We start from the raw sequence: 258,315 nt of genomic DNA, 5'->3' as shown, positions 1-258,315 counted from the left end.
ACATAAACTGATCTACACTGTGACATAACTCCACCATGTTCCTTGGTGGAGTAATAATTAAATACAGTAAGTAATACATCAGACCCAGCAAGCGGGAGAAAAATACAAATCATGGTCCAAGTGTTGATTGTCCTGCAACCCTGACATTTACGATACCAGAGTGAAATGGTCATTTTATAGAAAATTACACAGCGCTGGCCTAAATTGGAAGCGAAGAGAGATTCTTGTCTATTGAGGCCCATAAAAATAAGCTCCCTGTGTGGCAAACATTGAGACAAGAATACAATTTACTAGCCATTAAATAATGCTCCTCTTTATAGTCTTCAAGTGAATGCTGTGTGGTCATCTGAAAACTAAATAAACTGCCTGTCAAATGTTGCAATAAAACACACCAAAACAGTCAATATTTCTTGGTTTGTAAGAGAAGATCTGTCTATATCATGATGGGATGTGGGAAAAGTCTCAAAGCCAGATAGCACCTGTGGTGTCCAACCTCATTTTTGGTGCTTAATGTCGTTATCTCACCAAAGTTTACTGGGTAGTAGCATATTTGCAGTATACACTAATAATTTTTCTTAAAACTTATTATCTAATTCTGCTAAAATTATAAGTTTATAGCTATTTAATTGAGGTTTTGACATGATAGTCGCTTTTAATGCTTTTAATAATAAAACTAAATGGAGTGCGCAAGTAAACATTAATTTCTATTTTTCTTTATTATCACTTCATCTGCGTCTATATAGTTTATGAAGTGGTACCAGTTAATCAACATGTATTCTAACATGTACTCAAACGTATTTAAATATATTAAAAAATATGTTAAATAGAGGTCATAGGGCTTTTTGGTGTTTACTTTATAAGTATGTTTTCATGCATGTAAAATATGCTGCATATAACATGTTTTAACAAGTGCCTTAATGCAGAATACTGTAGTACTTAAATAAAGTACAGAGAAGGATACATATATCTAAACCTCATGCAGTAATTTGTGGTATTTGTGATTGAACACTTACTTCCATTTTTTCGTTGTGTGGGTCAAGAAAACCTGTTTTTGAAAAAATGAGAAAGTTTTCTTGGTCTGTAAACTTGTACCATGAATTTAACTGGAATTAAAGTAACTGTAAGCCACTGAAAACAGCTGTCCATTTACACATCCACACCTCAGACTGTCAGTGTAAGAATCCTGGCTGTTCTGTGTGACGGAAATGTTAGGACTTGCACTCGACACGCCTTTGGTTTGGAACAAAAGCATCAAACCGCACCCTCTTGAATAAATACTTTTACAAGCCAATGAAAGACAAACTGAACTGGAGCTCAGGTAAACCATCACCACCCTTTCTACCACATGTGAAACTAGAATTTCATGTTCATGTTGTCTTTGAGGAAGACTGCTGATCAACTATCTTAAGTTATCACCATTTTTGGCATTGAAAAAACCTAATATTTGCTCATCCTTGCATCACGTGTAGATGCAAATCACACAAAAACACACAACCAAAGCTGCAGAATTGTTGCACTACACTAGAAAAAAAACAAACAGTGCTTGTATATGTTTGTCATCTGCTTTAAATTCTAGCTAAATTATGTTGCTTTACGCTCTGGTATTGAAAGTGACTTCTGCAGTAGCCGGAAATGACAGATGCGTTTTTAAAAATAGAACTTGTTTTTGTTTTGTCATATATATTCTTTATAGCTTCTTTTCTCCAATATTCTTGCTGATCTAAAATGATATTGGTGTATATTTATAGCTGTTTTATACACACTACAGACCAGAAGTTTGGAAGCAACTTCGACTTTCTGTTCTCAATGCCTTTCTTACAAACCAGTATGCATTCTATGGATTCTGGGATGTATTTACTGCATGATCAAGCTTTGCTTTCATTGATATGCACCATTTTCCTCACTTTACCTTTGGGTACACATTGATGTTACCAGATGGTTGCTGAATAAAGAAGGGCTTAGTGTTAGAATTCAGAAGATGTGTAGGAGTCACAACTTCAGTGCAAAATTTAAAAAAAAAAAACAAGTCACAGTGTGCATTATTCACTTTAGCTCTTGGGTTTTTGAGAGTTTGCATACAAAAAACCCAATAAATCTCAACTGTGTCCATATCTCTGATAAACCACCACAGAAAGAAACAGCTGAGTAAAGAAACGAGTTCGCATTAAAAAAAAAAAAAATCTGATAATTACACTAAAAACTGTATTCTGATGAGTGACTCCTTATATAATAATCATGCTTGTTTTGTTGCAAAGTACACCAATCTTTTTTGTACAAATTTGTTCTTGCTGTCTGTCTGTCTTTTCAATTGTATAATAAAAACACTTTAGCAATTTACACGTAAGTTATGAAAAAGGGTAAAACTTCAAGTAATGTTCACATCAAAAATCTCTATTTTTACACACCTTTTTGTGTATTTTAAAAAAGTTTGCTGTGACTTTGACGAAAAGTTATCTATATTAGGATTTTTAAAAAGATTATTTCAAGAGAACAAACCTCCTTTCTGTGCTGTGATCCACTGAGGTGAACTGATTTGAGAGGCGGCCCTCTTTCAATGTGTAACTTGCAAATAATCAATAATAACTGAAGGTTTTACAGTTTAAGTGCCATTGTACTATTGAATTAGTGAAACACTTGATCTGCATCAGTCTGTTTTTCCTCAAGGAGGTGCTTATCAAGCAGCCGTTGTTTAACAACTCAGCAAAAAGAAGAAAATAATGACCCAATGTTCGTGTACTCTTGGCTCTTTGCTTATCTCGGTGCATTGATTCGCTTTTGAGGCAACAGAATCCGATGTTCTTTATCTATACGTTGAATAAATGGGAGGTTACGTCACATTTTAAACCACCTCTGTTTAGTCTAACACTACAAATTGTTCAAGAGGCCTTTCATCGTGTATTATTAATATAAAAACTGTTTTATACCTCAGTTCCTTACAAATAAAATGGAATAGCTATTAGTAATTCTGCTTTTATGTTCCTGTTTTGAGATGATTGCCTTTTCATATGCAAACAGCTCATGTTTAAAAAAGTTTGATCATAATTTTTTCTGCTAGTAAGAACACTGAAGGTTGATTCTAAGTGACCCTTCTGAACCCATTTTTCACTGTAAAATAAAGTCCTGCATCTCAATGGAAACAACACAGCCATGGATAGAAGTACAGAATTGTCTTTTGTGCAGCATAACACAGTCATAGTGACAGAAATCATAAAAAATAATGAAATAAAAAAATTGGAAAAACCTGGCACCAACATATACAACATTTTCACAGGTGGTACCAACACTTGAAAAAAATGGGGACTCCATATGCTCAAATCTGTTTTATTTTGCTCTCAGTCTCTCCTGTTTGTTCCCGTATCTGTCTCCTGTCTGATTTTGCCTACAGTTATTCTAAGTAATTTATTATTTTTTGTCCCAGCTGAGTGAATCAAGACTGCTTGGTTGCTAAAACTTTATTTTATCTAATTATTTTAACAGTATCTGTTGGAAAGTAGTTATTTTTGATGAATTATTGAATGAGACATGAACTGTAAAGTATTTTTTGATTAATTATGACAATTTCAAGCTTGATTTTGGCTGGTTTCCTGGAGAAGAAGCACAACACGGTTTATGGATCATCAGAAAGTTGAAAACCTGTCTAGTTTTTTAAAATTTTTATTATTGGTTCAGGCTTTCAAATCCACCAGCTGGTTTTGGGGTTAAAGATTTAAACTTTAGTGCTGTTTTTCACACAGCAAAGAAATAAAATAACTGAAAAGTAGATGTTCTTAATACAAGCAAAACATTATTCGAGGTTGGCGCCAAAGAAAAAGACACTTCAACACTGCTGTCACTAGATTTAATACCCATGTAGACTGGCAGAGAATGAGTAAAATTTTTGTGTTACACTAACTTATTATTTTAAAAAGTACCACAGATATTATAGTTCTGCACCTGTGTTAGACAATAACAGGTTGTCTTATCTAATGTATCTAATGTCCTGACATGAGAAATAACAAATTAGGGCTCAATTTAAACTCTTTGCACTGTACAGTTCATTAACCTTTGCTTCTCATTAAAACATTCCCTGGATGACAAATTACAAAGAGCGACAGAAACACGGCTTCCAGACAAAAGTCAATGCAGCATTCAAGGTGAAAGAAAATCCTTGAGAGTCCAGTCGATAGTTGAGTCTGGGTTGTTCCAAATAAGAAATTATTGAGACAAAATAATAACATCTAAGCATCCTCATGAGAACTACAACATCCAGAGGGGTTCATTCAACCTGTAGTTTTTTATACTTTCCATCCTCTCTCTTTAAAACAGTTTCCCCTTGTGATGAAAGGCTACATGTCATTGAATACACTGTAGTTTTAGGAGGTTTGGATAAAAAATGAAAACTGAAAACATGAATTGGAGCTGCAATAAAACTAACAAATTAACTGCCAACTATTTTGGTAACTGATGCGACTTCTTTAAGAAAAAAAAGTTAAATTCTCAAATTGCAGCTTCTCTAGGGTGAGTACTACTAAATATTTTGGGGTTTGGATAAGACAAGACATTTGAAGAGTTCATTTTGAGCTTTGGAAAACATTTATTGACATATTTCACCAAACCACTGATTGATTAATTGATTAATTAATATACTAAATGGACAAAAGCAGTTGAACACCCAACTAAAGAAATCAGTTTGAGAAAAACAATCGTTGACACTCACAAAATAAGAGAAGGATATACAAGTTTATCAAGACGAAGAGAGCCACACAGTGCAGAAGAGGACTGACAGAAGTGAAAGATTTCAAAGTCTCTGGAAAGACAATTAGTGAGAGATGTGTCTAAAAACCTGAGAACAACTTCCATGATATTGGTGAATTATTTAGCCAAGTCTTCAATTAAAATCTCAGGATGAACACTAGAGCCCTGCACAGAAATGCAGAAGAGAACCTCCAAGGCAGACTAAAGTGTATGTAAATACAACTAGTATGCCTGGAAATGCTGCATAGAAAACTCCTTGCTCTGTGAACCTGCACTTGTTTGAAAAATACTGTCACACAGCTGGAAGCCTCTTGTTGGTTAACTTCATAAAGTTGTATTCACAGCTTCACAATTTTGTATTCATAATTTTGTATTCACAAAATTCCCCTACAATAGAGCAAGAAACAGTCCAGAAGTCTATTGGTGTCCACATACTTTTGAGCATATAGTGTAAATCATAGATTAAAGAAGCTGCAGCTCTAATACGGATGAATAGCTTAAAATCTTAACAAACTGCATGAACTGAAATATGGTCAAATATAGAACTTCTAGTAATGAATACATTTTGTTTAACAATATCCACTTTTCAATGATTAAGTGTTGCATAGGATCTGATTTAAAATGGCTTTAAATGAGCACAAAGAAACGTGATAAGTGGTGCTGATGAAGGGCTTCAGGAGTCCATCTAACCATAGAACTACTGTCCTAAAGAGCACTATCACCTCATTTAAACTCCACTATTCATCCTAGTACTGCTTATTTGTCTTTGTCGTTCCACCAGACGATAGTGGACCCTGCCAGGCAAAAGAAAACACTGAGTATTGATGAGTATTTCAAGGTGAAGGAGGATCCTGATGCCCCGTTTGTCCTGTGATGCTTTAGTCAATTACAGTCTGGGTTTTTGTAGACTTGTGGAGCAGATAAGAATGTGGTGATAATAAGTTTGGGACTTGCCTCCGTCTCCTGCTCTTTTCTTTATCCTACGTTTCCCCGAGGACTCTACAAAGCAACAATGGTGTTATATTTGGAGCCTTTTCCAACAATATGAGCATGAATGATGCAAATTTTCAGCATCCAATCCCCACAGGGCTTCCACGCACAATTAAATACTAAACAGATGGATTGAGTGTTTTGGGCATCTTGCAAAAATGACAGCAGCTCAGTTTAGTTTTTGTGTGTACAAAAGATGTTAAACTGTCTGTATAATTGATGCTTTTATCTCTGTATTTTCCACTCATGGAAGAATCTGTGCAAAAAAAAAACAACTCATATAGAATAACACTATTGTTAGATTACACATTGAGGGCAATCTACAATAGCTAGATTTTTTTCTTTTTTTACTGATGTGCCTGCATATCTGCGTTATAACTTCCGCTGCTGTAAAACTGCACATTTCCTCACTGTGGGATTAAAAAAAGGATTATCTTATCTTATCCTAGTTTTGTGTGTAATTTGTATTTACAGAGCACCTCTCAAAACATCCTATAACTATAATTTAAAGTAATAACAGATGAAACACTGCATTATGACATGTTTTAGATTCGTTTTTTTCTTCATTGCATCATTTAAATAACAGTGTTCCCAGTATATCCTTGTTTGTTTAGATTGGTGTTCTGCATGTGCACAACCAACAGCAGTGACATTACTTTGACACCAGGGGGCACTATTGACCAAGCCACTAGAATAACACTGTACAGAAAGTAGGCATGATTCTGATTAAGATCAAATGCTTTCTGACATTACATTCTGAATATATGTGGCTTTGGACAATAATATGTCTAAGTGTTTTCATCTTACAGGGAAAACCAAGCTCCAACTTCAACTTGACTTCTGATAAAACCATCTTTTAAGCCCTTCTGGCATCATATTTACCGGTGAGGTGCAGATAAGAAGTTGTTTGTGTTTAAATTAACCTCTTCTTTCAAGGAAACCATCCTGGAAATCATTCAACTCGAGCAACTGTCTCCATTTTCTGTATAATTAGTTCAAAATGACATGTTTTAGTTGTAGAAAACCTTAACGGAACCTGTATGATAATGAAAACAAACTGCATGAAGTTGTAGAGAAAAACTGCCTTGTTACAATTACTCTCTTGTTTCTGATTTGATTTTGTTGGGTTGAACAACCAACTTCGGATAGTATGCGCTGCACGTCAATAAAATTCTGCAGAAATTTGGTTTCACAGAAAAATTCAAATATATTGCAGCTCACAAACAAATTAGACTTTCTAGAAACCAGGATTGCAAAAGACATTTACAGCATGAAGCCAGTTGTCTTCCTTTCCAAACTCCAGATCAGTCTGAGTCCAAAGGGGTAGATATTGCAAATATAGGGGAAATTAAGTCCTAATTAATCAAACTTTATCTGTATAGCACCTTTTTATCAAGGTTAGAGCAGTTCAAAGGGCTTTGCAGAGAAAGTGTAGACTGCAATAGAGTGAAAAAAAAACTAAATTCCAAATGAAATAACTCTGAGAAACTGCACAACTTCTGTGAACTCCAGCTGACTGCCCTCTGCATGCATGCACACCCTAAGCTTAATTGAGCAAAAACGGCAAACAGAGGTGAGGAGACCCGACTGTCTACAGCGCTGACTGAATGCAAAGATCATTATAATCTCTTTCACGCCTTGTTGCTTCTCACAAATTGCATTTACTGTGGAATGGCACCTGTGTTGATTAGTACGCGACGGAGAAACCCCCATACCAGGAGAGGGGAGCAAATTTGCACTCCGTTGCACTTCCAATTTATTATCACCAATTCCCGAGCTGACTTTCCTTATTCGAGTTGGGAGAAACTTGCTCCACTGAAAGCAGAGATGTGATGGAGAAATAATTCTGATGTGATCCAAACTTTATCTAAAAAAAAGAATGGAAAAACTCAAACTTAATAAGTTTCAGTAAGGCCGGCGGAATGACAAACATGACCAACAACACCACCCTTTACTGCAAACTGCAGCAGGAGTCTGGTCGACCGCTGTGCCGTGCAGACAAAAGCTGCCTCATCTCATAAATACCACAAATTCAAACTGCCTCCATTTCTTTTGTTAGCTTTTCCACATAGAGACGTGAGGAGGGAGGGGAAGCAGGAAAGGAGGGCTGCTGGAAGAAGCGCTTGTCGTCTAGTGAGATATTATTTGAAGCTGTCAGACTTTCAATGTCATATAAAGGGACATTTTATAGATTTCACTGAGGGGGAAGCCAACAGGCATGTTATGTTTACTGTCAAAAGCAGTTTCATCACCACTCTTGGGCATTGGCTCAGTTTCCTCTCTTTTTCAGATTCAATTCTTTTCTCAGATGTAGCTGACAGATGTGCAATGTCTTTATTTCCAGCAAGGGATATGTTGTGTTAAGGGACACAAAGTGAAAACAAGATAAACCAATACTCCTTCTATAAGTTAGGGCTTTATTAGTGGCAGACTGAAGCTTTAGTTTAGTGCTGATGTACACTACCATCCAAAAGTTTGGGGTCACTTAGAAATGTCCTTATTTTTGAAAGAAAAACATTTTTTTTTCAGTGAAGATCATATTAAATTTATCAGAAATACAGTCTAGACATTGTTAATGTGGTAAATGACTATTCTAGCTGGAAACGGCTGATTTTTAATGGAATATCTCCATAGAGGTACAGAGGAACATTTCCAGCAACCATCACTCCTGTGTTCTAATGCTACATTGTGTTAGCTAATGGTGTTGAAAGGCTCATTGATGATTAGAAAACCCTTGTACAGTTATGTTAGCACATGGAGAAAAGTGTGAGTTTTCATGGAAAACATGAAATTGCCTGGGTGACCCCAAACTTTTGAACAATAGTGTAGAAGCAACCTCTGTCTAATATTCAATAAATATATATACTAGTTTGATAATCTGGAATATTTAAGTGTGAGAAATATGCAAAAACAGAAGACATCAGGAATGTAAATGACTGACTGCACCTGTTGTTGATCCTTGCTCTGACATTTCCATGTGCAAACACAGAATGTCCACTATGAGCACAGCCAGCCACTATGAGTAGAGACAATCTCCGAGCAATTAACAGGGCAAGCCAGGAAGTGCTAGTTCTGTACGGTATTAATTCTGAGCCATGACTGGACTTGCTAAAGTGGCCTACTGGGAGCTGGAAGGGACACTGGATTGCACCAAGCAGATGGTGTGGAGGAGGCAGAGGGCAGCAACTCACAGAGATAAACTCACACTCCCATTCAAGTGTACACACACGCATCCAAACACACACTCTCACATGCATGATGACCCCCTCTGAGCAACCCCACCACCACTCTGGACACTCCACTCCATCCATCGACTGCAAATGAACGGATCAGGGGATCAGCTTGGGATCACACATGCTATCAGTTCACCTCCGGAGGCTCTGACCGCACATCAAATACTAACTATCAAATGGGCAGTGTGAGCCGGCCCGACTCTCTGTTGATGCCTGTGGGACGACATTAAGATGCAGGAAGGCGGTGGGCACAAGATCAGCAGCCAGAGAGCGTGCTGTGTTAGTTCATTAAAGTGATACTTAACTCCTCCCACGGAGAAGTGGCTCACTTACTTTTACTTAAAAATAAAGTCACACTTTCTTGCCAACTCCCCAGAGACGATATGTGACAGTGAAGACATCGACCTTTGTTCTGGTGTGAGGTGGGCTAATCTGAAGTGCCCAGATCCAGACTCAGAAACAGAGGTGTCTTTACTGTGGCTGCACCCAGTCTGTGGAACTGCTTACCAGATCAAATTACTGCTCTTGATACCTTCAAGTCCCTACTGAAGACATACACTGATCAGGCTTAACATTATGACCACCTGCCTAATATTGCATTGGTCCCCCTTATGTCATCAAAAATGCTCTGAACCATTGGGTCTGGACCAGAGAGGACCTCTCAGGGTGTCCTATGTGGTCTGGCACCAGGATGTTGGCAGTGGATCCTTTGGGTTCTCTGGGTTGTGCAGTGGGGCTTCTATGAATCAAACTGGTTCCACTGCATCCTGATGATGCTTGAGTCTAGGAAGTTCAACATCAGATCAACATCTTAGGCGATTGTTATGTTCCTCAAGATGTTTCTGATTGTTTGATGCTTTTGCGATGTGGTGGGATGCATTTTCCTGCGGGGGTAGGACAGTGACATTTAGGACGGCCAAAAGTTCAAAATCCATACAAAAAAATAGGTTGAGACACAAAACATAAATGTCTATAAACCATGTTAAAGTTTTAAAAAAAAAAAAAGTTTTAAGACTACATGTGAGGCTTTATCTGTTTAAAAGGCGACATGTCACATGATTTGTGAGATAAATAAAAGCCCCCAACAACTGAAATAACTGCACAACTTGTGGAGTCACCTCTGTGAACTCCAGCTGTCTGCCCACTGCATGCACGCACACTGAAAGCTTAATTGAGTAAAAATAGCAAACAGAGGTGAAGAGACTCAGTTGTCTGTAGGACTGAGTGAAAGTGGAAAACCCAAAAAACAAATAGCAGCAAAATACTATACAACACAAAACAGGAAAGAAAAAACCCCAAAAGCATCATATGGGCTCTTGAAATACTCATTAGTAAAATGACTAAAGCTACGGTCAAAGGTGTTTTGTACAACCCCTACCTACAGTATGCCATTAATACTTTTGTCTCTATAAAGACATTAAAAACACCTATTTAGTCAGTTTTAGAAGAGGCTACCTGTTCTCTAGTCTCTCCATCCTGTACCACTGCCAGACAATATATCAATAAAAGGAAGAAAACAACATTGCTTTTATATCAAGTGGATGGGCACAGGGAATGTTTGCAGGAGCCATGTAGCTTGCAGACGTTTATTTTGAGCCAAACAGAATCTGATAATTCAGTTTCTCAAATTTTCTATGTTATTTTAGGATTTGTCTGTCATTTGCGACCAGTTTTTCTTCCCAGTTTCATTAAAATCTTCCTCTTTTTATTTTGTCTGTGTGCCTTTTTGTGAGGTTTCTGCTTGGTGGGCTGAAAAACTTATCAAATGAGCTGCTAATTAGAAAATAATAAATTAACAACTTATTGTGGAATATGAGTACTGTCTTTGCTTTGGCAGGGCAAAGATGGCATTAGTAAGCAGGAACAACAGCTAGAATCTGAAAAAAACAACTTAAGATTACTCAGCTCACCTCTGTTGGCAAATAATTCTTCATTTTTATATCAATGTAATACTCATGTCACACATTTTGGTCTTCTGTGAAAACAGTGGTGCTTTCCAGCTGATTTGCTTCACTGAAAATGTAAAATGAGAAAGAGAGTGGGATAAAAAGTCAACAGCCATCTATCAGCATCCCAAAATTACCCTAAAAAAAAAAAACGAAGAGAAGCAGAAGCTTATTTTAAAGCACTGGAGCCAGAGAAAACGTTGAAATTCTCAGATTCTTGCCTCTCAAATATGAATAGTTTCTGGTTTCATTCGGCCTCTACGGTTCAACTGTTGACATTTTCACAGTTTTCTGACACTTTATGGACCAAACAACAAATTAATAAAACAAACATAAATAAATAATCAGAGAAATAAATAATTATGTCTCGTTCAGTAATTGTCACAAAGTAATTGAAAGGGTGCCGATAGGAAAATCATTCCGTGAAGAGCATCACTTTCAACAATCTGTTAAAGACCCTTCGCTGAGAAAATCAAGTTTTTTACCTTGTTAATATATCTATGTCGTGTTTTTTTTATTTACTAAAAGACACATCATGAGTGAAATATTATAAAGCACAGCAAAAAACAATGCTTCTTTTCCCTTGGGGTATCGGAAAAGTCATCGACTTTCCTCACTTCCTGGCCTTAAATGTTATGATCCAGTGTGAGTGTTTTTTGTTCATCATGAAGCTGCGAGCTACAACACCTTAAACAAAGCTGGTGAATTTTTAGAAACCTCTTTTTCTGAATACATTATTATTTGATTTTTGAAAGTTTTTTTACACTCCCTGTCTTGAAAATTTTTTTTTTCCTTGTTAACATGTGCATGATGTATTTTTATAGAGAAGAAGACACATCATAATGAAATATTCACAGCATGGCTGAGTGTTTCCACTGTAAAACTGCAGTCTACCACTGACAGCCTCAAAAACACAGATTTCTGGTTTCATTCGTAACAAAGTGTGATCATTATATTTTTCCTTCTTGTTAAATGTGAGAGCTTTCCTCTTCTAGCATGTCTTAACTTGGATATATGATCAGTCTTATTAATCTCTTGACCTTTATGGGAGTTACTGTCCATTATTTCCTCTTCTGTTGCACTATGAGCCATCTGTTCTTAATACTTTATCCAGAAATTTTCCTCTCCTATAGTGGACTATTTACAGTTTGAACACTTTCATTATAGTCAACTCCAATCGCAGACCTAATTTGCTGCTTCTATTCCTTTGTTGCTCCTTAGTTTGTGAAAGGCAAATATGGCAGTACATACCAAGCTCTCGAACAGTCAGGCCATGTGGTCATCATCTCCCATGTCTCCATTCCAACTCCAATCCATTCTTTGTTTCTGGAGGTTTCCTATTTGATGGAAGTCCTGTGGATTCTCCTGGTGAAAGAGTCTTTTGACTAACTGTACTGGCTATTCCTGAGCCTATATAGCCACTGGTGACTCGATACATCTAAAAAAGAAAAGTGTCCACAGAAAAAATGTTTTAAAAATACGGCACTATTTATTGTAACATAAATTTTCTTCAAAACCCAGAAACAAAAAGGCTTAGGATGTTAAAGATAAACTCAGGATGAACGGAGCCGCAGGCCTTGGATATGAGCTGCAGACAAAAGACTGTCTCTTTCTGGTAGGCCTTCCTGGCAGTCTTCCTCACTTTTATCCCCATCCTTCAGCCACTAGATGGCGTTAATTCAAGAAGAACAGAAATTAACTAGAAAAGCACTCAGAGAGCGCAGTACTCCGCCAAGGCTGTTAATTCCCACATATGGCATTACCAGAAATGATAATTAGTTATTGATGATCAGAAATCACGGCAACATAGAATGTGGCCATTTAATATAGATGTACCCACAAACAAAATGACCTTGCACTGAGCACAGGCGTGTGTTATGCATGTGCACATTATGTATGGATACCAAATCGTGTAACCTAAATATGTAGCGGTTGGTGGGAATCGATGGCACTCAGAAACACCCCCATAATTTAATCAACTGTTCCTTGTATCATTTCCAACAGATGAGTCCCGATAAGTCTGCAGCGATCCATTTGTAGTAGGATAGTAATCATGTGATCAGCAGCAGGCAGCTGACGTAGCGTTCACTTGTTGTCATATTTACAGTGACGCCGTGCTGCTATCTCACAATGATACAGAAATCTTTAACAAATCCAGACTATAAGCCGCATCACTTCCAAAATCTAATCAATTGATCCTTGTATCATTTCTGACCTTCTCTGAAAATTTCATCTAAATCTGTTGGTCCGTTTTTGAGTAATGTTGCTAACAGACAGACAGACAAACCAACGCTGATCGTCACATAACTTCACCACATTGATAGAGTAATAAAAGGCTCCTACGCTAAGCAACCAATCCTATCAAATCAGTCCTCTAAATCAGTCTCTGGTTTGAACCTGTATGGCTAATCTACTCCAACATTACAACTTTTACAGTGTTTGAGCAGATTCTTAAATGAGCTGCTGTGCTTAAGCTGCAGCTCACATGCACAGAGATGAGTTTTTAAGGGTTAAATCAGGCAAACTTTAACAGTATTTGGGAGATACTTTGAGTCTGTCATTGCGGAGGTGCAGGAATGGGTCAAAAACTTCAGTTCAGTTGGTTGTTTCCTTGAACAATCTTGAACACACCTGGTTGTTCTTGGTCCCCAAGGTACTCTGCATTATTTATCACTGTACATTACACCATAAATCACTGTCAGCTTGCACGCTTTAGTACATGCTGCCCTGAGCAAATCCATGTCTGTCTGCTTTTTTTTTTGCTGACTTGCAATCACATTTATTCAAAAACTTTCCCTTTGCAATCAGATGGTATTCCCCTAATTAACTGACATTTGTTTGTGATTAACTAGTTTTGCAGTAAAGTTACTTTCATAAATAAAAGATTGAAGAATAAACATAAGTGGTCTGTTTGGGGTTTAGTAACTTTAAACTAGAGAAGACTAGAAAGGAAAAGTTCACAGAGGTCCTCGCTGGATTTCAAACTATTGAAACAGCACTAAAGATGGCAAAGAGATCCCCTGAGGGTAAGATGACAAGGGCTAAAACCACTCTCGGTATAGAGTTCTTGAATTTAATGAGAGGTCTCAGAATACTAGTGGAGAAAGTATTAAAGGAGAGTAAAAATCCCCCCTTGCAACCCTGAGTGATTAATTTCTTAGAAAAGTGCTGATGGAGGAAACCAAGGCTCATTTGGCTCAGATAAATCATTACTGAGTGAAAACTTGAAGGCATTAGAGAGTTTAGAATAAGACGATCCACTCCACCAGCTACACAGCTGACAAAGAGACGGCAGAGGACTCATTTAACATAATCAATGACATTCAGTATTGCCAATAATGTTACGCTTTCACATGATATTAAAGCTCGCTGTTTGGTAAATGGGTAAACAGCCTCGGTTCCTCAGAGCTTTTTCTATGTATTTCAGACTGAATCGAACAACTGAAATTGGTGCTTTCTTGTCCATAAACAACTTGCAAAATAGATTTCCATAATTCAATCCTGCCACGCACTGTTTATGGAGATAATGTGAAACACGAGACGAGGAGCCTTATTAAAAGAGAAAGCTGCTTGAAAAAAAATTTCCTTCACTAAGCACTGCTTGGTGACTGAGAGGCCAAATGTTTAATGTGTTTGTCAGGCTTCAAAACAGGTTGAGTGAGCTACAACACACATTAGTTGACTTAGTTTAGCAGCGCTTAAATTCTCATGCAAAAAGAGGGAAATTGGCTTATTTCAGGGTGATATATTTTCCATACACTGACAGTCATGTGAGCCAGTTTCGGCGTAGCGCTTGATGGGTTTTGTGACTGCACTTGGGGATACATTCAAAATTTTTGCAATTTTTCAGACTGACTGACCTTCAGTTCTTAGAGTAATGATGGACTGTCGTTTCTCTTTACTTAACTGATTGGGTCTTGCCAGAATATGGATTCTAACAGTCAAACAGGGCTGTCAACTGTGGACCAACCTGACATCTGCATAACACAACTGATGGTCCCAACCCCTTTAAGAAGGCAAGAAATTCCACAAATCAACCTTGACAGCATACCTGTGAAGTGAGAGAACGCCAAGAGTGTGCAAAGCAGTAATCAAAGCAAAGAGTGGCTATTTTGAAGAATCTAAAATATAAACCATGTTCTGACTTACTTCACACTTTTTTGTTTACTACATAATTCCATATGTGTTCATTCATAGTTTTGATGCCTTCAGTCAGAATCTACATGTAAATAGTCATGAAAATAAAGAAGAACCATTAAATGAAAAGGTGTGTCCAAACCGTTGACTGGTCGTGTATGTTTCTGACATACATAAAGGAATAACATGATATTCTTCAGATGGTTAACTATTTCCTGGGAAAACCCTTTCTGTGTTTAAAACGTTGACAAAACATAACAAAATGATCAACAGCATTTGGGAAATAAAAGAAAAGAAAGAAGCTCCTTGTTTATGTTCTGTCTGCTGGTGGAAGCATTAGCAACATGGCTACCTTTAATTGTACTGTTGAAAGCAAGAAATTGTAAGAACCTCAATCCTAGCACTACAATAAAGGCAGCGGAAAGCACTCAGCTGTGTTAGTAAGCAGACAAGCGTTGTTACTTACCAAACTAACAGAATTGCATAGTGAAAGCAAGCTTTGCGGGGAACCAATTTAAAATGTCAATGTTTAGTACTTGTCCACAGCCACTTTTGAAACGCACAACTTCATACACACCAGCAATCAGGCCTTCTGCGAGTCACAGCAATGTCTTCACTTGTCAACAGGAATGACAAGGCAGCCGAGCGTCAGGATAAAAACAATGACAGCTGCACTCTGCAATTACCTGGAACATCAACAAGAATCCATTTTCCAAGACACCCCATTGGGACTCCCCATTATTCCATCTGTCAGGAGGAGACACCACACATGCTGAGGTCCGCGATGAAAGCAGTAGAATATCACATCTCACTGCCAGAGATATGTACAGTATATATGACAGCATTTGCTGGTCAAAAATATACATACAGCAACTTGAATCATAGGTCCTGCTTCATACACTCATTGAATCTGGCAGGAAACACTACAATGGAGAAGCCTAGGGACCTGAGTACAGATCTGAAGAGGAAAATCCCTGACTTGAACAAGTTGGGAAAGTCACATGGAGCCATTTCAAAGATGCTTCAGATCACAAAATCAACTATGCAAAAAAAGCATAAAGGGCATGGCGCAGTTGTGTTGCTGCTACCAATCCAGGCCAGAGGACCTTTAACAAATCTATGAAAGACCAAAATGCAAAAAATGTTTTTTTGTGACAAAGATGCACGTGTTTCTATCATTCATCACAGAAAATTACAAGTTACAGGAGTCGTTGAAAAGTCACGACTGCCTCGATATGCATGGTCTTTACAAGTGTGTGGAAACTTTTCTTCACATCTGTATATGATACACAAAAAAAGCAACTGTCATGTCTTTATAATCTCATCTGCGGAGGTGATAGCAGCTCATCTTTTATCTTCTCAATATCAAATGTGTCCTGAATGTGCAGGAAGTTTTGAAAGTGAGCAGAAAACCTGAAACTGAAACACATACCAGCTATCAAAGTCCAGGGGTTTATCAGTTAATTAAAACAACGGGAAAAGGTTCCTCCTGCGCATTTAAAGAGGTTACTTTCCCAAACAAAAGACGACAGGGGAATAAATGTGTGCTAATTCAGCAGGGAAAATAGAAAATGACAAAAATTGACTGATTTCCTTACTGCATTATAGCTTATTACATCTTGAATTGTCATCTGGTGTCTGCAGTTTGTGTTTTCCTTTACGTATGTCACTTTACACAACTTGTGTGTCATTTTGTATCTGTATTGTTTATTTGTTATCTTTCTTCCTGCAGGGGCTTCTTGCCAGGACATCATTGTAAAGGAGAAATTGTTCTCAAGTGATCTTACCTGGTAAAATAAAGAATAAATAAACTTAAACTGATATAAAAATGAAACAAATTGGTGCACAAATGAAGTGTTGGCTTGACAGCCAGTTCAATGTGCACAAGCTGAGAAGTGAAAGCAACACTTTAGAAGCTCAGCACCAGCACTTTTACACCTCCACAGGTGTTTTCACATGATGCTGTGAAAGTAGTTCACAGCAGCACTTTGAGCAAAATACACAATCACAGTCAATGCTGTTGTTAAAGAACAAGGAAAAAAAAAGACTTGAAGCGTAAAAGACGATTCAGGTTGGTCCATGAGTAAAAGCTGCATCGATTCAAATAAAAGTAACTCAGCCAGAAGCACACAAGATGAGAATAGTCGCGATTTATGTAAGCTTGGTCATGATTAAATGCGGCTCTGATTGCTTATTGTTATAGACAGCCCATCAGAGAACGTGTTTTCAACCAAAAATACTATAATTTGACAGACACAAAGCATCAGGAACAATAGCAAGCAAGTCAGCCACAGGAAATCCATGCTCATATGCTGTTTATAGTGCACAAAATCAAAAGCCTCATGATTTCAGATGTCTGTCACCAGCCCCTCCTGCCCAATCAACTTCATATGTCAAGCAAATCATAGCTCTGCATTCACTAAAAATAGCAAAAGAAAAATAGCAACAAGCTGTCTGGACTGTCTTATATATTCTCACGTCAATGTATTTATTTCAGGAATGTGAGAAAACATACAATTTTGTGTTCCCTTCGAAATGCCACATGAAAAAAAAACATTGAACACCATGATCCTGGCACCAAACGCCAGATTTCATGTAAATTCAATCGAGGGCAAAACCTTCAAAACCTTTCAACATCTTGTCAGAGTGGGAACCCACTCACATCCTATTCAACAACACTTGATTTTCCCATGAAATGACGACTGTCTGATCTTATCTAATGATCAGAAAGTAGCTGTAAATGTCACCGACCTGAGCCAGTGATGACTCATACACCTTAACTATATGTGTGTGTGATTTAAGTTGTGGCTTTCACAGTGCTCATATCTACCGTTTAGCTTTTCACATCACAGACAGTCAGCATATCAGGAACTCACATTCTGTATGACAGTGTGTGTGATCGAGGTCTTGAATGTCACGCCTGAGAGCTCCCACTGGTAGTCCTCAGCAGAGGAAAAGAAAGAGTTGACGTCAATCTAGCTTCTGTTCTCAGCAAGCTGCTCACCTTTCGTTCTGCATATGTAGAGAGATAAAAATAAATACAGTACGCACTTGAAGAAGCAGAGAAAAAAACTCATGACAGATTCAAAAATGATTAACCATAGCACAAGGAAAGCATAAGAAGTTCTATTCCATTCTTTTTTCAAGAGTGCAGTCAATTTGAGAGCATTATTCCCCTCCCCCTACAAAGAGGGATGTGAAAAAGCAAATTCTCTTAAAGAATAAGGAGTTTACATTCTATGACAAAGCGTCACAAAATTGCGAAAGGATCACAGCAGACAGTCTGACATGAAGCAGAACGTAACAGGATGACATTTGTCTCATCAGTTTTACTTAATAATTCATCCCTCAGGCTCAAAACCACGAATCCACACTCTTCTGGCTTTGCTCTCTTTTGACCCTGCAGGTCACCTTTCACTTAACATTTTAAACTCCAACACCTGAACATAATGTGCAAAATATTCCTAAGTCCAGTGCAGAAAACAATCCCAAAAGCTGTGGTTGATGTTGTTCAGATTCTGACATCCGACCAGGATTTCCTGAACTGATTTCGTACGTTAACTCAATGAGGAGAGCACCGGAGAGACGGGAATCAGAATTTGTTTGGACTCCCCTACTCAGCCAAAACCTCGGATCTGGCAAGATGTCGGGTAACCAAAACTCCTCACGACAAACAAACTGCTTTAAGAGTCCGTGTTAGTCATGTTTACAAGCTGTGGGTTGTTTGTAATTCGAAAATCTGAACTATAAACATTCAACAAACTAAACTTTTCCACTGTGGTTGGGGTGACTGCATGCTGAGTCCCAAAACGCTCCCTGAACAAAACAATAACGTGTTGAATGTCTCTTATTTAGGAGTAAATGTGGGTGTTTTTTTTTGCCTTGTTCATCACTGATTTCATTTCACAGAGATGTCCCGTTGTCTTCCTCATTCTTCTTCTCTTTGCTGCCTTCTACTATTGGTATTCCCTCATCCTCCTACTCGCCTCATTTCTTTGACTTCTATGTCTTTGAGAGGCTTCTCTGATCCACAATTACATGCTTTTATCAAATGCATCACAGTAAGAGCCATTAGACTGCAAGTCAGTGTTAAGGAGGAGGCATATATGTGAGAATGTAACCTTTATTGCCTGAAATACAGCTAAAGTTATGCATCAACATCCTGCTAAATCTTGAACTTGATGTTGTAAGATTCATGAGTGGTACCAGAAAAAGAGAAAGTGTTACAGCTGCACCATCACACCTGTGCTGGATACCTGTCGAGCACAGAAGTGATTCTAAGGTGGATTGATTTGTTTTTAGAGACATGGATGGGTGGGAACCTGGGTATATTTTAGAACTTCTCTGACTTTACTTTTGGACTTTTGGATCCTTGGACTACTTCTTTTATCTGTTCCATGATTGACAAATATTTCCCAAGTTACAGTCCCTTCAACTACATATCAATGGGTCAAAATTTATAAGTTTTCCAGCAATTTTGAGCCCTCTTAACTTATTAAGTACAGGAGATAGACACATAAAATCTTCAGGGCTGAAAGAAACACTTGAGCTCTGTTAAAAAAAAGAACTGCAACCACACCTACACATCCACTGCAGCTGTTACAATATGAAGCTAAAATCTTCATAAATCTTCATCCCAACCATCATAAAAGCTGTGCAAACTGTCCAGTCTTGCCAAAAGACCTTGGATACATATACAATGCATAATTAACATCTAATCTAAAACTGACATGTGTTTGGCTTTAACTACATACCTGGTTACCACAGCTGTAAACTTCTCATTATTCTAGTGAAGAATTCAAATGTGCTACCAGTGAGTCAGTTTATATAAATGGCTAAATGGCCTGAAAATAAACCTGTATGCAGAAACAAATTGTAGAAAAATGCTCCTGAAGATAATATAAACGAATAACTGAAATGAGAAAGGAAAAGGTGATTTGTCTGTATACAGAAGATATATATATAAAAATATAGGAGTTGAGGATGAGATCATATAGTTTTTTACACTTCTTGCATTTTCTGGCCAATGGGGAACAACATCATGGTGATTTATTACACCTGCTGACACTGTATTTCAGATTTGCTGCAGCTGGAGCTTTCAACATGAAATACACACAAATTCATACCCCATAAAAAAAAAAACTTGCATTTACACACATTTCACACAATGCATCCAAACCTATTCTAGCAATCATCATTTAGAAACGCACATTAAAAATAAATCTCGTGCTCAGAGCAGACGGAAATGTACTTCCTCGAAAATAATTTCACTACCACACAATATTCACACAATTTCCTTCTAGCATCTGATGGAACTGTGAACCTGGAGGACTTTGGAGTTAATGAACCACATTAATTTAACATTTCACTGTGAAAACTGGTACTGGTGGTTGAGTCAGCCAGGGTTTGCAGTTTACTGTGATATGAGTCACATCGCTCTATTAATACAGCTACTTTCAGCTACATAAAACATCGAGAGCTATGCAATAACAACAGTAGACTGGAGAGAGATGAATGAATGAACTTGGAAATTATTTTGCCTCAAATTTCACATATATAATTTTTGTTTTCCTTCACAGTATTAAAAAAAAAATTAAATTCCCACACACCATCAGCCCCAAGTTTCTATCATGATTGAAATATTGCATCTATAATGAACTCAGTGAGGTGGTCAGCTGTTTTGTTTGATTTACCAATTTTGTCTTTAGACAAATCGTATACTTTGCAGAAAAATGGAATATGGAGTTCTCAAAACATCCATCCATCCATGCATCTATTATCTGTACACTGCTTAATCCTCATTAACATGCAAACTCCATGCAGAAATGTCCCAGGAAGGTCAGGATGCGAACTGGAGATCATCTAGCTGCAAGGCAAAGGTTTTAACCACCAAGCCACTGTGCAGCCCCTTCTCAAAACATAGTGGTGTAAATTTAAGGCAATGTAACGTTTAAAAGATGTCTATCAGAAACATAGCAACACATAATGGTGTACAATGCATGAAGACCGTCATAAAAAGAAGTACAGGTGAGTACAGAACAGAGTCTGAACGTGTCTGGGCATGTTCTCTGTAAAACATGACCTAATGATAACCTAATGTCCACCGTAGGGTTTGATCTAAGGATGTAATATGATAACCTGATGTCAAGATCTGACCAATAGATTTAGAAAAGTTTAATGATGTCAAAACTGTCTCTCCAAAAATACGCCCAATCGGTGTGGAAAAAATGACCAACTCTCACTTTGGGACTTAGTTTCCACATCAAAACCTCAAGCAAAACCTTCTTTGGGAAAATGTCGTTTCTCTGGAACCAACTTCCAGGCTGGTCTACTACAAGATATAACTGTTGAATTTTTGCAGTCTGTCAAGTATTTCTCCTTGTTTTTCATTTATCAAACAAATGTTACTGTAAAAACTGAACAAGGCGTCTCTTTAGTGAAAAATTAAGATGATTTGAATGTTATGTTCATGTCTTTTCTTGATATAAGAACAGCTGGCTGCACCAAGTGTGCATTGATCCCCAAAGGCGCCCACTTGACAATGTGATAATTTACTGTCAACTTTAAGTTTTGCTTCATGGCCTTATTGATCCCATAAATCCCCATGTTGTGCTTACATGGCTGTTTAGCACTGGTCAAGTATTGATTGTGTTTCTGCTACACACGTGTGCAGAAACACACAAGTGTACATGCACACGGTGTGCACACATGCCAAAGGGCAGCCACTAACCTGTACATGAGCGTGCTCATAAGTTAACATATATGGATCCATATTCTTTCAAGAAAATTATACATTACATGCTCAGGTACACCTGTGGAATCTGATGCAATCCAATGCAACAGCTCTACCAAATTCTAGTTTTCTCTAAAGTTATTACGGCAGGTGTAGAGGCTCAGATACGGGAAATGAACAAGCAGGAAGTGGTACTGTTTACAATGCTTTATTTATACACGAAGAACAGTTAGGACTACAAATCCCAACTAGGAACAGGAAATAGCAAAGTAACCTACTCTAGCGGGGGAACAGCTCTAGACAGCCTCTAGTGGCTCGGAGGACTATAACTAATACAAAGAAACAGAAATTAAGTAAACCCAATACTGGTAACACCAGGGCAGGAACACAACTCAAAAAACCCCAAATACCTGGTTTACCGTAACCTGTACAGAGAGCCCAGACTAAACGTACACATATTAGTTCCCATAAACCAGCCCATAGTCTGGTGACGCTGGGGCTAAAGACTTAGCTGATAAACTGGTGGATGCTCGACTGGGGCAGGGGTTCCTCTCCATCCACTCCTCCAGTCCGACACGCAGCATGGAGGAAGGCGTCCAGCAGCAGAGCAGATGGTTACGCATCTTGGGAGGAACGGAGGGTCTTTTCAGCTCGGATGGGGTTTTATCCTTCCAGAGGGCAAAGCGGAATCCACGGAGGAACGAAGGCCAGGAAAACCAGGATGGAACCAGCAGAGCCCGGTGATCACAAGCAGGCGAGAGTCAGCTTCTAAGCATACAGAAACAGGATTATGAGCAGAACCAGGTAAGTGGCACAGACAGTTCGGCTGAGCAGCACTAACTGTTGGTCGAGGGACAGTCCGGCGTCAAACGACGAGTGGCGACGGTTTCTAAAGCTGAGCAGGAATCAAGCTGCTGGCTCCCACCTGCACACGACCTGCTGATTACCAATATGCCTCACCTGCACACGACCTGCTGATTACCAACATGCCTCACCTGCACACGACCTGCTGATTACCAATATGACTCACCTGCACACGACCTGCTGATTACCAATATGCCTCACCTGCACACGACCTGCTGATTACCAATATGCCTCACCTGCACACGACCTGCTGATTACCAACATGCCTCACCTGCACACGACCTGCTGATTACCAATATGCCTCACCTGCACATGACCTGCTGATTACCAATATGCCTCACCTGCACATGACCTGCTGATTACCAACATGCCTCACCTGCACACGACCTGCTGATTACCAACATGCTACACCTGCACACGACCTGCTGATTACCAATATGCTACACCTGCACACGACCTGCTGATCACCAACATGCCTCACCTGCACACGACCTGCTGATTACCAATATGACTCACCTGCACACGACCTGCTGATTACCAATATGCTACACCTGCACACGACCTGCTGATTACCAACATGCCTCACCTGCACACGACCTGCTGATTACCAACATGCCACACCTGCACACGACCTGCTGATTACCAATATGCCTCACCTGCACACGACCTGCTGATTACCAATATGACTCACCTGCACACGACCTGCTGATTACCAATATGCTACACCTGCACACGACCTGCTGATTACCAATATGCCTCACCTGCACATGACGTGCTGATTACCAATATGCCTCACCTGCACACGACCTGCTGATTACCAATATGCTACACCTGCACACGACCTGCTGATTACCAATATGCCTCACCTGCACACGACCTGCTGATTACCAATATGCTACACCTGCACACGACCTGCTGATTACCAATATGCTACACCTGCACATGACCTGCTGATTACCAATATGCCTCACCTGCACACGACCTGCTGATTACCAACATGCCACACCTGCACACGACCTGCTGATTACCAATATGCCTCACCTGCACACGACCTGCTGATTACCAATATGACTCACCTGCACACGACCTGCTGATTACCAATATGCTACACCTGCACACGACCTGCTGATTACCAATATGCCTCACCTGCACATGACGTGCTGATTACCAATATGCCTCACCTGCACACGACCTGCTGATTACCAATATGCTACACCTGCACACGACCTGCTGATTACCAATATGCCTCACCTGCACACGACCTGCTGATTACCAATATGCTACACCTGCACACGACCTGCTGATTACCAATATGCTACACCTGCACATGACCTGCTGATTACCAATATGCCTCACCTGCACACGACCTGCTGATTACCAATATGCCTCACCTGCCGCCAGACCAGAGCTGCTAACACCTGGAGGAGACAGAGAAAGCAGGACCACTGCCACAGCCCACAGCATTAAGCTGTGGCTATGACAAAAGTGGTTGCTGAGAGTACATTAAAATTATATTACTGTCTTTCTGTCTCTTGAGTGTCTGTTTTCAGAATGTTTATAAATCATTTTTCTGTCATACGGTATCATATTGGTCAACGCTGTTTGTTTTTGTGTCACAGGAATAAACTCTTCTGCTGCCCAGTCTGTCCCGTGGCTGCCTTTTCTGTTCTCTACTTGCAAAAAAAATAAAACATAAAAAATGTGAAAACATACCTTTTAGCCTTTTGACCAACTAATTACTAATACTTGACCCTCCCAGAGACTAAAAGTCATGCTGTGCAGTGATTCACCTCTTCGCTCTCCTGACAAAAAATATAATTTCACGTCAGTAGAACATTTGGAGGATAGTGCACTTGGCAAAAGATGATACCTCAGATTATCACATTCTGTTAAAAACGCACTACGTGTAACAAAATGCAGAAGACAACAAGCAAAACATTCAGCATGAAATTAAAAATGATTGTAACCAGAATAATGATCGTAATCATGTCACTTGATCATTCTGCTTCAAATTGTGATAAATCCTTCCTTAAATAGGGATGTATATATATATATATATATATATATATATATATATATATATATATATATATATATATATATACATATATATATACATATATATATATACTGTGTATACTTAAAACCTTGACTGTGCAACAAATCAGTAAAATATTAGAAAGAAAAGACAAACTGATGTCTTAAAAGGTGGTTTAAATGATGTTATACATGAAAAAGCAGATGGGATGTCCGCTTATTATTCAGGGTGAATTTTCAAACAAACAACAAAAAGAAAACAAACAACAAACAAACAAAAAATGGCAAAAATTCTCATTTTTGCACGTCTGACAACAGTGTGGGAAATGAGCCACAGATGGATTTGAAGCTCCGATGCAGTTTTCCTCAACAGCAGGTCTTCATTTGAGAGAACTGAAAATTGCAAGGGTGGATGTGAATCTGTTCCCTGTGGGGAAATGAAAGGTGGAGATATACTGGAGGCAGAGAAGTGAAAGGAAACTATCGTTCAGGATCAAACTGATTTATTTAGCAATTTATATTTGGGGAGGTATGGGAGAAAATAAACCTGTTTGGCAAAAATGAGAGTCAGAGATGGAAAAAAAGAGAAGACTAATGCTCACATCTTGAAGAGTAAATTCCAGATTGACTGTGTTTTAATCACATTTCTGAAATGAACTGCTGCTTACCAGGTTGCTTTGCTTTGCAGAGCTCTAACCCAGGGTTTTTATCTCCACTGTGACCACTCAGAAACATGTTTGACTTCGTTCTGCCATTTCTTTAATATTTATTTCATTAGTCAACACATTATAAGGTGCTGTGTGCCTTTGTTTTCCTCATCATAGAAACCAGACTTTAAATGTCAGACATGCAGGTTCAGGAACAATGGTGTGATGTTTTTTTCTTTCTCCTTAGTATTCATTATTAATTTCCCCCTGCCTCCTCAACCCAGAATAATTACATTGGGGGCTGTGAATGGACATTATGAGTGAAAAGTCATTTGATATGTTGAGCTAGAAATGAAATGACTTGGTGTATATGAAGGAATAATGGCCCGCTGTCAGTCAGTCTGATGGATTAGAGGAGAATGTGAAGCCAAGAATGATTGCCTCTACTTTTAGCTCCCATGTGACACTGCAGGGGCAGCTTCAATGAGACGGTCTATTAGGGAGGACGACACTGTCTCAGAAGATTCTCAGATCTACTCGAAAAAGATTTAGATTCTGTCTGTCACATATTCGTTTAGCTCTTTGGTACTTCTGTTCAAATTCAAAAACAAGTCAGGCTGTCCACGGTTAAATCAGAGCTCATCATGTAGCTGCAGGTAAAATTTAAGAAAAGAAGTGTGTGTATTGCAATAAACTATACGCTGGGTCAAGCGAGACTCGGTGTCTTTTTTCTGCATCCGATGCAGTCACTGCACTGGAAAAACTAATTCAAAGGATTTATTCCCACTAATGTTTTAAACTGAAAGTGTTTATGTTGCAGTTAACAGAAAAGCAAAGCCTCATTTTGAAAATATATAATTTAATGTATAGGTTTGGGGGAAAATGTGTCTTTTTTTAGATTAAACATTTGGGTGTATAATAACAAAGTTGTTTTCTCTTATGCTGTATTTACCTAACAACACTTCTTGTGTGTCCTCCTAAGACCTGAGCTTTGGTTGGGCTTGCATATTTGATTAATCTAGTTATTTGGGATAAGGAGTCACCAATATATATAATAATTTTATAATATTGAATATCTGATTATTATATCTTATTTTATTTTATATTGTATTGCACTTTATTGCATCATATTAGATCTTATTGTATTTTATTATATCTTATTGTATTTTATTATACCTTTTTGTTGTAGTTATTGTGGTTGTTTGTTTGTTGTAGCTGTTGTAATAGTTGTTGTAGTCGTTTGTAGTTGTTGCAGCTGTAGTCATGGTTGTAGTCATAGTTGTACTTGTAGAAGCTGTAGTTGTTGTTGTAGTCATAGTCGTTATTGTTATTGTAGTCGTAGTTGTTGTTGTACTGAACAATACGCTCTTTTTGAAAAAAAAAAAGATACCCACATATGTGGACTCCAGGTCTGCAGAGGATATATATATATATATGTATATATATATATATATATATATATATATATATATATATATATATATATATATATATATATATATATATATACATATATATATATACATATATATATATATACTGACAAAAATACAATATGTATAATTAAAGAAAAACAGACATTGTTCAGGGGGCATCTCTCCCTCGTATATAATATGGTCATCTTACCTTGATTTGCATCTACTATAGACTTAAGACTGCACACAAATAAAATTTTTTATTTATTTCTGTCTTCCTTAGCATTCAATGATGTTGACCTTGAGTTGACCTTAAGATTATTATCAGACCCACTGGCTCTTACAAGGATTGGAATTTGTTCTAAATAAATAAGCTTGATTTGATGATCTGCTTCATGAGATTACACAAAGAAATAGTATCTTAACTTGATGTGGATTAATTATTTATCTTACTCCAAAGAGACGCACTCACTCTGTCAGGCAGCGTCTACAGACTGAGATATTACCTACATGTTTTATGCCAGAAAGGACATTTTTAGTAAGTAATAAAAAATACCACAGACTTTGGAATGCTCCCATTCTGAGCATCAAATATCTGCAAAAGTACAAACATTATTTTGATGTGTTTGATGTGCCTTATTATGTTACATCACCTTAACACTGTGTCGAATTTGAACTCAAATTTCAACATTTATTGAACTGGTTTGATAACTCATTTTTCTTTACCTTGAGTTCAGAGTTTCAAGTTCCCTCCCCTCTTATGTTAACAGACTGAAGCTGGAGAATTTCACACTGTTAAGAGTGGCAATTAAACAATGCAATAAAATAAAAACTGTCAAGGTAAAGCCAACTCTCCTTTGTGCAACATTTACCTCAGGAATAGAGTGTATTATTAAGCTGTTTGGGGAAAAAAATAAACAAACAAGAAAGGTGCAGTTATATTAAAAACTACAAAACAAACAAACAAAAAACAGCCTCCTGATGCGTCTGTACAAGTCAAATCTGAGTTTTTAGGGGAGTTTTACAGAAAGACAACAGTGGATTGAAAGTAAAATGGCTAAAACAAGCCACATGTTGGGAGAGTCTACAGTCAAACTGACATTAAATGTGAAATTAAAAGACACGAGCACCGTCTGCAGCCTCGTTATGCCGAACGAAAACCTCAGAAGTGAACCAGAAGAGGATTAACTGAATCTTCAAAGCATCCCTTTCGCTTGAAGCAGGAGAGCAGCAGCAACGTTTAAACACGACAAAGACCTTAAAATGAGTAATAATCACTATTTTGGCTAAAACTAGCATCTTTAATCTGTAAATAATCATAAAAACAAGCCTGATTGTGCTTTTTTACCTCCAGTAATGTGAATATTTTCAACAGAAAGAGTGCTTTAATAAGCTGGAACAAAACCAAAAGTGCCACACGATATCTCTGCCACAGTGTTTTCTGAATATTATTTAGGATTTCTGTTAATTTAAACTCATTCTTACTCTTGTAAAATCTGTGTCTGCTGATACAAATGATATGACAGAAAACTCAGAATAGCAACTATAAGGGCCTGGAGAGATATAATAATAATACTAAACCAACATTTCTGAAGGTAAAATGATTAAAATTTTAATAAGGTAACGTGTTCTTGATTAAATTACGAATTCAACTTAAGCCTCTCGCTGCAAAAATGCAGGTTTTTCTAAATCTGCCGTCCTTCTCATCCAGTGAAACCAGCCTGAAGGTAACTGGCTCTATTTTTCTCTACAGAAGTGGACAATCAGGCTCATTTCAAACAGCAGTCAACTAGAAAATATCCCACCGTCACCCACTGCACTCCATCCAGCTAAAAAAAAGAAGCAGATGGAAATCAATAGCAATCTGGGCAATGACCTCACCGCTGCATCATCAGTCAACATTATGAATTCTGCTTTTCATTTCACCTGCAGCCACAATCTAATCAGACAAATGGTCCGCAGGTCGACCTGCTGCTGCTGGACAGTCTGTCTGTCTGCGCATCGTTCCGGTGTCAGACTGTATATCGGCAATGGAGTGCCGAGTGTTCACATGTGTAATTGATTTCATCCAGTCCAGACCTGTTGTGAAGAAGCAATCACATTTGGCCCAGACAGATGGAAATCATTTTCTTCTGTCAGTTCTGGTGGACTGTGTGGTATCTGTCTCTGTTGCTTTCTTTTCTGCATGAGCTTCCTAACACTCTGTACCTGACAAAATATACTCACTGACCACTTTATTAGGTTCACCTTGCTAGTAAAAGGTTGGACCCCCTTTTATCTTCAGAACTGCCTTCATTCTTTGTGTCATACTTTCAAGAAAGTGTTGAAATCATTCCTCAGAGATTTTGGTCCATATTGACCTGATAGCATCATGCAGTTGCTGCAGATTTATCAGCTGCACATCCATGATGTGAATCTCCTGTTCCACCACATCCCAAAGGTTCTATTGGATTGAGATCTGGTGACTGGAGGCCGTTGGAGTGCAGTGAACTCATTGTCATGTTCAAGAAACCAGTTTGAGATGATCTGAGCTTTGTGACTGTTTAAGTGAAATTCTGCTGGTGTTAAACGGTTTCAGGAGCAAGTACAAAACATAAATATATAAATATGTTTCAAAATGGTAAGTAGACTTACAGCAGATCTCAAAAGGTCAACAAGTTCAAGGCTTTAGTGCTTTAATCAGTATCTTTTTTAGGCTTTTATCACCATACAAAGGCATGCAAAATGAGGAAATGGCTTTGAAATCACTTGCAACTTTAAAATATTTTATCATTTCTGTGCACTGACCTCTGCAGCTGTGGCCAGCATTCCATTTAAAATCAACCAAATCTAAAAAAAAAAAAAAAAAGGTCACCTTAGAATCAGCAGTTTTTTTGGACAATACAGTACTTAAGTAATATTTAATGAAGCTGTGTGAAATTTTACCTTCCTACCATGAATATTTTCTGAGTTACAAGCCCTCAAGACATGACAGTGGTGTCATCTTTCAGAGTGGACTCTTCTCATCTCGCTCTTAGCAGGAGAGCAAATAAGTGTATTTCCAAAAATGTCCCTCTACCTCTCGAACAAAAAGTCACATATTCCCCAACTGCAGCATAGATGGAGACCTCCAAACTTGCAGTGATTACTGCCGAGGCCTGATTTGAAGTTAGCGAGGTAACTTCAGGTGCAACTCTGGTGCACCTGCCCTACTGCAGCTGGTTATGTTCCAGAAAACTTGTCCAAAAACAGCCTCCTGATTATTACTTTTTCTTCCTGTGAGGTTCAGTACATGGTTCATCATAGGACAAGAGTTTTTAGCACCTAAACCTTCTTTCTTTCCCCAATGAACACGCATACACTACCGGTCAAAAGTTTAGGGTCACTTAGAAATGTCTTCATTTTTGAAGGAAAAGCAGTTTTTTTCCAATGAAGATAATATTAAATGAATCAGAAATCCAGTGTAGACATTGTTAATGTGGTAAATGACTATTCTAGCTGGAAACAGTTGATTTTTAATGGAATATCTCCATAGAGGTACAGAGGAACATTTCCAGCAACCATCACTCCTGTGTTCTAATGCTACATTGTGTTAGCTAATGGTGTTGAAAGGCTCATTGATGATTAGAAAACCTTGTGCAATTATGTTAACACATGAATAAAAGTGTGAGTTTTCATGGAAAACAAGAAATGGTCTAGATGATCACAAACTTTTGAACGGTAGTGTACATGAAGTTTTCAGTGAAGGGAACTCTTGTCTGTCTTGATTCATTTATTCCCCGTTTACTGCAAGCAGTTTCAAAGCAATGTTGTTTTTTCAGGCCATTGTATGACGATAAAATCCTCAAACAACCTGATTAGAGCACTAAAGCCTTGTACTTGTTGACCTTATGAGATTTGCAATAAGCCTGCTTACGGGTCTGAATTATGCTTTAATATTTGTTCTTTACTTGCTCTCAACAACGCTACAGCTGAAAGAATAAGGCTGAAATCCTCACAACCAACAATAAAAAGCTCAAGGCCTTTTTGTCAGCTTTTCTTCTGAGTTTGTCTACAGCAGTTGTATGTTTTTAGTTCTTCAAACTAGCTTAAGATTCTATTTTCTTCCCTTCGTTAGAAATATATGATCTGACCATGTTTAGTCATCAATTCCCAAAATAAACTCCTCTGGCAGGATTTCATTTTGGGCAGGGTTTATTCTCAATATTCCACTGATAAATCTACATTTTAAAGTCCTTCAGGTCGGAGCTTCAGTGAAAGATACATGCTGTGGCTCTATTTCAGTCGGGGCTCATGCACCATTGTGTGTCGGCTCTGTTGGCAGTTTGTCACTTCCACTGACAAGGAACAGTCGGAGAGCTGTCGTCCATCTGTAACCACATTAAAATCTCGTCAGGAAGGATTCTCTCTTCCTAATTGAATTGACTCTAGACTGGCTGCTTCAGTAACTTCACTATCTTTGTCTGGTCCTCTTGTTTGTACAGCTAGAAGTTCTCTTGTTTGTCTTAATTTTGTTGGTCACATACACTGTCTCGTCCGTTTTTTAAACTGCAGGAACTTTTGCCCTGGACCACAGGAATGCTTTCTGAAAATGCAAAACTAAGCACAACAAATTTATCAAGATGTTCACAAGCAACAACAATCAACTAATACTTTATAAGCTCACACTTCTGTTGGGAGTCTGTATGTGAATCCAGGTTCCAGTCTTTTCCAGTTTCTTCAAATAAATGCAATTGTTTGCTGATGGTTTTGGCGTGGTTGTGTTGTCTTTCAGTTCTTGCCATGACTGAATGCATGCATACAGCTGTAGGGCAGGGCCAAGGTGTGCTTTCATTGGCTTATGAACTTGGACTGACAGCTTAACTATCCATTAAACACAGACCAGGCTTTCTGATTGATGGCCAACAAAAACTATTCCAGAGTGATCCATTTTACCTGGGTTACAAAGTTTTAGGGTGGGTTGCATAGCTGTCAAGTCTTTGGACTTTGGGCTTGTTTCCATAGAGCTGGTTGTTTCTTTCTATTGGGAGATCTGGCAACACTGGTGGGTTGTGATTCACAGGTTGCTACCATGCATGCTCATCACATCCACTTTCCAAAGACCAAGCTGGTGACGGCCAAATTTTTAAACTCGAGGTTTAAGAAAGACAGCTAAGAAGTCAGTGGGTGATTTCACACTGCCTATGCTTTTATATAGAGTCCGTGGACAGAAAAATGTCCTGAGGTTCTTCTCAAACTGCATGAAAAAGGACTGATTTCATTACCTTCCTGTAGCAGAGGAATAGGTCAAAGTTGTCACTGCAGGAAAAGCACCGACGTATTAATGATGTCTCCATTCCACTTGGGGAACGTTACGCTTTTGTGAGCTTTTCTGCTCCACTGTGACGGCTTACTGTGGCACTTAATGGAATGAACCATCATTACTTCCACCAGTTCTTTCCCTACTGTGACAAATCAAAAAGTCTGCTGTGAAAAAGATCTAACAGAGTCAACACTGTATACTGTAGATTAATGGTTCACCAAGATTCCAAATAAGCCACTTGTAGCAGCATTCCCACTGTCACAAGTTAGAAATACATAAAAAAAGAATAAAACCAAATTCAGTGTAGAGCAAAAACCTGCAATCTTTAAGGGTTAACTCTTAAAAAATAGGCATGTATGAGAAACTTTACATCTGTCAGCATATCTCTGTGAACCACAGCATTGCAGGTCTTTATGCCCTGGATGATTTGTGTTTCTCTCAGGATATTTATCATACAGGTCTGACCGTCTCTATCGATGCTTTGCAGAAATTACAGTCCATGGAGATGAATAGAGTCAGACAGACCTGAGTCCAAAACATGCTGCCAAAGCAAACTGAAGCTGAACTTCATCCATTAAAGTAAACGTTTATTCTGTAGAATCCCCAGTCAGCTAAGCAGGATCATGCATACGTGTATGTGGACATCATTACGCTGGTGCTTCATTATTGAGTGTTGTGTTTAAATGAATGCTGTATTAGTGCATCCTTCGAATGTAAAACTTTCACTTGCTGCAGTGAACGCTCTGACTTGTTTGTGAGTCATTTTGAACACATTAGCTTTTCATTTCTCAGTTTCTCACTCCTCGTCCCTGCTGGCCTGCAGCTCACATCCTCACAACATCTGTCAAGAAAACACAAAAAAACAGGCAGCAGTCATTTACATAAGCTGTTGGCTGTGTGTCTACTGCACCATAAAATATCTGTTTGGAGTTGTGACATCTGACATCAGTGACATTTGATGGTTTTTGATTAAGTCTGCATCATACAAATGTGGGAAAATCAGTTTGTGATTTTGTCTTTTTGTACAGAAATAAACGTGTGTTCCACTAAACCCTCTTCTTTGTGGTGTTTAAGCAATTTACAGAAATTTAAAGCATTTGAAGTAAAAAAACAAAAAAACAACTGAACTTAAATAAAAATCTGTGCAATATAGTTTGGTTTCCATGACTGGGGACCAAACTGAATGGAGAACTGAGATAATGAACATTTGCATCCTTTAAGACTGAGGTGATAAAGTTGCTTTTGTCTCTGTTTTTTTCTTCTTTTTTTATGCCAGAAAGAATGTTACACCAGTGAGTAAAAAAATGCTTAAATGTTTGGTAAATCAAATGTTCAGACAACCATCTGGTTTTCAATCTGTTAAGTGGGAATTCTAGTGAAAATTCAACAGATATAGGTTTGTCAGATCAGAGATGTTAAAATTTCTGAACCACTATGTCATTTAAAATTGAAGCTTGTTGCATCTTCTAGCAATTTTTAACTTCACATTTTGCTTTTTTCCTGTCTTGCTTTCAAAATACCCAACATAAAAAGTCCCAAGAAGAGAATTTCTGGAGAATTCCTTCCAGAAGTGAAAGAGTCTGAAGACAGGCCGAGCTACAGATGATGATTTCTCAATGACTAACAGGAACTATCAGTGCCGTGGATGCTTTTAAGGTCAATCTGCTCGTACTTTCAGCTACTTTTAAAACATGCCCCACTTTTATGATTTCCATTTGGCTCAGATATTAATGCGGACGACACAACACAAGATCACTTTTCCATTTAGAGAACTAAAATTTCACCACTTACAATGATGTTCAGATGAAATCCAGGCATCCAGTCACATGAAGACTTTCATGTGAACTTTGGTCCTCTCAGATAATGACCCTCCCAACATGAAGAGAGGTGTTTATTCCTGACAGCCCCACTTCACACTCCTATTTATCTTTATTCCGCCTGACTTGCCACCATCTGCTACAACCTGATTATACCAAAACTAGCATCCTGTTCCCAGTGCCAAAGATCTTTCTCCTTTCTGAAAATAATAAAATAAAACTTGCCAGCTCTATAATAGCTTTTACTAACTCATCACTGACAGAAACGGGGATTCTGGCACCTGTAAGGAGGTCCTTGATAATCTGTGATGATTACCCAGAGTGTCTTCAGTAGCAGTGTTTTTGGAAAGATATTGAGTGTCTGTTGGATAGATTTTCAGCTAATTCTTTCTCAAAAGCCTGTTAAATGAAGTCCTGATAATGTCAGCTGCTTGCTCTGAATGGTTCACCTGGACACAATGACCGGGTTTGAGCTGTAAGACTATTAATTCAAGGTAGCACTTCAGTGGAATTATAACTGGCCTTTAATTCTGTCAATCTAGTTGTGGAGCAGCTTGAGGAATGGAATGTGTCTTCATATCGTAATAACTGCAACAACAACCAGAAAACACTGTAAAAACAGATTTTTGTTATATGGGACCTTTAATGACCAAACACTGGAGGATGGCAGTTGAAAATGGTGCTAAAGTCTGGGAAAAGACATTTATTTACATTATTCCAGCACACATCTTCTCAGGGAAAAGAGGATAATGGGATACACAGCTGTCATTTGTTACGTCACATAAATAACTATGAAAATATGAAAGATATTCATCGGCGGAGACAGTTGCCTATTGACTTGCCAACTTTTAAAGGAAAGTTAACTCCTATGTTTGCTGATGTTAGGGCTCTACTACTTTTTTACTGTATTTTTTTTTTTGCTGCTGCCTTCTTCTGCTCTTTTAACAGCGTCTGTGTGTCACAACATGAGTCTGTGCAGAAAGTGTATTAATACAAATGAGGACTATAGGATCTGAGGCTAATTTACATAGCGCTGGAGCACAGCATGGTCTGCTCTGATCTTATCGGTCTTTACATGACTGGAGAACAAAGTGAATGTAGAATTGGGACAAAGAACATTGGCATATGTTAAGACTTGGGCCATAAAATTGCTTTTCTTTTTCGCTGGTGCCAGAGAGAACATAAAAACACATTTTCAGAGTTGCTTTTTAATCACTAAATCCTTTGGCAATGATGCATTATGATACTTAAACTCCCTGTTTACTCGTCTGGATCTGTTAGCAAGGTTGCTTTAATTCTAGTTGGAAATGTGGAGGAAAATCCTGCTCTGTATATGTTGTACAGTTAATTTCCAAAAGGATGTGCAATGTGGCATTTAATTTGAAATTATTTCAATTTGGATTTCTCAGTCTTTCCTGTAAATCTTTAATTTTATTTCATCAGTCCTGCTCAGGCATTTTGGAAAACAAATCTGTGTGCAAAAAGTTTTACACTGGATATGCTCAGCCGAATGTTTTAATCCATTTAAAGACCAAACATGTGACACTTAATTCATCTTTAATTTGTTAGCCATGACTGTGAATTGAGGCCTATTTTTGTGACTGATGTAGTAAGTTAAATTTATTTTTAAAATCCTTCTCTGCTCTTTGATTAAACTGCTAAAAACTCATCCTTGTGTATGAAAATTTCCCCCCTAAAATATCTCCAACTGCTTTTAAATGGTTTAAATGTAACTTTACGCTGATGCTTTTTCTCTAGATTGTGCCACATCAATAATTATAGCAATTTATTTTAAGAATGTATGACAACCTGCTCCTCTTGACTGAAGCAGGCATCACTCTGATCTGATTATTTTGAGTGGAAGTAATCTCTGATTGAGGTTTTAGGCCTTCAGAACTGCTTTAATTCTTGGTGTCATACTTTCAACAATGTGTTGGAATCATTCCTCTGAGATTTTGGTCCATATTGACATGACAGCATCACGCAGTTGATGCAGATTTATCGGCTCCACATCCATGATGAAAATCTCCTGTTCCACCTCATCCCAAAAGATTCTGTTGGATTGAGATCCGGTGACTGTGGAGGCACTGAAGTACATTGAACTCACTGTGATGTTCAAAGAAAAAGCAGTTTGAGATGTTTTGAGCTTTGTGACATGGTGCATTATCCTGCTGGAAATAGCATCAGAAGATGGTCCACTGTGGTCATAAAGGGATGGACATGATGAGCAACAATACTCAGGGAGGCTGTGGTGTTTAAATGATGATCAGTTGGTACTAAGGAACCCAAAGTGTGCCAAGAAAATATCCCCCACACCATTACACCACTAGCAGCCTGAACTGTTGATACAAGGCAGGATGGATCCATGCTTTCATGTTGTTTACGCCAAATTCTGACAATCTGAATGTCGCAGCTCAAATAGAGACTCATCAGAGCAGACAATGTTTTTCCAGTCTTTAATTGTCAAATTTTGGTGAGTCTGTACCAATTGCAGCTTCAGTTTCCTGTTCTTAGCTGACAGGAGTGTTAGCTGGTGTGGTCTTCTGCTGCTGTAGTCCATCTTCTTCAAGGTTGGATGTGTTGTACGTTAATAGATGGTATTCTGCATTCCTTGGTTGTAATGAGTGGTTATTCAATTAAATTTTATTTATATGGCACCAATTACAATTCAGATTGTCTCAAGTCGCTTTACAGAACCCATATACCTGAACCCCCAGAGTAAGCCCTAAGACAACGGTGGCAAGAAAAAACTCCCTTTTAACAGGAAGAAACCTTGAGCAGAACCCTGCATCTGAGTTACTGTTGCCTTTTTATTGTCTCCAGTTTGTCCATTCTCCTCTGACCTCTCACATCAACAAGGTATCCTCGTCCAAACAACTGCCACTCACTGGATATTTTCTGTTTTTCGGACCATTCTCTGTTGTTTGTGAAAATCCCAGTAGATCAGCAGTTTCTGAACTATTCAGCCCATCTGGCACCAACAATCATGCCACGTTCAAAGTCACTTATATCCACTTTCTTCCACATTCTGATGCTCGGTTTGAACTTCAGCAAGTTGTCTTGACCAGGTCTACATGAATAAATGCACTGAGTTGCAGCCGTGTGATTGGCTGATTAGCTATTTGTGTTAACAAGCAATTGAACAGGTGTACCTAATAAAGTGGCCGGTGAGTGTGTATTCGCCATTGCTACTGTTGTTTCAGGGCCTTATTCATTATTTGTTTCATTAAACTGCATTCGCTTCATTATACTTATTGACATTGACACACATAAAGAAAAGTTTTTGAAAATTTCACTTCAGAATACTGGCTTTAAACCCTGTTTGTATGTGTATGAAAGGGTCAAACATAGTTGAATATGATTGTTTTGGAAAATATCAATAGTAATGTGGATAAAGCTGAAGTGATAAAAACAAAGAATGAGAGTTTTAACTTTGACAAAGATGAGATGGTGCGTAATACTCACTCCTTTCATTCATCACTATCAAGTACCTCTGTTAAGATGAAGTCCTTTATGTTCTTTATGAGATTTTCTTCCTGAACTGCCAACTTAATCTCCCCGAGTGTCTGCAAGTTGTCAAAGCTCCACATTCAAAAGAGGAAACGGAGAGAAAGAGCAAGCTCGTTGTAGCTTGTTTGAGTGAAGGAAGCACTTCAACGATGTTTTAATCAGCGGGCTAACGCCGTTATCAAAGCCACAAAGAAAGCCAACACCAGGATTATCAGCATCTCTTTAATCTTTAATTAGCCTTTTATCAGAACTGTCACATAGCAACAGAAAAAAGTCATACACATTTCAGCTCCCTGAAAGAGAAGCCTTTTATGTTCTTTTAATACATGAAAATACCCATTTTGTTCTGTCAAAATAAATACCGAAGAGATTTATAAAAGTTTTTTTGTCTCCTTTGGACAGTTCGTGGGAGTCATTTTCTTTTGTTTATATACACATTCATGCTGTAAGCCGCAAACATAAATGAATAAATTAAAAAGAGTTGACATGGAAGGGAGCAGGAGTGACAGAATGATGAAATAAAACTCAGCTGTTGTTGAAATCCTGCTTCACACAACACATTTGTTTACTATCATTCTTTCTGTAATAATAATTCTGTTTATCCAAGTAACGGCTTCTCCAAAAGTTATCAAACTTTTTGAAACCCAGCTGAAAATTTGGAATCTAACTTTCATATTTCTGCAAAAAAATAAGTGTTACGTAGTCGGATTTCAACAGCAGCTGCATCTGAGAATTTCTGTAATTGACACTTAAGAAGGCAGGTAAGATGTTAAGAATATTAAGGGGCATTTTCATTTTGCAAAAATAAAAAAAAAATGCAAAAAAGGCTGTGCTGAGAACATCAGTACCAAATGTTACCTGTGAGGTTATATAAAGTACACTACTGTTCAAAAGTTTGGGGTCACCCAGACATTTCATGTTTTCTATGAAAACTCCCACTTTTATTCATGTGCTAACATAACTGCACAAGGGTTTTCTAATCATCAATGAGTCTTTCAGCACCATTAGCTAACACAATGTAGCATTAGAACACAGGAGTGATGGTTGCTGGAAATGTTCCTCTGTACCCCTATGGAGATATTTCATTAAAAATCAGCTGTTTCCAGCTACAATAGTCATTTACCACATTAACAATGTCTATACTGGATTTCTGAAGAATTTAATGTTATCTTCACTGAAAAATACTGTTTTTTTCCCCCAAAAAATAAGGACATTTGTAAGTGACCCCAAACTTTTGAACGGTAGTGTATATAATCCAGCATTTGAAAAATAATTGCCACACTTGCATGTACAAAAAAATGAACACAACCAGACACCTGGTGATGATGGTGGACAAACTCTAACAGGAGTTTCTGAGAATACCGAACCATTAAAAATGCACCTAAAAAACACATAAAAACAAAGCAAAAACAAGTGCTATTTTGCAAATGAATTCAACATAGGTATCATGGGATATTTAGGAGGCTAAAGGCTTTTAAAGGCTACAGATTCCGCTTAAGGTAAAGAGGAAAAGAAGTGACTTTCAATGGAATTAAATGCCTTAAATATCCCCCGTCCTCCATCACCGTGTCGGCTTCATGCAGAGAGAGTTCTTTTCTGCAGGGCTGAACCTGAATGCAGACGGGAGGCCGGGAGAGGATTTAAATGCTGTGTGTAGTTTGTATTAGTGGCAGTGCTGCTTTCTGTATTCTTTCTGGGTTCTGCATCCAGAGGTTTTATCACAGACTTTCCAAAGTCACCTCAACACTCCTATAAAACATTCATCATATTTTTTTACATTTTGGAAACGGTGTTCTTGCAAGTGTTGCAAAGCAGCTGTAATGAAATTGTGGATTTGTTGCAATCTATGCTGCATTATGAGCGAACTGAAAACAGTGATTGTCAAATAGTCTGCTCCCAGAAATGTTCCTTTTTTTTTGCAACTGATCTTATTTACGTCCAATAAATGAATGTTTCAATAAAATTTGTAATAAGTGTTTTAGTAGTTGAAGATCAAAGCAGTGAAGTCTTTACTCTGTCTGGTTTTCTGCATAACTTTAGCTAAAATTGAGATGATATCCAGATATGACACTATTAATGATCTCCTTTATGCATTTAGCAGATTTTTCTTTTTTTAGATTCAGGCAAATTTCCTACATGTGGTATACTCATTTTTCAGCCAACACTGTGTATAATAACTTCTAAATCCTTTTTATATGCATTTGTCAGTCTGTTTCTTGGATAACAAAGGTCTGATTTGCCTTCTCTGTCTCTAATAAGGCAGTGCTTGTTGCCTTCATTGGTTGGGTTTGTTGGGTTTAGGCATGATGGAGAAACATTTGTTGAAATGCCCTGGTCTTAAAAGTGCACTCAGTAATCTGGTAGCAGCAACATGGCAATCTTTGCTTCCATAAAATTGGTTTGCACACATACATGGAGAATTACCAGATTCAATTTTGAAATATGTTATTTTACAAATCGTCTGTGTCATTCTGACTGAAACGCTGTGTTTGCCTCCTCTTGAATATGTTTTGTATTCATGCAGTGGGCCTGTGTGAGACCAACAACATCTGCAAACTAAAATTTCCAATCTATCTGCTGCAAATCAGCTCCTTCAAGAGACATCAACCTTACAAGAGAAAACAAAGCAAGGAGAGGAAAGAGCTGTCCAAATTCCAGGTTCCTTTCCAAGGGAATAGAGAACAGTTCAGAAAATGCATGATTATGTCTCAGCCTTTAGTCTGTGGGGCAGGATCTAAATTGCTGGTATCCCAGATCTACACAAGGTGTTTTGTGATTGACAACTACCATGCAATACTTCATTTATTTTGTGACTGCAGATTAATTTTCATTTGGTTTTTGCTTAAGTTTAGGATAATGTTCTAGGCTGAATTATGCCATTGCACAACATTTGGCTGTTTTCCACTGCAGGAACCTCTGGTCTGCTTTATGGTCAGTGTCCACAGAATCCATCAGTTTTTCGCTTTCTGTCTCATTACCTGAAAAGACGCAAAAGTGATGACGCCAGCAGAGCACACCTGGCTGTGAACTTGTGGCATCTATTGAAGATAGCCACAGATTTTTATAGGTCTCTCACATAACTCTGCACATTCAAAACTGATGCCGCAGGTTATAGAGTGTGTAAATGAGCAGCCAAAGGGTCTTGACAAATCAGCAGTATGTGATGAGTTTGGGGTGCTCTCCAGGCACAGCTGTTTCCACAGCTCAAAATGACTTTCATCGGCCTCCGGAGACGGGCTACTTTCAGGCAAGTTTGGGCGTTTATTAATTAATGGTTTAATTAACCTGTGATGTATTTGTGGTTTCAGTCATTCTTCCTACTAAAAACCCAATAAATCCTGGGGTTGCATGGCTTTCTCATCTTTTTAGGTTCCTGTGGGTGTAAAAACTGGCCTCTGTTCTTTTACAAAAGCTGAACATCAATCAGAGAGTCTCCGAGGGACTGCCAACAAAGTCCGATGTTCTTTTTAACTGTGTTGAAGGGATGGAGCATCTTTCTGCAGCGGAGGAGGATTTTGATGCCTAAGATGATTTTAGAAATCCAACCCTGCATCAGAGGAGACTTATTACTTTGATCTTCATCTGTCTAGCAAAGACTTTAGCAACTCTTTCAGTTGACCACAGCTCACCTCCACATGGGAACATCAAACTAATACCAGTAAGAAACCAAGGAGTTTGAAGACTGGCCTTAGATTGCATTAAACTTAATCCAAATTTCTTCACAGGTGGGTGGATGCTCTGTTTCTTTGAAGTAGTGGGGGAAAAATAGATTTCTGACTTGAAAGTGTTTCCATTTTGGGCTTTTTTCTCACTTCTCCTCATTTTACCTGAAATAGCTACATGACCCCTCGAACCTCTCACATGCTCTCAGCTGTTTGCATCTCGTGGTGTGATTGGTACGCTTCCAAATACGGTCTTCCTAAGAGATTGGCTCATTAAATTTTACAAAGGGTCGCCAAGTGGAGCTTCTGATTTTTCGACTGTTGTGAAGCTTCCCACACAGAACAAACATCTCGACACCAGAATGGACACACACACTTACTGAGCTGTACGCTCACAAATGTCATGGAAACTGCAAGTAGGTGGTGAGTGAACAGCAGAGTACAGGGAAAAAAAACATGGAGAAATAATAGAAAAGGCATGACACTCGATGTCACAAGTCTAGCTCCTTTTAGACTGATGGAAAAACAACTAACAGATGTGTGTTTGAAAAGAAAATTGTGGCTTTAGAGATGCTGAAAACATGAAAAGACTGAAAATCATTCTTTCAAACTGTGTATTATATATTTTGTATTGAATTATTTGTTCCTTGCTTTGTGTGTCTGCAGTGAGAGGTGAAGTTAGTGAAGGACAGATTGGAGGCTACTTCAAGCTGAACACAAGGACGTGCAATTTTACTTTGCTTAACTGGTAATTGAAAAGCAGAGGCTGCTATATTATTATGATATTATTTCTGAGCTGTTCATAGAGAAAGAAAAATCAGGAATTTTCAATCGTTTTTCTAACTTTGATCTTGCCGACTTCACACTCATTTCACAGTCCGACTGAAACGTATAATCGGTGTCGGAAATTGCTGCTTGAAATCTTTTTTAAAGCACTAAAAGCACTTGTGCTTCAACTTTGAAAGAGTTCAGTCTGGAAAAACAAACAAAACTGAATCAGAAAATGAACTCTACAATGGTGACACAAGGAAAAATGTCCAATTTCTCTGTTGTCTGATGCTGAAAAAAATACTGTACTTGACTTTACTGAAACAGTCAGAAAAACTTCCACAAAAAAGATTCCCATCATGGATTAATTCAGCAGTACTGTCAGCTCTTTGCCTGTGTAGATTCTCAGTCATCCAGGTTGTGGTAATCGTATGAGCTTCAGTAGAAATCAACTAGACTTCTCTTGTAGGGTTCCTCAGCCTCATGGATGAAGGTGAAACGTCTTCAAGAACTTACAAGAGAAGTCGAGTTGATTTCTACTGAAGCTCCTACAATTTTCAGCTCTGTCCTCACATGTCATCAGACCACCATCTTTTCTTCAAACAACTATAAGTAAGCTTTATAATTCAGCCTATCTAAAGTCCTCCTTGTCAGCTTGTTGCACCATAAACATTGGAGCAGAGGCTGTAAGTTTTTATGTGTTTGTCATAAATCAGGCTGTGACTGAATGGAGGCAACAACAGAAAGCAGTAGAGTTTGCACTTGAACTAATAGAGAGTGTTTCTAAGTCGCTGCACACTGACATGCTGCCTCCTCTGGGAGTGTTACTGATATCTGCATGGCTTCTTACTAACCTGTCTCCTGTTACACAGAACACTGCAAGTTGTGGCACAACGACTGAGTTTCAGCTTGTGTTTCTCCATCTAAAGCGCTGAGGTGCAGCCTTTATGGTGTGAGAACATCCTGTGATCCAGCTGCAGGAAATTGCCCCAAATTGCAAGGGATTATGGGTAAAAGTGGAAAGATTTCAACACGTGATAGCCAAGTGTTTGGAGAATCAGGCGGAACAACACCATAGCTAACCACAGTCTGGGCTCAGTTGATGTGAACACTAAATAAAGTTCATATGAGCTTTAGCTCTACCTTTTGACTGACTTTAATCTAACAGTATGTCAGGCCATGTGAGGTTTAAAGCGAGATAACACACTAAAATCTAAAAATCTATGAGAATAAAATGCACACTGTCCAATTATACTATATCCTTCCTACAGCATCCATTGTTTCAAATGTTTGTTAGCATTCTTTAAGGGTTTGAAATCGGTAATTCCACTGCCTACAAAGTAAAATCTTCCCATTACTTCGTCCAGGTTCAACTATAATGTCTGTAGTTTGTGTTTTTGTACTACAGTAACACAAAACTCGGATATTTCCTCTGAACCGTGACTTCCAAAACTGGGTCGATGGGCTTGTCCCTGGAAGGATTTGTAATTACCTTCCCTTGTCAAGAGCTTTTTTGGCTGGTGCCGGTGAATCAGTGCTCAGCAGTGTTTTCGTGTGATTAACTGATTGGAGAGGGTTGTTTGTTCCTGTGCAATGCTTTTTTTTAGCAACCGCACGTCCCGTTTCTTTTCCTGTAGTGGCTTTATGAGATGTAACACATTGTATGAGTGCATTTTGTTGTTTTCTTGTTAATAAACCCCAACAAAACAACATTCTGGAGCAAGTGGAGGGTTTCTAAAAATATTTTTTCTTTCAGTATGCAAATTTAAACTAACCATGCAAAAAATTCTGTTATTTTTCATGTTTCACAGAAAACTGAGGAAACATTTTGTTGCTTTTAAACATGACCCCAAATACTGAGTGCTGTACTATGGAGCAAGTTTGAAAAATTCTGGCTTTTTTTGTGTATAACGGGCATGACAAAGGTGGTTATCAACTTTCTCTGTTAAGGAGGGGTTTATCTTTTCATGGACGTCTTCTTCTGAACAATATGAAATGTTTCTGTGCAGCTGCTTCAGTCAACAGAACAACAAGAAATATAAAAATGTATGAAACGCTGCTACTGCAAATGACGCAGTTCAGGAATGCTGGCAGAAAACTGTTAAATGTGTGGTAATATATTTATTTTATAGGTCAATGCAGCCACTTATTTCTAACTACAGCTGCACAAAAAAGCTATTAAACGTCATATATTTAAACATGATATTGTATTGAAGAGTGTGTAGGTCTGACACTGTCCCATAATGCAGGAAATCACTTTAGTGTTTGGATAAGATGTACAAGATTCATTTTTTGTAACTTCCACATTTTTATGTTTTATGTAAAGCACTCTGAATTGCTTCAGTGTTGATTGATGTCTCACGTAAACTTGCCTTGCCAGCTTGAAAGACTTCTGGTACGTTCTTTATCGTAGCATCTGAGGTGGGCAGAGACGGCGGGAATTAATGGTGAGTTGAGATGGAGTGGAAGTGGTGTTGTACCTGGCTGGCCACCTCTCATATTTTATCTGAAGAATGCACCAGTAGAAGATTTAAAGTCTGACAAGACTCGACTGAACAGACTGTACAATTCTTGTTCCTCAGTCTGAAGAACTATTAAATCAGAGTTTGGGTTCCACGTAGGCTTCACTGTTCAAAGACTAGACTGAGCAAATGATGCACTGCAGCCACTTATTTGTAGAATATTTGTTGTTGCTCGGTTTGTTGTCTTTTTCTTGTTTTTGTGCAATGGGTGTGATGCAAGAAGAATGTTACAGTCATGAGGTGAAATCAAACACAGCACAGGTTGATGGGAAAAGGGCGTTTCATACATACGAACAACACACAAAGCACGCATCGCCATGGAAACATACACAGCCGCACATGTAATCACACAGAGCAAACAAACAAACAACAAAAACCAAGCACATATCGCTCCAACATCATCACAACGCCTGTTGAATCATTCATGAGCAGCTTTAATGTGTTGTGATCGTCTAACTTCTTGTGGGGGAAGTTTCTGTAGAAACAATCAGTGAGACGGAGCCTCGTGGAGCGATGAGCACAGGAGGGCGAGCTAGCAGCCTCTGTAATAATGCACTTCGACAGTTTAGGTCAAGGATTTAACGCAGCCTTGCAACCACATTTTCCTTTCAGCTTAGGGAGGATTTAACAAAGCTGGGAGGCTTTGACCTGGGAGACAAACAGGTTTTTTCAGCTTTGTGTCGAGGCAAAGACACGTGATGGTTGATGTGATGTTCAGCAAAAAGAAATATTGTTCTATACTGGCTCTTTTCATTAATAACACTTCAAAAGCTCATTTTCACCAACTGATTCACTTTACAAGAAACAACCTTCTAAAACCTAAAGTCAATCTTTCTGATTTTTAGACCGGAAAACAACAGGGAGCATCTCAGAATGATCAGAAAAAGGTCCACTGTATGTGTATCAAATAGCTTTGGCAACACAATTCACTTCTACAACTCCCCAGCACAGTCACTAATCACATCTCCCGCTGTGAAATTCTCCTATACACTCCGCCGAAGCTGCCGGTTCTCCGCGAGACAAGAAAGCGACCGTCGGGCCGGTTGATGGGATCGCAGTCACATTCTGGCTCCGGCTGAGTTCAACTGGGCTGGCTCAGTTTCTGTGCAGACAAGAGAACTAACACGACAGAACCACCATCACAGAGACAGAAAGCTGGTTGTATTCCAGTGTCTGGCACCTCAGAAGACCATGGGTCAAGTGTTGGCCGGGCTGAACACCAGATGCGCCACCGGCAACGTCCTGCTCCTCTCCTTGATCCCTCAGGTCCCTCCGGGGCTCTGCTCGGGAGCTTGGCTGGATTTGTTGCATCTGTGTTCGATTTCAGCTCCGGATGTGTGAAGGCTGTGGCGTGTTTCCATCGACCCTGCGGTGGCGCTGCGAGGGCCGAGGCCGTTGGAGACGTGACTGAGGAGTCGCTGTCGGTCACAAGCAGGACTCGTGGGACTCTGTGTCGGTGTGCAGAGACTTCTTCTCCTGCTCTGTGTGGTTCCCGTTTTGAAGGACAGAATATCTGAGAGAAAAAAAGAGGGGAGGAAGAGAATGATGCAAAATTTAATTACTTGAGGTGTAAAGGAGCATTGTGTTATTCATGAGGTGAAAAGTCAGATTTTAAAGTCATATATCACCAAACTTTACAATCTGTCCTATATTTATCTTATTAATTCATAATAGCTTGTATTGTCCTTAAAAGCAGCCATATGATGAGAATTTTGTAATCTGTCCGTGCTCTCAAGAACTATTTTTGCAGACAATTCAAACATACTGAGCATAGACGATAGGATTAACTTCTAATGAGTATATCAGGGCCTCAAGACAAGTTATATGTCTGTTCAAAAGTTTGAGGTCACTTAGAAATGTCCTTATTTTTGAAAGAAAAGCAGTTTTTTTCCAATGAAGATAACATTAAATTAATCAGAAATCCAGTGTAGACATTGTTAATGTGGTAAATGACTATTCTAGCTGGAAACGTTTGATTTTTAATGGAATATCTCCATAGAGGTACGGAGGAACATTTCCAGCAACCATCACTCCTGTGTTCTAATGCTACATTGTGTTAGCTAATGGTGTTGAAAGACTCATTGATGATTAGAAAACCCTTGTGCAGTTATGTTAGCACATGAATAAAAGTGTGAGTTTTCATGGAAGTATTTCAAAATACTATGACTCTTTGAGGTGAAATATATTCAGCAAGCAATACTTCATTTATTTATGTTCAATACTTTGGAAAAAACTAAAGAAATTTGTCTCCAATAACTAAGGCTCTGGGAAGATGTGAAGACATTTTTACTGTTTTATCACACTCAAATCACAAAAAAGCCATTGATGGCCAATATTTAGTAGCTTCAAAGGAAATAATGCATTCCTGATCACTATACATTTAGAAATACTTATTGTTTTTCAACATATCAGACCATTAGACATCCATTCATCTATCCATTATCTATACACTGCTTATTGCTCATTAGGGTATATTCTAGGAGACATCTCAGGAGTGTCTCCTGCCTTCCCATTTAAGGTGAAGACAGGAGACACCTGGACAGGTCACCAGTCCATCGCAGGGCTGCATATACAGACAATCACACTCACATTCACACCTATGGACAATTTAGAATCACCAGTTAACCTCAACATGTTTTTGGACTGTGGGAGGAAGCCGGAGAACCTGGAGAAAGCCCACACAAGCACAGGGAGAACATGAACATGCCAACTCCATGCAGAAAGATCCCAGGCCGGGAAGCAAACCGGGGATCTTCTAGCTGCAAGGCGACAGTGCTAACCACTGAGCCACTGTGTAGTCATGATTAGACATGAGATCTTTAATCTAATTCTCAGAATGCTCACAAACTTCAATTTCTGTCTATAATTTCTCCTCATGTTTTCCAGTTTAGAGACAAGTATAATCACTGCAGTGGATCCTAATGTAATAAAAAAAAACAAAACAGTGTCACGGTGGTGGTTAACTTCTGCTTCTGGTGCCGGACAAACCTACAAGGAGGCTCTTGTCAAATCCACAAGGGGTGGCACAACCGCTCCAGTTTAAGGAAACGCAGATCTTCTCTTTCAGCTTGCTGTACATCTTCCAAACCACAGGAGCTGGAACAGATTTATACCACTTTTATACCGACAGTAGAATAAACTGACTTACGAGCAGCGCAATCAGTATCGGACCTGCTTCTCTCCTCTAGCCTATTAACGATCAAAGAGTTTACACTGGATGGACCTTTGTGAGAGGATAATATAATATTCTCCTGAGTCATTTCTCAACATCGTCCGTCCCCTGCTTACTGGAAAAGTGATCAGAGGAGGGTGACTGAGAGAAGCTGCCAAAGCTGACCGCGACTGAACCTTCTCACAGGACATTCATGGTAACAGAGTGATAGTAAAAACCAGACTGAGGAGGCAGGGATGGTAAATTGAGTATCTTTAAAGGCTTTTAATATAATCTCCTCTGTGGTCCACACACCACGCTCACCTAATGTGTTTACTAGCAGCGCACCAGCTGAGCGGTGAAACACAAGCCCATCCTGACCCGACTCTTTTACTATGTGGTGAGAGTTCAGAGGGGTTTGTGGCAAAAAAATTATAATTGCATATTTAGCTGAAGATCTACTTTTATGTCATAATAAAAGAAAAAATCTTAAATATCTAATAATTAATAATATTAATATAATATAGAATATACAGTGCCCAACCGAGGTGCAACAATGAATGGATGATTCGATTAGGTGTTTTTTGTTTTTTTTTGTATTTTGATTCATCAGTTTCAGTGATTTTGTTTAAAGAAAAACAAAAATATCTTATTATGGGTGAGTTTCATCCTCTATGAGAGTAAATTTAAAAAAATCTTGAACTTTGGGAAACACTGATCCACAGTATTTGAGATCTAAAGGAGCATTGTGTCATTCATGAGGTGAAAAGTCAGATTTTAAAGTCATAAATCAGCAGTCTTTGCTATAAATCTGTCGTATATGTATCTTATTAACTCATTATAACTTGTATTGTCCTTGAAAGCAGCTGTACGAGATGGATTTTGTAATCTGTCCATGTTTACAAGAACTATTTTTGCAAACATACAACATACAAGGTAAGATAAAGACTCTTAGCCCTGATTTCATGATTGATTTTAATGAGTATATCAGGTCCTCAAGACAAATTATTTCAAAATACCAATTCCAGTATTTTATTTATTCATGTAAACAAAAGCTGTCTTATTAGACTAAACAGCTTCAGACAGATTATATTATGGATTATTATCAATAATCGCATCCCATTTGAGCATAAACTGCCCCTAAAAGTTTCAAGATGCTTAAATGAAACAATAACCATAAGGAGAAATATTAAAAAGATTGTATTCAACGTTAAAAAAAAGTAACTTTGTACAAAAAATTCATTGTAAAATGCATCGTAAAAGAGCATTTCCAATTTCATTTTTCAGAAGTATTGCACAAATGTTGACCAAACTGTCAAAAATGAATGCTGCTTGAGGAGGTTATCCCTCACATTGGGATTTCATTGGCAATCCGGCTTTGGCCTTATTAAAACAGCCACACTTATAGCTTGTACTGTGTAAAATGCAGCCTTGGTGATTTGCTTACTCCATTGCAATTTGCAACTTTTTAACTTTATTTTAAAACACTTATTCGATCATCTGAGAGTTTATTGCCTCCAAGCTGAAACCAGTGACAGTAACGTGGTTAACATTAATGTAAGCCCATCAGTTTGTCTTCTATGTTTAGAAAATGTTCTTTACTTCTTCTGCAAAAACGGCCGCATAATAAGCTCAGCTCTGTTGTGTTACGATAATTGTTCAAGCACGCAGCTCTAATCCTCAAAAGAAGCATTTGGCAGCAGAAAGCACGAACCTGACACATAAAGCACCTGGGCTGTATGTTCCATATATAATTGACTCAGACAAACAAACGCTAACAAATGTAAAAAATACAAAAATAATGCACAACAATGGGCCTCTCTTCAAGAGCTGTCCAAGTGCATTCATTTGGAAGCTATAATTGGCCCCACTTGTGTAGTCTATAGGCTTCAGTGCATTTTAATAAAAGGAATGATTGTCTGTGATACACATGCAGGCATCGCATATGCATGTGTGTATGGGCATACATGCTGTGTACACACATTTGTGCGCACGTAGAGAGTGTGTGTTTCACCTCACCGTGGGCTAAAACCATTACGAGCTGTTTATACAAACACCCTGACCAAAGACACTTCCTGCTGCCAAACTGGCCGTGAAATGCACCTTCCAGACATCCGCGGACATTTAGAGATTTTCAAAAGGAAACAGGCCGCAGATTCTCACCAGTGCAGAACCCAAAATTGCTGCCACATTGCGGCGCTAAACCCTCAGACGGCCTCACCGTGGCGCTGTTACTGACTGTATCACTGCTCGGCTCTTTGGTGGAAACAGAGCTGCTGATACTTTAACCTACCTACTTTAACATATGTTTTCACTCATGTATACCCAGTCACATCATGTAGGTTAAAGCCCTCTCTAGTGAAAGCTAATTATATGTGCATTTATCATGTAATTACAGCTCTTGCACTAATAATCTAATGAATGTCCCTTCGACTTTCCACATTAATCTTTAAGGTTTCAAAACTGTATGGTGGTTAAAATGAAGGGAGGAGGCAGGGAGAAACAGCTCATGCTGCCGGTTTATTACTGATTAGTTGGCATAATCAATAACGTTGATGCTCAAAATGCATCGGCATCGATATTTTCAGCTGAAGCATGTAAAAAAGCCTGATTTTGCAACCGCGGCGTTGTCTGAAGAACATACCCATAAGTTAAAAACAGCAGTTGTGCTGTGGATTTGGTGATATATACGCATGAAATTAGAAGTTACTTGGTTAAAATCTGAAATACTGTGAGAAGTCGAGGCAAAAGGGAGCAACTTAACCATAACTTGAACGTCATGTTGGCCAGTAGAAGCATGAAAAATGCTGTTTTGTTTGGAAAAAGGAAGTGTAGCTACAAATAATGTAATAACAGCCAATAATGTAATAATTTTGACCATTGTAAATGTAATAAAGCCAATAACGTAATAATTTATTTCCAAGAAAATGCAGTCCTATTTATGTGTGATTACATTATCGGCTGCAGATATTAGATTTTCAAAGGATTTTTTAAACTGCTAGGTCATTAACATAATAACCAGCCAATAACGTAATAACTTATTACATTACTGACAAAATGGTATTATGTTAGTGGCTCAAAAACTTGATTACATTACTGGCAAGTTTATACGTTATTTACTTTATTACTCCTTCAAGGAACAGCGGAGTTATGTGACGATCTTTGTGTGTTTGTCCATCTGTCTGTTAGCAACATTACTCAAAAACGGAGGAACAAATTTGGATGAAACTTTTGGGAAGGTCAGAAATGACACAAGGACCAAGTGATTAGACTTTGGCAGTGATGCAGCTTATAGTCTGGATCCATGGATTTGTTGAAGATTTCTGTATCACTGCCAAATAGTGGCACGACGTCACTGTAACCATGACAACAAGTAAACACTGCGTCAGCTGTATGCTCTCTGCTTTTCTTGTTACATTTAAAATGGCCAAAATTATTACGGTATTGGCTGTTATGTTACTGGTTGCTACAAGGAGGAATCATAAATGTGGACATATTCTTATGAGTTAGTCTCAAGAGTGACTGTACATTTATGTGTAGACATGTAGAAAGTCCTTCACATCTGCAGCTTGCATGGGGTTACAAGAAAAGGGGTCGGAGAAAAAGACTTCAGGTTCACTGCATAGTTCTCAACTCTACAAGGCTCTTTGGAAAGTTAGACTCTGGATTTCTTACATGGTATGGGAAACTGATCAACAACACAATGAAAAAGAATTCCTGAGTTTTTGTTCACAATGGAAACCCGTACATTTGTGCCTCTGCTTTGTCAGTCTGTCATTCTCCATGTTTTATGCAATATTAAATTCACCAACCACACAGCCAAGTGTTTGGTCAATAATTTAGGAGAATGAGAGTCATGGCATGGCAGCATTTCCATGACAATATGTGTTTAGAAAAATGATGAGCTTGATCTTGCTACTAACAGGACCCTTTGGCACCACATTTAAATTAAATTCCTTTGGGATAATCTTTCAGTGCACAGTGGAGTTTGATGGACCTGAATGTCAGTGTTTACCTGTGATACAAGAGTGGCTTTGAGAAAATAGCACGATTTGACGCCTTGGAATGAGTTGAAATTATATGAAAAGTAATGCAAAGCCAGCCTGAAGAATGTAAGACTCTCATGTCAATCCATAAAAAAAAGAAGCAAGGAACTGAATGAAACTCTGCGGTGCAGAAACAGCTGAAGTTTCACTAAAAAGTCCAAACTCGTGTATACATAAGCTTCAAGAAGAGAGAGAGAACACAGTGAAGGCTGGAAGAACTGCCCATGTTTCCACGAGAAATGTTTCAAACGAAACAAAAAAATATTGCACTGAAAGCTACAAACTGTACATGTGTCCCTTTTGAAGCATGTATTCAATTTTATATTTGGATCAAATGAAAATTCAAAGCAGGACATGTGGCTGCATCCATCCTGTGTTTATTTGTGGTTTTATTTGTACACAGCTGAGCCAACAGGCCAACTGGCAGAGCAGGAGACAGGATGGAGATTTGTTTAATGAGGCCGGGAGAGAGAGGCAGAAGGCCCGGATTACAGGCAGACTAAACATTTCTACATATTTTGGGCAGCTATGTGGCGAACATTCATCTTGATGAAGTGCCCTTTAGCAAACTGAATGTGCTGAATAGCAGACGCTGACATCTGACGTCCCATGTGGACGAGTAGGAAGGAAAACAGAGATTCTTTATGAATATCAAAGCAGAGAAAGTCCAAATAACACTGGCAGAGTACAAGATTATAGGTCACACTTTGAAAGCTGCTAAATAACGTTTCGTGTTCTCCTGTTTGTCATCCTGGTTTGAGCAGTGCTTTTTAACTAAAACTTTCTCACTAGAATATGAATGCAGTTCAGGGTAAAAATGCAGAAATTTCCATGAAAACTCACACTTTTATTCATGTGCTGACATCCTCAACTTAGAGAAGTCTGGAGAAAAAAGATCCATAGAGGTTCTGATCCTGTTCAGTCTCTCTTCTGTCCCACCATAATTACTGTAGGGTTCACCTGAGAACTGTGAGAAATCAACAGTTTTATTAATCCTGCTGAGTTTTGGTGGTTGGTTGAATGTTGAGACACATTTATGTATTAGAGCTGATGTGTATATACATGTGGGTTATTCCATTCTACTTTTGAGTTAGCAAAGGTACCTCCAGCAGCCTCTTCTCTGCCCTGAGCTGTTAGATGTTCCTCCAGGAACCTTTCAAGCAAAACTTCTTAAATATCCACAGAGTTGTTTGAGGCCAATCTTAGGAGACCATGCTTTTTAGAAACAACCGCTGGAGCTCTGCATGTTTTTACGGTCTAGCTAGCTGATGCTCACATACAGTAGTATCAACAGAACTGTGTGCACATTGGTCACCCTGAAGGGACACAGAAAGCATGAGCAGATAGTCACTCCCTACTCAGATAAACCCCTCTATTTCCTGTTGGTGTGACTGACAGATGAAACGTGTTTTTGCTGCTACATTTCAAAGCTTTTTTCCCACCTTTCTGATTCAAAAGTGAGTCAATCGTCCACTTCTACATCTGAAACCAGTCATCGACGCCTCCGTCTCTCTAATGCCCACCCTAGGTCTCTCGCCCTCTCTCCACTTCCTCTAATTCCACACTTGGCCTCTGGTCCCACTCTTTCTGTCTGAAGTACACATTTGATCATCACAACCTGAAAACCTCTTTCCTTCTTTCTTTCTTTTCTCCTTTTTCTTCTTCTCATCCGTTTCTCTTCAGGTCACCACCTACCAAAACAGTAAAGTGACTTGCTTAAGCCGACAAAACCCGACTGAGAACCAAAAGCTCAGACCCACTGCGATGCTGATGAAAGGGGGGAGGAAGGGTGATGAATATGACATGACTACAATAGAGCGGCATTTGAATAGAAAAGAGATTACACAGCACCGAGCGAACTAGACGAGAGGAGAATTTCATGCAAAAATTATTCCAAGTTTACACCCACGAGAAAAGTTTGCTTGTGCTTGAGCAACAAAAAAGAAAAATATGCAGTTTGGCAAGAGCACTGTGACTTTCTGAGATTTGCCAAAAAAAACTAAATATATTATAAATATATTATACATACAGCCCACAATGCTTGCACTTCTCTCACCTAGGAGGGTTTTTTTTGTAACCCTGCACAGGTAGCATTATGAGTGTTCACTTTAAGACAAATTACAGTAATTAACTGGTGCCCTAACCCCAATTACAGCAACAATGAGAAAGGTTTTAAGGTTTGTGGTGGTTTCAAAGAGGATAGGAGAAGAGAAGGAGACAAGGAAGAAAATGAAAAAGAAGTTCAGAAAGATTTGTGATCTTTTGACCTGCATGTGAGAAAATGTTCACATAACTACATAAATCAGACCATTCATCTGCATCAAATTCTACAGTAAAAAAAAAATATTGGAAAACATATTTAAAAAAGCAGAAGATGATTTGGTAATGACCTTATAAAGGCGGTCTCACGTTTGAAAAGTTACAGTGCTAAAGCCGCATTGCTGACATCAGGTCTACTGAAAGACTCAGAAGGTTGGACTTTTATGGGATTAAATCTTGCAGGCTAGTTTTTTTTAGTTTTTTTCTGGATGAGGCTGGTCTGAAGACATGTCAGAAAGCATTAGGGAAAAGTGGAGCTCTTTTAGCCAGGGTCAGAGAAACCAATCTGCAGCAGGCAAACTTAGAAAAAGAGAAAAATGAAACAGTGGAAGAACGAAGCTGCACATGGATCCGGGTTGTTTTCACAGTGATCAAGCACCATGAACATTTTGTGTGAGGTCTGAGGACTGGAGGTGGGAGGTTAATGAGACACTGGCTTCTAGCGGGCAATAACAAGTCTGGCAACTTTTCTCAAAACTTTTGCCACAAGCATCATCAAAGCAGAGTGATGCACAAAGTACGGCAGGGTCAAAACCTAACAGCAGCTGGACACAGTGGGTAAACAGCAGAATCAAAAGCTGAATTTATAACTGTCTGCATGACTCAACGTGTTCCTTATATGGCTGTTACCTAATAGAATGACCTGTTGAGATGTCAGTCTCTTTAATCATGATAAACACACAGATTTACAGCCATGTCAACCAATTTTCCAGCAGCAGCCACATACACAACTGTAATAGGATGTGCATGTTGCTTTGAGAGTGAGTAGGTTATTGTCTAGCCCTATAATTTAATTACTTAGTCATTGTCAGCTGTAGCATCTCTCTACTTAATTAGTTGTTCCAGGATCAGAATCATCTTTGCTTGGAATCCAAAGAGTTGTCCCTGTGTGAGGATGCACTCATCAGATCATAAAGGCGCCTTGATGAATTAACTTACAGAAGAGCTCTATAAGTCACACTGTGGTTAGCAAGATAAGCTCTTAGCAAGTGAGCTAACAAGCAGGTGATGTTAACCAGCTTTTGGGTAGGCTGTGTAGTAATGGGCTCTCATAGTCTCAGTATGAAAGACTTGTTTTCACCCCATATCATTGGTTTTTGATATTGTGGTTACAGTTTGAGGCAAGCCTACAGTGTAGTTTTGGTACAAGTGTGACAGTATAACTGACGCTATCAGCCCATTAAATGGACGAGGCACCAGGGCGATCCATTCATGTTAAATCCCAGCCCTACTGACTGAGAGTTTGGTTGAGGATTTATACCTGGTGTGGTGATTGCTGGGGTCTTGTTGGAGGAGGAATCCAGGTGGTGGACCAATCCGACAGGTCGGGAGGTGAAGAGAACAAGGGCTGAGAGCTCAAGGTCAATCATCTCTGATATCAGACAGGTGGGATCTGGAGACTGATCTTCAATAAGCTTTAATCAACTTAGTCTTCACAATCCATCTCCCCACACAAAGACTGCCCAAAGTCCACCATAGAAGCGAAACGACGCACAGTCACCAGTGGCTGTAACACAAGCCTACACTTGTGATCTACATCCAGCAAGTCAGACCAAATCAATCAGTGTCTTGATGTAAAGGCTGTGTCCCTGGTGCACTCTGGAACAGACTTGGAGGACTGAATTGAAGACAATGCACTGGCTCACCAGGTAGTTACCTCATGGCTGACTTAATTAGATAATGACTTGTCTGTGCACTTTGGAGATTCAGGACAAACCTGATGGTACACGACACATCAAACCGCTTTCACAACCCGTAAGTTCAGCTTTAATTTCAACACTACAACCATGGAAAATGTCCAGACTGGCAATCACTGGACTCTACTTTGACTTTTGTGTGTAAAATGTACAATAAAATAGACTGAAGGTCTTTGTTTAAAACCGAAGAATTCATTCAAGCTAAGAGTGCCGCTCCTCATTAAAGCGCAATAAATGGAGACTAAAAAACAGAACGATGATGAAAAAGAATTTCAGGGTTGGTCAGATTCCTCTGGATAGACAGAAACTGAACACAACACGTTGAGTTCTGCAGTGCACAACGAAGCCAGGTGAGCATTCAGAACAGAGACTAATGCACTGCTGAGAGGACATCTCCTCTGAGCCTGAATTGAATCTCACAGCTGCAGCATTGATCAGTATATAAAACACCACAGTCTTCCTGTCTTCTCCGTCGACTTCCCTCGTTAGGATCTAACGACAGCCGGCTCCCCGCTGAGCTGTGTGGGATTAGATGGTGAAGCAGATCTGGCTTTGCAAAGCGTCACTCACTGCAAGCAAAAAAAACCTTTCTTCTCCTTGCTGGCACAGTGATACAATCTGCAATTTCAAGCTTAGTTTCAGAGACAGAGGAGGAGGGAGTGTGTCCATTTTAACCCTGGTTCAGCCTGTCTGGCTTCGCAGCACGGCGTCAGTTTGCCGAGGTTTCAGAATGGAAGAGTTGATTCAGCCTGACATTTATTTTTTTTCCCTTTCTTCTCTTCCTCCTTGATAAGAGGTTTGGAGGTGCATAACTTGCGGGACTCGATTGAAATGAAGTCCTTGACTGAGCGATTCTCTGTGCAACAAGGGAGATGTACGATGACAAAACCGTTCAATTGGAAACTGAGCTTTTCCTGATAACAGGGACTCTACATGTTTTCATGTAGCACTCTGTTCTGTTCTCTAGCATGCAAACCCTATTCTCTGATTGGCTCCCTTCCTCTTTAGCTTTCCACAGTCTCTACATCAGTGCTGTTTGATGGAACTTTTGAGTTTTGATTGATTTGATTGACTCTAGAAGCTTGAAATGTGGCTCCGAAAACTGTCTCTGGCTCCTTTGCAGACGATAACAACTATAGTCAGCTTTGTTTTCTTAACATTAAACAATAGACTCAGATAACTGCAAGAAATGTGGCAAACAATGGATGAAAATACCGATAGAAATTTCCAAAAAACACTCCTACACTACAATCCATTTCTCTGCTTTTCGATGCATTCACTATGTTCCAAATCTAGAGGGACAGTGCAACTTTGTCAAATTTTTGAAAATACAAGTCAAAGTGAGGCTTTCTTTAGGTGCTAGTGGACATTATTAAATATTACACAATGGAATTATACACCATATTATCCTTAACAATGTGAACTATACACAAGTATGTATTTATTAAAGCTTCCGTGCTCTAATCTCTAAAAGTCCCTCTTCAACCATCAATTAAAGTGAAGTATTTTGAAGTTTTTTTGTGCAGAGTGTCTTCTCACAGGGACTGAGGTGTACGGAGTTGACCTGAGCAGCACTGAACCTCCTGTTCTGTTTGTCTCAGAACATTAAAGCAGGCCTTAGCCTGGACACAGCCACTGAGGCATGAGGTGAAGTACGCAAGCAGGCAGCCCTGTGGGGAAGTCAACACAACACACATGCATGCTTGTCTGTGTGCGTGTGTGTGCATACTGTACAATAAACAGACACACACACACACACTCATCACAACACGACTCTGGGAGGTGAATCCTTAAGGAAGATGCTGTGCTAAAAATACACAGGTAGAGTAGCCAAAGCTTCAAGGTGACAGGGACAGAGTTTGGGAGTGTGTGTGTGTGTGTGTGTGTGTGTGTGTGTGTGTGTGTGTGTGTGTGTGTGTGTGTGTGTGTGTGTGTGTGTGTGTGTGTGTGCATTTTGGGAGTGAGATCAGCGTACTGCCGGCTCTCAGTAAATCACAGGTTTGATTATTTCTGGATGACTGATGTCTGGAAGGCAACATTCCTCTGCTAATTGCTTACATGACTGGAATGAGATGAAATCACCGCTGGATGTGTTTGTGTGAGACTGAAAGTACACAGTGTTTGTGCTGTACCTGCATGGAAGTTGTGTGTATCAGGAACTGGCCTACTTTTGTGTGCAAGACAGGCTTCCTTCAAGGTGTAAATAAAAGTAGCAATGAAATCTCTACTGCCTGTTTTTTTTTTTGTTTTAACTTGCATTGATTAACTGTTTCTTTTTCTCTTCTTAATTTTTTGTGAGCAGGTTTTATCACCTGGAGCATGTCTGATCTTCATTGCACAAACATTTACAGTAACACCTGCAGTTGTGGTTTTGAAGAAGCTTCCAGAAGTTGATAATATGCTGCCTTGCTCACAGGCACAGTGACGGCATTACCTGGGCTTCACATGTACTCCTGAAACCCACATTTTGGATTCTTGTGATATATTGATAATAATTTCTATAATCTATACTCTAAAACATATTTCAAGGGACCTATTCCCACCTGTGTAATAGATTTAAAATATTTATGTTCATAAGAAATCAGTGTTTGGGATTTTAATTTGAAATCATTTGATTAATCAGCCCCAGCAGTCAATACCGAATAATACTGACAGAGTCTGTCTAATTATAATCTACACACAAACATGGACTTTAATGTTTTGTTTCAAGTATTTCACACAAGCTGAAGCAATTTAATGCATCATGTACTGATTTATCCATGACCATTTTAATGTATTTTCATTCTATTTCTAAATCCTTGCAAACAGGTTATTTGGAGCAAAAGCTATGATTCAATAAAAGTGATTACAAGTGATCAACTTTGCCTTTTTCAGTACATGTTCTGTAAAAATGTATTTCAATAAATAACACAAGTAAGCTTTAATTGGCACGCAGTGTCTGTTGGATTAATATTAAAAGCATTATTGAATAAATATTCAATCAGGATGACCCTAACAAATCTGGTTGAATAACACAAGTGGAAGTAAAACTTTAAGTAAAAAATCTTACGTCAAAGCTAATTAAAAGAGATGTGTGTAATTAGCTAGATTACTGTTGCTCTTGTGTTTATGTAATGACTTTGCTTGAGGAACTCTGTGTTCAGAACTGCACCAAAAGCTCCGCATGTTTTCCACGGCACACTTCTCCCCAAAGTGGAGATGTACCTTTTTGGAATGAGACCTTTTTAATTTCACATCGCTGATTTGATGTTCATTACTTCTTGCTGGTTTGGTTGTCTGGGTAAATGAGATCCTCCTACATTGACATAAGAGGGTTTTTTTCTATGTTTGTACGATGGGAGAGGATTCACACTGACGCCCTATTAGCTACACCACCCACAAGAAGATTGCACAGAGTGCCGGCAGGAAGCTGGAGGCATCATCAGCACGACTCCGGCATGAAGAGCTAAACGGGTCAAGGTTCGAGCAGAGCCTGGAGCGGCTCTGTGCACCACAGATGCATCACTTAAAGCCAATTTTGTGCAACATCACACTTCTGCCATGCTTTTTCTCATACATCTTTTGCAGAGATATTTAGTGGTTTTTGCTCTACATTGTGAAATGCTGCTAATCAAATTTTTATTGAACATTTCTATGCACCTAAACATACTTTGCAGTAGTAGAGGGGTTAATGGTAGAAACATATTGAGCAGCTATAGCATTAAAAAAACAGTAGCAGCCAACTGACAAGGCTTGCTTATAAGAACTTTATAGACAAGTCTACAGTATCCATCCAATATCATTCTCATGCACACAAATGAAAGGATTGCTCAATAACTCAATTAGTGGTAAATAACCAACTCCTCATTTACATTAAATTTAAAAAAAATCTAGTTTATAAATCAAATAAGCTCCAATGTTGTTGAACAAGCACCCGCTTTCTGCTAAAACAGTTCAGTCACTGCAACAGTTTAAAAAGCTTTAAACAGTCATTTTGATGATGTTTTATAATGGTTTTTCTAATGTTTTGCCCTTTTTTTGCTCTTTTTGTAAAGTACCTTGTATTTCCAGTTTAAAAAGTAAGGCAAGGCAAGTTTATTTGTATAGCACAACTCATACACACAGCAATTCAAGGTGCTTTTTTGCACTTTCAAATTAATTAGAAAGATGATTTAAAAGTAGCCATAAGACATTAAAAATCGTATAAATGAAACAAACTGTCAAGAAAATAGACTGAGCATCTAAGACAAAGCTGCAGTAAACAATATGGTTTGTCAGGCCGGATTTAATCGAGTTTAACGTTTGAGCAGACCTCAGGTGTTCAGATGTACTATAGAAATAATTTTTTTTTTGTTACATTATTATTATGATAAATAAGAAAATTGTACATATTAGGTTGAGTTCTCCATTTCAGGACATTATTACGTGGATGTTATGAGACTTTAGTACACTTGATTGTGGGCAATGTCACTCAAAAACACTAGTGAGTAACATCAGATCAGATAAAACCGCCACAAGTCACCAAATAGCTGCTTTTTCAGTCAATATTCAGCATCCATCCCAACAATAAAACATGCTGGATATTTCATTTAATGCCATAATTCATACATTTACCTACTTTACCATCTCTTTATGTTTCAATAAATGGTTTTTAAACATATGTTGGGTATATTCAAGGCGACATTATGAGATGGGATATAAATGACATGCCACTTTTAGGGACATTTTGCATGTCATGCTTATTGAATTTAAAAGAATTTGGCAGTATTAGATTCAAAAACAGACTGGATTCCCTACCAACTTCTTACACTTTGTCTCCTCTTCTAAGAAATATCTTCAACAAATCAGCGAAAAAAGGATTTAATCAAGGTTTAATACTGTATAAGCTTGTAGGTCAATGGGTTAGAGCCAGAAGGTGACATGTGGATAATGAAGTGGACGAGGTATTAGCATCAGAACCTGCTGAGGATATGTGTGCCGTCATGTTCAGCGTGGTGAGATAAGAACCAGAACCAAAATATAATTATACTGTAGCTGCTGTAAAGATAGTTTATCTGTTAATGTGCTCTGCTGTGTGCGTGAGAAATAAACCCACAGTGACTGAGACCATCTGTCTAACCTCTATGGACATGTCCTGTCACACTCCAGCATACTGTCCCTGCTGTTTGAATGAAACTCCCAGCGGCATACTGGGAGTGTTTAATCTGATCCCTGACCTGCTGACCTGTTAGTGGCGAGGCCTGAGGACAGTGCTGTCAGTCTGTCTGTCCATCTGTCTGGGAAAAGATTTGCTCACAACTACAAGCCAGACTACATTTATGTTAATGGGGGCAACAGGCTGGTTAGTTACAACAAAGAAAACAGTGATCTATGAATATAACAACACAGACGTTCTGCCAGCACCTCTTGGTGTCACATCTGGTCACCCTTCAGCATCATTTTTCAATACGCCGAGTTGTCTGATAGACATACATTTAACCAAACAAACAAAATAAAAACTAAACTTGTTGTGGAAGTTCAGTAAGGTCAAGAGAGGATGAGGAGGTAGACACAGAGAGACGCACTGGAGACTCAGATGACTTCAGTTGTAAGGTTTAGTGATATCAGGAGAAGACAGAGCAGCAATACATGCAAGCAATGGCAGCATCAGTTCTGAGGATTCTCTCTGATCTTTGGGTATAAATTGTAGTTGGGAGACGGTCATATTTAGATTACAGACAAACATGGAGTCAACTCGTCATCTCACGTCAGAATAGACAATGTTTAACCTTGACCATAGCAGTGAAAGTCTAGCAGATCTTCTTCCTACAGCATCTTCCTGTCTGAAGATAATTTAGGATGATGTCAGCTAACAGCTGCAAAGAAATACCTTCGAAAGCGGAAAGATTAATTTTTCCTTCACAAGAGGAATTGAACAAATAATGGTTGAACATGGGACACAAACCTTCATCTCCTGTGTAAAAGTCATGTGACTTATACCAACCCTCTAACCTCTTTCTGCTGCTCATGTAAACTGTAAAAATTTCCACTGAATGTTGATGTGAACACCAAAGGACATCTTGTTGATATCTCTCCAGTCCCTACAACTTTGACAAAATGGAAGTTTTTAAGTCCTGAGGAATGAGAATGGGTTCATATAGTCCACAGCAAACAAGTTCTTGTAGTGTTAGAAAAACAAACAGGGAGGTCAGGGTGGACGGCTCAGCATACAAAGCACCAACAGCAAGCAGCAGCTTACATCCTCTCTTTATCAAGAAGCAGCGTTTGTTTCTTTTAATCATGACAGCAATATTTTCTTAACCTTCATCAGATTGTATTAGATCAGAAACTGTTCATACGAGCCTCTTTCAAACCAGTTGTATAGATCAATTTGAAAGGCAATAACCTCTTTAGATATGAGGACTCGTTAAGCCATTACCATCCGTGGCAGATGTAAAACAATCTTCACGTAGCTCCCTCCAATTTTTTTCTGCACATTACACCCACTTCAGATCTCTGTGTGAGACGCCATGAACAGTGGAGAGGGGGGAGTGGAAAATTCCCTGCCGAGCTGAGCTTTCTACCTGGCAGGCAGGAAAAAATTTAATTTAAAAAATCACACTTCTGCAGCGTGGAGTCCCGTGGGATGAAGGGAAATGTCTTCATATTTACATGATGTTCAGGAAATAAACAGACCTCCATAAAAACAAGAGAGCTAATCATGAATGAAACCTCAGAGACTCAGTATGTGTGTGTGCATAGTTGTGCGTTAATGTGACAGCTTGTGTGTCAGCGGAATGCACGAATGAAGCAAATAGAAGGAAATAAGCAGAATATCCTGTTTTCTACTTCATATGTATGCATGTATTCAAATAAGAAATGTTCATATATGTACATCGGTGCCTACACATGACCTGAGGTGAAGCTGCTTCATGTCCGTTTGCTTTATTTCTAATCACCGAGTAATACCACCCACACCGTTACCCTTGGCAACAGGCAGGATTATATTTGCTACCAAGATTGAAGTAAAGTTCAAAAGATTCCCAACGTTAAACATGGATCTTCCAAACTTGCAATAAATGACTCTGTGTTGCTATGGCTGCTGCCAGCAGGTCTCGACAGGAGAAATCCTTTTGTCTGGTGGCTGTTTCCAAGTCCCAGTAATAACATCAAATAATATGAGAACAAGTAGAGCAAAGCAGCTACTCATTTTGTCAAAGCGTGGGGGTTTTAGGAAAGACAAAAGACTATTTACTCAAAATGCAGACTCTCAAATGTAGGTACGTAATATCTGTGTCTGATGATGTCATACAATACACAGTAATAATTCATAGCATACAGAAAAGGTAATTAAAGATGCCCAAGTTGATCCTATTGGCAGCAAGCATCTCGCAGGGCAGCTCTGCCAATATTGTTGCATGAATGGGAGGCAAAAATCACCAAAGTGAGTAAGTGCAGTCCATTTAATATTTAAAACTGCACTCTGAAAGTCTTAAATTTGGCTTCATGAAGCTTTCAGATACTTTGCTATCTTTTAGGCAATTCCCTTTGGCTACTAAGAGGGCAGATCCTCTATACTTAGATCTATTAAATATATTGCCCAAACAATAGTCTTATTCTTTCTGAATGGCCATTATTTACTTAAATATTTCCTTTACATGTGAATGCACCCAGCCATCATTTACTGTTCCAGAAAAACAGATGCACGTTTGGTACAAAGTGACGGATGCTAACAGCCACATGTGGCAGCTGTGAACCACATATGGACTGTTTATTCCCCATTTATATTGTGTGTGCATGCAGATGTGTGCCAGATGCATCCATGTTGTTTATGGTAATTGTCGTCTTTCATCTCGGCAGAGTTGACAGAGTTTTGTGTGTCTTTGAGAGAGACGGAGGGACAAACGGAGCAGCGAGTAGCGCAGGCGGAGAGGTGAAGCTGGTGAGGCGGCAGCCCACACAGCAAGTCAATTCAATTAGGAAGTGAAAATCCTTCCTGACCAGTTTAATGTGGTTGCTGATTGAGGACAGCTCCACAGCAGCTCAGTACACATGTACTCTGTGCATTCCTGTCTTTAGTGCTACTGTGGGCACTCAATGACAATGCGATAGTCAAGTTTAAGGTTAATCTGAAGTTTTGTAATGTGACTGGGATTGGGTTATAAGGGCCAGAATGCTGCTGGAGAATCAGAGCTGCATGTAGCATTAATCAGCTTGGCGGTTACACAATGTATAAAACAGCTAATGGAGGTCAACAGAGTTTGTGTTGGTGAAAAACAAACTTACTTTATAGTATATAAAGTAAGTTTGTTTAAGAATATATTCAACAGTTTTAAAAAGCTGCATTCAATTCACTGTTCAATTAGTGTTATTTATGGAATATGTATTCGATCTACAGTGTCAAACTTTGTCTCCCCTTTCTGGCAGAGACAGTAATTGCACTGTCAATACGTTCTCATGTGTTGTATTGATCGCATTCCTCTTTAAACTGCAACCCATCTTCTGAACAGTGTGTTTCTTTTTTTATGTGGAGCGTCACAAACTTTTTCTGTTGATGCTTACTTGTTCTTTTTTACTCTGCACTATGCCCCCAGCTGCTAAGTACAGAGTGCTGATGAAAAATCTTTGTTTATTGAGTATTTTGTCAATTTTGGATCTTGCCCTGTGTTTTATAGTACTAGCTTTTCTGCTTATGTAGCATTTTGGCATTTGCTTAACTTACAATATTTAATTAATGAAGGGCAGAGTCTCTTTATAAGTTTCTTACACATTAGAAATTTGACAAGCACCGAAACATGTCCATGCCAGCATGCACCTATATGAAATGTTACAAATAATTGTATATGGTTTAACTTTAAAGATGCTCCAAATTACTACTTTAGCAGTGGAGGCTAATAATCTACAGATTGCAATAATCTATATCAACGTTTATGCTCTCATCCTATCCCATATTTTGAATGCAAGAAGTGATTAACCACTTAAAATATACAAACAGAGACATCTTCTCTGTGTTCTTCACTGTTCCCTTTACGATCAAGTTGGAGACCAGTTATATCTCTCACTATAAACTTAATTCATGAATTGAGCTAAACCTTTACTTCATTCGTTTACTGTTACTCCCTAGTGAAACTGCAACAATAATGGCTTCTCCATACAGATCCTACAGCATAGCCATCATTTAACTCCCTGTATGTCTCTTGCCAATAGCCATCCTGCATGGGCAGTAAAAATGAAAAAAACAAAAAACAAACAAAAAAAACCACTTCAATCATTTTGTTTAGCTGTAAAAAGTCTCTTCGGAACAGCTCGTCCAGGGTTCACTGCACTGCAAACAGCAGCCAAGCACATAAAGAGCTCCGGGAGATGGCTGAGAGTGGAAAACACACTCTTGAAATGTACATTCAGTCTAGCACAAATCTGCAGAAAAATGTTGATTGCAAAACCATGCAAACAAACACACATAGTCAGACTTGCAGAATTAGGGAATACATTTAACGGCATTACAGAATTAGGGCATAAAAACAAAAACTGTATTCCGTTTAAGTTACAGAACAAAAAGACGTAATCAGTTTACAGATAGTAAAGAAAGGGATTACTAGCAGGATTAAAATTTCAAAATGGATTCTAAATAGACTATAGAATAAAATAATGCCATACCAGGAATGTCAACCCTCATGTTACTGTCATGAGAAAGATGCTTTTCTGTCTGTCAGGACATACAAACAAAACCAACATTTGTCCAAAAACAGCACAGAAAAACACACATGTGCCTGTAGTTGATGGAGACACACAAACTTTGTTCTATCATTTCACATGTAAAAATTACTGATTGAAACGTCTATAGAAAAATAAAAAATTAACTGCATATAGAGACAGAGCCTGTAAGAGCTCAACACAACTCCCTAACATTTAATGTAATCCAGATTGTGACAAAAATGTTTACATCTGTCTGTAGGAGTCTTTCCTCTGAGTTTATTAACACTACAACCACCAACATACCAACATCCCATAAAACTGAGGTGGTCATTTTTACCTCCAACATCAGTAATCGCAAAGATATCATTTCACGAAGCAGTTAGTAATTTTCATCTTTTTTTTCTTTAAATAAATAGTAACACTTGAGAAAATGTCAATTTAAAATATGATTTGAGGTGATAATTAACTGTACCATTGCATAAAAATGGATTTTGTATAATAATGTTTTGTTTAGTTAAGGTACAGTTGTGAGAGAAAACCCATTTTTACACCTACATATGGAATATACTCAATTTCAAAGCTTTACCTCATAATACAGCAGTTGATCAACCTATTTAAGCCTCATTCTGTCCATCTTTCCACTGATCTTTGCAGAGACAATTGACAACTGCAACATAAATAGCATGGATCATGAGTGATCCCCGTCTCTGACAGGTCCGTCACCGACTGCCCCGCTACCCGCCTGTCAGGGACAATGTCACTTTCCTGTTTTGCTTCTGAATATTTAAAATTTCCAGCATAAAGATATGTGAAGTTCTCAGCACTTGTCTTTCAACATGAGAAGAAAGAGATGCCCGGTGCATGAAAAGAGGTTCCTGACTGACACATGACCTACTGCCTGACAGTCTGAGGGGACCAAAGACCAACAATATCGCACTCACACAGACCCTCATTCATAAACTGTGAGTGTCATCAAGATCTGCACTGCTGAAGTACATCTTCAACTAAAGCTTGAAGCACTGCTGAAGTACATCTTTAACTAAAGCTTGAAGCACTGCACTGTCCACTCAGCCGAGGAAGAAAAGTCACATCAAAGTCTAAAGTACCGCAGTGCAGGTCTTTTCTTCACACATACTTTGAGTTTTTCATCCACAGCGACAGCAATGAAGGCACTGAAAGCATCATATTTATGATTGTGGAATACAGCATCCTTGCATCAAGAGATGTGTAAGACTGTTTTCTCTGTGGCCACAAGATGGCTCAACTCCATCTTCTAAAACTACCATCAATTTCAAAATCATTTACATGCTAAAAAAAACACAATTTTGTTTTGAAACAAACATTTTGTTACTGAAAGGTAAGCATGTGACATAGTTATAAGGTAGGTAGTATTACTAAAGTAGTAATACGTTTCCTCTCCTCAGAACACAAGATATCTAAAGGTCATAAATGGGGAAACTGAAGCCAAAAACTGCACACCCAAAATGAGGTTAAAACTGAAAATGGGTTTTCATTTTCTAAAAGGTGATAGTGAGATTTGTCCCAGCTTGATTTATCAAAAGGATAGTACAACTAAAAATTATGACATAAAACACTACTTATGTGGGAGTCACTAGTTTTGTAAGAGGTTGTTTAAAAAAATACTAACAAAGAGCAAAGAATAACTTGATTCTCACATTTAGACATTCCAACACAGGATTCCCAAAGAAAGTCAGCTGATGGTGCTGAACCTTCTGAGAGTGACAGCAAAGCAATGAAATAGATGGCAAGGTGAAATGTATTTGTGATACGTCACAAGCAAATGTAATCTTGTAGAAAACATGTTTGTCTAACATAACTGAGAGTATAGTTTAGTTGTACAGGAATATACATTTTGAGACAGTGCTGCAGTGCTCCTGTTGAACCTGCTGGTCAGACCTATTGACTGAAAATACAGAAAGAACTCACGAAGACTTTCTCCACATCCATGACGGTGCTGGATTTCAGGTGGCTGCTTAGCTGAATGCATACAGCAGTACCATTTAAAGAGCTATGACAACTTTCACACTTATAGCTCTGAAAATGGCGCTGCAGTCTGCAACAAACCAAACCTTGTGGCAGGCGTTTGTCAAGATGTTCATCATCTTACAGAAGGCACGTCGCTTGGAGGCAGAGGTGTGCGACAAGCCCAGCCTTGTTAGCACAGAGTGTTGCACAGAGATGACACACTAACCCTGCTGGGGCTGCATTTAACAGATCCTTCCTGTGGAGATGAGTGATGGGATTTGAGTAATCTGCTTCAAAATGTTCGATGAAACCATGAATACTCCAATGCCATAGAAGACGATCCCAAGTCTCTAGGTCGATTCCACAGTCTTTAAGTGACGGTCTCAAGGTGTCTGAATCATTTTCTTGGTCTTCCAATCCATCGCTGGCCTTCTAAAAGATCGCCATAGAACAGTTGTTTGGGTAACCTGTCGTCATCCATTCTCCGTGCCGTTTTTTGATCGTACCTTCCATCAAGGGGCAGCCTGATTTAGAGAGGATGTCTAGGTTTGTTTCTCTGTCTTGCCAGGTTACATGTTCACGTTGGTGAAAGGACCCTAGCTGCTTGACATGCCAAGCGTCTGCAACAAACCCGGGATCCAAGTCTCATAGCTGGCGTTTGTCAAGATGCTCATCATCTTACAGAAGGCACATCGCTTGGAGGCGGAGGTTTGCGACAAACCCAGCCTTGTTAGCACAGGGTGTTGCACAGAGATGACACACTAACCCTGTTGGGGCTGCATTTAAAAGATCCTTTCTCTCTTCAAAGCGTTCGATGCCACCATGGATACTCCTACGCCATAGAAGATGATCATGTGCTATAGATTCCCAAGTTTCTAGGTCACTTCCACAATCTTTAATTGGCAGTCTCTGAATCGTTTTCTTGGTCTTGAGATCCTTCGCCAACCTTCTACAAGCTCGCCACAGAACAGTTGTTTGGGTAACCTGTCGTCATCCATTCTTACCAAGCGGCCTGCCCACCGTAACTGTCTTTTTGGTCATACCCTCCATCAAAGGACAGTCTGATTTAGAGAGGATGTCTACGTTTGTTACTCTGTCTTGTCAGGTTACATTAGGTCTCCAGCTGCTTGACATGCCGAGCATCTGCAACAAACCGGGATCCAAGTCTTGTAGCTGGCATTTGTCAAGATGTTCATCACATAGCTACACATATAGCACAAGGTGTTATATGTATACACATGATAATAAGAAATGGGATTTCTCTCTCACATATGGTTGTCAGAAACACACAAGTTCACCTCTAAGACAGCCAGTGGCTACAGTTTAGCATCATTCAGAGGAGGCTGTTCTGTTCTGGCCGGATGTCTGGAATCCAGGTCAGGATGAGACCAAAGAAAAATCACAATGGAAAGAAAAACAACAGCAGAGCGGTGGAAAGCGTCAGTGACAGGTATGCAAACATTTAGAAATGCCCTGCCTGTCAGCAGAAAGTCTAGAGGGGAGGAAGAAATCTCTGAAATTTTAGGTAAGAAAAAGCATGTATCCTCTAGAAATATTGGTTAAAACTGTGTTTGCATATTTGTCCAGTTCAGTTTACTGTGTATGTACATTGATAACTACAGTAAAAATCGCCAATTATTACCATAACGTGCTATGATTTAGACAAAGTTATAGATCCTGGTTCTAATCTGGACTCACAGGTATGTTGTGAAGTCACAATAATACAAAATGGAAATGAGGACCATCATATCAATTCGGCTGCTCTGAAAGCATTTAATTTTTGTTATATCACACCAGCTGAGTGATGTTTTTTTTTTTTATCATGATATTTTTAAAGTCAACAGAGTAATAAAGGGCTCCTTGTGACGTCCACTCCTTTATATCCATTGATCCAAATACACAAGTTGATTTCAGCTTAATAAATCCCCTAGGAGACTAAATTTAAATGTTTGATGAAGAAGCGAGTGTTTCTGAATGTGTGTGTGTGTGTGTGTGTGTGTGTGTGTGTGTTTGTGTGTGTGTGTGTGTGTGTTTCTGTGTGTATGTGTGTGTGTGTGTTTGTGTGTGTGTGTGTGTGTGTGTGTGTGTGTGTGTGTGTGTGTGTGTGTGTGTGTGTGTGTGTGTGTGTGTGTGTGTGTGTGTGTGTGTGTGTGTGTGGTGTGTGTGTCTACCCAGAGATCTGGCAGTCTAACAACCCTCCGGGGAGACAAACAGTTTTGAGAGGTGATGTAATTAGACCTGAGCATCCTGCCAGCAGCAACAAGTGTACCAGACACTCAAGTGGACAACAGATGGAAAATACAAAGATCTGCTGCCTGAAACTCCACTCGCTCTTTAACATCCATGTAATCTGCCCTGCATCTTTCTCCTCTCTTTCTAAACTAAGTAAGAGACAGTATTTGCCTTCCGAAACGACACTTATGAAGGCTGGCGCAGCTCTCAGCAGGACAACATATTTTGTAAGGGCCTTGCAAAACTGTTACACATTAATGAAAAATCTATCACTGTTTTCTCATTGAGCACATTGCAGGCTCATTAATGTCTATGACAATGAAATAGAAGCTAGATATCTGAAAACATATATCTATATGTGCACCATAATAACTTTTACAGCCATTTTTGTAATACAGTTTTATGCCCTCCCAGTTTAAACTTTCTTTAAAGTGTCTACTATGAATGACCATTGCAGTTTTTCAAGGTCTGGTTCTGCCATTCCTTTTATTCAGCTTTTCTGCCCTTGTATTCCTTTAATAAATTTTTTTTGGTCTACATTTTTGGATATTTTATCTTACACATGTTCTCATTGGTCCTATCTTTTGTCTTTTTCCGCTGTTTCAGTCAATTGGTTTTAATTATTCTATCAAATTTGTGTGCATTTCATTCAACTTGTCTGTCCTATTTCTTTTTTTTTTCACTTAAATTAATTGAAATATAAACTCGCTTGCTTCTGCAAAGTAGAGGAACTACATGTTACACTCTACCACTGTTTTCTGTAATCTGTCTCCCTTGTCTGGTACATTTTGTTGGCTTGCCTCGTAGCTTCAGTTCTGGCGGCCACTTCAACCAAAATCTAGACTCAATATCCACAGATTGCACCAACTTCCTTCGCAGATTAAGCCAAAAGCGTTCTTCAATCCATTTTCCTTTCTATCCACTCTATAGTACCAAACATGCTCGAAAAAAAGTGTTCCTGCCCTAAAGTGCAGCTTAAAAATCATTAAAATAACTAAGTCACCCTCACTACATTACAGGTAAGCAAATGAAATGCTATTGTAAAAGTCAGAGTAGATGTGGAATAAATGTGCAGTTTGCTGAGAATGCAGGCAGACGGTAAGCAGGCAAAGTGTAAATGTATAGTAATATCATGTAAATGTGGATCACTGGAGTCATTAGACTTAGTGTTTATATGCAAACACAACGAAAGCAAAGATAAATTGAATCAATTCGTCCTCCGCTAATTCATGTGGAAGTGTTTTAGTTTTTGTCTCAGGAAAATGTTTGTGCTGTTATTTGATAGAGATAAGAGATTAGAAAACCAGTGTGAGCTTGGAATTCAATTCTGCTCTGCAGCCTTTCCCTCAAGGCAATATATGTAGATGCCACTACTTGTTTTCTCTAACATTTATCATGCACTTCTGCAGTATGTAATAAATGTAAAGAACTTTTGATGTGAAAACATCATTTGAAGGTTACAACAGAATGAAAGGTAAAACTTCTTTTAACAGGAACTAACCAGAGATCCCACATCATCCCAGTCCTATCCTCTCTTCACTGGGTCCTGATCAATTCTCGTGTTCATTTTAAGATACAGGCGCTAACTTCTAAGGCTTTGCGTGGCCAAACACCCCGGTATATTGCCGTCCACCTTCACCCTTACGCCCCAAGTACAGCTTTCAGGTCAGCAACAAAAATAACTTCTTGTGCCACGAACCAATTACAAAACCTGTGGCCTTTCATGCTCTCGCACCAAAGCTGTGGTATGTTCTCATTGTGCATGGTACTCCGGTCTGCTCCCACAGTCCAAAAATATCCATCCATCCATTGTCTCTACACCGCTTAACCCTCGTTAGGGTCGCGGGGAGTTGGAGTCCATCCCAGCTGATTTAGGGTGAAGGCAGGGGACACCAGGACAGGTCACCAGTCTATCACAGAGCTACACATGGAGACAAATAGTCACACTCACATTCACACCTATGGACAATTTAGAATCACCAATTAACCTCAGAATGTTTTTGGACTGTGGGAGGAAGCCGGAGAACCCGGAGAAAACCCATGTATGAACAGAGAGAACACGCAAACTCCATGCAGAAAGATCCTGGGAAGGTCGGGACGTGAACAGGGGATCTTCCAGCTGCAAGGTGAACATGCTAACCACCAAGCCACTGTGCAGCCCAGTCACTTTCACAGTGCAAAAAGCAGATCAGCATAGAGAGTTCAGCTACTATACAGTCAGTATCTACTGGTACCTTCACTGCTGCTGTTTGCCTGCAGGCCGTCAGATTGTTTGTTCATACACGGCAGGACAGCGGTGTGCAGCAGGCCTCCATATATTTATTTTTAAGAAAAGATCACAGTGTGGCCTAAAATACATCCTTTCACAACATGGTAAACCTTTGCTGTCGATGGCAGCAGCAGAGAACATTTGGCAACAGGCTCATGAAGTCTATTTCTGATGTTCAGAGATATTTATGAGTTGAGTAAATTACACAGCACATTGAAAAATGACAATAAAGGGTATTAGGTGTGTTCAAATGCAAAGATTCCTGACAAAGCGGGAGTGTGTGATGAGTTGGGGCTGAGCCTAGGCTCAGTATGTAATCACTCTCTCTTACAAGCTGCAATCACACAGGTCACAGAGGTCTGCAGTGGCATTTGTTGGAAAGCATTCAGCACACAGACAAAGACACACATGCTTTTTCATGTTTCCCTTTGTGTCTCCCGAGACCAGTGGTGTCAAATTCATTATAGTTCAGGGGCCACATACAGCCCAATCTGATCTCAAGTCACCACTAAAATCACAGCATACTAACCTATAAATAACGACAACTCCACACCGTTCTCTTTGTTTTAGTGCAAAAACGTAGCTGTACTCCAAAAGGTATTGTGACTTGGAAATGTTCTTGTATCTATCTCCTGACTGATGCTTTTCAATAACTGTGTCAATGAGTGGCTTGGACCGTTTATTTTGTTTTTGTGGTGTAGTTATAGTGCCGAAGTTACTAGACCTTCCAGATACAAGTGTATACATTCACGGGGACTGTATTTACTGGAATTAGAAAAATAAAAAAATAAAAATCAGTGGAAAAAAAATGAAAACCAAGGTTGGAAAAACAGACTTTCAGGCATTACAGCTACTGAATATGAGACATCACATCTTCACATCTTGTGAAATGATAACACACACACACACAAACACACACACACACACACACACACACACACACACACACACACACACACTTGAATCAATTACACTGTTTTCTCTGCAGATAGAAGTCTTTTGTCACAGCTGTCTGGTGCTGAAAGGCCCTGCTGCTGCCATTCTTATCTTCACATCACTTATCCTCACACTGTCTGCAACTCTCCATCCCAGCGTAAAGCAACGATCAAACAGAGCGTTCAGAGAGATTTCATGGAGAACATTACCTTCGTCCAGAGCATTTAACAGCATTCACAACAGCCTTAGGGAAAAGTGTCAAATCAGAGTTAAACGACTGAAACTAAATCTCTTACAGGTTTGTGATTTCAAACACTAAAATCAAAGGCTTCAGTAGAGTTTTCTTTCAGATGTCTGAGTGTTCTGGGCTTTTTTTTTAACTGAAAAGAAGACAATCTGAGCAGATCAACAGCAAGAGAAGATTAGCAGCCGGGTCACATGCAACAAAAATGAAAAGAAATGGGAAGAAGAACAAAGGGAAGAGAAGAAAATCAAGACAGCAGAGACTGTTTAAGTCCCAGTGAGGTGAAAAGATGACAGATGAGCGAGGGAAGAAGACAATAGAAAAAGAAAAGAGAAGAAAGGTGGAAACACTTGTAGTTATGAACAAACACACACTGAAACATGCATATACACACACACAAGCAATAGAAGATGAAGATGGAGTGGTTTTATCAATAGCACTTATCTTTAAAGATATACAGGGAGGCTGACAGACAGAACACACACATCCATGTATCCAGACTTGTCAGGACTTCTTTCCAACACAACCTTTACACTGACCTTTAGCTGAAACAATTCAAACCATAGCAGTAAAAACAAACTTAAAATCAATCCTAAACAACTGTTTGGCCATGACCCACACATCATCTGTTTTTAGGGTGAAAACAGGGAGACATTTTGGAATTTTTCACCAAAATTACATGCAGTTTTGAAGAGAAAATACCTGCATTTGGCTGCAGGTTTATGTAACATAATCAATATGAAAAATGTTGAGGTTCTCTTTGGGGGTGACCAGGATGAATATGATCAGGAATGAGTACATCAGAGGCATAGCGCATGTTAAAGAAGAAGTTCTAGAGATGAAGCCAGAGAGGCCAGATTGAGATGGTTTGAACGTGTACAGAGGAAGGATAGTAAATATATTGATAGAAGGATGCTGAGTTTTGAACTGCCAGGCAGGAGGCCTAGAGAAGTTAATGTTGTTGTAATTATTTTATGTAATATTTGCCACATTTTTAAGAATTAATATTATTACGGAGCACATATCGAAAAAATAACCCACCGGGCACCCTTTGTAACTGTATTTTGCTGTGTATGTCATGGATTATTGATATTAAAGACATTAGCTGCCCTATAACATGCTTTGTTGATTGACTGAACAAATGAAATGAAAAGCTCAATGTCTTTCCCCATCTTGGACTAGAAATGGTTGTTGAAAAATTGCACTAAATTATGTTTTCATATAAAAAAAAAATTTATTTTATTCCTAAATTTATTCCGAAAGCAAATGCAATATGTTCCTAGATGTCAAAACAGCACCAGTAGCCTCTTGCATCCATATACTGATTATCCTTGTGTGTTTTAGCTCACTTAGTGTCCAAGTAGTCCATGCAAAGTCCATGCATACATGCATGAGTCACAAATGATACAACAAAATGGGAAAATCCACAACAGACAATGTAAGATGCTGTTGAATAAGGTGGTTTATGGATGTAGTGAAAGAGGACATGAAGTTAGTTGGTGTGAGAGAAGAGGATGAAGAGGATAGGGTTGGATGGAAGCAGATGATTGGCTGTGGCGACCCCTGAAGGGAAAAGCCCAAAGGACAAGAAGAAGAAGAAACACACAACAGTGCATATCCCACGAACATCTCTGTCTCACAAAAACTAAAGTGCATTCTCAGTTACATTTTGAGGGAAACCTATTTTCTTCACAGAAATGTATACATAATTATGAGTTATTTCAAAAATAGATGTTGAGAAAAAAAAACACATAGACATGTTAAACATCTGTCCCCTTACAAAATATAAATTACAAATACATAAGAACAGGGATGTTTGTTGTGATTAAATACAGCATTAACATCATGATTGGTCGTCACCAGCACAGTGGGAAGTTGCAGAGGTGTCATTTTTCTATATTTATGCAGATTGAACATTTCTTAATTGATGGACATTTCTGCTAAGATGTCTGATCTGACAGTGAGTATTTGTGGGAATGTGTATGTGTCTAGGTGTGTGTATATTTGTACTTGTGTGTGTATGTGTATGTGTGTGTGTGCGTGTGAGGCAGCAGACTCACTTGATAGAGCCTTGAGACGCCCTAGACATACAGCAGCTAGACAGGCACTGGTCTGGTGTTGCAGAACCAGAGCAGCAGCTTGGAGGCAGAGGAGCAGCCACTGGAGATACAGGAGGAGAACCAGGAGGAGAACCAGGAGGAGAACCAGGAGGAGGAAATAAGGATCAGGATGGAAAAGGAATACACAATGGCGACAGGTGGAGTAGCCGGAGAAAGAGATAAAAGGAAAGAATTGAGCAAAGAAAGCGAACAGTTAGAAAAAAAAGACATGAAAAGAATGAAGACAATGATAAGGGACAAGGAACACAACCGAGAAGAAAAGCGAGAGGGTACAAGCAAATCAAGAGGGAATAAACGCAACAGAAACAGAAGAGAGTGAGCAGAAAATAAAAGAATCACAGAAAGAAATCCAAACAGGAGAGAACAGTAGAGAGAAAGAAAGTTAAGACAAGCAAATGTGGAAAATAGAAGCAAGTGCAGAAGGGAAGAAGACATTAAGCATAGAGTGTAGGAAATAATATAAATAAATGAAGGACAAGGGAGGAGAAATGAAGGCATAGAATGGAAGGGAGGGAGGGAGAGAAAGAAAAGGGAAAAACAAGGTTAGTTTACACCAAGAGGACCCATCAGACAGCAGGCAAGACAAGACTTGTGTGTGTGTGGTTGTGTGTGTGTGTGTGTGTGTGTGTGTGTGTGTGTGTGTGTGTGTGTGTGTGTGTGTCACGTCTTATTTTTAATTAGAATAAACTGCAGGCATAAACATGAATCAAATTTAAACACACTTGACAGTTGTGTCTGGTGATAGGTTCTCTCTTTCCTGTCACAAACCTTGAGTTTTTTGGCCCAGTTGTGATTATTTGGTAGCATTCACACACTGATGCTGGTGAATAACAAGCAGCTGATTTTCCAGAGTGTGTGTTTCCGTGTTTAAGTAGTTGTGGAGGATTGCGAAAAGCTGTTGATGGCGGCGATCGTTCTGTTTGTACTTTCGCGTAGTTGAATAGAGCAGAAAATAACTATGTGCAGAATCACAGCGAATACGATTGGATGTCTCCAGGTTGTTGCTCTCGCGCTCACAGAACATTTACATCAAATTGAACCTCTTTCACCCTCTGCTTTTTCAGATATTTGAGTCCCCAGTGAATAACATGCCCCCGTGTCTAGTTTGTGCTGTGTTTCAGATTGGGATGTCGCTGCACCGTCTCAGATTTTGTTCAGAGTTTACTTATTAGCTGTTTGGCACCCAAAGCAAAGTTCTGTAACATACACTACCATTGAAAAGTTTGGAGTCACCCAGGTAATTCCATGCTTTCCATGAAAACTCACACTTTTATCCATGTTCTAACATGACTGCACAAGGGTTTTCTAATCATCAGTTAGCCTTTCAACACCATTAGCTAACACAATGTAGCATTAGAACACAGGAGTGATGGTTGCTGGAAATGTTCCTCTGTACCTCTATGGAGATATTCCATTAAAAATCAGCTGTTTCCAGCTAGAATAGTCATTTACCACATCAACAATGTCTAGACTGTATTTCTGTTTATTTAATATTATATTAGATCAAGAAGCATGACATCAGGAAGCATGGAAGGACAATGGACAATGAATAAACCCCTTAGAGTCTGTGTCGATTTATTACTGTAAATACTCCAAGACTTAGTTGTGGAGAGTCTGAAGGAAAGGATGTCACAGTTACAGTTACGTTTCTTTTTAGGAAACTATGAACAAACTTCAAGAAAGTTTCACGAGCATGACACACAGAGATCAGGTGTGGACACTGAACAAACGGCAATCATAAAGACTCCTTAACACAAAAATAGGCACATCCACAACACGCCGTATCGCCACATTCAATCAATCTTCTTTCGTCACATCACATTTTCTTTGGTCGTTTCTGTTTCTTCGTCTATGTTTCACACACAATCGCAGCAGCGGCCACATCAAAACCTTCAGTCAGTGATTTCATGGGAACCGTGAACGTTTGGTCAAATCTGACATTTAACGAGCTTGACCCAGATCTGTCTGCTTTTGATGGAGACGTGGAGAACTGTGTTGACATAATGATCCCAGAGTTTCAAAAGAAATCCTCCCCTGGACATCAGGAACTGAAACCCAGAGAAACCTGTTAGTGGACGGAGAGTCGGTCACGCCGACAAATTATAGCCCGAGTGACCACGAGCTCAGAATAGTTGAAAGAAGAAACATGGAGGGTCTCTGGGGGGGTTTTCTTAGTCATTAAGCTGATACGTGTCAAAGGCAACTGCTTATACTATTCTTGAGAACAGTTTGTATCTTAGATATTGCTGGATCCTTTAGTACAGGTGAAACAAATGATAGTTAAGGCACCAAGAAATGTATAAATCAGTGTTTACTAGCATGGAGTCTTCTTCTTTTCTGCCATTGCTGTGTATCTACCTGCAGTGGCAGCATTGTGTCACTCGTGTTTGTTTGTGCACAACATAAACCTTTAGAAAACAGAACCATAGCGGTACTAAAAATGAAAAACTCTGTTTTAAGGAGTTAATGGAATTATTTTTTATGAATTATTATTAAATCAATTTAATTGCATAAAGAATTTCATGTGTTTATGTTCCACAGTTCTTCATTTAGCAGATGCTTTTATCCAAAGTGATGTACATTTGAGAGTAGATAGAACACAAGCAAGAATCTAGTCAGGACAAAACAACCTGGATAAGTGCCATAAAACAAGTTCAAGTGTGATGATAGCACCTTGGTGCCTACAGGTACTGCAGGGGGTAACAGGATTTTACAGTTTTTTTTGCAGTCTGTCAAGTGTAAAGGTGCTCAGAGAAGAGGTGTTTATTTAGTGTTTTCTTAAAGACTGAGAGGGATTCTGCAGGTTGAACAGAGTTTGGTAACTTATTCCACCACCAGGGAACCACAGAGAGGAAGAGTCTAGCTATTGACCCACCTTGTTGTGGTGGTTGTATCAGGCGCCTTTTGTTGGTCGAGCGTAGTGAGCAGGAAGGAGTTCAGACAGGAAGGAGCTGTTTTCATTGTAGTTTTGTCTGCAGGTGTCAGAGTTTTGAATTTTACCTGTGCTGCAACTGGAAACTAGTGAAGCAATCTGAACGGCAGAGTGACGCGCTGTTTTTGGCAGGTTGAAAACCAGACATGCTGCTGCATTCTGGATCATCTGACTCTGCCAGTAAGGAGCTGCAGTAGTCGATGCGTAATATTACGAGCCTGTAGCAGGAGTTGTGCTACATGTTCAGACTGGAATGATCTGTTGGTCTGATCCTACATATTAATTCAATTTCAATAATCTTTGAAGATTTGGCTAAAAATGGAACATAACACCTATTAAAACTCCAAACACTTTAAATGCAAAAGAAACTATAATCATTGGTAAACTTTTTAAGCTACACTAATAGCAGCACTCGAGGGATGGTGATGTGTGCTTGTTCTAAGGTCTTTCTACTGGGCTAAACGGGCCCCTAAGAACCCAACTTACATAGCGGCCCCCCAGTCACAAGAATGTCAAGATGATTTTTGTCATATTTTTAAAATGAGTGTTTTATCAGATGAGCATGATGACTGCTCCATTTATTATTAATGGCAGTCCTTACATTGGTTGACACTTCAAAACGTATGCAAGGTACTCATCTTGTTGTTGAATAGCGCTGGCTTATTCTTGTATTAATGAAGATATTTTACATTTAAATCGGAGTGCCTTGGATACGTCTTTACTACAGACCAATACGAAGGATTACCATTAATAAGAAGTGGGACATTCATTATTTTTCCAGCTCTACTTGACCACTGGCCCTATCCTTGAAGAGTCTTTGAAATTGTATTTTCTTATTTTCATTCTATCAACACTAGTGCTCTTGACCCAGTGCAGCACTCCCTATTTTTTTCTTCATCATGATTTTTGACTGGAGTTTTTTTTCTTTTTCTATTTGTATTCAACATTTATTGGACCACTGACGTCAGCAACCTCTTCTTCAAAGGAGACCAGCAGCATTACAAGGACAACATAATGTCAAGAAAGCCAATATTGAAAAAACAGGTCATAGTCGATGTTATTTCTAGAAAGACCTTTCACTGAGCCCTTTGACTATCCCAGTAGGAAATGTTACAACACTCTCCTCGCACAAAGACTCTATCTGAAGATCAAGTGACTCCTTAGAGTGCGGCATCCTGTTTCAGGGAGGTCGAACTTTGCATTTTCTGACCTCCAAGTGATGAAAAACCCAGAACAGAGAAGAAAAGTATGGGCTGCTAGCAATACTACAGACTATGATTTGTTTTTTTTTCAATGACTTGCAAATGTCATATATGGAAGAGTGACAATTAAAAAGAAAAACCGAACCACTGACCCCAGCAGTGAGGGGATCTGGTAGCTTTGTTATTCTGTGAGGAGCATACTCCTAGCAAGGTTTCCATCCATTTGTCCACTGAGAGCTCACTGCAAATCAATACAAAGCTGTTCTGAGAGATCAACGTGATTGCATGATGGAACATTTCTATCCTGAGAGAGGGGTTGAGGGGTCACTGAATGGTTTGATGATTTGAATCATATCAAAAAGGATTTAAGTTACAAAAAAGCACTGTTTGCAAAACTTTAATCAGATTATTTGACTCTATAGGTCTGTTGTTGGGTCTAATTGGATAAGGATGATATGTTGCCATGTTTTTTGACTTCATTGCACCAAAAGTTCATTTTTTGATGCACATTCTTAGCATTTTGTCTCCACTCAGCTTCATTTACCACAATCTTCTCTCAAGCTGATCCTCATGTGCTGGCTGCAGTTATTTGCTGCGAGCCTGTGGTCGAATGCAGCTGACAGCATCGTAGCGACACTTAACCCCACAGCCTGCAGGCAACGCTTCCTGTTTGGAAATTTTCTCTGTTCGACTTTGTTTATATCTTCAAGACAATGCAGTCCAGACACACACGTGCACACACAAAAATGCAAGATTTAAGGAGTGTTGAATAAAATATAGACTATGCAAGAAGACACATGTTTTCCCTTTGTCTCAGACAAACACGCACCTGTATTCCTTTTCTCTCTCTTTTTTTTTAATCTCTAGCACTAGTGCGCATGCAAATATAAGCATGCTGACTTATGCAGTGTGTGTGGTATGGCTTCAGGTCCACTGCAGTATAACCAGACAAGGAGGCGCTACACACTCTGAACACCAGTTGCAGAATACATGTTGAAGAGATGTGAACACGGAGGAAATTAAGAGGGTGGGGAAGAGAAAGAAAATGTGAGAAAGGACACCAAATGTGTAAAAGAAAGGGAAAAATGTGAAGGAAATAGATTGAAAAAATACAAAAGAATTAAAAGACAACACAAGAAAAACACAACTGATAATTGATAAAAGAGAAATTATTAAGAAGTCGGCTGTCAAAACTGGTAGCAACATAAATGATGACCAACTCAAAACTTCCAGCTTCTTCCAATGAGTTATCATCTTCTCACGAGACTCTGACATCCTCGTTTATACCGCTATAAATTCTGAAGTCGCTGGAGGGAGTTGTGACGAGAACACTCTGGAAAATAATGTTTGGCTCAACAATAAAGAAAAATACAGTTTGCATTAATATTTTAAGTTCTTCTTCTTCTAATAAAGTTATGTTGAAACAACAAACTACACTGAGCCTTTCCTCTACAATCAAAGTCATGTTTAATTACCACTATTGGAAGAAATGCATGAGGTTTCCGTTTGACTGTGACGAATACACCACAGACAAACACAATATGCAGCTCAGTAATATGACAAAGTGTGTAAAAGACCCATCAGCCCATGAAAGAATACCACGTCAAAGTCTGTCTTGATATGAAAAATCTAATTTTCCTTGTAAAAGTATGAAGAAATCCCAAGCGGTAGAGCCACTCCTTTCAGTTTCATTTTGTTTGACGAGCGTTGATCACGAGGGACAGTAAAGAAACATCAGCAACATGCTTCCTCATCTTTTAAAGTAAAACTACTCTTCTGCAAACAACCATAATCCCTGCACTCAAAAATAAATCGATAACCAAATAAGTAAATGAATGCACGAGCAAACAAACTAAATAAACAAATAAAGAGATTTTCAGTGTTCCATTTTAAAAATGGAACACTGAATGAAAATGAAAAGTATTTTCTTTTGATTAAAAAAACTTTCTTTTCGCATTAAGCAAATCAGTTGAAGCATTTTTAGTGCACTTGTGAGTCGATATAATTTAATTAGGTTGAGTATCAGCAATCAGTAATAAAAATTACAACCTTAAATTCAGTTGATTCAATGCAAGTAAATGAAGCTGAAAAGAAAGAAAGTGATTCTTTCCAAATAAAAACTTTAGAATATAAACATATTTAACTGCACCCTCTTTGAATTAACCTAAATAAATTATATGAAGTAACAGCTCTGATGCTCCAGCAAAATGTACGTTATTATTTATTTATTTGGGCTTGATTCGAGTTATTTTTTCTGTTACATGCATAGCCTGTATACAAACTAGATTAACTCATCTTATCTCAACATGTACTAGAAAAGCACACAGAGAACGCAGTACTCCGCCAAGGCTGCTCAGTCGTATCATTTCCGACGGCTGAAATCTTTTAAAAAATTATGGATCCAGACTGCAAGCTGCATCATTGCTAAAATCTAATCACTAGGTCCTTGTGTCATTTCTGACCTTCCCTGAAAATTTCATCCAAATCCACTAGTCCATTTTTAAGTGATGTTGCAAACAGACAACCAGACAGACAAACCACACTGTCACATTTCTCCGTCAAGGCTCGGCCTTTTTGGTGGAGTAATTAATGTGATGAATGTTAAGTTGTTGAATATCATACCAATACAACTTTATTTAATCATATATATTTTGGAAACAAAGTTACTCGATTTCCCTTTTTTTGAGTGCAACCCTAGCAGAGGGAGCTAGCTAAAATACCTTCAGCACACCCACTTGAAGACTAATGTTGTAATTTCATTTAATTTATTTTGATTTAAGTGAATTTGTATGCATTAAACTTTTATGGGCTGTTGATATCTGCCAGCTGGTTGATGTATACTACGTGGTTTGTCAGGGTCCGACTTACATAAGCCCAGTCTCGTTATGTAAGAGCTACACTTCATATATTTGTGTTTCTATGAGTCTGGCTCCTCTCCAGCCTCCTGCATACAGGACAAACTGCAGGAGGCTGAGTGGCAGCTGTACATCTGCAGCCAAAGGTAATATTCCAAGCTGGAGGCAACTCAGTGAATTATGCTGTTTGTTCCGCCGGCACAAATCTGATCTGCAGAGCACGATAACATTGTTCCATCCCTCAAACATCTCAGACACTTCACAGAAGGAAAACATCATCACCTGCTAATGTCCCAACACATTTAAGGAAGATCCGAGCCGAAGTCCTGAAAAGTTTTCTTGGATAAATTTGAAATGTTATCTCTGAAATGAACAGAAAGTTTTAACAAGGCTGTGATCAAATAAATATGGAACAGTGGAAGACAGTCTCTGTTTGCTTTAACGTACTGAAATGTTTAAATCCGATGCTCAGGTTGTTAGCAGAGAGTCGTTTTTTTGGCCTCTTGCTGAAATCTCAACTCATAATTAGAACAGTGAATAGACCAAATGAAAACCGCTTCAAATAGCAGCTCAAATTATAACAAGCAACAAAATCATTTTCACCTGCTCAATCAAATAAATACCAGCCTAATGAGGCAGAAAAATTGCCCAATCTGGTAACGGCGCACGAGTCGATAAAGTTCATCTTTTCCGGAGCACTGACAGTCACAGAAGGGGCTTTTAGGCTTCTTGTGGTTTGATTGGCACAGCTGATTAAAGGTCTGATATGGAATACAACACTGTAAGACCCTCAGATGCATCAATCAAATCTCTCGTCACGTTAAAAAAAAAAAAACAAAAAAAAAAAACGACGCCTGTCGCCTAATAAGACGAGACAGTGTGTTTAAATAGACTACTCTCTATTTATTTAAAATGATGAACTGTTAAATTGATTCCATCTGAAAAGACAATTAAGTTTTAATTGAACTACAGAGTGTTTTATGTGCCTGTCTGTCGGAGAGGGAGATGAAGTTCTGCTGTGCATTTGTGTCCATGTATTGAAGCAAACATGGTGTTTTTACAGACATAGAAGCAGCGGAACAACACACACAATGATAACACGAGTCCTAAAAAAATGCACTCCATCTTGTACATGCACTTTTTCATCCTTCTTACATGTTAAATTTTAACCTCCTACCATTTCTAGACATTCACTACATTCACTTGTCACTGTTTTTATTTATCTGAATGTTTTTCTTATTTTTTTAGTTTGAAGTTCTTGCACTGGTGAGGAGAGTTTTTTTTCATTTTACTATGCATGCAGATACGTTAAAGGAATCCTCAATCCTCAATCTTCAATCTTGAATAACAGAAAATCACATAAAGAAGCTGCACTAAAAGTTGTTTAAGACTCACAATTTGAATATTTCACTTGTCAAAAACAGTTACAAAAAATATGAATATGGTAGTGTAGCTTCTACAAATATATTATACTACCAACTACCAACACAGCATTGCATTATAGAGAAGCAACGGTGAACATCCAGCATTGATTTGGAGCTACGTTTCTTCACCAGCTACTTTCTAACTTCCTCTGTCTGATGTTTATTAGTGTACAGGGAGTATATGGGACCTTTCTTTGGCAGAAAACAGCTGACAACATGATTGATGCGAGCAGAAACATAAACCATATAAAGGATGGTCTGTAAAACCAATACGATGAACAACACAGTGACAAAAAGACTCACAAGAAAGTGGGAGAGGACAATTGACTCCTCACCACATTTTAAGCCCAGTTATACTTTGGTTCTTGTTTTGATTTGGGTAGTTCCTCACCAGAATTGTAATTTCCAAAGCAAACACAAGCATTGATATAACATCATGGCAACATCTTGCCATGATTAATTTGCTCAAAGTTTTGACTAACAGCTGCTGAATGGTGTAAAGATTGGGCTGAAGTTCCGTCTTATTGATAAAGAAAACAAAAAAATCAGTTTATACCACTTTCTGTAGGCCACTGCTATGGGAAATGGGAACTCAAATAAGCTGTGTGTCTGCAAATATGCCAAAAAACTGTTAGCTATAACTGCGCACGCTTCACGGTTTCTGTTTCCTTACGCACACAGTGAGCGCAATTTATGCTGTTTCAAGAGGATTTTATTTCCTCCTCGCCGTTTCGCCGGCTGCAGTCACTTCACCACTGTGTGTTTAACCACCTCTGTGTTTTATTGCACCTCGGCAAACATACCAGCCTGCTGAGTCCTCGGCGACGCTGTTTTCCCGGCTCTCTGCAGGTGCTGCCAGCTCTCGTTGTGCTACAGCAGCGTGTCACAAATGATGGAACTTGCCTATTAAGTCGAGTCTGTCAAACGCCTACATAAATCATGCAGTCTGTCATTTATATAACCACGGTTACAGAGACCCAGGATAAATATCAAGAAAGGAACATTTTCTGATGTTGCACTCCTTTAAAGCTTTCAGTTCCGACTTTTTAATTCTCCTGCGACGGCTCTCATTTCCTTCCCTTCCTTAAGAGTTTTTGTTCTTCCCCATGTCTCATTTGTACCTTTTATTTTTCCGCTTTCCTAATTATTGATCTGCTCGTTAGCTCCTCCTCGTCTTACCTCTTCACATGCCATCTCATCCTGTTCTCTGTTTCTCTTCTCCTTTTATTTCATCCTCCTTTCCCTTTCTTTCTCCTCTTCGTCTTCTTCCTCTTCTCTAATTTTCCCTTTCCTCTTATTTTCTTCTTTTTCTTATCCTCTTGCCTGCTTGGTCCCCTTCTATACTCTTTTTCTTCTTTTAATTTGAAGGGAAAACAGAAAATGTGACGATGGTGCTGTCAGATCTCCTACTATCAACTTGTGAGTTTTTAATGCTAACACTATGTGTGATTATTAATCTTTCTATTTTTAATGAATTTTATATTTAGAAAGTTCAGACTCTGTCACTTTTTGCACAGTTGTTTGACTTTTTTCTCCCATCAGTCTCCACGTAATTCACAATAATGGCAGAACAAAATGTGTTCCGTGATTTCTTTTTCAAAAATTAAAAATCAAGATGGGAAATCTCTCATTAACAAAAGCATTAAGTCTCCATTTTGATGAAGCTTTGCCTTCTTCTTGGGTAAATCTGTATGAGCTTTGCAAACCCGAATTTGGGTAGTTTATCAATACTCCTGTTGTCTTCTGCTTCAATAGTCTCTCCTTTGTTTGGCGCCAAAAAAAAAAAAGGTCAAAGATCAGTGCTCACCTTGACTCCATGTCACTAAAAGTTATAAATCAAGCCAGAAAGCTCAGTGTCCTTCTTGACTAAGACATGAATTTTAAAACCACTTGAAAGATGTTACTAAATCTGCCAATTACCACCTGAAGAACATTGCTAGAATCAAGGGTTTCCTGTCTAGAGAAGACACAGAGAAACTTCTTCATGCATTTATTTTCAGTAGGTTAGATTATTGTAATGGTATGTTAAAGGTCTTAAAAAGAAATCAATCAAGCAGCTGCGGTTGATCCAGAACGCTGCTGCCAGAGTCCTAACTAACACCAGGAAACTGGACCATATTACACCAGTCCTCAAATCACTGCACTGACTTCCTGTTAGTCAAAGGATAGAGTTGAAAAATGTTACTCCTCGTCTATGAAGCACTGAATGGTCTCGGACCAAAACACATCCTGGACTTATTAGCTCCCTATGAAACATCCAGAACTATCAGATCATCAGAGACAGGTTTACTGTGTGTTTCCAGAACCAGAACCAAAAATAGTGAAGCAGCATTCAACTATGATGCTCCTCACCTGTGGAACAAACTTCCTGAACACCTGAGGTCTGCTCAAACTATCGGCTCTTTAAATCAGGCCTGAAAACCATATTGTTTACTGCAGCTTCCTCTTAGATGTTCAGTCTATTTTATTGTCTTTTAATGCACTTTTCAACTTTTATGTTTAATTTCTATGATTTTAATGTATGTCTACCTTTAAATATTTTTTTCTGAATGTATTTCTTTGCCATTACAAAGCACCTTGAATTGCCTTGTGTATGAACTGTGCTATGCAAATAAGCTTGCCTTGCCTTTATTTCCCTCTCATTCCTTCTTCCTTTCTAACCCAGCTTTCCTTCCTCTTCTCTTCTCTTCTCTTCCTTTCCTTTTTTTCTCATCCTCACCTATTCTCCTCCCCCTCTCCTCACCCTTGACAGTGACGAACTCCTTCTTCAATACGGTCCGTTCTCTCGACACCGGGAGGTTTCAGATATACGACTCCAGTGAGGCTATAAACACTCGTCAGGCGTACAGTTACTGTGTGTGTGCACGTACGTATAATGAAGTGTGTTAATATGCCTTAGAGAATAGAAGTATTATGTCTTTGCTTAGCTGGATTAACTGGATAATTCATCATATTCAAACCCGTGCATGAACCAAACAGCTTTCACGCTCGGTATCATTGTTCTCTCAGAAAACACTCTGATTTATGGCAGGTTGGTCTGCTTTTCAGCACGGCCAAAGAAAATTCCACACACATTTAACCGTCTCTGTTTTTGTTTCATCGCGTTGTGTGACAATTTGTGGTGCAATTAGCAGAATAAATCAAAAACTGTGGATGGAACAGTGGCAATGTTTCATTGGGATGTTCAGTTTCCACCGTCTTCAGTTACAACAAATTAACTTTATTTTCAAAATGTAGTAATTATTTGTAGACTGGTTTTTTTCTCTGAAGATGTGTATGCATAGCCCTGACCCTTAATTACATCAAGTGAAGAGGATGAAATGTGGTTTAATTAATACAAACATGCTCCATGTTCTCACAAAACTTTAAAAATGTCACAACTTCGCGAAAGTTTTTCAATTCAAATACGTTTTGTTTGACGACTGAATTGATAAATAGACATATACATGAAATTAAACAACAAAAATTTTCATGTTTCATTTGTATTTATCTGCATTTTTCATCTGTCTACTACATTCACAGATTACTGCAAACTCAAAGTGCAATTATAGCGATTATATCCAACATTTTAAGACTTTTTGTAAACTCAAGCACATTCAATGTCTTCAAAGGTGGTCTATTATGGGATGGCTACACTGTTTGCCGGTACCAGGACTGTCGTAGCTGACGTCAGCTCTGGTGATAACGGCAACATGTTTTACATTGAGAACATATTTATATAACCCTACTGACACTGTGGCCGAGTTATTATATTTAAAATATCAGTTTACTTGTATATCGATTCTGCTTTACGGTCTAATTCCTGGATTTTTTTGCATTACTTGGCAGAAACTGGCTAAAGAGAAGGGTTCGGAAAGTTTTGAGATAAAGGCGAGACAGAGAAATTTCACTTTAACAGCTTCATAAACCGCTGCTGAGAGAGAAGTCTCAGTTTGAATCGTACTATTGTGTAACTGCTTCACTGCTCTAATAACTTAAGACCATTATCGCTATTATGTGGACTGTTAGAAAAGCAGTGTCAATCAGAATGATTACTAATGTGCTCTTTAATGTACAGAGCTGCACTTTAGCAAAGCAAGATAATAGCTAATTCCTCCATATAATGCTCAGTTACATTGCTTTTAGATCACTTTTCTAATGTAGCACGAGAAGAACAAAACACGTCTCCACCACTTTCACTGAGTAACGTGTTTTCTGCATGCATGTTCAAAACCGTTCAAAAGTTTTAGAATGCCCCAATTTTTCCAATATTTTATTGAAATTCAAATAGTCCAAGTCCAATGAATAGCGTGAAATGGTACAAAGGTAAGTGGTGAACTGCCAGAGGTTAAAAAAAAGGTAAGGTTACCCAAAACTGAAAAATAATGTACATTTCAGAATTATACAAAAAGGCCTTTTTCAGGGAACAATAAATGGATTAACAACTTAAAGCTGTTCTGCAGCAATGGAGGTTGATCAAGCCTTGAAAGTTGAATCCTACAGGTGTCCCAACTTTTCTTGATTTCTTTCAACCTCCTTTGTCTGCATAAAAGTAGTGCTGGAACACACCGTGGCAACATACCCTGAACAGCATGATCTGCACAGTAATGCACTGCACAAAGTAGCGTGTTGCTATAAAAATGGCAAGGAAAAGGAAATTAACAATAGAAGAGAGACAGACCATCATAACACTTAAAAATGTAGGTCTTTCCTACAGAGAAATTGCGAAGAAAGTCAAGGTGACAGTGAGAACAGTTTCCTTCACCATCAAAAGGCATTCAGAAACTGGGGAAACTCTAACAGGAAGAGGTCTGCAAATTAGTTTGATCGATGGGATTTGCCCAAATTATTGGTGACATTTTGGTAGATTTAACATGCATTTGGCTGCAGTCTTTCACAGGTTTTTCCCCCTGAAATTTCATGCGTCTATCTCCTGTACTTATGCAGTTATGACTTCAACAATGCTAGAGAAAGTAATGCAAACTAAAAAACACAAACACTTCATAAACCTCTATGTAATTCAAAGACAATGGATCTTTCTAGAATACACGTGGCTTCTTTGTCCGCAGCATTGTTTCTCCATATCCTCTAGCTGTTTCAAACCTGTTCACAAGTGCACAAAGAACCAACAACAATAGGCCTCATTACAATCTGTCTGCCCATAATACAGGGGAGTCATTACCTTTCTCCAGCCTGTGATTATCTCACGGTCAAACGGAAACAACCACCAATCCGTGCAGGCTGAGCAAGCGCCATGTAGGTTCTATAACTGGACTGTTTCCCAGAAGGCACCCACTGAGTCCTGGTACTGCGTGTCCTTGTGCAACCATAGTGTTAGTGGAATTAAGTGACATTCATGTAGCTGTATTTTCTGTGCTTGCCCACATACAGACGCATCAACACTCTTAGCCGTGGGGTCAGAGTGCCTGTGGCAGCGCTCTGTTTGACTTGAAGGAGATACATGAGTTGAAATATCGACTGTCATTTCCCTCAGATAATGACAGAGCACAAGGAGAGCCTGACTTCAACACGCTGCGTGAGTCAGACATGCATTAATCCCATCTCGGGTCTCGCTCCTCAGCCTCTCCTGCACTGTACCAGTCGAATCTTAGACCAAGCTGACACACCTCTGACATTTTAAAAGCCAATACCTGAGCTATGATTTGTCTGCCATTGTTGGACTCCTCCTCTAACTCTATCAGGCCATAATGGACTGTGATATAAAGGTTATAGAAAACAGGGTTGCAGCTATAAAATTCACCAGCGGCATCGACTTCTCACAGTTAAAAACTGAATCAGTGGGCGAAGTTTCATTTTGTTAACATGTCACTTTTAAATCCTCTCTGGGTAACAAACGGTAACAACATTTGTCGTGTTCTTCCGCACCTAAAGCAAATTATGCATTGTTATAAACAGAATTCTGTCAAATTCTCTCCAAAATTAGTGCTTATGTCACTGGACATAATTACTAAGATAAAGCTTCACATGTACTATCTGCAGGAACTTTGTCTGCTTTAAACTGCATGGAACAAGTGACAGCTTTCTATCCTACCACCTCAGATCAGATGATAAACTGATCCAGACATTAAGGCCAGATTAGGTCACATTAAGACCATGACATTGAGCTGCATGAATTGATTTTAAAAGCTGAGGCAATTTGTGCCTGCAGGTTTTGATGAATGAGGCTTTTGGCTTATTTAAAGAAAAAGAAAAAAGAGCTCTTTCTGAAGGATACTGCACAACAAAAATACATAAGATGCATTTTTTTTAACCAATTACATGAAGTTTGACTGGGCCACAGTGCAGGAAATCATGTGCAAGGTATGCATATATTCAGCAGTTTAAAAGAAGAAAGACACAATGCCTTGCTGTCCTGATGCACACACATGTAATAACTGTAAAACCTCCTGTATCCTGGACATTCCTGGATAAATAAAGATCAGGCAGGTTAAAGACTGCGTATGATCTCGTGGGCAGAGATGCTGGACTTCACAAGAATCAGTTCAGTCATCGTCAGTGTCAGGATCCATGCGTCCTTCACACCAGGGACTCACTAATCCAGCTCATCTGCATCAAACGCTTCAGCTTCTTTAACTGTGTGCTAATCTCAGAACAGCTGTCTGATTTTAATTAGTGTTCAGTCCAGGATGCTAAATTAGTGACTCACAAAAAACAACTAGGATTTTGATTTATGGACTTGTTTTTGCCTCCCAGATGATTCTTCTCAGAGAAAGAGGTAAATGTTATCTGATGACGGTCTGATTTAATGCAGAAAAAGTCTGGAGATGCAACGCTGGGATTTACATTTACTTAGTCTGGATGTGAACTGGTCACATCTTCATCCACCTTCAAGTGGGTGTTGTGCATGTAAACAATGTAAGTGCATTTTCTCTGAACATTATTACTGGGAAAAGTGAATATCAGCCTAAAAATAATACCCCAGTGCTCCAACGAATGGTACAGGAGGTCATTCCTCCTCATTGTTCAATGCATCTACATCTGGCAGATCACAAAAGGACTTTACATTTGCACATTTCTGTATCACTCTTGTAAATTGTGTTGATTTTTGCTGTGTTATATTTCATAGTTTTGTATCTTATTTCACTTCATTTTATTTTGATAAATTTAATTAAATACATTCATTTTATTTTGTTTAACTAAATTAAATTAGATTAAATTAAAATTATACTTATTTTTGTTTAATTTAATTTGTTTATTTAAATTAAATAAAATTTCATTTACTTTTTATTTTGTTTAATTAAATTTTGTTAAATTTGTTTTAATTTAATTTTTATTTTTATTTTGTTTTATTTTACTTTGTTTAATTTAATTTAATTTAATTTGATTTTATTTTTCTTTCACTTTATGCCCAAATATTCTGCGTCATCTTATTGTTTACGCCTTTATTGAATATCCATGCTGCTGTAACAACTTTTCCCTCTGAGGATTAATAAAATCATCTAAGTCTAAAGGTATTTTTGTTCGGGTGTATTTTTTGGTTCCTCATTGTTTCATACTAAGAAAGAGAAGCACATTTTTTTCTGCTACACTTATTTTTTTTTACTTTGGTTTGGGTTGACGTGCTCGTGGTTTGTAGAGACAAACAACCAGTCATCGCTGAAATCTCGTGTAAGACTTCGGGGGGAATCAGGTGGGTCTCAGAGGAGGGTGGGTCCGTTTAATTGTTTGTGGTCAGTGGTGTACTGGCCACTAGACATACCAGGACAAATCCCAGTGGGTCCTCATTTAGGCAGCGCATGAGAGTGTGCTACTGTAGATACGTGATCAGCCTTCACTGATGCGACCTGAACACCCCCCACAGGCTGAATTTCTTTCCCAGTGCACTCCTGTTTGAGGTCATCGTATTTTAAATAGAAAAAAAACAACTACTAATTAACATTTAAGTTTATTGGGTGGCCACCGTGTAGATGGAAGCAATAAATTATTAAAAGTAAAATCTGAAGCACTATCTCTGGGAATGGAGATTCTAAGAGGCATCTGCTAAACCAACAACATTCTTTGCTTCACAGCTCACTTCATGCTGTTACTCGTACCGTGTCTGCTTAAATAAGTACAAAATAAGCCAAGAAACTGAAAGAAATTAACACACACAGCTAACTTTTCATGCAAATGTGGAGATCTGTATATTAATTGGAAAGCTGCTTTTCTCACCTCGCCAACATTTTGCCTGGGTCCCTCTGTTGCAGATTTTACTTTGGTCTTTGATGCTTCATTAAATAACAGAAGTCGTTTTAAAGATTGCGTCCCGTCATCGGTTTTAGAAAGGCAGCTGTGCAGGAAAACATTGATTTGAAGCCTGTGAAGCTGTGCTTACTGGTGATTACCAGGGCATTCACACAGAGGTACATATGCAAGTCTGAATTTTGGAATTTTGAGCAGAAAAGAGCAAATTTAAGGGAACAGTAATACAACGAGCAGCGAAATGAATTATTGTTAGCATCAATGGATTAGTAAAATGATGAAATTACAAGAGTAGTGAGTAATATATTAAATCTTTTGACGCATAAAAGACCAAAAAAATCTCAAAACTTTAATGTTTTGTATGCATCTTATACATAGTGCACATAAGATCATGGTCGCCAAATCATGAGAAGTTTAATAATCTCTTTCACCAGAATAAACTAAGTCACACACATACACACACCTTGCCTCTGTTTTCTTTTGCTGTCCATAACATTTATCACAATCTGCAGCCAATAAGAACAGCGATAACATAACTCCTGTCCAGGTAATCCTGATATTTATAAATGATCTCATCAGCCAGAGATGCTTATTTGTTCGTACCCAGTAAAAAAACATTCAAATCAAAGCCTGTATTTACTGTAACTAAGACATAAGTCTCTGAGACACGAGAGCCGAATGTATCCAGAGAAAACACAGAACTCATATATTATGTTCAGGCAGACTAATGCATCACTTTCATTGTCACTGACAGTGAGTGTCGCTGGTTTATTCCACTGTGTGACTGGTCTTTGTAGGTGTGCATGAAGCTCTGTGTGTGTGTTAGCTGGTCTTCATCATCTGAAAGCCTTTCTAATGGAGATATTTTTAGTCTGACAGGCTGCAAGAGAAACTGAATCCTCTGACCCCTGCTGGTGTTGAGCTCTGTGCCTATCAGCTGGATGTGAGGGCGTATTTGTGTGCATGATTGGTTATTAACATTAAAAGTATACACTGATGTGAATTGAGCCTTGTTCAGCCTTTGAGCAGCCCACATGTCCAGGTTCCAGCTCTCCAGGGACATCAAAACTTTGCATTTTGCAGATGTGTCGGTGCACTGTGGAGTACATTTCAATAGCACACTAGGAGGTTTAGTAAGTGTGTGCAGCGGAATATGCAGTTTGTTGAGAGAGGATGAGGAGGCAGACACAGAGAGACACACTGGAGACTCAGATGATTTAGGTTGTGAGGAAGATTTACGGATATCAGGAGAAGTGACACCAACAGAGCAGCAATACATGCAAGCAATGCCAGCATCAGTTCTGAGGATTCTCTCTGATCTTTTGGTACATATTACAGTTGGGAGAAGGTCAGATTAGATTACAGACCAATATGGAGACTACTTGTCTACTAAGACATGTCAGAATAGAGAATATCTAACCTTGACCAGAGCAGAGAGTCAAGAGCATCAACCTGCTGTAAGATAATTTGGGATGAGATCAGCTACCATCTGCAAGGAAATACCTCAGAAAGGGGAAATAATCCTTTTTCTTCACATGCACAAAGCACAAAATTATACTTATTTGTTGCCTCTAGATGTGTTACACCCTCCAGAAATTTCACCAGCAAAGTAATACGATTTCTAATTGTTATCATTATGCAAAGGGACGGATTACTTTTATTGAAAACACACAACATGCACTGATGGAAACCTCTGTGTCAATAATGCCAACCAGACATTTTCCTGCAAAGAAATTTGTTCTACAGACGAAATCATGAATTGTTTTCCACATTTATTCTATGTTGACCAAAATGTTTCCAGGATTGAATCATTTGCACGTCAGAATTCAGATGCAGTAACAGCAAATAGTTCAAATAACAAGACTGATAGAAAACATTTCACATCTGTACCTCTATTCTTCCAATGTGTTACAGTAACAAGGTGGTTTGTTATAAAAATATCTTCTGTTCATTTCTGTATCTTGATACTTGTATAGAAAATTGCAGTTCAGGTCTTTTGTTTGTTTGTGCTACTAGTGAGGTTTGTAAATCAGTAGAAAACTAAATGCACATTATATTATTGGTCTCCTTTGTGTTGCAGGGAATCAGATCCTCTAGACAGTCAATTTTCAATCAGAAAGTGACAGAGCTTAACACAGACCATGATAAAGTAATTTTTTTGCAAATGATTGAAAAAATACTGTATTTTTTGTAGAAAGTTTTAACAATAAAACAGTTTGTATTGTAGATTTAGCGCCTTCATCAGGACTGAAATGTACACTATCCGACACATGACAGAGGTGGCTGAGTTCTAAATACTTCTGAGACTGCTGCACATGTTTATATACTTATTTTTTAATTTTATTTTATATCGAGAGTGAGATTTAGAATTGATTTTAAGATTGTAATCAGTCTTTTACATCACCGTCGAGGAGTTTTGGTCCACTCTTTCCTGCAGAATAGTTTAATTCAGGTACATTTGGTGGTTTTCGATCACGAACTGTCTGTTTAGGGTCTTGCTACAGCATCTTAACTGGATTCAAGTCCGGATGTTGACTCAGCCATTCCAGAACCTTAATTCTGATCTTTATGAGCCACTCAGAGGTGGACTTGCTTGTGTGTTTTGGGTCATTGACAGACATGTCTTGAGAAAAGTCCTTTGTAATGAATCAGTCAATGCAGAGGTAACAGGTGAAGAAATTCACCTTTTTGTCAATAAAAGAGTTGCTTCATTACATTTTGCCAAAATGAGTTTTATCACTTTCATGAACAGAGAAAGAAGAAAGTTAAGGAGGAAAATATTAGATTTTACCACTATTTCACAGTAAACACACAGTAATGGGATCTGTGAATGCCAAAACAATAACAAGGTAAAATAAATGCCAACAAAACAGACGGGTTTTGTTAGCCATCTTCCAGGTAGACTTATTTTCAGTCTGGGAAAGGAATAAAATCTGCACAGAAAAACAAGAAAATCATTGCTGCCAGATTTTCAAAGGCCACAAGACTGATATCACAACATCTGTTTCTTCGGAAAAAAGTAGCCTATCATTTGCTTTGGAACTAAGGATTAAGAACAGCTTCTGAAAATCTTACAAATCACAGGTGGCCAGTGTGGAAATGTCATTCTATTTTGGTAGTAATAACCTCAGAGTTATAGAACGAATGCACAGATAACTTTCACATGGACGGACTCACATTAGACTGTCAGTCCTCAGTAATAACTCTTTGGCTGCACTCCACAAATGTCAGGCAGGGAATGAAAATGTTACGCAAACTGTCGACAGAATGGAGATTAAGTGACTGAGGCTTCTGTGTTGTAAATTCACTCATTGGTAGCAAACAATGGAGCTCCTGCACTGTAACGTCTCAACATGTCAACAGCATTCTGAACGAAAATAGCTGCAGACATTGAATCTGAACTAGCTGACATTAGTCCATATGGTTTTTCCTCACTGCAACAAACAGTTTGTGCAACTTAGTTTGAAATCTTGAGGGATGTGCAACATCACTGAGCAGGATGATGATGTTTCATGTACAATAAAACAACTTTCTGGTGTGCATTCAGGCATTTAAGCTTGTCTTACAGTACTACTTTCAGTAATCAGTCATTTGATAGTTCAATTTAACTGAACCCAAAAGCCTGGCAGGAGTTGAAAGGCATATTATCTTTTAAAAAATGCCCCAAATTACATCATTTACCAGAGCCAGAAAGTGTGTAATCAGAAAGAATCATCAAACTAATCATCTGTGACATGCTGCTGCATCAGAAAACTTGGCCTTAAAATCTTGACACTTCATCTAAATCACACTATTCTGCACGTCTCATTTGAGAATTCACTAAAAATAAAGTATTTGCTCTGACTAGATTCTTTTAAAATCCAAAAAAATGCAGCTGTGAAGCCATGACTGACTCAACGGTGAGTAACAGCAATAAAATAAAATGTTTTTACACCGAGCAGAGAGTAGACGATTACGGAGACAAATTAAAAATGCAAAATGTCTTTTTCCACTGTTGTAACACCTGTGGGCACTTTCAATGATGCTGAGTCCATTTTTTTGTAAAAATAAATAATCAAAACAACTCAACTTCTATTTTTTCTGATTCATAGCAATATAATTGTGTTCTGCTGCAAAGAATACACTTTTGAGTTCTGTCTACTTCTAGCCATGGTTGTGCTGTTTCCATAGAAGTGCTGGATTTTATATATTGCACTGAAAGTTTTACATGAAATTTTTTAAAAATCAATGTCATGTAAAACTACTGTATTTTATATGTGGGTCTTTCCAATGTACATTTTAAAAAGTTTCAAAATGCATTTTTAAAGAAAAATGAGTGAATTATCCTTATTGAACTGTGATATGTGAGGTAAAGAACACCATTACACTAAATACTAATGTAAATGTTTAGCAGCATGGTTAATAATGAGATATAAGCAATGTTTATTGGGAATTTTTGGTTTCTGATAGGACTGAATAATTAAACATGTCTCTGGTTAAACTGACTCAAGGACACTATTGCTGTTCCTGAGAAACAAACCTAACAGGAGGGTTAAAGAAAGTGAGAGATTCACAGTGATTTCAGAAATAAATGCCATAAATGAATGGTGTGTTGGACGCTGTAAGACTTGAAAATCATAGGTAAGAGAATTTTCAGGTTTTGGTGTAACATAAGTTTAAATAAAACCTTATTCTGTCTGTATTACTTGTAATTTCATGAACAGTACATGCACACTCAGGGTTAGATGCAGCAGAGATGGAACATACTGAAATATTCATGTTCATAAAGGCAGCGTTAAAAGTGGCCTCGCACTTTACATAAATCTACAAATAATTACTCCGAAGGTCAAACCTTGTTTAATTCCTCAACAGTGCTGCAGCTACCTCTGCTAAAATGAAGATGATTGTTAAAAGACTTTCACGCTCCTCAGTAATGGAAGGCTGTCTCCAGTTTCTATTTACATAAATGACATAATTAGCGTAGATTATCTTCTCTTTGTTAGTCTGGCGATATGTTGAAGCAGAGAGCAGCTGGAAATGGTAAAACTATGGCAATATTCACACAGTAAGGGTAAATAAATGGAAAAAAACTCTCATAGATATGGTCACATGTTTTACATTAGGAGAGATGATAACATAATTTCACAACTGTATGCCTATGAAATTGCTCAAGGGAAGCTTCCTTTGATAGAAAATCATTAAAAAAGACATTAATAATAAAACATATCTATATTAGTTTCAAAAAATATACATGTGGCTGCTTATTTTACTCATGGTACGTCTTCAAAACACCATATTGACATGTTAAGGTGGGAAAAAAACACGATTTTTCCCAGAGGGGGAACAGCATCTGGTGACCTCGCATGTAGGTTGAATTTCTACACTAATTAACTGATTTATTTGACACTAAGAAGCAAATGTGAACAAATGATTTATGTTATTTACAAGCTACTGGACTGCAAAGGGAATACGGAAGGAGCTCAAGAGATGCGGAGAGAAAGATAAGTTCTGAATTCCAAATGGGGTCACAGATTTTCTCTGGGATTCTGGTTTTTTTTATGCAAAAAGGTCCTTCCAGAATTGGAGAACATTTGGGCTTCAAAATTTTTGAAAAATGCATCTTCTCTTTTACAATTTTCTGCTCCATATTCATCAATAATAGGTCATATGGCTTGATTAGCTCAGCTTAGACATCGCACAATTTCTATCACATTTTTCATTTGTTGTTTGCTAACCCTACTCTAATCACAGTATAATGGTTGCTAATCCATGCTAATGTTAGGTTTTCTCAGCAGTAGAAGCTAGATATTTAACTAGTAAAAAAAAATTGTCTTCTCCTGACTATATGCATACCAGGGCTGCATGAGGTAGAGTGAGACATTCAATCAAAGCTGACAATGTTGTGAAAAATATGAAAAATAGAAGAGAGGACATAGCTTTGCTCTAGCTATTATTTAGGAAAACTGATGATGATAATTCCAGTGTTACGTGTGATTCACTGTTTTCTTCTACTTCTACCAGCTAAACATGTTATGCTAACAGGGTTGTTGTGGGACACGTTCCATGCATAATAATTATTATTTAAAATATTATGTTGATTAAAAAAATGTTCCCACAATTACAAGAGACATCAATGAGAAAAATGATACCAAAAAAGGAGGTTTGGGTTTCATTTTAGGGGGAACTCCAGACTTATTTGGTTTTTCTCCTAGTTATTTTTTTTTAGATTTGGTCTCCAGACAAGTAAACTTCCACAACAACTGTATGTTTTAGTATTTTGCACAATGATTATTTGAAATTTTACGCTTAAATGTTCTCCAATTCTGGAATGACCCCAGAACTATTTCTTTAACATACGTGGTCAGACACATGCATTATTATTTAACCTTTAAGCATAAACAGGATTGGTATAAATAGGCTCTACGACCACATTTGTCATTGCTGGATACAGATAAGATGGTCCCGTTAGGACGCAGGGAGAGAAGACTGGAACAACATTAAATATTCAACAGGCCACTACGGAGTCAACGTCATGCCCTTATCGCTGAGGAACATGTGTTCTATGTTTGGAAACAGTAATAGGTTGGGAGAGCAGCGAGTCAAGGTCGCGCTCAGAGAGAAGAAGTCATGTAAAAGCATTTTCTGTCACAATACACTCTTGCTACTAGCCGTTTGACCCTTGCTGCATGTACATTATTCAGGAAATGTCTGCAGTAATGATCGCATGCAGGACAGATGCATGATAAATGGCTTCCTCTGTATTCTGTGAGACGTTTACTGCAACAAGAATAATAAGACGCTGAAGAGAAGCCTTTCCATAAAGATCTATTAAAATGTGCTCTTTAACCCTCTAAACTACAAAACCTACAAGTGTCATTTAAAATTTATACCAAAATGCACAGATTCTGAACAAAAAAAAAAACAAAAAAAAACCTACCTGCAACTAAGATGCCACGAGTGACCAACAATTACTGGACAAAAACGCAGAAACTATTCGACTAAACTGCAGGCTGTGTTCACACAGAGCAGAGATAAGATGAGTAAAGGAACTGAGAGCAAAATAAAGCATATTTGATCAGTAAAATAAATGCAGCATTGGCTTAAAATGTCACACTGAAAAATAAGCTGTCAGCAAGTTGTTAGAAGATACTTTCAGAGTGAAGAAATGTCGTTTTAGAGTTGATGCAGGGCTCCAGACAAACGTTCTCATTTGGTCACATCCCCCACCTTGCCACAGGTGAAACACATCGCTTGCTGAAACATTTTCTTATCAACAGACGCTGCAATTTACCAGTGTTCCCTAAACGCCCCACATTGCAGACTGTGGTGTGCTCAGACAGGTGTGTGACCAAACATGACCTTGAAAGAGTAAAACTAGGACATTCTGATGTCAGATTTGGCCCAGATGAGTGACATGTGGTGTGGTAAATACGGTCTTTTCTATGAGCGGAAAAAAGAGCACATTTAGGTGCATTTTTTAAGCATAAATACCACAGAAAAGCAATGTTTTAAAAGTACTACCGCCGTGGTTAACGCAGTAGCTGCCTGTGCCAGTTAGAGCAACACCAGTACAGCTTCCTGATCATCATGACCTCACACACTCTCAGTAAAAATATTCTGGTTGCAGTCTGGAGCCCTGGAGTTTGGACAATTTGTAAAAATTTTATTTTAAAATATCTGTAGCATGTGGAGCCTCTGTTTCAATTTCTGTTAATTAAATAATCAAATTTGACTCTTCTTTTTTAGATTTTTATGATTTATGGTATTATAACTGCAATATGGTATAGTAATACTGCAAAAAATATATATTTTTGGAATTTTTTTTGTTTAATTCTCTCTACTTCTAGCCACCGTTGGGTTGTTTCCGTTCCATCAAAATTAATAATGAAATAAATAAGTACAGCCTACAAACTGCAATGATGACTAAGGCCAATGTTGGGGTTGAGGAAAAACTCAGATTAAAGGAGGATAATGTATTATGTATTTTATTCTCTCATATTTTCACCCTAAAAAAGTAGAACTTTTCTCACAAAATTACCATATTTTTCCTATTTTAGAAGCTTTTATTCATACAATTATGACTGTTTTATCAATATTTCCAAACTCGGCCCAGTACAATATCGTTCTTTGTGTTGCAGATGATTTATGCACCATGTATGAGCTGAATTCTACACGTCCGCTGAGGACATTTACCCTGACGCCTACAGGCACGTGTGATTTCATGCCCGCTGAACCAAACCCAAACGCTAAAATGGTGTACAGAGCTTACTTGAGTACATGTGTGGAGCCGTTGATCTGCGTGGCTGTGCAGGGAGCGCCGGACCCCAGGATGGACGGCCTGCGGTACCTCTTCCTCCCACAGCACAGGATGATGAGGAAGGCACGGCGGAAGGACTTGTTGAGGAAGGCGTAGAGGATGGGGTTCAGCATGGAGTTGATGTAGCCCAGCCACAGGCAGGCGACCCACAGCTTGTCGGGCACTGTGTAGTCTATAAAGGGGTCTACTACATTGGTGACAAAGAACGGCGCCCAGCAGAGGCAGAAACACCCCATGATGATGCACAGAGTCTTGGCTGCTTTCGTTTCTGTTCGCATGCGGTGGTTGCGTTGGTGGTCGGCCGAGTCCGACGTTGAGCCGGCGCCGACCCCAGAGGCAGCGGGGGCGCTGTTGCCGGCTCCACCCGCCCGCTGCAGCATGCTGATCTGCAGGGCGTGGGCTCGGGCCGTGATGTATATCCTCTGGTAGGCCAGCACCATGAGGACCAGGGGGATGTAGAAGGCCACCACAGAGCAGGTGAGGGCGTATGGCTTGTTGACCATGAAGACACACGACGTGGAGTTGCTGCCCTCGCTGTGCCGCCGCTCCTCAATCTGGTAAAAGACATCACAGCAGAAGGAGCTGTCAGGGTGCTGCACTCAAAGTTCTGCTATCATTATTATTACTATCATTAGGCTGCTGACATTGTGTCATTCACCACATAAACAGCAGTGTCCAAATGTCAATGTCACTAAATGGCACAAATTGTAGCTTTGGTTGGGGCCTGCATGCTTTGGCTGCAAATATGACACCAAATTCTCATTAAAAAAACAAAGAACAAGGTGGAAATCTACATTACCGTTTGGGGTCACTTAGAAATGTCCTTATTTTTGAAAGAAAAGCATTTCTTTTTCAATAAAGACAACATTAAATTAATCAGAAATGTGGTCGAGACATTGTTAATGTGGTAAATGATTATTCTAGCTGGAAATGGCTGATTTTTAACGTTAAATAATTAGCTATTAGAGAGTTCCAGGTTCACCTATATATAACCTGCAGGATTTGGAGATGTGTATATTTTGTGGCAATGAAGTTTAGCTCTTGGGGCACTTTAAGTAATCCATTTACAGTGATTTACCAATTTCATTAGTTTTGAAGTACATGCAGGATTGTTACTATAGAGAGTGTTTTGCTTGTGTAAGCTTCTGTATGTTTTTGGAAAGTGTTATTCAGTGAACAGATACTCCTTATTTAGGACTGCCTGATGAAAGTCTTGCGCTAAATGCCAGAAATACATTTTTTTTAATTTAACATACTTTATATATGCCAAAAATGACAGCAGTTCATTCAGTTGCCAGTCTGTTGAACTGCGATTGATGAACTGTTTGCATTAACCAAAGCAAACACTGTGTGACAATGCGGCAAACAGTGAAGACAAAGTGAAAACATGATGTATTTATATAGCAGTTACAACAGAAAGTAATCCGAGAAAAGGCTAAAAGCGTAGCCTCATTATCTTGCTCTTAGCTGACAGATGCTGATCAATAATTTATAATTTTATTCTTAAATAAAGCATAATTTAGACTGAGGAAACTGGTTGTCAGATAACTGCTCTTTTATTTTACTATGTACAGTGCAACCTTGACTCTCACCCAGTGCAATTTTGTCTTGTTTTTGTACCATGCATTCTTACCTTTTTATTGCATTTGATCTGTATTCTGTTATTTTGTAATGACTGCGTGCTCTTTGTTCTACTATGCTGCTAATGTTTAACAATGACAATAAAGATCCATTCTATTCAAAATTTAAAATGGAAAATCACTACAACACCAAGGAAAATGTGGAAGGCAGAGAAGCAAACACCCCAGAATTATTCACTCCACAGCCACACGTGTTGAACTGCTGAGCGGCTCCACCGTCAAGCATCTTCCTACTTTGCAACAAGCCACTTAAAATGCCGCGCTGACTTCATGCAGCAAAAAGGGAACACAGCTCCGGAGGCAGAGGGAGGTTCCATACGTCACCATTTATCACCGTCGAGTCCCATCGTAGATCCTCCATCGCTATCATCTCATCTCTGCGGGAATCTATGGCTCCAGGCCACGAGATGAATAATACAGAGATCAATCCATAGCGCTGAGACGAGGCACGCTCCCTCATGTGTAAAACTGAGGTGCATTTTATGAATGAGTTCACATGTATAGGTGTAAAATGTTCTGTGTATCCATGAGGGTTAAGCTTACTAAATCTCCTGTTTGGATGCACACAGTGAGCCCAGTGTATTAAAAAAGGATAAAAAAGATGTTTTTAATCAGTGCTTGATGCATGTATAGTTGATGTTTTCACAGTCCGTTACTGTGGAATAAACACTCACTGACCACTTTATAATGTACACCTTGCTAGTAAAAGGCTGAACCCACTTTTGCCTTCAGAACTACCTTAATTCTTCATGGCATAATTTCCACGAGGTGTTGAAAACATTCCTCAGAGATTTTGGTCCATATTCAATTCAATTCAATTTGATTTATAGAGCCAATTACATGTCAAATTGTCTCAAGACACTTTACAGAAACCCATTTGCCCGAACCCCCAGAGCAAGCCCTGAGGCGGCAGTGGCAAGAAAAAACTCCCATTTAACAGGAAGAAACCTTGAGCAGAACCCTCTGCATCTTATTACTCGACTGATTGTTCACTAAATGAGTGAAACATCAAAGCTGCAGTAAAAAATTAAGCTGTTTCAAGTGCCGATGCTGCTATTTTAATGACCTATTCATGGGTTTAATCTTTACCTTTAGGCAAGAGACTCGAAAATTAATTGAAAAATCATCTTACACTGCCTTTAAACAGAAGGCTTAACAGGGTAATACTTTGTTAATTTTGCAAAGTGTGGTCAAATAATTCTCTAAACATCTATATATATTATACACACATATTTTTACAAACAGCAAATCAAATTTCTTTAGCACATCCATACAAATATCCTGTGAATACCATGACACTGTCCTACTCTGAGATTTTTAGTGCCAGATCTAAAGCAAACAGCTTTCAATCAGTTGGTATAATCTCCGACAACTCTCACATTTCTGTTGCCATTTCAAAATACAGCTTTTCTAGGCTTAAGTGATGTTATTTGGTGTAAAACCACAGACTGTGATCCTTTGCCAGTAAGAACTGTGTCTTGTACAAAGACATAAAAAAACAACCGAAAGCTGTACAAACAACCCCTGAGATGTACCTTTGCCTCTTGGCACCTGGTTTCCGGCTGTTTTGTTGAGTGCTGGAGCTCCAGCTTGTGCCAGAACTGACCGACTGCTCAGAATATTTAGCAGCTCTAATTGGACCCACAGAGAGCTGCTGCCACTGTTGCTGCACAGCGCTAACTTTACACTGCTGTTGTGCTAAACTTCTGTCTGAGTCTGTGTGTGTGCGTGTGCATGCGTGCGTGTGTGTGTGCATGTGTGCTGCCAAACTGAGCAAGCTGGTCCTCCCGTTGACAGGCAGCTCGAAAGTAACTTTTTCTGGCATTCAGATGGAGGCGGACAGGGGCGAGCGAGGTTAATAGTGGCTGGGGAATCTCTCTCTCTCCCTGTGTCTCATCATGCACTCATATATATATGTATATATATATATATATATATATATATATATATATATATATATATATATATATATATATATATATATATATATATATATATATATATATATTTATTTACCAATAAGCCACAACATTACAACCACTGACCAGTGACCACTGCACAACCCAGAGAACCCAGAGGATCCAGTGCCAACATCCTGGTGCCAGACCCCATAGGACACCCTGAGAGGTCTTATGGTCCAGACCCAATGGTTCAGAGCATTTTTGAAGACATAAGGGGGACCAACACAATTTTAGGCACATGGTCATAATGGTATGCCTAAACGGTGTATATTCTTTTGTAATTAGATGTCGTTGTTGGAGAAATGTTGGTCATTGGTCCACTCCTGGGAAGGTTCTGCAATCTCGTTATACATTGTATAATGACAATAAAGAATATTCTATTCTATTCTATTCTCCACTGTTCCATGTTCCTCCATTTGTGGATAATGTCTCTCACTGTGGTTCTCTGGAGTCTCAGAGCCTCAGCAATGGCTTTGGAACCCTCCAGACTGATGAATGTCAATGACTTCGTTTCTCATCTGCTCTTGAATCTCTTCAGAACGTGGCATCATGTGCTGCTTTTTGAGACCCTTTAGCTACTTCACATGATTCTAATAGATTATCTTTTTGGCAATTTTACATCATTCTTGTAGTTTTGGGCATTTACTTTGATTTTATCTTGAGAATAAGGAAGAAAAAATCTGTTCAGACAGAAATGATCTGAACAAAAGTGCTTCAAGATTCCTTCTGATCCAAACTGTGACTTCAGAGTGTATTCTTTTTGCATTTCGTTACTCTAAACTGTCGGTTTCAGCACCAGATTATGTCTCAATCTCATGCCTTCTGTTCGCTATTCTTTTATTAGACAATAAATGGAATCCTTTGCACAAACAACACACTTGCAACACTGACTGAGCTACTTTACATTTTTAGAGTGAAATATAGAAACAGCTTGACTCCACGTCTGGGGCGTCAGTACCCTTGTCCTTCTGTCTCTGCATCTGACATGTTGATGCTGTTGCCATAGCAACACACGAAACATTGCTTCCTTCTTCTAAACAATGCTTCTCGGGACTATAATTTGTTTCTTAGTGCATGTGAACACTGATTGTTGTTTTTTTTCTGTTTATGCAAAACATGTTTTGTTCAACTTTTCTTTTTTCCATGCGACATCTTTCTCTTTGTCTCCTCCAGACAACAGCAGCGTCAGCTATCAAGAACTTGCATCTCCTGTTGAGACGTGAAACATTTTGGACTTCATTGCCACATAAAAAACCAAGCCAGGCTGCCGAACGAAACTCCTTGCCCCCACACGATCACACAGGCTACAGTACTCACCAGGTGGTCGATGCCGATGCTGTTCCATCCCTGCATGATGGGCAGAAAGGAGATGAAAGTGGGAATGACCCAGCAGCCACCGATCATTAGAGCCACTCGCATGGGCGTCATCTTGTTCCGGTAGACAAGAGGTTGGCAGCAGATCGCGTAGTACCTGCAGAAAGATGATAGATAGGGGTGTAAATGTGATCAAATGGAATCAGTATATCACACAGGTTATCTGATAACATGCTGTCGAAGGACTCACAACACTGTTTTCATTAAAATCTACACTTTTTGCATTGAATGTTTCAAGCAAAACTGACACTTTTGTCAGATCTAGAGTAGCTGTCAGTGGACAAGACAAAACCAGTGAGTCCAAATAGCAACATTAAAGCTGCAGATAAAGGAAAAGTTATATATAAAATACAAATTTTTGATAAACGCAAGGTCAGATAGAAGAGGAAAAGTTTATGTTGAAAGACAGTTTTTTAGATAAAAGAAATTTTTGATATGGTTGAAATACTGGAAACCGGGGTTTTTTGGAAATTCTTGTCTCTTTGAGGTTGGCCATGCCTTTTTATTTTCTGTTGCTTTAAAAATGCTATAAACAAAACCAGATCTGTTAGAGCATTTGATATTAAATCATTAGAAGGACGAGGAATGAAGCCGCAAAGGGACACAGTTAGATTGCTTATTAATGGTGTTTTCTGTCATTCAGTTCTTCTGTTTTTGTATCTCTTTTCCATCTTAAATAAGTTCCTTTGACAAGATGAGAGGATTGTTGCTGCATATATTTATAACTAGAATGTTTTCAGAAATCAGATATTTCTTTCATTTTCTATTCTGTCTCTTCTTGTATTCCCAGGTTTTTATTCCTTAATATTCTTGTCTTCTTTCTCCATTCTCAATCCTGCCTTTGACTGTTACATTTTTGCCCCCTTTTTTCTTAAAATTGCCAACTCTTTGCCAAATCTTCATCCGCAAACCTTCACTGAAAATAAAATGAAAGATCACATGAACTCACAACTGTCCTGACACCATCACAGTCCATCTGTGGCCTCATTTCCTCCACTTATCACTGTCCTTGGCTGCTCAATTGCTGCTTAAGACGGAAGGGTCAGCTTTGTCAGCTGCAGCTCCCCACCACTTGTCCTTCATGACAGTTATTAGAGGTACAATCGACTGATGTAGACAAATATCCTCTTTCATTTGGTGCATCTGGCAGTAACCTTTGACGGTCAACACCAAGAAGACAGAACACCGGACTTGGAATTTTGTCTACATCCTCTATGTGAGAGCGGCTAAATCAGAGAAAAGTCACAAAGCTGACAACAGCTGCCAATGGATGGAACTGAAAAAAGTGGTCCCAGTTGGCAAAACATCATTTAATGTCAACTGTCTCTGTCTTCTTCTCATTCTGACCCATTTCTGTCAGTACTATTGCCAACATTTTACTCTTTCCTTTACTTTCTTCTTCTTCTTTGCCCTCCTTTGATGTTAAAACATGGTTGGAACTAGCAACCCTGTATGACATTTTGATAATAAATTCTTTGGTTTGGTTATTTTTTCCAAGATAAAATTGCCAAATTCTCAGATTCCAGCTTGGTAAATGTGAATATTTTCCTGCTCTGTGACAGGAAACTGAATATCTTTGGGTTAAGGATAAAACACTACATTTGGTATCTTATTCTAAATAAACAGCTCATCAATTATTTAAAAAAAAAAAAAATCAACAGATGAGTCGACGCTGAAAGTGACGGTTAGTTGCAGGCTGTAACAGACATAACAGGATTATCCTGAAACAACTGGAACCACATTCTTTTTTCTTTCTTGAATATCACCTCCTCGTTTAATGTGCAGCTCCCTGAATACCAACCACATACACACATCCTCTCTCTGAATTTGCTTTGTCACCAGCTCCTATGTGTGTGTTCAGTGTGATATCAGACACCACAGCAGGAACTCCAAGTGCGCCGTCAGGCAGTGATTTCACTAATATGACGTCGGCGTTACAGTGCATGAATGGAGCTGCACGGATGATAGAGAAACACTGTGAATGAACGCAGTGAAAGAGAGGAAGATGACTTGTGAAAGGAGGAGAATAGAGGATGACAGAAGACAAAAAGAGCCAAGGGGGGGAGAGAGAAAGAAGTAAAAAAAAAGAGAGAAAGAAGGATGAATAAACAGAAAGGGAGGAAAAAAGAGAAAGAGGAGATTAATCCCTTTATAGAGAAGCTGGAATGACAGATGTGGCACCGCTGACTGTAACAAATCCTCCACATCTGCAATTTCACCTGGCCTGCTCAGTGACCGTGCGTGTGCGTGTGTGTGTGTGTGTATGTGTGTGCGTGTGTGTGTGTGTGTGTGTGTGTGTGTGTGTGTGTTTGTGGATATTGACCAGAGCTCAGGCCTGCTCCAGTGTGATAGGAAACAGACTGAATCAACATTATCGTCTAAGCTGACTTTGTGTGTGTGTGTGTGTGTGTGTTTGGGCTGACAGACATGATTTGACTTATAATTTTTTAAACACCTGCTTCAATACAATATTCACTGTGTAATAGATTTAAAACGTGATGGAGCATTAAGACACCATCAAAAGTGCGACTGAGGGGAGCACGAATTTGGAAAATCATTGAGGAAACAGTTTAAAATTTGTGTCAAACACGTGGCTAATAAAAAAATGAGAGTCGGCTTATGTCAGTCAAACCACAAACTAAAACAGCTGTAGTGATAAAAACATTTAAGTTGGCATTAAAACTCCATTTCTTATATGATGCTATATTAAGAACAAATCAGCATGTAGACAGGTCTTTCCCAACTGTGAAATTTCTACCTCCTGGTCCTTTTTGGTTACTTTTAGTTTCACCCTCCTGTTAGGTTCATTTCTCAGGAACAGCAATGATGTTCCTTTGATGTTTAAAAAAATCCCAATAAACATTGTATCTCGTGATTAACTCCATTACTAAGCATTTCAATCAATATTTAGTGCAATGGTGTTCTTTACCTCTCACGGATCACCGTTCAATGAGGATAATTCACTTGTTTTTCATAAAAGATGCAACTTTTTTTAATGCACATTGGAGTAATGTACATATAAAATCCAACCGTTTTACATTACAATGACTTTTTAAAAATTTTATTTTACATTTTGAATTTTTTTCTATTTATGGAGTTAATAAATTAACACAGGACGCCTCTTCTGTTCAGGATACAAATATGTGAAATAAATCATTTTCATTTTAGAAGGGGCTTTATACAAAAAACCCCCATACTTTTAACATTTTCTTTTTACATTTGCTTATTTATTTATTTCACTTTAAAATGGGTCAATTTGACCCATAACAGAACAGGAAGGTTAATATTTATTTATTTGTATATTTTATTGCTGTCTCAGTTTTCAGTTACTGTTTTTTTTTTATTTACTCTCTAGTTTTTCCTCAGTGAAGCACTTTGGTCACCCTTTGGTCTGTTGTAAAGAGCTATATCAACAAGCTTTGATTGACTGACTGATTGATTATATTGAACAGTTAAAGTATTCTTGTATCTGCTGCTTTTCTCAAAGATGAGTCACATATTTCTCTCATTAACTGGTGGAACCCAAACTTCTGAAGTTACATTGATCAGGTGGAGCACTTTAAATTGTCTGTTAAATGACATTTCAGAAACAGCTTTTTCTAGGTCATGGGTAAACTTGCATGTGGTAATATTACACTGTACCAAAGTCTTGGTATCTGCCCCTCAAACTTCCTCTCCACGGTGGCTGAATTTACACATTTTTACAACCTTTGCTTATCCTCCTCACAGGGTTGACTGAGCATTGTGCTCTGCTGCTGCAGTATTAAAGCTAATCCAGTTTATACCATCGTCAGTCACTGTGGATATTTTCCCTCCGTCTCTGCTATGATCCTACCTCATTACCTACTCGCGGTGCGTGGCATTTCACAACCATCAGTAATTTGAAGTGGGTGTGTGTACTGTGTGTGGTCTGCATATGCTGTGGCATTAAAAAAAAGAAAAAGAAAAAAAAGGTCAGGAGGGGGTCTTTTCTATTTGAATTCCCAAAATAGTCATGTTGAAGGGTTGTAGATGGATTCTTTAAGTGTGGATGTGGAGGTCTGAATGACACAACCCCCCAGTGTCTCCAACACAAGTATGAATCCTCACTTTGTATCAACAGAAATGTCCACACAAACACACTGATGCACTAAATTGCCAAGGTTTAAATGCATACAAAGAACCAAGGGTATGCCTAGACGCACAAAGACACACTCATACACGCACATGAACCTGGGTAAGATTAGAAGCAGACGCAGCACAGCTGAATGGCAGCACGTCCCCACCGAGAGCACTTTAAACGGCCTCGGTTCCCCTTTGATCTGCAAAACATTCCTCTCTATTTATTTCTGACGATTTTATTCTGACATTATTTATACGGGAGCTGGTTTCTGAGAACAGCCAAACCCAAAGTTGGTTGTTGAATTCCATGTTCACATGCTGCAGCACTTTTTTTTTTCTTTTTTTGCAGACCAGAGGTTTGCAGGTATCTTCGAGACTTCTTGTTAGGTCAGAAAGCCTTGGAAGGTGACTGACTATACGCTCACTGGCCACTTTATTAGGAACACCTGCAAAATCTAATGTAATCCAATACAACAGCTCTGCAACAAATTCTGCTTTTAAGAAACTTTTGCTGTTGTCACGCTGTTAAAAATGCAATAATTGTACCTTCTATTTAATATTGAGATCACTAGCGGACTGCAATTAAAAGCATTCTATTTATTTTGTCCACCTTTATAATATACATGCATATATACATGGTGCTGCACCACCAGCCACTCATTAATAAGTTTATTATGTGTATTAATGAGCTTGTTTTTTTAGCATATTTTTTTTGAAAATGCAGCAGCTTTATTTATAAAACATTCACAGTTGTACCTAATAAAGTGGCCAGTGAGTGTCTATAAAGTCTCAGTGTCACAAATGAACGACAAAATTAATTTCACAAGTGAAGAGTTGTAATATATAACAAAGATCCATTTTAGGGGAAAGTATGTTCTCAGGTTAAATTCAACATTCATTATCCCAAACCCTTTTAAATGGTTTTATATAAGCAAGTATTACCATTTCCCCAAATGGCAAATATACATGCTCTTCACATGAGACTCAAGCTTTACACAGTAGGATGCCTCATAAATGACCGACACCCCTTTTTCCATTAGGCAGAAGTGAACGTTTGACTTCATTGCACCATCTTGTTTACTGTCACAATCAAGTATCGACCAAACAACAAATATTAAACAAAACCAAAAGCAAGACTGGCAAAAAAATCCTGTTATTACTGAAAAAACAAATGTGATGCCGCAGTATTGAGATGATTGAGAAAAATTCTGTATGAGCAAGTATGGTTGTAGCATTTAATAAAAGCTAAAGGAAAAAAATAAACAAGCATCTTGGTTGTCAAATTCATGTGTGATTGGACTTTGGTGCCTACAGACAGTGCAGGAGGTAATAGGAATCATTTATTTTTTTCCCCTCAACTAGTTACTTTTAAATTGATCAAAATCTAGTGAAAATGTGTCTGACTGAAGTAAAAGTTAAGGGGACTACATTATGAGGCTACAAAGACAGCTGAATTAAAGATATCTGATGGAAAAAAAACTCAAGAAGTTCCACTGACAAAGATACTACCAAGCACAATCAGGATCACCGTCCAGCCAAAAATGAATTTTGGGATTCAGAGTCACCAGCTGACTGGACTGATTTGACTCACCTGGGGTGCCAAATCAGGTGGATCTAGTTAAATATAATTACCTCCCTGAGAGGACAGAACACCAGAACCCCTCTGAGTCACACGCTGGTAAGAATTAACTCACCCCCGAAGAAAGTGGGTCAAAATTTAATGCTTTATGACACTTGTTTAAAAAATAATTCCACCCACTAAACAGTAATAGCAGCACTCTGTCCTGTCAGTCATTAACATCTGCTCCGTTTCTGTCTGAGAGGCGTAATTAGCGTCGGCTGCTTTTGGTGGTTTTGGTTGCAGATGATATACTGGAGGACAATTTGCTCACTTGGTGCAAGATAAGGAATCATTCATAAAAGGTGGAGGATTAGCAAGATACAGCATTGAAGCAAGAAAACAGACATACAAAAGCTTTCATAATGTAAGAACTCATCTAAAGATTTTCTCTGAGGCAGCTGCTATTATGTATGTATAACAAGGTCACAGCTCAGTTTGCCTTCGGAGTGGAAATTCTTCTGAATGGCTCTGCTTCATCCACTATGTCTGTACAGTCTTATCTTCCCTATATTCCCTTTTTTGTTCACTACACCTCTCTACTGTGTGTTCGCGACTTGAGTTATTTCAGTGGCAGCTAGGAATTGTATTACCTTGTCATATTAATCTCTTCTCTCTCTATTGACAGCCCTCATCTTTTACTTTATTGATGTGGTTCTTTATTTGAGGACTCTGTCACAGCAATATTTATCCTGCAAATATGTAAAAACTGTTTCCATTCTGAATCTTCTACACTTCTATTCTACAATGCCATTTAGCAGACGCTTTTATCCAAAGCGACGTACAAATGAGAGTAGATACAACACAAGCAAGGATCTAGTCATGAGAAAACAACCTGGATAAGCACCATAAAACAAGTTTAGAAGTGCAACATATGATCATCAACATCTACATGTGCTGTACATCTGTGATAAAGTGCAGTGAATTCTGAATCATATCATTTAGCCACGACTGCCTGAGCATGTTATGTTGTAACACGGGTAGAAAAATGCTGTGTAGTGTCGGGGGTAAAAATGGAGATTCAAACATACAGTTTTTCTGACAACCTTGGTGATGAAAGTCCTGCAATATGAGTGAAAGCTCCAAAACAGCTGCAGAGTGGACTGAGCTGTGAGCTTCTTTTGACGGCGTGCACAATAACAGTGCATTCACAATAGCTAGTATTGCAGTATTGTGGTGCAAACTCTCTATTTAATTAGTTAATTATAATCAAATGACCAAAACCAAGCCATGGACTGTAAGATATAACACTAACAGCCTAATTTTGGATTCAAACTCCCTTTCTGGCTGTTGACTGAACCCCTACAAACCCATTTCTGAGTATCACAGCAATGTTTGATTGACACCAGGGATGCAAATTTTGAATAAATTTCTTTGTCAATAATCGACAACATTTTCAACACTCGAATAGCTGATAATAAAAATTGAGCAGTGAATATTTGTCCGATGCTAATATTGTTGTTTAGTCATGGGCATGTGATTTGGACTCAAAAGCAGCTCTGTCTGCAGCTCTAAATACGTGGACTTTGGTTGAAGGTCATTAAGTGTCACAGAAGTCTTTGTCATGGTGCCTGTTGTTAGCTACACCCCCACCATGCTCTATGCTTTCCAACACAGAGCTCCCTGTAGTCCTACAACATAAAACAGTAAGAGGCTCTACCTGGTGGAACAACCATGGACTAACACTAATCTAAAAGACATTTTGGAACATGCATGTAGATAGCACAGGTTTTGTCCGTCGTTTGAAGCTTGTAGAGCAACTGTAAACCCTCTCACTCCACACTATATTTTGGCCTACCGGAGCTTTCCAACCAGATTCAAGACTATCTCTGTAACGTTCAGAAATGGCTTGGATACAAAAAATGTCAGCTCAGCTGCCAGATAGTGGCAGATTCTCCTTCCCTTCTCCCATCTCTCCCTCTCTAAGGTGGTGTGTGGCATGCGGACAGGTGCTGCCAATCACAATCAGCTGAATTGGCAGGTGAGCAGGTGGGAGTAATCACCACGCATCATCCTCCTTCCGTAAAAGCCAGACGCTGCCACTATTTATCGCCAGATTGTGAACTAGTCCAGCCCTGGTTCAGTCTAGCTCCCTTTTGTTGTTGCTCGTGCTCATAGTTCTCTCTTTGTTCTAGTTGGATTCCTGCCTGGATTCCCCTTCAGTCACCCTGCCTGTCCGGGTTTCCTCCGAACCACCATCGATCTTCGTCCTCCATCACCCCACCAGCCAAGACACTTCACACCGATCACGGCAGCACCTGCTCGGACTCCGACTACCACCTGGCCACATGCTACGTCTCTTGCCCTACCTTCCCGGCTCCAGTTCTCTGCCTTGGACAATTAAGTCCCCAGCTCTTTCAACGAGCCAGTTCAGTTTGTGTATTCCTGTTCTCAGAGTTCCTGGTTAGTTCCCGAGTTTGTTCTGCTCCTGAGAGTACTTACTTGTGTTACCATGCATGAAATTCTTGGTAGTAATGTTACTCCATATCCTGTTTACTCCTTAGCTGTCCTGCCTTGGGAGTACCAAGTTCCGGGTCTGTTTTCGTAGATTCCAAGACTTTCCTGAGTTAGTACTTCCTGTTTTGTGACCTTCTAGTGTCACATCCTGTTGTAGTTTCTTGTAAATTTTGTAATAAACAAGTGTTTTACTTGCATGTCAAGTCTGTTGTGTCTCTGTTGCCTTGTGAGTCTCTGATTTACGGCATTATAACAAAAAAGTTTTTTTTTTTCTTAATGCATCGCAGGGCTATGGACATGTCCACATAGTTAAAAACTACACACACACACACACACACACACACACACACACACACACACACACACACACACACACACACACACACACACACACACACACACACACACACACACACACACACACACACACACATATTTATTTATTTTTTTTTTTTTTTTTAAAACATAATTATGTGTTTCAAGTTTAAAATGTATTGTGATTATATAGGTTCTATATAACAGCATCATAATATAGGCTCCTTTTTCTTTTTCACTTCATCCTGCTCTCTCTAAGTTTGCCTCTTCATGGAAGGCCTTTGTGTTTCAGCATCCTCCTTGTGGCGTTTCTGTTATTTTTAGTCTTAATCCATTTCTTTTCAGACCCTTTCCAGCATCTTCAGCTATACAGTAAATGAATGAGAAGCTTTATCCTGCAGCTGCTCACTTGTTTCTGTGTTCTTTCAGTTTTCTTCTCCATTTCCACTTCTTTCCTCTCAATACCCCCTTTTTTTCCTTTCTCTGTCTTGCACACAAGCTTGTGTTGTCTTTCAGCCAAGTTCTTAAAGCAGAAATACACCACAGGCAACAGATGTTTCTTTTTCGATTTGTGTTTTTCTTGCAAAACAAGCATCTTGGTTCTATTGCTTTCAGTAATTAATTCACTATTTTCTAAATTCTCCATTTTTTTTGTTTTATTGTTGGTGTTTTGTTGGTACTTGAATAGTCTTTGTTCATGGAAGACATGCTGAGGTAGAAATGACTGAATGATGGCTGAATTCCATTCCTTCAGTTTCCTGAGGTTGTGCATGCTGGCTCGGCTTACTGGGGCACTAAAATACAACAGATCCATTGTTGATCTTATTTGTAACATAACACCTGCGCTTTACAATGCCAAGCTAAATTTCTGTTGGCCTATATTGGGGAATTCAATGATAATTCTACTGCTGAAAACCCTGGCGGTCTTCTTGATAATCCATCCAAGTGGAGGAGCAAAGCAGAGGAAACCAGGGACAGAAAATAAAGACATTTCCAATGAATTAAGATGAAATGCTGCTGGTGGGACAGTAGAGAAGTTCTTTACCGGAGGTACATGACCTGCAAAACAACGACTTTGCAGGTCAAACATAAATGCTGTCTCAAGTCTAAGGTCTAAACTTTAAGTTTCCTGAAAAGGTCACAGTGGACTCCTTCACTAATCTAATCTTAAACTTACACAAAACAACAGCTGTAGCCAAGGTGGTAAAGTGACTGCTTCTATAAATGTAAGGTTGGTGGTTCAGCCTCCATGTCCTCCTGTTCTATGTCAAGTAGATGTAAATTATTTAGAAGACTATTGCATGTAAATGTATGTAACTTAATTTTACTAACTAAACTTGTCCTTAATGCTTAGATGCATAAGTGGGTAAAAAAAAAAATTACCCAGTGAGGTCATTTTCTTGCGATATCTTTGTCATGAAAAGTTTTTATCATTTCATATTATATATGTTCCCTTTTATACTTTTAAAGAAATTGTAATATTTGTATTACTACCTCAACCTCTTCATCACTGATAATATCATACGAGAGGCGATGCAGTGCACAAACTTTGAGGGCTGGAGGAAATGAGTGGAAAAATATCAACAAAATGGATGTTGACACTCTTTTTCAATAATCAAAATCTGTTGAAAAGTGAACAGTAAACATATTTCAAACATGAAATCATTCTTCTGTGGTTAAAAATATCATACAAACAACAATAGAAATGATTATTCTTAACTAAAATGACAAAAATGACATAAAACCACACTGATTTTCATATGGGTCAGAGTGTAGGGTCCAATGACTTGTAAATCTAAGGTTTAAGAAAACAGTCTGTAGGAGTTTGTCAAGCATTTGAGTGTGAGATCTTACAATTGTGTTCACAAGGGATGTGAAAAGTGAGTGTAAGATGGTTTGGTGCAGCATTGTACCAGACACCTGTGGTAAAGAGGGAGCCTGAAGGTAAAGCTCTCAATTTACCAGTCGGTCTGTGTTCCAACTTTGATCAAAAGCTGAGTAGTGACCAAAAGAATTAGATTGCAGATACAAGCAGGAAAAAAAACATGTTTCCTTTGCTTGCGTGACTAGACTTAGAGATCAGGTGATGAGCCAGCTGAGGTGGTTGGACGTGATTCAGAAGCTTCCTGGGTGCCTTCCTTTGGAGGTTTTCTGGGCACGTCTGACTGGAAGGACACCCCAAAGGTATTACATATCTCATCTGGCCTGGGAACGCCTCCTCCAGGAGGAACTGGAGAACATTGCTGGAATGTTGGATTTCTGAAAAGCCCTATTTATTAGTCTTTAGCCCCCAAGACCCAATTGGAAGTAGAGGAAAATGAACAGATGGGTGGATGAATCTTGCCATGCTTTCAAGAAAGTATGATACTGACAATGGGGAAAATTAAAAAAAAAAATAAAATAAAAAATAAGTGTATTGGGCATGTGTTTGAAGATAAAACATGTGGTTGAAATTCTACTGAGCAGAAATGTTTAAGATACTCTATTTGAGGCTGTGAAGGAAAAAACATTGTTCCCTCCATCACAAACATGACAAACCTTGCGTGTCTCAATACTCAGTACTATTTATTTTCTGATTTCTTCGCCATGTTTATCAACAGCAAAATGGGAAATTCATTTTGGAGGCAGGAAATATTTTCAATAGTCAAAGTCAAAGTCAGCTTTTGACTGCAAGAAAGAAGTAAATAAAATGGCAAACTCTGAGACGAAATTATTTATTTGCAGGTAGAAGGAGGCTGGAACATGTTCTTCTAAATTCTTTTCTTCAGTCAAACCCATTCTTTCATTGTTTCCTTCTGTGTTTACGTTCTTTCTTTTCCACTGATGCGATCAACAGATGCTTCCTTTCAGAGATTTATAATATGCTACGGAAATGCGCTGTTTTCTTTTCTGCTCTGTTATTTTCTTGTTTTGGTCTTTTCTCATAAAAACCTGTTTTATTTGGGATGCTGGAAGCTACAAATGACATCGACAGCCTTCCTTACCCTGCCCTCTCCTCTTTAAGCGTGCTGGAAGTGATTTTTCCATCTGCCTTTCACTCAGTTGTCACCTGAAGCTCTGAAATTCTTTACTTTTACTTTGGCCTGTGTTGTAAGAGCGGTGACTTGTCTCTGTATTGCAGCATAAAGCAGTACAGCGTGTTCCCCACTTAATCGGATTTTCCTCTTAGCGGTGATAGTGATTGAAAAAAATAAATAAATAAAAAGATTAATCTCAAAATGAATAAGATATTGATTTGCTGCAGCTGTTTGCATCACTCTCTGCCACATTGTCTCTTTCACACTAAAGGTAGGTGAATTTAATGGGATAATGAGTCATCTGTCACAATAGCAGAATTAGTTGGTAATGCACATTTTGCAGATAATAGCACTGCCTCTCTAATCCACTGTGCAATTCTGTGTATTCCAAAAAAAAATATATGATGAGAGGAAAGGTAATATTTTCCTATTTTTTGTGATGCATGGCTGTAAGTGTTATACTGCATTGATATATTTCACACTAATTACATTTTTCGTTTTAATCTGATAGGTTTTTACCCACATGATGCTCAGAGCCCTGCATCCTGCCCCACTAAAACACGGTGTGACCGACTCATTACAACACAGTCAGTGGAATATGAACGCAGATATTTGTTATAATACAACTGCTGAACATGTGAAAAGACTGCAAACTATTTAAAAACAGTGAATCATACCTTCTCCCAAACATTTATTAAAACAAGAATGTGGTAGTATCAGTGGTTCACCCACTTGATCACAAGTTACTAATCCTACTGTATTCTACAGTTTGCTAGCTTTTAGCTATAAAAATGCATGTTTCCTGGACACCAGAAAACACTGGTGGATTGATTTTGGCAAGAACCAGATTGATCATAAAAGAGATAAAATAAGAAAATTAATCAGTGAGGAAATTTGCAGCAAAGATGGTGCAAATGTTTAGGTAATGTAGTCCAAAAAAAAGACTAATAATTATAGACATGGCAGCATTATAGCACATGCCAGTGGTTTTGCACAGATTCGTTCATGGATAGAAACACTGACAGAACTATTAATATTGCACAGATTATTACCTATATTGCACAGCAGAGCTGCAGAGCTGAAGGTCATCACCAACACCTGTCTCTGCCGATACCATCTTACACTGACTAGCATTAAAAACTTTTCCTGGAGACAACTAGGATTAAGGGATAATGTCTGCTAATGATTTCACAGCTGGTCTGTCTGATTGAAACAGACTCGTGTCTGTTTGCACAGTTAATACAGTTCATTTGTGCTGGAGTAAGCGATTGGTGTTGCATTTAGTTACAGACATGAAAAGTGGCAGAGGTTTTAGAGATGGCTGTGAAAAGAATGTTATTATCTCTTCTTCCACATCTGGCCAACAGCTACTGTGTGTAAGCGCTTGTCAGGTCATTGGTTTGGCAAAACTGCAAAAGCTATAAGAGCAAAGAATGTCAGAGGCTGTTCAATATCTCCTTCATTCAGGGCATATTGATGTCCGAACTCTTCAGTTCATAATTTCTGTACATTGACCAGATTCGGACTGTGAATTTGTTACAAGCTAATCATGTTTCTGTTTTTTGGGGGTTTTTTTCTAGGCAGATTATAATCTCAATTAAGACCACAAAAAATCTGGTGAAGCAGTGAAGTCCAGCATCATGCTTCAACAATAATTAACTCTGAGATGAACTCTTGGCAGCGTTTGCTCCTCATCCTCCCGTAAACAGAGAGAGTGAGTCAGACAAATAAAAGATTCCTTCCGGATGGGAAACAGACTGTCACCCAGCCTGCTGTAAACACACATTTGTATACGCTGAATGTATGTATGTGTGTGCGCATATGGATCAGTGTACAGATCCCTGACAGTGTTTGTTCCTGCACATATTCGACTGCATTCTTTGCCTGTCGGCGCTTCCAGTCTGTATTCACGTGCAATGGCTTCTCTTCGAACCCCAAACAGCAGCAGGGGTCGAGCCTCTGGTGGAAGGCTATTTCTTCCCGCTGAAACGGAGCCCATTGGCAGTCAAAATGTAAAAACGCCAAAAGCTGTCTGGAGGCTGGATCTTTGAACTACAGCTCTGCCTGCACCACCACGTCTGTTCAGGCTGACTTTCACCAAGAAAGGTTTACTGGTTCTAGGTTGCTTTAAAGCTACATTCTGCTGGAGATTAAAACACTCTCCTGCAGGTTCAGTCGACTTCTGAGACGTCAAAGGAAAGGCATCCAGTTTAAAAGAAAGCTCACATACAGAGCTAGAAATTAGAAGTCAACCAAAACAAACACATGGAGAATATTTTAAGTTAAAAACGTGTAATTTTAATGAAATGAAAAAAATAAAATGCAAATTGGATAAAGAAATCTTATATTGGGTTTTATAAAGAAGAAAATTAAAAACGGGTGCTAGGTTTTTGTCTCCCTCTTTCACTTTATCATTTCATTTCATAATCCTTTCAAATAATAACTAAGAATTGAGAAAGAAAACAAAATCATCTTTGGAAGTCAAAGTATTTTCCTTTAATAGAGGACAGAGGCATAACTCACCCTGCATGATAGAAGAGGGACCATCAGTCTGAGATTTAAGTTTAGTTTTCTGCTGATTAGTTTCAGTTTTCACTCTCTTTCTGGTTAGGTTCAGGAAAACGCATGTCAAAAGCTTGGATCGGTTGAGGCACCAAATTACTTTGTCAAAAAAAATATCATGGTTCAGGTTAAAATATGGAGCGTTCACTATATATCTGAAGCTTCTCCTCCATGTTCTGGGTTACCAAAGTGACAAATCCATCCCCATCTAATGTACACCGAGCAGCCACAACATTAAAACCATCCACAGTTGAAATGTACAATACTGATTTTCTCGGAATAATGCAACATTTTTCTAGAAAGCCTTGGGTCCTAGCATTCATCTGGAAGTTATTTTGACATGCACCACCTGCCTAAACATTGTTCCAGATCAAGAATGCTCCTTCTGGGCAACAACAGTCCCCCAGTAAGAAAATGTGCCCCACAACACCTCAAAATCTACTCAAGAACAGCTTGAGGAACACAACCAAGAGCTGAAGGCACTGACGCAGCCTCCAAACTCCCTAAATCTCAATCCAGTGGATCATCAATGACATGCTTCAGGAAACACGTCCAACCCATCGAAGCCAAAGCTAAACCCTGCAACCTTCAGGACCCAAAAGATCTGCTAGCTTCCACTGGACACCACCAGAGATCCTGTATCTTTGCCCCGACACGTCAGAGCTGTTTTGGTTTCATGAAGAACACCTACGCAAATGTTACACTGGTGGTTTTAATGTTGTGGTTGATTGGTGTAATATATACCTGCTTTCCTGAAAATGAGCAACGGCAAAGCAACAAAATACATCAGACAGAAACCTGAGGATATTTTGCACGTTAGGGAATAAGAGGACAATTTTCTTTCACTTTCAGTCAAAGCTTTTGCCATTCTGTTAACTGAAGACCGTACACTGACAGAACAGAATCATTTCATGTTGGCTGTTCAAAAGAAATCAATTTAATGATTACTACAAAAGTGACACCATGGAAGGATCAAAGAGCACCTTGAAGGCAGCTTTTTACTTGCACTCGTTCATTAAAGATATCTTTAAAGAATATAGAGGAGCCTTTAGTAGTAGAAATGGGCATCCACTATAGTGAGACATGCTTTTTAGTTGTGATGTTGTCCTTGGAATCACATTAAAGAGGATTAATCAACTGAAAAGTCCCTTAGGATGATGTTTTGTAGCAGAAAAGCAGCAGCTGTATCTAGAGTACACTCCCACAGTATGGTTTTCTTTCATTGTTCTTAATATAATCCTCATTCTCTAATTATTTCTTTTCTTCTTCTTCTCTTCATCATTTGGCCTTTCAGCATCTAATCGTGTCAGTGATCCAGATAGTTTTTATTACTTGTAGTGTGCAGTGGCTTTCAGAAGAAGTGTCACTGAGTTGCCTGCTGACCTCCGTGGTCACTGCTGTTGCAACCTTTCTGTTTGTTGCTGAAGGCTGTATTCAACTTTCTGTGTTTGGGAATGCCAGTCTATGACTTTTGTGGTATGCATCGTCAGTGAAAAAGGCTTTTCTCTCAAGTAAATTAAATTAAACTGCTAATTCCCATCGCAGCTGCCTGTATCAACTTTTGACACAAAACAATTTGCACTTTCAGCTGCATGTTGGAATCTCCAAATAGTCTGAGGAAATCAGAAGCTGCTTCCAACCCTGTGTGGTCAAGGTGTCCTCACCTGGGGCACTTAACCCCTGCTTTTCCTATGGAGCAACTCAGTTGCCCTCATTAGTGTGTTTTGCCCCGGCTTGCGCCTACGGGGCAGAGCTGCCTCTCAGAGTACTCATCCTTCTTCTTTCATTAAGAATGGCAGCCCTTGCTCTCAGCCATGACCTCAACATGAGCCCTAAACAGCCTGGGGATTCAGGGACTACATTAAGTATGAAAATCAATTAGAAGGCTCTGGAAACTTGCTACAATTGCATAAAGCAAGCAGGAGTGAATTTCCCACCGCGGAATGGGTTGAACATGTCTTCGTCATTTTACTGTTGAAGGTTTTGCAGCGTTCTGATGCTCAGTCATCACTTTCCAGTTACATTATGAGTTGATACACATTATTTTTCATCACCATTAACTACTGCTTGTCCTTACAGAGCATGTAATGGACTTTTCATGCTAAACATTGCTTCCTCGAGTTTTAAAGTGATGTCATTCTGTCATTCAGACATGAGTGACTTTTGTGTTCATGTTTTTTGTCATACAAGCGAGATTGGACAGGGCATTAATTGATGCATAATGCCTAGAAATGAACAAATAATCAAAAGACAACATCTAAATTGGTTAAACTGTCCAAATAACAGCTGTGATAGAGGTCAGGACTGAGCCTGAGGACGACAGGTATAACACTAATGATTCAACTGGAACTGATGAACTTTGACTTTTTGTGACTGTTCACCTGTCTGAAGTAAAGAAAGGCACACAATGAAGAAGACTGGGAGAGACCATAACTTACTCTGGAGAGTTTGACCAAAATTAGTCAACAATTGTTGAAAGTGACCCAGAATTTGTACAAAATTGCATTAAATTGTCCACAATCACTGATCATGTGTCAAAAAGTACTCACAACCTCCCAGAATTAATAAAATGTGTTCAGAATGAGTCAAACATTGTTGATAATGACTCAAGTTTTGTCCAGAATAATAGAAAATCATCCAGGATGATGTGAAACTTTTCCAACAGCAAGAAAAAGTGTTCAAAATGGTGAAGAAATGAATTGTCCAAACCTTGTTGATAGCCTTGTTAGTAGCTCTTTATGTTAAGCTAAGCTAACGTGTCACTGGGTCTTGGGATAAGTTATAATTACAAGTTACTTAGTTTGGTCCATATGTGTAGATAAGGCCATTCTGGAGTCTTTGGAGATGCTCCTCTAGATCCAGCTGCTGTCTGATGCTGCAGATATTTAATAAACAAGCTGAAACTGGAAGAAACAAACTGAACTTCAGCTCCTGTTAATGTTTTGTCGAAACCTGTGTTCATTATTGGTGAGTCTGTCCTCATTATAGTAAAGTTTTATTTTTAGGGACAGTTCACTTTGCAATAGAAGTGAAATTGTAGAGCAAAGTGTGTTTGTGTAATTTGCTTTCTGTGATGTTTCAGACCAGAAATGGTGCTGAAATGTGGGAAAAAATCCTTTAAGAAATCACTTTACACATCTTGAAGCACTGTTGCTTGGGTGTGCTGCTAATCTGTCACTGTGATTGTTGTGTTTTTAACCGAAAAGCCAGCGTTAGATTAATGGAAAGGACACTACTTAGCTTGGGTAGTTAAAAATCACTCAATGTATATCTGAATTTACAGATGACAGTTAATGCTATTGTCTGTTTAGATAATATTTTACATTAGAAATGCACATTTATCAAGTTAAGGATCAGAGTTCTGTGTAGTAAACTTGAAAATACAGATTATAATCCAACGCTATGTTCTATCAACTGAATAAATATAGATTTTGGTTGCGCTTTGGAAATGTACATCAAACTAATTTTGGCAAATAAATTTGAAAAGTTTGCATGACTTTACCTTTTTCATGCTAATTGTACATTGATAAAAAGAACAGAAAATAATGTGCATTAACATACAATAAGTGTACAACATAGCGGCATGGTTTTCATTTGGTTAGCTATAAAAGTAGACTTTTCTAATGAAATGAGGTACAGTCGGAAAATCACTGGCATGGTGGATGTCAAAGATGTTTTTGCATGAAGCTCTATCTCTCTCTGTTCTCTAAATCCATAAATCTTTGTTTGTGTGTGACTGGGATAGTATTTATCTCACTCTGGCAGATGAATTCTTAAACAGAGAAGAGGTTATGATTCCAAGTTACGGCAACGGAAGGAGATTACCGACAAATCCGGCGCTAAATCTGCCAGGAGTTGTTTTAATCTTTGGTGCTTTTGTTGCTGTTGTTCAGCAGTGTGCAGCTGTTTGTTATTGTTGTATATTTGAAATATCTAGCAGAACATTTACGCAATATCCAGAGCAGGTGCATGTCTCCAGAAACACTTAATCTGGGCTTTGTAATATACAGGGCTCCAGACTATCTCTTACATTTTGCTGCAACTGACTGATTGACGGTTTCATTAACTCATGGTCTCATCCTGCAGTTTTACATAAAGACAGACTTTCTGGGTCTGCTGAAACCACAGACATGATGGGATTCTTAAACAGCCTGACAACCTGTAATTACAGCTAGACAGTTTCAAATTGACTCGACAAACTAAAGTAAAACACTGACTGAATGTCGCTGATGTAGTGTGTCTCCTTTCTTACAATAATGACACGTTATTCTAGCTTCAGGGCATATTCCATTAAATGTTACATTATCTGTGAATAGTTTCAGTTAATACTCAGTTGTGTGTGGCTCAGTATGAACTGTATAAATGCTAAACAAAAGTGAAAACAGTCAAAAGAATCTAGCAATTAAGAGCAAAAGTGCAGAATTTAACAACACCTGACTATATATTGCCTGACATTACAAGCAGTTCAAAAGAGTACAACTGTGCTTGGAAGAAACAACAGCCACAATAATGAAAGAAGCAGATATTAAAATTAACAAAGGAAGGCAGATACGTTCTATAAGAGACGTGATGTGATTCACAGGGGGAACTTGGGGGTAATGAGGGATGACTGCCTCACTAAGAATTGGTAATGGAAGTTGTGTCGTGCCAGGATGTGGAGGCAGCTGCATGTATAGAGGAGTACAAAGCTCCTCCGGCAACATAATTTAATGAAGAAACCATTTCCTCCTTTGCTGTTGCTGAGCTTTGCATCTTTGGTTTCTCTGATTTGGAGATTATCGTGTGTTTGTGGCTCTGCATTAAAAACACATGTAAACGGAAGTGAGATGCAGCCTGTGGAATAGATAATGGTCATGGTCATTAGGTATTTTCTTTGCCATGCTTCAGTGGGAGGTCACAGGGGCCTTTTCTGAGTTCCTAAAGGGTGCTCTCTATTGTTATGTGGACACATCATTACTAAATGATGGAACAGTACGACATTCTCACAGCACCCAGCCAGACTGGAGCCGGCATCCTGCAGTCTTATGCAACACTTGTTACAGTAAAGTTCGGAAAATCATATTCAACCAGTTCTGAGTTTCTGACTTGCAGAAACTTTTCATACTTTTCTGTTCGATATTTTTGTTTACTTCCTCCGAAATCTGCTTTTTAAATTTCACAAGAACATCTAATCCTTGTAAGTTTAAAACAGCGATAACATGGGGACTTTTGCTTACACCTTCTCCGAGTCGAGGTAATATTAAATCCTGGAGTCTGCCGGGTAAGAATTATAATATCTGGCGTGTTTTTCGCATCACTGGCTACCATCTACATCACACAGCCGACAGCAATAGTATTATGTGAGAAACAGAGGAAATAGTTACAGAAACTTTCCAAAGAAGCGGCAGTTTATTCACTAACTGACTGGCCTGGTAGGTTCTCAAGGGAAGGCAAAAGTTTGGTTTGGCATTTGTGAGCAAAATCTTTACAACCACAGCACACTTCCTTCATGCATTATGCATTTCAGTGAGAGAAACATAATGCTAAAAATGTTTGCCAATGCCCAACAACACTGCAGTACCAAGACTACGACCAGAAAGCACCATAGTGAGTGAGCTGTAAAAGAGTCTTAAACCTTGTTCTTGAGCGATGAAGCACATTTTTACATTTGCAAACTATCTTCATTGACAAAATTTTATAGCTACACTATTTCTACCCGTTGTAGTGAAGCCTGCCTCTGGAGTTCATGAACCAAACACAACTACTGGTTGAGTTACAATAAGTGAATGGAAATAGTTCTCCAGCTTGTAGGTAAGTTTGCGTTGTTGTTCGTTATAGCAAAGTCCTTATAGGCAAGTCTTAGCAGCCATCCTGGTAACAGAGTCAGGGTAACAAGACAAAGCTTATATCTAAATGAAAAATCTGAATAAATCTGATCATCAAAAAACAGTTTAAAATCTTTGATGAGACGACTGGTTTATTGGGTTGAGGGCCGTATCCCAGCATGACGGAACCAAAGTGGACCAACTGTGATGCTTATGACTAGACGGGCAAAGATCAATCAATCAGTCGTCAGCTATTAAATCAACCACCAACTTTTCCAGTAATCCATTAATCAGTCTCGAGTATGTGTTGAAGAAAATAAAGTCAAAATTGTCTGATCTCAGCTTCTTATGTTTTATTATTTTCTGATGTCTTCTCTATAATTGGAGTATGTTTTTATGATGCCGTCTTGGGACTAGTGAAGCACCAATTTTACAATTTTTTATGGATCATTGACGTAATAGAGACCAAAAAACTAAGCCAGTAATTGAGAATGTAATTGATATAGATTAACAGTATTTAAAAATAATCATTTGTTGGTGTAATAAGTCTTGGGCGCAGACAGTTTGGATTCAGGGACATTTCAGCTTAACATTTGGGCAAATTTTAAGATGAAAGTTGGCAAGTTTTCATCACAAGTTGGGCATGAATACCAACCATGGTGTGTGTTTATTAGACACACGAGTGGTAGCACTCACAGTTTGACAAGGTTTCATATTTTCCAGAGCATACTCAACTCACACCACATCTCTTCAGTTTTATCAGGGTTTTTTTATGTTCTTCCTACAAGTCCAAAAATGTTGGCATTAGTTTCCAAACACCAAACAGCTGATAGTGGTTTAGAATAAATGGTTACATGGTCACCAGAGGTGGCAGATCTTCCACTGAGAACAACTTAAGGTTCAGACTTTTGGCAGATAAACTGCTGGGGATCAAACCAATAACACTGCAATCAGTGGATAAGCGACTCCACCAACTGACTCACAACCATTTTCTATTACGAAGACAATGTGATTTATATTCCTGCAACAAGAGTTTCTCTCTCTCTCTCTCTCTCTCGAAAGCTGGGAAATATTTTAGAACAGAAAACGCAGATATGCAGTAGAGTTGTGAAGTTTACTGCCTTTAAAAAAAAAGAAAAAGTAATGGACACCATCTATTCAATGAAAAGCGAAGATTCTCAGTGGCCGTTGTATAAGGTCATAAAGCTATATACGGTATGTGCTCATATGTGTACACAAGCCTGAATAAATAACTTTTATTACAGTGCTTTCTTGCAGTTGAAATTGTTTCCCGGTGCCATAAAGGTGAAGGAAATGCCAAAATGTTTTTCTCCTCTACGTTGAAATAAATTTCATCAGTCTGGGAGACGCAGTGAAAACAATTTATCCAGTCTGCAACCTCACACAATCCACGCTATCAGTCTGAAAGTCCGCTCACTGGAGGGAATATTAAAGCTGTCGAAACGAAGGTCATTGCTTAAATCAGATAATATAAAATTGCACTGTGCCCCGACTTGAGCTTTACGATGGATTCACTGACTAATGTTTTGGCCTCAGACTAAATTCAGGTAGTGGTAAGAAACATGCTTGTGTCCTTAAACTTAGTTTGTACAGACAAGAATGGAGACCTACTATATCAACAAAGCCCCTGCAACCCTCCTTTCACCATTCTGCAGCGCAGCAGAGAGGATTTCAGACGAGATGCAGCTGAACTCACACGGTATCAACCATTTTACATGCACGACAAAAACACAAAGCTGAGCACAATACCTAGAGGAATGCGTAAAAAATACCAAATCTGTACAGGTTTAGGGATATATTATGCAAAATCAAAGCCAGAGCCAGACCAGAACGTCTCACCTGTCCAGGGCGATGCAGCACAGGTGCAGTATAGACGCAGTGGTCAGCAGAACGTCCAGCGACGTCCGGACCAGACAGAAGGTCTCACCGTAGATCCAGTGCTGGTGGACCAGCTCGATGGCACCAAACGGCATCACCAACACCGACACCAGCAAGTCGGCAAACGCTAGAGACACGATGAAGTAGTTGGTCTTGATTTTCCTGATGGAGTGAGAAAGAAAAGAGAGGAAACAATTCAACATTTTGGATCAGTAATTATTCTTGTGTAGTACCACTTCTTTCAATCAATGGATAAGATGAAGATATATACCGGTGCTCTTTTGACAGTTATGACTTGAGGACTTAAAAGGTTTAGTTTTATATTTTAGAGTTTAATTCCTTTGGGATCTTTGTTTCTCAGTGAGAGATTGGCAGCTTTATGAAAAATCAATTGTTTTGTAGAGGGACAACAGCCAATAACAGTTTTGGTGAAAACAAAAAACTGTGTTTCTTTATTTGTCAGAATTTAAGGGCTGCTGATCAGGAGAGCTGTGGAAAAGCAATTATAGAAAAACACAACTAAACAACTCAGGAAGTTGTCCTTGTAATCATGAAAACAAAACACACAGAGTGGCAGTTGTATTCTCAACTAAATTGTTTTGCATGAATCGTCGTGTATTGTAAAGGAAAGCCAAATGGACACGTTCCAATTAAAACTTCAGACGTGAGGATAAATAAAGGCTTGGTTTATGAATAAACACTGTAGTCATTTGGGAAATGCAGTAATGAGAAGCAACATAACAATGTGAAATAAATAACTGGCATGCATTTCCAAATACTTCATTATTACTTTGCAGCAGCAGTTTAGGGAAAGTCCTTTCCTCTTTCACCGTGAACCGGGATAGACCAGAATACTAAGAAAACTCGACCTTATCACCCAGCATCCGTGTCAGACTGCACTGCTGCTCCTGTGACCAAGTGGAAGCTAATCCCTTCAGCCAGGTTTCACAATCCTGCAAAAAGTCTTCTTGGATGAGTCCAGGCTGTTGCAGCAACAGCAGCATATCAATGCTTGTGGTTTTGGAAGCACATATATCATATTCTTTAAAACTTTAAAGTGCCCATGAAGGAAAGCCTTGGCATTATCATCAAGACATTACAATTCACTTTGAAATCAAAGGAAAAGAGACATAGAAAGGGAAAAGCTAGAGGTCAGCTTCTAAATTCAGCAGCCGAGAAAAGAGACAGAATCAAATATTGGTTTTGTTATAGAAAATTTGATAGATTCCAGGGGAGCAGGGCAATAACTACAATGACATAGAAGCAAGAGACAAGAATGAAAGCACAGAAAAGTCACAACACTTCTAAAACACACACAAACTTTACAGAAGGTGAAACCACAAGACAGGAAGAAGATTAAGGGGGATTCATTCTGCAAATAGGTAAAACATGAGGATATAAAATAAGACTCAGGACCTGAATCCACCTTGATTGCTGTGACTAACAGTCTGCAGAGTCTTTATCTATTTCTCAATGATAAAAGGAGGATTTTCTTTATCTCAGCAATACAGCTGTCACAGACCAGGGTCGAGCTATTCCTACAAAGTATTGCAGAGATAAAAAAAAGACAAACCTAACAATAAAATGGATCCCAGGACATATTTTACTTTCACCTACTGCATTGATTTTTGCAGCAGGGCTCGTGATAATGATTTATTCTGAGTGAGATGTTAGAGAGGTGATCTTGCAACTTTTCACAGTATGTGCTTCAAATACAAACTTTTGCTGAATTTATTCCACAGTACACATTTCTTTCAGGTGCTAATGCATTGAGTAGGCATCATCATGACCCAGGAGGTCCACATGACACGTACACTTGCTCATCTAAACTGGTTATTTCAGGGTGAAATTAGGGTCTGGCTACTATCTGTCTTCCTGTCAAATACCAAAAACTAGAAAAACATTCGGAGAGCGCAGTTCTCCACCAAGGCTGTTCATTCCCCCATATGGCATCGTCCCGCCCAACTGCATGGTTTAAATCTCCAGCTAAATTTTACATTTTCAGCATGTACACTACTGTTCAAAAGTTTGGGGTCAATTGGACAATTTCACGTTTTCCATGAAAACTCACACTTTTATTCATGTGCTAACATAACTGTACAAGGGTTTTCTAACCATCAATTAGCCTTTCAACACCATTAGCTAACACAATGTAGCATTAGAACACAGGAGTGATGGTTGCTGGAAATGTTCCTCTGTACCTCTATGGAGATATTCCATTAAAAATCAGCTGTTTCCAGCTACAATAGTCATTTACCACATTAACAATGTCTAGACTGTAATTTCTGATTGATTTAATGTTATCTTCATTGAAAACAAATGCTTTTCTGTCAAAAGTAAGAACATTTCTAAGTGATCCCACACTTTTGAATGGTAGTGTACAGTTGTTTCCTGTAGTGAAGGGGACAGACAACAGTAACAGATAAAGCAGCAAAGTCTACAGAAAAGTCTACAATACTACATTTTTCATTTCATTCTGCTGCCATTATCTTCTCTTCATTTTCTGAACTGCATAACACAAATCAATAGCACTTATAAAAATCATACACTCTGTACGGCTGACATTTTAAGCTGCACCTCATGTTGTTTTTGTCAGTGTGAAGTTACTACAACCTCCAAACAACGTCAGATCTGATGTATTCTGCTGCTTGGACATGTAGTCTATCAGTCACCTGCACACAGAAATACACAATCTCACTCTGTCTCGACTGTATTGGCACACACACACACAAACACACACACTGAGACGTTTCCTGTCCAGCTTTGTGCTTGACGAAACCCAGAACTGCTGACACAAAGTGACAGGATGCCACTCTGTCAGCCAGCGGTAACGTCTGGGGATTAACAAGGAGGCCGTATTTGTAACCAGTATCATAAATCAATGTGAGTAATTGGCTATTGGCGGCACTGGATCTGTAGCCTGGTATAAATACAGGCTGATAGTAACGTCAGATGTGTCAGTCTGATGGACAACAAGGCACTCGGCCAGCAGAGCGGTTCACTCATCCGTCAGTCAACCTGTCAAATTAGAAAGAAATCCTGTCAGTTAGGTGCTGTAGTATAGAAATATGTAGTTTGAATTCAACCACACCAGACATGAAGCAAACCCGTAAAGAAAGTCGGTCAGTCACCCGCCTGTTCTGCACTCTCTCTGCACTGTGGATGGTCTGTGGTCTATAAATAGCCTCTGTAAGCCCTCACGGCTCTGAGTTTTTTCCATCTGCCCGTCTCTAACCCAAACAGCCCTCTAAAACAGCCTGTTAGCGCTGGAACCAAGCAGCCGTCCGCCGCAGCCCACAGCGTACACGTAAATCCTGTTGGACACGCGTGTGAAAGTGCACACGGAGTCACGTTTACACATTACACACAGGCACTGTACACTTACACACTCGCAAAGTCATGCTGGCTGAAATTCAAAGCAGTTTAGAAACCATTAACAAGCCCAGAGGGGGAGGCGTCGTGTTTAGTTCGGATGACATATTGTGTTTAACTTACGGTGCTATGAATAAATAAACTTTAATGGTAGGGATGGTGTTACTCCGTGTGGGGTGGGAATAATTTACAGATGCATGAGGTGTCTAGTGTGTAATATATAAGGAAGGGAAACAATTGATTTAAACAGAAAGTGCAGCAAGAAAAAGAAGAAGTAATACATCAGGGATTTGCCCTTTTACTTTATGAAATATTGTCTGTGATTATAGCTGAAACAACAGAGAAAACTATTTATACATTTGGATGGTTTGTTTTATTTGTTGCATTTGCATGTAAATGTAAATGACCAATGGGAACTAACAACAAAAACCAAAATGCCAATTTTCATTCAGATTTTCTTTTAAAATTAGCATTACATCTATATTATTACACACATAGCTGAATCCAGATGGGAAAAAAAAGAAAGTCATGGTGCAAACTAAATTTTGAGGACAAGTGTCATGACACCGCTTTCAAATTATTTCATAAGCTGACATCCAATAGGACAATAAAAACAGTAATTATTACATGGATGTACAAACACATAAATCCATGTATAAATCATTCTAAACAAAAAGAGATTTAAAAGAAAACAGATACAACAGTCAGTGAGTAAATTCCGTTAAAATATATTGTGAATTAACTTAACATTATGTGTAATATTTCAATATTATTACTCTAATTCAAAATTTTAGTGACTGAAGTGTTTTATGGCACTTATTCAGGTTGTTTTCCTCCTGACAAGATCCTTGCTTGTGTTATATCTACTCTCAGATGTACGTCGCTTTGGGAAAAAGTGCGCTGAATGAAACTGAAGAATTGTAAATTCACAAATTACACCAACAATACATTTTTTAATCATGCATTTCAAAATCATTTTCCTGCTGTATTTTTATTTCCCCTTATCTCCATTCAGCTCTTCCATTTGCTATGCTCTTCAGCTTCTCAAGTACCTTTATTCCAGACAAAGGTTCCTGTTATTACAATAAAAAAAAAAAATCAGCATTCTTTAGCAGTTATCCAAATAAAATATCTATTGCAGGCAAAATATTGAAGATTATTAGAAGAATCAGCATTTAGAACGGAGTGGCTGCTTATAGAGCTGTTCAGCGTTCAGGATAAACAGCATGCAGACTGTGTGGCAGCGTGGATCTGTGTGTGTGTGTGTGTGTGTGTGTGTGTGTGTGTGTGTGTGTGTGTGTGTGTGTGTGTGTGTGTGTGTGTGTGTGTGTGTGTTTCTTCTTCACACACTTGACATGACACGTTGAGAGAAACAAGCGGTGGTTGGTAACAATAGCCATGTTTGTGTGGAGGTTATTGATGAGTAGTTTAACACTCTCTGAATCACCTCCAGCTGGTGTTAACTCCCAATGGAAGACTGTGTGTGTCTATGTGTGTGTTAGGAGTGTGTGTGAAATGACTAAGTTGTCAAGAAGCTTTCTGTTCTCGCAAACAGGATAGACTTCACTGGCTGACCATGTTTTCTATCTGACTGCTTGTAAGTGACTTTAGCTTTTCTGCAACTGAGATATGCCTTGTCATGGCATTGAAAGCTTATATTTAAAAGCATGAGGTGTCCATCGATGCCACGCTGCACATAAAGACTCATTCAAAAGGTAATTATTGAGATAAAAACAGGTAAACTTTCAAGAAATGACCAAAGCTTGAAAACTACCCTGTAAAAAAATCATCTTTAACTGTAATTTTTAAACTATTCACTATCATTTTACATATGTCACTGTTTTGTCTAATTACAGAAAATAATTAAAGCCGCAAGCAGCGCTGAACGGACCCTCGAACACCCAGCCATGTCTGTGGTGTATGTCGGGGTGTGTCAGAAAATTTCAAGGAGTTGAGACTTAGCTAACCAATAGCAGAGTAAAAGAAAACGTGATTCATCAGACCAGGCCACCTTCTTCCATTGCTCCATCATCCAGTTCTTGTGCTCACATTGTTGGTGCTTTCAGCGGCGCACAGGGTTCATCATGGACACCCTGACTGGTCTGCAGCTATGCAGCTCTGTACACAACAACCTGATGCTCTGTGTATTCTGACACCTTTCTATCAGAACCAGCTTTAACTTCTTTGAGCAACAGTAACTCGTCTGTTGGATTGGACCACATGGACCAGCCTTCCTCCTCACATGCATCAATGATCCTTGGCCACTCATGACCCTGTCCCCAGTTCTCCACTGTTCCTTCCTTGGACCACTTTGATAGATGCTGACCACTGCAGACCAGGAACAGCCCACAAGAGCTGCACTTCTGGAGATGCTCTGACCCAGTCGTCTAGACAGCACAATTTGGCCCTTGTCATCTCTCTCAAATCTTTACCCTTGACCATTTTCCCTGCTTATAACACATCAACTTTGAGGACAGAATGTTCATTTGCTGCCTAAAATCCAACCAGTGCCATGATGAAGAGAAAATAAGTGTTATTCATGACACCTGCTAGTGGTCAGAACGTTATGTTTGATTGGTGTATAAATAAAATTAAACTGAATTAAAGCTAATCTTCACAGTGATAAACAAACCCATTCTCCTGATTATGCTGCTATTGAAACATTTATTTTAAAAATTATTGAATAATTAGATTAGTAAAGTATGTTTTAAACTACTGACCGTTTGAAAACTGAATGAACTGCTCATGATGACCGACTGGTGAATGGATTTACTGACTGAGTAAATAGAAGCTGGTAAATAACATGACGCTTGCTGGTTTGTCTACATGGAACAGTTTTTTCTGCAGTTAATGATGTGTTCACCTTTATTTCCTCATCACAAACACACACCCAGGGGATACCCCGACCGAGCAGATGTGTGTCTGTGTTTTTGCGTCTGACAGCTTGTGAATGTGAGTCTGTGCGTATTTCCCTGCGGACAGTAGGACAACGAGGCAGGGAGGAACAAATACGGTGTGTCATCGTTCTCTCCTCGGGGAGGTAAGACATCACAGCGGTGACTTTGCCACTCGTCAGCGTTCTTAAACACAAGACGGCAGGCGCACACTTTTACTTTTCACTCACAGAGTCAGAATTGACCCACGTCTGCCTGCATTGACGTCTTCCTTCCCCGGCACACCTCATGTCAACATCCTGGGGACAAAAGGGCACCCCGAGCTCTCAGGTGTCACGAGATAGGAGAAGACAAAGTGAGAAAGAGGCCGACTACCAGAGAGACGGTAAAAGAGAGAGATGACACGAGGGAAGAAGGGAACGACAAGGTGGAGAGGACGGGGAGGAGAGAGGGGGAGATGAAAAATGAATCACTACACTGACGGCGGCTCCCACATGAGCAACCATCCTCTGGATGACCTGCCAGCTCCGTCCGTGTCATCACCGCTTTACATGCACCATCTAACCTTCTCATCTGGCCTCAAGCCCAGCAGAGAGATCCCATTCTCTTTGTGAAGTCATTTTTCTGTGTTGCGTAAAATATATCTTTTACTTTACTGTCACATGTGAGATCTGCTGTGGTTTGTGATCACTGTTGAGGGAGGATTGAAAGGCATGAAGAAGGGGTTTACGTGTTACTTCACTCAAGCACTGCTACATGAAAAAATACATAGAAACATAAAAAAACAACTGTGGGATACAGATTTTTAATATGTACATTATTTACAGTGCAGTGAATAAGTAATTCTTCTATCTTTGCACATTTCTCACACTTAAATGTTCCAGATCATAAAACTAATATTTAGATTTATTGAATATTAGGTAGAGATAAAGATTATTTAAGAATATTAAACATGTATTGAAAAGCTATAAGTAATTGCTCGCCTAAACCTAATAACTGGTTGGTCTCTTGGCAGCAACAGCTACAGTTAAATGTTTGTTCCTGTTTGTGATCAGTCTTTTCCATCATCATGGAGGAATTCTGGTCCTCTCTTCTCTGCAGAATAGTTTGAATTTGGTCACATTAGATGGTTTTAGATCATGAACTGTCCTTTTAAGGTTTTGTCACAACATCTCAGTTGGATTCAGCTTTGACTCGGCCACTCCAGAACCTTCATTTAGTTCTTTTTGAGCCACTCAAAGGTGGACTTGCTTGTTTTCTTTGGGTATTTGTCTTGCTGCAGAACACATTAATGTTGAGCTTCAGGTCATGAACTGATGGTGGATGTTCTCCAGGAGGATTTTCTGATAGAGAGCAGAATTCATGGCTCCATCAGTGATGACAAGTCGTCCAGGTCCTCCAACCATCACACTACCTCCACCGTGTTTCACTGCTGGTATCATGTTCTTCTTGTGGAATGCAGTATTAGCTTTACACCAGATGGAACAGACCCATGTCTTCCACAAAGTTCCACCTCTGACTCATCAGTCTATATGTTAACCCAAAAGTCTTGGGGCTTTTTGTAAATGCCAGATGCTGGTTATAATCATTGTTATTAACAAGCAATTAATTTAGGAAGACAACTGGAAATTGAGTTAATCTCATTGAGCGCTTTTAAATCCAAACTGTGAGGTTTTGAGGCCGACTCCACAACATGCACTTGTTTTTCATAATTTGCTTTTCAATTTAATCTTTTTTTTTTGCTAATGTTTTAACTGTGTAATTCTGCAGCTGTGTGTTGTATTTGCTGCTGTCTATCTTGGCCATGACTCCCTTTGAAAAGAGGTTCTTAATCTCAATGGGATTTCTCCTAGTTAAAAGTTAATAAATAAATAAATAAAATAACATTCAGTAACATTTAAGGCATGTGTGTATCGGAAAAGAGGAAAAATGAATCTCTTAATCCCACCTGAGTTGTCTGTCCTTGCAGACAGCCACCATGACCAGCAGGTTTCCCAGGATGCTCATCAGCATGACCAGAGACAGGAAGCAGATCAGAGCCATCCGCTTTGGCATGCTGTCGCTATGGAAACACCAAAAAAACAAGACAGGACAACTCGTCAGTTCAGACCTGCAGGGTAAAACTACAACCTGAAAAGAGTGAAAAAGGGAAGAAGCTTAGGTTAGCCGCACTAAGGCGAGACTTTTATGTAAAAATCAATCTTGCTGTGATCAGTATGCCGTGTGAGGTGGTGCTGCATCAGCAAAACATAATCCAATCTCACTCACTGCTTGCCCTGGCTTAATTAAGTTCAGGTATTAGCAGAGTCCTTAGCAGTTCAGTTTCTGTCCAGTGAACAGTGGATTTATGTGTAATAACCCTTTTGTTGCTCATCAATTTGTCTCAGGTGTGAAGTCTGATTTACTGTCTCACGAATCCTTTTACCACTATATCTACTAATCTAGTTAGTTCTTTGACATGTATTCATGCCCACAGTGACAAGACAAGTTCATAGGTTTATGTTTAAGTAAACTACCCTACAGTGAAAACACCCAGGTGCTTCATCAGACCAACCACCCAAGCAGTAAAACTCTACTTGAAATTAGCAACACTAACATCACAGCTAATGTGCATTAGCTTCGAGGTAATACCTCCTGAAATGTGAACCTCGTTTGTTTAAGCAAATGTCTGTTTTTTCGCTCTCTCTGATTGCTTCCACCTACATAAAAAGTCGGTTTGTTTTGACAGGGAGTAATGCATTTCACATTTGTGGTTGATTGGTAATAAATGGAGAGGGGAAGTGGCTCCAATAGTATGAACTCAACAGACACTGCTGTTGAAGGGAAAAGAGCCTCCTTCCGAAACTCAACTAATAAAAGGTTTTGCAATTTAATCTCCTATCCACACCATTTGGCTTGGGACAATCAGGCAGATTTTTCATAAAACGCTGGACCAAAACAACAAGATGTAGAAATAGTCTTGATACAGTCTAAAGTCTGGAGCTGCGGTCTCCAACCTTTTTTTGCATCAGGAACCGGTTTCAGGCAAGGCAATTTTGTACGGACCGGTTACCGGGCACACAACAAATAATAATAATTTTTTAAATTGAAAAAAATTGTTCTCACTGAACAAAATAATTGTTTATTGCTAAACATTTATGTATTTTTTTTTCTGTCTTAGCTTCTCCCTCTTTTCAAAGAAGCTCTCCAGAGACGTTTGTTTTTTATTAATGGTGGCAGGGGTTTGATTGACGGGTTAATTCAACAGCTGGGCATGAAGACTGAACAGAGTCAAGTGTGGGAAACAAGAACAGATGGAAGTAACGGGAAGATGATCTAGTCATTTTTCAAAATAAAACACAAAAAAAGGTTTTATTCTTTCTGTGAGGTTCAGTATCGATTCCCCGGCCCATTGGTTAGGGACTGCTGGTCTGGAGTAACTTCTGAAGAAGACACAAGACAAATGACCTGAACACTGTAACAGCCCACTGCCACACCTAAAAGATCTACCACACATCCACCTGTTGGCTCCCAACATCACTACACTTTGTGCTTGAGCCTATTGAGGAATGACAAGGTCAAAGTCAAGATCCAGGTTTTACACCGATTTGGCACAACATTATGACCACCTGCCTAATATGCTGGACCCTCTAATGTTGGCAAAAATGCTCTGAACCATTGGACCTTGATCAGAGGACCTCTCAGGATGTCCTATGGGGTCTGGACCAAGATGTTGGCAGTGGATCCTTTGGGTGCTCTGGGTTGTACAGTAGGGTCTCTGGGAATCAAACTTGTTCCACTGCATCCTGTTGATGCTTGTTCAGAATGGGGTCTAGGAAGTTTGGAGGTTAAATCAATATCTTGGGTGACTGTCATGTTCCTCAAGATGCTCCTGATTGATGTTTGTACCATGTAGTAGGGGTAGGCCAGTGACATCTGGGATTGCCATTTGCATGAAGGAGCGTGCTTGTTCTGAAACAACATTTACTTGGGTGTCTAAATCTCATCAACACGGATGCCAAAATCCAAGGTTTTCCAGCAGAACACCACATAGTAACAATATGATCAATGTTATTCACTTTACCTGTCAGTGATTTTAATGTTGTGCTTGATTGGTGCATAGCTACATAATTATCCACAAACTGACACAAAATAATAAACCGTACTTGGTGCATGGCTGACATTTAATTCCTCAGAAAAGTCAATAAGCCACATTTTGATGTCAGCGTATTAAGTTACATTTATTGGCTTGTATATTTTTTTCATATATCTTCAAAGTGATAAGGCCTTTAAATTGAGTCACGTGCAGAGTGGCATAAAACTGAACACCTTTGACAATGAATATTCAAACATTACCACTACCAAACTCTGGCAATTGACAGAGCTGTTGTCCAGAGTGATGTGCAATGAGCAGTTCATTTTCCAGGGACGTCTTAGATTAGAGACCTCTATCAAAGAGTCACAGACATCTTTTTGGCTAACATGACGAAAAATTCAAAAAGGTCATTTTTCTTCTGGCCTGAGCCGGTAAAATGTAACAAAGCCATATGTAAGGTGCTTATTCATGATCCGCCAAGGGGAATATGATATATTTTATAGCATAAAAGTGCAGGCGTTTGCTTTTTCACTCCTATACCTATAACCTTGGCGTGGCTTCAATAAAATGTCTTAAGGTGGGGAAAAGTAGCCGACACAAGTTGTGAATCTAAGCCCTCTCAGTGAGCTGTGTAGTTTAAGAGCTTGCCGAAAATGACTTGTTTAATCTGGGACTTGTTTGACATTGGTAATGCATTACAGTAATCCTCCTGAGGTTTGCGGTGTCTCGCACTTGAAGGCTTGACAGGGAGGAAGTGGGGGTCAGCCTACAGAAACACACTCATCACCACTGACTTCACACAGAAGGAGAGAGGACAGCTTTCAACCCCAGCAAAAATGTTAAAAATATAAAATCGAATGCCTTTGTTCTGCACATCTACAGAGAATTGCACATTTGAGGGCCACTTCTTTATGGCTTTAATGTCCTGTACACATTATCTGTAACACGCCAACATAAGTCTCCGTGTTGGATTCAGGAGCCATGCCTCGTCCCCATCTGCCAAATTATTTTACTCTCAGGATCTGAGGTTCAAAGGCAAAGTGATAGTGTGCAAATAAGGCTTGTTCTTTGATCAGCGGTGCCAACAAGCTAATCAGATCAAAAGGGAACCCTGACAGCTTCTCAAAAGACACATCATTACCAAAAAAAAGTGAAAAAAACAAGTAACACCACGCTAATCTTCTTTCATCTTGGAGCCTGACCTTTCACCTAAGTGAGGCAGTGATATGCACGTAATCGAAGTAACAACTTTTTAACACCACTGTGAGTGTAACAGCACACTAACCTCCTCTTTCATGCGAGAGTCTGGACACATTTCGGACTTAATGAATCTGAAGCCGGAGCAACGCTTTCTGTCTAAAGCTTTCACAGAACCGACATTAGTTGGCCCGTCGACTTCCATTCTAAAGCTGCCTCCTAATACTTTAGGAACAGCTAAGCTCAGCCGTCCGCCGTAAGCAATTTTGTCTCAGATTTGTTCAGGTTTCTTAGTCCTCTATTGAGCTTTGATGTCATATTTTCAGGCCCTGTCAACAGAAGAGTAATGATTTTTTTTTTTTTTTTTTACACTGCCCACCATAACTTTTCAGCCTGCAATCTTCCAGCCACACCTTTCCTCATCTAACCCTCTGCACTGCCTGGATTTGGTGTTTTGTAAGTCCAAAACATGTCTAGGTGAAAACGGAGATAAATTTGACTGAGAATTTGGCATAAAATTTCAGCATTTCCATGTGACGCCCCCTAAACTACATGTTGAAGTCAAGTCACAGAAATGCCGAAATGTGACAATCGTTATCTGTTTACGGATAAATCAAAATACATGAAGTTCCATCACATCATAGTGTTTGTAGCTGTAGCATGTGCAGCCAGTAATCATGTGAATGGAAATACCATATTTGTAGTTTTCAGGGGGGGTGCGGGGGCGAATGATATGTGCATTTATCTCCCACAACAAAAATATAAAAGACTTTATGATGCAAAGATTCTTCAGCACTGGGTCCTTTTTTTCGTGCCAAAAACATTAATATGAATTATGAGCTCATACAGCCAAGACAAGACATATATAGAACCTTGGCTAGAAGGAGCAACCACAGGGTCCTTGGTCCAAGATGTGTTTTGATGTACTCGCCACCAAATCACTGGGCTTCCATGATTACATTAATCTTAAAAGGTGAACTGTCAAATCAATATATATATAGTCCAGTATGACACACTATTCATGGTTGGCAGAAAGTCTCTAAAAAACAGTTTAAAAACATCACAAAAAGATCTTCCAAGTGAAAAACGAGTGATCGGTGCTTATAATCTATGGATGAAAAAAAACAGGTGCTGTCTGATGATAGAAGCATTTGTGACAACTTGTATTTTCTCTCGTTCTTTTCATTCCCGCTGCCTTCATTTTGCCCACACTGTGTGTCCAAATTGATTCTCCAGATGTATAAAGAGCAGCCTTTCTGCACAATGCCGTGTGCTGTTAACCTCTGCTGATATTTCTCTGAGCACACGAAAGAAACACAGAGAGATTTTCAGACCTGGAAGGGCCGAGGCAGAACTAAACGTTGTAATTCTGTTGACATCAGATACACATGAACTCTGACCTGAAGCTAAGCTGAATTTCTGGTGGGCAATCAGCAAGCGGCAGCCTCAATTAGGTGCTCGGAGACAGATGAGGGGCGACTGGGAAAATACCTCCACCAGACGAGAGGCTTTAAAGCTCCAACCTGTCACTGAACACATGGTTTCTTTCACTTCTCATAAAGACAAATGTATATATGATTAAAATGTTTTTTGCACATTTTTGGATTTATTTTCACACTTTGGTTTTGAGGCAGGTGGAAATGAAGTTACAACTTTAAAAAGAACCTCTTCGATAGTGTCAAGAAGTTAAAAAAAAAGAAAAAAAGTCCTACCTCAATCACTTACATAGCTTCAGAACATGCTCTCCATCACAGCCTTTACAGCTTTCTGGAGCATGGCTGTAGCCTTTAGAGCAGGGCGCCATATCAGGTGGCTACACTAAATGAGCTACTTAAGTACCACTGATTACACTAAAGAGGGGACGGCTTTTTTCAGTCGTGATGACAGGTAGTCGGGAGCCTCGGCGGTCCGCACCAAAAAGGCTTCAGCTTTTCCAGGTGCCTCACAGTCGTCGCTGTGTGAGGCAGAATAATCATGTCCGTCAGCGTACCCCCGAGACTCAGCCGTAACTGTTGAGGCAGCTGAGGTGAGCTGATTGCACAGAAGTTTCATGAGTCAAAAGAGAAGTGTGTTGCTCGTTCCACCTCGTCCCATTTGGTTCCCAAATCAATGCTCAGCTGCAGCAGATGCAAAAACGCCTCAGGCTTTGGTGACCGCAGCTATAGTCTGTGAAAACAATGCCATTGTTTTTCTATTTTAAATCGGGCTGGGATTTTAACATCTTTATTTTGATTAATTAATAACAGAAAAAAAACAATGCATTTAATCGCACCTTTCTCAGTTCCCTAATTTGTGGCACACTGGTGACACTAATGGACACTCCAGCCCAGTAGGTGGCCTTAATGCATCTAAAGTCTGTTTGCCAGCCGCAAAGAGGATACATAGGATGCACTGTCAGCGCACAAAAAGGTTTAGTGAACAGCAATGGAAGACAAGATCGAATTGAGCTTGTTGGGCAGAAAGTTTTCTTTTAAAAAAAACGTACCGATGTCAGCTTGGATAAAAGCGTGGTTGTGTGCAAATTGTGCAACAACGAGTTTTCTTATCACCACAGCACTTATAGCTTTTTGCAGAAAAAAGAAACAGGAAATGGTTTAAACATGATGCATAGAAACAACAGAGAAGTGAATCATTGCTATCTTACCCACATTAACTCCTTTAACAGAAACATTAGGTGTCTGGTGCTCTGCTTATTCTGATGACTAGACTGATACTCTCATCTGCTACATTCAGGTATAATCAGCCTTTGTTTTGGTCTGAGAAACTGATAGCTAATGGTGTTTCCATCATGCTGACATTATTTTCACTGACACAGGAACAATTATTGTATTTCACATATGTCAAATAAGTCAAATTATTTCAGAAAACTAACTGATAACAAGCTTTACAGCTGCTGTATGTTGAAGTCATTCATGACTGTAACTAACCCGACACAGATCTCAGACTGACTGAGAGCTTTTTCAAACAGAAGAAACAGCTATTAATGGACACAGAACCGGATCTTTACAGATTGTTGGCAGCAATTCCATCATTTTTCTTGACTGACACCGTCAAGGTTCATCAACACTACTTTTGATTTATGTAATTCTAATCACAAGTTTAAAAAAAAAAAACAATGCTTCTGAGAATTTATAACGTCCTAAAGTCTCTGAATGTGACTGAAAACTTTTTCACGCTGTTAGTTTGTAACTTTTAATTGCAATCTTTAAGCACTAAACATGATGAAAATCGATTTTTATTGTGTTTTGTATGTCACAGTATGAAGACGCTTATTACTGCTATTTGTTAAGACTCCCCACATTTACAAGCCGGTCAGAAGTTCATTTGGTAAGTAGGAACTGAGGAACTAAAAGTCATCCAGCTGAGAATTTGAACAGCAGCTTAAAAAGTCCACCAGGTTTGTTTACTTTCTCAAGCTGTTTCTGTAACTCTAAAATGTCTCAGCCACGAGCAAAACTCACCACATGATGTGCTGGTGCCTTCAAAGGAGAACACAAGAGTCAAGAGTCTTTTCAAAATAGAAAATCCAATCAATTACTTTAAGTATTTATGACGATTTCTCAGCAACTATCAGAAATCATTAATGTTAGGACGTTGCGTGGTTAACATGGCTATCGTTACCATTAGTTTTAATTGTGTGTCCACATGTCAGAGTTCTGTGGAAACTGTAAAGCTGAGGGACACAATCATTAACGTTCGTGTGGTCAATTGTATTTCTCTCCCCTGTTACAAATCACAAATGCAGAGAGAGTCTTCTTGCTGAAGCTCAGCTGCACTGAAAGCCACAGATACCAAAACAACCTTTTTAGAACAGGGCTAAAACCAGAACTTATGTGATCATGGTGAATCTAACCATTTATGCAGTATCTTGGCCTCAAAATTGAAAAACATCTTCTAGGAACAGGTGAAACTTTCATAAATTTTCTGAGCAGGGGCGTTTAACTTCTACTAGCCATGGAGGCGACACACAGCAGAATCTTGAGCTCAGTAAATGGAGGTTCCTTTCCAAAATGCACTGCTCATCCAAGCACGTCTACATTTGGATACTTAAAATCATAGCCCGTGTGTGGGTGAACAGCAGGGAAGGCCTCCAACTTTACATTGTTTCTTATTAACAAAAACAACATTCTGGCTGGTTCTGAAGGCCTCGGTGGGAATCCACTAATTGCAAACAATAGCTGTCTGGACACTGGTGTTCTCTCCCAGCAGGCAAAGACAAGTGCACTATTATGCAAACTGGCACCAGAGGCAATGGGCACTGTTCAAACTGGTATCAAATGCTGCTTATCGGCAACACAAACTGTGGAGCGGGTCATGACAGATTTTTCTGCTGGTCGATACCACGACAGAGCAAAAGCTGAGGCCGGAAAAATAAAAATAATTACGTTCCAAAGCTCTGGAGTAAAACTAAATCATGAAAGCAGGTGGTTCACTCATCTGGAAAATTTTGACAAAGGAAATAAATCAATGCATGAGTGAGTGGCCGTGATTACATTTTTTTATTTAGTGGGAATGAGCAGAATATTTTGCACTTGCACATTAAGAAACAGGACTCTCATATTTTCATCTAGCCATTTTAAATTAAAAGCTCAGAATGTCATGTGATTGGGATCAAATGAGATAGCAAAAACCTGCACTGCTGAATAAAAGTTATATAACAAGGTCCTTTCATTGCACTGGATTCTTGATTTCAGCAAGTTTTTTTCACATCTGTATTTGTGTAAAATGTCGGGACTTTGGAAATCTACTACTTTTTTTTAAAATCAGGATTGGAAAACACACTTTCATATATTACCACGACAACTTGACACCTGCTTATAATCTTTTAAAATAAACCCTGAACCAAAAATTTCTTCCAGGCTCCAGGATCAATAAATGAAACATAATCTACAACCTTTTACATGTCAAATCTGCAATTACACACCTCTGTGCTGGTCAATCAAGCTTTGACATGGTGCTTTAGTCACAGCAAAGGTTCCCACCTCCACTCTGTTGGTTTGCGATTTGCCCTTATGAGTGAGCTGTGTTTTTCTAGGCCCTCAGGATTATTTTCTTTACCGTGACAGGGGTAAGCACACGGCTGAGGGTTTGGAAGGTTTCTGAGCCGACAGGTCAAAGTGGAGTTTTGTTCCAATTAGGTTCTTGTTGTCTTTACTTCGCCTTCGAAAGGGCGGGTTTACGGCATGAAATTGTTGGGGAGAAAAGCGGCAAGAGGATAGGAAACTTAATCTGGTTTGAAAGTGTTGGCAGTCAAAGAGCCTTAGAGAGCATTTAAGTGTTTGTGATGGTTCCAGCAACTTCAGCAAGCTGCTACTTTCATAGTGTGATGGACATTGTAAGTGACAGATGGTATAGTGTGACAAAAAAACTTTTTTACTTGCAAATGAGATTAAAAAGAAATCTGGTTGATGCAGTTAAAACAAAGCTTCTTCTTTAACTTGAACCTTCTGGACTTGCTGTTGTAAGAGTTTTTCTGTTAGGTGAGGGAATTTAACAGAGAGATTGTGTTAATAATTGTACCCACACTGGTAGATTTAACACCTTATGGTTTATACACAGGCCAAGCAATCAGTGCAGTATAAGTAATGCTTCTATCATAAAGTAGAGTAACAATGCAGTGCATCTGACCAGACCAGGATTAGCATCCAGACACAGGCTGAGACAATCATCAGATTTCCCCTATTGTGTGGAGCTAAAGTTGAGATTTAAAGAACACTTTTCAACAGTGAAGCTTTGACTGGTGAAGAACAGGCAATAGTTGTATTCAAAGTCTTTCCTATACTAAGTGCTGAAGCTTGTGTCTTCTCTAGAGGACTTATAGGTGTCTAGGTGATCTGCGTTACTAGCATCATTGCTGCACAGTCACTCAGTTTTTAAGGGCAGCCCACTCTAGGGAAATTTACATGTGATGCATTCTTTCACTTTATTATTCTTCAGTTCACTTCCTGTGTGATTTCTACCTGGCTGACTTATGTGAGTAACTTTTAAAGGCTAAATACTGATGAAATGACTTTACATTTAAATTTTAAATTGACATTACTTTCTTTGGCAATACTTTCTAGCAAACTTTACATCAAAAAGTAAATTAAGCTGACCTTGAATGATTGTTGAAAGGCAATAAGAGTGGAAAAGGAGGATAAATACTTTTTACAGACACTGTAGTTGCAAAACAATGCAACAAAAATGAGATGTGAGGGAAAAACAAAGAGCACTAACATGCAGTTTAATTAAATTTCAGTCACAAAGCAAACTAATGCAACAAAATGAAACAATGAAAGTGAAGCAAAGGTGGCAACCTGACTTGACCTGACATTTACCAGGATACATTTCAGGATATTTTTGGTTATAGTCACTGTTGATACAAGCACGGTGTTCCTTCAACTGTTTACGCAGCCAAATGAAGCTTATTAAAGCTTGCTCTGTGCAACAGTCATCATGACTGGAAATTTCAAGTTTGTGTAACTCTTTCAACATCTCTGTAGCTCCGAACTTCATTAAACTAACTGTGTGCAAATGCAATAAGTCTCACCAGCGAGGGGAATAACACAGTGTCGCTTCAGATCAGTTCCAGCCATCGATTTCTGACAACTTACCAAACACGAATGCATCACGTTCACCTAACAAAACACAGTGGAACGCAATGCTGTGATTGCAAGACTTTTAATTAAAACTTCACGTTGTTTGGGTAAAACACACACTGGGGCTAACACGAGTGTATAAGCACACACATCTTATTAAGAAATTGAAATTCTGGGCACTTTTGTCATGACAGGAGCCGTAAATCAAAACTCTGGCAACAAATAGGGACTGTTTCAGAGACACCAACAACAACAGACAAAGTTGGACTCCTAATGTTTGCAGGACGTGTCCAACATTAGCCTCCAACATCTGCTGTTTACTAATGCCACTCTGCAGTGTTTAGGCATCAGGTTGGAATTTGCAATCAGCCGCTTTTCATTGCTGGCTGCTATCACATCACTCATTTTGTTCTGGTTATATGCAGAGGGAATTCTCAAAGTAATGTCCTGTCAGAGCTCATACATCAGTGTTATCTAAGGAGATTGGACGGACTTTTAATCATCTGACAGATGACTGACAAGAGCTTTCACTGCTGAAGCATCCACTGCAAGATGAATGAGCCGTCCTTGACTTTTTGATCCATGCTTTGAAACTGGACAGGCATTACAACTGCTGGGGAAAAGTGCATATTTCCACTGAAATCAGCTTCGAAATCAATCAAAAGTGGTGATTCATGGATAATTTCATAAACTTTAGACAGAAGAAGAGCAAATATCTCGCAGAAGGTAAAGCATTCAGTATTGTTTTCTTGTTCTCATCCTCTAAATTAAGAGTTTTGTTCTCCCTAATTTGCCTCCTATCATAAGAATACTTTTGACTAATTGGACCAGGTCTGAAACTGGTGGTAACCATAGCAACAACAGTTTTGCATGTTGCACCATTTCCATAGCCTGATTGTCGGCCTGAGATTAGCGGCCTGCATATCAGACTTGCTCAGTATTTCAGATAATCCTGTGATGTATCCAAGCTTCACAGGTGGTATTAAAACAGGTTTATTCCTTAACACATTTCGGTGACAGTAATTAAATACAGTAATAAACGATAATGGATTTTCTTGCCAGAGCAAAAACAAGTTGTGGGTTTGAAAGGTATGTCATCTTTACAAAAATCGCCAAAATGGCACCATTTATCAGAGCCAGAAACTGTAAAAACTAAAATATTTGTCAGATTTTCTTCAGACTCTCTGGCCAGTTCTTGAACTAATCACAGGTGATAATAATAGGTGATGTTCCGTCAAGGAAATCACACACATCTGTGCTTAAAATCATTAAATTTCTCTAAAAAAATCTACTTGCCAACTGTAAATATCTATTTGCTGCACTATCCATTGCATTGCATTGATTGTTTCTTAGTGTCTTCTTTCTTAGGATCTTTGTCTTTTTTGTTTTTTCTACCGTGCCTTGCATGTTTGCACTAGGATCTGAGAGAAACGGCATTTCTATCCAGTCTATGTCCTGCACAAATGGCAGAATTGACAATAAAGTTCACTTTAACTTTTCAAATAAAAGTTAACCACTCCTAGAAACCACCCGTCTTCATCACTACCAAGTTCGAGGACAAACCCTGCGTTGCATCTGCACCCTCTGCTAAAATGAATCTTTCCCTTAGTTAACTCACTGACGATAAAGGGATAAAGATCAGGCTTGCAAGGCTGCTTAGCTGCCATTTTGAGCCGTCAAAGCTTTAAATATGTGATTTTTCAATAAAGGGATTTTCAATCGACCTTCACCGGGAGTCACGAAAGTCTTCCGTAAATCAACATTGGTAAAATAAGTGCAGTAAGGTACTATGATCGTGGTAAAGTAATGCTTTTTAGCCACTTCAGGGTTCACAAATGTGTTTTTCCGCAAATATCTTGCCGTTCACTCACTTCCTAGCCTGCTATCAGAATGCAGATGTCTTGTTTTCTATTTAGTTCCGAAGGACCAGAAATAGCTGAGCTCATATTAGACCAGTAAAACTCATCTAGACTCATGAGATGGTTGACTGAATGTAATGTGATGACCCTGTCTTCCTGAATGGGACAGTTAATGATGTGTGACCAATGGAGTAGGCAGAGGAGGATGCTCAGCGTCTACTAAGCATCCTGACTTCAAACATACACCAGAGAGGGTTCAGAAATCCTCTGCCTCCTGATATAAAGTCATCAATGTCTCGCACCTCCATTTAATGAGAGTGTGATGGTAAAAACACTACTGTGGCCTCTTCATAGAAACTGTGCCAATAAATGAAGAAGAGATGTGTGGAAAAAAAAAGTCCAAGAGAGTCTCCTGTGGGTAATTTCTCCTCTCTGATGTTTACACTACATGTAGTTGTGGCTGAGCAGCAGCACAGATTGTGGATTAACCTTGTTTGATCATTTTTCTCTTGCACTTAGTGGGCCAGCTGAATTTAAGATGTCAGTGTCGACAGACAAAATGAAGATCTGTGCCGACGGTGCCCATTTCAGCATTTGGTTCAGAGCAAAACCCAAACACTGAAAACCCACAAGAAATGTGAGCTCCAGCAAAACAAGTGCATCAAGGGCCAGCAGCACAAGCCTCCCGGAGTATTACAAATTAATTTGCTTTTTCACAGGTCAATTAATTCTGAGGTTGAGCAAAAATAAACACAGAAAGAAAAGAGCCTTTTTGAGTTACTACTGTACTAATCCTGTAGTATGTGTAACTGAGCTGTGGAGCAACTTCCTGTTTTACCAAACTAATTGACCCATAAATAGTCAGAATGGCCACAATTATGAGAATACGGTGTAGGTAAAGAAAAATTTAAAAAAAAATCCATATTTTTTCCTTTAATTATGGGCAAGAGCACTACATTTCCATTAATAATCCCCACTGAGCAGCTCACTTGTATAAGCTCTCTATAATCATAATATTAACCTTTGTAGGGAATGGTTTTATTGCATTCTAAAGATCAGTACTCAGGCCTCACAATTGCATTTATAGACGCTATTCACCCTATAAAACCCTCTTGAGATGAATAATGTCTCCCTAAGAGGAGACACGCTTTAATGAACAGATTTCACCATGAAACGTCCCCAGTTGATTATTTGCAATGAGTTTGCTGGAAATTCATGTTTATACATGCAAATAATGTATTATCTGAAGTGAAAATGCATTAATTTGCATTCAGGTCCACAACAGGAGTCTGACGAGGATAAAAGCAGCTTCAAAATACTGATTTCATTTTAGAGTGAAATATTTTTACATAGGGAATTTTGGATATGTCCTTCCTTTTATTTATTCTACAAATCTAAAACAGCCAGTAAATAAATAAATGAATATAAATAATGTGATTATACTTATACTTGAGTAATTTACATATTAGGTATTAACTTATTTACAGTGATTCGGTGTCATATAAACTGTATCTAACTGTTTTAGAGTTTATAGATTTTTACTGTCATGGTTTGACAGTTTTTCACTGTAAAATTTAAAAACAGTTTTTACAGTGTACTGTAGAACTGTCAGAAAGAATTGATGATTCTATTTTTAGCTTGTTATTTTTTTTCTCTGATAAATGGTGTGATCTTGGCATATTTTAAAAAAGATAACACACCTTTCAAACCTACTTTTGTTTTTTGGGGGTTTTCCTTCTCCGTCACTCACTCGATCTTCCATCTTGCCTTCTGAAATTTCAAAACAGGTGAGGACAAAGAGGATGGAATCACAATTCTGATCAACCATAAGCGAAGGAAACAGGCAGCAGCTCTCTCTCTTTTCCCAGAGTCACCGACTAATGCTTCATGTGATGCAAACTCAGATTAGCGACAGAACAGCATGAGGCTCGTTGGTGTTAATGTGGAATAAGAAGCGCTGTGAGTCATCTGAGGATAATTGTGTTCATAGCCTTTTCCCTGAAGGCACAAGGCGGGACTCCGGCTGCTTCCCACACACGTACCAAAGTCAGGGAAACAGCTCAATATGAGCTCAGCTTCAGCCAATTACTTTACATCACTTTCTCTGCTAGTACATCCATTTCCCCTCCAATTATCAATCGTTTATTGGCCTCATCCTGATGCTGGCGTTGCCCAGTAATACGACAGGGGAAATCTGGAAATGAGTTGCACCTGGGGCCGGCTCTGATGAAGCTGGTGCTGACACAAGTGACCCACCATATTCTCAATTTAACCCCCAGCACCATGAGACAGAGACATGATTCTAAATTACTACATTACTGCCAGTCCTGAAAGCTATGACTGACATCTCTTTACTTGTCAATCCAACATCTGAACTGGAAGCATGTCACTGAGACACTTAGATCCTTTAGGTTGATGCCACGAAGCAGATCGAATTCTCCCTGGAGGTATTTTTAAAGAGTAAAGAAGCGAAACGAGGGCAGGAAAATGATGACAAATTCAGCCAAAATGAATGAAATAAGAGTCTACAGTAGGCAGGTGGCTTTAGGAGGATATACTTACTGAGGTACCGCAGTGCTTTAGCTAAATACTCATGTCAAAACCCTAACACGCTATTAAAAAGTTTACTATATCCCTTTTAGCATGTCGGCATGTTAACATTAGCTAATTAGCACAACACAAAGACACACAATGCAGCCGAGGTTAACGGAAATGTTTCCATTTGTTTAGTAATTCAGAAGGAATGTGTGGATTGTGTATTAGAGGATCAACTGAAATACTAAGTTATTGATTCTGAGGAAAACATGCTAAAGTTTGCCAAACAGCACTGCAGTCTATCCAATAGTGAACACTTCCTTCGAGGCAAGTTTCAATACTTGGCAGCCGTCTTTGTGTAGTTGTTTTGGGATGACAAGGCCTCTATCTAAATGAAAGAGTAGAGAGACGTAACCAGATCTATCTATCTATCTATCTATCTATCTATACATCATCTATCTATACATCTATACATCTATCCATCTATCTATCTATGTATCTATCTATCTATCTATCTGTCTATCTATCTATCTATCTATCTATCTATCTATCTATCTATCATCTATCCATCCATCCATCCATCCATCCATCCATCCATCCATCCATCCATCCATCCATCCATCCATCCATCCATCCATCCATCTATACATCTGCATGAAAACAATCACCAGTCAAATCTGATGAAAAACATGCATATAAAGTTTGATGGGCTTGCCCCAAAACAAGGTATAAAAGGTATTTTCCCCACAGATTATACCTCTGCTATGGATGCACATGGTTCAGAAATGCAGTGTAAGTTTTGGAGTATTGCATTATCTTTTCATGCTGGTTGGTTACAGTCTGGTTACATTTTTTTAAATACATTTTAAAACATCTAAGAAGTCAGATGAAGGTGATCGTTGCCATTGGGATCCGACGTAGTACTTCTTAAAAAAGGAAAGAAGTATCAATAATACGTTGAGTCAGTCTGGAATTACACGAAATGACAGAAAAATCAGAGACTACCTGAATTCTAGGAGAAACTACAGTATATTGTCCAAGCTGCTGGGAACAACTACATGTACCTCAGAACAGTAGTGCTGTTCTGAAGGCAGCGTGGTGACGTCAAATACCAAGTTTCTGTCAGATTTTTCTCATTAATGCACTTTCTACGCAGGTAACCAACACAAACTATTAACAGTGTGTCCTTTAGTGCCTAAACCATTCACATTACATCTAATGTGTGCATATGGATTCTCACCAATACAGAACTGCACACTATATTTGTGTGCATTAGCGGGAGAGCAAGCCACTTTTCCCATTTCTGATGCCGTCTTAGTCAGCAGCACAGACACCATTCATCACACACAGAGAAACACAACAGATAGGAAGGTCATCTCCTTTTCTCTGTGACAGACTCAGTGAAACTTTCACTGTTTGGCTTTGAACTCACACTGAACGACAATATGTGCAGCAGAAACGTCCAAAACCTTCAAGCGCAGTTTTGTTTACACGCTGACAGAGTGACTGATAATATACTTGTTTTATTATCCATCTCCTGAAGGCTCCTGGGAGAATTCAAGCCGGCGACAGCCACAGTCAAACACCGATTTGGGTTACCAGGCAACGTGTTTTGACTGAGTTTAAATGGCTCTGCTTTTGTTTGGTCGACAACACAGCAGAAGCAGAGAGATGCCCGGGTGATTAAAGTCACGGCAGAAAAAGATTTTTGGTCGCAGAAGCTGTGGAAACAAATCCTAGAGTATGTTAAATGTTGGACAAATGTTGAATGTAAAGTAGACAAATATAAAAAAAGTGGTGCTTTTTACTGTGTGATTGCTGAAAATAATTACAGTGGTCAATGGTGTTTGTCTATCGTTTTGTACGACAGGTAATTACACAGCAGAGTGTAAACACAACTCATTGTTAAACCAGTGCTTGGAGTTCTTCTCAACTAGAAACTCGATTGCTATTTACAACTTTTGACAAGTTAAGCAGTGCAAATTGTCTTTTTTTTTCCCCCTCTGAGGCTCCTCAGCAGGCATTGTTTATTAGGGTCCGAGCAACAACAGTGTAATGCATGGCTTCTGTCTTATACTTTCTGCTTCAGACAAAATAAATGCATTTTTGAGACCCTGAAAGTACTTGAAAACACATGACAATTTGCACACACATCAGGATCGGCAAAAAATTCGATATTTTAAGGGAAATATACACAAACGTGGCAAAATATCTCATGAGTGCCCCCTGCAATATTATGAAAATTAAGCCACCGAACCACGTTTCACCTACAGCTACGAAATTTGGTACACATCTGTAACACATCAGGACGCACAAAAAAGCCTCTTGCAAAAATACCCACAACCCAACAGGATGTAAACCAGGCATGGGTTATCAAAAGCTATCAAAATGTACCACAAAAGTCTGAGCGTGTGGAAATGGCAGCCAGCGGAATTTTGACAATTCGCCATAACACAGGAAATGCTGTGTAACTGGCCTGTACATGCTTCAATCTGCCTCAGACCTTACATGTATGATCACACTCCAGCCTTGATAACATACCTAGGTAGATAGTTTTTATAGGTCGCCGTCAAAAAGGCCATCGGCCGAAATACACTCTTATTCACATTCTATGTTGCCATGAGTTCTACAAATTTTTTCAAGATTTCAGACATCGGACACGATACAACAACTGAGCAGACTTGGCAGAGTACTGCGCTCTCTGAGTGTTTTTCTTGTTTTGCAAATGCATAACAACTTAAGAAAGCATCAGCAGAGGGAATGATGAATGAAAGGATGCCATACTGCCTTTTCCTCTTATATATAGCTTATATCTCTTGCATGTTCATGATTAGATCTTCAAGGGCTTAAAAATGTATGGATTTCAACCAGATGATGTAAACTCACTTGGATTAAAAAAATTGTAGTTTCTTTGTGTTTTTTTCCCCCCCATTTTCATTCATTTTTATCTGTATTTGTTCTGTCAGATGGACAAGAGATAGAAAAGGTACAAGTCGAATTTCAAAGCTGCTGAGAAAATAAATAATTGTAATGACTCACCTGACTGATATCACCATTTCAGAAGGAATATGTGGGCACTCTGATGCTGCAGAATTTGCAGTACAATACAGAATAAAATACACAGCTGTAACTGAAGCCAATGTATTTCATATTGATCTCTCCTGATGGATTTGTTTACATTTTTGGGACTTTGGGAGATTGCTGTGTGTCGGAGTGAAGCCTCCTGCCTGGGGAGGAATTTCTGCTAAAGCTGTAAAAGTCTAAGAAAAGTGCAATATTGAGTGCATATATAGCTAAAGGGATTCCCCTACCACATCCTCTGAGCTTAGAACAGTAAGTAAAAGTGTCACTGAGAAGGTTAATACGTGTAGAAGAGACCGAAATAGAAAGACAAGCAGACTGAGAGCAAAGAGAGTGAGACCAGAAAAAGAAAGTGGCAGCCAGCATCAGACAGACAGCCGTGAGATTGAACAAACAGACATGATGGAGGAGGAGAAGGGGTGGAACGGCGTCTGCAGACTTTGTCCAAATCTCACCTAGGTATGACTGACCCACATTAATCCATCATTCTGGGCCAGACAGGCTTTCAAACTTCACTTTAGGCAAGAAGAATGAGGGTCAAGCTAATGTGAAAATGCTTCTCTCTCCAAACTGCTGTTACTGGCCTCGGGATCTTATCTTTTGCAACTTCAAGAACATATATATATATATATATATATATATATATATATATATATATATATATATATATATATATATATAGATGGAGTGATATGGTGATTAAAACTAATAAAAAGCACTTTGACGAGGTAACTTTGACAATGCACACCTTCAAAATTGTTGTTTGGTTTAAAATCTAATGTTGTTTTACATTGTTTATTTAATGGATAATGAAACAAGTCACATGACCAGTTTAGTTTAGGCTCACACCTGTGGGATTGTGGGTAATGCAGTAAGGCTGCAGAGGGATACACCAACATTGCGAGAGAGGAAATGATATGGCCTAAAAATAAAACTATTCTGCATGGTCTGAGAGGTACACATGGTAATTGTGACCATTAAGTTTTATTTGTTTCATATTTGCTGGCATTATTTATTGACGTGCTTTGTATAGACGCTTTTAACACACTGTTGTTGCAAGCTAGTGTATTGGAACTGTCTAACGACTTATTTTTGGAATCCATCTAATTCTAACTTTTTGTGAAACTTTGTGTATATTTGAAATCTTTGTATGCCCTTTATTTTCACAGCTTTCATGGTCTTGGCTGACTGAGGAAAAAAATAAAAGTTAAAAGACATCTGTATGATGCTTCATTATATCAGACCAGAGTAGTATCACTTCTTTTTACCAACTCACGTAAAGTTGTTTGGAATTCATATAGTGAGATCAGCTCTTTAATCACAAGCACAGGGGGCAGTCTAGGCAGGAGAGCAGGGTAGTTAAACACCCTTTGCCCCAATCCAGTGCAGGTTCTTGCCAAAATCATACTCTGGCCTTGCGATTATGAGGAAGTAAAGATGTAATTAGCTTAGCAAAGCATAAAGATTAAAATCAAGGTTAGAACCAAAACATATCGAGATAAGTAATAAGATTCAGAAGTGCTGGTAGATATTTTTTTTTTCTTGGCAGAAACAGCTCTTTCCCACTGTCTCTAATCTCTATGCTAAGCTAAGCTAATTAACTTTTGGACCCAGCAGCATGCGTCACGCAAACATGAGAATTACATCAATCTTCTAATGCAACTCTCAAGAAAGTGAGCAATTTTAGTCCCAAATTTGCTGAACTGTTCCTTAAACCTTTTTCTAACAGAATATTTGCATCATAAAATATTCACTGATGGTGTTCTTTTGCCCCCCAAAAAGATTAGTTGTATTAACATGGGAGGCGGTGGTCTCAACACACTCCTCATGTGTGATAACATCATTTTGGTGAATATGATGAAGTGACGAAGGCCGTCTTCTTGTCTAAGCGAGCGATGCTGCCAAACAGCACTTGTGAAGCAACAGATGTGGGTGAATAAGTGAATTTTGGGGACCTGCCCACAGGACGTTTCACCGACACGATGCATCTACTCTCAGCGTGCAGCAGCTGAGCTTTGTCACAGTAATCAATGGAAGCTGCTGCACCACCTACAGAGACCAAACATCCCTGCTGTGAAAACACGCAGCCAAACTGTGAACTTCTTACTTCTCTGACAGAGAATCTGTAGGGGGTAGACTCCTTAAAATCTACATTTAAAAAGAATAATGAAACAAATCCACCTTTGTTACATTACATACATCTATTTGATCTGACTTTTGAACATTTCCCAGTGCCTCCTGAGATATAAAATTCTTCCAGTGAGTTCTTGGTCTACCCTGGGGTCTCCTGCTAGTTATAATTCCCTCCAAAGCCTCCAAAGGAAGGTGCCCAGGAGGCATCTAATCAGACATCGAACCAGCTTAACTGGCTCCTTTCAACAGGAAGTTGCAGCAACTTCACCCTGAGCTCCCTCCAGACGTCTGAGCTGCTCACCCAACCTCTAATCCTGAGCCAAGCTACTCTACGGTTCTACGGCTCCCTCTTCACAGCAGTCTGGTACAAGGCCTGCTTTACAGGTATAGATTTCAACAGCATTTTTATAACTTTATTTCAACATTTGGTGAGGATCATTTTCGTATTTCATTCATACTCCACCAAAAAATGTTAGGAGGTTGACAGTAGATGACTGTAAAAAATGGAAATTCACAAATAGAAAGAGCCTGTGGCGTCTTTCAGTCATTTATAGTGCCCTCCAGCAAAATGAAAGTTCTTTTTTTATGTTACTGTAAGTGTGTGAATCTGAGATGAATATACAAACATTAAACAGAAGTAGAGCTTTAGATTTCATTTTCATGCTCTACATCCTGCCACACTGTAAAAACTGCTCAGAAATAGCCTGAAGAACTACAACAAGTAGCCAGAGGTGCTGGTCCAGACCTCCAAAACCCCCAGATTCCAGTCAGAAGGAGCATCTACGGTCATGTATATATGCCTCTATGGGTAAGAGTTGGTTTGGCAGCAGGAGGGGAATCGACAAAATAAGAGCCTGGTGGTCTATATCCTCCTGAGACCTGGCCCTTTCATTTATGTCCTCTGTAGTGAATGCTTGTTTTTGATCCATATCTTTTGACTCATTTGAGCTACCATATTAAATCCTGATGTGCTCCACAGAGGAAATCCTGGCCTTTCCACTGATATCTCACGTGACCGGGTGGGATGAGGGGAACTGAGACACAATGGAGACTGTTGACAGTTTAATTTATGTTCAATTTAATTCAGTTTCTTAAAGCTTCCTTGGAAAATAGATTGGCATTCTCATTTTCTTGTCAGTCTATTTCGACTTTGAAGTGTTCCTGTTGTTTGGTTGTTTTTATTTTTGTTTTGTTTGTTTTTTACAGTAAAACCGTTCTGTTATCCACTACAGTGGACATGCTGCAAAATCTAAAATAAAAATATTTTCAAAAAATTTGAAATTGTGAGCTGTTGTTTTAGCCCCCAAAAGGCAGGAAATCCCATAAAAGTTCATTTGAAAGGTGCTTTATTTCCTTGGTTCTCAGGAAGATATAACTCTTTCATTTTCCTTTTGTACGGAAATTCATTAAAATTTGAACATTTAGCTTTAGTAGTTTTAATGCAATTCTGTTCACTTTTTAACAAGTTTTAATATGATTTGGGTGAATAGTTTTTCTATTGGGAAAAGTTGTGGAGCTGAATGGGTTGTTGGTTTGGTTTGGAAACAACAGCAAGTGTTCAGTGGATGGCTGAAGATACTGAAGTTTCCTCTCCATCTGCTCTCCACCTCTAAGTCTAACTGAGATTTATAGTTACAGTTAATTATGTTTAAACACTGGCTTTGTTTTTGTCCGATTCACTCCAGCGGCCCTGCTCTCCCTGCTGTCTCTGTCCGAGTGTGAAATTTGCAGCGTTAATAGGACGTCAACACACATACACACAGATACACCCACATCCGAACTCACAGCAAAACACACAGACACACCAGAACACAAATAATTACTGTGATTCTGTTGCATAAAAATCTGAAGGAGATCCACAGATTCTGAAACAAAAACACAACACCGGCTTTTGTTGATATATTCCAGGAGGAATTTCACTGAGACTATGCTCTCTATGTTATGTTCTGCTAATTAAACTGGGCATAGTTTTCTTATACGTGACTGCGTCGGCCCTGATCAGATTAACTTTGCTTTGTTGTTGTTTTATTATAAGACTCATGATCCTGCTCTGTATGTGCAATAATCAACACAACATAGTGGTAACTGCCTTAAATACCTACAATTAATCTCTGGCACAGAGACATGACTGTGTTGTGTCTACTCTCAGATGTATGATGTTTTGGATAAAAGCATCTGCGAAATGAGATTGTAGAAACTGTAGAATCAGAATCTAACACTAAGTAGAACTTTCCCTCACATCGGACAACTCACTTATGAGGTAAATCAGATGTTACAGCTGAACCCTGAGCTCTGTCAAAACTGAATATTATTTCACTGCTGAAGTCTGATCTGCTCACGAAGATTAAAATATCTTTCTCACACATCAAGTTTTCTATTAGGGAGAGTAACCGGTTGGGAAAATGGAATTGGTCAAAAGTCAATGTGTGAAATGGAGAAACATGAAGACAGTGTGTGTTTAAATTGTATGTTATCTTCCAGATGCAATAGCAGTGGGTATTGTTAGTATTATTTTCATCTATCCATGTGTGTGTGTGTGTGTGTGTGTGTGTGTGTGATCTTGGAAAACAGTGGTCCTGGAGACAGTAGTGGGAACTACAACAAAGGCAGTGTTGAGCATTTTGCAGGTGTAAATGTCCACCTGGATGTCCATGAACACATTTTGCCAGCACAATAGTATCACCAGATGAGTGTGGTCCAACCCATGAGCACCAAATAATGCAGTAATCACAACTGAGCATTCATGAGTCAGAATGTGTTATTGAAGTCATGGCTAGCGATGGTTCACTACGGTTCCACAGCTCTGACGTCTAATTCTGATGCTAAATCCCTTCCAGTACAGACAAGGTAAAGTATATTGTGACGTCTGAGCAGAAGGAAATACTCCAGTGTGATATATTGTTCTACACACTCCCTGTTGCACTCAAACAGAGCCAGTAAGCTTTAGAGCAGGTTTACAGCAGGACCTTTGGTGAAGCAGAGCTCATCTGGACAGCCTGATCCTTCCTGACAACTGCAGCTCTCCTCCTACTCAGCCGACAGCGAGTCACTAAAATACCAAAGAGACAGGCGAGAAACAAACCCGGAGTAGACCAAAATGCCACTGTGCTGGTCCAAAGCTTCACTGCATCTTTGGTGCACTGAGTGGAAACAAGAACCCTGAAACCCTGGTTCCTTATAACCACAAACAGCAGTCTATGCTGGGAGCTGCCATGTCTGATTGTTTTTGAGCCAAAAAAAATCTTCATCTGCATCAGGTTCAAACACAAAGACAAAGACTGAGATGTTTTATCTATAAAAACAAAAGAGAAGGTACACAGTATTTGTGTTTGGAATGTGATGGTGTCAGTCAGTCAATATATTATACATTATATCCTGCTGCTTTTAAACTGAAAAACCGTCATACATCTCTCGGTACAATACAGATGCATTCTGAATGATGAATATATGGCAAAATTATTTTAATTATTTTATACATATACTAGAACAGGCTTTACATAAGTAGACAATACCTGTGCAATATAGATAATGATCTGTGCAACATAAAAATATTTATGCCAATATTTCCATTCATGAAAGAATATGTGCAATACCACTAAAATATGCCATAATGTTATTTCTATAATTACTACTTTAATTTGTATTTTTTGTATTACATTTCCTCAATGTTTGCAATGTTTTTTCTGCATCGTATCGTATCATATCGTATCTTACCGTATCTTAGCATATCGTATCATATTGCATCATATCATATCTTAACATATCTTAGCGTACCTTATCACATCGTATTGTATCATATCGTATCTTATTATATCTTATCATATTGTATCTTAACATATCATATTGCATCATATTGTATCTTACTGTATCTTATCGTATCATATCTTAACGTATCGTATCTTAGCGTATCGTATCTTAGCATATCGTATCTTAGCGTATCGTATCTTAGCGTATCGTATCTTAGCGTATCGTATCTTAGCGTATCGTATCTTAGAATATCTTGTATCTTATCGTATCTTATTACATCCTTCCGTATTGTATCGTATTATACCATATAGTATCATATTGTATCGTGCCATATCGTATCATAAAACCAATCAAAGATTACATGTGTTTCGAGGATTTAACATTTACTAAGAGCATTATTTTCAGTCTGCAATAAAGGAAGGACAACAGACTCTACAAGCATTCAGGGTCAGCATCAGTAGTGGTTGAACAAATGATACAGTCAGCGCTGTCATGTGACCACAGAGGATGTGGTTTTAAATAAACGATGGCGCCTGTCTACGGTTTCATCTCAGATCATGTAATAAAAGAGCAGGTGTCCTTTTTCTGAATGGCATGTCCAGAGGAAACACTACACCTGCTTTCACAGCTCTTTCTCTTCACCGTGCAGCTTCGTAAACAGCCTAAGAATCCCTTTTTACAGCCACACCGCTGCAGGAAATTGTCGAGGAATAAGAGAGCATTTTCTGTAATCCGAATGCGCCATTTTCTCATCTTTCCTGCATATTAACATTCAGCACGTCTGCCCCCTGAAGATTTTCCCTCCTTTCTGATGCCTCTACATGTAATTAGAGCAGATTCGGGCCTTCACAGGTAGACTGAACACGTCTGTCACATCTACCCGATAGTCATCAGGAAGAAAATGTCTCTCTTCAGCATGCTCATCCTCTTACCTCGCTGGAGGATCGAATGTGACAAGAAATGCAAGCACCCTCCCCCAACACACAGCCACAAATCTCAACACTAAGACGCTGTAGTTTATACGGTGTCAGGTGAAACAGTCCCTCAGCAATTTCACCTCGCAAGTCACATTGACTCCTGACAGCAGGGTGAGGATGGAGGACATAATTCTGGACAGAAGAAGCCACGAAGCTCTGCTCGCTATTTAAACAACTCATTACAACCCAAGCTTTATTAGATTAAGGAGACATCTCAGTAAGAAGTGCCAGAATGCTCAGATGTGTGTTCTAGGGTGATGTTGTGGGTGATAGAGCTGGAAAATATTGAATTTCAGTTGATAACAGTAATTACTGCTAATTTTTAACAACCTAGTTTTAACAAAGACCAGCAGATGTGAGGTACAGCATTATATAGGTATTTTTTTATCTATAGCTGGGAGTCACCAATCATAATTTCGCTGTGTGGAAGCACAATGACAATAAAGATTCTTGATTCTAGTTGTCTGCCAAGGAAAGCAGTGGAGTTATGTGATGATCGGCATACAATTGTCCGTCTGTTTGTTTGTTTGTCTGTCTGTCTGTTAGCAACATCACTCAAAAACAGACTAATAGATCTGGATGAAATTTTCCGGGAAGGTCAGAAAAGATACAAGGACCAAGTGACTCGACTTTGGCAGTGATGCGGCTTATAGTTTGGATCCGCGGATTTGTTAAAGATTTCTGTATCATTGCAAGACAGCAACACAGCGTCACTGTAACTATGACAACAAGTGAACACTACATCAGCTGCCTGCTGATGATCAGATGATTGTGATCTTATCACAAATCTACCGCTATGGACTTATTGGGACTTATCCATCGGAAATGATACAAGGAACAATTGATTAAATTGTGGGGTGTTTCCAAGTCCCATCAATTCCTGCTGCCTGCTACACATTTAGCCATAGAGTTTGCCAACAAAGCATTAGATTGTAACCGAATTATCACCTTTATTCACTTCCCTGCCACTGGTTTTGATGCTGTAAGCAGGTGAAGTGAATTTTCTTCTCTGTGACAGAATGAAGACTTCAGCCATTTGAGTGGGAATCAGAGTTGCTCCTCCTCTGAACTGAGATAAGACACTTGAGTTGGTTCAAGTATCTGACCAGCCTCCATTAGAGGTCTACCAACCAACTGGGCAGGGATTTTTAGGTTGGTCTCAGGTTAGAGAGATATCTTCCAGTCAGCTTGGGAAGTTTCAGGCGAACAGGTACATCTGTGCTTCTCTGCTTTCCCAGTCGTCACTGCGGCCCTGATTGGACTAAGTGGTGCAGGCAGATGGATAGATGCTTTTCCGTATCCTGCACACATCCTCAAGCTAAACTCCCGTGTTTCCCTCTCCACGTCTAATCCCTTCCACAGAGAGGAGCAGCTGCTGCAGCTTTGATCAGCAGTGTGGAGACACTGACGGCTGAAGGTGCGACACAGAAACCCAAAGCAAACAGCAGTGTTTCCCAGTCCTCCTCCACGTCGTTGAAATACTTCCCCAACTACTGCTCTATAGTCATCCTCCACACATCAGTGTGTGCACTGATTTGCGCCACTGTGTTTGGCTGCGAGTGTGTACACAGTATTTAGTCTGTTTGTACTGATTAAATACTGTGATTGTGTATTAAATAATATATATGTACATATATTCAGTGCTAAAGTGTGTGTGTGTGCGTGTGTGTGTGTGTGTGTGTGTGTGTGTGTGTGTGTGTGTGTGTAGGATCACAAACACTCGCTGCAGCTGTCTGCAGCATGTGTGTATCAAAGAACTGTGTTGACTGCACCTCAAAGCCACTTGTCAGCACAAATTAGCTAATTGTTCTGCATTTCATCTTAAAATATGACATATTTATTTCAGTAGAGATGCTGGCAAAGAGATATTCTTCCCGTCTTTTCAAGGTTTCTGTCTCCTTTTCTTTTTTTTTTCTTTTGTGCTGCTCAAACAACACGACTACGACTGAAAGCTTTTGTTCTGCAGCCAAAACAGAAGTGACATTTTTGGGAGGTATCTATTGTAGTTGTCCAACTTGATTCATTTATCCTGCTTTAGTCTCGCATTAGTGCAGCAGAATGAATGTTCCGTATGTCTAAAAAGGAAAATGATATTTGGGTTTCTTGTGCTTCGTGAGCAGTGGAAGCAGGAAAATGAAGATTCAAATATTCATGGCCACTGAACGTTCTGTGTAGAACACTGTCAAGAAGATACTGAGTGAAATTCAAGTTTTCTAAAAAGCACAAACTCAGAAATTACATTTCTTGACAACCTGATTGGAGGAAAAATAGTTGAGGAGGGTAATAAGTTGTGTTTTCTGCACTTCTTCATATATGAGCTTGGTTTTCTTTTACAAGAACGTTCTATGAAGCTATAAGAGTACATTAAAGCTGAATAAAAGGAGCCTCTTTCAGGCATTATCTCCATTTCTTTAGCTTTACTCCTCACAACTGTCTTTGAGAATTATGTACGTCTCATGTAAAGAGGAAATCAACTTACTGCTGCCATGGCTACACATTCATGCCAACTTTTAAGAATTTTTTATCTTTTATTTTGAATCACAGAAACCACATGTTGCCACCTCTATGTATTATTCTTTGATTTTTGGCATGAAACATCACCTTTAATTTATTTTAAAGCAAAGCATTAATATGAGACAAGTTTTAATGCCATATTTAGACCCTACAGATTTTCTATGAGTTTCAGGATTTTTTTTTTCCAAATGTGAAACATAGGTGGACAATAAAAGGGATCTCCTACGCGTGACTACACCTAGGAGATCACATTTCAATCTTCTCAAACTCTGAGCCTCAGGGCCATTGGTTGGAACATTAAATTCAAAGCACAAGCTCCTTATTCCAAAGTAAATATTTAGCAGTCTTATAATATTAAGTACAGAATCTTCAAACTAAGCTAAATCCACTGAATGGCACAGGTTTAATATCTACTCAACAGAATAAGAACCTGACTGAGCTGACTGTCTCCATCTCCAACGACTCCTACTAAAAAATAATAAAATACGAATCCAGCTTCCTAACTACTAAAAACTTCAGTTTTCTCCACTTTAGTAAAGCTAAAGAAATGGAGATAATGCCTGAAAGAGGCTCCTTTTATTCAGCTTTAATGTACTCTTATAGCTTCATAGAACATTCTTGTAAAAGAAAACCAAGCTCATATATGAAGAAGTGCAGAAAACACAACTTATTACCCTCCTCAACTATTTTTCCTCTAATCAGGTTGTCAAGAAATGTAATTTCTGGCTTTTTGTTGTCTGTTGCTCAGAGTTGAGACGGTGGCGGTATCAGAGCACATGTTTTTGTCAGAAAAACTGAGAGTGAACTAAAATATTTTTTACAAAAAACAACTCTGTGCTAAACTAAAATACCCTGCAGAGTTGAGGGAAGTTGTAGAAGTACCACCTCTTATATTAACCCTTTGAACCCCAAGTAGTTTTTGCTCCTGTCACATTTTTCCTCATTGTGGGCTCATTTTTCACTGCAATGCAACTCTATAGAACCAGCACAACTATGACTAGAAGTAGAGAGAACTGAAAATTTATTCTGTGCAGTTTGATCCGGTTAAAATACCACAAATTGCCCAGAAGATTACAAAAGATACACTTCTAACCAATTGGATGTTGTCATTTTCACTTCATTATTGGCAAGACAGCACCTTGTCCTTCATTGGAAATCCACAAAGACTCCTTCCAGTTCTCAATGGCTGAGGGATGTTGTGTCTTTCTTAAAAATAGAAAAAGTTAGATATTCTTTGAGAGCTGAACCCTCTAAATTCTACGACCGTACTCAACGGCTGAAATCTTTAAAAAATTCATGGATATAGACTATAAGCCACCATTTTTGAGTAATGTTGCTAACAGACAGACGGACAGACAGACAGACAAACCAACGCTGATCATCACATAACTCCGCCGACGTTCTGCCTCCTTGGCGGAGCAATAAATGGCGCAAGACAACATGTCTTTCACGACAGGTTTTAGGGTTCAGGTTGTTAAAGTCATTTGATTAATTGTTGGAATACAAGTAGCTTAGCTTTAGCAACATTGGCACAGCTGCAGTTATGGCCTCACTTTCCTCCACAAACTGAATGGACGTGACCTTGTTGCCGGTCGCAGCTACACCCACAGTGAGCTGCAGGAGCATGAGAGGAGATGTGTGAATGAACAGGCTGATGGAAAGCTTTTCAAGCTGTGTGCCGTTCTCTGGAAGAAAACCATCAAAGAGCAGGAGGAGGCACTGGAGGCTGAACGGGCACGTGGCTGCAGGAGCTATCAGTGACAGGTGGGATAAATCACCTTGTCAGGCATGGATGGGAGCGGGTTAGGAACACTGTATAATGGAGTGAACACACACTCTCCACCTCCTGCACATTCCCCTCCATCTGGGAGAATAACAGATTCAGGGGCTTGACAGATTTCAGTTTCATCACTGGGGAGTCTGACAGCATCTTTAGCGCGCTCCGATTCACGGATACAATCCCGTCTGAGCTTAATGGAAGCTTGTTTGTTGTTTTTATATTTTTCAGTGCGCGTGCATGCTCGGCATCATGCATCAGCAAATGCTTTTTTTTTTTTTTTTACGTGAATGGAGGATTTCTTATTGAGGTTATGTAAGCAGTTGCTGAATGAATTATTCAGTCTTTGAAAGAAAATGATGCCGTACTATGTTCCCTGCCAAGTCTGCTCTCCGCAACTCAGTCAGCGAACGGCATGAGTAGAACTTGAATGGACGGATAGAAATACAGTAAAACAGGCTTTGCTCGACTGTGCTTTGAGCCGCCGCTGGTGCAGCAGTGAGGAATCAATACGTGAAACTTGTCTGCAGACAGCTCAGGGTGATAGATAATGAATGAATCTCCGATACTATCACACCATGCATGCATACTGACAGAAAAACACAGAGTTTAGGCCAAAGAGGGCTGGACGTCACACTGTTAGCACTGGATGTAGATGTTGAGGAAGATAATAGTTTCAATGAGGAGGTGTTTCATATATTTTTTAAGAATATTGAGTTGAAAATTACTTTTTGGAATGTTTTTAATCTTTAGCCTTGAGTTTTTTCATGTTTACAGCAGTTTATTTTGTTACTAGAACCATAAAGATAGCAGATCAGATTACACTGACATGGATCATTGTGTGAATGGTCACGTGTTTTGTTTTTTTCACACTGATCTAGCTCTCTGTTCCTACAATGCAGTTCTACCTTAATTAGTGGCCTTTAGTGCCATCAGTGCCTCCACTTTCTCAGATGACTCAGGCTTCTTGGTGTCTGTAGAGAAATCATGTTGATTTTTTACTGTGCGACCACTGAGTCCAGACTTAGATACGGGATCACTTGCTGGTTTGGGGCTCTTATAGTCAAATCCAAAACTCAGAAAACCTGGTGAAGATAGAGAGTAAGATCATGGGTACCCCTGCTCCTCTAATGCCACAGGACTTGTTTATACAGGCCACCATCAGGCAAACAAACACTATTCTGTCTGACTCATCACATGTCCTGTTTCCAGAGAATGAAGTGCTGAATTCAGGCAGGAGGTACAGAGTCCCGCTGTGCAGGCTCAAATGTTTTAAACGCTCTTTTAACCTTCTCTCAATCAAACTCATTGATGAGTAGTTAGGTGTAGCTATCAAAATGAGGTAAATAAATGTTGTGCATGTAGGAATGCCTGTATGTATGTATGTATGTATGTATTGGGGTATGTGTGTATTTAAGTTTTTTATATATTACTGTAACTTATTTATATGTCAAAAATTATATGTCACATATTTTATGTTTTTTAGTAGCATGTGTACCGTCTTCTGTGTTGCAGTGCAGTTTGCTTTTTGCCTTTGTCCAAGACAAATTTGTCCCACAGGAGACAATAAAGTCAACTTTGAACTTTTAAAAATTGCTTCATACTTTTGTTGATTCCCATAGATCAATAAATCTTTGAATATACATACTATTAAACACACGATGCTTTCTTTAATAATATTTCATACATGGTTCATTCTATTTATTGCTTATTGTATGTAATTGCTGAAAAACACGATTTGTCTTTTATTGATTTTTGATCATGTTTGGGTGTTTGGTAACCAAGTTTCTGCGTTAGAAATGTTGTATTTTGTTGAGCATGAAAGTTTATTGTTAAAACAAAGCTTAGAGAGCAAGACGTAGTAGATTCTTGTTTTACTGGACATCCCATCCAATGGTCTTTTCAGCAGGACAAGTTCAAGAAGGTCATTTGTTATATAAGAAACACGTACATGAAGCAGTTAATCTTTTCCGACAGTAATTGCTGGCATTGTTATTTAAACCCCTCATTCATTCTGTCTTTCAACAATGACTGCAACTTCTCAGAAACGAACAAAGAAATGCATACGCTGAATGAACGAGCAACCAACTGACAAATTTACTGTAACAACACAAGCGAGCAGAGGCGACCTGGTCCAGCTTCGTGTTTGGTTTCACGCTGAACTTCCCTGTTGAAAGCAATCGCCCAGAAAACAGGATCTGTCATGGGACACCTGAAGCGATGCGGAGAGGGAAAGCAAACAGCAGAGCGAGGGGGAAAGCGGATTCGAGGAGACGAAAGAGAATCTCTCTTCTATCTGATCGCAGCGAGTTCAAATGACTGCATCGTATTGACTTATGGCTCCAAAGCAGCTGCCTGTTCCGGGATGATGGAGCTCAGTGGTCGCATGAACCCCCGACATGAGCTATTACATTGCAGGATGTGTTTGACGCGCAAAACAATAAAGTTAAAGATAGCTTGAGCATTTATTCTTGTTCCACAGAGTTCCAGGTGGAAGAACTGATTATGCTTGTTTCAATGTGTTTCCTACAATCTCATCTGTTAGTAAAACAGATAAAAAATGAGTAAATACTGGTCATTGACTGACAGAAAGTCTTTGACAGCTGCTAACACCATGATTAATGCACTAAAAAGCACAGACAGGAATGCAATGAAACACGCGATCTAAAACACATCCAGCTAGAGTTGGATGAAGCATAAGATACAACACATGCAGACATATCAGCTGCAATATCTGAAAATACAACTGCCTTTTTGCAGTGCTAGGGTAACTTCTGAACCTGCATTGTAAACTAAATTAGACTAACAATATGGCCAAACAGAAAAACAACCTTAACCCATTTGTGAATTAGCATGTGCCACATATCAAAAACAGACATTTTTAAAAGTTTAAGTATCATGAAATACAATACAGGATGCAAAACTAAACAGCAAAGACAATAAGACTTGCTTTAGTATGTGGTTTGCATTCCATCCCGTGTGTGCACTCAAAAAAATTATTTGTTGACTTACTCATTACAGTTTTGTCAACAATTTCCACTAAACTGAGTTGTGTTAGATCTAATTTAACAATATTATTAATGTGACAATAACTAAATTTTGTACAACCAACAACACTGCACTGAATAATTTAAACATTATCTGGTCAAGTTAGACCTAATGAGCAGGTCTGTGTTCAGCAAACTGAACTGACAAACAGAAATTCAACACAATGCTGTTTCTTTTGCCTTCATTTAATGTGTTAATACCAACATGAAGTTATTTCGTTACACCAACTTAATTCACTTACATAAATATAAATTAACTTCTGTTACTCAACTGTATTTAGTAAGACCAATTAAACCACACCTTGTAGTTCATTTAAGTTCCGACTTAAATAAGTGGCGTTTTCTTTTACTTGACTGGGTTTCACTGTTATAAAGACAGTAATTTTAAGTAGGTTTACTAAACCGGATTATGTCAACAATATCCACACAGTGCAGTTAAGTAAATCCAAATTAAAATACTTTGATTCTGTGAAAAATCACATTTATTACGAAAGAAACAAAACAGCCATTGATAACAAATTTGCGATGCGAGTACATATTACTAAATGAAATGAATGAAATACCTGTTGCAATCGAAAGTATTCATCCTCCTTAACCTGCAAGATGTCTCTGTAATGGAAATAAAATCTCAAAACATAGTGGAGCCACAGAAAGGTCACAGTGGGTATTTTTCTTTTTGATTACTTCCGTTTCATTGCCTCTCATCCAATTCATTTGGTGCACTGCCAGTTTGAGGAAACACTCACAGGAGAGATCATGTGATTCTTTAAGAGATGTGTTTAGAGCTCATTACTCATTTTAAACGTCTGATCTCTGACAGCATCCAGCTGCTGGTTGTGAGCACAGCTGCAGTCGCTCTGCCTGCTGTTGTGGTGAAGCTGTGGTTGAATATTATCCGAGCTGCTGCTGTGGTTCATCCTGTAGGGCTGTATGCATATATCCAGCTGTTTCTATATGAACATGTAGAGCTGCTTCTCAACCAGCTACAAACACCATAGTAGCTCTTTACAGCCATCACAACTATATGAGGGTGGACCTTTTGCCATTGAGCACCAGCATCGTTTTTCAGTTGATCCCAATCAGGTGAGAGCGTCTGGTGCATGGCCAGATGAAGTGCTGCATCTCTCCAGAGCGCTCCTCCATTTTTCTGCATCTGCTTCGAGTGCTTCAAGTTAAAAATCTCTGAAGTCAGAAAAGTGTTCGTGTTGTTGTTGTTGCTCATTTTCAAGAAGTGTGATTCATTAGATGTGGGCTGTGGGTATCAGCCTGAAATTGCTCACCCATTTCAGGCAGCTTTGTCTTTCTCAACAACAAAAACCTCCAAGCAGCTACTTTCCACACTGAAAGTGTCAAGTTTTGCAGAGGATTTGGATCCTGCAGTAAGAAAACCCTGCAAGTTCTTTCAGTGGATTATCCCCTAGATTGACAGTGATCACCTACCTACATGCGATCCATCATTTGCTTAGTCCCACCCACAGTGACAAACAACAAATACTATCAAGCCAGAGAGGGGTTTTTGCATTTCCTCTAAACCAGAATATGTCCTAACACATGAATCTGATCATGCTACAGATCAGCCTTTCTCTCCGGGGAAATGCAGCTGTCACTGTGAGTTAAAACCTACTGCAAGGTAACTGCAACAGGTTTGCTGCTGTTCAATGTCTCTCTGTGATTATTGATTAAAAAAAAATCTGCAAACACAGAAAGAGACCAAATAATTAGGAGAAAAACCCTCCAACTCAAAAATTCAACGCCATTAATTTTGATTTTCACTCAGCTCAAACAGCACATAATATCTGAAAATTCTACATCACCGGAAAGCCTCTAAAATGCGTGAAAACCTACATTCTCAGCAGGGTTGGATTATTTTCATTACAACTACACGTGTCATAATGTACGCGCAAATTAAAGGTGACGAATGATTGTGACAGTAAACAAGATTCGAGGCTAAATGACTTCAAACCATCTGCACATATTGGAAACGTCTCACCCTGTTGACAAGCAAAGGTGTCTTCTCTCATCGAAACCAGTTCAAAGGCTTCAGAAGAACTGGGTTATGCATTATGAGCCATGTTAGATAATAAAAATATCAGATTTCTTCGCTGCAAGGCATCAACACTGTTAATGCTCTGGTTGGAAGACTTGTATCTCTTTAATATACTGGGCATATTAAAATGAGGACATTTCACGTCCCACTAAAAACTAATTTAATTTAATTTAATTTAATTTAATTTAATTTAATTTAATTTAATTTAATTTAATTTAATTTAATTTAATTTAATTTAATTTTATCATCATCAAACAAGCTTTCCCAAAGAATGAATAGAGCAAAGCTATGTCCTCTCTTCTTTTTTTCAAATTTTCATAGCATTGTCAGTCTTGATTGAATGTCTCACTCTACCTCATGCAACCCTGTTATGCATATTATCAGGATAGGACAAATTCTTTTCATTTTTTTAAAAAAGTAAGTTTGTCCTCTTGGTCAGCAGTAACAGCTAATTAAATATCTAGGTTCTACTGCTGAGAAAAAGCTAACATTAGCATGAATTAGCAACCCTGTTACTGTGATTAGAGTAGGGTTAGCAAACAACAAATAAGACATGGAAAAAAAATGCTACTATTGATGTGTAAGCTGAGCCAATCAGGCCTTTGTTAGTTTATTACCCATTATTGATGAATATGGAGCAGAAAATTGAAAAGGAGAAGGTTTATTTTTCAAAAAATTTGAAGCCCAAAAATGTCCTCTAATTCTGGAATGAATCACATCTTTTTTTTGCATTTTAATGACAGCAGACTAACTGATCTTGAAGTAGATGCTGGTTAATGTTCTGCACTTAAACGCAATGTAATTGAACACAATTATTCCTTTCTTGTACTCTAACACACATTCAGCTGCACACTGGCATTCTCTCTCTGTTATGTCCATGTCTTTTGCTTTTATTTCACTCAGTGGATGCAACTCAGTGCCCACGCTGCCAATTTTGTGACAACAATAATAAAGACGAGCTTCAATTTCATGGTCGCATTGGTTATTTCCAAAGGCAGAATCATCAGGCAGGAAGGTGCAATTTGGAATAGAGCATAAACAGAGTTAACAACTGATTGAAATTCTGAAAATAAATAAATAAAATAACAGTGGCATGACTCAAGCTGGCTGCAAACACAATGTGTGACATGACAACTGTACGTCCTGCTCAGCTACCCAGTAAAAACTGTCAATTACCTCGAGGGATTCACACTCTAGTAGGTCAGGAGTAAAATCTCTTGTAGGAAAGTGCTCAAATACGGATCACATCTGGCACATAAACCGATATTTAAAGGTGTAACTGTGCCAAATGACCTCCAGCATGTATTCATAAAGCATAGTGCACAGTGGAGATGTATGGTAAACAAGAGATAAGACACGAGTGTGATGCCATGTGGTGCAACATGTGTGATAATGTGACAAGTTTGTGCCTAGTTTAGCAGCAGCTGCAGATAGTGTCTCCACTGATGAGGAACATGGATGAACTGTGCTTCTGCTGCTAATTTGGCATTAAAAATAATCTCTCTCCCAGTAGCGCTGCATGTTTACTAATTTATGCCTTCATCTGTGACTGAGTGTGTGTCTGTAGGATGAAACATCAAGCCGAACACATTAAATGAGACACATTACTCTCTGGACACTAAACAGCAAAGTACAGCAGTGGGTCACCCAGTGAACCATACTATGAACAAGACAAGGTTATTTCAGTTCACAGCTGAGGACCAGATTCAAATGGAACATAGGCAGAAAGACAACAAGACACTAACATTACTATTTTATTTTATTTTATTTTTTGGGGTTCCTCCCCACCGTTGCTCGTAGGGAATCTAAAGGCGACTTTGGGTTGTTTGCTTCTCTCCTCTCTGTTTATAATTCATAAAGTCTGTACCTCATGATATTAATCGCTGTGAGATGACATATGTTGTGAATTCACATGATATAAATAAAACTGAATTGGACTCAAAGACACCATACTCTCAGAATCTGGTAGCTCGTGATCCCGCCAACCTGCAGAACCCACAGTTTCGGACTGAGTCAAAAAGTGACAAAACAGTGTTTTAACTGAGTTCTAAACAAGTTACAGAAACACTGCATCTAACAGGCCTGGCTGTGTTTACCTTTCACTGTCTCTTCACCTTTCCAACTCTCACTTCACTTTTAATGGCCCCCTGGTGAGAAAAAAGTTTTCTGAATCTGAACTTCAACACAAATATGCAGGGACTGAACAGTGCAGATCCTCTGCTGGACAAACTGTCAATAATCTGCATTACAGAACCATAAAGTAACACTATCACACATCTCTCTGCACCCAAACTGTCATTTGTAAGTTACCCTCTTTGCCACCTGTAGTATCCCTAAAATATATTCCTTTACTAGGCTTGTTATGACATTGCTGTCTAGGGTCGACTGAGAGTAACAGGTGTTATTGGTTTGATAACATAATTTATTATTTAGTGACAAACGAAGGTTAGCTAAACAAAAACAAAACAACCAAACTCCTTAGACAGACTTAAACACTATAGGAACCTCCTGAACCAACAGAATGAACCAGTGTGTAGCAAGTGCCCCCAAACACACATCAATGAGAGATAATGAGCAACTTCTAATCTAAGTTAAACTGCTGCTAAATGAAGTTAGAATTTACACAAAACATGAGAGAAACCAAGAGGTTGGGTGTGTATTTATGTCCAGGTGTGGCAATAGCTGCAGTTTGTTGGAGGAGGAAACTAGGTGGTGGTCCAATCAGACATGGAGAACAACAGCAGGAGTGAGATGACTGACAGCTGGTATTCTGGATCAAACTCTTGAACTAGCTATTGCTCAGTTTAAACCGGCCATCTCCCCACACAAAGGCTACAAAAGTCCACCACAAAAGCAGAAGGCATCCGTCCACCAGGGGCCATAACAAGGCTATTACTACGATCATTCACTAGCATCTGTGCTACTGGAAATACACCCCACACACCACAGCACTTACAACCAGACAGGTCCAGAGACATGGAAAATGCATCTTTAAAGTTTTGTTCGTTGGCCTTACCATATAGTACAGTGGAGACAGACATGAAAGATGGAAAGACGAGTAGGGGAATGACATGCAGTAAATGGTCATGAGGTGGATTTGAACCCATGACCGCTGCTTCGGGGACTACAGCCCTATGGGTTGCCTGCTCAGCCAGCTGAGCTATCTGGGCACCCGGAAGTGACATCTTTACATGTCTGGTGTTTTAGAAACTTCATCTCTCAACAAAAATACCTGATGGTTGAAGAGAATCTTCAGAACTGATGCCAGCATTGCTTACATGAACTGCTGCTCTGTTGGTGTCACTTCTCCTGATATCAGTAAACATTACTCTCAACCTAAGTCATCTGAGTCTCCAGTGTGTCTCTGTGTTTGCCTCCACATCCTCTCTCGACATCACTGAACTTCTACAACAGTCTCTAAAAGCTGTTAGAACAAGGAAAGTGATCTTTTAATTCTTTATAATTTTGGCTGGACATCTGGTTTGCTATGACTTGTGCAAGACTTCTGAAATTACCTTTGCGCCCAGTAACTAGTATATCTTCCAGTTCTTCTCCCGGACAGGTGAACTGCTAACTTCTTCCCACTGTATTATCTAAACACATTGTAGTGGCTTGTTAGGTTGTGTAGGCAGATTTACCAGTTAGGTTTGTCATCTAATTCAAGTCCATGTTTGCGTCTCTGATGGGTTCCAGTTTGAAAGGGTTGAGGCGAATGCTGGAGAAGGAGGACTGTATTTTCAAGTTCTTATTTATTTATTGCCTTTGAAGGTTTTCCTCTCAAAGGTGGAGAGGACACCATGAAAATCTACTTAAGGTTGTTTTTATTGTGGTTGTATCTGTTGGTTCCTAAAAGAATGTTTACTGTCCCGCTGACCCACATGCAGCCTCTTTCCTAATTTCCCAGTGTTATGCACCAGTCTACCACCTCACATTAATGTGTGTTGTCAATCATGCAAACACATATGTAACCACGCCGCTTCACATATGTGACACGGGGCTGTATGTATGTAGGGCGCTGCGGGGGACGGCCCGACGCTGCACCATAAATCACAGCTTGCCTGTTGGAGCCGTTAGGTTTCTCTCAAAGCTGCCACCACAGAGACATGGATCCCATTCATAACACCAGAGCACAGATCTAGGTCAAGTAGCTCCATCTCATAAACAAGAGCGCAGCCTCCCACGTTAATTGCCTTGTTTTAATCCCTCCCTAAACCTACACACCATTCTACCTTCCACTAACAATAAAAGCAGGTTTTTGTGGATTATATTTGATTATGATAAGTTACTGTTGCACCTTTTGCGCATAAAAAAATGTTGATCCAGATCATTTTATCTTACTTTTGATGATGAAATTAAAGAGGAATCTAAACATATTTCTTCCTTCATCTTTCTGAATTGCTTTTGACGTGCAAAAATTAAAATCAAAACATGACAAAAACAAGATCGCAAGTTTTTAAGAAGTATCAGCGTTTAACACAACTTCTATCATGGAGGTTCAAAGGATCAAATTATATTTTCATGGTACAGTGTGTTATGAGCAACAGTATTTTCTGATCTAATCTGTTTGTTTGATGGTTGTACAGAAAGATTTAATCTTTTAATCCCACTGAACACACAGTAGCATTGAACTAACTCGGACATGTTAGACCAGCTAAGTAGACAACACATTTAAAAATCTAATGAGATCTTTGTAAAGCCAAGAAGCATTGAATCATTTAACCCTCTGAACCTCATGATGTTTCTGAGGTAGGTTTAGCTCATGGTGTATTTTTCCATCTCTCTTATTATTATTATTATTATTACTACTACTACAACTAATAATAATAATAATAATAATAATAATAATAATAATAATAACAACAATAATAATAATAATTTTGTAAATTTTTGTACATAATTTAATTTGAGTAAAAAGTTTATTTTGTGGCAAATTTTTAGAAAAAAATGTCTAAAATAAAGTGATTTTGATTATCACAATTTAAGTTAAATTAAATTTCCAATGGTACATGTCCCAAATAGGCAGTTCAAGGACCATCTGAAAGTTAAAAATCCAACAGCCCTTCTCTGTTTTTAGGGATTCCAGCTGTGATAAATGGTGTATTTAGATATTTGTTTGAGAACATAATGTCACTCAAACTTGCAGATGGCTTTTGGAGTACAGAGGGTCAAACACACCTTTCTTTGTTGCTTTAGAAAGAGGGCTGTTGTTGCCCAGATAGCAACAGGTGGGTATCTGAATATAAAAAAAACATACAATAAACTAAAGGTTTTTATGCTAAACCAGCCTCTGACAGAAACCGTGAAGACCAAAATGTCCACAATCGGTTGATGTCTGTTTCTATTGAGTTAATACTAAATATATTCTGTGTGCTGCTTTCTGCAGTTGCATGTTTCTGCGCTCCTCTCTCTGCACACTTGAAGAAGTGTACGTCTGCCTTTTTATCTGCATCTCTTTCACTCTATGAATCATTCTTCTCTTTTATCATCAATCCGCGGGTCGGTGAGTGGAAGCTGGAGAAAAGCAGCCCAAGTACGCCTTCACAGTGATGATTTAAGGAGAACTCTCATCTCTTTCTCTCACCCTCCAGGCAAAAGGACGTTAACCAAGCAGAGGAAACTATAAAAGGACTCTTTCTACATTCTAAAGCAAAAAAAAAAAAGGAAAAAAAATCAGAGGGAGGGAAAAGACCACCCAACAGTTTCAGCCATTTTAGTCAAACCAACAAGCCTGAAGGCAAGACAACTACAGAGGCAGCGAGTGGCGCAGCAGAAATCCCACGCTGTCTATTGTTTCCTCAGCTGAACCAAATATCTGAAGATGAGATGCCCTCGAAGCAGGAAGCAGAGCTGCTGATTAATATGTGATCTGCAGGTTCTTAGAGACTTTTGAGGTTTATTACTCAGTGGAGCGGTAATGTCTGATATTTTCCTCGAAGTAAAGACATTTACAGAGCAGAACTGAGTGTGTGTGGATGCAAATATCACACAGAGGAGCTGTGACTGCAGGTGATGTCAGATTGGGTTTTTTGTATAATGGGATCATGAGAGCATTTAGTTGCAATGGTTTGGCTAATCATGGTTTAAAACTGTAAAATCTGATGCATTTCCAGAGCCACAAGCAAGAATGACCGATAACATTCAGTAAAAACCAACAAAACACGAAGAACTGGTTAGAGTCACAACTAGATGTAGGGAAAAAAAAGAGTATTTATTACTGTTTGAACCATCACTATGTTCTTTTCACATTAAATGCTTCAAAAACACATTTAAGAGACTAGAATTTGACCTTGTTGTCTTTGAATAAATGTTCCTGATCCATAAATGGGTAATCTGTCTTATCTTTTTTCCTTTTTGCTTTAGGTGTTTAGGTGTGAGATGCATTTGTCAATGCTAAACAAAGTTGGTAGATCCCATGGCAGGAAGACATATGTTCTAACCATCTGTTAGACAGTGTTTGTGTAATTATTCTCACTGCCAGAAGACAGACGCAAAAGTTCCACAATGAAGGTTTAAGAGCAAATTATCAGCAAAAACTTCCAGAACTGCCAACTTTAGATGAGTGGTTACGTTTTAAGCTAATGGGAAGTAAATATTGGGGTGGCTGTGGATGAGCGGGTTGCCCACTAAATGTAAGGTTTCTGGTTCGATGCTCCACCTACTCTGCATGCCGAAGTGTCCTTGGGCAAGACACTGAACCTGAAGCTGTTCCCAAAAGCAACCCCTTGCATTAAAACATGTGAATGAAGGAAAAGCACATTTTAAAGTGCTTTCAGTGCCAATAAAGTGGAAAAATGTCCAAAGTTCTATTTTGAGAAACTGTCTAGAAAGGGGATCTTTTTACGTGTTGTGTATCAAGGAGTGCGACCATTGTCAGGAAGCATTAAATCAGAAATACAGTGATTATGCTGGAGAAAAGTTGATTAATTCTCACCTCTCACTGACAAGCTCCTCCATCACCGGCATCTGGCCTGCAGCGCTGACATTCATGTAACCATAAATGCAGAGAGTCCCTGCAGAGAGAAGATGGGAATTAACAAACTGATCAAATCATTAATATATTATTAAAGAGTGAACGTTTTTACACAATTAACAAACAACATTACATTAACATAAAGTGGTTTAACTCAATCAGGATTAAAATGCAACAATTTTCTTTGACTTTTGAAATCTACTGCCAACTGACCCGGCACTGTGTGAACCGTCGCAGTTTCAGACTAGCATCCCACCAAGGCAACGACTTTCATATATAACCAGATGTAACACACTTCAGTTGAGCTAATCAGCAGCTGAAGATCAATTTATCCTTATTTTGATTTTCCACACCCTCCTGTAAAAACCACAGAGCTGTAACTGATGTAAAATGGGAAGTATCTGTAACAGCAGTGGTATCTTGAAACTTCAGTGTATCATATACCTTATTACATATTTGTCATTACTACATTGCAACAGAAGTATTCATGAGTACTTGGATCAGTACCTACAGATACATAAGCACAAATGCACAATTAGAAGATACAAATGAGGCAAACGGATCGGTTCCACTATTTTGACAAATATTGGCATATTTTCCAATGACAATCTGTTTAAATCTTCCTAAAGCCACTATACAATGGACCACCACTGTCCACCTAAACCCCTGGGTGGACCCTGATGCAGCAAACTGTATGGTATGGTTTCTGGAAAATCGCTCCTACAAAGGGGGTTCTGCAAAGAACAACTGCATGAAAATATGGTAGTGTGTTACAGTTTCCTAAAATGCATCACTGTGAGCTGATATTTGATATACTCTGTTGTTTAAAACACCCATTAAATGCAAAACTTTTGGGACTGCATCTTGCACAACTGTGACACAATTCCAATGACAAAATCTGTCCACAGACATACACTACTGTTCAAAAGTTTGGAGTCACTTAGAAATGCCCTCATTTTTGAAAGAAAAGCAGTGTTTTTCAATGAAGATAACATTAAATGAATCAGAAATCCAGTGTAGACATTGTTAATGTGGTAAATGACTATTCTAGCTGGAAACAGCTGATTCTTAATGGAATATCTCCATAGAGGTACAGAGGAACATTTCCAGCAACCATCACTCCTGTGTTCTAATGCTACATTGTGTTAGCTAATGGTGTTGAAAGGCTAATTGATGATTAGAAAACCCTTGTGTAATTATGTTAGCACGTGAATAAAAGTGTGCGTTTTCATGGAAAACACGAAATTGTCTGGATGACTCCAAACTTTTGATCTGCCAAAGTACTAAAATCCATCTCTGTGTTTTTTTGCTATCATGACACCAACATACAGACTTTAAAGGTAAACATGTTATACTAATATACTATCATGGTTGGTAACAAGTTTTGTACTTTGGAACACACATGAGTTTTGTAGTATTTTGACCTGTTATTCTATATAAAATCCAGTTTTATATGTAACGCAATCTTTAGGGCTTAAAGTTTAGTGTTAATTAGCAAAGCAAACATAAACACATGCCTAAAATGGAGTCAATCCTGGTTGGTGAGGAGAAAGAAGCACTGTATTGTGGCATGACATAACTGCTCACGCTCATTCCTCTCATGCTGAAATCAACAAAAGCAGGCCTTTCTGTGCAACGACTGCAAATTTCCACTGACGTTCAGGTGGGATGCTGAAGGTGGACAGTGAAGGTCAGAAAATCCAGAAAGACGCCGAGGAGCATCGTGACCTGCAGATTTACCCCCTGAATAATACAACTCATTAAGCATACGAGCAGCTGTCAGAAGCAGTTCATCATGTGCACATTTAGAGCTGGCATCACTCTGCACAAAGCCAACAGCATGATGAACAAAATCCTCATGTTATCTATATTAGAAATGATCATAAAAATCACTCAGCTTAAAGCCAAACAAACAATAAATGGTTCAACAGGCTGATTAAACTTTTTTTTTTTTTAATCTTATAACACAAACAAAAAACAAGAAGCCAAAACAAGAGTTTATTTTTTCTCTCTAGTTGTGCTAATAACACAAAGTAATTCCACTTTTGTGCCTTTTGCATCCAGAACAGAGCTGGTGCACATAATCTTCTTACACAACACAGACTAAACATTAAGTCGTGTAAACATTGACTTACACTGCATGATGGCATGTTGGATTACTGTGCAACAGATGGCATGTGGTAACCCCCACACACTGAAGTTACAATTATAGAGATTAATCATTCTACAGTAGTTACAGCCATGCAGAAGACTGCAGGCATCGCCAGAAAGTTTGTACCTGTCTGATGCCTTCCATTTTCTATTTCTATTCTATATGCATTTGAGAAAATGTTTCAGCTAGAATTGGGGCTAATTCTACTCACCAACAGTTGCATTACACATAAACAAATAGGATGCGGATTAAGGATGCAAGCCTCCTTAAAAAACTACCAAAATGGCTCCCATGTGCTATCTTTATCTATAATTAGGTAATATATTCATGACTGCCTATTAGATCAGTTACTATTGTTGTCATTATTATTATTATTGCTGATCTTGTTGTTGTTGCTGTTGTTGTTATTGTTGCTGTTGTTGTTATTGTTTTTGCTGTTGCTTCTGTTGTTGTTGCTATTATTGTTAGTATAGTTGCTGCTGTTATTAATGTCGTTGTTGTTGCTGTTGTTGATACGGTTGTTGTTGTAGTTGTTGCTGTTGTTGTTGCGGTTATTGTTGTTGCTGCTGTTTCTGCTGTTGTTGACGTTATTGTTGTTATATCTGCTGTTAGTGTTATTGTTGTCATTATTGATATGGGTGTTGTTGATGTTATTATTGTTGCTGTTGTAGGTGCTGATGTTTCCGTAATTGTTGCTGTTATTGTTACTATTGTTATTATTATTGTTGTTGTTGCCGTTATTATTGCTGTTGTTGGATATTATAGTTAATTATATTTAGGAATACCTCTCGATAACGGTTTTAAATAAATTTGAGATGCACAAAAACCCACTTTTTGGATGTTGAGGGAACAAAATTGACAATTCTTAACACACTAGTTGGCTTCCATTGTTCACCTTGCTAATATGAAGAGATCAGACGTAGAGATTCCTGGAAATATTAGAGGTCAGCCGCTCAGACTAGTGGAGCACAATGATATATGAAAGTGTCTTTGTGAATAATCCTCAGGAAATATGCTATACGCTGTACGCGCCTGCTGGAAGGAGTTATACTCAAATGCATACACTGTGATCTCAGAATAAAGGAGGTGACCTTAATCGGTTGTGAATACATCAGCGTGTGTGTGTATGTGTAGTGTAGCATATCTGGTATCCATCATCTTACATAAAAAAGTCACAAAAGGCTGCATACACACACAAAAAAACTGGCTAATCCATCAAATGTACCAAACTCAAACAAGCACGAATGTTTGTATGTTCTGACTGACTGTCCTCCAAAAGGCACAGAGTCTATTCTGATGTGAAAAGAGCAGAATGCACACACATCTACTGTAAGCTTCCTTGGATTGCAGAGGGTTAAACTCCTATATATAGACAGGATGGATGCTGGCTTAAAAAGCATACAACAGCAGAGCACATTATATCGATGGCATTGTATATTAAATCTATCCTGAGACTCAGAAAATGAAATTCCTGTCCTTAATACCCTGACATCAAACGGGGAAAACATCGTGTACAGTATGAGATTTGTTATCTAAGCCTAATACATCAATGAGGACTTCATGAACTCATTGTTAGTCATTTGTACCCATATATGAAGTAAAAGGTCTGTAGAATTTAACCTTATGAAATGTCTCAGGGAGTCTAGATGAATGCACTGCATTAAGGCCACCAACACCCAAGCAGACAGGAACATGTTCACTGGCAATGTGTCACACATACTGTACATAGATGCAGTGAGTTGTGGCCACTGTTAGGACTGCATCCAGGTTGAATCTGGCTCCACTGTAGCACAAAATCTCCTCACAAAGACAGTATTTCCCCCGTGTCCCCTGAATAAATCGGGCAGCTGTCTGCTTGGCAAACGCTGAAGGTAACACATTCTGGTGTTTTAAAGGGGCCCATTTAATTCTTTTTAGAGGAAAGTTGTATGAGTTGGCAGTAGTGATTGAACAATTCAATGAAATATTAGTGAAACTGCAATATGGCCAAGTCCAAAATCCAAATTATTAGTAATAGACTTAGACTTTATTGTCATCCAGTGTACAACAAGTGCACACACAATGAAATTCTGTTGCAATTAGCGGGGTACAGATTTTGTGTTAAAAATATAAAAGCATATATTAAAATATATCAAAATATACAGCAGCAAAAACGCTAAAAGGTGCAATAGTGAAAAATAGTAAAAGTGGTGCAAAGCAGCAGCGCAAAAAAATTGTTTGTATATAATAAGAAAGTAATTGAAGAGGTATGGAAGAATGCACAAAAGACATAGATGTTACAAAAAATTCCATTATATAAAAAAAGAATAACAAGTTTATTTAAATAGCACCCTTAAGAATATCGCTCACAAGGTGCTTTGACAGTCAAAACATGCAAACACAGACAATGAACGACATCATACCAAAGAAATGGGCAGCTAAAATGAAAATAAAACAAGAGAGAACATATAAAATAAATAGGACTTAATACAGAATAGACCAATAAAACTAATTAAAGCTAAAAGCAAACCTCATAAAAGCAAGTCTATAAAAGTGGGTTTTAAGAAGTGATTTAAAAATAAAGTTAGTGAGTCTGCAAGCCTTATCTCCTCAGGCAGCTTGTTCCAAAGTCGAGGTGCCCTGATGGCGAAAGCTCAGTCCCCCTTAGATTTAAGTCTATATATGAAGCATGATGTTTTATAGAGATGACCCAGCCAACAAATCACATTCTCCAGGTTCATCATTCAATCATTTTTGCATTTCTTTGCACCATAGTTGTCAGAAGTTGTTCGCTTGCTTGAAAAATGCTATTCACTGACTAGCATTATTTTCTCATTTTCTAATCAGCAGAAGTAATTAGATGCACTAATCATTTATGTCAGTAACTGAATCCTGCCTGCAACAACTTCTAAATCCTCCACAGACACAGAACATCCTCTGCATGCAACTGCATTAGGTTTATCCAAAGCTAGCAAGTAATATTAATGCCACTGCTGTAGGTTTTATTAGATTCCTCTCAAATGAACACTGATGCAACCTAATTTTAAGGAAAATCGACTTGAAGTTTCCATTTTTTCCAACGTAATAATTTCCTTCACTCAAATGGAAAATTCAAAACATGACAATCATTAGATTTACCGCTCTTTCCTTTTCATTGCTCTGTGACTCTACTTGAAGAAAATAACAGTTGAATATCATGCCATGAGACACGCAGTGCTAAAGGAGCAGTAAACTGATTTTGATGCTTCGCTGAATTTGAAATACAAGTTAAAAGGGACTAAGCATAATTTTAACTTGATAAAACCCACAAAAGTAAACTCCTTTCACCAGAACAGATCTATTCAAAACAGCAAAGATAGTATTAGTAACGTTTATACTATTTTACAGTGATGTAACAGAGACACAAACATGAATTTACCCAGTGTGAAGCGAATGCATCAAACCAGTCAACATCTATCCTCTCATTCCGACTGTCCATGTCATTTATTCTACATGGTCCATTGCATGCCACAACAAAAACAGAAATGCATCATCTATGATCATACTTGATCATCCAAGAAGAAGATCCATGCCTTTCTCCAGAATATTCAGTTTCCCTCCATTCAACGGCAAGAAATCTCTGCAGAACAGAAACACGGCTGCATTGTGTCACTTTCAATGGTGCCATTATGTAGACAAAATGTTGGAAAACTGCATCATTTTGAATATATGTCACCGTAAGAGCTCTTGTTTCTCGTTCCAATTTCTTACAAGATCATTTTTCTTGATACAGACATTTTAACACTGCTGTTTCCCTACCTATTAATAAAACTGGAGCATGTTGTCGCCTCCAAATGCAATCACTAAGAACATCCATGTAGAAGAAATCAGCTCACATGGTGACATAAGTACAAATTATTGGCCATTTTCCCACCGTACTACTACGCGCACACAATGCAGGTCATGGCACTGGTATAACGGAGCGTTCATTAATCCATAACACATTATTATATCGTCATCATAACACTGTGTTTTGCCATCAGTCTGGAATCTCCCTGACCCTCACCTCCAGGTCGCGCCGGGCCTGCTGGCTGTTCTATAACAGACACAGTCGGGGAGGTGAGGTGAGCTGAACGCATGACAGAGCTAATGGGTGAGGCTGCTGAGAGGGTTTACTGGAGTGTGTCAGCTCTCATCCAGTCACACAGAGCGGAGGGAGGCAGAAACACATGGAAAATTAAGATGGTGGGAAAAACTGATGGAGCAAAGTGAAAGAAAATGGAAGGTGATCGCAGAAAAAATGAAGAGGGAATGCGGAGATACACTACCGTTCAAAAGTTTGGAGTCACCCAGACAATTTCATGTTTTCCATGAAAACTCACATTTTTATCCATGTGCTAACATAACTGCACAAGGGTTTTCTAATCATCAATTAGCTTTTCAGCACCATTAGCTAACACAGTGTACCATTACAACACAGGAGTGTTCATCAATACAAGATCTTGGTGAATAATTCATGCATCTCTGGACAGAAATAAATGCTGTGACATTGCAGAAGCTTATTGAAACGATGCCACAGCGAATGAAGGCCATACTCACAGCTAAAGGCAGTCCAACAAAATATTAGTAGTGTGCAACTTTTTTTGGGTAAGGCAGTGTACATATTCCATTAAAAATCAACAGTTTCCAGCTAGAATAGTCATTTACCACGTAAACAATGTCTAGACTGTACTTCTGATGAATTAAATGTTATCTTCTTTGAATAAAAAATGCTTTTCTTTTAAAAAAAAATAAGGACATTGCTAAGTGACCCCAAACTTTTGAATGGTAGTATATACTAAACTGCTGTGTTTCTGTGCACTGACAGTTTCTTAATGTAGCGGCTTTGGAATGAATGAAAACATCCACGATGAGACTTGCTGTTAAGATGCCTGGCATTACTGCTGAAGCTTGCAAACATTTAAAAGTTTGGCCTTGTCGGTATTGTGGGCACCTTTTGATATCAGCAGAAGTCGAGGCAACAAGCTGAGGCAGAGGAGCCAGAAAAGCCCCCGTGGTTTATCGCTGGCAGACTGCTGAAGCAGTGGGCGGGACATCACAAATGGACAAAAATATTCTGCTAAGAGGTTTATTCATAGCGACATGAATGGGAGACTCCGCTGCAGAAGTGCATCATGACACTTTAACACCGACAGTTCAGTCAAAGGTCCGGTTAATGTACATAAATGCAAACGCAGCCATCGATAATATGCTTACTGTGTTGAAGTCAAATGGCTATCAGTGCTAATAGGGCTGAAGTCTGTTTAGTGTGTGTCTGGGTTTCCCTGCAGTCATTACAAAGCAGCTGACGGAGCGTTCCTGAATGCAGAGTTCAGCCACCAGCTGCCTCCGTTTTGGAAAGGAGTCTAAATGGACTCCTGCCAGTTGATGCAAAACTCCCATCCTGGGACTCCATGAAGCCCAGTCTGCTCTACCTGCTTCTGCTTTTACTCTAACTCAAAGTTTAGCAAACTACCTGCAGCAATCTGTTGAAGGCAATGCAAGCAACCTGTTTCCATCATTGTTTGGAGGCTGCAAGGAATATTTCCTGTTGGACTTAGATGACTTTATCAATCCATGGAGGGAAATCAAGTTTAAACACTAAATAATTCTAGTGTTTAATGGGTTTTTATTGGATGGTTTTATGAATGTTTTTTTAATGAATGTTTTTATATTGATTGTCTAACATGTTATGTGTTTTTTTTCTATTAATATTCATTTATTTGTGCACTTTAAGAACTGCATTTTCAATTTTGTTGTTCTCATACAATGGAAAAAAGACACTGATTCTGAAGTTGCTACAGCAGCATGGACATTCAATGAAGGAGTAAATAATAAGACAACACAGAATATTAGGGCATAAAGTGAAGGTAAAATAAAATAGGACATGATAAAATCAAATAAATAATGTTCAAAAACAGAAAATATAATGTAGAAAAAATCTACAGAATATAGAAGAGTATATTTATATATTGCCCATTTATATACTACAGTATTATTTAAAAGTACACAGAAATGACCCAAATATGCTGCTGTTAGTGTTGCCCTCATAAACTCTCACATAACTTTTGATGACACACATTGACTTGAGAAAAACCTGTGGAAGAGTTAATCTTTATTTGATTCCATTTCTGGTATTTGTTAGTTTTGACGTTCAGTTTGATCAAAAATTTCATTTCAACAGTCTAAATTACTGATGTTATATCTAATATATTACGCATATTTAGTAACATAATTTTAGAGTTTTACTCTAATATAATTCATCTTATATCCAACTGTTTCATTAAATCTGAAACAGTTTCATAACTGAAGCTAATACGAGGCTTTGAGAAGGAGAAAAAGTGTTAAAGAATTGGATATCATGTTTAAAGATCTTGCCTCTCTTTCCAGTGAACTATTTCAGGTTTTTTTGGGTTTTTTTTTACATTTTAGATCCACAGAGCTTGAACACGAAACTCCTTGTCTGGTTGAGCTTTCTTCAGTGCACATAAATTGAACAAATATAGTACACAAATGGCTGTGTAAAAGATAAGTTAAATGCACTTTTCTATCTCTGTTACGTTACAAAACTATTAAACTGTCATTATTGGAGGATGAATGGTGCTAAAGTTGAAATGTCTAAGTGGTGAAATAACACCGTGAGCTAACTATGATAAAGCTGTGTTTCTTTGCTGCCCACAGGTGATTTTCTGATGGGATCGACCATTTTTCTGCTGCATTTGATGCATCTCCAAAGTGGAAAGGCAGATTACATTGACATTTTGCATGTTCAGTGCACAAAGTGGAATAAAACAAGACTCCCTCTAGCTGAGGTTAGCTGTGAAGAAACTTTAACAGTCATAAAATATCAAACACAGAACGCACACAGTGTTGAACGCTTGAATAACGGTGTCAACACTGCTCCATTTTCAAGCAAATGCAAGCAAGTTGTCATTGAATGCAGCATAATTCATTGTAACAAATGGAGCTGGTGTCTGTCAGTCATTTCTGTTCAGGACATGAGTTGGACCTTGAAGTGGTCTAAGTATGAGCTGATACGAAAAAAAGAATAAAACACAACACCTGTTTGGGACAAAATACATACAGTGACAATAGATTTTTTCCAGTTTTATAAGAGAAAGACCAAACTAAGCTACGACTGTGCACATGCAAAGTGCACAGGAAGGTCACATCTGAATATTGAAGACACAATGTAGTATGAAGGTGGAAGAAAATGTGAGCGAGGCAAACTAATAGAAGATGGAAAATGTGAGTGAGCAGAAATAGCAGCGATGGCAGACAACTGCAGACTGACTGACGGGACCGTGGTGGGGGTGGAGGGCTCGTCTGTGTTTGTTAAACTGTGTGGTGGAGTCGGTTCAGGTCTCCTGAGGTTCAGCCAAAGGTTTCCAGTCAAGGTGGGGGTAATCATCAAAACTATGCTCCTGTGTGCCAGAGATACAGTCTGCCTCAGCACAGCAGCCTCCTGGAGGTAATAAAACAAGCCGTGGTGCAAACAAGCGAGGGAGTCTTCTATTTATATGTAGATGTATATTTATATATATATATACACATAAACACACTAAAATATGTTGAATATTACTTCCTTTAATCTGCAGAGCCCAAACGCCACACATGAATCTCTACTATTCAGTCTACCTTGAGCCTGCAGTGATGTCAAACCTTCTTTATTCTAGTGGATTACAACCATTCTGTTTGTTTACTCCACTACAGAAAATCCAGTTAAGCTCCTTCACTTTATTTCATTGGATGTCATATTTCTATTCTGCTGCTGTAACTGAATTTTGGCCTCAGTTAGGTACTTCAATTACTGCAGAGAGACACAGCCGATAAGTGGACAGAAGGTCAGTGGAGATTTATTTATGTGTTATTTACAGAACTTGATAACATAAAACTGAACTGTTTTACTGGACGATACATTCAGTTGAGGTCACTGACATCCAGCTTTTAGCACTAGTCATCGTCTGCCAAAAATAAATATTAGGCGAAAGACGATGAGATGAAAGTTTAATGATCCTCAAGGATGAACGCCGTTATTACAAAGTTTTAATACAGAAGAAGTTAAAGTAAACGGTGACATAAAAACAGTGTAGCTGTACGTAACTGAAATAGACAAGATGACACATGCATTTATGCACACACACAGTCGACCTTTCAGCTGGCTCCATATGTACTAATGCACATCCACCTGGGAAACACACTTTATCTGGTCAGAGGGCTTAAACGCCAATGCAAGCTGAACTAATGGTTTAACCGTGGGGAACGGATGGCACCACGCCAGAATGTTAAAGTGTAGCTGTAACTGGCCAGCGATGTTTGTGACTGCCAGATCACACAAATCAAGTCCACATCGCAATATACACTACCGTTCAAAAGTTTGGGGTCACCCAGGCAATCTCATGTTTTCCATGAGAATTCACACTTTTATTCATGTGCTAACATAACTGCACAAAGGTAATCATCAATGAGTCTTTCAACACCATTAGCTAACACAATGTAGCATTAGAACACAGGAGTGATGGTTGCTGGAAATGCTCCTCTGTACCCCTATGGAGATATTCCATTAAAAATCAGCTGTTTCCAGCTAGATTAGTCATTTACCACATTAACAATGTCTACACTGGATTTCTGATTAATTTAAGGTTATCTTCATTAAAAAAAAAAAAAAACTGCTTTACTTTTTAAAATAAAGACATTTCCACAAGACAAGGACATTTCTAAGTGGCCCCAAATTTTTGAACGATAGTGTACATGAACACTAAAGCGAGCCATCAAAACAAGATGTAATCTAAACTTTAAAACACAAGTAGAGCCAGTCATCAAAACCTCTATTCACTCTTTAGTTGCAGTTTCTCCAGTGTACCAACTTTTCTCTGGGCTTCTGACAAAACAAAACAGTCTTTTTGAGAAAATAACATGCTGTTTCATTGATAATGATGATATTAGTTAATAGTTAAGGTCAAAATATCTTCATATTCCAGAACATACTTTCTATTAGAGGCAGACATGTTGGGAGGGAAGCAGGGTTACATCATCCTCATATTCAGACCTTGTACATTTGTCTGCCCCCACATAAACATAAAATAAGCAGACAACTATTATAATGCAACTAATAGAAGCAACAGTGTGGCGTCTTTTTTTCTTTGGCACTGGGTGTTTACTCTCAAATTAAGAAACATGAGCTCAGACAACCACTGAGTCAATTCCGCAAAACACAAGTACATCCATATATTCTGTTATTTATTTTAAATTGTCACCCAGTGCTTGAACTTTGTGCTTCCTTTTACATAAATAAAGACATTTTCAGCATAAATTGATGCCAAAAAGGCAAAATTTAGTGCATAAAAATGTACTGTAATGCACAAAATGAAGTGTTCGACATTCAGATACTCCTAACGTTTACATAGTTTGCAAAGAAATATGATAAAAAGAAAACATAAGTGAGTATTTCCTGCATAATGAAATTAGCATGTATTGAGAATATCTACTTTTTGTGCCCAGTGACCTAAAGCATTAGACCACATCAACATGGGAACACACACGCTTTAGACAGATGGACTGGAACTAATTAGCAGAGTATATAAAGGCAGACCACACACACATCTAGAGTGTAAACCTCCAGCAGGACTACGCAATACTCTGTCATTTTAAAGATTTCTGTTTTATCTTTCTATTTCTGAACATTTACTCTTTGAATTATGACAAAAATGTACTAGATTTTAACTGTATCTTCCTTGTTCCTTAAATAACCAAAGTTTAAATCAAGATCAGGGTCATGATCTGTTGTTTAAACATTATTTATGCTGTTCCACTTTGACAGGCCTCCGATTCTTGACTGTTTAAAGCAGTTGGCTGCTCATTTGACTGATGTATTCTCACTTTAAACAGGATGGTAAACATTTTTAGATTGATGAACATGATGTCAAAGTCTGTACTAATGTCATTCTGCATGTTTTCCCCACTCTGGATCTATTGGGATTTAAAATAATATTAGACATCAATTTATAAGGCTTACAAAAAGATACACAAACCCTCAATAAACTGGCAATTTCTTAGGGTTTGCTTTACAACCAACATGAAGGAGTAACACTCGGTCAAGTTTATTTCTTATAAAAAAAATACATCTTCCATAGAAAAAAAAAATTATAAAAGTACTTTTTGAGAAACTCTTCTGAGAAACACACAAAAAAACCTGAAGGAATGACAAAGAATTTGCCTTCGATCGGTAGAAACACTACGACAGAGACCAAAAGAACCCTTTCAGAGATCCTATTCTCATGCATTTCTCAGGAAGATTTGCACAGGGAAATGGACTGAATTAGAAATGCAGGAATCTAATTTCTTTCCAGAAAGACGTATCTTCCAATCACATCAGAATACATTAACCAGCACTAGAAAGCTTTTTTTTCTTCTTTTCAAATCAGGAGTCCTCAGCCACAGATGAATTTCAATCACAGTCAGTGGAAAAACAGATTCAACTGCCATTTCATTACTGCTTGTTGATTGTTTGATGTGGCTTCAAATATGATCATTTATGTTTTTCCTGATGAACACATCATCAAATCCTCTTTTACAGCTTCAATGGATTCAAGAAAGAGCAGCTTATGCATGTTTTCTTATAGTCTCATTACCTGTCAGGCTTTTTGACAGCAATGTGAGGGTATTATTTGAGAATTACAGCTAGTTTTATCACATTACTACCCTAAGACACATTAACATGCATGCAGGCTTAGATGTTTACAGTATGTATAGGCTAGACACATGCTTACATTTACTTAGAATTGACCAAGTACAACTGAAAACAATATCAGAGATAAAATATTTGATTATGTAAATCCTGTTTCTGAGATTGTTTTGAGTAACAGTGCATCACATTTGTTTGGATGAGGGCATGTTTCATTGCTTGCTTTTGGCAACTTGAGTCTCAATATAATTGCATTGTCCTTCACTGAGGTGAGAAAACTGTGACAACTAATGAGCATCTATGATCAATACACCACAGATCTGAAGATCTGAAGGTCAGTTTTCAGCCTCCCCGAGTCACATGCCACTTAATTAACTGGAGAGCAGAACTTTTTCACTCCAAGCCAAGCAGCACAATGTCAATTAGATTTCAGTTAAGTCTTAATTAACCGGACGTTAATTATCTGTTAACGTTTTTCAAATGTAATTATCAATCTGGCACTTTTGAGTCCGCTGCGTGTATGAATGAGCTCCAACCTTTCAGGTCAGCTAACTTCAGCAGCTCCTTTTCAAGGTGAACTGAGAGCACTAATGCAGACGGAGTTCCATGAAGGCTTTTAAAGGAGCTACAGGAAAGTAGGATGAACTGCCTCAGATGACAAGGTGCATTATGGGTAATCGAGTCAAGAGAAATTTAAAGACATACATGTGTGTAATGGCTTTTGGTTGCTCTTAACTGACTTAATATTTTATTATTATATATCTACTGTACTTTAGAAAATGTATCTTACAAGCTGTGATCTTGTTTAGCTTGTTACCGTATTTTATGCTACTTTATTTTGTTTTACAAATTGATTTCACAAGTCTTGGCCAAGTTTGATGGTTGCACTTAATTTTGTTGTTGCCTGTCTGCTGCACTTTGGTCAACTCTGGAAGTCTTAAATGTGCTCTACAAATACATTTGATTTGATTTGAACTAGTTGTATTTTCTCACCTGTGACATATCAAATGGGGTCACAAAGTTCATGTATGGAGGTACGGTACAATGGGAGGATGGAGGCATTAGTCGGACAAGGAATCTTAAATCTATTATTTCACTCTCATTTTCTTTTAACATTCTACTCACTTGCTGGTTAAGTTTAGGTATCAACATTGTGTGGTTAAGTATCATGTTTTCTTAGACAATTTATATGTTTGAAACTCGGTTAAGTTTAGGCACCATAACTAGTTGATAAGGGTTAAGAAAAATATCATGGTTTGGCTTAAAATATGACATTTTCACTGCTTGCTCGAAGCTTCTCCTTCATTTACAGTCTTTCCGCATCGAATATATTATTAATTGGCTAAAAAGGAGCAACAGTACAGAAAACACACACAAACAAACAAAATCTTCTAGAAATATATGTATAAGAATGTAATTTTGTGGAGACAAGCAGGACTATCAGCCCTGTGACACAGGAAACATGATTCAAGAGTGGGTTGAGGAACATTGCAAAGAAAACAAGACGTTGACACGACTCAGAAAGCTCCCAGATCGCAACTCGATCAAGCATCAAGGAGATTCACCGGAACAATCCTCATCAAAAGAGGTCCAACTCCACAAACCACAGAACCAAAAAAATCTGCTGCCAACATTCAAGCAGCAGACACCACTGGACATCACCAGAGATCCTGTGTCCATACCTCGACAGATCAAAGCTATTTTGACAGAATGAGGGGAATCTGCACAGTACTGTGCTGGTTTCAGGTGAGAATTGAGGGACACAACTGTGTTCTCCTTAGTGGTCTGATGTTTCTGTGCATCCAGTGGAAACTTCAGTGTGTGTTTAATTTAGAGGCTTTTTTAAACAGCTTTTCCACCTAGGCCAAGAACATTTTTTTATGTCTTCATTTGACAGCAGTGTGGAGGAACTTTGGCGCTGAGAGGGATGTGACATGCAGCAAAGGTACAGTCATGAACACTGAGTTTATGTGGCAACTTTTAGGCTGCCTAGGTGTCCAGTGTGAAAACTTTATTTTCAAATTTAAAACTTTAGTTGAAAACCTACTTGCTCCCACAGGTAAGTATTACCTGTGCTTTGTTCTTTGCAGATGTAATTTATTTACTTTAGGTTGCATTACTTGCAAATACAAAACAAAAATGTGACTTTTTTTGGTTTCTAAAGGTATCTTTTGTGATCCTCTTCCAACATCCGGCTGCCCATCATCATTTATCCATCCATATCCTCCGTTTTTCTGCTGCGTATTAGTCAGGTTTCAGCTATCCTGCTTTTTATCTTAGTCTTACTGGTTTGATTCTTTGGTTGAATAATTTTCACTCATAGACACACAGACCTAAGAAAAAGCAACATTTAGTGACTAAAAAGAGAAATATTGCAGTCGTAAGTTGGTGGAGATCAAGCTAGGATAGAGTTAATGCCATGTTAAGGTCAAAATCAACACCTTTCACGAGTAGAATGACAACTGAATGACAAGGACACCAAGTTGCTCTTTTCTGCACAGCGTCTTAGCGTTAATGCCTTGTCAACGTTTTATTTTGACAGGAAATGAATGTCACTCTAAAGGACAACTAACCAAAAGGTGAAAAGACGTCACACTTCCCAGATTCCAAGTGAACGAGAGTATTAGCCAGATGTATGTGTGTGCGTTTGTAATGAACCAGCTGTGTGGTTTTGTCAGCCACACCATCTGTTGTGTGTCTGCCCACTGAGAGTCCCATTAAGCCGCACACTGTAGAGGGAGATGACCTGAGTCGGGCCATGTCAGTGGCCAATGAACTGAACCAGGACCTCTGGCGCTGATAACACTTCCCACAGTGACCCTTTCATGAGGCGGCCACACTGAGCTCTCTGGACGTGGATCAGAATGTTTGTCTGCCAACTGTTTCTACTTGTATTTAAGCAGTAATATGTTTCAGGAGGAAATGTGCTGCAGTTATTAGGGAAGTATTTTTGCCCCCAATCTGATCCAAGTCATTTCATACTTAGTATTCAGATTCCAAACCATTACTACTGGCTAGCAAAGGGCACCATGACAAAGACCTCTGTGACGCTTGATGACCTCTGAGCTCATGTGTTTGAGACAAGCTGATAAACAAGGACGCATTTCTTATTTTTCAGTGGAAGTTGTATGAGGACTGTTTTTGCATCCAAAGTCAAGTGTCCTGCCACAAATTGTGTTTTACCTTTACAATACTTGACAGCAGAAGTCCAAATGATCGGGTTTAGTTTGGTGCCAACAGTGATCATTAAAACAATGGAATGATTGGCCCAATCTTTGAGATAAGAGCAACAGATCTGCTTTTTGTTAAATGCATCAATAATGCCTTTAAAAATTCTACACTGGCAGCATTAACATCTCTGCAAATGGACATGTTTTCCCTCCATTATTTGCTTTTAGATCTACAGCTTTAAAAAGGTTTTTATATTACAGAAACACAAATGAATCTTGTTTGTTGAAGTTTTCAAATTTGGAGTTAATTGAGGGTATTTGAGGAAACGGTATATTTAGGAGTAGGAAATGAATTCATGTTCATCGATAGTTTGACGCATTATGATGCCAAACAGCTGGAGTTTAATGATATAACCTTGTATGATATAAATCAGTGTAAACCATCCCCTCTGGTCAGTATTCATCCAAAGGCTAACATGAAACTGGAGGCCAGCTTGACAGCCTGCACCTTCAAGATTTCATTTATGATTTATTTCTTGACCACAGTTGGTTTTAGATACAGGTCAAGCTCTTATTACAGCTAATCAGTTGCATAAATCGCTAAAGGTGTTTTTCTTTTGCTGCATCAAGCTTAAAGGATGCCAAAGAAACGCATTTAAACCTTATGCAAGGACTTTTATAACTTGCTGATCGGGGGTGCCACTGAAGTTTACACTGTGTCTACGAAGCAAAATGTGACAAAATACAGCCTTTATTATCTTACCATCTGGAGTACATATTTGCTGCCAAGTATAGGCTTCGATCTCCACCATGTATCTGAAAAGCTCAATTATCTGCACTTTTATTACAAAGTTATAGTGCATATAAATAATGGTCCAAACAGATGTACTACTATAAAAGCTGTGTTTTAAGAGCTGCAGTTAAATGGCTGTATGTGTCTGGGAGTTTGTGTTGACTTCTGACTAAAATCAAGCTTGAATTGGTTAAATGTAATTGATACACTGCACTTTAAAGATGGAAATACTCAGGTATGGTAACTATTTTGCTATTATGTCTTGTATCAAATGAAAGACATCTTATATCACATTATAAATAATTGGATTTCCCCAAAGGAGATCATTAGAATTTTATGAAACTTTAAAGGTCAAAGCAGTAATTAACTTAAAATCATGTGAAATAGCAAAATAATAGATGGAACATAAGCAGTGAAACTTCAAATTCAAGATTAAGAACTTGAAAACTTGACGAGATGTTGAAAGTGACATTTTTTTGTGTTGTTTTTAATGAAAAAATTAATTAGCCATGCTGTGATATTTCAAAGTACTTGTTAAACATTCAGCTTGAAACTGAAAAATGCTGAAAAACTGTCACATTTGAGAAGCTGGAAACAGCCAAAGCTTGCCGTGACTCATTAAAATTTAAGATTTGATTCATCACAATGTGAATAAGATTTCACGACTAAGTATGTTGACGCATTTAAGGAATCAGTCTATAGCTCTAAATATCATTTCAAACAGTGCAGAGGACAAATATACCAACCAGATGATAAAGATACCTTAATATCATGGAATAATGCATGGATGTTTCTGCTTCTTTACACCTGGTGGCAAGGAGCTTAGCTTTGCCTTTCAAGGTTAGGAGATTAATGCGTGTTTCTAGTTTAGGACACATGGATTTAAATCTTCACCCTGCACTGCCTCCTCCAGGGGGGTTAATTCTTCTGTCCTTGCCAGCTTCCATCTCTACACCAGCTTTTTTTCTCCCTTCTTTTTTCTTTCGCTTCAATTATCTGCCTGCTCCCGTGTGTTGAGGACCCTTCCATCCAAAACCCTCATCACCCATAACTTTCCCCTTCGCTGTGTTTCAAGGAGCAACAGAAATTAGCCGTTAGACATCTGGATGGAGTTGCTCTTGAGCTTCCTTCCAAGTCAGTGCAGGCACACAAATGACTCCGTTTGGTTTTATTTGACAGCGGTAATTAAATTTGTCTGCCTGTTGGTAAGGGGCGATTGAGCTGCCAACTTTGTGGATTTCCAGCCGGGGTAATGCTTCACTGTGACAGAGCGGAGCCCCTGTGCATCAAGATGGGCAGCGGAGGACTAACTTCTTTTGTCGTTCTGGCAGAGAGGACGCCCCTGCAACCAGGACACACACTCCTGTACCTCTTGATGAATTTTCCAATTTAATTTAAATGCTAATTTGAGTTTGATGGCAGTCTTGGGGCTCTTTGCACTCAATAAGAAGATGGATGCTTCTCCCCTAGTTTCTGGGTTGTATTTAGCCTCAGTAAGCTTCTATTCATTCTCATGAGTACACATGAAGGACTCAGCAGTCAGAGTGTTATGCTCAATTTGCTAAACTAATAATAATGAGCATCCTGTGCCCATTTAGTCTGCATTGATGAAATTTGCGGAAACTTTTTTGCATTTACCATTTGCATACTGCTGTTCCACGTTTGTTAAAGTATTGATTAAGGAATTTGGATGATCCCTTGAACAATTCATGTGAAGTCAGAGAAGAGAAGTAAAGGGTGGGACAAAGGGAGCAACAGAAATTCAGGAAAATAAGGAGAAAACAGGGAAATAAAGCCAGAGAAGCATAGACGATAAATATCAAAGCAGAAAGAAGACAGACTGGCTGAAAGACGCTTGTTGGACCTTGCTAGGAGTTATTTGAGTCTGTGTCTCTCCATGTTATTGATTTCTAATACTAGCTGACACTGGATGGTATTTCATGGGCATTTGTCCTGTTAAATGTCAGCGTGGTCTGAGTTCATGGCCTATGACTGAGAATAAATCCTCATCTGGTGAAGGAAGAGAGGAAGAAAAGATAAGAATCAACGAGGTAGAAGTTCGTTGATTCTGCCTCTTCCCTCTCCAACCGGCGGGATTTGGATTTCTTTTCTATCGGTTATAGTAACATTTTACTCACCAGTTTCATTGCTGAGAGTCCAACAAGTCAAGCAACCAGAAGATTTTTAGATACCCAGGTTTAATCCAAGTAACTGGACCACCTATGTAAAGCAGAACCAAGAGGGAAGCATGTCCAAATCGTGTGTTGGAGTGTCCTTTGCACCGTCACATAGCAGTTAACGCAGAGGGTCAAAGATAAGGCAGGAAGTAGCTCTGAGATCAAATGTTTTACAACAGGCAGTTTGGTATTTCATTTTCACTTCCTCGTAAATTGCTTCACTTCTTGACTGAGGTTTCGAGTAATGACAGAGAGTCAAGCTGCTCCCTCAACAGTTCAGGGGACACAAGATAAAGTCTTAGTGGTGTGATTTTTGGATGTGCGATGGATCGAAAGACTGCAGAAATCGCCACAAAAGGACGTTCCTATACAACTCAACTGCATTCTGCATCAGGGGATTTTTTTCTCAGATTAAGTTTGTTAAAAACTGCAAATAGGTTTCAAATCAACACATATTTTATTTTGATCGTTGATCGTCATATAACTCCACCGAGGCTCCAAGACCTTGGCAGAATAAAACAGCTTTGAAGTGTTGGTTGAACTAAACACGCATTATAAAATGTCCCCTTGAGCTCAGGTTAGTTTTGATAGGTAATTGCCACTTTTTTTGACACTACACACATGGACATTCAATTGATTAATCAAAAAAAATGTCCGAATAATCCCAGGTTGGGGCTATGCAGGAGAGAAAACAAACACTTGAGGAAAGAAGAATTCTAAAATGTTTCTCTCACTGAGTGCAGGGGAAAAAAATCAGCTGGTATTTTGTTCAGATATTGGTTTGAACTGAATGTCAGAACACTCAATAACACAAGCAATCAAGAGTGGTCCCTGCACTCTGAGTAGTCATCAAAAAGTGACCTTTCATACCGACAGACTGTCTGTCTAGCTGTCTGTCTGTCTGTCCTGACTCTATACATCCACAGGAGCCTTCTGAGATCGTGCTCCAGGGTGCCTCAGTTGAGATTTCAGCAGCAAAAGCCATAACGAAACCTGCTGGACTGTCAGAGGAGCACCTGAGGAGAAAACGACTCACAGCGACATAAACTATGTCATTCAGGACACACACAATGAATGTAAAATCTGTGGCCAAAGAGGCTGCAGCTTTAAAACGTCAGGTCAATAAAATAAATGTCACAAACGACTGGCCACCGCTTAAAAGCAAAGTTGGTACGAACTTTAAAGGGTACCATAAAGACAAGAGAATAAGGAAGCAGCAGATGGAGGACAAATGGGAAGAGATACGATGATAATTAAATAGAGCACTACTGAAAGTCTTGATTAAGTCAATAAGTCATTATCTCTGCAGTCTCCTTGAATTCACACACAGATAAACACAGTTAGTACACCTGTGTCAGTAACCCCACATTGCCTCTTTTCCCTGAAGCCAAACTCATATTCATATCTGTGCAGGAGGCGCTACACACAAAATACTGTGCTAATATTGTCAACTAAACTGCATTCTTTTTCTGGGGACAGACAATAGACTGAGACTCCCTGCTAGCTTGTGTTCCCATTTCAACATTTCAACAACAGGGAGCAAAACACTGAAAATTAGAAACACATTCCAACTGATCCACAGTAAAAACAGTGTGTCCCCAAACGCATTAGCAGCACATCCAGCTGGTCTATGGATGTAGGAAAGAGGTCTTTAAATAATTCTACTGAGGGCTTAAAGGAAAACATCATTATGTAGCACTTTAAAAATCAAACTGTGCTGCACAAACAACACAAGATGCTACAAGAGCATTGATTGAAAGAATGCAAAGTGGTTCCAATTAGGCGCTTATTGTTGTGCCAGCAACCTTGTACAGTGGTGTTTTTAAATAACAATAATGGTCTTTACATCTATAGCACATTTCACAGCTGGAGTTACAAGGTACTTTACAAAACATTAAAACATGGCAATCATTAAGAAATAGTGTCAATAAAACTTCAAATTTGTCTGAGTCAAGTTGTAAGAAATGAGCAGCCTTCTGGTCCTTAACTACAGAGAGTGTAGATTGTCAAGATTTTCTAGGGTAAATGAGACGTACAACTGGGAGTCATCAGCGTAACTGTGGCAGGACGTTGGGGTGAAATGGTGAAAGACATTAACAGATATAAACTGAACAAAATGGGAGCCAAGGACTGAGCCCTGAGGAACCCCACAGGACACAAGGGCAGCTGAAGAAGAAAAGCTGGAAATTCTAAATGCTTACATCATTGCACTTCTACAATGACATTAAGCTCATTTGAGATGAACTGCCCTTGTTTGGGAAGTGGGAAAGTGAATCAGAAATCCAGTCTAGACATTGTTAATGTGCTAAATGATTATTCTAGCTGGAAACGGCTGATTCTTAGTGGAATATCTCCATAGAGGTACAGAGGAACATTTCTAGCAACCATCACTCCTGTGTTCTAATGCTACATTGTATTAGCTAATGGTGTTGAAAGGCTGATTGATGATTAGAAAACCCTTGTGCAGTTATGTTAGCACATGAATAAAAGTATGAGTATTCATGGAAAACATGAAATTGTCTGGGTGACCCCAAACCTCTGAACAGTAGTGTCTGTCTGATATGTCTGCCTACATGTAATCAATGAATAAATCACTCCAAAGTCATTATACAACAGACAAGAACCAGACCAATATTGCATGCATTTAGTGATCTGTAATTTGAATGTATTCAGCAAATCTGAGCAACATGTGTTCTGTTCACAGAGTAAATCGTCAGAATCAAGTCAAAAAACAAACTGAAACCTTTCAATTTCTGCTACAGCGAAAGGTTTTGATCCAACACCTTATTAATAAGTCTGTTAATAAGCCAATCAGCTGTTAGATCAGGTGGCAGAACAGGCATTTACCATCAAAACCCACCATTTTTAGCTGACTCATAAAAACTGCAGCTGTCTTGACCTTGTGAGACTACCATTGCTGATGTTTGCATTGATATCAGAGTGAGCTGGGATCAACTGGGACAGGAATCTAAGCAACTCTATAAGGACCACGAATATTTGAACAAAATTTCATGGCAATCTATCCAGCAGTTGGTGGACTGAGCAACAAAAAGATACACCAGCATCCCTAGACAAATGCCACAAGCAAGCTTCATAAAAACAAGTTTTCAGCAGCAATTTAGAGGAATTTACCGAGACAGAACAGTGGAATCAACAAGAAGGTCATTCTGAGGTCTGTGGACTCCCATAGGAAATGCATTATGTAATTCGAATGAACCACATGATCAGTTTTGATGTCATATAAATGCAGAAATATAAACTTAATGCTTGTATGGAATCCAGGCTTCAGCTCTGTTTCACTGCTGTTATGTTCGTGGAATTAGGAACAATGAGAGCTTTTGCTTACAAAGTACTAATTCTATTTAGTGTAATAAAAGCTTCTTTCATGGTGATCCTAATGTAGCATAATAATATAAGCCCTTACTTCAGCCGTTTTAATGGCAGGAATAACAAAAAATGATGTAGGGGGAGATTATAAAGAGTTTGATTTACCCATGCTAAGTTATTAAAAAATATCACAGAAAGAAAAGGGTGGTCTGTACAGGAACACTGGCTTACAGACTAACTTTAGACTTTTATCCAAACAGAACTGCATCATATAAGAACATATCAAGAGAGGATTTACCCATTTAATTGTAGTCCCTATGGATATGTATTTTCTATAGGAGATTATGTTCATTTTGTACCAAGAGAGGCCTTCCAGGTGAGGCAGCTTCTTCACACAGATACATTTTATCTCCCTCTCACCTGCGAACAATGCAGCCTGTTGTTTCGTGAATTATATTTATAGCACCCTTAACATTTTAACGAGTCATTACCAACATCCCTGGTTCCTCTCAAGCAGCATGTCCACAGCAAAGTCCAAGGCCAGAGCCCAAACCCAAACATTCACTTTATTATACAGGAGCTTGTTATATGATATACTAATTCCACAGCTTGTATGAATAAAACCACTAACAGCCTTTGTAGATTTTTATTGGCAGGTTTTGTTTCAAAGTGCTGAAGTAATAAATGACGTCAGTTACTGTCAATGACTTTCCACAGAATCTTCAAAACACTCGATTGCTGTTGAGTTGAACCTCAACAAGTACATCACCTGCTGCATCAACAAGGCAGGAATCAAGCAAATGTCTTTCCTTCTCATGGTAAAACGTCTGAAAATCCACATTTAGGGGGATGATACCCTCCAAGTCCGACTGAACGAAGAAAACAGCCCAGAACAAATCGACGTGGTTAAGCTTATTTGATTGCAGCTTCGTTATAAAGGTTAAGATCGCATTAATCAGAGATGGAAGGTCTTCAGTGTCAGCATCTCAAGCTTCACATTTGCCAGCTCCGCTAACCTTATTGTAGGCATTTTAACAACATCACAATCAACAAATGTCAACATGACTTACACAGAAGACTTTTAAAATTCCCTACAAAGAAAAGTGAAGTTGACAATGAGGTTATGTTTTACTGTCCGGTATACACAGATATAAGGGAGGGTCTATTCAGAAAGATGATGAAGACCGTGATAAATCTGAGTTGTGTTTTAGAACGGGAACCTTTCTCATGGCAGAGCTTCTTTGCGAGGTCTGCAATAGAAGGCGACATATTTTATTTGAGCTGAGCAGCCGAATAATGAGTGTTTTGGATGCATTGGTGCAATGCTGGTATATTGGTGTCTTGTAAACACATGAAGGTTGGACACACTTGTGTGCATGACATGAAAATAAATAAATAATCAAATCAAATCATATACAAGAGGTGGTTCAATATGAAATAGAAAATGACAAACTGGACTAAAAAACCTATCCAATTAAAGCTGGGGTGTAAAATTTTTACATATAAAAGATGATCCATTATTCACAGCAGTAATGCAACCAGGCTTGTGGCCTGCACCCATCTAGGATTGAGGCCCGCATCAAACCAGGACTAATTCCAGTCCAACAAAAAACCTGATCTGTCTGGGTAAACAGGTAAAGAAAAATCAGTAATTTGCAAATCTTGCATTCCAACTTTCAGCAGCAGTGTTTTATTGCATGCCTCACCATCCATTCAGCAGCTTGAAAACAGAAACCAGCACATCCTGAGTGGGGTCTGTTGGTCAGTCTAGGTTTCAGTCTTTTCCAGGTTGTTAAGCATATAATTGTTTGCTGAGGGTTTCCGTTTAGCTATGTGGTCTTCCAGGGCTTGGCCTGACTGTATGCATGCATTCATTCAGCTGCACAGGTGTAGGGCGGGGCCAAGGTGTGCTACCCCTGGCTTATTAACTTAGACTGACAGCTTAGATGTCCCATAAAAACAGAGCAGGCTTTCTGATCGATGGCCAACAAAAACTATTGTAGAGTTACCCATTTTACCTGGGTTACACAGACCTTTCAAGTTTCAAACAATGCTAATCTTCACCAACTAAATCTGCTTTATATCACATTTTTAAACGTATTTTCTGTAGCGACATTTCATACAACAGTTGAGGAAGAAAGCAGCTGTAGCAATGGAAATAGAGAAGGCTACAACAACTAGAGTATGGCAGAACAAACTAGGAAGTGTCCAGAAAAGTTTCCGATGCTCCAGAGAACAAAGAAACTCAGCTATCGGAGGAAAGATGACAGCTGAGTGAAATTAAGCTACAATAAATATCTTTCGATGTTCAGCTCTGCTCAGCTGTGACATGCATCTATTGACAACTTGTTTCAACATTTCATACATTAAACTATTATCTGCTTTGTGAAAAATATCATCGCCAAAGTGCAATTGTTTATTGCAGCTATAAATGGTTCATATTTAGCTTAAACAAAAGACTAAATCAAGATTTCTCCAACCTAAATGTCAGATAGTTTGTTTTATCCAACAAACTAAAAAGTACTGAAAGTAAGAACTTTATACAATTAAGAAAAATGAATAAATCCCCACATTTTGGAATGTTTGGCCTTTTTTTCTGTAATCAATCCAAAGAGTTAATCAGTTAACATAATTCAGCTCTACTCTATACCTCCAGTGGAATTCACTTAGTCACCTGGAATATTCTTTATCTCTGCCCTCAGAGGTTAAACCCAAGCAGTGCCTCCAGAGCAGCTCTGCCTCTGGGGATTTGTTTGTAAACTGAAAATCCAATAAAGACTTTATTAAAGCCGGCTATTAAAAGTGACATTAAGTCCTATAAACACAGAGTGGACTCTCAGAGACAGGAGAACAGTGGGGATGACTCCACCAGAGCCGGCATGTGTCCCCGGTCCCATTAACCTTAATGCTTGTTTCTGTTAACCGCCATCAATAGCAGCTGCAGCATGTGGGTCACAGACATGCCTGTACACTGTAGCAGCCCAGTATTGACAGCGCAAAGTGTTACTTGAATGTGCTCCAATTAAACAGCCACAGGGAAGAAACTGACAGCAAACACTGAAATGGAAAATCCTGGTGTGTATTCCTGCACAAATGATCATGTGTCTTCATGTTCCACACAGATCAGGAACTCTGAGTGATTACACTGACATGCAAGCCCTTTTTAATATATTATCAGCCTGCTCTAAACTCAAAAAACAAATAAAAATCCCTGCTCGTTTTTTAAGATTGATGTAATTTTTCAAGCAAGGTTCTGCACTCACAAGCCTTTGACAAAATTGTGGTGTGTCCCCATGTGAAGAAGAATATACATATATTATATTGCTTATGCATACATATATACATACATACATATATACACACACATATATATGTATATATGTATTTATGCATATATGTATAAATATTTCACATTTACTTGTGTATTTTAAATTTATAATAGTCACTTCATTCCATAAATCTACCCCAATCTATCCCATCAATGTTTTCAGATTCATAAAACACCTACAAAGACTCGCAGATCCTTCGCTGTGACACTCCAAACTGTAGTCTTAATCATCCTTGAGACTTAAAATTGATCCACCTGTGGCAAGTTTAAGTTTGTACAGCCCTACATGGGTAATTCAACAGTATCCCCAGTCTATGAGACAAGGGTGCGAGTATAAAACCATTTCCAAAGCTTTGAAGATTCTCAAGAGCCGAATAGCTTCAGTAAATGAATAATAGATCTAATGAGGTTGGAACCACATGGCCTCTTCAGAGAATTCTTGGTAGAGCATGAGGAACAAGAAAAGCATTCACAGTACTTTAACAAAGATTTCATGCTTTCACTTTTTTTATTAAAGGTTATTGAGTGCAGAATGACGGGCAAAATGGTAATTTCATCCATTTATATGAGCAGGAGTCCTTGCTATAACGATCCTCAATTAAATTTTTTTCCATACTTCTTAGCAGCACTTCATTTTTATATCAGCTGCTGGACAAATTCAAGAGAATCCATTTGTGTTAACCTGCCTTGTTTGTGTATCAGTATGTGCCCACAAATTCCCATGCATGACAAATGTCCGAGTCTGTTGATTCATCACACAGTCCATCATGAGGTAATAAGGTGCATAAATTAGTCATACATACTTCGTGCAATCATATTCATCTCTGTTTGTGTTCGTCTTCGCAGGCTTGTTTGCGTCTACTACATGTGTGTATGTGTTTCCGTCTCTTTATTGCAGTGCCATAATCCTGGTATACTTAAGCAAGCAGTTCCTGGCACAGTGGCAACTCAGAGCTGATAAAGCAACTTGACCTCAGAGTCCACAGCCATGTTTCAGAGGCAGCGCTGTAAACCATCTACAAAACAGCTCTTTGCTATCTGTGAGATTAGATCCTTTATTCTGCTGAGAGCTGGAAACTTGGAACAATAAAAAGATAAAAAATGTTCTGCTGCCGTCTTCGCCTTTGCCAGGAAGGCAAAGAATAAAAGTGGAGGGAGGGAAGACTTTCTGGCTGAGTTGGGAAGTCAGAACTGGTCATGCTTTTATTGTGGTAAGTTGATCATCAACTGAAGCCAAACTTTGACCTCTGATGCTGAAACCAGAAGCAATGACAACTGAGCAAGTATTTCCACAATGAGACAATCAGCACTTTAAGATCTATTTTAAGAAAACACATCAGACTATATATTTATGAGTCGTCTTCGTTGCATCAGAGGTTTCTGTGCTACACTCCAATTATCAATATTTAATGTTAGCAAAACACAGCATTTGAAACGAGTGGGGATGCCCTCAGCTCTGCAAGTTCTAGTAGGTTCCAGCATGTTTTCAGGAGTTGGTGAAAACCATTAAACGTGTACACAGATGACCCAGATTTTTCCAAAAACATCTCCATCAGATGGGAATAGTTTTGTGTAGCAAATCATACAATATTGATGAAAAATTAACTAAATGAATTCTATGCAAAACCCTTTGACATTACACGTCATTTGATTTACTGTCAGTGTAAAAACATTGACAAATGGAATGTGTTCTTGTCCTTGATATTATTCCATCATAAATACACACAACTACTTAATATCATAAATCAGAGCTTAGCTGCAGATTGTTTTTTGTCTAATGCAGAACTACCTGCCTCAGACGTGTGCAATAATAACCATCCCACTTCTGTGCAATATTCAACTACCATTCATAATGTATATATGCTACCGTTGAAAAAATTGGGATCCCTTAGAGATGGCCTTATTTTTGGAAGAAAAGCAGTTATTTTTTTTTCCAATGAAGATAACATTAAATGAATCAGAAACATGGTCCAGACATTGTTAATGTGATAAATGACTATTGTAGCTGGAAACAGCTGATTTTTAATGGAATATCTCCATAGAGGTACAGAGGAACATTTCCAGCAACCATCACTCCTGTGTTCTAATGCTACATTGTGTTAGCTAATGGTGTTGAAAGGCTCATTGATGATTAGAAAACCCTTGTGCAGTTATGTTAGCACATGGATAAAAGTATGAGTATTCATGGAAAACATGAAATTGTCTGGGTGTATATATATATATATATATATATATATATATATATATATATATATATATATATATATATATATATATATATATATATATATATGTATGTGTGTGTGTGTGTGTGTGTGTGTGTGTGTCGGGTTTGAATGTATATATTACTGCTGCTCCTTCAGTTGTGTTTTTGAAGTGTTTTATGGAGTTTTACAGAGTTTCAGAATGTTTTTTAGCATACAGTGTTGGTACACTTAGGGAGCGACTCTTTAAATTTCATTGTACTGTCTAATGACAATAAGGCTCTCTGTTCTATTCTAGACGTTGTTGACCTTCCTACAAGAATTTGTCTTTTTGACAGTGCTGTGTAAAATATTCTAAGTATAGTCTCTCTTGACACACATGCAATTACGAATTGTATCAAAACACATTCAAGATTTATTCTATTCATTACTTAGTCTATGACTCTACACGTGTATCCCTGTTCAACGACGTCTTTTTGTGCCTGAAGCGAAGCAGCCTGTTTGTGGGAAGGCTCAGACTTGAGAGTAGACCAGCTGACACAGTGGGGTCTTGGCTAAAAATAGGATTCATTACATCAGCTCATCACAAGTGCGCTGGCTGGGTGGGCAGGCTGACTCATTCCAGCAGGTCAGTAACGAGACGCTGCTTGCTGGGCTTCGAATCAAACAGGCAGCGATGCAAACATGAGATAGTAGGATGCAGCTCTGCCCTCTGACCCCTTTAGCTTGAATATTTGTCTTTAAACTCATGTCTCTGAACGTGAAAGACTCAAACTGAGATTTAACCCCACCAACTATCACCTTCAGATGCTCCCGCTCTGTTATGTTCAGCTATTCCTGGACTAGACACACTTAAGATGAAATGTTGTGATTTATCTCTTCATTACAGACAACCCAAAACCAGCTTTTGTGTATTTAAACCCCATTTATCAATTACCTGCATTGTCAAGAATGACAACAAAACCCAGAGAACTTCACTAACAGTGTGAATTTAATGCACAACACATTTAGTTTTACAAGGAGGTGGAAAGTTCAACATTGACCAAATGAGGAGCGTTACCAGATGAAAATAGAAGAGGTTTGTTCCTACAATGATCAAACAAAGGATCTACACAGTTAAAACAATTAATAACAAGAAAAGAAACATATTTGCAAATAGTTTCTTTTACAGAAAAAAAGAAATCTAAAATGGCTCAAGACCACAAGGCATGAGTAAGACAATGTTTTCATTAAATTAGTGCTAATAAAAATGTTCCCCAAGGAGTTTCAATGTGTTTTTTGCTTTTTCCGTCAAAGTCAAAAGTCCTGCATCTCTATGGAAACAACACAACCCTGTTTAAATGTCAATAGTCATGAAAAATGAATTGCTTTGACATTCTGGAGTATTTAACAAGAGCTGGAAAGAAAACTTGCATCAATTTGTTCAACATTTTTCCAAGTGCCTCCAGGTGTTAGCAACACTGGAAAACATGGCTCTGCATGGTCTATATACAGTACTTTAGTACTCTGCACACCTCAAAAGTGACATTTCACAATGTCGAATGTATCGTCCAACAACCTTGATGAACATTTGCTTCTCTGTATATCGTTTTTGAGCTTTATTGTCCATGTATGTTGTATTTTCCTCTCCATTGATCTACTCCTTTCCATGCTTGTCTCCTCTCTGCTCTGTGTAAACAAAGCCTGCAGATCAGCTGGATAATTGCAGTAATTTTCCTGGTTAATGCAATTAGGTTTTCTTGTGCAACAGAACCCGGAATCTCCAGTTTCACTTTGCTCTCTACTCTGCATTCACACCATATTGTTTTCATCACACTTTTGAGCATCGGGCTGTGAAACGAACACTAATGTCAACCTTGGACTTGTAATTCTGGGTCAGCCATCAAGAATTTCTGGAAAGCACATTATCTCCAACAAAATAATTCCAAGATGGAGACAAATACAACAGATCATAGAGATTCAGATCATCAAAATGGGGCTACAAGTTACTTTTACCTGATTTCACTTGGTAAAGAACTGCTATAAATACACTACCATTTAACACGTAAAATTTTAGTGCACATATTGCAGTATTGCACATATTATCCCAGATGCTGCACCCTCTTAAGTTTAGGTCACTTTATCGAGGTTATTTCATTAGTTTATGCATATAATTTGGCTGCAATTAATGTCTGTTTTTATATATTGAACTTTTACGGTTTCTTTATGTTTCACACTGCTGTTTTATTGGTGTGTGCACAATAACAATTAAGATCTGAGCGGATCTAAATCGAACAATATTTAACAAAAGACTAAATGAGGTTGTGCTGGTGACATTTAGAAACCTAAATTAAGTTATGAAGTCATTTTATGAAAAAAAAAATCAAGTAGTCCAAATACATTAAAAAAAAAAATACTCCAAAACAAAAAAAGACTGTCTTCAAATAAAGCACCATGTGGTGGTCACTCACCAAATAAATAAATTATAGACTGTTTTGCTAAGACTGTGACAACTACAACAGGTTTAACCTCTCTGCACAACAGCAAAAACATGTCAGAAGACAATAAAACATGGCATTTCTGTAATTCCCAGGCAAAAAGACTCTATTTTTAGGCCGATGTGCCTTCGCAGACTTGACTTTTACATGCCGGGAGCTAAACGGGATGATGGCTGGCAGATGTTGTTAGTGTCACTCATGCTGAGAGCAGCGAGTGAGTAGGAAATGACATCTGTCTGTAGGATGCTTGTCTTCTCTGAGGGGGAAAACCTTGGAAACATCCTTGTACAAGCTGATTTAAAGTGCATACAAACGCATAACCAGCTACGTATCAGCATGTCGGACTAACGGTCCCTGTGGACGGCGAGAGGCATTTTGAAGGACTTACGGATGGGAGCACTGGAAAAGTCGCCCACTTCTCATGAATAATTGAAAATAATTACTGTATTCAATCAACAAAAACCTGTTTAAAAAAATAAATAAATAAAAGAATCATCCACTTGAAGCTGGGACTATGTGCAGAATGTACATTTCTTGACATTAAGACTTTGTAATTATGTGAGTTTTAAACTTATTGCTGCTGGTACCTCCTCTAGTACATTAGAAAACATTGCATTGAAAGAGAGTCCTAAAAGAGGTTCTACATTTCTGCAGCTGGAACATGCACAAAGTTTTGAGCTGCCCAAAAAATAGGCCAGCAACTCCCTGCCATTGAAGACACTCTGTTCTTCATAGGGGCGTAACGGTGCATGTACTCGGTATGCAGCGTTTGGTTCAATATGCTGCTCAATTATACAAGTTTATTTATTACTCCGCCAAGGAAGACAGTGGAGTTATGTGACAATCGACATTGGTTTGTCTGTCTGTTTGTCTGTTAGCAACATTACTCAAAAATGGACCAATGGATTTGGAAGAAATTTTCAGGGAAGGTCAGAAATGACACAAGGACCGTCTGATTAGATTTTGGCAGTGATGCGGCTTATAGTCTGGATCCACAGATTTGTTAAAGATTTCTGTATCATTGTGAGATAGCAGATTTCATCTGTTGGAAGTCATACACTGACTGAGCAGCCTTGGTGGAGTACTGCACTCTCTGACTGCTTTTCTTCTTGTCTATGTTTTCACACTCATGGAGCAAAGATTGTGCAGCACAAGCTCTACCTGAAACATATACCAGTTCACCCATTGGCTATGGCATGCTCTCAGTTTAGCCTTAAAAGCTAGGTCCAATCTATTAAACATTTACAATGTGTCACTTCAATCTTTACATTGAGTTTGAGTTTTAATAGGCTTCCTGCAGCCAGAATCTGCTTAAACTGTACAGGTCAATCTGTGAAATATGACCACGAGGAGCTCAAACCAAACACAATCAAAAACTTCTGTCCAGTGAAAGTTCCAAAAGAAAGTTTTTTTCAAACAAGATGACTGTGTTCTGAGTGGTGACAGAAAGAGAGAAAGACGGCGTTACTTTGTGGAAATTTTAAAGCTAAAATTAAACTGCTAGTTTCAACTAATTACAAGTTGCACATGTTAAATAGCCCAAAGTCTTTTCTAATTGACAGTAACTCTTCTAGTAAGAAATGTGATCAAAGAGACATTTTTTTATTTTTTGAAAATATATGAAAAAATGACATGAATCTCTGCTACAGAATAAACAGACCAAACCATGACTCCAAAACTGAACTTTTCTTGTTGCGCTCCTAATTCTTCATCTTTGTAGATAAAATCTTGTGTTTTTTACAAAAAGGTAATTTTTGCTGATAAATACCATTTTGTTTTATATAATTACACAAGCTGCACTTGATTAGCATTGATTGGCTTTTGTAGGATCCTGCAGTGTCATTACCTTCATTAGTGAACAGCCACGCATTAATTAGGTGGCATATCTTCTTTATTTTATTTACTCATATTTGTTTTTCTGTCTGTCTTATCTAAACTGTTCACTTGTGAAAGCTGTCTCGGTTAAGGCGACACTCTTTGTTGTTTGTCTGGCAGCAAGTGTTTTTCCAGACAAAATGTTTTACAGCTGTTTTGAAGAGAAGTCGTCCGCTTCACGAAATCATAAACAAACAATAATAAATCCACATAATACTTCATCATGGGGCTGCTCACTGAGGGGATAATAAACTCTAATTTTAGACAGGAAACCGCTTCACAGGATCTAAAAAACACAGGAAGTTTCCTCCTTTCAGTTTCTCACCAGTAATGATTTTAATTTTGAAAAAACAAAAACTAAACGGATCATTCTTCACTAGCCAAACTCTCTCCCAGGGCACACAAATCCCACTCTTAAATCAGACGATTAAACGAGTAGATATTAGCAGAAGACAGTTTGCTCTCTCAGGGAACAGTGGGAACCATGTTCTCCTAAATCATCTCCCATTGGAACGCTGCTAAAAGTATGTTGTCCCACAGAGTGCCTCGGTGAGGTTCAGGTCCAGGAATGCTGCTGGGAAAACATTTCTACCACTTGATGGATGTTTCTATCCACAATCTGCATAAGCTACAGAGCTGTACCCTAAGTTTAAATGAAAATTCAAGCTCTAAAAAATGGGGGAAAAAATGTAAAGTACAGTGTGAATATTCAAATTTCAGAAGCTGGAAACTGACATTCTGACTTTTTTCATAAAAAAGATTCCTTAAACCGATCAACAAGAAAAAGAATGTGAACTATTCGTTTTTTAAAAATCTACCAAAGTTACGGTATGAAGGTAAATATCCTCAGTAACAGCCCATGTGTATTAAAAAATGCTATAAATTATAATAATGGTATGATTTAATGCTCTTTATGATATCAAATTACTGTATAGCTATGTGAGGGTGAACCTATATAACCCAATTTACTCTGTAAATTTCTATGATTAACTTTTACCATGAAAATAAAACAAGTTGGTTTTGCAAGCAGCCGAAACTGGCTGCTCAGAAACTGATACCACTGCCAAACAAACGTCCTGTAACTCATGGTAATGTAACTCATTTATGTGCCTGTATAAAAGCTAAACTGTTTCTTTATATTGACAGTCACTTGTCCAGACTATGTTCTGTTCATGTGGTTCCTTGCTGAAAGTAAAACTGCTTTGACTTGAGAGATGAGTATTAATTTGGAGAAGTCAGGACTCCACTGAAGAATTTTCCTGACAAAAATAATCCTGAGTTTATCTGCTTTAATCATGTTATGAGGCTGACAGCTACTACTGCGTTTTTCCTTATCGGTTCATAGCCAACAAAGTTTGTGCTTAACTTAATAATTTACTACTAATTGATTAATCACTGCTTCTTTAGAGTGTATTTACACCTATTATTGAAATGAGAGCTTCTGTGTATAAGGACTATGAAGACTCATCAAATTAGCTGCTTCCAGAATCCTAATTTTGAATCTCAGGAAGTAGAGTTAGGCCTCTTTCTGCAAAATATTTTAAAGGTGACCTACGGCTGAAGTTGTGCCACACAGGCCAATTTTGTTTTTGCCTCAAGCCTCTTGATGGGAGCTGAAAAATCAATGCCTGACGCACCCACACAGCACATTGCTGAGATTTGAAAAGCTCCTCTGCATACGTTTGCAGACATTTAAATGCAGGCATAATTCCAGCTTTGGTCGGCTTCTTCCATCTACCTCAAGCAAAAAGCAACAGATGATCACTTCATCCACAGAGGACTGAGAAGCTGGACTTGATACTCAATCTCTGTACTTGACGGCTCGTGTCAAGCATTTTTTTCTTTAATTTTAGTTAATCTGACTCCGTCTTGCACAAGAGTTCAAGTTTGGTACATAAACTTAACAACATGCTGCGATTTAAGTCTTTGTGTGTTTTTCCAGGGAGGTCCGAAGGTCTTGGTGCCACCTCGGCCTGCCGTTATTGACCACCCAGACAGCCCTGCCAGGATAAACTGATGAGTTCTCACCCACTTCACAACCTCAGGCAAACAGTCAGGCAGTTTGCAGACGGGTGTTTAAGCACAGACGTTCGAGCGTGAGCTCGAGAAATGCTTCGTTCTGCTTCCAGACCAGCTCTCCTCTGGCTCAGTTTCTCATTGAACCGACAACTAATTCTCTTTTTTCATGCATTGTAAAAAAATTATGTATTTAACCATAATTTTTAAAAGCATTAACTGCAGGTACAGATAATAACTAGCAAAAGCAGGGGAAAAAATATTCTTTTCAATGTTAACCATAAAAAAACAAGCCAAAATCAAAAGTCTACATTCGCAAGTGATATGTTTTTTATTACAACATTTGGCTGTAAAAATCATGCATATTTATCGTATTTAAATCTATAAAAGATAACATTATTTGACAAATATTGGCCTGTTTTTGACTTTTTTTTTTTTAGATGGTGCAGAATTCCACCATTTTTCAATTTTTTTTCTTATATTTTCTGGTACTCCTTCTGCCAGATTTTTTAGGGAATTAATTATTTCTGTTTTATGGGATTTTTGCTGTTTTTGGGTGCTGACTCATACATGCAGCAAAGTCCAGTCGGCACTGGTTTCGCATTGCACACAGCTTCTTCTTATTGCCTTCCCTCCACCATACTTTTCTTTCCATTCTTAACCTTTGTATTCTTTTTCTTCTTTTTTCCCGTTTGTCCTGATTCTATTCCTTCTCTTTTGGCCTAAATGCATCCAAATCCATGTTTTCCTCTACTTTCCGCCGTCCTCTGCTTTTCCGTTCCATTTCCATCGCCTGTGGTGTGCGAGAGTTTCCGGCTGAGCTGAAAGAGGTCGGAGGTCTGTGATAAACCAGATCGATACAGGTTACATGGCAGAGGCTGCTGTGATAAGCATGTCAAGTTGACTACATGACCTATAAAAAATAAAGCCAGACTAGCAAAAATTATGGGACATTTTTTAGCTTCTTTGCAACCTTGATGGAACCATTTTTGTTTAAAAGGTTGCTGTGGACATGTAGAATAAAATGTAGGTGTATGTGTTCCCTCCAGCACTTTAGATTCTCTTTACTGTGAAGCCACTACACAAAAAAATGTGTATTGATCCTTTAATATAGCAAAAAGCTTCATCATAGTCCTACTTTCTCATGTCGCAACCTACCCAACGGATAAACAGCCCAATTTGCCACAAGCATGCCTTCTCTCCAGCCCTGACAGACCCAACCCTTCTTATGTGGAAGGACAAATAATTGTTGCTATTAAGGATTTATACCATGGTGGTAAATTTGGGTCTTTCCAACAGTTTTAAAAGTCAGCCTTGACATAGTCAGGCTTTCTTTGTGTGAGTCGGCTCAACAAAAAATAAAACCTCAGAGTTAACAGGTTTGAAGGTGTTTAACAACTTTCTTTAACTCAGATTTTCCGCTTCAAACTCGTTCACACAAACAGGGGCATCATTTGACTCGTTTTCCACAAAATTAACCAATCGAGTGCAGCTGCTTCAGTCAACAGGTTATTTTAAGGTAGAACAATGAGGATTATTAAACTTTATGATGGTAAAAAGCTGCTACTTATGTAAGACAGGAATGCTGGTAGAAATCATTAAACATGCGTTCATGTATTTGTTTTACCGATCAATGCAGCTGATTATTTCTGAGAGCTGCACAACAAAACTATCAAACTTCATCTATTCAAATATGATATTGTAGTGAAGTGCATGTAGGTCTGACACTGTCTCATAATGAAGGAAACCACTCTAATTTGTGGCTGAATCAAAGTGAAATTAATGCTACTGATTGAATATTCTCCATAATAAATACTAATAAACTGATCAGTTTTCATATTTGTGTTTTATCACCTGCAGTAGCAGCAGCTTAAACGGACCAAACAGTAACACATATTTATGTAATTTCTGCATCACCAACTAAATACATGCAGGGTTGCCATGGCTTTGAGTTTTAGTTGAATACCCCTGTACTATATATATATATATATATATATATATATATATATATATATATATATATATATATATATATATATACATATATATATATATATATATACATATACATATACATATATATATATATATATATATATATATATATATATATATATATATATATATATATATATACAATACCATTGTAGGAGGCTATATATGTACAACACCCCTGTACTAGGCCATATATGCACAATACTCCTGATGATATGATCATTTTGATGGATTCTGTTTTGGTTTAAAGTGGACCTGACAGGCTTACAGGCACACTGGGATTTTTTTTTCAATATTTGGAAAAAGCTTTACAAAATAAGCAGCCAAGAAAAAAAAAAAAAAAAAAGAATCATCCCACAAAAAAGCAAACAAGCCAAATCAGTCTCACGTCTCTGTGATAAAATATCAGAGCCTCTTTGCCTGCTCTGTTTGAAACCACTTCTCTCGACTCTCCTCTTTCTGCCTTCCTCTCCAGCCCTCTTCACACAAACACACAGGAGCAAACACTCGGAAAAGGTTTCTGTTCGGCAGCGCCAGGACACTCAGAGGGAGGGGGTCGATGAAGAATGAAGCCAGGTGGCACCGGACTGAGTCTCTGCTCGCCGTGGCGGTCGGCCTCTCCAAGTCAGCAGTTTGGCAAATAGGCTTCAAGTGTACAACTGGGAGGATTTTCTATGTAAAGTCACAGCTTTGAAGGAGTTTCCTCTCCACATACATCCTGAAATGATCCACTGATGTATCTGCTTGAAAGTTCTGTCTTCAGTGTAAACACAGAACTGCAATTCTTCACTTTATTGCGGAGCTGCAGTGTTTTCACTGCCAAAATCCAGCCATCATCCTGTGCAGCTTTAAGTGTTACTTTGGTTAGTTACAAATCAATATTTTTTTATTGTCATGTTACAAAAATGATGCAACAACTCTTCTAATCCTATGAAGGGAAGCTTTAAATATATGTTATAGGTCTGACTCTCTAAAATATTTTCATTATTAATCATATTTTTAATGAAATTTGTGGTTTGATGAACAACAAAAACAAAAAAACCCATTCAAACCTCCTAATACCAAAAACTGTGATCTTTCATTTGCTTTTTAATTTGGAAAATCTAAAAGTTTTCTGTTTGTAGCAAAACAAAACCTAAAAACGCTCATTGTAGAGATACTGCTGGACTTAATACATTTGCAAAACCTGGATGTTTGACTTGTTAAAACACTGGAGGTTTCTGCACTCTAAAAAAATATTCAAAGCAACTATTCCAACCAAATATTGAAGTTGCAAGATAACAAATCTTGATTTCGATAGAGCGTGTTCCAGAAACAAACAGCTGTTGAGGTCTTAGTACTGCCTTATTGTTGCTCCACCTATAAGAATAGTTAACTGTAGTTTCCTTTTCTCAGTTATTTCCTGGTCTGGAAAGATTCAGTTTGATAGATGATGGATGGACTGCGATTTTTAGAGCACTTTTACACTTAAAACAAAGTGCTTAACAGAGTTTCACGGTCACCCACAGATATAGGGGCAGGGTTGCCATGCAAAGTGCTGAACAACACTTCAGGAGAAGACTTGAGGTTCCAATTTTTCAGTGTTTTCAGTGGACAGGGATTGTTTTTAGCATAGTTCTATCTCTCTGTATGTGGAAACTGTCAGTGTCTGGCGCATTGTAGAGACAGAAATGAGATAAGCAAGATGTTTCATCAGGAACACCACCAGCAACGTTACTATTCATACAACTATTTAAGTGTTTAATAAACACAGTGCCTATCAGGGATGATAAATTATGAGCTAACATCTCCCATCAGTTATGGACACCAGAGCTGGAATACAAACAGTGAGAGTGAAAGATGAAGCCAGCCCAGTCCTATTTTTTACTGCCACTCTACCTGCTCACAAGAGGACCAGTTCGTAAAAGTCAAGGGCCTGTTTTCAGCTGTTGGTGATAGAAATGATCAGCAGAGAAAGATTGTTGACATTAATTTGAAAATACTCACAAACATCCCTTTCAAACATAAGAGTCCCTGTAGTTTACATGCAAATTTCGCGCTTGTTTCAGCAAGTAAGTTCCTTTGACTAAACAAAATTAACTTTGTTGTTCTACTTTAAAGTTTAGGACGACAGGAGGGAAACAGAGTTTGTCTACATGGACACTCACTGGCCACTTTATTAGGTACACCTGTTCAATCACTTGTTAACACAGAAAGCTTTTAACTTTTTGCTCCCTGCTGCTTTTATTTGTTTGCCTTTTTGAACCACAATAATCCAGTGTTTATTTTATTGCATTTCTATGTTTGGCCTTTTAATTAAATATCTGAACTTCATTTCTAGGTTCAATTTATTTAATGATTTTACAAGTTGAAAATTTCATTTGCATTGTGCCTCACCTCCCTGCATGCAAATGACAAAGACAGTTTGTTAAGTGTGAACATTTTCAGAATGTATTTTTTGCCCTAAAACAAAGGGAAATATTTGAAGTTCTGGTTATTTATAGGTTATTATGCTGTGATTTAACTGATCCACCCCATTTGAGATGACATTGGGCCGTATGTGCACCCCCCGAACTAAAATGAGTTTGACACCTCTGCTCTAAATAAAACTTCTGGTGTCCATTTTGGTGCGAGACATTTAGTGTTTTGCTGTAGAAACAAAGAAACATAATCAGTACGTTAGATTTTATTTTACTCTAAAATAAAATTCCATTATAAAATAAATTGATACCATTGCAAAAAGACACATTTAAATTTGACATCATGATGTTTTTTGTTATATCTTCTGTGCAGATCTGATGTACTTTAATAACAGCTGACAGTAATGTCTCACTGACGGAAGTCAAATGTCTGTTTTCTTTCATCAGATCACATCCATAAAAGTTGACACTGAACACCTCATCTGTCCTGACATACATCTCCAGAACCACATCTGTTTCTGGTGTTACAGTACTGCTGCTGGCGCTGGCAGTGGGTGGATATGGGATGTATACGGGTTAATGTTTATCTCCAGTGGCGTCACTCATGTGTGGCCCTCAGGATGTGTCACATTTACATATCAAGGTTAACGCGACCAAACGAGCCGTCCCTCATCGGGCTCGATTGTGCGATTGGATTATAATCCTCGGAGGGTATTTACATCTGTGTCTTTATGTGCTCGGAATTCAATTACAAACTGTTTAACCGACACACATGATAACAGGTGCAAACAAGAGCAGATTTACAGTTAAACCCCTCAGTCATCTACATGCTTAGCTCAGACGTAAACACATTCTTCATACGGACTACCAAACACAGACCCCAGCTTTCTCTTAAATATCTGTCATTCTGTTTCTCTTTTCTCTGAGTAATTTCTCTTTTTTATATATATCTTTCTGTCTTTCTCCTTGACTGTCACTCCATCTTTTATGTTCAGTGTGAAAGGCAGTATTAGACGAGAACGGCACTCTTCTCCTCTTTTTGAAAAGTCAGAGCACTTTACTACAGCTAATGTAGAATTAGAAAGCACTCAGAGAGAAGTGCCATGGCTGCACAATCCATTTAAAGTCTTATTTTGATCACAGATGGCTTTTGTAATTTTGTCTGCATCTGGGTCTGTGACAATCATGAGATCAATCAAAAAAAATAGGTATCACAAAAAAATCTTCTATATCACTCCGTGTGAACCATAAATTAATGACCCATAGCACAAATGGAATTAGGTGACCTTTGATTTTTTTTTTTTTTTTTTTTTTTTTTTAGACATCGAGATAAACACATCAACATTTAAATTAAATCTTTACAAGTGTATCTCTGTAGATTCTCAGTCATCCAGGAAATGTAATTGTAGGAGTTTAAGTAGAAATCATCTGGACTTTGGTTCAACTGGACCTTGTAGGTTCTTGTAGGTTATAATAAAAGTTTAATTCATGAACTACACAGGTGTACCTAATGAGTTGTTTGGGTGTAAATGGAGCTTTTCTTTCACAAAAACCTCCCTGGAAATGAAAAAATTCAAGCAACTATCTCCATTTGCTGTATAATCAGTGCAAAATTACACGTGTTACTTGTAGTAAACCTCAGTGGAACCTGGAAAATAATGAAAAAAAAACTACATGAAGTTGCATCTGGAGAGAAAAACTGCAAACCTGTACATTAGAAGTGGTGCAGATTGTGCTATTCAAGAAAAGACACATTTTCTTCTTTTCAACAACCTACAAGAGAAGTCCAGGTGATTTCTACTGAAGCTCCTGCTATTACAAGTGCATCACAATCACTGAGAAAAGACCACAATTTTCTCCTGAGGTAAAATTTATAAATTTGCTTTCAAAATCTAATCAGAGCTTTGTTTTTCCCAGAACTTAGACAGTTTGGTAAAAGAGAAAAGAGCTGCTACAGCTTGTAGCATTACGCTAAGGATGCTGGAGTCTGAAGTGTTTGGTCTTCTAAGCAATGGCTGCTGTTTAATCCAGGTATAAACAGCTCTGAGAGACGCATCTTGATACCGGCTTGAGTTTCACACCAAAATTCCTGTCGACATTAGTCACACACATTAAAACCTGCAACACTGCAGAAGTACAACAAGTTTGCATGTAGTATATCAAAGCTCGTTGTAGTTAATCTTCTCTGGATAAAAATAGAAAATACTCACACAGAATATGAACCATCTTGGTTCTGCCACATTTTCTGCTCGTACATCATCTGCTCTGGTTATTTATGGAAAATAAATAGCACAGAGTTCAGTTGGACTCTTGGCTTCTTTAAAGCGTCTGGGTAAACAGTCGACTGAGTATAGGCCAAATCTGTCCGAATGCACCTCAGTTTATTGAGTTATTGATGATTTAACTGGACAATAATTTGCTTTATAAAATTCTCGTCATTCCTATTAAAGTCATTTCAAGCTGCCTTTTGTAAGTTTATTTCATTTGTACCAGTTTTTAGCAAGTGGCAGCCAACATGACTGAACAGTAATGTCCATGTATGTCTTACTGTGTCAAAGTCTTTTAAAAAGACTGACCAGCATTTGAACCGTATTTACTGATATCACTACTTTTAATGCAGATCTTCAGTCAGTCTGGACCATGAGCGTCCCTTTCAGGAGATATTGAGAATTAAGGCCGCTGCACCTTGATTCAAAACACATAGTAAGGTTTTATTTTAAAGTTGTTTTTATGGTATTTTGTCAAAAAAATAAATACATATTTAGGTAGGTAGAAACTGTGACATGTTGGTGGCAATACTGAAGATGACAAGATTGATTAAAATCTGTCCTGAGGGATATTAAATAGATGAATACACATAAGTCTATAAAAGGTTGTTTTTATAGTTTTGGTTCCCTGTCATGATATCAGTAAATGGACAGAGAAAATGCTGTTTTGTTCAGAAAATATGAACACTGGATGTAGGAGTCTCTCTGACCTTAAAGCCATAATAGGCAGATAACTGGATATGGCAAAAGAAAAATATTTTACATGTTTCACGTGCAGGAGGAGGACTGTATTTACAATCTAAGTGGAATGTTTGGTCCCCTGAGTGAACAATCCTTTGTTTACTCCTCCACTGATACCATGGATTTAGTTGCAAAGCCAAACAGCACCACTGGGCACATTTCGGATTTAGGGCAAATGAAAAAACAAGAGCCCAATAACTTGGAGAAGATTTGCAGCAAAATGGTGCCGTTCAGGTGCAAATATCACTAATATAAAGCTAATGCAGGCTTAAAATGAAAAAAAAAAACACAATTATACCATTAATTGCAATTATTTATATGGTAAACATTGCTTTGCTTATATTTTTATCACTGAACTCAAAGCACAGTTGAAGTAAGTACAGCTCAGTCTGAGGAAAAATGAATCAAATCAGACCAGGAGAGTGTGAGACATGATAATAAATCCTCATAATCCAGGTAAATTTGTGGTCTCTCCTCCTGGCATCACTCAGGCCAAACTTTAATTTTCTGCTCTCAAGTGTTGTTGGTACAAATTAAAGTCCAAAACAGTTTTCTTTCCAGTTTTCATCCAGCCAATAGTTTGGATTTCTGGCTGTGTGAGGAGGGTAACACACCACCATCAGAGAGGTTAGACAGGGTCAGAGGTCATTAGGTCAAGTACGGGATACTTAAAAATAGCATCACAATCTAAAGGCTAACACACACAAACGCACAACTCACAAGTTTGACACGGATATTAATAAAGTGTTTCATATACATACAGTTTCTAAGTTCAGATCACAGCACACTTGTATGCCTTTATTTCATTACTATCAGTGTGTGTGTGTGTGTGTGTGTGTGTGTGTGTGTGTGTGTGTGCGTGTGTGTGTGTGCGCGTGTGTGTGTGCGTTCATCGTCTGAGTGCTGACTGCAGGTGGGCAGTCTTCAGAACAATGTTCACACACTTTTCAGTCTCTTTGAAGTCAGCTTTGATGTAGAGCAGCTGAGAAATACACTTTAGGATTACAGTGATATTTCATTTTGTCAGAAGACTCATTTTTCAGAACACACACAAACTCACACATGCACTCACACACACACACACACACACACACACACACACATATCAGTACACCTCTAGACGTTACAGTTTTTCATATTTAGTGATGCGTGAATGCGGTCGTTCGCTTTGATTGAATTTTTTATATTTTGAACTAATTTTCAAATTCTGCTTATAGATTTTCTCATCAGTTTCCTCATTTTGGTTTTTTGTTATTCATATCTCCACCCTAATTCAATTAAATTCAGTTCAAAGTGTTTGCTGTCATATGAACAGTAAGGAAACATGTTTCCCTGTACTGTGAAATTCTTTCTTTGCTATCCACAACGAATGTCAAACAATAGAAATGGAAGTACGTAGTAATTGTATAACTATAAAACTTTCTAAAACAAATTACAATAGCAGTTTTTGGTGATATTTGGCAAGATTTTCTTTTGAGCTGTAGTTGGGTTAAAAGTTTCGTCAAAAATCTAGTCATGGTTGTACTGTTTCCATAGAGGTGCAGGACTTTATATTTTAGTAATGTTCAATATTAATATTCAAGTTTAGATATTTATTTGCTGGTTGTGAGGAAATGTGCATCTACCAGTCATCTAACACACTAATGCAACATTTCCTCGCTATAAATATTCTCCGGTAGCAGTTTGTGCTTTTCTTGCTGTCATTTTTCAGCCTTTTACCCCTCCATCCATTCTGCTTCACTGGGCTTTGGGGTCTGACGTTAGAATCTTGTAAAAGCCAAAGTGAATCTTGACTCTGCTCCCCAGGGTGAAGACCTCCTCAGACATGGAGTGGAGATCACGGACCTGTTGCTCGGGTCGCATCAGCGTGCAACATTTGCTGTGCGACCGACGCAAACCGCTCTCGACTTTATGAAACATGTCAGAGACTCCAGTTGTCAATATGAAAAGGAGAACACTTGACCTTTTAAGAGAGGGTACACTGCTCAGACAGACTTGTTTTGCATAGAGATGCAGCCGCTGTAAGCGACTTTAAACTGAGTGCATTACAGAATCTTAAGGGAAACTGATGATAAAAGCAGTCGCTAAATGGGTAAAATGCAAATGTTAAGTGAGCAGACTGACAGTGCAGTAAAATGTGTGTTTCTGTAAACGAGAGAGAGAAACCAGAAGCAGCCGTCTGGGTCTGTTAATCAGTGTTTGCACCAGAAACATTGTCAGAAATCTCGCGTCTAAAGCTTCAGCACTTTGTTTCCCTTCGTCAACATAACTCGAACAAGGAGGCAGGTTTTGACGGACAGGAAGGCTGAGTCACGGGTCCAGTGGATATAAAGCATCAGCAGCTTGACGCTAAATAGTGAAGTCAATCTAGTCAATCTATAGTTTTGCCTCAGCCTGCATCAGTGTCACATTGGACACAGCAGACAAGACTCAGCAATCAAAATGAGCAGCTGCTAATGGAAGGTTTCGCATATTTTGCCAACCTGGACTGCAGGAATCACAGCGACAAGATTCGGTGCACCACAAAGAAAAGTTGCACATTCTCCCGCTTATTTTACTCTCATGCAGTTAAATATAGCATGCAGGCCAAAGTGGACAAAGCTCTGCACTGTACAGTAAAGTAAAGAAAGTAAAACATGGCTTAGAAAATTTAAATTTCCAACAATTTTTGCTGCTTCATTGTCTATATCTATTCCATTGTTTCAGTGTCTGTAGTTACGCCACAGCTGCTCCTATATGAACATTCTTAGCTAACAATATGACTTCAAGAACCACACAAAAAGAAGCATGTCCGACGTCATCAAAGTGGATAAAAGCAAGTCCCACGGAATCTGCGCCAAACTCCTAAAAGTCAGAAGAGATCTACAGCTTCCCGTTCTCCATGTTCAAAGAGGTCACTTTCGGTGTAAATCAAGTTACTTCCTATTGACCTGTAAAATTCAATTATACAATTCAAGAAAAGCTGTCCATAGGTGCATCTCATGCATAGAGAACGAAGAAAAATAGAGGAAAAGATGAAACTAACTGAAGGAGCAGAGGTTTCGACTGCTTTTACAACTTTTTTACAAGACTCTGCAGACAGAATGCAGATGCAGTGTCACCGAAAAATTAGTTCAACGAGATACAAAAGTTGGTGACGAGCAAACACAAAGACTTGAGCAGTTCTGTTCTCTGCGTTTCAGCTTGAAGAAAGCGCTTGAGTCTTATTGGAGGTGAAGGCAGACTCCACCAGCCAGTAGCCTGCATGAATAAATAATGAAGGACTACAGTTGCTTTCTCACATATTGGGGAATTTAGCTGACGCTCTTATCTGGACCGACTTAGAAAAAGTGTACAAGCACAACGAATTTAACTCCAATAACGCCGACCTTAACGAGAAAACCGAAGCACAGGGTTAGGGAGTTGCTTTTTGTCTCCAGATGGATGATACTTCATGATATTGGAACTGCACACACAAATTTAGGTCCCTGCAAGATGAAATAAGCCCACACACACACGCTCTATTGCAAATAATAAAAAATAAATCCATCAATAATGCACTTGTAACAGTTCCTAACACGCTGTCATGAAATGTCTTATTTCGTCTGAATGAAGTTGTCACTGCTCAGATAGAATCTCTGTCTCTGTTCTCTGAGTGCCTTGGGGTGAAACACCAAAAATACATACAGACTCTCTCTTCTCCATCTTACACCGCCGTCTCTCACCACTTTTCTCTCACCCCGAGTGCCTCCCTTTTCTGAAATCTACTCCCATTCCCTCACATCAGTTTCTTTTTATACTCTTCATGAACTCTTGCTGCATTCGACTTGTCTCTGAACTACCATTCTGTTTCTGTGTGACTCGTTGCTTCTCTTCAACCTTGGCTGGTCCATGAAGCCTCTTTGTCGCTTTTGTCTTTCTCTTTGTGCTTTTGTCGTCTCTGAAGTCACAACAGTTTAGCAGGTCATGACAGTAATTCCCCACATACACACAGAGCTTCTTCGTTTTGCAATAATATAGTGGATTTATGTGTGATATACAACAAATACTCCAAACTAAATGGGAGGGTTGCTTTGTTTTGTGCTGTGTTGACGTTGTGGTTACATTTAGGTACATCGAAGCTAATGTTTGGAGAACTCATCAGCGTTTGTTGGTAGGAAACAAGAAGTAAATGGCTGTCTGACCAACATGAGCCTCTTTGCTATAAGATTTTACACTACTGTCCACCTTTGTTTCTGACACACATCTCTCATAACTCAACTGTGTATTTTCTAGGTCAATCTATGCTTAATTGGTGATTAAAAATTCCAACTAGAAAAGCACTCAGAGAGCACAGCACTCCACCAAAGCTAGTCGTATCATTTCCGACAGCTGAAATCCGCATCATAAGTGCCATCATTGCCAAAATCTAATCAACTAAGAGACAATCAGCTAACAGACAGACTGACAAACCAACGGCGATCACTGTAATAACTGTAGGGGAAAAGCTACGTTCCTGTTCTAGCTTCAACACAGTTTCATTAAAAGTCTCAAAAAGACTGATGTAAACAGATTTTTTTGTTTGTTTAGTTTTTTTTAAGCATACAGTGTTTACAGCTGTGACTATACATAAACATTTAGCAATAAAAGTACAAACATTAAGCTATAACACGTCATGGCATGTCATTAACAAGTTAGGATCATCTGTAGTCTTTTTGAGTTGTGATGACTTCTACTGAACCTATGTTGAAGCTAGTTTAAGGAATTAGCTTTTCCTCTACAATCATTTTGAATTTTTAATTACCAATTACTTAATTATTTGTAGGATAAGTCTTTAAGGGCTTGAAGATGTGGAAACATGAAGTTATCAAACCATTTTAATAAATTTATGACTACCTAAATTCGATTTTAAAACAACTAATGCAGAAATTTGGGTTTAAATTACACATCATATTGTGTTGGTGCAGTTACCAACACTATTCTGTCAACACAACTCGTCGATTTTTACATGCAAGTGGTGGTAATAGGTCAGTTGAATTACAGTTTGGAGTGTATATAATACAATTCTTGATAGCTGCTTGATATTTACAGTTGCTTTTTCTTCTGTTTACATTCCAGTTGGTCATTCATAAAGGACTACTTCAATCAATCTGACTGTGTATACATTCATTATTAGGTCCAAATAATTAATCAATATATTATTAAAGCTGCAATACGGCCACGATAAAGACAAAAGGTCACATTACCAAATAGAGAAAGCACTGTGATGCTACAGAGATGCCTCTGACTATAAATAATATATTTCTGATGTTCGTTTGGTAAAAACCACAGCAACATTACATCATAATTTATTATTTGTTGAGGGGAAAAGACCAAAATTATGACTCATATTGCAGTATCTGTTGAAATAATTGAAAAATGCTGTTTTTTCATGTTGTCCAGCCCCACTCACTATGCATCTGGCACCACATAGTTTATTGCTAATAGATTCTGCTGCAGGGATTTTGGTGGTGAGTGCTCCCAAGTGGCATACAGCTAAATACAGTGGTGCAGAACACAGAACACTGAACTTCCTCCAATGTCGACAGAGTTTTAGTGCATTTTGGAGAATTCTGAGGGTGAAATTTGACTCCACAAAACCTCTTTCTTCCTGGATGCGCTGTTTTTTTCAAACCCATCATCTTTGGAGAAGCTCTCATTCTGATTGGCGATATCAGAGCCTCGGCGTCTCGCTGACGCTGCGCTCATAAGCAGATCTGACAGCCAATGACTGGAGGTAATTACCTCTATTCAGCAGCTCAGATGCACACAAGAGCGGATCAGAGAGAGTTCTGCAATGTTTCGACGCGGCTGAACAATATGCAAATCACATCCTCCAAATTCTCGGGGTTTGAAATAGTGCTGTGTGTGTGTGTTTCTGTTGAGAATACCGCTGCATGCTGCACATATTTCATTCAGCTAACTTGTGTGAAAAGGATTTATAATAACCATAAGCAGGTTTTTGAATCATCAGCAGGTGCCGACTAAAACCTTGTCTGCTCACACATAAAAGACAAAGAAAGAAACTGGAGGTTTGGGGTGTTCAGTGCGTTGTACGACAGTTTCTGTACTGTATTGTACTGCATTTTCACAGTATTACTGCCATCTGTGCAGTAACAATAAACTCATGATGTTCAATGCAAGAAACATCATGGGCCTCCCGTTATGTAGTAGATCAACAGATTCTCCCTGAAGCCTGAACTACAAGGTCATTTCAACATATCCAGGCTTTCTTTGTGTAAGTTGGCTCAACAGAAATTAAAACCTCAGTCAGAGTTAATGGGTATCACAAAGGTGGTTTATAACTCTCTTTACTAACTCAGATTTTCTCCTTCAAACTCTAAAGAGGACGTTTAACGCATCTTGTGACCCTTTTTCTGCACAAAATCAACCAATCACGTGCAGCTGCTTCAGTCAACAAGTTGTTTTAATGGAGAACTATGAGGAATATAAAATGTATGACAGTAAACAGCTGCTACAGGAAATGATGCAGGCAGGAATGCTGGTAGAAAACTGGTAAACAGGCATAATATTTCTATTTTATTGATCACTCCAGATGATTATTTCTAACCGATAGCTGCACAATGAAGTTATTAAAAGTAATATATTTAAACACGATATTGCACTGAAGTGCATTTAGGTCTGACACTGTCCCATAATACAGGAAATCCCTTTATTTTGTGGCCAAATCAAAGTCAAAGTGAAGTTGTCACTAATTGAATATTCTCTGTAATAAATACTCATAAATGTTCTAATCTGTGTTCTATCAGCCACAGTACCAGCATGTAAACAGACTTGACAGCAAATCAGGACCAAACATAAAAACATATTTATATGATTTCTGCATCACCAACTAAATACATGCCAGGTTCCCATGGCAACATACAGTGTGTGATACTGTAACTACACGGCTTCATTCAGTGGATTTAGTAACATAAAGATCAACATGTTTACAGATGAAACTGAGTATCTGCATCGCTCATAAATAATCATCAGGAAATGCTTTGGTTAAAGGGAGACGCTTCTTACAGCTGATTTAAATCTGAATAGAACCTCCTCCAGACCAGGTTAGCTCCTCAGCATCAGTTACCATGGAGATCTAGCAGGATAAAACAGAGCCAGCTTCATGATTCTGAAAACTCTGACTTTCAGCTCAACATACCCGATAGCACACTAATCTCGCTTCATAGTCCAGAACTCTGGTGTCACTTGTTGGGTTTTGTCTTTTCATCTGATCACTCTCATTGCCCAGGTCCTCTTTGCTACTCAGCAGAAAAAGGATTACAGCATCCAAACTCCTTCCATAAACTTCATTACCTCACTTCTGCTTCAGTGTCTGCTTTTAAGTCCAGTACTCCACCTAAACACCAACGGTTTATCCAAATAAGTTCGCTAAATCAGATGTTTGTTTCTCCTCCTGGCACCAGCAGCCAGCTGGAGTTCCTCTTCAGGTGTTGGTGTCTTTTCACTTCTTTTTTAACTTCTCTACCTTTCATTGCTTATTAATCAAAAGGAGAAGTAGTGAATAGTCAGGTAAGCACTCGGTATTATAGATAAGGCCTCTCATCTCCTGCAACCACATCAGAGCAGCTAATAATATCAACACCATTTGCAATATTACTTTCTCGATAATATGTGCAGTTTCAGTATTCAGTAATATACATTGTCATGTGCAGTACTGTATTACCGCATGGAATACTTTCGTACTTCAGCAACAGTTTTACTTGTAATTTCTCTACTGTAGTTTTATCTTAAGTAATATTTCCTGCATATATTTATATATATGACCAAATACTTTCTCATATGTATTGTATTTTTTCTGAGCAAAGTCTGGCACAATAATTTTTGGCAGAGTTAATAAAGATCTATCCATCTGACTTAGTCCTACTGATATCACCATTTCACTGAATCTTAGCAGTTAAACTGGCGATCACAGTGCAGCGTTATTCTACGACGTCTGTGTATTACTGGCACAGAAAACAGTCCCAGCAACAAAAGACCCCAGTTGAAATAAACAAGAATTATGCAATAAGATACTCAAATTGGAGTGATGTAATACTGGCAAAAAAAAAACCAGGATGAGCTAAAAGGTCAGTGAGCTGTCCATTTTCGCAGCTTCCTTTTAAGTTTTTACATGGCGGCTCATTAAAATATTGACAATCATCTCAGTCAATTACCTCTGTGATTGCATTTGATCAGTTCAGGGGGTGGCAGAGAGCAGGGACGGGTTCTGACGGCTGATAGCAGCAGTTTGTCCCCAGATGACCCCACCGATGTGTCGCTCACATTCTCTGTTTAGTTTGTTTCTTTTGCCTCTCTCTCTGACACTAAAAACATTAAAACCAAAATCACAACATAATGTGAATGAAATGGTTTTGCTGGTTATTAAAAAATAAAGGAAAAAGTAGTGTGTAGAATAAAATTTAAAAAAAAACAATAAATGTAGGAACAACAAAGACAAATTAAACATTCCCACATATCAAGGGATGGCCATCTATAATAAAGAATATATAAAGAAGATGCACTTTTGACAGAAGTGTGTGAAAATACAGTATAATGAAGATAAATGTAATGTGAAACAGCAGCTCATTGGTGACAAATTATTAAGCTGCATAATGCTTTATGTTGAGGAGGGGACTCAACAAAATACCATCCACCACATCAGCAAATGTCCATCCATCCATTATCTATACATCACTTAATCATCATTAGGGTCACGGTGAGAACATACAAACTCCACACAGAAAGATCTGAGGCTGGGAATCGAACCCAGGAGCTTCTAGCTGCAAGGCAACAGTGCTAACCACCAATCCACTGTGCATCCCATCAGTAAATGTGTTTAACTTAAAAGAACGAGAGCTCAGACTGCCAGTGTTGCACACGATCTGAGACCTGTGTGATACTGTGACCCGTAGCTTTGCAATAACTAGTTTTCCTAAAGGTAAGTTGCTTGTATTTAGCTTCAAACGCTTGTTCAGCTGCAGAACAACCACCCAATGAGAGGAAAGCACCACTTTCCTTCACAGCAGATGAAGACACTGAGTCAGTACTGTGTTAATGGACATCAGTCTTGATAAGCTGTCAAACCCTTCAACAGGTCAATGTGGTTGAGGTTTGATAGTTAATTATCATACTTTCAGACTGTCTGGTTGCTATCCGGTTACTGGTCCTTAAATCATAACTAAAATGACCAACCGTGTTAGTAACAAGAATAGAAGGGTTCACATTCTGTAAAGTTCCTTCTTTTAACTAACAAACTCACATCACACTTACGGCACACATCAGAAACCTGCTTCAAGCCAGAAACTTCAGTATTTATTCACTCAGACCTGAATTTTAAAGAAGATCACTAAAATCTTCCTCTTACCATCTGAAGAACATTGCTAGAATCAAGGGTTTCCTGTCTAGAGAAGATACAGAGAAACTTGTTCATGCATTTATTTTCAGTAGGTTAGATTATTTTAATGGTGTCTTTACAAGAAATCAATCAAGCAGCTGCAGCTGATCCAGAACACTGCTGCCAAAGTCCTAACTAACACCAGGAAACTAAATAGTCCTGGACCAAACTACATCCTGGACTTCTTATCTCCATATGAAGCATCCAGAGCCCTTGGGTCATCAGGGACAGGTGTTTCCAGAACCAGAACCAAAAATAGTGAAGCAGCATTCAGCTGTTCTGCTCCTCACCTGTGGAACAAACTTCCTGAACACCTGAGGTCTGCTCAAACTGTCGACTCTTTTAAATCAGGCCTGAAACCCAGATCGTTTACTGCAGCTTTCTCTTAGATGCTCAATCTGTTTTCTTGTCTTCTAATTCACTTTTATGATCTTTATGTTTTATTTCCATGATTTTAATGTATGTGTATCTTTAAATCATTTTTCTGAATGCATTTCTTTGCCATTGTAAAGCACCTTGAATTGCCTTGTGTATGAATTGTGCTTTACAAATGAACTTGCCTTTCCTTCTGTACCGTCTGGTCTGAATGCTGCTTTTCATTTTACAAGGTCTATATTTACATCACTTGTTGCAGTTTTCTCGTGAGGCTGAAAAGACGATTCATCAAAATGCAAATGCTGTAAATGATCAAAACTGTGATTTTAATACCATTAATTATGCAGCACATTCCTGTCACTGTGTCAGGCGTCACACCACAGTAGATGCAGAAGCAGAGAGAGAGAGGCAGACAATGAGAGGAGGAGAGAGAGGGACAAGTGACTATTGATCCTCAGCAGATGCTCTTTTGTGTGAGTCTATAAGTGTGTGTGTGGAAGTGTAAAGCAAATTCTGTTATTGACCCAAACTGCTGGATTGTTGTATAAGCTCATTTTGATCACTCTAAGCAGCAGAGAGAGAGTAAACGTGTTTTTTGGGGGCACAAAAAGAAAATTGCCACCATGCAACCTGGTAAATTTCAGTATGTAGGCTTGGTTAAAGGTGAAGGTGAGTGTCGTCCTCTGATTAATGAAAGCATGACTGTGGGTGTGTGTGCTGTAACGTGAAGACTCTGCAGCTGCTGATCTTTGACATTTCAGCTGAGCGAACACGTGCACTTTTATTCCTTTACGACCTCTTGCTGAAACTCAAGGTTGCTTCTGACCCACTATCCACAGGTGTTATGTAATATTACATCTGCGAGGTTAATTTGCAGCCATATTGCATAATTTTGCGGATCACTAGCTGCTAAAAAAGCTACCCCCATTCAGGATATTTGCTGCACACATCTCCAGTTTGTCCTATCTGTGCTGGTTTTCACCTGGTTTGAGAAACCAATCAACAAATCAAAGCCAGTAGGCAGGATTAGGAATGGGGAATATAATCTTCCTGTGTGGCACAGACAGAAAAGTAGCAACAGAAACACACAAAAAAAGAACAGAAGAGGGTAACGCAGCTCCACAAGCAAACCCATAGAACTCTTAAAGCAAAATATTTCTTTGACAAACATTAAAGACTCATTCTCTCCACATGCTGTGCAGCTACCACAGCTTTCATGTTGATTGAAAGTGCCTCTGAGGGTAAAATGAATCAAAATACACTACTGCTTCCCAGACAGCTAACAAGAGCAAGGGTCAGGCTAAATACTGAAGCAACACATATTAAGACTATTTGCTAGCTGAACACACACCCTATCGGTATTTTTAAATGAACTTTTCATCCATTCCTGTAACATCCGAGTTGGTGACGCAAACAAAACTTATGGATGTAGCTGTGGGATGGGCCAAAAGCAAGACACACCAGCTGTTTGAAAACTTGCTTTTACCTGCAGGATATAAAAAAATAAATAGTTGCTCCACTGGCACGGAACGGTGTGGCTCAGCACTTTGTTTGCCCAAAACAAAATCATCAATGCGGAGTATTTGCATATGTATAACTTGCAGATGACGGACTTAGAATTTTCATTATGCAAACACCTTACAGTGCAAATCGTTCTTCTGCATGCTGCATTCTAAAATATTAATCACCACCTACACAATAAAAAAAGAACACCTGAGGTACAGCATTCTATCAACACATTAAACACCGTCTCTTCCATCTCATGGCTTAAAATCTCTAATGTGACAGCTATGCTTCCGTGCTTTTCTTTTGTCACTTGGCTCCATAGTCACACTGAAAATGAAAGTAATGACTGAGTGTCAACACCTGGAGTGATATACTGTCCTGCATGTTCTACACCGAGAGTCTCCTGAGTCACTCAATATAAGAACCTCAGTGTTTGACCTCTTTATTGACTCTTCCTTGCAGTTCTAACACATTAACTCACTGCAGTTATAGATTATAGCAGTGCAGTGATCACAGGGATACCCAAAGATGTGTTGTGACTGTAATAAGCATGTCTTCATTTAATGTTGATAGAAGCACATTATCCCAAAAACAGCAGTCAGCGCTCTAGAGATGGTCCCGCCACTGTACAGCTTTTCAACGCTCCCAACTACTTTCATCTGATCGGTTTTGCAGTGCTGATCCATCAGGGTGAGTTCAAACAAGCTCCCACCAACCCTCCAAATACAACCGCTCCTGGTATACGAGTTCAAACACCACACCACACGCTCAGCAAGGAGTAGCAATGGGAGCAGTCTCATAAACCGAAGAGAGTCAGGTGTTTTTCTCTGAAGTTGTTCGTTAAACTCTAAAACAAGAAGAAAAGCACTCAGAGAGCACAGTACCGTGTATCATTTCAGACGGATAAGTCCCAAAAAGTCCTCAGCAGTGGATTTGTAGTAGGATCACAATCATCTGATCATCAGCAGGCAGCTGACGTAGCGTTCACTTGTTGTCATAGTTACAGTGACACCATGACACTATCTTGCAATGATACCGAAATCTTTATCAAATCCCTGGATCCAGACTATAAGCCACATCACTGCAAAAATCTAATCAGGTGGTCCTTGTGCCATTTCTGACCTTCACTGAAAATTTCATCCAAATCTGTTCGTCCATTTTTGAGTAATGTTGGGCACAGACAGACAGTGATCGTCATATAACTCAACTGGACTGAAGATGGTGCAGGCTGGATTTGGTGCTGTGAGCTTGTTTTAAAGCCAACACTTTTCCCCCTCCTGAGCTAGAAGCTTTAAAGTGAGAAAATAAACACTCAAAACTGTGACAAAATATTACATTTTTGCTGAAAATGACAGTCTAGTGCTGTCTAATCCTTATTGGAATCTCTAATTCTTATGGATATCCAGCATTTTCCTGATTATTGGTATCATTTCCTTGATTCCCCATAATATATATATCGATATTAAAACACTACTTGGGCTCTGATGCAGTCATTTCTTTCTATCAATCTGTGATCTGTCCCGCCCACAGCTCTACCTGACTGGTTAAGCGTCATAAGCAATAGCCAATCAGCACAGAAGATTAAAGGTTGTCTCTTCGAATAAAACAAAAACAAAGGCTGTCCGTTAAGGTTTTCCATTGGAGTTATTCTTAATTGTGACACCAAGATTTTCATTTTTACTCCAAATGTATATTGGTTTCAAATAGCTGGTATCGATCTCTTTGATTACAACATCTTGGTCAACTCCTAACACGAATCCACTCCATTCCAGCATCTAAATATCCTGTAGCAGTTTTGGTACACTTGTAACTGTGAAGTTATTTAGCTAAACATGAAAACCCAACCCCAGCTGGGCTTGCCCAGATATCAACATGACCAATAAATCAGCTGATTATTTCCTTTTCCTTCCAAAAGAGTCATGATTCAGTTTCTGCCACGTATCCAGGATGGTTGTTAAAAATACCCTCCCTCTCAGTTCCTCCTATCCCTCCAGGGGGATCCTGAGGCATTCCCAGGCCAGATGAAGTATATCATCGTTCCAGTGGGTCTTCCCCCGGGTCTCCTCCCAACACAACAAACTCCATAAAATGCCACAACTAATGACGAATTCTCCCCAAGAGCTGCCAGAGCCCGATATGTCATCTCAAGATGTCTCTGTGATTTGCTGCCTAAAGTATTTCACACTAACATGGAGCAAACACAAGCAAGTTCATGTTGAGTTTTAAGAAGGGAAGAGCATCAAACTTTTGGACGTTTTATTGGATAAAATCTGCTTGTTTGTTAATGCTTAGAGGATGAGGTAAAATGAGAAGAAGGCAGGGCAAACACAGCAGCATCTCGGTCCACATGCAAACACTGACGCACGCTCATACGCATGGCTTCTAAAAAATGCAACAGCGCAACTCGAGCTCCACGGCACAGCAAAGCAATAAAAGTCAATATAATCACAGGCGCATCTGGAGAAGAGCCTCTCCTTGTTATGGTGTGGGAGGAGAGTTTCACATCCACAACTCGATTCAACAAAAACCAGAGAGCTGCTGCTGCTGCTCGGCATCTACTTCTTATTTGTCTCCTCTAAAATAAGACATCTTGTTATCCTGATGTGTGTCCTCCAGGGCAAACGAGGGGTGTGGGCGAAGCTACAATTGTGTTCTGATAAAAAAGAAGTGCAGGGAGAGAGGAGTCCTGACAACCGCGACTCTGTAGAACTTACACCTGAAGTAATTCACCTGTGAAACTGCAGAGCGTGGAAAGCTGTAATCCTCCGATCGCCACAACAGCTGACAAGACGACTCGTACCTGCACCTTTGACCGAGGCATTCCCTGCCTTTCCTGATCCATAAATATTACATAATGGGAGTAATCACAGTGGTTAGATAACTGCACGGTAAAAGGAGTCGAGAACATGTGAAGTCTGAAGAGTTCATGGGAGAGCAGATTGTTCTGATTGACATGTTATACACTTAATACCATGCAATGGAATTAAATAAACTGTGTAAACTTGTGTGTGTCAGTCATCTGATAAAACTGTAGATTGTAATTATCCAAAGTGAAGTTCAGTGAGAACTTTACAGATTCCTGCTTCAAATGAATGAACACGGTGTTAAACTGATGACTGTCTGCTGCATTTTTGTGAAAGAAAACGCTGCAAATTGCATGTTAGGATGCAACTCGCAGAAATTCAAAGAAAATGCATGAAGCTACAAAACAGTCTGGGAAGAAACCGACAAATAAAACAACACATCCCAAAAAAAGCACCAGATGAGTTTAAAACACTGCAGCAGTCAGTTGTATAGTTGCTGTAACTCTTAATCACTGCAGAACTTCCAATAACCCAACATGACAGATTTTACACTGCTGATCATTGTTCAATTACAGCCTCCTGCACACACAACATGCAATAGCTGACAGTCCATCCATCCTGCAGATCTATAGCCCTCCTTATTGATAAATCATTGATCGATACACAGGGGTGAAAATCTGATGCATGGAAAAGTCTGGATCCAGAGCAAAAATCACTCAATGAGAAGCACACTGCAAACATTTTACTCTGAGAGCAAAAGCAAACTTTAAGAACTATCACTATTTAATGCATTAATACATCCAAAAACTCTACATTAATACTAAAGACACTCCATAATACCTCACATGGTGGCTGGATGTGGATATCATGGGAAATGGGTGAATTTTCTTGCCATCCACTTGGGATTTGGAATCCCACCAAGGTGACTTTAAACTAACAAATTTCAAATTACAGCAGCAAAAGAACATTTCCTTCTGATTTGAGACATGCTTTATCTTCTCTACAGAGGTCAGACACACGCTCGGGACACACGTGCTACACAGACGCACAGCAGCGACGATAAAGTGGGCTTTAACTTACCATTTGTCGGTGCAGACGCCGGCTCCACAAAGCATGTCACGACCCTTAAATCCCCACGAGCCACGAGTCACATCGTTCTCCGGTCCGGGGCTCAAACTGATAACCGAACCTGAATCAGAGAAGAGGACAACAGCCCCGGGGGTGGCTCTCGGGACTCTTCGCGGGAGTGAAATGATAAGCGGCGCGCAGCGGACGCAAGTGGGAACGTGGAGAGGGTGACCGTGCGCAAAAGGCGGTGCGCGCCCGGCGGCAGCGGGGTGAGACGGCGGCGGAGAGTGGGAGACTCTGGGAGGAAGAAAGCGGAGGAGTCTGGTGGAGAGGTGAGGAGATTCCGCAGATATGTGGAGAGACTCGGATCGGAGACTCGGATCGGAGTGCCTCCAGGCAGGACTGAGCGCAGTCAGCAGCGGAGATGTTGCAGCTCTGCCTGAACTCTGAGCGGACTTAACCCGCTCCGGTCTAGTCCCTCCTCTTCAGCCCCGAAGAGAAGGAAGCATCCGTCCATCTCTCTCCCTCTCTCTCTTTCCGTCACTGACACACTACATTAGATTAATATGATCCATTCGGCTCGTTCCTGCTGAAGTGAAAGGCTTTACGCACATGCACCAAGTCACCCTCTGACCTCTGGCTGGATCCATGAAACATTGTTGCTTTAACATTACTTCAAGAGACAATCCTTCTTCTCCATGTGGCCACTTATTCATTTCGATCACTAATTAGACGTGCAGAGTAACTGTAATTAACAACCAATACTGCCAGTAGCTAATAATGGATTGACGCAGACTCTAGGAATTATATGTTCACTTAAATCCTACCAGCTGCTGATGTTTTGGGCAAAGATGCACATTCTTTAAAAAAAAATATTTGGGCTAAGAGATAAATTAATGCAACAGTTTGGATCAGTCTTTCTTTATTAATCCTCAAGGAGAAATTAGGTTGTTCCAGCAGAAAGATACAGTTCCCACCTTCATAAATACAGATAAGTAAGCAAAAATGTGCAGTAAGTAAACAAATAAATATTTTTTAGAGAGTATCCCCAGTTTTATTTTAAGTTGGGACCACAATTTTTAAAACTGATTTCAATTCAGGCATGGATTTCATTTCTCCCAAAGAACAGCACAGATCTTAGTATACAAAATCTTTGAAAATCTTTTTTTTTGTGTGCTGCTTTTTTGTTCAGAACTTGCCTAGTGTGGTCACATGCGTTATTAAATCAATGTCCAGTAATTAAAAAGCAAATTCTCAGCACAAATGTTCATGAGCAACTGTAATTGTTTAGCGTTTTTATGAAAATTACACTTTTACAATAACTTTCTGGCATCCAGCAGCCAGTAAATTACTGTAAAATTTACACCAACTTTGTTAGAATGTGTTTATCTTACAGCAGAGATGGATTGCAATGTAATCCAAAGACTCTGATTTCAGTGTACAAAATCTTTTCTTTTTTGTCCCCTACTTTACCTAATCAGGTCTTGTCTCTTTACGTCAACATCAGTGAGTTTTATCATCTACAGTGGATTTAAACTGAATTAAAACTCATTCAGGTCACTTTTTGCACATTTAATTGTCTCACTGATTTAATTTCAAATGGTTTTTGTCCATCAATCTGAGCTCAAACATTTTCACATTCAAAAACTTCAAATCTCTAAACTACAGAAGTATTCAGATCATTTGCTGTTGCTCTAAACTGTGGCCAGGTGCATCCAGTTTGTGTAATTATCCTCAGGATTGTTAAGAACTTGATTAGAGTTCACCTGTGGCAAACACAGCTGAATGAACAGAGTTTAGAGAATATTATATACATAAGATTCCACCAAATCTTACTGCTCAACATTTGCTCACAGGAGACAAAATTGTAATTCTTATTTTAGCTTTGTTTGTTTTTTTTTATATGCTTCTCCTGAAATTCACCAGGAGATATAGGTGAGAAATTCAGATTCAGACAACTTTATTTATATCTTTAGTTCTATCTTTTAATTTAGGGGTAAAAAAATAAATAAATAAATCAGTGAGTCCGTGTTTTGTCACACCCATGAAGCCACTGCCAAATAATACAGACATCATTCTCTTGTGTTATATTCAAACATAAGATAACTGTAAGTGACAAAATGATTCTCACATTTAGGCCAAACTGATTTATAGAGTGACAAATGACCATTAATTCAGCTTTCTGGTGCATGTTAGATGACCACCATAGGCTATATATACAACATGGACATTTCCAGTGCTTCTGAAGAGTGACGTAAACCTGCATTCTTTCTTCCAGCCAGCAGGGGGCGAATTCCATCATAGTTACATTGTACAGATGTCTGTAAGAAAATGACCTACCTCACCCATGATCTGTTACATCAAGAAACACTTTTCCACTTAGTTTATAGTCTCAATTGCTAGTGTTGAGACTTTTTGATTACAGCATGATGTTCAATTTGTAAATTATGGTGCCATTTACAGCAAAAAACATCAAATAAAGCAGGGTAGTTTTTACCTTGCTACCTTGTGACTGAAGGGTTGCTATTGCACTGGCCTGCATAGTGTCCTCAAACTTCCAACATTCGCTTATTTCATCTGGTTTCAAAACACCGAGACTGTAATGGACAGATGCCAACGTTTAATCTTGAAGACAGTAGTCCACAAACCAGCATGTGATGTTCACTTTTATATACAGTCTACGGATGGCACACAACATGTCTGAAAAATAAAGTTGGTGAAGTTAAACCTGCTGGTCAAAGGGAGCATAGGGACAGCAGTAAATGGCAGAAGAAGAAAAAAAGTCAGTTAATGTGAAAATAAATACTCATTTACTACAGTTAATTCACAACTCTGTGTATGTTTTATTGGCCAAGTTATAATAAAACACATTTCAGAAGGATCCCTTCAAATTACAACCCAGTGTTCCCATCTCAAAGTGAACCATTAAAAAAACATGTGAAGGTAGCTATTAGGACTTCTTTCCAGGTGAGCTATGTACTTGCCAAGCACGAAAAGCCACACAAGGAGCGAATAAAAGACACATTTTTGGGAGCAGCAGACTTATTTTTCAACTATTTCAATAATAAGAAAGACTGCAATATGTTCTACAGTCACAAGATGTTCCGAACTGGTGGCCGGTAATGTGAAGGCTCAGACTCTGTCTCCCTTCAGTTCCATGAATCACTCACAGCTATGCATTTTCATTAGCATGGTAGCTGGAGACACGTCCACAAAAGAAGGGAAAACTGAAGGGGAGGACGCTGACAACTCTTTGAAAGAGCTCTCTGGTGAAATGCTTAAAATGGGTCAAGTCAGGAATATCACAATGGAAATTGTGCACTCAACTGAAGAAGAGTGAAGCTGTCCACACTGAGCTACCGTTACACTGCGATGTGAGAATGGCTGAGTAGGTGGCTGCATCACTTCAAGGACTTGGCATCTGAGGTGGAGAGTCACGGTTTTCCATGCAGACAGAAACTCTGCGTGCTCCATTGAGCAAATTACGAGTGCCAGTGTTGAATCTGACAGACTTTCTATGTGCTCAGGACCTGGATGTGAGCGATACTGCTTGTAAAATGGCACACTTCTATTAATGGACACTTCAGCTTTGGAAAAAGAGAGGATAAACCTGCAGTAGGACTCATCTAAAAGTCAGAGTTGGAGACCAACAGTTTGATGCTCAGCTGGACAACAGAAAGCAGCCTTGGATAAGAAACTGTAAAATACAACTAATTTTTGCTTTCACTTAGATGTGCAAATCAGCCTCCTATATATAAACACCTTTACAACTGAATGCATTTAGCTCTGACCAGTTTATGAAGAACCAGCTAAAAAGTCACAATCTAAAGCTTAACCAAGCTGGACATCAGCAGCATCATCACCGTCATCTCTCAGAGATCTTTGCAGTATCACCATTTTCTGGTAAAATGGTGTGTTACAGATCTTCTCACCTGTTGCACAAATATAGCTATTAAAAGACAGATAGCAAGCTTATTTTCAACTTGCATGAGGACAAATTTTTCATTGAAGTTGAGACATCTTCAGTGGAATCTTCTACAATTCCTGATTTCAGTTTGCACCAACACTGTGAATTCATGTCCAATGTTGGCCATTTACACTATCATTCAAAAGCTTGGGGTCACTTAGAAATGTCCTCATTTTTGAAAGAAAAGCTGTTTTTTTCAATAAAGATCATTTTAAATTAATCAGAAATACAGCCTAGACATTGTTAATGTGGGAAATGACTATTCTATCTGGAAACGGCTGATTTTTAATGGAAAATGGAATATCTATATAGGGGTACAGAGGAACATTTCCAGCAACCATCACTCCAGCCTCCTCCTTTGCTGGTTGTCTTACAAGAAAAATACCAAATGCTGCAAAAAGAAAGCTAGTGCCATCATCATTACAGAATGTTCAAGCAGGGAGAACAGTGAAGCTTGTTATGAGGTTGCAGGATAAACTCTTTTTTCTGCAGTGACTCTGCATCTCTGTCTCTTTCTCTCAGACACTGCAGCTGATTTCTGTATACCTCATCCTTAATAACCATTAACAAGATACTAAAAAAGCATCAAAAACCAATCAAGTAATTCTTTTTGACCGAGTTAATTTGATAATTTAGTCGACGGGGGACTTCATGAAGGCAGACCGACGCCCGTGTAAGTGAATTTAAACGCCAGTCAGCAGAATTACTTTTACCGGTTGTGCTTCTAAAGATAGATTTGATTTACTAATATTTCTGTGCAGTTTTCTGACTGATATCATTTTACCTCTTTACTCTGTCGGTTTGTGAACATTTATGATTTAGATCCCTATGTTAGCGTCATAGTGGTGGGTTTCAGGAGATCTGTGGTCTGACTGTGACATTTACAAAATAAAATTGGAACTAAAAGGCCTGTGTCATCTGTGCGTCATATTTGGAGGATGATGCAGAACAACTTAAAAAGAACACATCGTTTTATCTGTTTCTGAGCATAAAATACTGCAAAAACTGACTAATATTCTTACCAGGGACTACAAAACTTCTCAGCTTTACCTTCTTTGCTTTATATTTTAATAAGTTTAAATAAAAATAAAGTTACTGCTGTTGTCAGGTGTTAGGAACACTGAACATTTTAATCATTCAGGCAGCAGGATAACACAAATATAGACCTTTAATATGCTGTTTAAAGAGTTAGTTGGTTTGTTAAAGTTGTATTTTGTTCAACACAGTTCTATATTCACTGCTGCTTTTTCAAACACAACAATCATGTTCGTATTTAATGGAAATCCTCCTTTGTTTTATGGTAAATCATGATGTCCATGTCCATGTCCATGATGTTGTGTTTGTGCAATATTAGTGCATTTTTCAGGAGAGTTATTTGGTGAGAAATATGTTTGAACAACATGAACCTACAGACACATGACAACTGCTCTTGGAACATCAATACAGAATCAGAATCAGTTTTACTGTCATTATGCAATGTATAATGAAAGTGACTTTTCACATATTCAAATGGCAGACTGGACGTATATATATATATATATATATATATATATATATATATATATATATATATATATATATATATATATATATATATATACATATATATATATATATACATATATATATATATATATATATATATATATATATATATATATATATATATATATATATATATATATATATATATATATATATTCCACAGTGAAACCTCTGATTTCCACATTTTCAATACTTTTGGGAAATTTTTGAATATTTTTTGGTGGAAAAAAGAAATGTTAAAAAATATATTTCTTTAAGAACATTCACAGCAAAATCAACCAAAATCCAGCAAATTTCGCTAGATTTTGGTTGATTTTTTTTGTGTGTGAATGTTCTTAAAGAAAACATTAGAAGTTTTACTGATATATATGTAATCACTTTAGATATTTTAAGGATTTTTTGGGGAAGATTTTTAGTCATTTTTTGAAAATATTTACAAGAATTTTCTTGCCAAATTTGGAGTTTTTTTTTTTTTTTTTTTTTTTTTTTTAATAAAACTTTTAAGGGAAACTTTTAAGGAATTATTGGAATTTTCTTCCTGGGGGTATTGCAAATTTTCAGAGTTTTGTAGAATTTTTTTGCAGAATTTTAGATTTTTTTCAGACAAGGAAACAATATATTTTGGTGCCTGTAAATAAAGACAACAAGAAGGTTAAGGTAGCTTTCAAAGATTATACAGGGTGGGCCATAAGTTTCCATACATAAGAAAATGCATAATGTATATTTTTTTTGTGTTTCAGATTCCCTAGAAAATGTGTTTGACACTATCTTTGGGAGCACTTGAACGCCAGATACGAGATACGAGACATCAATCATCTCAAGGAAGGAATCACCAACGCCGTTACAAGCGTAACTTCAACTGTGCTAATGCAAGTTCATCAGCAGTGGAAAACACATATTACTATGTGTTTTTAAAACAACGGTAATCATATAGAGCACATTATATAAATAAAAATGGTTGTCCAACATAAAATGTTTATATTTCCTATATATGGAAACTTATGGCCCACCCTGTAGATGAAACCCGTATTAGTTCTGGCACAATAAAGCTGATCATCGGCTCATCAGCTCCTCATGACCAGAGGCTTAATGCACCAACGGTCCCACCCAGGGCTCCAGAATGGAGCCAAATGTTTGAGAGCATTTGTGCAAGTAAATCATAAAGTTGTTTTGGTGTCGCTGTAACTAGCGTATGTTTAATGTGTTAGCTTTATTGGTGAAAAGTAATGTGTGAAAAGCTATACTGGTGCAACTGAAATTGTATATAACATGCAGTATAAATGCAATTCAGTGAGAAAAGAGGCCCCTCACGTATTTACTGGAGAAAGTGGATGTCAGAATCCTTTTAAGGGTCTGTTAGTCATAATAGTCAATGAACCATTATAGACTTTTTTTCACAGCAGCCATTAAATAGTGGGTAAACACAGGTGTTGCTAATGACATTATGGAGGTTCTGTTGTATTTAGACACAGAGCTCTTATTAATGTGATTAGAAACACCTGTGTCAGGCCACAGTTTCCTGCCAAAAATGGCTGCTGTGAATCAAAAACTGATTATAATTAAGGTAACAAACAGCAAAACTGCTGCAGTGCTTAACTAGCTGTAAATGAATAAAAAGCGTGAAGTATTTACAGTCAACAAGTTTGTGTTTGTGCATAGTGTAGCAGGTAATTTGTGGCACAAATCATTTCACATAAATGAACATTAGCCCACACGCAACTTCTAACACTCTTGTAACGTCAACATAGAGACTGGTTCTTACCTCCTTTCTGGTTTCCCTAAATAGAAAAGAGTCTATTTAGTCCTTCTCGTTGAGACTGGCCAAGTCGGCACGACAGTGGTGAATTTCTGTGTTCCTCACTCATTATTTCTGTTCCACCATTCTTGTCTCATTATGCTCCAGTCTGCCACGCTGAGAAGAATATGCCAAATCAAAATCTGTAAATTTCTGGAGTTCTTCATCCATTCTGTTTTCTGTTGGGTACATTTTTAGTTTCTATAATAAACTAACTTATTTAATTATTACAGTCAAGGCCCTACAGTGCTATTTATAATGTGATTTTGTCTAATGAAAATATCATAAGACAAGATTCAGATTAAAATAAGATTAAGTCTCTATTGTCACTGCACAGATTACAATGAAAATCAGACTTTTGTTCAATTTATTCAATATTATGTATTAGATAAAGTTATCTGACTAATTTAAAAAGTACAGTTAAGACCCTGCATTTTTTTTTTACAAAATTTTAGATTACTAATTGAAATATTATAGATAAGACCCTAAAATATGGCATGAAATACCAATTATCTTGTCAAATGCAGATCTGATGTGTCCATGCATTCCACTCACCTGAACTATGTGCACTATTTTTTTTGTGTGTGTGTGTTGTCCTCAATCCACATTTCCAGCTCCAGTAGAAAGACCATCATATTGTAGCCTAACTACCCAAAAACAAGGTGCATTAGAAGCTGGAAAGAGGTGCAGAGAGAACGCAACCAACTTTCATCTTCCCTGATGTCCCCAAATGTTCGCAGGCTGGCTGGATCTCTGCTGTAATGGATTTCCTCGGATGAGCTTTTCTGCCTTGCCATTTTTGGTTCCATTTCTCAGAATCATGATATGTAAGCCTGTTTCTCTGTGACCCTATTTCATTTCCAGTAAATGTGGCATCGAGGTGGCTATACGGACTTGGTTAGATGTTAGCTGGATGTGATTGTCCGCTGGTAATGAGTTAATGTGGTCTGTATGTATCATTTACTACAATCACAATTCACTGTTTGCAGTCTTAATGAACTAATGAGTTTTTCTTCCTATTATGCCCTTCTGTACCCCCACTGGTCTTGCAGAACAGAAGAAAAACCAAAGGATTCTTGTATTTATCAACTTGCTCTTGCTGCTGGAGCTTTTTTGCTCTTCATCCATATATATTACCTTAAGGTATTTATTGAAATAAAACTCACTTCCTACAAACTCTGCAGTCGGTTTCTGCTTTATATTGTGGTAAATAATACTTTCACCTCCCTTGCATGAGTTTTATTTTTAAGACATAATGTCACAGTGTGTGTCTTCTGACCTTCCAGCTCTGGCTCAATGATAAGTTTATTTATAGCCTGTGCACAACTTTTGGCAGCTTATGGGAATAATCAGTTTTTCCTCCCCCAAGCATTTTCACAGCACTGCAAGGTTTCAGCGTGCACAGGATGCTTGTAGAATATATTTTCATATCACTAATGTGACATTAGGCTATTTTCTTGAACATAATATTGTTGCTTTCGGCAACAAATCAGCCCCCTGGCAGAATGATAAAACAAAGTCAGCATTAGAGCGTGTATCTGAACAAACTGAGCTCCAGTAAAGAAGAAATCTACCTGAGGGCATTTGAACTACAAAACACTACACTACAGCCATTACAAGTACAGAAATGTATCAGATAAATGCAGAAGCACAACTAGCTATCATGAGTTAAAAGATATTTGAACAGGTATAAATGAATTAAAGAAGTAAAATCTTTAAATTTGGACCCCATTAATTAAACCAAGTCATTCTGATACTAAAAATATATAATAAGCATTATATGAGGTGTACTGGTAGATGAAAGGTATTTTACAAAGTATAAATGACTGATTGCATGGACAAAAATCTTTAAAATAAGCTCAATAATTTAATTGAAGTCATTCTGAGTCATAAATAACTGGTGAAAAGAGCTTGTTTGATAAAAGCTGAGGGCATAGAGGCAATAAAACGTAAGAATCATTGAAAAACATTTCCCTATTTTAAATATAATTCATCTGTAAACCATTTAGTTGAAGTCTTATTTCCAAATACACAGAAAGAAATTATACATCCTAAACTCATAACATAAATATCCTAAACAAGACCAGTACTGTCACACGAAAGTCATGCATGACTTTGCTAGAAACAACAAGTACTTCTTGGTCACAACTGTGATTATTTGGTACCATGAGTTTCCCAGAGACATCAGCTTGGACATATAGCTATGGGTATTATATTATATAACTATTATGTAGCACTTGCAAATGGAAATAGGCTACCATTAGGTGGGCTAAGGGCTAGGCTGTGAAAAGGTTCGGCTCTGGGAGCTGTGTGAAAATTATTGACAAAACACAGAAATTAGTTTACCGGTAATGTATTAAAAATAATCAACAGAAAATACTTGAATGTATCAAGGCAAAACAATAATCAAAATAATAATACAAAAATACAAAACAATAACAGAAAATCAGAAAGTCAAACCATCACCTATCCTTCAATCAATCCAAATCAGAATAAGCAGCTTCACTTTCAACAATTTAAAGTGACTATGTTCTTAGTTCAATATCAATAGTCCACTGACAATTCATGGTTGAAGTGAAAGATAAGCTGATTCATAAAACAATTCCAACAATTCCCAACAAATCCTACCACACCATTCTGGAAGGGATGAAGCTGTGGGGCTTTAGACCTGCCAATGAGTGGGGTGGGTGAAGGGGTGAAACGTGTCAGATGGTTTTCCAGTTTGGTCCAGGGTAGCTCGCCATCAGTTCAAGCCAATATTCAATGTTCAGGTGGGTGGCATCCAGAAATCCAAAAGCAGTTGAAGGTTTCCTCTTTGATGCCGTGATATCCAGGTTTCCAGGCTTGTGAAAAGTGAATGGTTTCCAGAGATGAGTGATGTAGGGTGATCCTGTTGTTCAAGTGACTGTGTGTGACTGAATGAAGTTGATGGGCTTCAAACAAAGGAACAGGGGTGGATTCCAGGTGGAGGAGAGCCTGCCAGTGATTGGCTCAGGTGTTGAGAGTGACTGTGAGGAGGTCCACTAATATGGAAGTGACTGACAGTGACTGATTGTGACTGATTGTGACTGGCAGGTGTCTGTTCATGTTGGGATTCCTGATGGCCAACAATGAACTATTCCAGACTGAATGCTACAATTGGAGCAGCTAAAAGCAGCAGTAAAAGACTGTACAGCTACAAATATTGAATTAAGAAGCTGCACAGGCAACCTCACAGCAGTTAATTAACTTATGATGGCAACACTTAAGATGTGATATTTGATACAGCATGTAATTATGACTGAGCTGCTCTCCATATTAAAGCCATTCATGCATACCAAGCTTAGATGGAAAACGGTGGAACAAAGCTTTCTCAAGTGCAATGCATGACTGTGTGTTATATTGAGAGAAACATCAGAGCCATGGGTCTGTCCTACATGAGCCAAACAGGTTAATGTACTCACTCTCCATTTACACCATGTTTTGCTTCATAGCATGAAACAGTTGTTTAAAATGATAACAAGACATTTAAATCATAAAGATGGTCGGTTTCCTTTTTTCAGTGTTTAAACCTGGAATTTGTGTGGAACAGCTGACTTGTCAGGTGTATAAAAAAACACAACATTACCAGTTATTATATATATTATTATTAGCAACTATCTATCTACATACAAAGCAACAATGATAGTTTCTGCTGCTGTACGCTGCATTTATTTATCAAAGTCAGAGGAAAGAGTCCAGCTGTGGGCAACAAACAAGACTTCAGGAGGAGTATTAATGTTTCTGCAACATCCAGAATCTCGACACACTGAAAAACATCACTGTAAGATCCAGATGTGAACTCATTTAAGGCTTGTCTGAGTCATATTAAGACTCAAAGCTGTGCCGCTGATTCAAAAACTTTGATATTCAATGCAGAACTCATCAAATTTCTGCTCCTCGAAGCTAATGAAATTAAGTGGAACTTAACGTGGAACATCAGAGGGAGAATATTTTTGTTGCACATTACAGGACACACACAGTGCCTATTTTACTGTCCAAAAGAGAGTGATTCATCATTAAAAAAATAATTAAAAAAATTGTCATCATATTTCATAAATATTTGAACTGATATGTTCATTTAAGCTAATTAAAAGCACAATAAATAAGATAAATAAGGTGCACACAGGTGAGCTCCAGATATCAACTTTTATGTATTTTGCTTGTTTTACTTCTCCCTCATATCCTGCCTACATGCTACAGCTTCTTTAAACATGCAGTTGGTGCACCTGAACGCATCATCAGTGATGTTTTCTGGGCTCATCAGGTGTTTCGGCTCTTTTAACATCAAACTCCTTCACCCTGGCGACCCAGTCTGGGTAGATCAAGCCCCAGTCTATGTCCAGGTGGCACACCGCCACCCACGGGTGTCTATTACATAATCTGTTGAGATGTCTGTCAGAATTCAGCTGTTAATTTGACTCAGACAGATGTGAAACACATTAGATTACTGTCTGAAATAATAATTCAGGTTTCTGTTGGTCAAACATGCAGTACAACGCAGCCTGTGGTAGTCTCCTAGTCTGTAGATCATTTGGAGTAGAATTTATTTATGGTAGATTTACATTGGAAGGAAAAATTATTGTTTTGTCATACAGGATCTCAGGTTCATTTGGGCATATTTCAAATGCATAACTGCAAAACAATAAAGTAACAGAGCCCAAATATCAATGACAAGCTTTAACTTGTTTTGGTGAATTTGCACTTTTATGGGAACAAACCAACCAGTATCATAAAAAAAAAAAAAAAAAAGGATACATATTCATTGCACATAGATTTTTCTTGCTTGGCAAAATGTGACCACTTGTCTATAAAGTATAGGTAAGAAATAAAGTGTGCTTCATACATAATTGCAGTACAGTCAGAATTTCTTTACTGTGGCATTTTAACTTTAGTTTGAGGACATGAAAGCAACCTCTCTGCAGCTGCAGCGATCAATAAGAACGACATCAAAGTATCTGTTCTTATTAATGGTTTATTTAAGCAGGTCAGAAACAACAGGACAACAGGAGAGAATATAAAAAGACAGAACATGATATCAGTGGACTAACTGGTGGCATTAACAATGTCTGAGGCGTCATGTCCTAGCAACAGGATGCTGGAACTTATTCACGTACACTTTTGTTAGTTTGATTAATCAAATCTATGTTTAAATATGAGCTGTGGAAAGGTTGTATTCAGATGACAGAAGGGACACAAGATGAGAAGAAAAAGGCAAAATACAGAACACAATTAAAGCTGCAAGCAGCGTTGAACAGGCCCTCACACTCCCACGCATGTCAGTCGCAGCACCAAGCGACTTTTTTGTGATGCTGAATGTGCCTGCCAAATTTTACACGTCTAGGTGAAATGTACTTCCAAAGCTAATTTGTTGAAAGTTTGTAGGGGGCGCTACGGAGGCCACTGTGCCACTTGCAGTCCCAAGACGCATATAGTTTATTTCGTTTAGCCGACTGTGATATGTATACCAATTTCCGTGGGTTTTTGAGCATTCCATACCAAACTTTCCAACAGTAGTGTGTGTCTTGTTTTTTTTTATTTTAATCCAAAGTGAAATTTGGTGGCAAAAGTGAGATTTAAATTTATTAGGACAATTTAGAGTTAGTACCTGTGCAGCGAAACCATGGTGGAAATGAGTTTCAGTTATTTTCATTAAAAAATGACACTCACACATTTACTTATTTTTTTTTACTTTACTCTCTGCTCCTCTTTTCCATCTACCAGAGACTCACAGGTTCAGCCACTTTGTCAGTGTGCTGCTGCTGAAAATGAAATTCATATCTGTGACCTGGCTGTGACTTCCTCTGAAACAGACTTTTAGCTGATGCAGACCACGAGCGAACCTTCGGCTCTCTGTGGTCCACATCAGTGGAACAGGCTTCAAACACCGCAGCTTTCAAACTGGGCCACATTTAATTCCCAACAGTTAAATCAGCCGCGCATCATTTCAAACCAGTGCTTTTAAGACATGTTTAAACGTTGAATGAATCCCCGTTGATGACCCTGGAGAACAAGTGGGCAGCAGGCAGGATGAATATTTCAACAAAGGTAATTTCTCCCTTTTGGTTGATTAATTTTCTTGCAACCTGGTTAGAAATGGATGAACAGTAGTTAAACCTGAAACAAAGGCACTTTCTTTTAACACCTCCTAAGAGTAAGTGTCTAGTGTAGAGATCAATAAAGAGAAGGGCAGTTCATGCTTGAAAACCATCTAATGTGGTCAGATTAAAACTATTCTGCATAAAGGAGCGGACCAACATTCCTCCTTGGTGATGTAAAAGACTGATCACAAACATTTAACTGCAGTTGTTGCTGCCAAGGGACCAACCAGTTATTAGGTTTAGGGGAACAATTACTTTTTTGCAGGGGTGATACAGGCTTTCAATGAATCTTTATTAAATCATCATTTAAAAACTGCATTTTGTGTTTTGCGGGTTATTTCAGTCTAATAATCAATAAAATGAATATTAGTTTGATGATGTGGGACATTTAAGTGTGAGAAATATGCAAAAATAAAAGATTTCTGTTGGGGGGCAAATACTTTATCACTGCACAAACTGATATAATGGAATTCCGTATAAATAACATGCAACTTCTAACACTTTTCGCATATCATTTAAACGCATTTTAAGCTTTCCATGTGTCAGTTTGTGGCAACTACACGGCAGTTAAATGCCAAATGTAGTAAGTGCATTCCAGTAACGCACCATGTAATGCAAAATGACGTACCACAACCGCTGATTTCTATCAAAACTGACAGAGAAGTTAGAAGCGAATGGATTAATTTCCTAATTGTGTTTTAATATTTGGCTCCTGCCCACCATTAGCATCATTAGCAGCTGACGTAACAGTTTTAAGTGAATGAACATGACGCTTGCACGTTTGACTTTTTGTGAAAGAACCAAACATTCTGTGATGTCCTTGTCATTTTGCCTGATGATTGAACCGATTCCGATCCAAGCTGTGGAAGCTGCGAGACATGTCCTCTGGGTAGATGAATGGGATTTTATCACCCACTTTGCATCTCTACAGGCTGAGTGAAAATGTTGTCCTGCTGGTGATGCGAGAGGAAACTTTAGGATATCACAGTCTGTAGGATTCCATGGAGAGTTGAACTAAATGTCATGGCAACAAAATAGTTGGAAAGTATTGTTAATAAATACACAAATAAAGCTTCTGGTCATCTATCCATTCATCCATTGTCTTCCACTTATCCAGGCCAGGTCACGGAGGCAGCAGATGAAGCAGGTCATTCCAGACGTCCCTCCCCCCAGCAACACTTTCCAGCTCTTCCTGGGGGATCCCGAGGCGTTCCCAGGCCAGACGAGATACATAATCCCTCCAGTGGGTTCTGGGTCTGCCCCGGTGTCTCCTCCCAGGCAGACGTGTTCAGAAAACCTCCAAAGGAAATCTTCCTGGAGGCATTTAAATTAGATGCCCAAACCACCTCAAGTGGCTCCTTTCGACGCAAAGGAGCAGCGGCTCTACTTCGAGCTCCTTCTGGATGTCTGAGCTTCTCCCCCTATCTCTAAGGCTGAGCCCAGCCATCCTACAGAGGAAGCTCATTTCAGCCGCTTGTATCCATCATCTTGTTCTTTCGGTCACTACCCAGAGCTCATGACCATAGGTGAGGGTTGGAACGTAGATGGAGGGTAAATTGAGAGCTTCGCCTTGCGGCTCAGTTCCCTCTTCACCATGATGGTTCGGTACAACGCCCACATTACTGCTGACACCACACCAATCTGCCTGTCCATCTCCTGCTCCATTTTCCCATCATTTGTGAACAAGATCCCGAGATACTTGAACTCCTTTGCTTGGGGAAGCAACTCCCCCCAACCCAGAGGGAGCAATCCACCGGTTTCCGGCAGAGAACCATGGCCTCGGACTTGGAGGTGCTTTTAGTCAGCAGGATTTATTCTTTGAAAATCAAGAACATCTGTACCAAATTTTGCATTCATCCAGCCAGCAGTTGTTGAGATTTAGGGACCAACAACCAACAGACAGACTATTAATGGAGTCGCTAACATGGCTACCAAAAAAAAAAGAAGCTGTTCTTTTTCCCTCAGACTGAAGTTGCTGATGAAAGATTTAAAAGGCTATTATGTTTAATTTAAAAACCAAAATCAGACACATATTTTATCAGTCAGGCAGTTTGGCAGGGATTCTGAGCAAACAGTAAAAAAACGTCTGTTTTCACGTCAATTCATCAGATGTCTTTTTTTTTCACAACTCGGCCAGTGACCCCGATGAAGATGTTGTGTAACGTGGGCTTCTGCGTCTTTCTACTGCAATTTCAGCAAGCCGGCCTGTGTTTTTCTAAGCGAAAACACCATTTGTAATAATTTGTAGCCGTGTCTGGGAATCCGAGTGAGGCCAGCAGTTGTGTTTTTGTGGAGGCAGCGAGGAGCTGGCAGCGACCGGCAGCATCAGACAGGAGCAGCCAGCTTTGATTGTCACTGCAGAGGTCCGTATCGCTTTCTCTTTCAGGGTTCTCTCTAATTCCCTTTCTCTTTTCATCCTGTCTCTCTCAGTCTGCCTTTTGTTTTCTTCCCCTTTTTTTTTGCTCTTTCTCCTCCTCTCTTGTTTTTGTTCTTATCTCCACTTCATTTCTGATTCTGTGTTCTATCTATACTGTTTTGTATATATATATATATATATCACTTTCACAATGATTCACTGACATTTTCCTGCTGCCAGAAGCTTTAACAGCTTTAATACATATATTTCTGCCATATCAAAAGAATGCATAAAACATTTTTGGGGGTTCAAGTAAAGTCACCTTGACAGACTTATATATTGCTTTTCCTCCTTTGTTATCAGGATTTTTCCATAAAATTACATTTAAACTTTCTGTGTGAAGCAGCGTTTTCTATTTATTTTGCACTGCAACAAAAGAAAAGTGATGGTGAAAGGACTGCAAGGCCAATGGGAGAGTAGGTTTCAAATAGTTTGGCCTGTGGAGCAATGGCAAAATTGCTCATATTTATTCATAGTTTTTGTAAGCATATACTGATGTTTTAAAGCAGAAATCCCACTTCTTTTCCATTGTTTGCACTTCAAGAGCAATTGGATGAGAGATTAGAACAAATTCATCCTGAATGGACATGCGAAGGAAAGTTGGCGTAAGGTTTTCAGTTCACAGAGCACTAAGCAACAGCATGACAGCATCATGTTGCCATGTACATGCATTGTTTTAAAGTTTTCCTGTGTATTTTTTGGCAATTCAAACTTAGATTCAAAAGTTTTCTTTTGTGGAATTATTTAGGAGCACAGTTTGCTCACACTTGGCCAAAAATGACATTTAAATTGAGTTAAAATTCTGCAGCGCAGTGAGCAGCTTTTTGTGTTCTAACTTATGGTTTCAGTGTTGGCGACAGGACCATGGGCTCTGAGCCTGATGCTGGGCAGCATCCATTTCTGCTCAGCGTCTCAGACTCCACAGAGACACTCTCTCTGTCAGTTTATGTCTTCGTTTCAGGGCCAAATAATCTTCTAATTTACTTGGTATTATGGTTTAACCATGATCCCTCTCTCACGTTGTTTTTCATTCTGGTTTTTAGCCTTCTTTGTCTAGTTTTCTATCGCCTTCTGCTCAGTTCGCCCTCTTATATCAATACCAATATTGCAACATGACAACAGCTGCTGCACTCGCCACATGGTGCTCCTTCTTTCCACTGCAACTGTTATGGATATAAAGTGTGTGCAGCAGCATCTGACAGGATTTGCTGCTGTCTTATCTTTTTTTTCACTGTTTCTCAACTCTGTGATGATGCAGCTTTCAATGAAGTGCAACTTTTACCTTTATTGTTGTATCATCAACAGCTCAGCTTTGATGCTGTCGACTGTAATGTCAGTAATTAATAGATGCAAAAAAATGCAAAATGATGGAAAAATGCCTCCAAACATGCAATGTAAACACTACATAACATAGCATGTCTATCCACAATGTATGTAACATTGTGGATAGACAATTTAAAAAGTGAGGATTAAAGGTGATGTAAGAAGTTAAAATTGTCAGTTACAAGTTACTATCAATCTAAAACACATGAACCGCAACTACTGACTATCTGACAATGGCGGTCAATCATATAATAGCTCTTGTTAACTGCATTTGGATCTACTTTCATGGCCTTTTTCACCTCATTATCATGTTATCTGATTAATGCAACTTCCCTGCAGTACAGGCAGCAGTCGGGAACATTCTCGGGCCTTGTTATCCAACGGTGGACGGCAGCGGTGATGCAAGTCTCCTTCCAGCGGCTGGTTAACTCGGTCAGTAATGAGCAGATTAAATCTGAGAGGTCATGAGCCATGCTAAAATTTTCTCTTTCTGCCAAGCAAGAATGTTGTTGTGTAGGAAATCAGCCGTGCTTCATGCTGACCGAACGATGTCAAGCGGCAACTCTTTTTCCCCGAAACAGACACAGCAAACATTCTCTTGATGGTTTTACTGATTTAAAATTGCACCTTTTTCAGTCCACAGTTAACATTATTATTTGGTAATAAGAGCCAATGTTGAGGCGGATCATCACTTTACATTTAGGAACAATTTAAATGTGACCAAAATACTGTCTGAAGGTGTAAAATTGCTATTGCGGAGTGAAGCCTTTCATTTGAACCCCATGGTTTGTCTCTTTCAGGGCAATAAGCTGAGCTCCTGTGTTCACCACAACTGTCTGTTCAGCCACAAAAAGCAGATTCCTGCTGTTACTGTCTGACAGATAATGTGTTTGCTCTGCGCCCTACAGAGGAAAGTACAGTCCCCCAGAGCTGCACTCAACCTGTAACACAACGGCCATCCTGACTGTCAGTCATTTACTGTTGCTCATTATTCACCTGCCTTTCATCCTGTAAAGTCAGGTTAGCCAAAGACAAATATGAATATTGCAAAATTTCAAGTGAAACTCGAGTAAACAACTAAATAGTAATAAACAATTACAACCAGGGTGTTTCTGTAGACAAAGGCAGGCTTTTCATAAAGCATTTAAAACTCTACGAGTCCTGATGGTAAATTTAGCGCCACTAAATCATCATAAGTCTGATCATTCTTACCAGTATTTTCTTATTTAGTTTTGCCTTTGAGTATCTGTGGCCTAATACACACCATGTCATGCTTCTCTCCAATTCAGCCGGACCACTCAGAGATGATCAGATAAGGGGCAGTGTAGCTTAGATTTGGACTGACCCTCCCGACTGATCACCATCTCCTAAGGGGTCTGCAGACTGTAGAATATAAGCTGTTTTATATAGAGATTTATATAGAGCCTTGAGCCAAATACGTGCGAATGAGAAACCGCTAATGTAAGAGTAGGTTACTTTAAAAAGCACATTAGTCTCCTGCAGATGAAGAGAGTATTCAATAAAAAAGCTATTTTAATTACTTGTTTTTTAAGTTTTTACCAGTTACTGTTTTCTCGTTGGTGTTATGGACACAAATGGCCTCTTTAAAGTAAAAAAAAAAAAGTTTTAATGCCATCACCTGTCACAGTTTATGCCTTGTGGAGGCCATTGCCTTCTGGATCTTAAAGGGGTGGAAGACCTTTAAATGCATCCACCTACTCAATTAAATGAGTGGGTGGAGTCTGAAATCTGATTGGGTAATGGATGTGTGATGAAATACAACATAACTCAAGTGAATACAGAATGAAGCACAAATGTGTTGTTTACTTTTATGACTGAGTGTGTAGCTATGAAGTGAGATGTTGCTTTTGAAAGAAAGTTATGTGTAGCTGCTATGCAATTGGAAGAAATTGTTTGAACTTTTTCCTTTGTTATCTCTATTTTTTTTCCTTTGGAGAGTGCCGTTTGTTTTCCCAGCACATTTTTGGACCAGTGCAATGTTCTGCTACACCTCCTCTTGCAACAAGCCCCAACAGTGGTTATCAAGTGTCATTTTTAACCAGGCTTTCTTCATAAAGCTCTGTGCAGGCTTTAGAAAGGCTTTTTCACAAGCCATGTGATTCTTCTCCCACACAAAATGGACAAATCAGTCAAGAGGAACAGGTTTTTGTAATAGAGAGCTATGAAGAATATAAAAATTGATTACAGTAAAAAGCCTTGTTACTGCAGTTGGTGGAAGAAATTAATGCTGGTAGAAATCATGTAAGTTAATATATTCATTTTACCACTGAGTGAATACAACAGCTGCACATTAGAGCCCTGACACTTTAAACCCCATGCATTTAAACATCATAAGCTTTAGGACTGAATAATGGAGAATATGAAAAAATTACTTTAGCTTTTCTTTGAGCTTCACTGCCAGCGAAATACATTTTCTAATCTGTGCTCTATTAGCTGCAGTACCAGCAGTAAAACGCTGAGCAGCCAGTGGAATGACTAATTAATGGCTCAGTGGGTTTAAAAGTAAAACACAGTCAGGCATATGGGTTCTGTAAAGCGTCTTGAGACAATGTGACTGTAATTGGCGCTATATAAATAAAATTGAATTGAATTGAATATTCCCTCAACCGAGAATCTGAATCCCCCAGAGAGAATCGTCCAAAAACAAACTGGTTAAACAGCGACCATTGTGATCTAACAGGTTAAAATAGAGACCCTTTAGGCCCATTGTACCTCACTAACTCATCAATCTCACTTTGCAGTGCAGCCCTCAGGGAAGAACAATGAAAACACAACAGTGAGTTAAATCTGCATGATTAAAAGAGACCACACCGGAGTGATGTAAACCGTTGAACAGCTTTATTCCATACTTGCAGTGACATCCTTGGGTTCCATTTGCCCTCTGGACCACGAGTGGCGATAATCTTACTCACTTGATTACCAATTAATATCTGAAGGGTCGTACAGTTTACCATCGTTCTGCTTGAGCAAACTGAACTTGGCTCGCTGTGCAAAGCAAAGGTAATTAGCTGGAATAGATACGTGTAGGCATGTCTTTGTGTCGTTGTGAGAACATTCATTGACAAAATGCATCCCCTAACAACACTGAAAGAGCCATTTAAAACTGTGATTCTCACAATGCAGATATGTTCTTACTACAGTGTTTTTTACATTTATAGACACACACACGTAGCAAGCCAAGGGTGGTCTGTCGTCCTGAACCCAATAGTGGACCCAGTGTTTCTGCTTGTTCTAATGAAATAAAAGTCATATAGAATTTTTTTCTTTTAAGGCCTTTTTTTCATAGTATAACTGCAAATATACATACATATATATGGTATTTTTGTATTTTCTGCATGCAGGGTGCATGTTCTCCCTGTGCATGCGTGGGTTTTCTCCGGGTTCTCCAGCTTCCTCCCACAGCCCAAAAACATGCTGAGGTTAATTGACGATCCTAAATTGTCTGCAGGTGTGAATGTGATTGTTTGTCTATGTGTAGCCCTGTGATAGACTGGTGACCCTAATGAGGATTAAGCGGTGTATAGATAACGGATGGATGGACGTATTGTATTGTTGTATTGTATTGTGATACGACAGACAAATGGGTAAATTACTACCTGATGTTTGCGTTTCATAATTTGTCAGCAAACAACTGGCTATACATGGAACATCTACCACACACAACAGCAACCTGTTTTTTCCCATCTGATGAGTGTAATATCACTATTCACACACTCAAAACAGCCAACTGCTGCTGAAAATATTGAGATTGTAAATTTTTCAAAAACCAAATAAAGAAAAGAGGCAGAAATATTCAGCTGAGCTGCAGACTGGATGATAATTATCTGCTCTTATTCCCATGAAACCCTCCTACAGTGTTGAAAACTGTGTCAAATATGTGACCATATTTGTTAAAGTGTGCGTCTTTGCTCGTGTGTGTGTGTCCATTAGTGTATTTATGTGTGCATCTACAGTGTGTAAGTACAGACTGTGCACACATGCATGCTTCTGTGCGTGTTTGTGTGCTTATGTTCGCTTGATTGTGTATTGAGCGGCTGGACGACTGCTCACAAACATAATTAGCTCTTTAATCTGGGTCTCTGAGCAGAAACAGGAGGGATTTGAAAGAGCTCAGCGGTTCCCTGCTGCTGCTTGTTGCTGGGAGAAAACTGTCTCATGTTTCCCATTAGTCGATTCAGTAGCTGTGGGACATTTAGTTGTAGTGAATATCACAAAGTGAGAGGATATATCTGACAACTGTGTAATGATTAAAAGAGGGAGAGGGCTTTCTGCAGCAGGCTGTGTGTGTTTCGTCTGATTTCATGTGAGCCAGCTGTGAGCTACTGGCAAAGTCCAACAAGCAACATGCAGAACGGACATGGAACAATCAGTGCTGTAAAATGACGCGGCTCATCAGGAAACCTGTAATGAATATCATAATGCCGAGGTAAACACAGCAACAAACCAGCTGAAGTATAAATGGAAAACATGGAAAAATCTAATGCAGTGCTGAAAGAAAATTACCTGGTCTCCTGTTTAAGCTTTTTCAGTCACAGAAATTCAGCTGTGGCTGAAATCTCTCTATTTGTTGCATCTTCTATTAGTGTCTGTGTCAAATACATGAAATAATCATTTACAATACACCTACGTTATATCTTATGTATGACAATTATGACATTTCCTTGAATGCTAATGTGACTGTAGAGCTAATAGAGATTCATTTGTTCAAGTTTGATTGTCAACACAGTCCATTGTGCACTTAAATTTAGGGGTGCAACAGATCACAAAACTCATGCCATGCTGTCATGACTGTCACTGTCAACTATTTTTCATATTCCTTATCTACAAGAACACAAGACTGCAAATCTGCATCAAGAATTAAGGAAATATTCCCTACCAAGGCCAGGCAAAATTTTGTTGTTTGTGACTAAAAAAAGTTTACTGACATAAATTTCCAGACCGATAAATGACACATGGTAGTCATTTTGTATCTGCTGTACTCCAACCTTTCATGTAAATATAGCAGCTAACAGAAAACACAGTTCTTGTCTCCTGCTGAGCTGTGCTGTTCATCTTCAGAATATATATATATAGTGTGTATATATGATAGTTGCGCTGTTTTAATCAAGCTAATTTTAAGACAATTTGGTGAAGAAAAAAAAAACAAGACAGCACTGACCACAACAAAAGTTAAAATTATGTATTTGAAAAAAACAAATGCTAAAATTACACAAAATGTTATTTTTTTATTTTTTTTTTTATCAAGGAGGAAGAATCATGTCAAACTTGCTCCATAAAGACTAGATGTTTATTAATATGTGGAAGAAACTTATGGAACATTTACATGATGTCAAAATTAGCACAACTATAAAACAATTTTATGAAAAAATACCAAACATTGCTTGAAAAATATAATGATGTGTAAAAATCTATGTGTTCTGGAGTTTCTAAAAAGGTGTAAAAGTATCAGGTTTGTAAACAGGAAACAGTAAAATATGAGATGTACAGATATGTAGCAGATACAAACTAACAAGTTAAACTTCACCCTTCTCGTTTTCAGACATTATTTTAGGTTATGGATTTGTTTGTTTTGGGGGTTTTTTTTGTATTGTGTAATTATTTTCTCTTTTTCTTTATGATACTGTGGCATGTGTGAAATAAATCAAATTAAATGAAATATAGTCTATATGGAAATGAGAAAAAAAAACAAATGAAATAATAAAATGAGGCACATTTAAAGACTTCAGGCCACAAAGAAGTCATGAGTGGGTCATATAAGCACATCTCAATTATTCTCAGGTGACAGAATTAAGCGATGAATGTATCTGCATTTGCAGTCATCTTCTTATATTGGAACAAATTAACCATCATGTCTTTGGTTGTGCATCAAAGCTGCTGTGTCATCTCTCATCGCCATAATGAATGAAATTAATCAGTCATTTCTTGCTTTCATCTCTTGCTATTCAGCTCATTACCCGCTATTCATCTCTATTTGTTCGTCACTCTGCCGTGAGTATCCAATCGAAACTCATCCAAGCTCTGCTGCTCTAAAGGTTACTGCACCGTTTATCGCTGTTGTTTTCTCCGAGCTGCGCGTTGTAGTCCCACAATGCTGTTTGTTGTGCTATACACTGAATGAGAAGCATGTGTGAGGAATTCAAATGTTGTTGTTGTTTTTCAGATATTAAACGTCAGTGCTAGAAGTTTGCATTCACAAACAGCAAATGGCCTGAAAGTATCCCAAACTGATACTTGGTGCTTGTGACAGGATCATTACATTCTGAAAAATGAACTGGTTTGGAAAACCTTTGCATAGAAGCTAAATGAGGAAGCTCCGCTACCTCACATGACCTTGAGCAAGACACCAAATGGAACAGTGGCAGCTCCAGGACTGTGGTTGTACTGGGCAGCTAGATCTGAATCTGACAGTGAAAACGTGAAGCACTTGATCGCTCAGCCAGACTCTGGATCAGAAATGAAATCACGAACAGGCAGTGCAGCGATTCTCATCAAGGAGTCTTCTCAGTTTCTGGCTGCTCTGTTGAAATGTGGAGAAAAAACCTCCTCATCACACAGTGTCCCTGGAAACAAACCCCTTAATCACATCATGTGCAGCTGAAGAGCCCTAGACAATGTGTTGAAGAGTTTTGAGCTCAAGTAGCCTCTTCTCTAAAGCATTTTTACACATAATTACCGTAATGAGAGCTAGATCTTTTCACCTTGTTGTATAAAGAAAATCTCAAAGTTTCCTGTCTGATTTGTCACACACATTTGAAAGATTTGGCCCAGAGATTAGATTCAGAACTGTGCTTCCCATCTTTAAAAAGTTGCTGCCACATTTTTATTCCAGTGCCAAAGTTTAGTTTCTGGGGCTTCTACTCAAACACAGAGTTTTGGACAAGATTCAAAGTATTTGCACTCCACTAAATGCCTTTAAATTGTGAACCGTTTCAGTAAATTAAATACAATCTCATATGTGCCTAAAATATGTCTTAAATTTTTTTAGCTAAAATACTGACGCAATGGTTCATTTCACCGTGAACGTATAACTCCTGGTCTCTGTAGCTTTATATGCAGATGAGCTGCTGTTGCCTCTGCCCTCTTCAGGAAGAAAACTCTCACTGCATCTACAACTGACATCACACAAAGAAAACCAGCAGCAGACACAGACATGAATGAGAGTCTGAAACCAGGACTCTCTATTGTCCTGGTAATCATTTCTCAGAATTCACAGCACAGCTGTTGTTTGTGACTCATGTGTTTGCCAAGTTTGTCGGATCACAGTGCAGCTATAGAATCAGTATTTTAGCTGCAGAAAAGCTACTTGGAAATTGATCAGATTTAATGAGAAATGACACACTATTATTATACCTGTTCTGTTGTCTAACAACAGAAACAAACTTACACAGTTTTCATTTTGCAGCAGGCATTATTTCAATACACTCTGCATTGACATTAAGTTAAGGCCATGGGCTGGTTGCTGTCAGGTAACAACCCTGACGCAGAATCACAGGTTTATAATTACACACCAAAAGTAAAACCTGACCATAAATGCATTGCATGAGAGGTGGAACTACATATTCAGCCTATGAAAAGTTACCGTTTTCTGTTGTTGGTTGGCGAATGAGTAAAAGGGCGTTTACAAGTGTACCATGCTGTTTTTGAGAGTTGTTTCCTCAGTTGTATGAACATTTTAGAAAACGTTTTTTCTTGCCGTTAGTAAACTGTATTATTCTGGCAGCTTTTCTATTATTTTGTCTGGTTCATTTATTAAATCATTGGATAAACAGCTACAAATCCTACAGTGAGATGTCAAAGCTGTGGAAGGGAAATATTTTCTATAATGTATTAGTGGTGAGACATGATGAAAAAAACATGTAACTAATTAGAGGCTTTGTAATTAATCAGGACTAATCGCAATATTTGACACAATAAGCAAAGTTTGTCAGTTCATATAAATTTTGGTTGACAACGGAAACACTGAATAGACATATATATGAACTTAAACAACAAAAATGTTTGTTTCATTTATATTTATCTGTACATTTTTCATGTCTGCTACATTCACGGATTACTGAGAAAGGTGCGATTAAATGCGTTATTTTTTTTGAAGCGTTTTTTCTGTAATTCATTAATAGAAATTAACACGTTAAAGTCCCAGCCCTAATATATATCATCTATATCATATGAGGGAAAAAACAAGAATACAGATCAATGGCATGATATGATCACTTCATTATGATATTATTATATTGTGATAGTGGCCCTTATTGCACCACTTGGTTATCAGTGTTTTGCTGTTCTGACCTGCTAATCCACAATTTAACATGCATACTATAAAATGCATGTGATAAAATTTTCATTGGTTTATCCAAAAACTTAGTCTCAACTGTTTAGTGTTTTTTCATGTCTGTGGTTCTGGTGCAGCGATCAGCTCTGCAGCCACCAGCAGGAATCTGAATACACGCCGATGATTTATCTGGCAGCCCTCTAAAAAAATGCCTTGAATTTATTCAAAACAATTACCGATGCTATCTTGCTTCATGTCCTGCCAGCTTAGAGATGAGCCAATGTAATTTATTTTCCATGGCAATAAGAAGAGTCTGTGTCTTAGTGAAATAAGGAGGAGAAACCAGACTCTGTATTTAAAACCCAATGATTTGGCCAAAGGATTTTATTCCTTCCTCCTTCTCTTGTTTCTGCTGTTTAATTCCCTCTTTAGCCGTCGCTCTCCTTTTCTTCCCTTGCTATTCCTCTCCTATTGCAATGATTATGTGTTTTCTCTGTCTTTTGTTTTCTTTGCCATTTCATTTCCAGCTAATTGTCCCCCATACTGATCCATTACACAGTCAAATGATCGGACAAACTGGTGCTTGCACCACAGGTTTGATGACAAAATTTAGTTGAATTACGTGAAATGATATGGATGTAACTCCTGTTCACACATGAAGTCTTTTGGACTTATTTGGATCGCAGTGGTAAATCTGTGTTTTTTTCCTGCTTGAAGATA

General features: G+C 38.7%; 1 protein-coding gene across 3 annotated transcripts; it reads right to left on the bottom strand.

The window, feature by feature from the left end:
- Nucleotides 1–37,552: 37,552 nt before the first annotated feature.
- On the bottom strand, nucleotides 37,553–232,614 carry htr4 (5-hydroxytryptamine receptor 4). Of its 3 annotated transcripts, XM_023287710.3 has the most exons (8): nucleotides 232,153–232,614; nucleotides 175,353–175,431; nucleotides 134,803–134,916; nucleotides 126,550–126,750; nucleotides 104,759–104,912; nucleotides 99,793–100,394; nucleotides 74,891–74,990; nucleotides 37,553–45,809 (listed from the first exon to the last, which is right to left on the bottom strand). In XM_023287710.3, exons 2-7 carry the CDS (start codon nucleotides 175,406–175,408, stop codon nucleotides 74,927–74,929), a joined length of 1,191 nt encoding a protein of 396 aa, XP_023143478.1. In that variant the 5' UTR covers nucleotides 175,409–175,431; nucleotides 232,153–232,614; the 3' UTR covers nucleotides 37,553–45,809; nucleotides 74,891–74,926. The 3 variants fall into 3 exon arrangements, with proteins under 3 accessions (XP_023143478.1, XP_023143462.1, XP_023143470.1); XM_023287694.3 differs by lacking the exon at nucleotides 74,891–74,990 and having other exon boundaries at nucleotides 232,153–232,601; XM_023287702.3 differs by lacking the exons at nucleotides 74,891–74,990; nucleotides 232,153–232,614 and adding an exon at nucleotides 194,326–194,464.
- Nucleotides 232,615–258,315: the final 25,701 nt, after the last annotated feature.

This window comes from Amphiprion ocellaris, chromosome 13, assembly GCF_022539595.1.
Source record: "Amphiprion ocellaris isolate individual 3 ecotype Okinawa chromosome 13, ASM2253959v1, whole genome shotgun sequence".
Classification (NCBI taxonomy): Eukaryota; Metazoa; Chordata; class Actinopteri; family Pomacentridae; genus Amphiprion; species Amphiprion ocellaris.
This window is presented reverse-complemented; position numbering and strand designations above follow the sequence as displayed.

What these genes read in the sequence shown, in the direction of transcription:
- htr4 (XM_023287694.3), bottom strand. Translation starts at nt 175,408, where the DNA reads ATGAATGTCAGCGCTGCAGGCCAGATGCCGGTGATGGAGGAGCTTGTC. An exon ending in TGCAAGGACAGACAACTCAG is followed by an intron (nt 126,751 to 134,802) that starts GTGGGATTAAGA and finishes TCACTCCATCAG; the next exon opens with GAAAATCAAGACCAACTACT. An exon ending in GCATCGGCATCGACCACCTG is followed by an intron (nt 100,395 to 104,758) that starts GTGAGTACTGTA and finishes GTCTTTTACCAG; the next exon opens with ATTGAGGAGCGGCGGCACAG.